Below are 263,684 nucleotides of genomic sequence, written 5' to 3' on the forward strand. Positions count from 1 at the left end.
AGGACTCTCTTGGCCGTTTAAATCCCCCACGAAGGCAGCCTTCGGGCCTCAGCCTGCCAAGGCCTCCACGCTGGTGGAGCCTGGCTGAGTGGGGCAGGTCCTGGGTTTTAAGAATAGGACACAGTCAAGAAGTCCCAAAGAAGTGGCAAAGGGGCATCTCTGAAGCCACTAGTGAGCCCCATGCCTGTAAACCCTGCTCTGCAGGGCAGCTGGAATTCATCCGGAGTTTGGGACGGTCCCCCTGGCTTGGGCTGGAGCATTTTCCTTTAAATTGTTGGCTGCCTTATCACTTAGACTTCAAGGGCTGCATGTGACTCACTTCAGGGAATGGCCCCCGAGTTTCAGTGGCAATTTATTCACCAAAGAGTGGGTTGCTCAGTCCCACCTCTCTAGCTTTATCTCTCCTCACGGCCGAAGCAGAACCTTTCCAAGCCAGCAGTCCACCAACATCCCCAGAGCAGGTCCACAGAGGTAGCACAAAATGTGGGGATTAAATGTCCTTCAGTCACTCCTGGCCACCTACTGGATTAGCATCTTGGACTCAGGAACATTTACCAAAACAGGAGTCCAGCGGGTGAATAAATAGACAATGAAATTGATGAATGACTTCCTGGAAGGCCCCAGCCTAGAAGCCATCAATACACCTGGTATAAAGTTTAAAACAATCGCTCTTTAGTCTTTTAATTTTCCCTCTCCAAAACCTTAAAAATGGGTAGTTCATCAGTTTGGTGGGTTTTGTATTTAACTCACAGCCCGTGACCCTGGGCGTCTCCAAGGGCCTGGAATTTCTGTATCCCGAGGGTTTTTTTCCCTCAGAGTTTTATATTTAGAAACACCTTTTTGAGCCCCATGTGGGAGTCCATTCTGGGTGACTTATCTCTACCGGATGGCTGACAGGAGGGAAACCTTATTAGCTCCAGTTTTACAGTGAAGGAGGCAAGAGGAGATAAGGGAACTCAACTCTGGCCCCTCCCCGAGCCGGTGATACCCCTGAGTGCTGTCACTGAGGAATCAGGGCTTAGGTGGGAGACCAGGGAGCAGTCCCAGGGGCCTGGTACTTTCCAGATGGCACCTTTAGTCATCCCAAATAGAAACTCCTTATCAGTGGACAGGTCTTACCCTAGCATTAAGAGTTTTGAAACCTTTCCTCTGCCAGCAGTTGCAGCAGAACGCTCCAGGATTCACTCTGCCATGAAGCCTATACATGTCTCCTGGATGCAGCAGCACAGCTATCAGAGCTGAAGGATGCCGTTATTTAATGCTCACTTACTACCTTCAGCCACAGAGCATCAAATCACTTAGTCCTCACAACACATAGTGAAATATGCTCACCTGTGAGATATACTAACCCACTTTACAGACACACCGAGGTGCAGAGGGGTTAATGGACTCACTCAAGATCCCACAGCCAGCATATGGCAGGGCCAACAGTCAAAGGAGTTCACTCATTCATTTATACAGCAAACATTACTGAGAACCTATTACATACTAGGTACTGTCTGGATGAACAGAGACACACTTCTTGCCCTCAAGGACTTAGAGTCTACTTATAATAATAAAATATTAGAAGCTAATTAGGGAATCACACACAAGCTATGAGGGAATCACACAAAAGCCATGTCAGCACATGGAAATGTGTGCAGGAGAAAAGCAAAAAACACAAGATACCGTGTGTACACAGACACCAGCTGGGCAGCACCCCTGAGCTGATGAGTCATTCGTACCATCTATTCCCCAAGCATTTGCTGTGTGACAACTCGGGGCCAACCACTGAGGCCTCTGCCCAATCTGGAACTCCAGTATCACTGCCTCCCAGCAGCGTTATCTGACTATCCAGGCAAAATTAATTTTTCCATCATCCACACCCCTGTAGCACATTATACATGAGGATATGTTTATTTATTTAGGCAACTCTCAACTCCACGGAGTTGTGAACTCCTTTTCCACTTCCATCTCCCCAGGGAAAAGCATGATGCGTAGCACAGAACAGGCAAATGTTAATTAGCTACCATGTGTTGAGCTTTTCCTGTGTTCCTCACCTTGTGCTCAGTGCTTTACATGCATTATCTCATTGAATCCTCCCAACAACTCTGTTATTAGCCCTATTTTACAAACGAGGAACATTTTGAGGCTCAGAGAGTTTCTGCGCCTCAAATCTACCCAAATGTGTTAAATAACCTACCCAAATATCTTAGTCTGTGTATGTGTGTGTGTGTTTTGAGACAGAGTCTCACTCACTCTGTTGCCCAGGCTGGAGTGCAGTGGCACGATCACGGCTTACTGCAGCCTCCACTTCCCCAGGTTCAAGCAATTCTCCTGCCTCAGCCTCCTGAGTAGCCGGGATTACAGGCATTTGCCACCACACCCAGCTAATTTTTGTATTTTTAGTAGAGACAAGATTTCCCCATGTTGGCCTCTTAGTCTGTTTTTGCATTGCTGTGAAGAAATAACTAAGACTGGGTAATTTATAAAGAAAAGAGGTTTAATTGGCTCACAGTTCTGCAGGCTGTACATAGTGCCAGCATCTGCCTGTCATGAGGGCCTCAGGAAGCTTACCATCACAGTGGAAAGTGAAGGGGAGACAGCGTGTCACCAGGCAAGACAGTGGGAGCAAGAGGGAGCAGGAGCAAGAGAGAGTGAGGGCAAAAGAGAGTAAGGAAGGAGGTGCCACGCTCTTTTAAACAATCAGATCACATGTGAACTGCCAGACTGAGAACTCACTCATCACCAAATGATGCTAAGCCATTCATGAGGCATCTGCTCCTGTGATCCAATCACCTGCCAGACTCTTTTTAACAACCAGCTCTTCTGGGAAATAATAGAATGAGAACTCACCCACCACCCCTCCCCACCAAAGGGCATTAATCTATTCACGAGGGACCTGCCTTCATGACCCAAACACCCCCATTAGGCCCACCCCCATGCTGGGAATCACATTTCAACATGAGATTTGGAGGGGACAAACATCCAAACCATATCACCAAGGTCACACAGCTAGTCAATGATACTGCCAGAATTGAAAAAAAGTTTTGTATGTCTGAGCACAAAATCTATATTCTAACCATTCAGCCACCTGCTGCCATGACAAGTAATGGAATTAAATAAGAAGAATACAACAAAATCTCACCTTAAAAAGCTTGTACCCAGCATTTTATGAAATAATAATATTTCTAGGCTAAAAATACTTCTTTCCAAATGCCTTAAAATATGGCTTATTCATTTATTTGTGAATTAAATGTTTACAAGCATTTACTTATGCATAGGACCCAAGCTATGGTAGACACAATTTTACCCCTTCCTTTAAGGAGAACAGTCTAAATTATATACACCTGAAAAAAAGAACATCAATGCAAGAGTTAAGTAATAAGAACATATCACAAGACAACAAGTCAACATATGTCAACACATGTCATATGTAGTATATAATCATAGAAAGGACTCACTAATCAGGAAGTTCTAAGACTGTAATTACTACTATATTGATTCATTCGCTGAAAATGCCAGTTGAGCATAGCACCAGGCCAGAGAGTGTCCTGGATGGGAAGGAAAGGGAGGACTTTGAGAGAGCAGTGTCACTGCACCTGCAGCACTCTGATAAGCTCAGGCTTGCCAAGCACCTGAAGAGAAGTGGGAAGATGCTGTAGTTTGAATATGGTTTGTTGATCCTCACCAAATCTCATGTAGAAATTTGATCCCCAATGTTGGAGGTGGAGCCTAATGGAAGGTGCTTGGGTCATGGGGACAGATCCCTCATGGATAGATGAATGCCCTCTGACAGGGAGGGGTGGTGAGTAAGTGAGTTCTCACGCTGTTATTTCCCATGAGAGCTGGGTGGTATATAAAAAGAGCCTGGCAACTCCCCACTCTCTCTCTTGCTTCCTCTTCTACCGTGTGATCTTTACACTTGCATGCTCTGCTTCTATGTCCACTATGAGAGGAAGCATACTGAGGCCCTCACCACATGGCCAGTCTTGATCCTTCCAGCCAGCAGAATTATGAGCCAAATAAACCTACCTTCCTTTCTTTTCTTTTCTTTTCTTTTTTTCTTTTCTTTTCTTTCTTTCTTTCTTTTTCTTTCTTTTCTTCTTTCTTTCTTTCTTTTTGACAGAGTCTTGCTCTGTTGCCCAGGCTGGAGTGCAGTGGCACAATCTTGGCTCAATGCAACCTATGCCTCCTGAGTTCAAGCAATGCTCCTCTCTCAGCCTCCCGAGTAGCTGAGATTACAGGCACATGCCACCGCACCCAGCTAGTTTTTGTGTTTTTAGTAGAGACAGGGTTTTACCACGTTGGCCAGGCTGGTCTTGAACTCCTGACCTCAGGTGATCCTCCTGCCTCAGCCTCCCAAAGTGTTGGGATTACAGGCGTGAGCCACCGTGCCCGGCCTAACCTTATTTCTTAATAATTACTCAATCTCAGGTATTCCTTTATAGCAACATAAAATGGACTAAGACAGAAGGTGATGGAAAATTTCCAAAAGATTAACCTGGACCTTTAACAAGAGGTGAGGGATACTAACACCCAGAATGATTGGGACTCCACTGCTAAAGACAGGAAAAGGTTAATGTAAATCCAAATTAGGATAAAAATGATGAATGCAAAAGGAACGGAGCATATGGAATGTTAACAGATGGCAGAGGGAAAGCCAAACTACCAGTTTCCTATTTTATATCATCTTGATCATGGAAAAAGATTTGATCAGGTGAAAATATCACAAAGAGGGAAACTGAGCTCAGGATAGGAAGAAAAGATGGAGAAAGAGCACACAAAAATTCAAATTAGTTCAAATTTCCAGATCAAGAGAAATTACTGCCCAAGATACTAAAAGGATATTTAGATGTGATCTCAAGAAACATATTCAATGATCTTTGAGAAATTATGCTAGAAGATTTTAATGGGTGAGTGTCCCATTTCAGATAAAGGAGAAAGACTGATACACAGATCTCGAGACCAAGAGGTATGGTGTTGATCTTTAGCAAAGTTCTGCACCTGATTATTAAACTAAAACAAAACAGGTAAGTACAAGAGCCCATTTGGGTTCACTGTGAATGATCACACTAAAGGAATAATGTTTCACAGTTACTAGCATAAATAGACCTGGAGACTGTTGCAGGAAATTGCATACAGAATCTTGACTGTAGTAGGCTTTGGACAAAGCATTTTATAATCTGCTTATGGAGAAGATGAAGTAATTTAGACTTTGAAATATCACAGTTTGGTGGAGTCATAGAAGGTGAAACAACAGGTAAGACACAGCTTAATGAGACAATTGATTTGGTAGCCAGATCTGAAGACATTTTCCAGAATTCAGCACAGAGTGATGACATGACTAAATATGAAAAAGACGTTATGGAATATGAAGGATAGACTGAGAAGGTTTAATATTGATTTAATTAGTGTGAAAGATGGAGAGAAGGAAGGCGAGGCCATATTTGAGGTGGAAATGGCTGAGAATTTCTAGGGCAGGAGGTAGAACGTGACTCCACAGATTTAGGAAGCACAACATATCTTTTTTTTTACATTTCCGTAGGTTTTTGGGGAACAGGTGGTGTTTGGTTACATAAATAAGTTCTTCAGTGGTGGTTTCTGAGATTTTGGTGCACCCATCACCCAAGCAGTATACACTGTACCCAATGTGTAGAGCCTTTTATCCCTCACCCCCTTCCCACCCTTTCCCCAAGGCCCCAAAGTCCATTGTATCATTCTTATGTCTTTGGATCCTCATAGCTTAGTTCCCACTTACGAGTGAGAACATACGATGTTTAGTTTTCCATTCCTGAGTTACTTCACTTAGAATAATGGTCTCCAATTCCATCCAGGTTGCTGTGAATGCCATTATTTTGTTCCTTTTTATGGCTGAGTAGTATCCCATGGTATATTTGTGTGTATATGTCACATTTTCTTTATCCACTCATTGACTGATGGGCATTTGGGCTGGTTACACATTTTTGCAATTGCGAATCATGCTGCTATAAACATGCGTGTGCAAGTATCTTTTTCATATAATGACTTCTTTTCCTCTGGGTAGATACCCAGCAGTGGGATTGCTGGATCAAATGGTAGTTCTACTTTTAGTTCTTTAAGGAATCTCCACACTGTTTTCCATAGTGGTTGTACTAGTTTACATTCCCACCAGCAGTGTAGAGGTGTTCTCTTTTCACTGCATCCACGCCAACATCTATTATTTTTTGATTTTTTTTTTGATTATGGTCATTCTTGCAGGAGTAAGGTGGTATGACATTGCGGTTTTGATTTGTATTTCCCTGATCATTAGTGATGTTGAGCATTTTTTCATATATTTGTTGGCCACTTGTATATCTTCTTTTGAGAATTGTGTATTCATGTCCTTAGCTCACTTTTTGATGGGATTGTTTGTTTTTTCTTGCTAATTTGTTTGAGTTTCTTGTAGATTCTGGATGTCAGAACTTTGTCGGACAACATATCTTTATTTATTTATTTATTTATTTATTTATTTATTTATTTATTTATTTGTGACAGGGTATCTCTCTCTGTCACCCAGGCTGGAGTGCAGTGGTGCAATCATGGCTAACTGCAGCCTTGACCTCCCAAGCTCAAGCAATCCTCCCATCTCAGTCTCCCAAGTAGCTGGGACTACAGGCGTACACCACCACTCCCAGCTATTTTTTTGTAAAGACTGGGTCTCGCCATGTTGCCCAGGCTGGTCTCCAACTCCTGGGCTCAAACGATCTGCCTGCCTCGGCCTCCCAAGGTGCTAGAATTATAGGCGTGAGCCGCTTCACCCAGCTGGGAAGCACAATATATCTAAAGCAGAGTAAATAATAAGAAACATTGTAGTGAAACTTCAGAACACTAAAAACAAAGAAATAATCTTATAAGCAGCTAGAGGTTTTTTGTTTTTTTTTTTTTGGCAGATTACTCGCGAAAGAAGAAATTAGATTGTTACCAGATTTCCCGATGGCAACAATAGAAACCAAAAGATAGTGAAACAATATCTTCAAAGACCTGAGAACTGGATACCCAGCATTTTAATAACGAGGGTGAAATACAAATAAAAACTAAGATAATTTGACTAACTTTTTTTTTCCTAAGAGACAGGTCCCTTACAATAATAGGTTCCCAGCTAGAGTGCAGTGGTACCATCATAGCTCACTGCAGCCTCGAACTCCTGGGCTCAAGGAGCAATCCTCCTGCCTCAGCCTGTCCAGGAGCTGGGACTACAGCCCTGTGCCTCCACATCCGGCTTGCGCTTCTAAGATGTACTTCAGAAAAAAGGAAAATTATCCCATTAAGAAGAGATGGAAGGAGTGAAAAAATTGGTAAGTATAATAAATCTAAACGAAATTGTCAGTACAAAAAAATAAAGATGAGAACAGTAATATATAATTTGTGAGTTTAGGACAGAATTAAAGAACAGAGTTAAAACACTGGACAAAAGTAAATTAGGAAAGGTGACTGGAGTTAAAGTGTTCTACGCGACTTTGCATTTGTGTGGGAAGGGGATGGAGATTTAACTCTGGTCTTTGTCAAATATATGTGGCAAAATGTCAATGGTCTTTATGGGGGCTGGGCGCAGTGGCTCACACTTATAATCCCAGCACTTTGGGAAGCTGAGGTGGGTGGATCACTTGAGCTCAGTCTGGTCTACGTGGTGAAACCCCGTCTCTATCCAAAATACAAAATTAGCCAGGTGTGGTGGCACGTGTCTGTAATCCCAGTTACTCCAGAGGCTGAGGCAGGAGAATCACTTGAACCCGGGAGGCGGAGGTTGCAGTTGAGCTGAGATTGCGCCACTGCACTCCAGCCTGGACAATGGAGCGAAACTCTGTCTCAGGAAAAAAAAAAAAAAAAAAAAAAAAGTCAATGGTAGTTGCTAAAATAATATAAATAAGATATATAACTTTCAAATCAGTAGAAAGGGGAAATGGCAAAAGCCAATAAGAAGCAAACAAATACCAATCAACCCCAAAGCAGTATACAAAAAAGTAAGACAAAAGGTAGTAAAAATAAGTCCAGATATATCAATAATCAAAGTGAATGCAAACTAACTAAACTCATCAGTTAGTCAGTAATTGTCAAATTGCATTTAAAAAACCCAAGAGACACTGTTTCAAGAGACACTCCTAAAACATAGGAATTTGGAAAGGTTGATAATTTAGTCAAATTATCCTCTATGTTTAGTGTTTTTTATGTCTTAAGAAATTCTTCCCTACTTCACATGAACCACATGGGTTGAGATTATGGGAGATACAGCACACCAAGGAAATGGGGATTGAGTGCCACCTTGGGAGTAATGGCCACTGGGCTGGTCATAAAACAAGTGGCAGGACAGAGGCAGAGACACTAGCTCCACACGTTCCAGTCACTTGAACATATCTCAGATGAAGATGGTGGGCTCTAAATCGTAAAGTCCTGTTCTGCTGCTTATTAGGTATCTGACTACCTAAACCTCAGTTTTGGCTGGGAGCGGTGGCTCACACCTGTAATCCCAGCACTTTGGAAGGCCGAGGCAGGTGGATCGCCTGAGGTCAGGAATTTGAGACGAGCCTGGCCAACATGATGAAACCCCTTCTCTACTAAAAATACAAAATTAGCCAGGTGTGGTGGCAGGTGCCTGTAGTCCCAGCTACTTGGGAGGCTGAGGCAAGAGGATCACTTGAACCCAGGAGGCAGAGGTTGTAGTGAGCCAAGATTGTACCGTTGGACTCCAGCCTGGGCAATGAGAGCAAAACTGTGTTTCAAAAATAAAATAAAATAAAATAAACCTCAGTTTCTTCATCTATAAACAGAGGATGATGAGGAGGAATTGATAATAATACCAACCTCACAGGACTTCAGAGAAGATCAAGCTGAACAATGCCTTTAAAAGTTAGCACTACACCTGGCACAGAGGCACTGTGCATCGTACTAGCTCTCAGCATCATTGCTCTTTCTACACCAACCATTTTTTGAGCTCACCCAGTCCTCAGAGGGCCTGAAAACTACCTTTGAATAATTGAAGGTCAGTTGTGAAAGAGATTATGAAGACCCTAAATTAGCAGGTGGGGAATCGATGGGTGACGGTTGCCAGCAGGTGTTTGCACATGTGTGGGAACATAGGGCCAAGTTTTTCTTGCTAAGAAAGCATACATTTCTCCAAGGCCTCTTGCTGAATGTCTCACAGGCTTCATTTCAGCATCTGTGTCACCCATGTCATTGGACTGAGACCTCTCCCTGTTGACTTTCCCTGGTTTCTCCTGGGGCCTTTATGTACCCCATCATTTAGCCACTTGAACTTGAACATCTGCATGAAACTTTCAAAGATGTATGCCACATTGTGCCATTTAATTATGATGCTTTCTCACTCACCTAGTCTATCAGAAGGACAATGCATCCTTGTCTGTTCCCATCTCTTCTCTTCTCTGAGCTGCTGAGGTCATATGGGGAGCTGGGTTACCCATGTGTATGGATGGATCAAAGTCTGGTTACCCGTCAGGCAGTGTCCTAGTGTCTGGGTTGGGGTTCTGTGGACTGGGAGTATGGGGTACCCAGTGGGGGCAGGAATAGGAGGAACCAAGTTTGCTTATCTCTTCCCAGTGGCACAAAAATGGTTGGGAACAGGCCAAAAGTCAGAAGTGGGATGGAGGTTGGAACAGAGTAGGGAGAGATGGAGCAGGCAAAGCTGGAAGGAGAAGGTGGCGGTGGAGAACAGACCGCACCTTCCTGTTAGTTCTCAAAGGGATTGTTCTCATTTAAAGACATAGGCTGGGCCGATGCCAGTGAGCAGCTAGCATACGTTTCTTCATTCCCTGCTCTGGACCTGGCTTTTTTTGCATTATCCCATTTGTCTTCATCTTCACCACAGCCACTGAGTGTGTTATTACTCACACCATTTAACCACGAGGAAACAGCTTAGAGGTTAGGTAACTTGCCCAAAGTCACATAGCTAGCAACTGGTAAGTAGGGAATCGTCTCCTAAATTCAGTATGTCACATGGGACTTGATAAGCATCTCCTAGGACTTTGCCCAAGACTTAGATTTTGCAGTCGGCCGTGGAGGCTCCACTGAAGTCACGAACGATAGAATGCATGTTGAACGGTAGAATGCATGATAGAAGCTTAGGAAATTTCTACTGTAAGTCTCTTATGGTGGCTTATGCCTGTAATCCAAACACTTTGGGAGGCTGAGGTGGGCAAATCACTTGAGGTCAGGAATTTGAGACTAGCCTGGCCAGCATGGCAAAACCCTGTCTCTACTAAAAATACAAAAAAATTAGCCTGGCATGGTGGTGTGAGCCTATAATCCCATCTACTCCGGCGGCTGAGGTGGGAGGGTGGCTTGAGCCCCAGGAGGTGGAAGTTCCAATGAGCCAAGATCATGCCACTGCACTCCAGCCTGGGCAAGAGCACAAGACTCCATCTAGAAAAAAAAAAAAAAGAGAAATGCACCTCACTTCAGTGATGGCTGCTCCCCACTGTTGTGACTACAGTTGAACACAGTGTGGTTGGGTATGATTGGGTCTCCATGGAAACAAAGCTTCCACAGACTTCTGTTTCCAATCTCTGAGAATTAATTTCAAAGACAGTTTCAAGACTTGATCTGCACTGCATTTTTACACATGAGCCCTCTAAGGCAGTGCAGGGTAATGGATGGGAATGCAGGATTGGCTGTCGGGCCTGCCTCTGCCATTTACAGAATGAACACTTGTGACAAGCTATTCCCTCTCTCTGGGGCCCGGTTTATGCCTCTATAAAATAGGGCTATAATAGTACTTACCTCATACATTTGTTCTAAGTATTATTACATTATTAAGCAAAATAAGTGTTAGCTGTTATAATTCCTCCCCACCCACCTGTTCCCCTCCTGCTGCCCCTGTCTCCAACACTGGTTTGCTCAGGACTTGTTCTGATTTAGCACTGAAAGCTCAGCATCCTGGGAACCCCACTAAGGTTTGAGGGAACCAGGATGGTCAGTTGCCCTCCCCAACATTTCAGCCAGAGACATCATAATAGTCCAGATAAACTGGTGGCCGATGGAGCTCAGGATGGTTTGAGTCCAAGATTTACGTTGATAATTCAAAATCATGACAGTTTTGTGGCCACTGGATATAGAATGATAGCTCAGAGGCACAGAAAACTCAGTGAAACCAAAGGTAAGTCCAACTAATTATTCAATTCTGAGCCCTCAAGGGCAGGAGCTGTCTTGTTCATCTTTGTATCCCCCTCCACACTTAGAAGGGTAAATTGTTAAATGAGTGAACAACAAATCCAAAAACCCATAGTGCAGGTTAGGTGCCATGGCTCGCGCCTGTAATCTGAGCACTTTGGGAGGCCAAGGCAGAAGGATCATTTGAGCCCAGAAGTTTGAGACCAGCCTGGGTAACATAAGGGAGATACCGTCTCTATGAAAACAAAAACATCCACAGCTCAGAATGATCTCAAGTCCCAGGCCAAGAGCTGTTTCAAAAAATGTCCTGGGCTGAATTTTTTTTTTTTTTTTTGAGATGGAGTCTCGCTCTTGTTGCCCAGGCTGGAGTGCAGTGGTGAGATCTTGGCTCACTGCAACCTCTGCCTCCCAGGTTCAAGTGATACTCCTGCCTCAGCCTCCTAAGTAGCTGGGACTACAGGCACGTGCCACCATGCCTGGCTGATTTTTGTATTTTTAGTAGAGACGGGGTTTCACCATGTTAGCCAGGCTGGTCTTGAACTCCTGATCTCAAGTGATCCACCTGCCTTGGCTTCCCAAAGTGCTGGGATTACAGGTGTGAGCCACCACGCCTGGCACAGGGCTGATTTTTTAAGGTCTTATGCTAGGAATGACCTTGGCCTGCATCTAAATCTGGTTCTGGAATGAAATTGGAGTAGGCTCTGCCCCTGGAGGGGGAGATCCCTTCCTGGGAGTGGGATTCCTTATAGCCTGCACGGACCTGGTGGGCTGAACAAAGTGGGGGAACGTGGGAATAAAAGACAAAGACATAAGAGTGTATTTGGAAGAAGGGGACAGGGGGCACCGTGCCTGTAGTAGACAAGGGCCCTGAGCTTTACACAGCCCTCCATATTTATTGGTAAAAGAGATAACGAGAAGAGAAAACGGGGTGGTGGTTGTTGGGTAATTGTCAGTCGGCCATTTGGTTCACAGCAGGCTTGCGAGACTGCATCCTTTGAACAATAGGTGCTAGATTTCTCAGTAGATAACTTCAAGGAGCCCGGCCCCCAGGGAGTGTTGGCCCTCAGCAAACCTTTCGGTGGCAGGTGCAGTGTGAGTTTGCTCACATCCTGCATTCATGATAAACAGTTTGCTGTTTGATCATACAGCGTCCAGTGGAATGCTGAGTTGGTCACAATCTCTTTGGCCTTTTTGGCTCCCAACAATTCCTTCCTGGAAAATCATTCATGAGTCACTGTGTGGTTAAGGATTGACACGTGCTCCTACCTGCACTGCAAACTTTGTCTTTAGAACTGGTGTGGTTTTAGATAGATTTATAGATAAATTTATAGATCATGCCTAATGCATGATGATTCAGGAGGGAAGCCTTCTCCCAAAGAACAACAGATGATTTTCTGGGGCCCTCTGCTCACAGCCAGGGTGTCCCCCAAGCCCTCAGGCTCCTTATGTATGTATGGGACACACAGAAGGTTTCAGAATATGGAGAGAAAACATTTCCATTCGCTGGGAATCTGGGGCCAGGGACATGGATTGTTCTCAGTGTTCTGAGCTGGAATAGTGGCAGGGCCTCGTCACTGTTATGTGCCAGAGAAGAAATGCTATAGGAAACTGACCAGGTGCTCACACTCTGGTGTCAAACAGTCCTGGCCATGCCTCTTACCAGATGTGATGTGAGACCTGGAGAGGTGACTTGCCCTCTCTGAGGCTCAGTTTCCTCATCTGTAAAATGAGGAGAATAATAGTAGTCAGGTAGTTGTGAGGTTTAAAGGACCGAGTCCATGTAAAGATGTGTAATATGGGTCTACTACAGGTCAGAACCCACAGCCACTGTTACAGACACACCTTGGAGATACTGCAGCCTCAGCTCCATACCACTGCAATAAAGTGAGTATCACAAGGTTTTTTGTTTCTGAGTGCATATAAAAGTTATGTTGGCTAGACATAGTGGCTCATACCTTTGGGAGGCCAAGGAGGGAGGATGGCTTGAGCCCAGGAGTTTGAGATCAGCCTAGGCAACATGGCAAAACACTGCCTCTACAAAAAATACAAAAATTAGTCAGGCATGGTGATGCACACCTGTACTCCCTGCTACTAGAGAGGCTGAGGTGGGAGGCTCGCTTGAGCCCAGGGAGTGAAGGCTGCAGTGAGCTATGAGCATGCCACTGTACTCCAGCCTGGGCAACAGAGCAAGACTATATTAAAAAAAAAAAGTTATGTCTACACTATACTGTAGTTTATTAAGTGTACAAGAGCATTATGTCTAAAATACAATGTACCTATCTTGATTAAAAATACTTTATTGCTAAAAAATGCTAATGATCATCTGAGGCTTCAACGAATCTTTTTGCTGATGGAGGGGGCTTGCCTTCATGGTTGCTGATGGATCCAGGTGGTAGTTGGAATGGTAGCGGCAGTTTCTTCAAAGAAGACAACGAAGTTTGCCACGTTGATTGACTCTTTCACAAAAGATCTTTTTCTTTTTTTTTTTTTAACATGCAATAGAATTTTATGTTGAATCATCAGAAAACCTTCCTGCCACTAAATACTATCAAGATTGCAAGATAATTATTCCAGATAAACAATGACAATCACTTCCCATGAAAATATTTACAGCTACTAATGATAAATGCTAAAATATTTGTTGTATCAACTTGTGCTTAACAGGTAGGAGTGTAGATTGTTAGGTCATTTTTAAACTTTCATGTTCTATTAACTATCGTTCATTGTTTGCCTAGCTATGCTATTGTAAAAAGAAATGTTGTAAAGTCTTGGTGTACATAATGAAGCAGAAAAACAATGCATTTTTACATAAATTAAGCTATTAGGTTAATTTCTTTTTTTTTTTCTGAGTTCCCTTAGTATTTATTGATCATTCTTGGGTGTTTCTCAGAGAGGGGGATGTGGCAGGGTCATAGGATAATAGTGGAGAGAAGGTCAGCAGATAAACACGTAACGAAGGTCTCTGGCTTTCTTAGGCAGAGGTCCCTGCGGCCTTCCTTCCGCAGTGTTTGTGTCCCTGGGTACTTGAGATTAGGGAGTGGTGGTGACTCTTAACGAGCATGCTGCCTTCAAGCGTCTGTTTAACAAAGCACATCTTGCGGCCGGCGCGGTGGCTCAAGCCTGTAATCCCAGCACTTTGGGAGGCCGAGGCGGGCGGATCACGAGGTCAGGAGATCGAGACCATCCTGGCTAACATGGTGAAACCCCGTCTCTACTAAAAATACAAAAAAACTTAGCCGGGCGTGTTGGCGGGCACCTGTAGTCCCAGCTACTGGGGAGGCTGAGGCAGGAGAATGGCGTGAACCTGGGAGGCGGAGCTTGCAGTGAGCCGAGATCGCGCCACTGCACTCCAGCCTGGGGGACAGAGCGAGACTCCGTCTCAAAAAAAAAAAAAAAAAGCACATCTTGCACAGCCCTTAATCCATTTAACCCTGAGTTGACACAGCACATGTTTCAGAGAGCACGGGGTTGGGGGTAAGGTTATATAGATTAACAGCATCCCAAGGCAGAAGAATTTTTCTTAGTACAGAACAAAATGGAGTCTCCTATGTCTACTTCTTTCTACACAGACACAATAACAATCGGATCTCTCTTTCTTTTCCCCACATTTCCCCCTTTTCTTTTCGACAAAACTGCCATCGCCATCATGGCCCGTTCTCGCTGGTCGCTGTCTCTTCGGAGCTGTTGGGTACACCTGTAGAACGGCTGTCACTTCACACTTGGAAGGTTGCACAGTGGCCAGGCAGAGGCGCTCCTCACTTCCCAGATGGTGCGGCCGGGCAGAGGCGCTCCTCACTTCCCAGACGATGGTTGCCCGGGCAGAGGCGCTCCTCACTTTCCAGACGGGGTGGCCAGGCAGAGGCGCTCCTCACTTCCCAGACAGGGTGGCGGCCGGGCAGAGACTCTCCTCACTTCCTAGACGGGGTGGTGGCCGGGCAGAGGCTGTAATCTTAGCACTTTGGGAGGCCAAGGCAGGCGGCTGGGAGGTGGAGGTTGTAGCGAGCCGAGATCACGCCACTGCACTCCAGCCTGGGCAACATTGAGCATTGGGTTTGTGAGACTCCATCTGTAATCCCAGCACTTCGGGAGGCCGAAGTGGGCAGATCACTTGAGGTCAGGAGTTAGAGACCAGCCTGGCCAACATGGCAAAACCCCGTCTCCACCAAAAATACAAAAACCAGCCAGGCGTGGTGGTGTGTGCCTGCAATCCCAGGCATTTGGCAGGCTGAGGCAGGAGAATCACAGGAGCCCGAGGCAGGGAGGTTGCAGTGAGGTGAGATCACGCCACTACACTCCAGCCTGGGCAACAGAGGGAGACCGTCTCAAAAAAAAGAAAAAGAAAGAAAGAAAGAAAAGAAAGAAAGAAAGAAAGAAAGAAAGAAAGAAAGGAAGGAAGGAAGGAAGGAAAGGAGAGAAAGAGAGAACAAAAGATTTCTTTACAGCATGTAATGCTGTTTGATGGCATCTTGCCCACAGTAGAACTTCTTTTGAACTTGGAGTCAGTCCTCTCCAACCCTGCATTATCAACTAAGTTTATGTGATATTCTAAATCCTTTGTTGTCATTTCAAAAATGTTACAGCATCTTTACCAGGAGTAGATTTCATCTAAAGAAACCACTTTCTTTGCTCATCTGCAAGAAGCAACTCCTTATCTGTTCAAGTTTTATCAGGAGGTTGCAACAATTCAGTCACATCTTCAGACTCCACTTCTAGTTCTTTTACTATTTACATCACGTCTGTAGTGACTTTTCCCACTGAAGTCTTGAATCCCTCAAAGTAATCCATGAAGGTTGGAATTAACTCCTTCCAAACTCCTACTAATGTAAATATTTTTACTTCCTCCCATGAATCACGAATGTTCTTAATGGCATCTAGAAATGCTGAATCCTCTCTAGAAGAGTTTCAATTGACGGTTGAGATCCATCAGAGGAATCACTGTCTAAGGCAGCTTTAGCCTTACAAAATGTATTTCTTAATAAGACTTGAAAGTCAAAATAATTTCTTGATCTGTGGGCTACAGAGTGAATGTTGTGTTAGCAGGCATGAAAACAACATTCATCTCCTTGAACCTCTCCATCAGAGCTCTTGGGTGACCAGGTGCATTACCAGTGAGCAGTAATATTTTGAAAGGCATCCTTTTTTCTCAGCAGCAGGTCTCAAGAGTGCACTTGAAATATTCAGTAAACTGCACTATAAAGAGATGTACAGTCATCCAGGCTTTGTTCCATTTGTAGAGCACAGACAGCATAGATTTAGCATAATTCTCAAAAACCCTAGGATTGGGCCAGGTACAGTGGCTCATGCCTGTAATCTCAGCACTTTGGGAGGCCAAGGCAGATGGATCACTTGAGGTCAGGGGTTCGAGACCATCCTGGCCTGGCCAACATGGTAAAACCCTGTCTCTACTAAAAATACAAAAATTAGCCGGGCGCGGTGGCTCAAGCTTGTAATCCCAGCACTTTGGGAGGCCGAGGCGGGTAGATCACGAGGTCAGGAGATCGAGACCACGGTGAAACCCCGTCTCTACTAAAAATACAAAAAATTAGCCGGGCGTGGTGGCGGGCGCCTGTAGTCCCAGCTACTCGGAGAGGCTGAGGCAGGAGAATGGCGTGAACCCGGGAGGCGGAGCTTGCAGTGAGCCGAGATCGCGCCACTGCACTCCAGCCTGGGTGACAGAGCGAGACTCTGTCTCAAAAAAAAAAAAAAAAAAAAATTAGCCAGAGGTGACGGCGTGCGCCTGTAGTCCCAGCTACTCGGGAGGCTGAGGCACGAGAATCACTTAAACCTGGGAGGCAGAGATTGCAGTGAGCCAAGATTGCACCACTGCACTCCAGCCTGGGTGGCAGAGTGAGACTCTGTCTCAAAAATAATAATAAAATAAAAAAGAACCCTAGGATTTTTAGAAAGGTCAGTGAGCACTGGCTTCAACTTAAGGTCACCAGCTGCACTCACCCCTAACTAGAGAGCCAACCTGTCCTTTGAAGCTTTGAAGCCAGGCATTGACTTCTTCTCTCTAGCTAAGACAGTCCTTGATGTCATCTTCTTCCAATAGAAGGCTGTTTTGTCTACGCTGAATATCTGTCGTTTGGTGTAGCCACCTCTATCAGCTATCTACCTTAGCTAGATCTTCTGCGTATCTTGCTGCAGCGTCTCTATCAGCACTTGCTACTTCACTTTGCACTTTTATGTTATGGAGATGGTTTCTTTCCTGAAACCTCATGAACCAACCTCTGCTGATTCCAACTTTCTTCTGCAGCTTCCTCACCTCCCTCAGCCTTTGCAGAATTGAAGACGGTTGGGGAGGATCTTGGTCTGGAATAGGCTTTGGCTTAAAGGAATGTTGTGGCTGGTTTGATCTTCCATCCAGATCATTCAAACTTTCTCCACATCAGCAATAAGGCTGTTTTGCTTTCTTATCATTCATGTGTTCATTGGAGTAGCACTTTCAATTTCCTTTAAGAACTTTTCCTTTGCATTCACAACTTGGCTGTTTGGCCCAAGAGGCCTAGATTTTGGCCTGTCTTGGCTTTCTAAATGCCTTTCTCACTAAGCTTAGTCATTTCTAGCTTTTGATTTAAATTGAGAGATGTGCAACTCTTTCTTTCACTCAAACACTTAGAGACCATTATAGGGTTATTAATTGGCCTAATTTCAATATTATTATGTCTCAAGGAAGAGGAAGGCCTGAGGAGAGGAGGAGAGATGGGGGAGTGACTGGTTGGTGATCACAACACACATTTATCTATTTATATGGCGTGCTTCCGCAGTGCCCCCTAAATGACTACAATAGTAACAACAAAGATCACTAATCACCACGAAGACATAATGATAATGAAAAAGTTTGAAATATTGCAAGAATTACCAAAATATGACAAAGGGACGTGAAGTAAGCCCATGCTGTTGGAAAATGATGCCAGTAGACCTGCTCGATGCAGGGTTACCACAAACCTTCTATTTGTAAAAAGAAATTCAATATTTGCAAAGTGCAACAAAGCAAAGCACAATAAAATGAGGCATGCCTGTATCGTTACAATTGTAATCCAACATAAGCACCCTACACAGTATGTTCCAAAGGGAACATACCCCCTAAATCAAATGCAGAAAGGAGTGTCAAATAGCAAGCTCTCAATAAATGTTAGCTACTGTTATTAAGAGCTGTTAAGGCCAGGCGCGGTGGCTCACGCCTGTAATCCCAGCACTTTGGGAGGCCAAGACAGGCAGATCACCTGAGGTCAGGAATTCAAGGCCAGCCTGACCAACATAACGAAACCCTGTCTCTACTAAAAATACAAAAATTATCTGGGCATGATGGTGTGTGCCTGTAATCCCAGCTACTCAGGAGGCTGAGATAGGAGAACTGCTTGAACCTGGGAGGTAGAGGTTGCAGTGAGCTGAGATCGCACCACTGCACTCCAGCCTGGGTGACAGAGTGAGACTCCATCTCAAAAAAAAAAAAAAGCTGTTAAATTATAATCGGCTTCCTGTGTCTCAGAGTCAACTAGCTTTCCTGGGAATGCCAGCAGAAGCTCATTTAATAAATTCCATGAGGCACATCTCAGAAGTCCCATTTTTGCCCAAAATGCATCACCTAAATCTAGTCATGAGGAAACCTCAGACAAACCAAAATTAAGAGAGATTTAAATGAAATAACTGGTCTGTATGTTTCAAAAATGTCAAAGTCATGAAAGACAAAGAGATGGCTGAAGAACTATTCAGATTAAAGGAGACAAGACTGTGAAGTCAATGCATGATCTTGGATTGGACTCTGGACCAGAAAGAAAAAAATGCTATAAAGGATATTATTAGAACACTTAGTAAAATTCAAATAAGGTCTTTAGATCAGGTAATAATATTGTATGATCGCTAAAACTTCTGGTTTTGATAATTGTCCTATGGTTATGTAAGAAAATGTATGTGTCATTGAGATATACAGCCCAAAGTATTTAAGGGTACAAGGTCACAATACCTCAAACGTACTCTTGAACACTTCAGAAAAAAAAAATATGTAATCTGGGCACAGTGGCTCACACCTGTAATCCCAGTAGTTTGGAAGGCTGAGGCAGGTGGGTCACTTGAGGTCAGGAGTTCAAGACCAACCTGACCAACATGGTGAAACCCCATCTCTTCTAAAAATACAAAAATTAGCCGGACACGGTGGCACGCACCTGTAATCCCAGCTACTTGGGAGGCTGAGCAGGAGAATCGCTTGAACCCAGGAGGTGGAGGTTGCAGTGAGCCGAGATCGCGCCACTGCACTCCAGCCTGGGCAACAGAGAGAGACTCCGTCTTATAAAAAAATTAATATGTAAATATTGAAAAGTAGTGACAAAGCAAATGTGGCAAAACATCCCTTGGTAAATGTGGGTTGAGGGTATTTAAGAGTTCTTTGTGCTATTTCTACAACTTTTATGCACATTTGAAATTATTTTAAAATAAAAAGTAAAGTATATATAAATAAGAGGAAGCTAGGAAGTGACAAAACCATTAAAGGAAGAATAAGAAACCGCAGCTCGGCCAGCAGCCAGCTCCCTGCTGGTTCCCACGTCAGGTGCTGTGAGAAGCCCTTTGCCTCTCGGTCCTGTGTCCTCACCATGCCCCCTTGTGGTCAGCCTGGAAAGGCCAACTTGATAGTTACAGGCTGCTTCACATCTGCCACCCACGTGGTGACAAGTCCTGGCGCGTTGGCATGGGTGGTACTGAGAAAGGCGACGGATCCAGGGCAGTGCAGCGGCCAGTGGAAAGGGATGAGGCGGGGTCTCCAATGGCATCGTTTGAACTGCCTGCAACCTTTTTACCTACATGTGTCATGAAGGGATCAAGGAGAAAAGCACTGTGGTCTGGGAAAAGACTTCTAGCACTGAGATGCTGCCTTCAGGGGCAAAGATTAACCTGGCTCCCCGGAAGAGGAGCGGTGCTCATTGCCAGACAGAAGAGGGCATTGTTTTCGCCCGTGTCATCCTTTGAATTGGCACCGACAGGCTTTGGCCGCCAGCTGTGCCCACTGAGTGTGGTTTCACAAATCTGCAAATTCCCAGGGCAAGATTAGGGTGAGGTTAATGAGAGAGGGTCAAGTACAAGTTCAGGGGCAGATCATATCTTTACTTTGTTACTCTGTTCATCGTGGATTTTTCTTCATTAATTTTTGATTTTTCAAAATATTGCATTGAATGTTATTTAGCTTGATTACTGAGTTATTTGGCAACTCCTTAAATTTTGTGCCTAAGGCTAGTGTCTCATTTGCCTTGTCCCAGTCCTGTCTTGACAGATCTAATCCATTAGTCGTATCACCACCAGCTCAGAGCTTGCAATTAGGACCTTTTGTACCTATAAAGAAAGGACTGGCAAAAGGAATTAATCCTGAGAACATAAATACCTGCTTTTTTTTTTTTTTTTTTTTTTTTTTTGAGGCAGAGTTTTACTCTGTCACCCAGCCTAGAAGACTGGAATGCAGTGGCGCAATCATAACTCACTGCAGCCTCTAAATCCTGGGCTTAAGTGATCCTCCCATCCTCCCACCTCAGCCTCCAGGGTAGCTGGGGCCAGAGGTATACACCACCATGCCTGGCTAACTTTTTTATTTTTAGTAGAGACAAGTTCTCACTATGTTGCTCAGGCTGGTCTCAAACTCCTGGGCTCCTGCCTTGGCCTCCCAAGGTGCTCGGGTTACAGATGTGAGCCACTGCGCCCAGTCAAATGCCTGCTTTTGATGCCACTTCACAGCCAGCAACTGGAGACCAACTTCTTTATCTCCAAGTCTCAATTTCTTCATCTGTAAAATGAGGATAGCAATTGCTCCTTTGCAGTTTATTCTGAAAACAGAGTATCACCCCAACTGAGTACCCCTAAGGGCCAGGCACCGTGCTGAGTCTGCCCTTTAGTTATAACCTCTCTAAATTTTCACAGCCCTACCATGTAAGAGATACTATTATCCCCATGTTAAAGGTGAGGAAAAGGGCACAGAGAAGTTTGGTTATTTGTCCAAGGCTGAACAGCCAGTAAGTAAAAGTGTATATGCTTTAACGTCATCAGTGTTCCCAACATGAGATGACCCCCATGCTCCCGGAGATATTTGGCAACATCTGTTGAAATTTTTGGTTGTCACAACTGGGGGATGCGGTTGGCATCTAGTGGGTAGAGGCAGGGGATGTTGCTAAGTGTCCAATAATGCACAGGATGGTCTCCACAACAAAGTACTATCTGGCCCCAAATGTCGATAGTGCCGAGGCTGAGGAGACTGCTCTATGCTATGCTCCCGAGTCAGAAAGTTACATGAGTACTTAGCACTTAGTGCTCCGTGAAAGGTAGATATTGTTGTGGTTGTTGTTGTTATTACTTTTTGTCTCTATGGCTGGGGGTTCCCGTGGCTTCCAGGGAAGCTGAGTTCCCTTGGCACCGCACCCACACTGTGATCAAGAACTCCGTCTCTAGGTCAAACATGGTGGCTCACACCTGTAATCCCAACACTTTGGGAGGCCAAGGTGGGAGGATCGCTTGAACCCTGGAATTCAAGACCAGCCAGAGCAACATGGTGGAATCCTGTCTCTACAAAAAAACACAAAAATTAGCCAGGCATGGTGACATGCACCTGTGGTCCCAGCTACTTGGGAAGCTGAGGTAGGAAGATTAGATTACTTGAGCCTGGGGGATTGAGGCTGCAGTGAGCTGAAATCGCGCCACTGCACTCCAGCCTGGGTGACAGAACGAGACCCTGTCTCAAAAAAAAAAAAAAAAAAAAAGAACTGGTCTCTGGAGTCCATTAGAGCATCATACATCACATTCAGCAATGATTTATTGAGCATCTGCTACTACATGACAATCCTGTTCCAGGCAGCACAGACACACGAAGGTGCCCCTGCCCCTATGTGGCAGCCTGGTGGAGAGACAACTTTAGACAAGGAAACACACAAGCTCAGAGATAATAAGATGTTATAGTGCATGCCATGAAGTGAAAGACCTGGGCGCCATGAGAGAGAAGAAGAGGGAAGACCCTGATGGGGTCAGGAGGCCAGGAGGGCTTCTCTGAGGATGTGACATTTAAGCTGAGCCCTGAGGCCAGAGGAAGGAAGAGCACTGTAGGCAGAGAGAACAGCTGTGCCAAGGCCCTGAGGGGGGAACAGAAAGCCAGGCAGTGCAAGGGCAGACCAGTGGGGGAGGAAGAGGGGAGTAGAGTGTTATGACCTGGGAAATGTGAACAGGTAGAGGCCACATTAAGAAGTTTGGTCTTTGACCAATAAAAGCCCTGGAAGGATTTTAATCAGAGAAGGCCTGCCCTTCAGAAAGTGACTCTCGAAGTCCAGGCACAGCCCTGTGTGGAAGATAGTGTTTGAGGCTGAAAGCCAGAGTGTGTCATCATCTGGAAACAACCCTGCAAAGGTGAGGTTTGTCACAGTTACACAACCTTAACTAATGCACCTTCCTCCCCGCAAACTCTAAGCTGGTTGTGAAACATGACGATGAAGCATTTTGCATATGTTACAAAATTATTGTTAATGCTCATTCATTTTTGGACAAAGACCAGCATCAGTCACTGGAAACACCTGTTTGGATCACGAGGCTTGTCTTCTGCCAGGAGTGGGGACTTTCCTGCAGGCTTCTTGTTTCTTCTTGCTGCTTTTGGGTGACTCAGCCTATGACACTTTTGTTCCTCCTGAAATCTCCATATCTTGCCTTTCTCAAATTCCAAGGTAGCCTTTGCGCAACATATCAGTCTCCACTGACTCCTGAACCATCAGGGCCCATAGTGGATGGCTGTATGGGGAACATGTGTCTGAACTCCTGATCCTCATTTCGGCCCATTCATGTGACATGCATGGAGCTCTTCAGCAGGGACTTACTGACCAGGACAAGAGCTTGAGACTTTGAGGGGGTCCGATTGTCACTGCACAATCAAGGACAGTATTCCCAAGAGTGGATGTTGCTCAAGATAGTCCAAGGAATTCTATGAAGAAAAGGACTCCGCAGACAATAAATTTTGGACACCCCGTTTCAACACAGTTAAGCGGCTTTTTATAATTACAGGACTTCTCAGAACATTTAATATGCTAATGTGCATTCTAAATCTCCAAGAAAGAATGATGCATATTTATCTTTTCTTCCAGGTGCATCTTGGAGACTGGTGTTTGCAAGTATATGGAGCAGGAAACTTCATCCCAAAGATGGAGACCCCGGGGCTGTCAGCAGGCGTTAGGCAAGTGCCTCAAAATTCCCAATTCCCAGCAAGAGAAGGCAACTGAAGGATGAGACAGGGTTTCTGTCTTCCCTGGGTCCTCCAGTACTACATGGAGGGGTTGGAGTGAACCTTCTGGAGGTGGGGTCAATGACTACTGGAGGTAGAGGAAAGCTTCCTTTGACTCAGTTGCACACAAAGACAGAAAACGTGTTTGCATGGGCATTGTTTAACCTGCTTAAAAGAATGAAAAGCTTTTAGCACTTTTTTCTTTTTCTGTAATTACGAAAGAAGTACATGTTTTTGCAAAAAAAAAAAAAAAAATCAAACAATACACAAGTATATAGAGTAAAAAGTGGAAGTCCTCCTTTCATCTCATGCCCTGCATCCCTCCCTGCACCCTGCAGTGTTCCACATTAAGGTTTTGGTATGCCTGGTTTGGTGGGTGAGAAGGTTAATCTGGAGTCAGCACTCTGAGATTGAATCTCAGCTTTGCCACATGCTAGCTCTGTTTCCCTGGGCACAAGCCTCAGTTTGCTCATCTCTAAAATAAAGTAGCCATAGGAAGGGCTTGGGGGGTATGGGGTGAGATGAAACACAGAAAGCCCTAATGCAGCACCTGCACCAAGTTGGATTCAGTTAAATTTGGCTGTTAGAATTTTCCTTCCAGAATCCAGGCATTTTTTAAAAGGTCCAATTTTATTCAATGGATGTGCTAATTCGAGAATGGGGTCCATCTCTTAATCTGTTCATGTGACTCTTTTTTAAGTCCTCAAGGGCAGTTTCTATGCAGAAACCACTATTTAGAGGTTTACTTTATTTTTTCAAGTTAATACTCAAATTGTCAAAGCTGGAAATTAAAAAAAAAGCAGATTACTTGACTTTCTTTATTCTACACATTAGCTTGTTTTTAATGCTAGGAACTAAGAACTTTTCTAGGACTTTGAGGGAATGATTACTATCTTAGAAAATGCCATGCCTCCATAAATATATGTGCCTACTCTGTACCTGCAAAAATTAAAAATAAAAACTTTGTTAAAAGAAAAAAAAAGAAAATGCCATGCTTTTAAGTTCAGCTTACAAAAGTTCTCATTCTTTTTATAAATCCAGCTAGGATTTCCAGATAAAATACAAGTTGCCCAATTAAATACGAACTACCCCAAATTCAAATCTACCTACTGTTCTATATATATATATATTTTTTTTTTTTTTTTTTTTGAGGCGGAGTCTCTCTCTGTCGCCCAGGCTGGAGTGCAGTGGCGCGATCTCGGCTCACTGCAAGCTCTGCCTCCTGGGTTCACGCCATTCTCCTGCCTCAGCCTCTCCGAGTAGCTGGGACTACAGGCACCCGCCACCACGCCCGGCTAATTTTTTGTTTTTTTAGTAGAGACGGGGTTTCACTGTGGTCTCGATCTCCTGACCTCGTGATCCACCCGCCTCGGCCTCCCAAAGTGCTGGGATTACAAGCGTGAGCCACCGCGCCCGGCCTGTTCTATATTTTTATTTGTTAAATCTGCCAATCCTAAACCCAACAAACCTAAATAATTACTTATAAGGGGTTTGTGGCTGATTTATAAACATTTTATACTTTATTTAATATGCCCTATTTTCTTTTAAAAGTTCTTCAGTTGTCTGAACTAACAAAAAAGCTATTTTTAAAAAATACTAAATCATTTGAATTCTAATAAACAAAACATTGACGATAACCTAAAGTGTTTACAAATGTTCCAGAACTGTATTCAGACAAAGGCTTCAACGTAAAGTCATGAATCTGAATCAAACCCTACCACGTGCACATTTTATAAGAGAGTTACAAGATTTTCTATATAGTTGGCCAAGCAGCTCTCGTTAAGTCCATGAAATACTGCATATTCCATCTTAAAACACACAAAAAGATTATGCCATGGCTCTCAGTCTCTTAAACATTTCTACACTTTAATTCTAAATCTTTTTTCTGGTTGGAAGATGCCCATTCACCAAGAAAGACAATTAACCATTCCCTAGAACTCCTTTTTTTGTTTGTTTGTTTGTTTTGTTTGTTTGTTTTTCAATGAGATGGAATCTCACTCTGTCACCCAGGCTGGAGTGCAGTGGTGCAATCTTGGCTCACTGCAACCTCTGCCTCCCAAGTTCAAGCCATTCTCCTGCCTCAGCCTCCCAAGTAGCTGGGATTATAGGCGCCCGCCACCATGCCCGGCTAATTTTTGTATTTTTAGTAGAGACGGGGTTTCACCATGTTGGCCAGGCTGGCCTTGAACTCCTGACCTCAAATGAACCACCCACCTCAGCCTCCCAAAGTGCTGGGGCTACAGGAGTGAGCCACTGCACCCGGCCCAGAGCCACCTTTTACCAGAGATTCAACCAGGCCTGAGGCCTTAGGTTGCAGACAACAGGGAGATTCACTGCAGCACAAACTCAGGAAACCATTTCCTTCCATGTACTATTTGGGGTTATCTTATAGAATTCCTGGCATGCTTGGCCAGGATGCTGCCTGGATGTATGTTGGGGATAGATGTATAATTTTCCCTGTGGCTGTGGCCACAGACCCATCACCATAAGAGGGGTTGGTCCACAGACCCCGATGCTGGCTTGGAGTTATTCTTATTCCCTACTCTTTTCACAGAGTTGTCTTTGCCAAAGTCCATTAATATACCTTGATTGGATTTTGCTTTTTTTTTTTTTTTGCTTTACAGATCTTCATAGTTTCCTGCCCAAATCTCTAAAAGTCATTTTGCCTGAGTTGATATCCTACAGTTCTTACAAGACCTTTCTCTCCCAGGGTCACACAACTCTCGCCAATATTAAAGTAATATCAGCTTGAATCATGGGTCTCTCCATGGGTTTCACGGGCTATTTGCTCTCAGAGTCCAGGGACATTTTCCTCATCCGTTCCGTCAGATCCCCAATTGCTTTCTCTGGCAACACACTGCTAGTATTTGTACAGTAAAACTGCCTTAAAAAATTAAGTAATTCAAACTACTCTTGACCTTACTTTACACCACCAGGGCAATTACAGTCACAGTCTGGGTGTGTCTGAGGACAGCAGGCCGCCAAATCCCAGTGATTTAGAGAAAACTGAGCAGAATTTCCCATGCCTCCTGCCTCATTGTCCCCCAGCAGAAGGTTCCGTCACCCCAGGTGCCCTCTAGGGTGGACCACTTCCGAGTTCATCCACTGTCAGGAAAAGGCACATGGCATGCAACCGCAGGACCGATGACTAGATGTCAGAGCTGGCTCCCGGTTGGGATATGAGTGACTTTGTGGAGGATGGTGCCTAAATGAGGCAATGCCAATTTCCGCACCAGGGTGACGAACATAGGGGCTTCTAAAAGGCTAGCCCAATGTATCTGTATTTCCTTGGGGATTAAAACCCATGATCTTCAGTTCCTCAGAGAACTGAAAGTTGCAACAAGAAATCCAGTAATTCCTGTTATCTGCAGGCTTTATAAGTCAGTGGAGCCTGTGGAGGTGGCCAGAATCCGGCACTCCAAGCACTGCTGTCTTCTCACGGAGTCTTGAAGCCAGAGCAGTGCCAGGATGTCACGGGAGCTGGCCCCACTGCTGCTTCTCCTCTCCATCCACAGCGCCCTGGCCCTGAGGATCTGCTCCTTTAACGTCAGGTCCTTTGGGGAAAGCAAGCAGGAAGACCAGAATGCCATGGATGTCATTGTGAAGGTGAGCCCCTTTCCTGGGAGGAGGATCCCAGACACCCCTCACACCCTCTCTCCTGTCTTCAGACTTTAAGAGACTCAAGGAACTTAAAGTTGGCCCTTAGGCGGAATGTAGAAGCTGGCTTGGAACAATAACCACTTCAACTCTCTGTAACTCCTGCCATCATCTTAAAACAGGGGTGCTAACAATGGCTCCCTCCAGGGTTGCTGGGGGGACTACAGGAGTTGGCAAAAGGAAAGCTCTTAATGTAGTATCTGGCTCATTATACGTTCCAGATAAGGGTTAGCTGTTATGATTTTTATTGCTATTTATTGAATGCCTGTATCAGGCACTATAAGCACATGGTTTCATTTCATAATCTTTATGAAGAGGGACTATTACTGCCCATGTAGAGGTGATGAACAGAGAAAGATGACATAACCTTATACAGCTACTCCTTTTCACCAGCAAAGCCCAGCTCCTTTCTCTCTCTTTCCTTTCTTTTTCTTTCTTTTCTTTTCTTTTCTTTTTCTTTCTTTTTCTTTTTTTCTTTCTTTCTTTCTCTTTCTTTCCTTTCTTTCTTTGTCTTTTCTTTCTTCTTTCTTTCTTTCCGTTCTTTACTTTTTTCCTTCCTTCCTTCTCTCTCCCATCCTCACCATCCCTCCCTCTCTTTCTCTTTCTTCCTTCTTCTGCTCCTTCCTTCCTCTCTCCCTCTCCTCTACTCCCCCAATCCTTCCACCTTTGCTTACTATTTCCTTGGGTGATATACCCAATGTCTGGGGACACTGCTTGCTTTCTCTGGAGTCAGTTGACTCCCTTTATCCTACAGGTTAATTTGTTTTTGATGCTGGCAACTTAACCCTTTCCCAGGACTCTGGAAAGGTACTTATTACCTTAGGAAACCTGAGGCACCATGGTGTGGTAGGGGGGCCAGGAGCCCTGGGTCCAGATTCCACCTACCAGACTTGTGAGCTCTGGAGGCCCTGCACCTCCCTGAACCACCAGCTCCTCTCAGTAAAATGGCGACCACGCCAAAATACCACCTGTAGCACTGGCTGGTGAAGAGAACTCAGGGTGCCTGAGGAGCCCAGCAGAGCCTGCAGCAAGGCGGGTATTCATGAGCCAGAGCTGCTGCTGTTGCTCTTATCGGGAAGGAGGATTGGAGTGAGGACTGGCAGGCTCTGTTCTTACTTGGACGAGCCTCTCAGACCCGGGTGGCCCTGCCCTTTGGGAGGTACCCAAGGCCTTCTAGATGGTGTTGTTTAGCCAGGATAGCAATGCCAAGCCTGTGGGAACCATGACAAGATTGTTCAATGCAAGGCAATGATTTTCCCCACTTCACACATGGCCCGTGGAGCCTGGGTAGCCACTGAGTTCCCATCTCCTTCCTCACTGATGCAACCCGGCTGTCTTTTGGTTCCTTGGCGAGTCCATCATGGGGGCTTGAACTCTGCATCTCCTCTGAGCAGCTGTGTCCTGCAGAGCATGTCTGAAGTCTTTGTCAAGGCTGCCTCACCCTCCCCATCCTACCAAAAGGCCATCCCCAAAACACTGCAAGAGCCACCCAACAGGGCACTCACAGTCACCCGAGAATGCCAGGCATTCAGAATAGGATTATTTCTCGCACCCATTGACTAAGCACCTCCTGTAGGCCAGGAATTCTATATTCTGATTTAATACTATGACTTAGGTGATATTGCCCCCACTTCATAACTGAGGAAACAGAGGCTGAGAGTGGCCCCTTATCCAGGTTTCCATAGCCAGTAAGGGGAAGAGCCAGGATCAAACACATCCCTGCAGCCCAGCCATAGAAGCTGAGATGCCTTCTCCACTCTTCCATCCCGGATTTATCACTTCAGAGACTCAGCAGTGTCATGCTGCCATCATTCTGACCTGCACTGGGGAGGCTGGAGAGTGAGGGACGCCTGCCTTCTCCATCTTGAGGTTGGCCCTCGCATACCATGGGCAGCCCTCCAGATGCTGACCCCTCCCTGGCTGAGTCTCCCCTGTCTGTGCGTTCTCAAGTGTGTCCTTAAAGAACAGAGCTTGCTCATCCAGCAAATGCTCAGTGAAGCTAGACCTTGCGTCAGACACACCAGGGCACTAAGGATGTGGCAGTGGCTGTGGGAAGCATTGCCTCCCTCTTCACAGAGCTTACAGCAGAGGGCAATGGTCATTTCAGGAGTGCATGAGATGTGCCAGGCCCTTAATGTGCAGTATTTAATTCAGCCTCACAGCCACTCTGATTATTGTGCCCATTTTGCAGAGGAGGCAAATGGAACTCAGAGGTGAAGTGAGTTGCCCAAATAGTTGTGGAGCATGTAAGTGGCAGAGGGAGGGCTGGAGCCCAGGCTCTTCCCACCATGCTGAGCTGCTCCCTATTTAGAGGCAGGAAATAGGGTTTCACAAGCCACCCTCTGCCCCAGATCTTTCTTTTCCTCTCTTTCTTTCTTTTTTCTTTTTCTTTCTCTTTCTTTCTTTCTTTCTTCTTTCTTTCTTTCTCTTTCTTTCTTTTTTTCTCTTCTTTCTTTCTTTCTTCTTTCTTTTTCTCTTTCTTTCTCTCTCTCCCCTCTCCCCTCCCCTCCCCTCCCTCCCTCCCTCCTTCCCTCCCTTCCTTCTTTCCTTCCTCTTTCTCTATTCCTTCCTTTTTTTTTTTTTTGGACAGGTTCTTGCTCTGTTGCCTAGACTGGAGTGCAGTGGTGCAATCATAGCTCACTGCAGCCTTGACCCCCTGGGCTCAAACAATTCTCCCATCTCAGCCTCCTGAGTAGCTGGGACTACAGGTGCACACACCATGCTGGCTAATTAAAAAAAAAATTGTAGAGATGGAGTCTCACTGTGTTACCCAGGCTGGTCTCAAAGTCCTGAGCTCAAGATCCTTCTGCCTCAGCCTGCCAAAGCACTGGGCTTACAGGTGTAAGCCACCACACCTGGCCTGCCCTGGATATTTCAAGACCCCTCCAGACCATCTCTTTCCCTCTCCCCAGGCCCACTTATAACACACCTTGCTTGAATTCTCTCAACACTAGGCGAGCACAACCCAGAAATTCCTCTTCCCCTCCTGTGAACAGAGTCAGGAATTTGGCCTTAGTCAGGGAGATATCAGGGTTTCAGGTCTCAGCTCTGGAAGGTTTTCTCCCTGGGGCTCTCATCCTGGGAGCCTCTTCTTGAGCTCCTGGTCTGAAATTTGAGCAGGGAGAACATGTGTCAAGAGGGATTAGAAAATGGAATATTTGGCCGGGCGCGGTGGCTCATGCCTGTAATCCCAGCACTTTAGGAGGCCTAGGCGGATGGATCACCTGAGGTCAGGAGTTCGAGACCAGCCTGGCCAGCATGGAAAAACCCTGTCTCCACTAAAAATACTAATTTTTAGTAAAGCTAGTTTGCTGGGCGTGGAATTGCTTGAACCCAGGAGGTGGAGGTTGCAGTGAGCCGAGATTGCACCACTGCATTCCAGCCTGGCTGCAGAGCAAGACTCCATCTCAAAAATAAATAAATAAATATAGTGGTCAAGAAGGTGCTCTGTAATGTAGATAACCTGTTGTCCTGTATTCACTCTGTGTTCAAATTACTAAACCTCCTGGAGCCTCAGAGTACCCAACTACACTAGCATTAAGGACTAGCATCAAAGAGTTATCATGAAAACTGATGAGTTGCTGGGCGCGGTGGCTCACGGCTGTAATCCCAGCACTTTGGGAGGCTGAGGCGGGCGGATCACCCGAGGTCAGGAGTTCAAGACCAGCCTGACCAACACGGTGAAACCCCATCTCTACTAAAGTACAAAAATTGGGCATAATGGCAGGCACCTGTAATCCCAGCTACTCAGGAGGCTGAGGCAGGAGAATCGCTTGAACCCAGGAGGCGGAGGTTGAACCCAGTGAGCCAAGATTGGGCCACTGTGCTCCAGCCTTGGCAACAAGAGTGAGACTCTGTCTCAAAAAAAAAAAAAAAATTGATGAGTCAATGATAAGAGGTAACTCTTATGAAGCCCTTCCTATGTGTCAGGCACCATATTAGGCATGTTATATAAGACAACTCATTTAACTTATATTAAATAAGTTAGTTAGAAATGCACCTGTCATATTCTGATAAATTTTGGCCATTACCTCCCACAATTCCTTCCATCAAGCAGTTTTCTTTTTTAAATACGACTTCGATTTTAATTATAAAGATCTAACTTTTTAATTTTTTAAAAATTAAACCATGATTTTAAAATGAAAATAGTCATTAGAGATTACTTTTAAAATACAGAAACCTGTAAGGAAGAAAATAAATCATTCATTACCCTGTCACTTGAAGGTAATAGTTGTTGGCATTTGGGTAATTTTCTTACAGGCATATGTAAGTCTGCATGGGTTTCACAGCACGGACACCGTCCTGTGTCATCAGTTTTATATTCTGCTTTATATTATAACTATTTCCCATGATGTTCATATTCTTTTAAAACATGGCTTTAATGCTATATAATGCATTATCCTGTGTTTGCAACATAATTCATTGAGTGATTTTCTGTTTGGCAATACCTAGATTGTTTCCAATTTTTTGCTGCAATACATCTTTCTCTTTGATCTGTACAGGTAATAATAATTTGTTTCATGTCTCCTATATGGCTGGCACTATTCTAAGTACCCACTTAATCCTCTAGCAACCCCATGAGGGACTGATATTATCATCCCAATTTATAGATGAGGAACCTGAGGTGCAGAGAAATTGTGGATATTTCCTTACAATGAGAGACTTTTTTTTTTTTTTTTTGAGTTGGAGTCTCACTCTATCACCCAGGCTAGAGTGCAGTGGTGTGATCTCGGCTCACTGCAACCTCTGTCCTCCAGGTTCAAGTGATTCTCCCGCCTCAGCCTCTTGAGTAGCTAGAATTACAGGCATGCGCCACCATGCCTGGCTAATTTTTGTATTGTTAGTAGAGACAGGGTTTCACCATATTGGCCAGGCGGGTCTCGAGCTCCTGACCTCAGGTGATCTGCCTGCCTCGGTCTCCCAAATTGTTGGGATTACAGGCTTCAGCCACAGTGCCCCGCAGGAAGACATTCTTCAGAGTGGAAAAACTGGGTCAAAGGGTGTACATATTTGAAAATGCCTTCCAGAAAGGTGTGGCAGTCACAGTGACTAAAGCGGCAGACTGGCTTGGCCAGCGGCTACCAGCTCCCAGGAGAGCCCTGCGTGGCTGATGCCATGGAGTTCAAGCTGTCCATGGAAGGCTCCAGCCTTAGGACGTTGTTCTCCTCATCAGTCACTAAACAGGTGGACCTCCCGCCTGGGGCAGCCTCCTAAAGGCTGAACCCCCAGTCATGGAGGCACCCGGACAGGTGAGTGCTGGTGTCTTTCACTCAGTCCTTCTGAAGATGGAACTGGAATGTGTGCTCTGGAAAGACAGGACCACTGGCGTAACCCTCCTACTCCATGTATTTGGTGGCTGTGTAAGAGGACATAATTAACCTTGGGGGCCAGGCACGGTGGCTTATGCCTGTACTCCCAGCACTTTGGGAGGCCGAGGTAGAAGGATCACTTGAGGCCAGGAGATTGAGGCTGCAGCAAGTCATGATCACACAGCTGCACTCCAGCCTGGGTGACAGAACAAGACCCTGTCTCAGAAAAAGATACCAACCTTGGGGATGCCTTGTCCTTGACCAACAAATCCTGTGGCATTGAGCCCACCAGGATCCCATACACAGAAAGGCCCCTGTGGGCTTGGTCACAGAAAGGGCTGTGGGCTTGGTCTGCACCCTGGCCTCCAGGCTGTTGCTCACTTTGAAGGAGCCTCTCCTATATTCTTTTCTCTCTGAGAGCCTTCTCATCTGTCAGGGTCCATTCAAATGTCACCTCCACCGTAGAGCCCTTCCAAATCCTCCGAATAGAAGCAATTAATTACTCCTCAACACTTCCACAGCTTGTGACTTATTTAGTGCAGGTTTTTGCTTTGTTTTGGTTTTGGCCTCACATCATAGCTAGCTGTTTCCATTTGTCTCTCCTGCTGGACTATGAGTCTTCCAGAGCAGTGACTGTGGTTTTTTTTGTTTTGTTTTTGTTTTTTTTTATTTTTTGTTTGTTTGTTTCTTTTTTCTTTTTTGAGACGGAGTCTTGCTCTGTCACCAGGCTGGAGTGCAGTGGCGCGATCTCGGCTCACTGCAACCTCCGCATCCCAGGTTCCAGTGATTCTTCTGCCTTAGCCTCCTGAGTAGCTGGGATTACAGGCGCCTGCCACCACGCCCGGCTAATTTTTGTATTTTTAGTAGAGACGAGGTTTCACCATGTTGGCCAGGCTGGTCTCGAAATCCTGACCTCAGGCAATCTGCCCACCTCGTCCTCCCAAAGTGCTGGGATTACAGGCGTGAGCCACCATGCCCGGCCGGGACTGTATTTTAACAGTTCAACATGGTGGGCTTTGTAGTCACACAGACCTGAGTTCAAATCCTGGCTCTACTACCTATCCTGGCTGTATGACTTTAAGCTAGTCACTCAACCACTCTGAGCTTGGTTTCTGCCTGTGTTTAATGGGCTAATAAGCATAGTTACCCCATAGGGTTGTTGTAAGGCTTGGAGCAGGTTTGCAGTAAATGTCAGCTTTTATTATTATTATATTATAATTATACCTCTTTGTTTCTAATCCAGTCTGTTATCTTTGCTTACTAAGGGCTTAATAAATATTTGTTATTATTATTATTGTAATTATTCAAGCAAAGCCAAGAGACAGGATATTGTGGGGAGGTCATGAGCAAGGGGCTCTGGGCTTGAATTGCATAGGTTCAAATTCTGCCTCCGCCACTTTCTAGTAGGGCGATTGGGAGTGTAATTTACTCAACTTTCTCTGGGTCTCACACTCCTCTTTAAAATGTACATAACAAAAGCACCTACCTACCTCAGGGAGTCCTTCATTTAGTTCAGAGAAGAAATTATTTTAATAAGCACTCAGTGCAATACTTAAAAACAGTAAGTGCACAATAAAAGGTTTTATTTATCAGTGGTAAATGACCTCAAACCCCTGGGAATTCTCTTTCTTGCAGATCATCAAACGCTGTGACATCATACTTGTGATGGAAATCAAGGACAGCAACAACAGGATCTGCCCCATACTGATGGAGAAGCTGAACAGGTAACACAGGGAAGGGTAGGCCCTCTAGGGCTCAAGGTAAGTGCAAGGGCATCTGAAAGCCCCTGGGAACTGAAAGTAATGTGAGATCCTGCACTTGACCACCAGTTCACACAGCCAGTGTTGCCCAGGAGTCCAACTCCCTTAGCCACGGTCCTGAGAACTTTCAACCAGTTGATTTTACTATGATAAAACAGAATAGGGAAATAGATGAGGGGTCTGGACACAGAAAGAAATGAAAAAAGCAGATGAGGCTGAGCTAAAGAGTACAGTTATGAAGAAAATGTTGGAAAAAAGAGAAAAGATTAAAAACCAATAGTAGAAGAAAGATAATGAGATTACAATATGCTCACACACAGGAATATTATGCAGCTGTTAAAAGTCATGCTGGTGGCCAGGCATGGTGGCACGTGCCTATAGTCTCACCTACCTGGGAGGCTGAGGTGGGAGGATCGCTTGAGCCCATGAGGTTTAGGCTATAGTGAGCCATGATCACACCACTGCACTCCAGCCTGGGCCACAGAGCAAGACCCTATCTCTTAAAAAAAAAAAATCGTGCTTGCTACAGAGCAAGTTAGAGCTAACTATTCCAGCATGGAATAATGGCCGCAATATATTAAAAAAAGCAAGTTGAGAATTGCAGGTAAAATAGCCCACTTGAGTCATCTACATGAATAAGGCTGTGTTTGTGTTTCCGTGTGCATAGAGATGAAAGACTGGAAGGATGCTCTCCAGACTATTAATAGTGGTTACTTCTGGGGGGTGTGATCGGAGAGCTGTGGTGAAAGGGGTTAGTGAAGGAACGAGGGGCACTTGCTTCTTATTTTAGTACTTTTTAAATCTGAGACTCTGTCGCCCAGGCTGGAATGCGGCAGCAAGATCTCGGCTCACTGCAACCTTTGCCTCCTGGGTTCAAGTGATTCTCCTGCCTCAGCCTCCCAAGTAGCTGGATTTAGAGTCACGCACCCACTATGCCTAGCTAATTTTTGTATTTTTAGTGGAGTCGGGGTTTTGCTATGTTGCCCAGGCTGGCCTCGAACTCCTGACCTCAAGTGATCTGCCCCTCTCAGCCTCCCAAAGTGCTGGGATTACAGGCGTGAGCCACTGCACCTGGCCATCTCAGCAAGAAACACTTAATAGGGACTTTTGAACAAAAGCCATGTCTGGGTCTTGGGTAGGGGCGAGATGAGATGGTAGATCCTGGTGCCATCATCCCCCGGCCTCCGGGCTTATCCGTCATAGGGAAGGAATGTGTAGGACAACTGTAGGGACAGGCAAGAATCCATGTCAATCTGCCTAAGGGCTTCCCTTATAGTAAGAGAAGTGAGTGGGGGACCTGCCTGAGTCACCCAGCCAGGAAGTGGCCAAGCCTACCTTTGAACTTGCGTCACATCTGATCTCATAGCCAGTGCTCTATTCTTTGTCATCTCAGCCTTCCTTGGAGTGGCGCCAGTCAGGTTTATGGGAGACTGAGGGGACAGGTTTGTAGGGGACTGAGGGGACAAGTGGGTTCCAGTTGTCTCTACCACAGTCAGTCTGGGACGAGTCTTTTCACCATCAGTGGTCTTGGCACTCCCCAACCTGTCTAGACTGTTGTGGATTCCAGGCAGAGCCAAGCCTGTTTGTCCCTTTATCCCCCATAAGCCAGGATGGGCCTTAGTCACTTTGCAACTGAGTCACCACAAGCAGTTTGCTAACTCAGGACTTGGCAGGCTATGTTCAAAATAGGGCCAGTCTTCCCAAAGTGGAAGCCCGGCAGAACCTACTGTTCACACTCCTGGGGCCCCAGGGGCTGAGTCTGCCTTAGAATAATGCATCTGAAGTCCCAGGAATTTCTGTAAGGTCTAAGTTGGCCCCTAAATACCCCTTCTGCTTTTTTTCCAACTGAACCTGAGAATATGCTGCAGCTTTAGACATGCCCTAGATCTTTTTGTGAGCAGATAGAGTGAAACTGTGTTAGGCTCTGCCCAGAGTGGAGTTATCAGCAGGTTTGGTAAACACACAGAGAGAGTCCGCTTTCCCTGGTGCAGGTGGGGGCAAGGTCAGTGGGACTTCATGACTGTATCCCCAGCACCCAGGATATAAACAACAGCGAATTGAAATCATGGTCCCAAAGCTTGTGAAAAAAATGCCTGAGGGCTTTCAGAGGAGAGAATATTCCTGCTTATCATGAATGCTCAGGAGTGGTTCATGGACACAGACAGGTGGCCTGATGACATTTATTCCACCAGAAAGCATGAGCTACAGCTGCAGCCATGGGCATGAGTGGGGTCAGGGACTGATTCTGGCCCAGATTGTCTTCTAGGGTCTCAGTGGCCTCCCACAGGTACAGGCCAAAGCATGCAGGTTTTGGGGTGAGTTGGATCTAGGTTCAAATCCCAGCTTTGCACTTGCAAACCATAGAAAGGGGATAATGATAATACTCTCCTCATAAGGCAAGAAATAATGGCTGTAAAGATCCTGGCAGATGCCACATTCCAGCCAATCAATGGTGGCTCTTCTTATTGAACTCAAAGGTTATGATGAACAGTGGCCCTTCCACATGATGCCATTGGGTGTCTGGAGGCATACTGGAAAGAAAGTAACATGTGCAGTAGGGGAATGTTTATTCTTCAAGATGCAGTGTAAAATCTTTGTTTTCTAGAAATTCAAGGAGAGGCATAACGTACAACTATGTGATTAGCTCTCGGCTTGGAAGAAACACATATAAAGAACAATATGCCTTTCTCTACAAGTAAGTATCATCTATGCTCCCTGGAACATAGCCACTAATAAATCGTGAATTGAATCAAAATGCATGTCTTTTCTTCAAAACCAAATTTTGATTTCTAACCAATTCTCAGTGTCAATCAAAATAATTGCTGTCAAAACTAGGGGCTTAGGCAAAGTATGAACTCTTCAAGCTGAAAACACAAGGAGTCTCCAAACACCTAATTTGTTGGTTGGCTCCATGGTTGCCAGGCCGGGAGTTCTTTACTCCTCATAGTCAAGTCCTGGCCCAGGGCTGGAAAGCTGAGGTTCTCAGCACAGCTGATTCCTGAACTTCGTATTCTTTTCCTCTTCCTGCTAGTAATTTCTTAAGTCTGAACATTAACTTGTGGGTGCCACAGATAACTAGTATGGCTCAGATCTTCAGCTTCCAGATTCTCAACAGCTCCCTGGCTGCTGCTACATCTCTGCTTCCTGAAAGTAGTAAGAAAAGGGCTGACTCAGCTGGGAGGACTTCCTTTTCCTTCTTTCAGGGAAAAGCTGGTGTCTGTGAAGAGGAGTTATCACTACCATGACTATCAGGATGGAGACGCAGATGTGTTTTCCAGGGAGCCCTTTGTGGTCTGGTTCCAGTCTCCCCACACTGGTAAGACCCGCAGGCCTCTCTCTCTGGGACCTCCCCAACGGCCCATGAATGCACAGCAGCCTTGAGCATGAGCTCAGTTTTATGCAGCCCATTAGGGAGGCATTAGGCTGGATGTGACAGTGCATTGCTTCTAATACCTCAATGTAGACGATGCAGTTCAGTGTGATGGCACCAGGCTTGCTTCTCAGAATGCCATGACTCAAGACTTCCCCAGCCCAGAACCCACTTTCTGGAAGCAATGGTAGTCCACTCTCTTTGGAGAGTTTAGGCTCATGGAAATTGTTTTCTGCAATTCCTTGGTTCCTGTCAAGTACAACTCTTCCTTCCTTTTTAAAAATCCTGGCTGGGTGCGGTGGCGCATGGCTGTAATCCCAGCACTTTGGGAGGCTGAGGTGGGTGGATCACTTGAGGTCAGGAGTTTGAGACCAGACTGGCCAACATGGTGAAACCCCGTCTCTACTAAAAATACAAAAATTAGCTGGGCATGGTGGTGCACACCTGTAATCCCAGCTACTCGGGAGGCTGAGGCAGGAGAATCGCTTGAACCAGGGAGGCAGAGGTTGCAGTGAGCCGAGATCATACCACTGCACTCCAGCTTGGGTGATAGAGTGAGACTCTTGTCTCAAAAAAAAAAAAAAAAAAGAAGTCCTAAGCAATGGCTTAGGCGACCCCCTAGCCTAGAGGCTCACTCTCCCTCCAGTCACTGCATCGCAGACTCCTCCACAGGCTGCAGCGGGTGAGGAAATCCAAATGGATTGCTCCCTGAACTCTAACAACAGTACTTGTACTGGCCCTTGATTAAGTGCCAGCCTCCTGTAATTCTTGCAATGACTACAAGGTAGGGAGTAGGATTATCTCCACTTTACATTTCAGGAAACTGAGGTTTAAAAAGGCATGGAGTCACCAAGCTACTGAAATGGACAGGCCAGGGTTGTAACCCAGGCCACCACCTCAGGAGCTCATGTTCTTTTTTTTTTTTTTTTTTTTTTTTTTTTCTGTTTTTGAGACAGGGCCTTGCTCTGTCATCCAGTCTGGAGTGCAGTGGCATGATCTTGGCTCACTGCAACCTCCACCTCCTGGGCTCAAGCAATCTTCGCCCCTCAGCCTCGCAAGTAGCTCAGACTATAGGCATGCACCACCACACTCAGCTAATGTTAAAAATTTTTATAGAGATAGGTCTCGCTATGTCGCCTAGGCTGTTCTTGAACCCCTGAGCTCAAGCCATCTGCCTGCCTTGGCTTCCCAAAGTGCTGGGATTACAGGTGAAGCCACTGTGCCCAGCCAGTGGTTAACATTGCATGTTAACCACTATGCAGTGCTTGATGGAGTCAAGAATCAAATATTTTTTCAATACCTACTATGTACCAGGCTCTGTTGAGGGCACTGGACAAGACAGAGGAGGTGACATTGGGCTATGACCTGAAGAAGCCAGCCATACAGAGGGCTGGAGAAAGGGCATTCCACGTGGAGGGCACAGTGAGCACAAAAGCTCAGAAGTGGGAAGGAGGCTGGAATATTTAGGGGGACCAAAACGAGGATGGGGGAGGGCAGTGGAGGCCTGAGGAGGAGAGCTGGCGATGAGGACGCGTGGGGCCCTGGATGCAGCCTGCTGGGCTGAGTTCTGGCTCCTCTCTGTGTGACTTGAGCAGTGACCGCCCCACAGCCCGTGTCTGTTGAGGTAAGAGTGGGAATCCAGGCTAAGAATGAGAGGAAGTCCCAGGAGGAGGTGCTCAGAAGGCGACAGCTGCTGTTAGCAGGTGGGCCAGGCACGGCTTCCGAGGCTCAAGCACATTGCCACACTCAGGCTCTCTCAGTCCTCCAACGGTGGGGGAAGGTTTTCGGACACTCCACAAAAGTCTTTCGTGAAGACCATGCTAGTTTTTAAATAGCTTTTTGGAACTTTTGTTCTTAATTACAAAAGGAGTATAAACTGACAAGCCTCAATTTTTTTTTTTTTTTTTCGACACAGTTTCGCTCTTGTTGCCCAGGCTGGAGTGCAGTGGCGTGATCTTGGCTCACCACAGCCTCTGCCTCCCAGGTTCAAGTGATTCTCCTGCCTCAGTCTCCGGAGTAGCTGGGATTACAGGCATGCGCCACCACCCCCAGCTAATTTTGTATTTTTAGTAGAGACAGGTTTTCTCCATGTTGGTCAGGCTGATCTCAAACTCCTGACCTCAGGTGATCCACCAGCCTCAGCCTCCCAAAGTGTTGGCATTACAGGAGTAAGCCAACACGCCTGGCCAATTTTTTTAAATTAGAAAATGTGTGACTGGGCTCGGTGGCTCATGCCTGTAATCCCAGCACTCTGGGAGGTTGAGATGGGTCAGTTTATACTCTTTTTGTAACTCCCAGCTGGGCGTGGTGGCTCACACCTGTAATCCCAGCACTTTGGGAGGCTGAGATGGGTGGATCACCTGAGGTTGGGAGTTTGAGACCAGCCTGACCAACATGGAAAAACCCTATCTCTACAAAACAAAACAAAACAAAACAAAAAAACAAAGTTAGCCAGGCGTGATGGTGCATGTCTGTAATCCCAGTTACTTGGGAGGCTGAGGCAGGAGAATCGCTTGAACCCGGGAGGCGGAGGTTGCAGTGAGCTGAGATTGTGCCATTGTACTCTAGCCTGGGCAACAAGAGCGAAACTCCGTCCCAAAAAAAAAAGAAAACCTTTAAAAAAAAAAGCAGAAAATACAACCATAAATATATGCAATTTTTCCTGTCAATTAAAAAAAGAAAGAAGAGAGATAAAATACATCAGAAACAAAAGAAAATACAGATTTGCCACACACACAAAAAGGGGAAAATAAAAGCACTCAAAATGCCAGCATGGAACACAGTTGTTATAAGTAAAATGTTTATTTAGAAACAGAATGCTTGTTCTCTGGTACCGCAAGGAAAAGTCAACATTCAGATAAAAAGTTTTCTCAGCAAGCCAATTTTACTTTTTGCAGAAAGGGTGCTCCTTGCAGATGGAACAATGGCAAGAGCACACCTGAAGAAAGGAGGGAAGCAATTTTTGTCCCTTACTCAGCTTGTCCCTGCTACTGTGTCCTGTCTCTATTGGCTGGAGCCAGACCACACAATCTAAGCTAACCCGACTGGCTAATAATTTAAACCTTTCTTAAATAGGTAAAGGCAAGGGAGAACAAAGGAAAAGAGGAAGTTGCTTATGCCAAATGGGGAAGGGGCAAAGGCTGTGAGCTGGAATGTCCAGCACAAATATCTTGGTTAAGGTACAAGGACATAGAATGTACTACGTGCCTGTGAGCATGTCTAACAGCTACACAGGATAGAGCTTAACAAAGAGTTATTAGCACAAAGCAAGGAGGCTTGAAGGAAGTTAGTCTTTAAAAGAAACTATTATTTCTAACACGATTTATTCTTTAACAAGAAGGGAAACTTTGAAGAGGGAACTTTTTTACTTTCTACAACAGTCTACCAGCTTTCTCTTAGCCATGAAGGGCAACTGGGACAAATGAGTCTTTCGTGTACTAAAAATAGGCAGCCTAATGACCCCAAGATCATTAAAATCTCGGCCACTGGCTGTACCCTCTGGGAACTGGGGACCCAGACAATGCAGCCTGTGCCTTCTGGAGGGGAGAGCCTGTTTCCCTCCAGCAGTGTTTGTGAGACCTTGACAGGGGAAGTGTGTGACTCCCGCCTCTTTCCTGTTTCTCAGCTGTCAAAGACTTCGTGATTATCCCCCTGCACACCACCCCAGAGACATCCGTTAAAGAGATCGATGAGTTGGTTGAGGTCTACATGGACGTGAAACACCGCTGGAAGGCAGAGGTGATGACTCTGTGTCAGCCGAATTCCCATCTAGCAGGGGCAGGCTCTGGTCCCTGAGTGGGATGAGAACCTCTCCAGGGAGGGGGAGGGGGAAGGGCATGTGCAGGCTACCACCACTTACAGCATTCTTTAAGGCCTTTCTTCAGCCCTAAGTATCCCTCTTGCTAAATCTGCCTGGGTACCCTGTATGTGGGCCTTGGAAATTGCCACACTTTCCCATTAATAACAGATGCCAACATTTACTGAGTGAATAGCTAGTGCCAGGCACTGTGCTGAGACTTGACATGGACAAGTTTATTTAATCCTCCCAATAATCCCTTGAGGTAGCTACAGTACCTTTCTCATTCCCACTTTGCAATTGAGAAGTGTGAGGCATAGAGCAGTCAGGATTGTTTCAGTTGCAAGGGACAGAATCTTAACATGGCTCATGAAAAAAAGGAGCAATTGATTCGTTTGTGTAACTGAAATGTCCAGGAGTACTTCAGGCATAGCTGGATCCAGGGCTCAGACAAGGTAATCAGAGCTTGATTTGTCTCTTCCTTTCCATCTCCTGGTTGCCCTTTCCTCTGTGTGGCTCCATTCTCAGGTTGGCTCCACCCACGGGATGGCAAGATGGCCACCAGCAGCCTCCAGACCAACTGATAAATTTTCTTTCCCACGAGGCAACAAATACTGTGGGACTGAGTCTCATTGGCTCTGACAGGGTCAGGTGTCCATCCCTGAACCAATCATTGTGATCAGGGTGTTGAGATACTCTGATTGGCTAAATCTGTGTCCACCCCAGCTCCACCCCAGACTCATAGTTTGAGGTGGAGGAGGGATGGGTGGTCTCCCAAAGGAACTGGGGGTGCTGTTTTCACAGAAGGGGGCACACATTTGCCATCCCTATAGGCTCAATTCTTTCCACTTTTGGAAGAGACCACTGGTGGCTGTGAGGGTCTGTGAAAGCTCTTGGCAAATATGGAAGTGCACCCAAGGGTTCTTCTTCTGTACTTCTCTTTTCTTGTTTCGGAATGTGATTCCTGTGATCCCCCTTCCTCCTCTTGAGTTTCGCTGCTCAAATGCAAAATGAATCAAATGAAGTGTGAACATAGTCCATCAGAGCTGGGGCATGGAAAATACCAGGGGTGTATTTCATTGCTTATTAATAAATAGATCAAAAGAAAGATTCATTATTTCCAAAAATTATGAAATCATTCACTTATTAAACAAGAATGTATTGAGCATCTATTGAGTGTTGGGCTGTGGGGAGGCATCAGTGGCCTAAAAGTGAACAAGAGGGGAAACTGTTCAGTGAAGCAGACTGGGATGTGATTCTTTTTTTTTTTCTTGAGATGAAGTCTCGCTCTTGTCCCCAGGCTGGAGTGCAATGGTACAATCTCGGCTCACTGCAACCTCCACCTCCCAGGTTCAAGCGATTCTCCTGCCTCCCGAGTAGCTGAGATTACAGGCGTGTGCGACCACGCCTGGCTAATTTTTATATTTTTAGTAGAAACGGGGTTTCATCATGTTGGCCAGGCTGGTCTCTAACGCCTGACCTCAGGTGATCCACCTGCCTTGGCCTCTCAAAGTGCTGGGATTACAGGCATGAGCCACGCTGCCTGGCTAGGATGTGATTCTTGACTTCACCACTTGAACCTCCCAGTCCTGTGGCCTAGATCAGGTCACTTAATCTCTCAATCCTTTCTATAGAGGTTAGTGGGCCCTTGTACCTCCTATTGTTTATTGCTTCGAGGTGTAAATTTAAAAACATCTAGTGCTAGGCCTGGCACATAGTGAAGGTTCAGCAAATCATGTCTATATTAGCAGAAGCTGGTGATCACTGACGTTAAGGATGACACTCTGTCCTCAACTGAACCCATCAATCACGGGGAAAATTGTGATCACCAAGGTCAAAATAAAATGTTCTTGAAGAAAACTCTAAAGTCAGCAATGCCCCACCAAACAATAGCACAAACAAGGAAATCTGGCACTTCCTCTGGATTGTGGAATGTTGAAAATTCTGTTCCAAGAGCCTTGCAGGGAAAAATATTTCCAAGATAGGAAGTTTCTGTTGGTGGCCTTGGGTGGGGGTGGACAGCTCACTCGATGGTCCCCTCCCCGAAGATGCCTCCCACCTCCTCAAGGGACTGAATTTTCACAGAAATAAGTTTCCAACTTCAAAACAATAGGAGAGAAAGAGTGATGCCAGGGTTGTAAATACACCACCCAAATTCACTTTTCCTGCTTGAAAACAAAAGGCGTTGATTCATTCGTATGTTTACACCCTACAGTAGTTTGAGCCAGGGACAAAAGATGTGAGGGAGTAGATTCACTGAAATTTTTTTTATCCACACCTGACTCTGCATGCTGAATTATGGAAATGTGGTGACTAAGAACAGCAAACATTCTCCTTCCTGTTAAGAACACCCTCCCTGGTACGCACTCGCCTGTCATCGACTCATCAAAGCTGTGACTCAATTTTAAACAACAAAAAGAAAATTTTAAATACCTTGTATTCATTTGCTAGAGCTGCCATAACAAAGTACCATAGTGAAGACTGGGTAGTTGAAACAATAGAAAGTGAGTTCGTCACCGTTCTGGAGGCTAGAAGTCCCAGATCAAGGTGCGCCAGCAAGGGTGGTTTCTTTTGGGGGCCTCTATCCTTGGCTTGTAGATGGCCATCTTCTTCCAGTGTCTTTACATGGTCTTTGCTCCATTTTTCTGTGTCCTAATTTCCCCTTTTTACAAGAACGCCAGTCATATTGGATTAGAGCCCATCCATATGACCTCATTTTACCTTAATTCCCTCTTGAAAGGTTCTATCTCCAAATACAGTCGCATTCTAAGGTGCTGGGGGTTAGGACTTCAACATAGGAATCTGGCCGGCGCGGGAGCAAGGGGTAGACATGATTCAGCCCATAACAGATCCTGTTGTTTACTGGGCCTGGGAGGCAGAGTCTTTGCTAGAGTCCTGCGTGAAAGCATTCTGCAGCAGCACCCACCAGGTGACAGTTCCAAATCTTGTCTTTTAGAATTTCATTTTCATGGGTGACTTCAATGCTGGCTGCAGCTACGTCCCCAAGAAGGCCTGGAAGAACATCCGCTTGAGGACCGACCCCAGGTTTGTTTGGCTGATTGGGGACCAAGAGGACACCACGGTGAAGAAGAGCACCAACTGTGCATATGACAGGTAGGAGGCCCTGCGGGGTGCTGCTGGCTCACCACAGTGCTTGGTGTGCACTAGGAAAGACGCAAGGTGGCTGGGCACTGTGGCTCATGCCGGTAGTCCCAGCACTTTGGGAGGCCTCGGTGGGTGGATCGCTTGAGTACAGGAGTTTGAGACCAGCTTGGGTAACATGACGAAACCCCGTCTCTACAAAAAATACAAAAATTAGCCGGACATGGTGGCACACACCTATACTCCCAGCTACTCAGGAGGCTGAGGTGGGAGGATCGCTTGAGCCCAGAAGGTGGAGGCTGCAGTGAGCCAGGATCGCACCACTGCACTCCAGCCTGGGAAACAGAGTGAGACTTTCTCTCAAAAATAAAAAATAAAAATAAAAATAAAAAAAGCACACGGCTTGGAGAACTGAGTCTATTAAATGTCAGGCCCCTCTACTGGGTACCACTTGCAGTGTATGAACCACCGGACCCTATGCAGTGGCCCTGGGCACTGTAGCTTAGCAGAGGTAAGCACTGGCTTCGGTATCAGACAGGCCTGGATTTAAATCGTGACATTATCACTTCATATGTCTGTGACCAAGAGACAAGCTCTCTGTGTCTTTCATTTCCTCCCCTGTAAAATGGAAATTATCCTAGTGCCTCACTCATGAAGATCCAATGTGAAGTAAATGAAATAACACGTCAGGCTGCGAGCACAATGCCTGGCATACGGCAAGTGCTCATTACATTCATGGGCTGTTCATTGATCCATCACAAAGACTTACCGCAATTGATTCGCCCAATCCCCGTCATTAGGCATTAGGTTATTACTAAGGGTTTGCTGTTATAAATACTGCTAAAATCAATATCCTCTGTGCATTTTGTGCACGTATTTATGATTTCCTCAGGAAGCAACCCTAACAATGAGACCAATTAGTGCAACAGTATTTATACTTTTAAAGCTTTAGCTACATATTCCTAAATGCAAATGCATACATTTAAGTCCTAGCATTTCCTTGTGCTTTTTAAAGTCCCTTCAGGGATTTTCGAACAGGTTTCATCTTTGCTCCTTGAATGGGGACAGAGTGGGGAGTGCCTGAGGCGTGTGAATGTTAGTGATCTTCCATCACAGAGACCACAGTGGGGAAACCTCTAGGAGCCTGGTCCCAGGTGGTGGCCTCAGTTCCCAGAGCTCAGCCTGCCACGAGGAAGTGTGAGATGGCCATCTGCATGACAGCCACCAGGCCACTCGTTTTCACTTCCTCTCGGACCTTTTTTTTTTTTTAAGACAGAGTCTCGCTCTGTCCCCCAGGCTGGAGTGCAGTGGTGCAATCTCGGCTCACTGCAAGCCCCGCCTCCTGGGTTCACGCCATTCTCCTGCCTCAGCCTCCCGAGTAGCTGGGACTACAGGCGCCCGCCACCACACCCAGCTCATTTTTTTTGTGTGTGTATTTTTAGTAGAGACAGGGTTTCACCACGTTACCCAGGTGGTCTCTACTAAAACAGGCCACCGCGCCCAGCCTGTTCCTCTTGGAGCTTTTGAGGCTGGTGTTTCCTTTGCAGAAGTTATCACTCTGCAAAGTGGGAACCCAAGGCGGGGAGTTACAGGGGTCTAAGTGCCCAGACCATCCCCGCCCCCTATTTTGAAGGACTTCCAGCAAAGCCAGGACGATGGCCACTCACTTGAACATGGCAGTTGTGTGCCCTTGGGTAGGTCAAGTCCCTTCTCCAGCGCCATTCTTCTCCCCTGGCTAATGAGTAGGAAGTGATTGAAAATGATACAGAAGAATCAGAAGGCAACATGGCCACAGTAGATCAGGTGGGGGGTAGAACAGGTTAGAAAAATATGTTTACTAAAAGGATCCTGATTTTATACACATGTATCCCAAAGGACGGTGGGATTACATGTGACATTTAAAAGATTCATTTCTTATTTTGATGCTCTGAATTTTGTTTCTCATAACAACATGTATAACTCTTGTGCCTTTTTTTTCCTTTTTTTTGAGACAGAGTCCCGCTCTGTTGCCCAGGCTGGAGTCCAGTGGCACGATCTCGGCTCACTGCAACCTCCTGGGTTCAAGCGATTTTCCTGCCTCAGCCTCCCAATTAGCTGGGATTACAGGCATACACCACCATGCCCCGCTTTTTTTTGTGTGTGTACTTTTAGTAGAGATGGAGTTTCGCCATGTTGGCCAGGCTGGTCTTGAACTCGTGACCTCAGGTGATCCGCCTGCTTTGGCCTCCCAAAGTGCTTGGATTACAGGTGTGAGCCACCATGCCCGGCCTCTTGTGGCTTTTAAAAAGTCATAGGCCAGTTGTGGTGGCGTATGCTGTAATCCCAGCCACTTGGGAGGCTGAGGCAGGAGGATCGCTTGAGCCCAGGAGTTCAAGGCTTTAGAGCAACATGATCACATGCCTGTGAATAGCCACGGCACTCCAGCCTGGACAACATAGTGATACCTGTCTCAATACAATAAAATAAAAAGTAAAATTAAATAAATAAACTGAGAAAATAAAAAGCCATAAAAATGATGTTTTAAAAATGGAATTAGACAAGATGGTCTCAATTCCAGTCTTTGTTCCATGTTCACATATTTATCGAACACCTCTCATGTGCTGAGTGCTGGGGGAACATGCAAAGATGCCTAGGATCTGGCTGGTACCCTGGAGTGAAAACTTCACATGAACACTGGCCTGGTCCTGCACATCCCTAGAAGAATTCAGAAATGGAAGAGCCTTAAACATGTCATGCTTTGCTTTCTGAGTCTTAAAGAAAGCTTTCACAAATCTCTAACTTGATGTGAAGAATTTCCATTTGGGTTGAATTAAAAGCCGTAGCCTGGGCCAGGAGTGGTGGCTCATGCCTGTAATCCCAGCACTTTGGGAGGCCGCGGCCGGTGGATCACGAGGTCAGGAGATCGAGACCATCCTGGCTAACACGGTGAAACCCTGTCTCTACTAAAAAATACAAAAAAAATTAGCCAGGCGTGGTGGCCAGCACCTGTAGTCCCAGCTACTCAGGAGACTGAGGCAGGAGAATGGTGTGAACCCAGGAGGCAGAGCTTGCAGTGAGCCGAGATCGCACCACTGCACTCCAGCCTGGGCGACACAGCGAGACTCCGTCTCAAAAAAAAAAAAAAGAAAACCGTAGCCTGGGCGCAGTGGCTTACACCTGTAATCCCAGCACTTTGGGAGGTTGAGGTGGGCAGATCACCTAAGGTCAGGAGTTCAAGACCAGCCTGGCCAACACGGCGAAACCCCGTCTCTACTAAAAATACAAAAATTAGCCAGGCATACTGGCACACACCTACAATCCCAGCTACTTGGGAGCCTGAGGCAGGAGAATTGCTTGAACCCGGAAGGTGGAGGTTGCAGTGAGCCGAGATGGCGCCACTGCACTCCAACCTGGACGACAGAACAAGACTGTGTCTCAAAAAAAAAAAAAAAAAAAAGTTAGTTGTGTTGGTGATGTTAGCAAATGCAGATACCAAAACTGTTGATTAGAATGGGGAAGGCCCAGTGGGCACTCATGAAATGGCAGTTTGACTCACCTTGCCATTCCTCGGGAAGTCACTTAGGACCACAACTGCATCACCCATCTTGGGATATGTTAGTTTCCAAAACTCATTTGACTACCTCATTCTTACTTTTTGTCATTACTGCAAAGCACACATGCTGTGATTTTTCTCGATATTTTTCATTACATCCCTTAATTTCTTGCTGAAATAAATTTTTAAAAGAAATTTCATGATACTAGCATAAGAAAGCAGCAGCATTTGCCATAAATTGAAGGTAACGTAAAAATTAAGTCCAGTGAAAATCACGCATTGTTAAATTCTGCCTTAATTCTCTTGCCTGCAGAATGCTGCTCAGAGATGGCAGCCTACTCTCTGTCAACACGGGACTGAGGGAGGTATTAAAGACAAACCAGCACCTCCCTGAGACTTTCTCCATAATCAAATCAGGGAAAGTGAAAAATAAATGAAAAAGGAACAGCGTTCTCAGTACGCAAGTCATTGTTGTGTGGGATAGTGTGCATGTGTCATATAAAATCTTCTCCTCTCCACCAGGACATTACCCACACTGGGAGACAGTGTCCTGGTGTCCACAGAATCATGGCAGGGACTGATCCTATTTCACAGTTGTAGGCACTGTCCTTTAGGGTCACAGGCTAAAACCAGGTCGGGACTTTGAGCGCCACATGAAAGGGCCAGGCTGCTCAGTTAATTCCAGACAGCAAACACAGACCTTGGTTTGATCTCAGCAATCACAGGTTGGATTAACACAACTGTTTTCCCTCCCCTTGTTCCAGGATTGTGCTTAGAGGACAAGAAATCGTCAGTTCTGTTGTTCCCAAGTCAAACAGTGTTTTTGACTTCCAGAAAGCTTACAAGCTACCTGAAGAGGAGGTAAGGTTACCATCTTGTCTTTCTATGCCATTGTCCTGGAAAGATGAGTTTGCTTGGGCAACGTAATGAGACCCCATCTCTATGAAAAATTCAAAAAAATCAGCTGGGCATGATGGTGCATGTCTATGGTCCCAGCTACTTGGGAGGCTGAGGTGGGAGGATCACTTGAGTCCAGGAAGCGGAGGTTGCAGTGAGCCAAGATCGCACCACTGCACTCCAGGCTGGGCAACAGAGTGAGATCCTGTCTCAAAAAAAAAAGATGGATTGATGTCATCCTTTGAGGTCACCACTGAAGACACAACATTGGGCACTAGACCTTGACTCTCAATGCCTACGATTCTGTGATTTGAGGCCCCTCCAAAATTTCTGATCGAGCTGGTCTTGCAATGACGCTTACCAGTGTGTGTTCTGTGGGGTGACTTCAGGCATTTCATCTCCCCTCCCTGGTCCTGAATTTGCTCATCGCTAAAATGAAAGCATCTCCCAGGCATCTCCTAATTTCCATATCTACTTCCCCTTTCTCCTTATAGGCCCTGGATGTCAGCGACCACTTTCCAGTTGAATTTAAACTACAGTCTTCAAGGGCCTTCACCAACAGCAAAAAATCTGTCACTCTAAGGAAGAAAACAAAGAGCAAACGCTCCTAGATCCAAGGGTCTCATCTTATTAACCATTTCTTGCCTCTAAATAAAATGTCTCTAACAGATATGAACTGCTCCCTGTACTTAGGAAACAAGACTGATCCAACTGCTTTCAGTTTTTGACCTGAATTTATTCTGACTTGAGCCAAATTGGAAGGAGAATCTTTTGTATCTCTCTTGGTCTCATACCTCCCCTGAATTGTCCAAAAGGGAAGCAGGGGCATTTGTAGACCAAAATGATGATCTTCATGCCCTGAGCCAGAGCCCCGTCCACTGTCACTGTCCCTGCTCAACCCTGTCATTCAAGAGGCTGCAGGGGGAGGAAGAGCGTCAGCTTTCAGTGCTCATGAGGGGTCCTGTTCCACAGGCAATGACCAGAAACACCAAGGCCCCAGCTGCCCCTGTGATTAGGGCAATTAACTGTTTTAAGAATCTGCCCCCTCCTGTCTGAGGTCAGGCCACCATCTCGTCTCACAGTGTTGAAGGATAAAGGCCACTCCCACCTGGTTTCTTTGCCTTCGAATTGTCCTCCAACTCAGTCGGCCCAGGAAGCATCAGTGTCATCCTCTGAAATACTAATCCGACCACAGCCCACCCTCAGTCCCACCCCCTGCCCATAAATCCTTCAGCGGCTCCCATCACCATCGGAGAGAGCTCAGTCTTGGCCACCATGAAGGTCTCTGCGATCTGGCGTATTGCGCCAGCCCCACCTTGAACCCCTGCTCCAGGAGGAGGTCCTCCGCCCTGCATACCCCATGCTCTCCCTCCCTGGGGGTCTTGGCTCTGCCCCCCCATGTCCTGCCCTAATCCAGAGCCCGGGCCAAGTGCCCCCAGCCCCCACGTGCGCTCTACCTCTACTGCAACATCCACCACCTTATATTTGTCACCAAGGCCAGTGTTGGAGGTCTTTGGGGCCCCAGTGTGACAAACACCTAGTGGGCTGGCTGGGACTCGAGAATTTTGTTATCTTTCTGCAATCAAGGAGGCTCACTGGAGTCCAACCACACAGCACCATTTAGCCTGTATCCAAGGTGCCCATTTTTGTTTGTTTTGCTTTGTTTTCCCTAGTGGTTCTTTGTTCAAGTCATACACGAACATGGCTAAATGTGTGAGCAGTACCAAAGAATAAGCAGGGAAAAGGAATGCCGTGTCCTGACCCCATCCCCGAGCTTCCTGTCTCAGAAACAGCCCCTCTTCCCAGCTCATGTGTTTTTCCTGAGAGTCTGCACAGAAATGAGCACCATACGTAACCTTAAAAATACAAAATATAGCATACCATATGCATGGCTCCACTCCTCGCTTTTTTCCTTTAATATATTGGGGATGATGTGACTTTTGATGCAGGAGAAAAAGACCTGAAGTCTGACGCTTGAAATTATGTAACATCTGACTGGGGGAATAAAATCAAAAGGGCCCTGATTAAGCACGGGAAGCCATCTTCCTCAAATGTCCAATTCACCTCACTGGACAAAGGTCTCCCTGGAATTGGTGAGTGGGGAGTGATGGCAAGGCTGCTAACACATCTGTCACCCTTCTCCTAAGCCAAGGCTCACAGTCCCAGGAAACTTGCCAGTTTCCAAGGTCCAAAATGGTCAAACAAGGTCAGGCGTGGTGGCTCATGCCTGTAATCCTAGCACTTTGAGAGGCCAAGGTCAGGAGTTCGAGACCAGCCTGGGCAACATGGCGAAACCCTGTCTCTACTAAAAATACAGAACATTAGCCAGGCATGGTGGTACACTCCTGTCGTCCCAGCTACTGGGAGGCTGAGGCACAACAATCGCTTGAACCCAGGAGGTGGAGGTTGCAGTGAGCTGAGATCGTGCCACTGCACTCCAGCCTGGGCGACAGAGTGAGACTCTGTCAAAAAAAAAAAAAAAAAAAAAAGGCAAGCAAGTCATAAATGGGCTTATTCTGGAGGGAGAGGCTCATCCTTCTGTCCCAAAGTACTGCAAGCTCCGACAGCCCTCATGGCTGGGACAAGAACCCTGGCTGCTGGGGCTTGGGACTCCATGCTGGCTGGGGAAGGAATGGGCTGGCTGCTGGGGCTTGGGACTCCATGCTGGCTGGGGAAGGAATGGGAAGGAGGACCAGACACTCAATGAGTCAGTCCATGGCTCTGACTTGGTCCTGACACCCTGCAGCTTCCTCCCAACAAGACATCCCTCCACTCCTGTCCAGGAGCAGGTTACTGGAGCCACAGGCATATCTGCCAGCTCTTATTCCGGCCAAATTCTGCCAGGCAGGAGGGCACAGAGCAGGGCATGTCTCACTGTGCATAACCTAATGGAGCTGCAAACATCCTCCTGTCCCTTTGGGTCACCTGGCCTGGCCTGGGCAAGGAACTCTGGGGGCCTTTTGGGGAAAATGGGTGTCCCCTGGTCATAGGCACCCTTTTAGCCTTGGTTTTGTCCAAAGAGTCTAAAGCTTGGCTGGGTGCGGTGGCTGACGCCTGTAACCCCAGCATTTTGAGAGGCTGAGATGGGAGGATCACTTGAACCCGGGAGTTTGAGACCAGCCTGGGTAACACGGCAAGACCCCATCTGAACAAAAAATTAAAAAATTAGCTGTGCATGGTGGTGCATGCCTGTAGTCCCAGCTACTCAGGAGGCTGAGGCAGGAGAATCACTTGAGCCTGGAAAGTCGAGGCTGCAGTGAGCTGTGATCGTACCACGGCACTCCAGCTTGGGAAACAGAGCAAGACCTTTTCTCAAAAACAAAACAAAACAAAAAAACCAAACGAACAAAAAAGAGTCTAAACCTTGGTGTGCATTGGAATCCCAGGGAACCAGTTACCATGGCAATTCCCAGGTCCCAGTCTCCCAGAGTCTGTCTAAAGGATCTATGGCCAGGGCCCAGGAACCTGCAATTTCAACAAGTCCCCCAGTTGGTTCCAAGGCACATGATCTGAGGCCCAGATTTGAAATCACTCTCCCAGTCCCCCTTGGTGAGGCGAGGTGTAGCATGGTAGCAAGGACCAGGATCACTTTGGAGCCATAGTCTCTACCGCCTACCAGCTGTGGGACCTCGAGCAGGCTACTTACCTTTAGTTTCCTTGTGTGTAAAATAGAGATAATAAGAGAATCAACCTCATAGGTAAAGTTTAAATAAGATGATGGGTATAAAGCATGGAGGATGTGCCTGATGCCTAGTAAGCCTCGATAAATTAAAGTCCCTTACTTGTATATTTGTATTACCAGGGCTTACTCTGTTAAAGGGTAGGCTGCTTTAAGTCTGGGTGTGCGTGTTGCTCGAGCTTAGTTATTCAGAATGAATTTTTGCCACACAAGGAATCATGCCAGGGTTCCATTTCTTTGTCATTCACCACGGCAAATATTTTGGCAAGTAACCCTAAGGATGGAGACGCCCCTGCTTCCAGTCCTTGTGACATCCTCTTCCTTGTCAACACCACTTTCCTGCCACAAATACAGAAACCCTCCCCCAGTGCCCTTCACTCTGACCCTGCTGGGGGTGGGGTGGGTGAAGGGAGCTCCTGCAATCCAGCAACCCTGCTCCTATGTCTCCCTTGGGCTGGAGAGGGCAAGTATAAAGAGTAGTTGCCAAACCAGGAAAGGGTGACAAACTGGGGGCCACATCCCTCGTCCCTCCTGGAAAGAGGAAAGGCACACAGCCCAGGCAGGTGTGAGGGTGGAAAACAGGGCAGCTGAGAGAGGCTTACATTTGCATCAGCTGCTGAGTCTCCTGATCAGGGCGGGCTTCCACCTGCGTGATCCTGAAGGCGCCACATCCCCATGTCACTTGCCCATGGGTCATATTTCAAAGGAGGAGCGGGTCCCCACGGTCCCCAAGACCCTGGCAACAGTAGCGTCAATCTTTGGGATTCAGGAAAGCTACTGAAATTAAATCAAAATAAGGGAATTTGAGGAAACAAGAATCTATGGATGCAGGTTTGTGTGTGTGTGTGTGTACGTGCACACACACACGCACTCAGCTCTTTCCCAGGGGTCTCCCTGCCTGGCACATATTCCTCGGCCTGCTCAGCTTCTGGCTGGGTCATACCAGCCCATGTCCCTGCCTCAAATTCGTCTTCCGATGGCAGGTGGGAGGAGGTTGGTCATTTACAGAAACTCCTCCTGCTGCCCCTCTATGCTCTGGGAAACTCTACCACCAAACACGCTGGGAGTTTTATTTTTCCCAGTTATCATTACTTTGAGATTCCCACTCCTGAGATCTTTTCACAGTTTCCTAGAGGCTAGAGCTGAAAATATCCTTAAAGGTAATAATAAGTAATGGCTGCCATTTGCTAAGGGCTGCTGTGTGCCAGGCTGTGTGCTAAGAGGCTGTGGCATGGGCCATCTCACTGAATTCCAACTGCAGCAGTGAGGTGGAGTCTGATGTCATCTCCATTTTATAGATGAGGAGAGTGAGGCCAGAGAAGTTAAACAACTTGCCTGAGGTCACACAGCTGGGGAGTAGTGAACCCAGGTGACTCACCCATTAGGCACAGCAGGCACCGTGCCTAGGGCCCATGGAAATGTGTTAATTTCTTTCGGAATCAGAAAGAAAAACATGAACTTTGGGGATGAAGAAAAAATTAACATAATAATAATAACGTTTGTCTTTATACAATATAGTTGTAAAATATAATTTTTAATATTTTTTATGGGGGAAAGGATCTATAAAGGCAAAGGTGCCTAAAGCCCATGAAAGTCACAACGGGGCCCTGGGGGAGGCAGAATTAAAATCCCGGTCTGCCTGCCTTCAAAGTTCGTGCTCTCTTCAGTCTCATCGCGTTTACAGGTGAGGAAACTGAGGTCCAAGGCCACACAGCGAATGGCAGAGCCAGGCGGAGAGCTCAGGTTTCCAGTGGGCCGACCACCATGGCTTGTGGTCCGACAGCACCACCCGGTGGCCTTTTGGGGAACTTACCTTTAGTCCAGAGGTGAACCTAGAAAGAGAAAGGGCTGAGACAGGTCCAGATACCCGCGGGAAACCTCCATAAGCCAGTCTGCACTTGGGCTCCACACTCAGCAGTGGTGGAGCCAGGCCAGGGAGCCAACTCCACACTCGCTCTAGGCTGTCGTTGGAATTCACACATCTCAGCCTACACACACACACACACACACACACACACACACACACACCCTTCTCCCAGGGTAAAAGCATCATCCCCTAGAGTTAATATTTGTAAAGTTCTTAGACCAGTCTGGTCCAATAGGAATATAATATAAGCCAAAATGTAATTTGAAATTTTCTGGTAGCCATATTTTAAGAAGTAAAAGAAATAAGTGAAATTAACTTTAATATATTTAATATTTTATTTAAGACAGAAATCAGCAAACTATACAAACTGTGGGTGAAATCTGGCCCACCATCTGTTTTTCTAAATAAAGTTTTATTGGAACAAGCCATGCCCATTTGTTTTTGTATTGTCTATGGCTGATTTTGCACTGCAATGGCAGAGTTCAGTAGTTGCATAGTTGAGACCAGGTGATCCACAAAGCTGAAAATTCTTACTATCCAGTCTTTTACAGGGAAAGTTTGTCAACCTCTGATTTAACCCAGTCTATCCAAGTATGGTGATTTCAATATATAATTCAATATAAAAATTATTAATGAGAAACTTTTCGTTTCATTATGCTAAATCTTTGAAATTCAGTGTGTGTTTTGTTGTTGTTGTTGTTGTTTTTGTTTTTTTTGTTTTTTTTTTGAGACGGAGTGTCGCTCTGTCGCCCAGGCTGGAGTGCAGTGGCGCGATCTCGGCTCACTGCAAGCTCTGCCTCCCGGGTTCATGCCATTCTCCTGCCACAGCCTCGATGAGTAGCTGGGACTACAGGAGCCCGCCACCACGCCCGGCTAATTTTTTGTATTTTTAGTAGAGACGGGGTTTCACCGTGGTCTTGATCTCCTGACCTCGTGATCCGCCCGCCTCGGCCTCCCAAAGCGCTGGGATTACAAGCGTGAGCCACCGCGCCCGGCCCAGTGTGTGTTTTATACTTACAGTGCATCACAATTTGGATGAGACTCATTGCAAATGCTCAATGGACATGTGGTTGGATCATGACTACCGAACTGGACAGTGTAGGGCTTAGAACAATACCCACAGCTATCAAACAGATATTCATTAAATACCTAAATAAACTCCCCACCAGCCTTTCTTAACTGGCTTCCCAGAAAGAATTAAGCCCTAACATTCGGGGACAGCCCCTGTTTGTAATGAATCAACTTCTTTCCCATGCCTGTAGAATGGTGTCATTCCTAGGGGACTGAGAAAAGAGTCACTGGCGTCATTTTCTGTAGGGTTTCATTTATTCACAGAATCCCAGTTGAGAAAGGCTGCAGCCATTCCTTTTCTAAGGAGCTTGAAGACTTGCTGCTGATAGAGATAATAATTATTATTAATATAAATCACATGTATAGAACCAGGCACTGTGCTAAGGTCTTTCTGAGCATTGTTTCAATGACAGAAATGACAGTGGCCTCCCTCAGGAAGGCTCCTCTGTGCACCAAAGGTGTCCGCTGTCCCCCATACAGCCCTTCTCACTATGTCCTGTGAGCTCCAAGATCTGACCCCTCATTCCCCAAGAGCCCAGCCTAGGCCCAGCCCACAGGGGCTGCTGGATCAATATTTGTTGCATTCAATCAAGTAACTCTAGAGAACCCAGGGGCCATTTGGTGTTTGATTAAACCTGGCAGGTGTTTTTCCGGCAGCTCTGTTGTGAAAGGCTGCTGTGCGTGTCTCAAGGGAATCCATTCCCACATTGATGCTTGCTCACATTCCCAAGATTGCTCAGGGAAAACCAGACAAGATAGTTGCATTTGCAGTTTTAAGTGGTCTAGCTCCTCTATGACAGTTCAGGCTAAGAGGCAGACCACTAGAGACCCGGGAAGAGTGATTCGTTTGCCCAGTGCTTTCTCTGTCCAGCCTGAGGAACCGCCCTTTTGTCCAGGTAAGGAGGGAAGCATACCACAATATCCTGGTTGCACAAGACCTGCCCATGAGCATTTTGGAAGAGCTGTATGCAGGGATGACTATTTGAATTCCCTACCTGCCCGAGGCCTTCTAAGCAATCAGATTCTGTGGGCACCAACATCAGGTGGGTCCACGGACAATCATTCGACATGTCTGGGATTCTGCAAGATAATTGTTTCTGAGAGAAGGAGGGAGGCCCATCAAGATAATATGAGTAACCAAGGTTTAGCTGTCAGAAGGGAGGTGGTGTGGAATGAATTGTTCCTCCAAAAAGACTATTTATTTATTTATTTTTGAGACAGAGTCTTGCTCTGTCGCCCAGGCTGAAGTGCAGCGGTGCGATCTCGGCTCACGGTAACCTCTGCCTCCCAGGTTCAAGCGATTCTCCTGCCTCAGCCTCCCAAGCAGCTGGGATTACAGGCACCCGCCATCACACCCGGCTAATTTTTGCATTTTTAGTAGAAACGGGGTTTCACCATGTTGGTCATCTGCCCGCCTTGGCCTCCCAAAGTGCTGGGATTACAGGCGTGAGCCACTGCGCCCGGCCCCAAAATATTTTTTTAAGTTTTTTTTTTCCAGGTTCTAACTGCCAATGCCACCTCATTTGGCAATAGGACCACTGCAAATGTAATTAGTTAAGTTGAGGACATACTGGAGTGCGTGGGCCGCTACTCCAATACGATTGATGCCCTTCTAAGGAGACAGTCATGGGAAGCCAGAGGGACACACAGGTAGACAGCCACCTGCCGAGGAAGCAGAGCCTGGAGTGCTGCAGCTGGAAGCTGAGGAAGGCCAAGGATGCTGGCAGCCACCAGAAGCCAGGAAGGGCGAGAAAGGGTTTGTCCCTATAGGTTTCAAAGAAAGCATGGCCCTGCCCACAGCTTGATCTGACTTCCAGCCTCCAAAAATGTGAGACCGCCAATTTCTGTTGTTTTAAGCCACTGAGTTTGGGGTACTTTATTATGGCAACCCTATGAAACTGATACAGGAAGGAGCTTCGAGTTTAGCATGGTGGCTGCACAAGACATGTAGGCCACTGTGGTACCCTTTCTCCTCTTCTTGCTGAGCGCATGGCTCCATGAATCAACCCAGCCCTCTCACATCTAGGAGTCATGTGACTTGTTCTCACCGGTAGAATGGGAGAGGAAGTGACACCGCTTAGCTCCAGGCCAAGGCGGTTCAGAGCGGGTGTATTCTCTCCATGCTCAGCCTCTCTCCCCTTGCCCTGGCTGGATGTAGAGGACTCAGGCGAGGGCTGTGAGGCCCCAGGGGATGGCAGAGCTACCAAGTGAGAGAAGCCTGGGTCCCTGGATCAGCAGGTGGAAGGTCACCTGCCCAACATCAGATTGGACGGCCATGTAGGAAAGACATCTTTATTGGTTTAAGCAACTGGGACTTAGGGGCTGTTTGTTTTAGCAGTGAGGCAACCCTGACTAACACCGGTTCTGAGGGATGAGAGAAGAGGTAAGCAAAAACGTAAACTACTTCTTCCCTAAACTATGGGGTAAATTGGCACTAAGCAACCCCGCTATGGATCCCTTCAACAGAATGTAGAGAAATAAAAAGCAGGGAGATATTCTCTCCCTTTAGCACCTTAAGGATTTAGCGAGCCCTCTCCCGCCCCGGGTCTGCTGAGGGAGCACTTGGAAACCCCACTGTTTCCCCCCAGGAAAGCAGCCCCCATGTCCACGCCTTACCAATGATGGCAGGGGCAGAGGCAGCCCTACAAGGAGCTGAGTTCCTTGGAGGCAGACAGCTGGCAGGGAGGGCCACCGATTGGTCCAGACCCCGCCTTAGTCACTCTTGTGCCTACCCACGCTACCCATGCACAGCGAGGCGGCAGGGCTCAACAGCTGCAGAGCAAGGGTGAGTCTGGCCGGAGGGTCCAGATGGGCCATGGGCATAGGAGAGGAGCAGCTCTGGGGACCTTTCCCCATGTGGACTCACGTGAGCTGGTCTGTTCGCCATGGGAAATGGAAGATGCCACTTTTGGTGTAAAACACCTTTGTGATGGGCTGGACCTTGGCATAAGTTGGAACCTCGATGTGCTTCATAGCATCCCCTGCAACACAGCAGAGGCTGGGGAGAGTGAGGATCACCTTCCTCCTGCCACATTACCCCAACCCACAGTGCCGAGGGTCAGCAGGGACACACTGCTACAGCTGCTTCAGTTGTTAAAATAGTGCAATATTTCTGTACCACCTAGGACCAGCCATGCCTTCTTAGGGCCCTTGACCCCGACCTTAGGACCCTCAGACCTTCCTATGACCTCATAACCAAAGGGTAATGCCTGGCATAGCATGGAGACCTCGACCCCCCACCTTGGCAGCACCACCAGGATCTGTCCTGATGGGGGGGCAATTCCAATTAACTATTCTGACTCCACCCCACCCCAAGCTCACTTACCCCACATCCCATTTCTCCCGTTGTCCCTGGATACCCCACCCATACCAGTGCTTCACAGGAGGCACGTGGGGGCTGTTCAAGGCTGAACTAGCTCCCCACATGCCCGTAGGCTGCAAATCCTGCCTGTTGAATCACCACCACCAACAACTACAGTACTAATAATACCAGCTACCATTTGTTTGAACACTTACTTCATGCCAGGCCCTAGACTGCACTTTATATGTGTAAAAGTGCATTTTTGGCTGACCTAGCTGGGGTCCAGATTATGCCTTTAACCCCCCTTCCCTGTGTCTTTTTGCAGCCCCTGGAATGACACAGCCCCTGTTTGTAACTGTGGTGGGGAGGGGGGAAGTGGTCAATAGTAAGTCTGTCATCAGCCAGGCGCAGTGGCTCACGCCTGTAATCCCAACACTTTGGGAGGCCAAGGCGGGCGGATCTCCTGAGGTCAGGAGTTTGAGACCAGCCTGGCCGATGTGGCAAAACCCTGTCTCTACTAAAAATACAAAAATTAGCTGGGTGTGGTGGCAGGTGCCTGTAATCCCAGCTACTTGGGAGGCTGAGGCAGGAGAATCGCTTGGACCCAGGAGGCAGAGGTTGCAGGGATCCGAAATTGCACCCCTGCACTCCAGCCTGGGTGACAGAGTGAGACTCTGTCTCAAAAAAAAAAAAAGTCTGTCATCTAGGCCAGGCACAGTGGCTCATGCCTGTAATCCCAGCATTTTGGGAGGCTGAGTTGGGCGGATCTCTTGGCCAGGAGCTCGAGACCAGCCTGGGCAACATGGGCGAAACCCCATCACTACAAAAAAATACAAAAATTAGCTGGGCATGGTGGTGTGCACCTGCAGTCCCAGTCCCCCGGCATTGGAACTGGCACCTCAATGATTGGGTTGCCAGGATGGAATTCAGGATGCCCAGTTACCTTTGAGTTTCAGATAAACAACAAATTGTTTTTTAGGTATCTGGGACATATGTACACTAAAAAATTATTTATTATCTGAAATTCAAAGGTAACTGGGCATCCTGCATTTTTATTTGCTAGATCTGGCAACCCTATGACTGGCACTGGCTTCACAGGCAGTGGACACAGACGCATGGGCCAGAGCCGGAGGGGACTGGGAGGATGCTGTGTGGCGCCTCAGCTGAGACCTGCTCTGTGGATGAGTCCTGTGGAGTAGATACTATAACACCTGGGACTCGGCTCAAATGCTTCCTCCCAGCAGGCCTTTCCTGACCACCCTGTTTACCAGAGCAGCCTCTTCTCCTCCTCCCCCTCCTTCTTCCTCTTCTTCTCCTCCTTCTGTCCTCCTTCTCCTGCTTCTTCTCTTCTCCTCTTCTTTCTCCTTCCCCTCCTCCTTCCACCCTCCTCCATCCTCCCCTCCCCTCCCCTTCCTCCTCTTCCCCATATTTTTTTTCTTCTTCTTCTTTTTCTTCTTCCTCTTCCTCTTCTTCTTCTTCCTCTCTTTCTCCTTCTCCTTCTTTTCTCCTTCCTTTTTTGATACAAGGTCTTGCTCTGTTGCCCAAGGTGGAGTGCAGTGGCACAATCTTTGCTCACTGCAGCCTCAAACTCCTGGGCTGAAGCAATTCTCCCACCTCAGCCTCCCAAGTAGCTGGGACTGCAGTTGCACATGACCGTGCCTGGTTAATTTTTAAATTTTTTTTTGTAGAGATGGGGTCTCACTATGTTGCTCAGGCTGGTCTCAAACTCCTGGACTCAAGTGATTATCTTGCCTTGGCCTCCCAAAGCACTGGGATTATAGGCGTGAGCCATCATACCTGGCCATCTCCTTCTTCTAACTTATCTCCTCCTATAGCCTTGACCTTGAGGTATGGGCCACGGACCAGCAGCATTAGCACCATCTGGGAACTTGCTGGAAATGCAGAATTTCTCCCATCACTGCACACTCCCTGCCCCAGTCAGAACCTGCCTTTTACCAAGCCCATAGCTGATTCCTGTGCACAGGAAAGATGGAAAAGCGCTGTTCTGTAGTAGTGTGGACCACTGCCTGACACCACATCATTGTCTGTTTGTTGTCTACCTTTGGTGAGGGCAGGGATCATGTCTGTCTTGTTCTGTTGTATGCCCAGGGACAAAAAGTATAAATGTCTGACACATATCAGGTGCTCAATAAACACTTGTTAAATGATTGACAGACTGGATGAACGAATGAGCCAGAAATCAAACCCAAGCCTCCTAATTAAACTGAGTCACGATTCTGTGCATGTTTGTTCAGTGACTCATTTCCGGGTAGAGCTGGGATTCAGTAACTCCAGATCTCCTCTCTGTTCTGAATGATGGAATCACACTTGGTTCCTACCTCACAGGGGGCTTGTGAGGACAGTTCCTATTCCAAGTGCCTTCCCACTTGATTTCCCCAAAACCCCATGACACAGGAAGGCACATACTAGGTTATTCCCATTTTTCAGATGTGAAAATTGAGGCCCAGAGAAGCTGAGGCTCTTGCCTGAGATCACACAACTCAGAAGTGGTAGAACCAGGATTTGAACTCATACCTCCTGATTGCAAATCAAGTTCTCAACCCTAGTCCATGTTCATTCATTTGTTCATTCATTCCACAGTCAAGTACCAGCCCCAGGCTGGGAGCTGGGAGGGCGTGAATAAAGTTAACTAAGAAGTCTTGGAACCCAAAGGGCTCCCCAGGCCAGATGGATATACAAGGAATGGTGATTCCGTGCGCCCAGTGCTTCTGTGGACTCAAAAACCTGCAGAAGCATGAAGGTGGGCTCAACTAATCTGCTTGGAGGCATCTCAGAAGACTTCCCAGAGGAGGTGATGTGTGAAATTTCATCAGGGTGGGGCAGCAGGAGGAGCATCCCAAGTGGAGAGACCAGAGCATGAAAAGGCCTGCAAGTGTGAAGGTGCCTAAGCACATCCCCAAGGTCTATGTGCTCAGAGGAAGGTGATCCAGGTCCATGAGCCAGGGGTTAGGGGTGGTGAAGGATGAGGATAGGGAGGGAGGCCAGGCCTGCCTGCCAGAGGCCTGGAATGGCAATATGGTGGTGGCCCTTACCCATGTGCCAGCTGTACTCCTAGGATGACATGACTGGGTACTGGAACTTCTCCTCAGGCTTCAGCCGATGCCGTGCCTGGAGGTCCAGGGCATGGCCTTGGCCATCGTGGGAGATGCCTGGGAAGAGCAGCTGCAGGATTCTTGGGGAGACCTGCCTCATTTCTAAGCCCTCCGGCCTGGTCTGACCTGCTGGCCCCTGAGTTGCTTTTCTGGCCTCCCAGACTCTGTCTCCCTTGGGTGGGGAGTCCTGGACACCCACTCCCTTGGACAGCTGGTTCTGGGCCCCCGTGGTCTCTCTGGCCATCCAACCTGTACCTCCTTGCTATCATGGGAGCTGGTGGCAGGCACTGGGCCCGCTACCAAGGCTGACCTGGATGGGGCCTGCTAGAGCTGCTTCCTGGGCACGGTCCCCTCCCTTAGGTACTCGTGGCCATCGTTGATCTTCCAGGCAACTCGGGCGGCGGCCTCCTTTTGGATGCATTCCTTCCAGCAGGCCTGGTTCTGGGAGGTCCATAGCTCCCCAGGGGCAGGGAGAGGTGGAGGAGGGAAGAATGGCTCTTCCCACAGCTCTGCAGCCTGTGTTTGGGCTCCCAGAACCTCATCTCCAAGGATACATGCAGCCGATGAGGGCTGGGTTGCCAAGGCCCTGACAGAGAGGAGAGGCTGGGCTGCCCTGGGAGACTTGGGGGGTCCCACAGGCAGAGGAACAGACCAGGCTGGAAAAGGATGCAGAGCCTGGCCACAACCCACCCAGGGTGCCTGTCCTTCCCCCAAGGGAAGGGCCCAGGCCTTTACCTTCACATCCACAGGGCTCTGGGGTGGTGCACGGGGTGCTGCAGCCTCTATTCCATTCAGCAAACTCTGATGCACACCTACTGTGTGCCAGGCACCCAAAGGGGCCCAGTCTCCCCCGGCCTCAGGGAGCGCTGGACACACAGCTGAGGAGGTTTCCAGGGCAACTCTAGGGTCCAACTCCTCAGATACGCAGCTCTGTCCCTTGCTAGTGGAGTGAACTCATCTGTACAGGAAGCCGAGGGTGGGAACTACCCTTAGTATTGGGAGAATGACATTAGACCAGCGTATAAAACACTTGGACAGTGTCTGGCAGGGAGGAAGTGCGCCCTCAACATCAGCTGCAGTTTCACGAGCACCCACGAGGTGCCAGGTGCCGAGCTGTGCTCTGTGTGCCTTAAACCATCCTCCCCATTAGTAGGCTCTCATGTCCTCCTTTCCAAGTGGGGCAATGGAGGCTGGGAAACAATGTGACTGCCCCAGGGCACTGAGGCTGGTGTGCCCCGCTGGTGTGTACCTACTCCATGCCAGGCCCCGGGCTGGGGACTTTACTGTTACATCACTTAATCCTCACAGTGATTTACACACAGGCCGTCTCGCATCACTCTCACAAATGAGTAAACTGAGGAATCTCTGGGTTTAACCCCCAAACCCATGTCCTTGTGTTACAGACACAAAATTCTCCCAGGAAGTGGGATGGGCACTTGAGAGAGGCGCAGGCAGGGCGAGGCAGGGGAGGACCCACCCGATGCCTCGGCGGCACCACAGAGTCAGTCACCTGGATCCTCACACCTTTTGCCTCCCTGACCAGGGAGAAGGAGGCTACCCACAGGGCCCTGGGGCCACTTGCCTTCCACTTTTCATTCAACAAACGTCATTAGCTTCTGACCCTGTGCCAGGCACCGTGCCAGGCACCAAGCCAGGCTCAAAATGTAGATGAGGAAAGACAGATCCCAGGTACTTCCTGCTCTCAGGGTTTCACCCTCTAGAAGGGGGAGGCAGACGCTTAGCCAGGTTGCAGTGAGTGGGTCAGGGAAGGCTTCCTGGAAGAGGTGCCTTTGACTGAGACCTGAACTATGCACATGAGTTAGCCAGGCAAAGCGCAGGGAAAGAGTGTTGCAGCCTGGGACCCCCCAGTTAGAAAGGCAAGAAAGGCCACGGATGTATAGACTGCTCTCTGGGCCTCAGTCTTTCCACGTGTGAAATGGGCTGTGAGGGGGTTTGGGAAATTTGGGGAAGAAACTCAGGTTAAGTGGAACAGCTGGGTCTGAGATGCCCCCCCAGGGCACGCACAGTAGTGACTGATGAACCTTTCGCCTGCAGGCTCCCTGAGCAGGAGCTAAGCACCAGTCAGTCATTCTCTCCTGGCGGAGGGCCTACTGTGTGTCCCGGGCTGCAAGTGAACAACACGACAAAACGCCCTCGCCTCGCGGAGCTGATCCTGCCCTGCCCTGTAACTTGGGTGTCTCCGCGGGCCGAGCCTGGCACACAGTAGGTGCCCGGGAAATGTGCTCAAGTAAATGATGCCTAGGCGCACTATACATTGGCTCTGTTACGGGAGACAGTGGGGGTGAGGGGTGAAGGGAGGAAAGTCAGAAGTTGCGGGGCTTGGGGGCGGCAGGACCCTGGAGTCAATCGCTTGCGGGGCGGGATCTGCTGCTAGAACTCCAGACAGCCTCTCTGCCCCACCCCCGAAGCTTCTGCGCTGGAGTCCCCGGACTTACCAGCGCAGAAGAGGAGAGGTGGGTGGGTCCCCTCCTCCCGGCCGGGGAGAGCCCGCGCCTTCCCCACCTCTGGGACTCCGCTAGCGGACGTAGTTCGCGTGTCCAAGCCGACCCCTAGTGGTCACTGCGGCGACGACAACCCAGGCAGCCGTCCTCTCGCCCCCGAGGCCCACAACTTACCCCAGAGGGGAGCGGAGCTGGGACGGTGCAGAGAGGCGCTCCCAAAGGGCCACCTTCCGCGGGCCCAAGGAGGCCAACGGCCCGCTTAGGAGAGCCTCCTCTGGCTTCTGTTTTCTGTGTCTGGAGCCGTGCACAACTTCACGGCCCCGTTCCTAGACAGGTTTACCGGGTTTTAACACAGCCTTGACCATTAATGACTACTTGTGTGACCTTGGTGAAGTCACCAAACCTTTTTTTTTTTTTTTCTTTTTAGTCTTGCTCTGTCTCCCAGGCTGGAGTGCAATGACGCGATCTCGGCTCACTATAACTTCTGCCTCCCGGGTTCAAGCGATTCTCCTGTCTCAGCCTACCAAGTAGCTGAGACTACAGGCGCCCATCACCACGCCCGGCTAATTTTTGTACTTTTAGTAGAGGTGGTGTTTCACCATGTTGGGCAGGCTGGTCTTGAACTCCTGACCTCAAGTGATCCACCTGCCTCTGCCTCCCAAAATGCTGAGATTACAGGCGTGAGACACCGCGCCCAGCCAGTCACCAAACCTTTCTGAGCCTTGACAAACTCTCCTTTAAAAAATGTGATAAGACTCAGTGCATAGCATTAGTGTTACTTATGATGATAATTTTTTTACTCTTAGTTTATTAACTCATTTAAGCTCCACCCATCTAACAACCCCTGGGATGGTGCAGTGTGGGAGCAGCCCTCAGGCCTGTCACAGGCCTAGGCCTGTGCAAAGGGAAAAGGGTGAAGCTCTGAAACCTGGGGAGAAGAACAGGCTGGCATGTGGGCTGGAGCCCTCCTGGGTGCTTGTGACTCACCCCTTTCCCCTCCCACCTTTCTGGCCACTCCCTGAGGCCACCAACATCCCACCTCAGACAGAGTTCTGTGGTTGGCCCACCCCACCCCACCCACTCCTACTGATACCGCCCAACCCTAATGCCCAGCCCAAGACTCTGCCACACCACTCTGCTTTCCTAGGACTCAGAACTTAATGTCTTAGTTCCCTTACACCAATAACAGTAATTTCATGAACACTTAGAGTCCTGGACTCTGTGAAATGCCTTTTTTTTTTCTTTTGAGACAGTCTAGCTCTGTCACCCAGGCTGGAGTACAGTGGCGTGATCTTGGCTCACCACAACCTCCACCTCCTGGGTTCAAGCAGTCCTCCTGCCTCAGCCTCCCCACTGGGATTACAGGCACATGCCATCACATCTGGCTAATTTTTGTATTTTTAGTAGAAACGGGGTTTTACCATGTTGGCCAGGCTGGTCTTGAACTCCTGACCTCAAGTGATCCACCCATCTTGGCCTCCCAAAGTGCTGGGATTGTAGGAGTGAGCCACCATGCCTGGCCTGAAATGATCTTTATGTATATTTTGTCAGTGAGTTCTCAGAACACTCTATAGGGTGGGTCCTGTTACCCCATTTCATTGGAAAGAAAACCGAGGCACAGTTTTCTGTGAAGGATCAGTGACCTGCCTGCCAGAGGTCATGGCAGGGCCAGGATTTGAATCCCCAGCCCAACCTTAGAGCCACCACGCTTAATGGCTTCTCCATAAGCCTCCCTTTCCCTAGCTGGGGTGCCCCTTCCAGTCTGCCTTGGGGAGCCAAATCTCTGCAACATTCAGGCAGTCCCTCTCTCAACAGCTTTGGGTTGAGGAAAGTTTGTCCAGGCCAGTTGGGGGGTGGATGTGCTGAGGGGGAGGGAGGCAGGGGGAGATGCCTTTCTGGAGTTCATCTGATTTTAGAATGGAAGTTTCCCATTATTTCCCTATTTTACAGACGAGAGCAGTGAAGCACAGAGAAGGTGACCGCCTGAGGTATCTCGGTTGGTAAGCAGCAGCGCTGGGCTTGGAATCAGGTTTGAACCTGCGGCATGTGACCCGCTGCTCTCTGAATGCTGCTGCTACACGAGGTTATTCTGCTGCTATGGAGCAGGCTGCTTGTAGCTGGGCCTGAAGCTGGCATTTCCAGAACTTGGTGCTTCTGCTGAGGTTTTCTCCTCCTCTGAATACACCCTGCCGGGGTTCAGCACCAGCTTTGCCCTAAGCACGTCCACTTCCTGGAAAGGGAGGGCAGCCCCCGACAGGGAGAGGTGTTCTGGTATCTTGGCAAGGCAGTCAGGGCAGAGGGAGAAACATGGGCAATAAAAGGCTTGCAGATTCTTTCATCTTTGTACTTTGTCCTGGGGAGATAAGCGAGTCCAAAATACAAAACACCCTTGAATATGTGGATCCGTGCCACAAGTCAGGCTCGTAAATTCTCCATTTCCTGCCTGCTCTTGAGAACTCTTGAGGAAGAGAGAAAAAGGGTGTGAGGGGTGTGGAGTGGGTCTCCCTAAATTCCATGCCCATGAGCCGGTCCCCGTGGGCTTGGGGGCTCAGACAAAAGTCTTATCACAAAGCAGAGAAGGATCTCTTTGTTTAGAAAGATTCCTCCCACCATGCGTTAGGCAGCATCCTTAGGACAAAGCCAGAAAAATAAACTGAATCCAGGCTTGCTTGAGCCCTTACTGCCCCCAGTGTGACATTTTTACTTCCTCAAATTATGATTTACTATTGTGAAAGGGAAAAAATACCTGCATAAGATACTTATTTCTGGAAGTTTTCATTCGTGAAATATACGGATTATACAGCCTCTTCCCCCTCCAAGTTAATGGAGATTTGGAAAGACTCCATCCCTTTCCTCGACTCTACTTCCATAGTGCTGAGAACTGAGGCTAACGGGCACTTCAATTAACAACAATGCTCCCCATTTTTAATATAAACTTGGCAGGTTGACAAGGATCAAGCACTCATTTTGCCATTAACCTTTATTCTACTATTTTTTTTTTTTTTGAGATGGAATCTCACTGTTACCTAGGCTGGATGGAGTGCAGTAGCGCGATCTCAGCTCACTGCAGCCTCTGTCTCCCAGGTTCAAGCAACTCTCCTGCTTCAGCCTCCTGAGTGGTGAGATTACAGGCATGCACCACAGCACCCAACTAATTTTTTTTTTTTTTTTTGAGATGGAGTCTCGCTCTGTCGCCCAGGCTGGAGTGCAGTGGCGCGATCTCGGCTCACTGCAAGCTCCGCCTCCCGGGTTCACGCCATTCTCCTGCCTCAGCCTCTCCGAGTAGCTGGGACTACAGGCGCCCGCCACCACGCCCGGCTAATTTTTTGGTATTTTTAGTAGAGACGGGGTTTCACCGTGGTCTCGATCTCCTGACCTCGTGATCCACCTGCCTCGGCCTCCCAAAGTGCTGGGATTACAAGCGTGAGCCACCGTGCCCAGCCTGATTTTTCTATCTTTTGGGTTTCACCATGTTGGCCAGGCTGGTCTGGAACTCTTGACCTTAGGTGATCTGCCTGCCTCGGCCTCCCAAAGTGCTGGGATTACAGGTATGAGCCACCATGCCCGGCCTATTCTGCTAGCCTAGTCTGCTAATTTTTAAGTCTGTGCAACTTTCACGGGAAATTAAATCCCTACATGCCCTACTCATCTGACATCAAAGTCATCAAAATGTGGCTTCCAAGGCCTCTTTGAAGTCCTAAAACTAGACATGTGGTCAAGGGGCCCAAGTGTTATAAGTGCATCTGGAACAAAGAAACATGTTAATAAAATGTTTCCTTCTTGGCAGCATCCTGGTGAGTGCCTCCCTGGGTTGCAAAGGGAAATGTGATGAGGAAGAGGTGGGCTTCTGTGCTACAAAGTGGGCAGGGCCTGGGAATCTCTGCAGGGCAGCTGCTGTCTGCTTCACCTCCATCAGCTCTGTCCACTCCTGGTAGGAAAGAGGCAAAGTCAATAGTGAAAGTTGGAAAGAAAACACAAAAGTCGGAAAGGACCTGGCACCAGGTCTGTCCGGGGTCAAGTTTCAAAGTTTTCAAGGTATTTGCACAAACAGCTGGTTTCCATAGCAGCCAAGCCCAGGTGCAGGTAAGGGTTGCCCTGTGGTCCTAGCCATTGACTGATAAAGAGGTGCATCCCACCCTGGGATGTCTTGGATGTAACAGGAGGCAGTGGCTTCTAGTGGGGAAATTTACCCCAGGGTAACATCACCATCACCCCCATGCAGGTGACCACGAGGTGTAGCCCCAGATGCGAACAAGCAGCCAGGGAGCGGCCTTGTGCAAGGTACATCACTTCCAGCAGGTGTTGGTCACAGACAGCAGTGGCTGAGACTCTGGCAGGGAATTGTTCCTTACAGCTCCCTGTAGGCTCTTATCTGATCCTCACCACCACCCAGAGAGGTGAGGCAAGGCGACTTCCCCAGGGCCACACAGCTAATGAACGGCGGAGCCAGCATTGAAGCGCTGGGGTGCCTGACACCAAAGCCCATGCTGTTAATTTACAAATGCTGCCTCCCCCAGCAGAAAGCCGCCAGGCTTCACCGTGGAGAAACCAGTGGCTGCGCCCTGTGCTCCTCCGTGGGCAAACTAGCATGATACTGCGGCCCGGCCAGACCCCACCGGGCAGAGCCTGAATGGACTCTTTGGCAAGTGGGGGAACTGCCCGCCACCGCAGAATCCAGAAGCCCACGGACCTTCTCAGATAGGAGTCCAGGAAGCAGTGCTTCCTGGTGCAGGCCACAGATAAGGCTGCTCCCTCTGGGAGGAGAGGACCTTTCCTCCACTCTCTTCCTCCCTCCTCTGAGAGGCAAAAAATTGATCCCAATTGACAGCCAGGTGTCAGAAGAATCCAGTCTCCCTTCCCTGCTTTTCTCTCCACCCCCAACCCCCATCTGGAGGGCTGGGGGCCCAGTAGTGATTTCCCATCACCATGGCACCTTCCAGGGCCTATCTGGGGACTGACTCCTGTTTCCACAGCAGTATCACCAGGGGGTAGAGCTAGCACTCTGAGGTCAAGATGGCAGGGGCCCAGGGTCTGCCCCCAAGTGAGCTTTGTATCTGCAAACATGTCATTGCAGCATCTGAGCTGGCAGTGCCATCTGTAAAGCAGTATCACTGCTGTGGGGTGGGGAGGAGGCGGAGGTGGAGGGGGGTGCTAGGTACCTCCTAAGCATTCAGCAATCAGAAGCTCTTCTAGAAAAAGGAGAAACAAGCCAGTCGCAGTGGTTGACGCCTGTAATACAGCACTTTGGGAGACCAAGGCAGGGCGGATCACTTGAGGTCAGGAGTTCGAGACCAGCCTGGCCAACATGGCGAAACCATATCTCTACTAAAAAGACGAAAATTAGCCAGGCATGGTGGCGCACGCCTGTAGTCCCAGCTACTTGGGAGGCTGAGGCGGAAGAATCGCTTGAACCTGGGAGGCGGAGGTTGCAGTGAGCAGAGATCCTGCCACTGCACTCCAGCCTGGGCAACAGAGTGAGACTCTGTCTCAAAAAAGGAAAATTTAAAAAAAAAAAAAAAAAAAAAGAGAAACAGAGGCAAAGGGAGGGGAAGACAGCAGCAACAATAAGCACAGTAGGGTGACAGGTGACAGCTTCTTGTTTACCAACCCCACTCCCCCACAGAAAGAGCCCAGGTTCACTGTCAAAACAAGTTGCTAGTCTTGTGTCCCTCAAGGCAGGGGTTGGGAGAGCTGGTCTGGGGCTCCAAAGATGTGCGTGTGTGTGTGTGTGTGTGTGTGTGTGTGTGTTACACTGTCTTGTTCTGTTGCCCAGGCTAGAGTGCAGGGTTGCAACCACAGCTCACTGCAACCTTGGCCTCTCAGGCTCAAGCGATCCTCCTGCCTCCGCCTCCCAAGTAGCTGGGACTACAGGCATGCATTACCATGCTGGCTAATTTTTTAATTTTTTGTAGAGGCTGGGTCTTGCTGTGTTACCCAGGCTGGTGGTGTTGAACTGCTAGGATTAAACAATTTATTCAGAAGCGACATCATCCAAGAACACCAAGGGAAATTTACGGAGCAAATGTTTTATTTAATAAGTTATAAGATACAATTTACAGTCGGCGTTTGATTCCAGTTTGGCTTCCATGTCCCAGCTTACAACACCCGTGGTCCTTTCACATCAGGCTCCGGGCTGTTCCAGTTTCTGTAGGGTGGGCTTTTACCCCCAACACTCGCCCCAGATACTACACCCGCCACAACAGTGGCCACTTCCTCAGGACTAAGCAGCAGACCCTAAAGGTCCGCCTGCCCAGACCACACTACACATTTGGGCTCAGGCAACGTCCCTGACACTTTAACCTCATTCCAAAGCCAGCTCAGGTCTGCAGGAAGGCAGGCAAAATTCCCTACACCTCGTTTCTGGATTTCTGCACCCATGCAGCTCTCACTGTTCTGCCAAATGGTGAGAAGACCACCAATAAGATGCTGCTGTAGCTCCCTCCACCATTCCCAACTTTCAGACCAAAGAGCCGCAGGAGTTTCATTCTGTCCTGTCTGTACAGATCATTATTTTCCAGAAAAAGTGACCCACGAAGCTGGCTGGGGCAGGTGTGGAGTGTTATGTCATGGGACGGGCCTTGGGATGAGGGCGCTAATCCATGGGCCCCTCTGAGGTCACTTTAAACATTTTGGTAAGACTCCCCAGGCTGATGAAGGGCTGCAGCGTGTGTTAAAAACAAGGGCTAGTGTTGCTTAAAAGGGATCTTTGGCAAGTGGGGAACTGCTCGCCACTGCAGAATTTCTTCAGACCAAGGAAGGGACTGAAACAGACTTGGAAAACTAAAGCAAAACCATGACTGCCGGGATGGTCTCGTGTGGTGACTCTGCAAGAGATAATCATCAGAGCGAGGGGACAGGTACTTGGGAGACATGTGGGCCCAGCTGCCACCACATCCACTCTGCCCTCTGAGAAGTGTAAGAAGGCCACAGAGCACGGGGGTGCTGGCCATGGGAGCGGTAAAGCAGTGCTAGTGATCTCATAGCCAAATACATTAACACGGGCACTGGAAGAGATTAAGCGGATTTGAAGTCATCTCCTTTGCCAAATGACAACCAAACTAGGTGTCCCCTTTTTCTCTGCCCACCTTCCCCTAGCCTTGTTTCATAAATGCTGAAAAGTGAACCAGCAGCTCAGGCTAGCCAGTTTTGTTTTTTGAAACGTCAGTCTCATTGTGTTCCTGGTCTGTCTGCTGCAGTGGGTGGTCTGTTCCACCAAGAGTTCTGGTTTGCACCTAGTGTACTCGGGATCTTCTCAGCCCACTGTAACAAGCTTGCATTTCTTATGATTCTCCAATATGTCCCTCAAGAGTCCAGTCTAGGACTTATTTCTGAAGGCACTTTAGAACAGCAATATTTTAGGGATGGGGTTTCAGCCCCACAAACAGGCTGGAGGGCTTTGTATAAAATGAATTACAAACAAGCAACAAAAGCAACCACAAGAACTCTCCCCAGGATTTGAGAAAACTGTTTTAAGGCACTGTGACATGAAAAGGGCTGCCAGGGATGTGTTCCTCCCCCCACTTCACAGCCAGCACATAATCGCCCCTCTCCTTGACAACGTATGTGACGTTGTATTGCTGGTTGCCTACGTGCTTCATGGAGACCTCCTCGCAGGGGGTGGTGGGCCCATGGACCCCAATCAGCAGCATGTTGGAGCCTAGGAGGCAAAAGAATGTGGTTACTCCATCCGGATGCGTCAGGACAGGCACAGGAAGAGGAGGGAGTATGAGAGCCAAAGGTAAGGTGCTTCTGTGATAATGCTGGGGCCCCTGAGAGGTGGGAGAGTGTGGCAATTACAAGCAGAGGCTCGTAGAGCCTGATGGTGTGGGTTCGAATCCCTGCCCTGCCACTTGCTACCTGGGTGACCTTGGACCGGAATCTCACCTCTCCCTAGCTCAGCTTCCCCATCTGTAAACAGGGAATGAGAACAGCACATACCTCACGAACTAGTTGTGAGGTTTAAGGAGTTATGGGTATCAAACCCTAGCACACAGTAAGGGCTATTCTAAGTGTTGGCTATGAGAATCTTCTTGTTTACTCTCACAAGCACCTTAAGGAAGGTACTTCCGAGAAGTGGAAACTGATTTTTGGAAAGAGATTTAATAACTTTCCAAGGTCACACGGCTAAATAAGTTTTATGAACAAACGAATGAATGAATGAAGTGGCGGTACCAGGTTTCCAGCCTAGGTGTACTGGATGCCAGAACCCAGCAACCGACCCTTGAAACCCAAAAAAATACCCAAGTTCAAAAGGCAAAAGAGAAGGAAATCATTTAAAAATATTAAGTGCAGGAGGACAGGGTCATGAACATGGTTACTTGCAAATGGCTGGGTTACATGGGGGTGGGCACTGCAGGAGACCTCAGCAGGGAAGGCCAGTGTACCCAGGGTGCCCAGCCTGCCCCTGCCCCACCCCACCCTTGAAAAGGCCCAGACACCTACCAGCTTTGCTGCAGTCCACCAGGAAGGAACTCTTCTGGCCCACAAAGGCCTTTGAGAGCCCTGCCCCCTTAGAGGTCACCTTGCTGGCGTCCGAGGATGCCTTGGGAATGGCGCTATAGCAGGTCTCTGTAGAAGACCTGGTCACTGACTCCACCAGGATGGATGAGGTCTCGTTGGCCGAGCCGGGGCTAACTAGACGCTGGCCTAAGATACAGGAGGGAGGGGGACAGGCACGAATGGCTAGATCAAGAGGGGTCTCTCAGCCAGAGGACAGGCGAGTACCCTACACAGTAACCCTAGGAGAGCCCGCGCACCCCAACACCTGGATACAAAAGCCACCACACCCGTATCTCACACCCATAATGTCTTCTAAGCCCCTGGGATCCCACCTCCATACAACTAGGATCTGGCTTTCTGGGCAAATGGATGAGTCTGGCCTTGGCTGACAAGGCCGAGAACCTCCCAGTCCCCCCACCCCCCACCCACCAAAGATGTGCCTGTGGAATTCACATCTTTCTATTTACATAAAATAGTCTATGTACAAGCAGTGTAAAAGTTTGGGATGACATATAATGAAATATCAAAAAATGATTCCGTGGATGAGAAAGGATGATTTTTCTATCTGAATTTTCTAATTTTTCTGCGATGAACCTACATTCTTTATGTAACAGTGAATCATGACGTGTGGAAGGGATTTACTACAGTGTTTATGGTGGTTACCTTGGGTGGTGGCTGTGAAGTGGTTTTCATAGTTTGGTATTTTTTCCAGTGTTTTGGAGGAGACACATTTTTATAAGTATAGGAAAACCTTTTGATTATTTTTCAAGTGAAAATTAGAAATGAGGGGATTTTTCAGGCCCTGATCTAAACAAATACATAAGATTTCAATATGTATTCTTTCCTGTTGGAGACAGAAAACCACCTAACATCCTAACATGCTTTCTCAACTTCTGCACGGCTCCACTCTGTGGACTTTTGTAAGTTTCAAACACTGCCCTCTGACATCTCATACTATTTACTGACATTCAAAGTTCAAAGTAGCTTTAACACATCTAAAACCATCCATAGTTTCCACTATGATTGATCTGACAAAACCAGCTCCTCAGGAAGGGAGAGTAACTCCGAAGGTGGTTGATTGTTACCTGTCACCTTGGCCTTGAAGGGACTGCCCACGATGTGGTTGGGCCCACCGTATTTGACGCTGATCAGGTAGTTACCAGGAGCCATGGGGGTGTACATGACTTTGTACCCTTCAGGTGTTTCCTGGCAATCCATTTTAACCTTGGACGGGCCTTCGATGGTGACGGATAACGTCCCTGGACCTGCTCGGGTGGTGTTAATAAAGAATTCCGACTGGATACCTGGGAGAAAGGAATAGAAAATGCTGTGTTGATGGCTTGGAGGGCTTTCCTGGGAGCACTGAGGCCATGGTGAGGGACACACATAGATCCCCTTACAGAGTGCTCACCCTGGTGGCATGGGAACCCACTGGCACTAGCTCTGAACTTCTGGCAGAGAGAACCACAGGCCCTGCGGGGTGGGGGCTCCCTTTTCCAGGCCAAGGCAGGAGGAGCATGGCTGACATTTCGCCCACAAGCACCAACAGCCTGGACACCCTGTTCTCTCCTCTGGGCATAAGCCATTGTGGCTGAGGGCGAGAAGCCTGAGTCACACTGTGAGCCTGAAGTGCTGCTTCAGCCACCAGAGTCCAGCTCTCCCTCCAGGGGTGTGGGGGAGGCGTGGGCCCCTCTGACCGTCCTTTCTTCTCTGGGTAGACTTGGAGAGGCCAGGGAGGCCAAGCATCTCCTCCCTTCCTCCTCAGCCCTCACCCCAGGCACTGTGCTGCAGACCGGGTGCAGCCACTGTGACCTGCCAGCCCACCCACTTTGCTGTGAATTCCAGCAACAAGCACAGGAACAAAACAGCAGCTCCTGCTGACGGGGCATGCGTGCCCCACTCCGGCTCCAGGTCCTGTGCACAGCACGATTTACACATGTGATATGGAATCCTTTCTGTGATTCCTGCTTCACAAATGACTCTGTGGCTCAGGGAGGGGGCCAGTCACGCTACACAACCAGAAAGTGGTAGAGCCAGGTTTGAACCATGTCTGCACGGCTCTGGTGCCAGGCTCATCTCTTGACCCCTGGATGGACAGTGGAGCTGCCTCAGATCCCCTAACTGCAGCCCTGAGACAACTTAGCTGGCCCAGGGAGAGCCTCCTTCAGTCATCAGGTCTGGCGCATGCCCACTACAGTGCCCTCTATGGGGCATGCCTGGCATATTATCCCCATGCAGGGCCGTGCTTCTGCCAGAGCCCTAGACACTGCCCCAGCTGGGAAATATTTTGGTTTAATTATAGCTCCTAGTTCAGAGAAAGAATTATTGTTCTGGATATCAATAAAAACAAAAGAGCTGCTATCGTGCAACTCTCAAACACAACCCAGCTGTTCCTGGAAGCTCTTGAGGCTCCTGCCCCAAGGTCCAACCCCCACACCATCTCAACATCATCATGGTATCTAATCTGTGCAGCCAAGAAGCCCCTCAAGCAGCAGCTCTGAGGCCGGGGGCTACGTAGGGAAGAAGCGGGAGGTGAGCAACAAGGAGGAGAGTGTCCATCCAGGAAGCAGCTGTAAGGTGATAAGGAAAGATATTTTATTGATTGACTGATTGAGATAGAGTCTCGCTCTGCTGCCCAGGCTGGAGTGCAGTATCACGATCTTGGCTCACTGCAACCTCCGCCTCCCAGGTTCAAGCGATTCTCCCACCTCAGCTTCCTGAGTAGCTGGGATTATAGGCACTTGCCACCATGCCCAGCTAATTTTTGTATTTCTTTAGTAGAGATGGGGTCTTAACCATGTTGGCCAGGCTGCTCTTGAGCTCCTGACCTCAAGTGATCTGCCCACCTTGGTCTCCCAAAGTGCTGGGATTACAGGCATGAGCCAACGCACCAGGCCTTATTATTAATTTTTTTTTTGAGATAAAGTCTTCCTCTGTTGCCCAGGCTGGAGTACAGTGGCATGATCACAGCTCACTGCAGCCTCAATCTTCCAGGCTCAAGCCATCCTCCTGCCTCAGCCTCCAAAGTAGCTGGGACTTCAGGCATGCACCACCACGCCTGGCTAATTTTTAAATTTTTTTGTAGAGATGGGGTTTTGCTGTTGTTGCCTGGGCTGGTCTCAAACTCCTAGGCTCAAGTGATCCTCCCACCTCCACCTCCCAAAGTGCTGGGATTACAGGCATGAGCCACTGTGCCAGGCCAAAAAGATATTTTTAAAGTGAAGTTGAAATGATGTGGCTGCAGGGGAAAGTTCCACCATTTTTTAACAAGCTGTTTCATTCCTAAGTTCGTCTTTAAATTTTTTTTTTTTTTTTGTAGAGATGGAGTTTTACTGTGTCACCCAGGCTGGTCTCAAACTCCTGGCCTCAAGCAATCCTCCTGCCTTGGCCTCCCAAAGTGCTTGGATTACAGGCATGAGCCACCGCACCCATTTGGCCCTAATGCAATATTTTGACCAACCAAAAATCAGTTTATCTTGACTGTGAGGGCCCAAAGGGGCAGGGAAGACGAGGTGGGAAAAGAGAAATCAGGGGTTATGGGACAAGAGCTACCACTTGGCTGTTACCTCCTCTGCGGCTCCAAACAAGCCTATTAGGTGGGTCCCGTTATTATTCCTGTTTTACAGGAAAGGAAGCAGAGGCACAGTGAAGTCAGATAATTCATCTGGAGTCACATAGCTGGGGACCAGCAGAACTGGGATTTAAACATAAAGTCTGTCCAACTTGGAGCTAAAGCACTTACCTGAGAGAAGATGGAAGAAAAAAAATCCACTAGCAGAAGTCTCTCACCACCACCTCTAGCTATAACCTGTATCTAACACCACAAAACATCTCTGGGCACGGCAGTCTTCCCCCACCCCCTCAAATAAGTCCAGCTCAGTTCCTGTGAGTTTAATGCATGTTAAACACAGCACCGCGTGTTCTTCAAGGCAAGTAAGGAAGGAGGCCCTTCTGGTATACCCCGAGCACGCTGGGGTTCCTGGATCATTTCATTAGGAAAATTGCTCAGCGGCTCCAAAGAATCTGGAGCTCCTTGATCTATCTCCCAGCCTCTCAAGCCTCCTCCAGCAGGGTCCCGCCTCAAATTCTCCACATTCCCCTACTCCAAAATCTACAGAATGGACCATTTAAAGCTTGAGCCAAGAGATACAGCAAACTCACCCATAAAAACAGAGGGAGGTTTGCTTTGTTCAGAAGGTCAGGATACTGGGCGCTCTGGCGGCCAAGCACAGATACCTTTTCATTCCATGTACACTGCAGCTGTGTAATCTCAGAATAGATATTTAGGGAAAGGCTTGGGAGCAGGAGGGCTGGAAAAACAAGGCGCCTTCCCTGTGACAAGAGCAATATTTACACAGGGTTTGAAGCAGGCAGTTCTGTACCTCTCCCCTCCTGGCGGGGAGCTTCTCTCAAGAGCAGCTCCTTCTCTCAGCAGCGTCCAGCACTTGCAGAGCACAGCCTGAAACCCAAGCTCCCAAAAAGGTGTGCGAACAGCCAAAAGGAAATGGGAGAGGGCCCAGGCACAGCGGCGTGAGCCAGCAGGAGGGTGAGATGCTTCCTGGCCAGTGTGGGAGACCCCAGCAGCTGCTGTGGGGCCTGGCCTGAAGCCTGCCACGCGCTCCAAGTGCCTAGAGGACCCCACCTGGGCCCTCAAAGGTGAGTACCTTGTCAGGGCCCAAGTGCCAGCACTGCTGCCTGGAAAGTACTCCTAAGTAGCTGGGAGGACAGGGGTCCTGGTTTAGGACACCCCCAAAGTGGGCTGGGGATGCAGCCACTGCCTCTGGGTGAGCCAGCCACTTAGAGAGGGGGCCAAGCTCGGGGGTTCAGCACATAGGCTCTGAGGTCACGGATGTAGATTAATTCCTGGTTCTGCCTCCTCCCAGCTGACTGTTTTTTCGGGGAGTGTTTGTTTGGGGGAGTGACTCAACCTCTGCATCTCACTTTCCACATCTGTAAAATGGACATCACTTAACGGTAAAATGATACCATGCCTTTCACAAAAGGCAAGCCGCAGGCCCAGAGTTCAGGGTGGAGCCAGACTGGATTTGCCTGGAGAGTCTGGCAGCACTCACACCACCCCTGTGGGTGGCTTTGCTGAGGCCACTGCTCTGGCCAGAGTCCCGGGCAGCCTGCCAGCCCACCAGTCACTCCTGCACCTGGAGAGGGCCCCTTGGCCACACAGGACACTTGCTCCTGGGGCTGGATGCCAGGCACCCATGCAGCCACTCACCCCTCACCCCTGGGAGGCCAATCTGCTCCATCCCACTCTCCTTATGTGGGGTAGGGGTACACACGCGAGAGACTCAAGAAACCAGGACATACCGCTTTCCCAAGAGGGTCCAAAGTAACACCAAATGCAAACATGCCCCAGTGAGTCCACACTGCGCACTTCCCCTGCAGAGAATAAGGACCGACTCTCCACCCTGGCAGCCTCCATAACAGTGACACACTCACTGCGCACCACCCGATGCCACCTGTTCAAATAACTGTGATTCACAGCAGGAATTCTCACTACAGCCAGGAAAAGGAGGGGAAGATCTGTTCTGACATGGAAAGATCTTTAAGATGTCAAAGCGAAAACACAAGCTATACCACACAGTAGATATAGTAAGATCCTTTCTGTAAGACAAAAGCAAAACTCTGTGTCTGCTTGTCTAATGAACCAATTAGCTAACCAACCCAGCAACCAAGAATGCAAACAGACAATGAGATGACAGACAGGGTGAAGGTCCTCCCTTCCCAGAGCCGTTTGCTTCTGGACCCAGGTGGGGGAGGAGGAGAGAAGATGGAACGAGTCCCACTTTATTTACTTCTTCACTGCCTGTATTTTTCATAATCAAACATGTCCCATCTGTGGCACAGAATAAAAATAAATTGTAATGTGTCCAAAAGGCTTCAGAATTCTTTGAACATTTCAGTCTTTTCTCCTCCTCCATTAAGATCTGAGAGTAAAATGAGGAGAAGATAGGCTGGGACAGGTCTTACTGCTGCTTCAGTGCATTTCTGGGAGCCCGGTACCATGAAAGAACAGACGGGTAGGAGCCCACTTGGATGCATCATGAATTCTGTGCAGGCAAAGAAACCCTCAGAATTAATGACACTGTGCTGTGTTCCCTGACTATCAGCATCCTGTTCTGAAAGTCAAGAAACTTGGCAGAGGAAGGAATCTGAATCACAACTAACAGTAATGAGGTGTGATAACACGGCCATCAAGCTCTCACTCTGGATTTATCGCGGGTCAAACCGCAACTCCCAAAACAGCTTTGGACAGCAAGCGCCTCCGAAGTGTGCATGACCCCAGTTTCCATGGGGAGCGGGTGTAAAAAGCTTCCATGGGGCTTGAGGATTTCCATCTGGCTTGGTCCCTGGAGCTGGTTCAGTTAAGGCTTCAAGAAGCAGAGGAGTGGGTTACCTGTGGTGCCCCCTTCGAGTCCCGCGCCATAGGCGGACACCAGGGCAGGGTTCCCCGCTTGTCCAGGCTCCCCAACGCGCACTTTGAAGGGGCTTCCAACCACGTGGCTCCCATTGAACTTGACATCGATGGTGTGGACACCATTCTCGTGAGGGATGAAGCGAACAGCATACTTATCTAGGAGAATGAGCAAAGGCACAGGGTGAAATCAAGCAAATGGACGCCCCGAGTTCGGTGAGGGCAAAGGATGGAGGCCAAGCCGAGACGGCCCATTTAAAATCAACAGTTCTACAGGGAGCCTGGCACTCAGCATCCTGGATTTCAGAACCAGACAGACCCCTGGGTATCCCTCATCAGCCCCAAGGAAAACGCATCCACATCGCGAATCCTATAAACACAGGACAAGACCCTGACCCCTGCCTCAGAAGAACACTTCCTTTCTTTAGAAAACCTCACTTCTTCAACGTGAAATTCCGTGAATGCTGTTACTAATCCTGTCACAAGATGAATCTCATTTCACCAAAATTAAATTATGTTTTTCCACTAAAATGATGATACAAGTTGAAGACACATCACTCTGAAATTGGAAGACCTCACCACTTAAGACTCCACAGTGGCTTACTCAGCTGAACTCTAGGTTACTACTCTTTACTTTGTTCACCCATTGGGGGTTCAGTTTTTTTTTTAAATGTTGGGAGATGGCCATTCTAACTACTGTTGAATATCTCTGTTTTGGGAAGGTATAACAAGAAATAAAAAAGAATATATATGAAGGGAAAAAAGAAAACCTCACTTCTTCTATGTTTCTCTATTTGGCCACTTGAAGGGGAAAAAAATGGTTCCAACTGGCATTAATGCTCCTTAATTAAGCTCAAAGCTAGGAACTGCCCCACAGGGCAGGTTTTTGGCTGTGCGTTTGGGTCACAGCATGTAGCAAGGTAGTCTGTTAAGTGAAGTGGGCACCTAGAACATCTACCCATTGTGCACCACCTGACTGCCGCTTCCTCCTTGAAGCCCTCCTGCCCAGGGTGCAAAGCCTGCTCTCCTCCTACCTCTCCAGGTAGTCTCTCGGTCTCTTGCTGGCACCTAGTACTCTTCATCCCTCTCAGAATTTGTGTTCCCCAAAGCTCTTCTCCCTGCCTCTGGAGGTCTCCACAGAAGTGCATCTCCATGGAGCTGTGCACCCTACGTCCTTTGGCACTGAACATCCCCCAACAGTCCTCATCCGCCTCCCTTAAAGCCAATGTGTTTTAGGGGAAGCCGGCTCCACCGCCATGTCCAGGTGTGGTCCCTGAGTGGATCAGGGAAAAATCCTTCTTCGCTAAGCCTTAGTCAATGAGCACATGGCATTTCTTTAGCCACAGAAAACGATTCAGCAGTGGGCATGTGTCCAGGTCAGTGAGATGGGAAGGGAGATGTGCTGGAGACTTCTGGGAAAGGAGCCTCTCGACTTCTAAGAATCCTGAGAGGGTGTCTCTCTTAACTGATGTGGCGTGAAGGTGGGACATCCGGTGCTGCTGCAGCCATCCTGCCACCAAGAGGAAGGCCATCCTGCCACCAAGAGGAAGGCCAGAACCAGGCCCACAAAGCAGAACAGGAGAGATATTTGAGGCCTTGCAGGGCACAGCTCAATGACCAAATCAAATCGCTGAAACCTGTCTTGGATGTCTTGAACTTTCCAGTTATGCAACTTACTGGGCCCCTTTACTGTGTGAGTTGGCTTGAGCTGGGTATTCTGTAATTTGCAATCAATAGTAACTGTGTCATGCTAATGATCTCATACATCTGTAGGGGTTCAAATCCTGTCTGGGGTGGAGCCAGCTTCCCCTGAAGCACATTGGCTTTAAGAGAAGAGGGAGGGTACCCAGTGAGGGACTGTTGGGGCTGAGGCCACCAAACCTCACAGTGATCTAGTAAACATCTCCATTTGGGTATTGGGGATCCTTCAAAACCCCTCAAAGTAAAATGTCAAATCCTTTAAGGCCCTGACCAATCCTCACCCACCCTCTGCCTGGCTGGCCCTAGTTCTGATAACTGCACTGTCATCTTCCGACCCAATCACCAAGCTACATGGAACATTTTGGAATGGATTCTCTCTCTCACTCTCTATGGCCACCATAGATCTCTGGCCTCAAGTCCCTCCTCTCCATTTCCAGTGCCACTGCTTCCTCAAATGGACCACTCTGGGAGCAACAGCTCGCCACTTGGCCTTTCAGACTAAAACCGGGATCTGACCCCATCCTTCACACTTGTTCCTCCTGAGGCTCCCCAGTGCCTTTCTGCCTACTAGGAAACATAGATCTAAATGTTCAGACAGAGCCTACATTCCTTTTTCTTTCTTTTTGAGATAGGGTCTTGCTGTGTTACCCAGGCTGGAGTGCAACGGCATGATCACAGCTCACAGCAGTCTCGACCTCCTGGACATAAGCAATCCTCCCACCTCATCCCCCACAAGTAGACTACAGGTGTGTGCCACCATGCCTGGCTAATTTTTTTTTTTTACTTTTTTTTTTGTAGGGAAGGGGTCTCACTATGTTACCCAGGTTGGTCCCAAACTCCTGGGCTCAACTGATCCTCCCAAAGTGCTGGGATTACAGTGTGAGCCACCAGGCCTGGTCAGAGCCTAGATTTCCAACTACACTATACAAATATAGCCAGGCACACAACAAACGCCCTATAAGGCAGTAATCATAGGTCTCCCCCTCATACATCAAGGCCCATATCAAATGTCGCCTCCTCTGAGAAGCCCTCCTGAACTCAACAAGGCAGCAACTATTTCTCTCTCCTGCTCTGACCATCTTCACCATTTGCTTCTCAGTTCTCCTGTGGTACTAGTGATCATCTGGGGTCATCATCTGCTTTTTGGCCAGGGCTTCACTAAACTTTGAGCAACTCTTTGAGCCTTATACCTTCCTTCAAGTTTCTGACACTTAATAAATTTATTATGTTCACCGGTAACACTGTCTCTTTAAAGTTGATTAAATCAGAGAATTCCATATACCAGGGCACCAAGCAAGAAAAATCTTAGGACATTAGGGCCTAGAGACCCAGATTTTCTTTTTTAAATTTACAGAACATTAACCTACTTTTCTTAGAGTAAAGTGAGATCAAAATATGCTTACTCGTGTCATAAGGTCAACGAATAAAAATCTGTAAGATGTTGTTACAATATGAAAGAAAAATCATGATGAACTTCATGCAAAAGGAATCTGAAAAACTAACAGAAAACAAAGAAGCATTTGTTTTTGTGTTGTGTGTATGTGTTTTTTGTTTTTTTCTTTTTTTTTTTTTTGGAGACAGGGTCTCACTCTGTCACCCAGGCTGGAGTTCAGTGGCACAATCATAGCTCACTGCATCATAGCTCACTGCAGCCTTGACCTCCCAGGTTAAGGCACTGCACCCAGCCCAGCATTTGTTTAAAAAAGAAAGAAAGAATGAGCATTCTCTCCCAGCGTAAAGGGTCTGCCTATCCCTGGCACATGTTTAAACCCTAATTTATAAACAATATCTGGCAACAGCAAAGGGAATTCAGAGGCTCACTGTCAGTAATGAAACTGATCAGCTCTCCTTTGGGACACACACTTACAGGAACATTCTGCTGGAAAGTGCTGGTGCTGGGACCCCCCAGCAGGCCTCCTGCTCACCTGGCTCCAGCTCAGACACGTGGCACTCCTCCACGGCTCCAGAGGGGCTGTGCACCTTTGCATCAATCTTGCCTTTTGCACCATTCAACCTTATAGCAAAGGATGCTGGCTGGTTAACTTTTAATCCCGATTCCTGAGAATTTAATACATTAGACAGGTTATGGCCCTTGGCGTTCCTGCTCAGTGGCACAGACTGACCCTACCCAAAACTGTGGGTGACAGTTCTCATGCAAATAGGTTTCTCTATATAACATATGACAACAAAAGAGCAGGTGAGCCATTCTGCATTTTTAACGTAAGATAGCAGAGACGTGCATCTGCATGGTCTCCTATGCAAACCATCTTGATTCAGCCTGGAAGAGATGATTTCTGGGTTTGGATACTTGAGACATCCTGGTCAAAAGGACTATCATCTTAGCATCCAAAATAACACCTGTGCAGGCCAGAAAACCCAGGATGTTCCAGGTCAAAAAAGTATCCTCTTTTAAGAGGATACTGCAGCTAACAAAGTCACGCACTCATGAACATGAACACAGTTTTATGTTATGCTGTTTGTTATCTCAAGGGCAGACCTGGAGGAACATATTATAAAGGGCTACGTGTGCAAAGAAGGCAGTACTCCATAGCAGTTAAGAATCAGCTGGATCTGGATTTCCTACCACTTCCCAGCTATATTATCTAGGGTGCCAAACCTCTTTGAGTCTCGGTTTCCTCATCTGTAAAATGGGCATAATAACGATCTATCTCGAGGGCATATTTTTGTTTATATGATCAAATGAAGCTGTGCATGCAAAACATTCATCACAGGGTCTGGCCCATACACAGAGAGGCTCGAAAACGTCAGCTTATTATTAAATATTAATATGCATTTAGAGGTTGTATCCCCACAAGAAGCCATAGAAAGACAGCTTTTGATCAGTTCCCTGGATCAGTTTCACTCCCCATACTTTGTCTTGGAAACTATCTCCTCTCCTGGGAGGAGGGGATCAGAAGTTCAGATGGTTAAGAACAAAACTGAGCAACAACATTTGAGATACTTTAAGACTAGCCAATCCCGAACAGCAGCATTTTACAAGTCAGTAATTTTGATTTAGAATTGGTCAGACAGCCACTCCTCAGGCAATAACTCTAAAGCAGCATGGCTCACACTTAATGTGTAAGCAAACCATCTGGGGATCTTATTAAAATGCAAATGCAGATTCTGATCCAGTGGGTCTGGGACTGAAGTTCTCAGGTGATGCTGAGGTCCAAGAACTGGCCCAAGAACCACATCTTCATGGCAAGGTCCCAAAGCTGCACTGGCTAATTTGGTAGTCACCAGCCACGTGGCCATATATACATATATTTCAATTTAATGCACTTAAATAAAACTAAACATCCAGCTCCTTGGTTCCTCTGGCCACATTTCAGATGTTCAATAGTCACATATGGGTAGTGGTTATCATGCTGCATAGCATAGATTTGAAGCATTTTGATCACTGCAGAACCTACTATTGGACTGTGCTGCCCTAGGGGATATAGACTGAGGAGGGAGGACGGAACACAGAATTAGAGGGTCTTTGGTCACCAGATCACTCCCATCCCGCCCCCACCCCAAGTGCCAGCCTACTCCAATTTCCTAAAAAGTCTCAAAAGCAAGACAAAATGATACATGCCTCTCTTTGCTAACCAGCACCAGATGTTGCTGCGTGGGCCTCCGCGAAATCTCTGATCAATAATTTACATATCACTCGGCATCAAATGACCCGGGAAGAACAGGGGGCAATGCTGACGAACACACCCCTCCTGTGGCAGCAGCTGGTTACAAAAGCTTGAGAAACAGCCTGCTGTGCACTTACTGAAACATTTATGACCCAGCTATGACGAGAGGACTCTACAGAAGTTTCCTGGAGAGGATTTTTCCAAACCAGCTCCTTTTACACAGAATCATTTACATTACCTGAATCCGCTTGCCACTAAATCCTCAAGAGGGAGATAAATGCCTCGGAAGATTCGAAAGAAATCTTCGAGATGCATGAGGGCAGCTCCTGCCCTCAACAAGTGCTGGGTTTATCTCCCTCTGTAGGTTTTAGTTAAGTTGGCCACAAGAGACACTTCTGTTAAGAAGCCTTTAAATGAAACACAAGAAAAACATCTACACCACAGTAACCAGTTAGTACCCTTGGTATTCTCTGGATGAGGCCGCTTCAATGTGTGGACTGAGTCTGGTTTGGGTTCTGTTTATGTCTCTAAATGAAACACTAATGTTTGGAACAACTGGAGGTATCCCAGTTCCCCTCAGAGTAAGATTAGAATCTCAAATGTAAACCAAGTGTATGGAACTAGAGCCAATGATATCACCAGTCTTAGACATCAGATTGGATTTTAATGAATCCAATATTTTCAAGAACTGGGGGCAGCTCAAGGCTATTTAGAAAGTCTTACCCAGAAATCATACTTTGGGATTTCGATGTTATTTCACAACTTAATTGCTACTCCCAGTTCAGACACCTAATTATTTTTCAGTGTCCTGGGCAAAAACCCAGAGGCATCCCTGATGGTTCTTAGTTTGGCTGAAGGTGCTAGTGCAACCTTGAATTAAGTGACCTGTTTAGGACGAGGAAAAATGTTGCATCTCCTGGTATCCTAATGGGATGGACTATGCAACCGTGTGCCATAACGTCAGGTGGGGGTTAGAGAGGTTGCCGTTAAGGGCACAGGTTCTGGCCGGGCACAGTGGCTCACGTCTGTAATCCCAGCACTTTGGGAGGTTGAGTGGGGCGATCACCTCAGGTCAGGAGTTTGAGACCAGCCTGGCCAACATGGTGCAACCCCATCTCTACAAAAAATACAAAAATTAGCTGGGTGTGATGGCGCGTGCCTGGAGTCTCAGCTACTCAGGAGGCTGAGGCTGAAGAATCACTTGAACCTGGGAGGCAGAGGTTTCAGTGAGCCAAGATCATGCCACTGCACTCCAGCCTGGATGACATAGCGAGACTCTGCCTCAACAACGACAACAAACAAACAAAAATACAGGTTCTGAAGCCACACTGCCCCTGTTCTGCCTCATACTAGCTGGTTCCCAGTGGACATAATCTCCTTGTATCTCTGTTTTTCCATCATTAAAATGGGGTCAAGAGAACCTACTTGTCAGGCTATTGCAAGGATTTACTGAGGTAACACTGATAAAGCTCTTAACATAGTTCCCTGCACACTTATTAATGAATCATAATAAATTGCAACTGACTTTCTTGAGGAAAGGCAGCCAACAACAGCAGGCTAAAACATCACTGCACTGTTATTTTTGTGTTGGTTTTGTTTTGAAAGCCCTTGTTATCCCTTAACCAATTATGAACAGGCTTCTTTTGTTTCTCTTAAATAAACCTTTAAAAACAAACTTGTCCCCAAACATTAAGGTGTATTGTTGACTGTGGCTCTGTTTTTGCTCGCCCCAAGTGTCATCTGCCCTAAGTGTATGGGGAGTTGACTCTGCCACAGGAAAGCTCCCCAGTGACTGGGTGACATCTGCGGTCGAAATGTGAAAAGGGGCCTCAGCACCTAAGGGGACATTGAAGCGGCCTCAGGAGTCCAGGGGTCTCACTGGTGGCCTGCGGCCAAGGAGATGGATGCTTCCTTGCATCTCACCTGAAGGCTCATAACAGTGAGGCGGCGGGCGTCGTCGGAGGGCGCGATGACCGGCACCAGGTAGGGGCTTTCCGGGATGTGCTCATCATTGAACTTGATGGACACCTCGTAGTTACCTATGAGGACAGGAAAGTCCCATCATTTCAGAGACTCTGGACCCAGAGTGGCCTCTTGCTTCTCACTAAGGGCTAAAATGCCTTCAGAGAGACCCAGGCCTCCTCAGTGGCCACAACTGATTGGTTGAGTGGGAGGTGCCTGGCTGAGGCTGGGCTGATATGATTTCTTTAGTGGGGTAAGGCCAGGAACTCTTAACCGGGGCTCACAGGGTCCCCAAATGGCCTGTATTGAATTCAGGAGATCCATGGACTTGAATGAGGAAAAAATTACGTTTTAATTTTCACCATCCTCTAACTGAAATTTACTATTTCCTTGCTTCAGAAATGTTGACAAGAAATCACAGCACATTATAAGTACATATGACTTATATCACCATTAAAAATCATAGATTTTTATGTCATTTTACTGTTATTTTGACATATCATTTTCACTTATTACTTTGTCACTTTGATGACAGTTAATATACTGTCACCAAATCGTATGATTTAATGTATTAACAAAGATATGCATGTTTCTATGTTGCATATTTGTTCTTGTAAGATTTTGGTTAACTGTACTTTAATATCAATGATTTCCTTTATAATGTGACATATTTCATTTTATGTATTTTAAAACATTATCCAAAGAACAGTCCCCATAGGCTTCACCAGATGGAAAGTGTCAATGGCACACAAAAGGTTAAGAACTCCTGCTAGAGGGAGCTCAGATGCCAAGGCCACTCTTCTGGGGCAGCCAGCCAGGGTAGCCATGGGTGGGCAGACAGAGGCTGGTCGGTGGAAAGAATGGAGCACTTGAATGAAAGCAAGAAGCAGAGAGGCTAATGGAGAAAGGCAAAAGGCAACCAGAACAAGCGTTCCCACCCTTAAGAGGTCTGGCCGTGTATCTTGCAACTGGATTTCTACAAAGCTGTCCCATGTGCCCATACACATAGATTCCTCAATGACTTCAGCAAACTTGATGGATTTCTGTTCCTTGCAACCTTACCATGTTCAAACAAGCAAAATGTCCTCTTGTGAACCCTGAATACATACCAGGCTCTTGGGCAATATAAGACACACCGCACGACCCATTTTTATGGTCATCGAATGTAATCTCGGCCTTACTGGGGCCCTCAACAGCGATGGAGAGGCCTCCAGCGCCTGCTTCCCGGGTCCAAATGCTGAACTCCGCTGAGAGCAAAGAGAAACCTGGTTAGTGACTGAGCCCTGCAGAGCCCCTGGCCCTCTTCCATTCTTGTTCAAACCTGCAGCGCTAGGTTTCGTTTGTTGCTAGCCCTTTCCTCTTTCTCCAACCCCAAGTAGAACCTAAGCAAGGTCCAAGGTCCATTGTTGAAGTTTCCTAAGCATCACTAGCGATAACTAAATTCATAGGACATCTGGAGTCCTCTGAAGACATGTCTTTTTTTTTTTTTTTTTTTTTGACGGAGTCTTGCTCTGCTGCCCAGGCTGCAGTGCAGTGGTGCGATCTCAGCTCACTGCAAGCTCCATCTCCTGGGTTCAAGCAATTCTCCTGCCTCAGCCTCCCTAGTAGCTGGGACTACAGGCTCATGCCGCCACGCCCAGCTAATTTCTCTTATACTTTAGTAAAGATGGGTTTCACTGTGTTGCCCAGGCTGGTCTTGAACTCCTGAGCTCAGGCAATTTGCCTGCCTCGGCCTTGCAAAGTGCTAGAATTACAGGTGTGAGCCACCGCACCCAGCCCTGAATACATCTTAACCGGCCGGGCGCAGTGGCTCATGCCTGTAATCCCAGCACTTTAGGAGGCCAAGGCAGGAGGATCACTTGAGCCTGGGAGTTCAAGACCAGCCTGAGCAAGACAGTGGGACCCCATCTCTAACAAACAAAAAAAGAGAGAAAAAAAAATTAAATAAAAATTAAAAAAAATGAATACACCTTAACCAAGCCAGAAAAAGATGAGAATGTTCCATTTTCTCCCCACAGATCTTCCCACCAGCAGCAACCATAGGAAAGGACGCTTACAGTCAGTTTTGTAGCTTTCTAGTGTGTTCCACAGAACATCAGCCCTGAAAGATGCTCTGGAAACCGTATTACTCTGCTCCCCAGTTAGAGACTCAGGTGCACACTAGTAAGTTACAGGCTCCAAGGAGGCTCCCAGTAAGAAACCTGTTTGTCTTTACGTAAGTGAGCAAAGCTTAGTCACAAAGTGTGCCAGACTTAGTCACAGATGCCTTGTTTTAAAGAATGCCCTTTAATGCCACCCATCAGAATTCTTCTCTTTCGAATGGGGCAAAAAAGTGTGTGGGTGCCCACACTGCCTGGGCTCAACTCTATTCTTCCCAAGTGAAAATCCTGCCCGGAATGCTCACCTGGGACTCCCGCTTCTCCTCTCTCCAGGCCAGGGCCTCCTGCCCGCACCTTGTGAGCGCCTCCTTCACCAAGTGGCCCCACGGTGAACTGGAAGGGGCTGCCAGTGACGTGCTGCCCACGGTACTTGACGCTGACTGTGTGCACGCCCATCTCCTGGGGCACAAACCGGACGCAGTGCGAGTTCTTCCCCATGGGCACAATCTCTGCCTCAGTCACACGGCCAGAGGGGCTGGTGACGTGGGCCGACATATCACTGCTGTTAATTTCTGAAAGAGGGAGGGAGGTTGGGGGAGAGAAGAGGGTTAGCGCAAGGGCCTGAGACAGGGAAGGACATGCAGGGCAAGCAGCCGAGAGCAAGGTGTATGCAGCCCGGTGGACGTGGGGTGCCCAGGCTTCCTTCCCTTCAGGCTGGGTACCTGCCCTCCTGTGGACAGCATGGAGTGGGTAGGGCCCTTCAGGCCACCCATGCTGAGGACACTGAGACTTTTTGCCAAAGGTGACGTGGTCATCCATCATGCACAGACGGGCTCCTTTCCACAGGTAGGTAAGGGTAGAAAACAAGAGCCGTCATCCCTTACCGTCAAGAAGCTTTGGCATTTCTTTTAGGCAACAAGACAAAGTTAGAGAAGAAGGTGAACATATGTCAGTCCCAATGGCAAACGGGAAACCATGCGTGAGCAAAGCTTTGAGCAAACCAAAGACCAGGGGCCACACTTTCAGAAAAGCAATGTCTCGGGTCACCAGTGCTAGGACGCAAGACCACATCACTCTACGTGAGCTGCTCACGTCATGCCAACGACTGTGCCTGCACTGCCGTGGTGAGGCCAGGCGGCCGCATGCGGGGCACGGAGCACTGCCATCACCTAGAGCCAGTATGAAACTGCACCCTCCAGCCCCACAGGATCTGGGCAGAGCAGTTCATGACTCTGACCCCTGAGGACAGAAAAGGGAAGGGAGGTTGAAAAGAGGGTCACCCATGTTATGAACTGAATGTTTGTGTCCCTCCAAAATTCAAATATTGAAACCCTACCCCCAACAATGTGATGGGATTAAGAGGTGGGGCCTTGGGGAGGCAATTAGGATTAGATAAGGTCATGAAAGTGGAGCGACCCTGTGATGGGGTCAGTGGCCTTGTAAGTGTCCCAGACAGCTTGTTCCCTCCGCTCTCCAACGTGTGAGGATACAAGGGGACGCTGTCAGTCTGCAGCCTGGAAGAGGGCCCTCACCACAATCTGGCCATGCTGGCACCTGATCTTGGACTTCCGGCCTCCACAACTGTGAGGCATACATTTCTGTTGGTTGCCACCTAGTTCATGTGATTTTGCTATAGTAGCCCAAACTGACGAAGATGCCCTGCAAAACCTGGGTCTGGAGGACATCTGAAGTTAGTGAGCTGTCCTCCATTAAGGAGGAGGGGATCTCCAAGAGGATCACTTGGGTAATGAGAGGCAAATCGAGCCTCACCCAGAGTCATCTGGTACTAAGTAACTAAAAGAATAACAAAATGGCCAAGAGCTGGAAGAGACTTAAGAGAAAGGGTAAACGTCCACACTGCAGATACTTGCTAGCTCCTCAAGAAATAAGCAGAGAACAGAAATTTTGCCAAATGAGAAATGTAAAGCAAATGAAAAGAAAACACAGTACACATCACTAGTAATCAAAGATATGAAACTGAACACTGGACGCCGTATTTTTCCATCAGGTTGGCCAAAGTGAGAAGGAGAGAGACAGCCCCAGTGCTGGTGGGGGAGTATGGAGAAATGTAGAGGGCAGTCTGCCAAGGCATGGCAGCATCTGAAATGCACCAGCCCAGCCCACTCCTGGGCATTAGTCCACAGCCTGAGCACAGGGTGGCAAATGTCAGAGCAGCCCTGATGATGGGAGCTGAGGCACAGAGTTGAGTAACGAAGGTTGATGCATCTAGACATGAAATGGAATCTCTCTTTTTCTATCACCAACAGTTCCACTGAATGAAATGGCATTTTATCAGGGTCATGAAAGAGATGATGCGGATGTCTATTTTTTGAGGTGGGAAGATGCCCACGAAAACAGTGGATGAGTACACCGATGTGACTGGAAAGTGAGCACACATGGCTATGAGGACGGGGCAGCCAGGGTCCAACTCTGCACCTAAGATGTGAACCAGGCTCTCTCTTGGAGGTGACACTTCCTCCCTCCACCTCGAGGCACACAAACTGTTTATGACCACAAATGATCAGTGCAGCTTTTTTTTTTTTTTTTTTTGAGAAAGAGTCTCACTTTGTCACCCAGGCTGGAGTGCAGTGGTGCAATATCAGCTCACTGCAACCTCCACCTCCCAGGTTCACGCAATTCTTGTGCCTCAGCCTCCTGAGTAGGTGGGATTACAGGTGCCCGCCACCACACCCTGCTAATTTTTGTATTTTTAGAAGAGATAGAGTTTTGTTATGTTAGCCAGGCTGGTCTCGAACTCCTGACCTCAGGTGATCTGCCTGCCTTGGCCTCCCAAAGTGCTGGGATTATACGAGTAAGCCACCGTGCCCGGCCCAGTAAAGCTCTTTTTAAGTGATCATGTCTGAACTCTACAGTAATGAGGCTTTACCACATTCCCATGTGACCTGACGTTGATGTGACTACACAAGAAGAACCCGTTAACTAAAGCCAAGAAGGCGGAGTCGACAGCTCCGTGACACGTTAGGAAGGATGGGAGACGCAGTGTAGAAAGACAACCCCTCTCCAGAGCTCGCAACACATCTGAAGACGATTTAGGTTTCCCTTCTCTGTAGAATTTGTGCAATTCCACAGGACATGCCAACTTCTGGGCAGAGGAGCCTCAAAACTTTCACTCACAGTGACTTCTCTCTGGAAGGATTCTTTATAGAAAGAATTTGGGACACATTTCAGACAGACCGTGTGACCTGTTGACTGCCTAATTGGGGCCCATGAGGAACAATTCACCACCAAAGGGCTAGATGTGGCCCAGTGAGATCTGCAGCACAGCCCTCATTCTAATTTCAGGAATGAAAGAGAAATACTAGAAGGATGCCGCTGGGCTGCCACCTCTTAAATACTTCCAGACACTGGCATCGGCAGGGCCAGTTCTTTCACTGACACGATTCTATTTGACAGATAGTAAATCTAAAAATCTAAAAGCATATCTACGTTTCCCCCATGGGACACAATAAAGCTATTTTTATTTGGAAGAGGAAAAAGGTAGCGAGGTAAACATTTATTTTTCTTGGATGAGCCTCTGCGAAAATAAACACAGAAGAACACAATGAAATGAAGTGAAACGAAAAGTCAGCACAGTTGACTTGGATACTATGTTCTGGGCCATGCCTAAACTTGGTTCCCAAAGGCACCCGCTGCCCTGAAGGCTGGAGCCAAGGCTTCCCCGCCCCACTAGTCCCCAACACCCACCTGGGATTTTCAGGTTCAGGTCACAAATGCTCCCGACAGTGGCCACGGACGGGGCCCGACTGGTGCGGGTGATGCTCTCTTTGACTCTTCCCTCCCCGCTGATCTTCACAGTAAATGGGCTCCCTGCAAGATCCAAGAAGGCTCCTGTGAGCAGCCCAGAGGCAAAGGCACAGCATTTATAGAAAACCCAAGCATCCCACCTGCAGGGGAATGGAATGCACATACCAGGCACGTGCTCATCAGCGAATTTGGTGGAGACAATATAAACCCCAGGCACGGTGGGGAAGTAGGAGACTTTGCAGGTGCCATCTTCCAGGTCCTCCGTCTGGATGTCCACTTTGCTGGGGCCTTCCACTGCCAAGGATATGCCACCATAACCTGCAACACAGCAGCCCCAGGCTGTTCTGACAGCAACTCCTCAGGAAGAGGGAGCCCGATGAATGGAGAAAGGACATCCTACCCTTACGCCTCAATGTATTTCTACATAGCAGAAAGAAAGCAATGGCGGCCTCGTTTGCAGAGCCCAGAGGGGGATGAGTAGGTTAAGCATACTTCCTGAGAAGTCCTGTAGTGAAATAACCTGCTAAACCTGGTTTTGACCACAGAAGCCTTTCCTTAAGGATATTTACTAATATCCCATAGATGATGTGTCCTGTGCAAACTGCTGGGGAGGACCTTCTGCCCTCACGCCTCCAAGAACTGCACATACCGCCTCGGGGGTTTATCCGCAGCCAGACCTGAGATTCTGAATTTTTAAATAGCCCCTGGCTACCTCAACTAGGTCAGCAGATCCGAAGGTTTAACAGGGAGTATCTCCCAACCAGGACCAGAAATTCTCCAGCCCTCTCCCCTGGGTTAGAATTTATCTAGAATTCACCAGCATGGCTATCCTTCAAGAAAGCAGATGACTGGAGGCACCGGGGTGTGGCGAGCTTGGAAGAGACACAATCTAACTCAAACCATCGCAAAGAGAGAACAGAAAGAGATGCCTCATTTCCACAAAAGCTCTGCTCAGATGACCATGGTCTTGGCCAGTCAGCCCAACATTCTTTGCTTGGAGAGACGCTGGGAAGCTGAGAACAAGGGTGGGAGAGCAGACGAGAAAACAGGGGTTTGCGAGGTGTTGTGGCTCTGGGTTCAGATCCTAGTGAGGAGGGGGCTCTAAACCTTGTGAGCCTCAGTTTCATCATCTAAAAAACAAAGACAATCCCATTTTCGCCAATGGTCATGAGGCATAAAAGACAATGCAGGCAGAAGGACCTATAGCTTGAAGGATGCTCAGAAAGGAAAAGGGGTTCGTAGGATGAAAAGATGACGCTGCCTCAGCAAAATAAGTCGGTTCCCACAAGCTCTGGGCCTCTCCCCTGGGACCACACAGACCTGCATCCCTTGTGTCCACGATGAAGTCAGACATCTCGAAAGTCCGGCCTTCTGACAGGCCACGGCCATAGACTTTGGCTCGGCGGGCGTCACCGATCTCTGACTGGACCACCATGATGGACACGGGGCTGTTGGCCACATGGTTGCCATTTTTCTTGATGCTGACCAGGTGTTCACCCACTTCCCGGGGGATGAAGGAGATGCCTGGACCAGAACACAGACTGGGGTTTGTAAGGGGATGGCGGAGAGGAAGCAGGAGAGAGACATACTCTCGGAAATAGAAATATGACTTTTTTCCTGACATCCAACAATCCAGAGTGTCAATATCACAATGCACAAATACGCTTGGGCATTTATCGTGCGTGTGACTCAGCAGGTTTATCACATCACACTCCATTGTGCTACCCATTTCCCAAGAAAGGACTGCAAGAGTCCCCATCTCCCACCCAAGATGTCCTGGCTCCAGCCAGGAAGGGTAGCCCAGCTCACCAATGTGGTTGTTGGGCAGCCTCTTCAGGAGACAGGGCTCGTCTCGGCCAGATGGGGCCTTAATGCTGGCCGTCAGGCTGCTGAGGTCAGTCTCACTGATGTCGAGCAGGAAGTCAGCGGCCGAGCCCAACTTCACCTGGGAGCACCGCCTGCTGTCATCTGGGAAACATCCCCCAAAAAGGACTCCCGTTACATGTGGTTACCCCGGCTTCCCAGAGCTGCCATGCCATATGCTGTTCACGGATGAACAGGCAAGAACTAATTACACAAAGTTAAGTGAAAAAAAATGAGCCTTGAACACTGAGTAGACCCAACCAATGAAGAATGACGGGATTCATGCCCGCTTGCAGCAAAGACAAGGAGCTGGCAGGACCCAGAGACTTGAGTCCTCATGGACCACCTTTTAAAGGAATCTTTGGGCCAGGTGCCTAATCCCAACACTTTGAGAGGCTGAGACAGATGAATCACTTGAGGTCAGGAGTTCAAGACCAGCCTGACCAACATGGTGAAACTTCATCTCTATTAAAAATACAAAAATAAGCTGGGTGTGGTGGTTGGTGCTGTAATCCCAGCTATTCGGGAGGCTGAGGCAGGAGAATCGCTTGAACCCAGGAGGTAGAGATTGCAGTGAGCCGAGATCACGCCACTAAAACTCCAGCCTGGGTGACGGAGTGAGACTCTGTCTCAAAAATAAAATAAAAGATAGGAATTTTTGTTAGTTGAAGGCACCTCACACCTGCCTGGCATGGCTGTGGACATTTCTAGGTAAACAATGACCACATTCCACACAGTACTACTGGCTGCTTCCCAGACAGGTCTAAACACAGTGGGGAAACAGGCTCTGCCTTGTGCGTCTTCCTTATAACCCACTGAAAGCATCACCTGAACACAGCAAGGTGAGGAGCATGGGCTTTGGCATTTCATAACCTGGATCTGTTTACTTATATGTGAACTTGGCTACACCACTACCTTGCCAAGCCTCAGTTTTCCCATCCGTAAAAGGGATAGCAGAAAACTTACCTAGTAGTGACGCTGAAGGGCATGTCTAAGCTCATGCACCTCATGCACTATTGCAGTAAGTATGATTCGAATACTCCATCTGAGAGCTTTCTCTTTGCACACTAGAGTCACACTGGCACAATAAAAGTGTGCTCCAAATACTAGCTCTCACATTTTCCTGGATTATCAGCAAGAGAAGAATTTAGCTAATCTGAAATTGCATTCCATCCCCTGCTCCTCCTCAACAAGTCTCCATGAAACCTAAACTCAAAGAGACGTCTAGCCTGCTGCCTGTGGTCCGATAAGGAGGGTGGCAGTCAGGGGCAGCCATACTTCCCATGAGGAAGCCCCCAGAAGCCAGACAACCCTACCTGTGATCTTGGCTGTGAAGGGGCTGCCAGGGATGTGCTTGTCATTGTACTTGACCAGAATGCTGTAGTCGCCTGGCAGAGTGGGCAGGTAGGTCACTGTGCATGTCCCATCTTTATTGTCAATGCAGCTGATTTCTGCTTTTGAGGGGCCCTCAATAGCCAAGTCCAGACCACCTACAAGTGGGAACAGGGATGCAGGGGTGTTAGGGAGAGAGTTGCCTTGTTTTAAGAGTTTCCTTTTAACAACTCATCCAGGGCAGCCCTGATGCTGGGGACAATGGACCGACGCACTCCACGTGAGCTGTGGGCAAAGGGACATCTGTCAGAATGAAGCAGTCCACGTGGTAAAAACACCCACTGAGAAGAAACCCCAAACATCTGAGTTCTTCACTGCAAGTAACCCTGGAGCTCTCTCTACTCTCAGGATGCATGGGATGAGAAAAGGAAGGAGCCGTGTACGTCAATTACACATAGGAGATGGTGGGCGGTGGAGGGCAGAGGTGGATTGTCCCTGCCCATCAGGCACTGGCTGCCATCACGGAAATCCCATTAGAACCACAGATTTGGGAGTATCCATAAATACCACGGGAATGGGCACGCAGCTTTATCAAAAAGAGCCACTCAGTAAGTCATGTGGTCTTGTGGATACATGTGCAAAAAGAACAAAAACATCACCAACCAAAACACACTTAAATTCCAGACAAGTCACATAAAGTATTTCATAGCATGAATCTGATTTCAATTAGAACACAAAGGACTTCAAAAATGTCTGTCTGGGTAGAAGACGAAGCAGCTCTACAGAAGAAACAAATTTACCCAAGAGAAAAGACAAGACAAATACTACCATTCAATTGTCTCACTTTTAAAAGCCACCCTGGAACCATGTCCACTTCACCCTCCGAATGGACAGCTGGAGGCATATAAACACGTAAACCACACAGTACCTTCTCCTGCATCCTCCGTGACGATGGTGAAGGTGGCAGTTTTGTTGGCCACTCCATACACAAGGCCTGGACCGTATGCAGAAACGCTTCCACTGTTGGGGTAGTTCACGTAGAACTGGAGTGGGCTCTCTGGGTTTACAAAGGACACAAACAAAATTGGTGCTCATTAAGGGGTGAATGAAGACCCTGGACAACTGGCATCTTGACGCTCACCTCTATGGGTCTGGCGCCTCCTAAGCAGAGGCATGAAGAGACAGAAAGAGATGCACATGCACCTCCCGTCCCCCGCCATCCTAGGACATCAGAGAGGGTCTACATAGTATTATTCCTTCAATCACAACATAAGAAAAACAATCCTGGAGGCTGCTCCAGATGAGGAAGGGGGCTAAGGTAAGGTAATCCAGCCCAACCTGACAAATAAGGAAGAAACTTTTGCACTGGGTGGTGAAAGGACCCATGGCCAGAGGGAAGGTAAGTGGAAAGGGCTTTTGGAAGGCCATTTGCCCATGCCATTCAACCTGTAAGGAATCAACCCCACAGTGGTCTTCCCTGCCCACCCCAACTCCTAGCCCTATGTAAGCACTTTCATTTCTGCAGTGTTCGGTTGCACGTCAGGAAAAGACCTAAGTGTTCACAACAGAGGACCGGTTAAATAAATGCTGATCTACTCATGAGCCATTAAAAAGAGTGAGGAAGACCCATGTTTACTAACTTGAGAAATTATCCATAACATGATGCATTAAAAAGAAAAAAAGCAAGTTGCTATAAACTATGAATACCATTATGCTATTCCTTTAAAACAAAATAGAATAAAATTATATGTATGTTTGTAGATACAGAGAGAAACATCTGAAAAGATACACAACTCACACCAGCAGTGGAAGTGGATGGCAGATGTGAGAAAGACATTTTTTCCTCTCTCTCCATCTGCCGCTTTAGAATATTTAAATAGAAGCAGATAATACATTTTTGCTTTAAACCAATATTACATACAGACAACTAAAGCAAATGCCAATCTCAGAGAAATATTTGCAACTCCTACCACAAAGGGCTAATCTCTCCAATGTTTACATTGCTCTTAGAAACTATATGACAAAGGCCAATAACCAAATAGAAAAACAGGCTGTGGATCCAAATGTTCAGTTCACAGAAAATGAAATACAAACAGACATATGGAAAGTTGTGTGGTCTCATTCACAAGAGCAATACAAATAAAGCAACGCTGAGATTCTGTTTCTTTCCAACCATCAGACTGGCAAAGATCCAAAAATTTGATACCATATTCTACTGGCGAATTTTGTGGAAAAGAAGGTGCTCTTCTCCATGGCTGGAGGGTGTGTGAACTGCAACAGCCCCTCTGAAGGGCAATTTGGCAAGATCTGTCAAAATCATAGATGTCTGCACTGGGGCCCTAGCATTGCCTCCTCTGGTAACTAAATCTCACAGATACATCTTTGCGAGTGTGAGGTGACTAGGGGAAAAGTAGACTTGCTGCAGCAAGACTGAGGACAGCAAGGGCAGGAAGAATCAAAATGCCCTCCAATGCCCTCCAATAGGGAAATGGTCAAATATGTAATGGTTCGTCCACATGAGGGAAGGCTGGGAAGACACTCGCTTATATATCTGTATTTCCATTTGCATGGAGAGTCTTAAAAATACTCTGAAATTGGCCAGGTGTGACGGCTCATGCCTGTTATCCCAACACTTTAGGAGACAAAGGCGGGAGGTCTGCTTGAGGACAGGAGTCTGAGACCAATCTGGGCAACATAGTGAGACCCTATCTCCACAAAAAAATAAAAAATAAAACCCTGAAACTCCGAAATCAAACATAAAAAAATTTATGATAGTCTAGTTCAAGGAGAGGGCAGATGGAGGATATGGGTAGGAAGGAAACCTTTCTCCGTATCATTTTTATTTTTGAACCATGAGAATGTGTTACCTATTCAAAATACAAAATTAAAAAACAAATCTTTAAACAACTACAAAAAGAAAGAGTGAACTGGTGACACTGTGCTGGTTGGTGACCCATGAAACCTGGGCTGGCTTCCCTTGTCAAGGGCTTCTGGTCCTCTTCTTCCAGGGCTGCTGGTCCTCTTCTTCCGCCTCTGACCTGGCTGGCCCCAAGCCCCCAGGCCACACAGGGTTCTGCAGGCCAGGCTAGAAAGTCCCTCAACATGCCTCCTATTTTTCTCCCAGCTTGACCTCTGGCCACACTCGGGGTAGTGACAAAGGTAACGATCACACACCCAAAAGCCTGCATTGTGACCCAAGACACTGAGCTACATCATCCCTTCCAGAAATCAGCTGGACCTGCTAGGGTCCCAGACTGTTTGGTTTTGCAGGGGTGCCAATGCTGCATTCCCCAGCCTGCTGCTGAGAGCCACTCCCTGCACAGCGGCTGAGGAGCATCTGCAGGCTGCCTGGATGCCCCTGAATGGTGGAGCCCTGCTGGGCCTGCTGAGCTCAGCTTACCGGGGATGTGGCTGCCCATGTATTTGATGTGCATCTCATGGAGCCCGACCTCAGTGGGGGCATATCTAACAGTGACCGTGCCGTCCTTGTTGTCCACAATCTCAGGTGTGGCTGTCTTCCCAGAAGGCATGTGGACCTCTCCTATGGAGCACAGAGAGATGGGGCAATGAAACCCACCAGCAACCTTCCCCAGAGAAGCAGAGCCCAAGGCACAGATGTATTCAAAATAAAGGTTTCCAGAGCCAAGAACATTCATTGCTGCCTAGAACATTCAAGTCCCACAATGGGAGAGACCATTTGCTCTTTTCTTTTTTTGTTTTTCCAGTTCCATTTGGCTTCCACAAAATATAGCAGACAACTCTTAAAGAGTTTTCTACAACTGGCAAAATCAAGCTCAGAAAGGACTTGAGAAGACCATGAAACCAGCTGGATACGTAGAGCATCAAGCCAAAGAGAAGCAGGCCATTGAAAACAGGCTGAGGGGAGAAAGGAACTCCTGTTACGACAGACTCAGTGTCAAAGTCACATCTGGAAACGTCAAATAAGAGAAGGCAGGAAAAAGTGGCAAACAGGAACTCGACAGTCATGAGGTATCTAAAAACAGCAGTTCTTAACCTAGAGAGAATCATGGGCCCACTCAAGAAAGTAATGCAAGTTGTCAGTGAGCCACTTCTTCAGAGAAACACACACGTGGCATATTCTATAGTTTCAGGAGCCCACGGCCCAACACCCGAGACCAAGAACTCGTGACCCTGGGTAAGGAGCCCGGGTCCGGGGGACAGCGGACACACCTCCCCAGCACCATTCTGGGAAGCTCGTGAGAGCAAGTGAGAATGAGACGGCCTTCATGGCAAGTGCTTACCAGTGATTTCTCCTTTCCTGACAGCAAACGGAATGACCAGGTCAAAAGGCTTAAATCCCAGGCCGTTCATATCACTCACTGGGACATAGGCCTCTTCGGTCACCTAAAAACAGAAGGCAGTGGTCACTGGGTAAAGCAGACAACAGCAGGAGCTGGTGAAGCTACAGGGGGTAGAGCTGCTGGGAATTCTGCAAGCCAGTGAGGCTGGGATTTGGGAATGTGGCTGCCCATTGTGGTATGGGCTTTGTCTAAGTGGCTCCAGACCCAGGGTAGAACCTGAGGGACTGGAGAAGTCATGCTGACCAACCGTTAGCAAACACTCGGGAGTCTGTTTGTAAAATTCCCAGCAGCGCCCATGGGAAAGTGGAAAAGTGAGAGAAAGCAATGTCTATGAGTCCCAAGAGGCTCCATCTGGAAAGGTTTAGTTGCTTGTGGCCTGGAAAAGAAGGTGCATTTTAAGTGGCAGAGAGTAGCAGTGGGTGGCTTTCCCCCTGAACAGAAACTGAATGTGCAAGTGGCGGCTTTGAGAGGCAGCAGGAGGGCTGCAGACAGTTGTCTGTCTTTCTCTTTAAACACGGAGACAAACTGCACCGAGCGTGATCACAGACACGACGGCTGGTGATTCGTGGAGCACGGATGGTGACGCAAAGGTGATCTTATTACAGAAAAAGCAAGGATCATCGTGATGGGCTGATCAGTGAGGGGCACACCAATGACCAGGACACCCACAGGGCTTAAGCAATCCCAGAAGCAGATGGCAGATTTTCTGAAATGAAGCCTGAGTAAACACAGAAACACAAAAAGGAAAAAACCAAAATTGTACCCAGGGCCTGAATCCAGGGGGACATGCATTTACCGGTGCCTCCTCCACGGCTGTGACTTCCCCATCTGTGGCCTGGTCAGTGGCAAATGGAGATTAGTTGGGAACCATACTGGAAGGATACACTCAGTAGACTCTACCACCACAGAGCTGCTTCCCCCACTGCTCCATCTTGAACTGCAGTGAGCCACTCACTGTAGCGAAGGACACTTTCTTACTGCCCTTTTGGAAGGCAGTTGGTCTCCTCTCTTCAACTGTCAGATGCGCATGCCCTGTGAGCCCACAACCCCACTTCTAGCACGCAGACCTACGCTGGCGGGAGGCTCCATAGTTAACTGATGTGTGTAAGGACCTTGACTGGTGCCGTCTGTGGTCGTGCAAAACTAAAGCAACCTAATGTCCATCTAGAAGGGGTTTGGTCAAATAAATTCTGGTGAGTCTGTCCAGTGGAACATGACAGTCAGGTCCAATGAATCAATATGTAAGGGTAACTATGGCACATTGAGGTAAGGAAGCAAGGTGCGAAAGCAGTATGTACGGTGTGACCCCAGGCATGAAAGTGAGGTGTGTGAAGTGTAAGCAGGTAAAAACTAACACAAGGCATCTCTGCAGCACAGAATTAGGAAGAAGTTCTTTTTTTACTTGATAAATGTCTACTGTGGTTAATTATTTAATTTTTTTTTGAGGCAGAGTTTTGCTCTGTCATCCAGGCTGGAGTGCAGTGGCGTAATCTCAGCTTACTACAGTCTCAAACTTCTGGGCTCAGGTGATCCTCCCACCTCAGCCTGCTGAGTAGTTGGGACTAGAGGCGTGCACCACCACACCAGGCTAATTATTATTTTTTTTTTGGTAGAGATGGGGTCTCACTGTATTGTCCAGGCTGGTCTTAAACTCCTGGGCTCCAGCAACCCTCTCACCTTGGCCTCCCAAAGTGCTGAGATTTCAGGCGTGAGCCACCATGCTCAGCAGTTAATGTTTTTAAAGTTTTTTATAAATTCATTTTCAACAAATCTTAGATTTAATGCTCCTGGCTGGGCGCAGTGGCTCACGCCAGTAATCCCAGCACTTTGGGAGGCCAAGGCAGGTGGATCACTGGAGGTCAGGAGTTACCAGCCTGGCCAACATGGTGAAACCCCGTCTCTACTAAATATACAAAAAATAGCCAGGCGTGGTGGCGGGTGCCTATAATCCCAGCTACTCGGGAGGCTGAGGCAGGAGAATCGCTTGAACCCAGGAGGTGGAGGTTGCAGAGAGCTGAGATTGCACCACTGCACTCCAGCCTGGGTGACAGAGTGAGATTCTGTCTCAAAAAAAAAAAAAAAAAAAAAAATTAATGCTCCTGATTTAACGGAACCAACAGCAAGGGAACCCCTCTCAACACCCTCTTCCGCCATAAGAAAGAATAAGAATCAGAAGGCCTCCCCTACAGAGGAAGGCCTATGTACCCATGTTTGTTTTTTTTGTTTTGTTTTTTGTTTTTTTTTTGTGAGACGGAGTCTCGCTCTGTCGCCCAGGCTGGAGTGCAGTGGCGCAATCTCGGCTCACTGCAAGCTCCGCCTCCCGGGTTCACACCATTCTCCTGCCTGGCCTCTCCGAGTAGCTGGGACTACAGGCGCCCGCCACCACGCCTGGCTAATTTTTTGTATTTTTTAGTAGAGACGGGGTTTCACTGTGGTCTCGATCTCCTGACCTCGTGATCCGCCCGCCTCGGCCTCCCAATATGTACCCATGTTAACTGCTTCGTGTGTATCTTGGGATCTGCAGAAAGGCAAAGGCAGCTCTGTGAGCTACATTTGGAACAGCGCTATCCTCTGCCTGCACAGGTTGGAGCTATGCAGGGGACATATCAGTCAGAAGGAAGATCTTTCAACGGCTTAGCTACGGCCTTTGGTCCAGGACTTCTCAAAGGCAATGGGCAGTTAAGCTGTTTGTCCATGACTCCATGTGCTGTGTGTGAGCAGTGTATTTGATTAAACCACCCTGTGGGTCTCCTTGAGACATTTGCTATGACTGCAGTGCTGGTCGGTGTCCTTTTTTGTCCTCAAACTTACAGAGAGAAGCAGGGAATCTACCCAACCAAAGCCAATGAACAGTCAGTCCACCTAGTTAAGGTTCTCTCCCTGGAATGAGAGAATAAAGACCCAAACCAGGTACTGTAGGTACTGTGGGTAATCGTCCCTTTCTGCCTTCAGCAGTGGTCAGGGGGCAGTGGGTAAACACAAAGTATTCTTGCTTTGTGTGTATTCAGGGGCTAGAAGACACTTATTCTTACTGAGTTTGGAAGCCTCCACTTCTGCAAAAAGGGTCCTCAATTTTTTTAACTCTGACTTTCTCACTTAGACCTTCCCAATATGGTCTTCTCTTACCCCCAACTCATTGCACCAGCAGGCCCATGACCACTGCTCAGTGCTTGGCTGCTCTTGCCTCCTTCCACCTAATTCTAACAACCAGATAAAACCCACTATGGGCTAAAAACAGATTCTGAAAACTACAACTGGTACCCTTCTCTGTGAATAAGGACATCAACTTCCCAGCTGTATTTCTTTCTTCCTACAGGAGAAAAACACTCTTAAATGAACAATGTCAAAAGTTGACAAGTGTTTACATACTCGAGACATAAAAGAGCCTCCAGATCTCTGGCATGCTGTTTACAGATAAACAGACGTCGACAGAAGGGAATAATACTGCGACAGAGTATAGACTGTTTGGAAGAAAGTCCCTGAGCTTTGGAGTTTGGAATGGAGTCTTCATGCACCTCTCCATTGCTGCACAAAATGAAATAATTACAAGGTGCTTTGTAGGCTGTGCACAAGGCCAGGTCATTAAGGGCCTATGAACCTTGTGGTCAAGTGCGGCTGCTGACCACAATATCAAAGGACACCAGTGAGGATGACAGCATGGTGTTTGGTGTCTGTCTAGACCAAGCACGCTTCATTTGTAAAAAAAGCCAACGATGCTTGGTTTTGTGTGTTCAATGACGTAATGTCCCCAAGGTTTCTAACCCCTTTCCTGATTGAAGAATATTCAGAAGAAGATTTATTATGCAATAATAAAAATAAATAATCAGAGGAAGATCTGTAAGTCACTCAGAATTGAAAATGAAAGACCTTGGTCATTCACTAACCCAGGTGTTTGCATAATGGTTTCCTCCTTTTATTCCAGATGTTCCTAGCTGCAAAAGACAAGGTATTTCCCCCTCATACATAAAGTGTGAATCTTTCCAAAACACAAGTGGAGGTACTTTGAGTCCTGCGATATCAGAATCAAGTCTCCAGACAAAACAGCATCAGGAAGCTCTCTCCTCCAGCTATGGAGAATGGCCATGAAGATGGAAGAAGGAAGAGCTGGCAGGTTAAAAACCTGTCATGTTTTATGTAGAAACATTTTTATAAAGGTGCGTTTTTCTGAGGAGTTATCTCTCAAAACGCCTGGGCTTAGGCCAGGATATTGCCCAAGTCCCTTATTATGATAGACACCCTGGTGGCCAGTAAGATTCCCTAAGAACCCTTAGAGCCAAAGAGTCTCTGAGTTTCTAGAGATTACTCTGGGACCCTACAAGGTCATGACTGCTTAACAAATTTTTTTCCAAAGGAAAAAAAAGGTGGAAGAGGATATCCTAGTCAGGGTTCAACAAATGGCAGCGGTTACAGTTTCCACCAATAACAGCATGCTCTGGAGAAGGAATTTTCCTTACCATGACAGTGAAGGGGCTGTTAGGAATATCAACGCCACCGAAGCGCACATAGATCACATATGTGCCCGGCTTCGCAGCTGTGTAGAAGATGTCGTAAGTTCCATCTTCATTCTCAATGACATCGGCCTCAGCCTCAGTGCCATCTGGGGTCAGAACCGTGCAGGTCACTTTCCCCTTCCCAGCAGTCTTGGCATCAACCACAAAGCCTACTTCTTCACCAGTTTTCACAGTGGAGGCGATTCCAGGACCTAAAGAAGAGTTCAAGGGAAGAGAATGGAAGTATGGACACACGTCCTGGAGGCCCAAGAACAAATCACACCCATCCATGCTGTCTGTGCCTGTAAATGTTAGGCCTCCAACTGCTGCCATTCAGAGGGATATCCCAAAGATTCCCCGATCAGGTGTTGCTCAAAGGGTTACTTCAACAATTACTTACTAAATAAGGAGCATCTGTAAGCTCTGAGTGTTGACTAAAGGTTAGCCTGGGTTTGCCAGCATTTAAAGGTATGGCAATGAAGGTCAACTTTCAACAGCAAACATATTGGGCATTTTCTTAAGCGCCAGGTACACACAAACATGGGCAAGACACAGTCCCTGCTCTCAAGATGTTAACAGGGCCAGGCACCAAGAATGACAGTTCCAACTGCCGTGGAAATGCTGAAGAGGAACTAAGTTACAGAAAAAATAACAAACTGTTCCTCAGGGAAGTCTCTGGCAGCATATCTAGGCAAAGGTTCTAAGAATTTATATCCCAGGGTTGCCACATTGGCAGAAGGCTTCCTAAAGAAAGGAAACATGGCTGAACCCTGAAGGATGGGTGCTGTTAGCTAAGGGAGACTTGCAACCTCTCCCCAATGACCAGTCTCTCTCTGATTTCTGGTGCCCCTTTACACAGGATCCATACACCAGGAAATGCAGAAAAGCATGAACTAAAAGCACATTGGCAAATACGAGCCAAGTGCATAGGAGTAATAGGGAGGGTGGCAAGAACAGTTTGTTCAGGGAGTAGTGGAAGAGAAGACTGGAGTCAATCTGTGGAAGGCCCTGAATGACCCAGAGGTGTGGCCAAAAGGCAAGTATTGAGCTCTGGATTCTGCCCAAGCTGGGAGAGGAAACAGGGCCTGCAAGGCAATGGGGAAGTCCCCATCCAACGTTAACATGCCATCAATTAGTAAAGATGATCTGGTTGTCGCTGGCAGCTGCATAGACCTAGGAGGTGGTGGATTGGCCAGCATTCCAAAATTTCTCCATTTTTTGCCATGGGTGAGCCAAAAAGGGCCACGCTGAGCAATTCACAACCTTGCCGTGAAAGCGCAGATTTTCTCCATTCAAAAAAAGACGGGCTATGAGAGAAATAGAACACATCAAGGGTGGTCCTGTGTTTAGTCTTCTTATTTAAAAAGAAGTAAATCTGTCTCATTTTAGAGATGGAGATTCATGTTTTAAAATCTGCTTGAGCAGCAGCACTGAGCTGCCCAAGGGCTGTTCTTAAAAACTGAAAGGCTGGCCGGGCACGGTGGCTCACACCTGTAATCCCAGCACTTTGGGAGGCCGAGGAGGGAGGATCACTTGAGGCCAGGAGTTTGAGACCAGTCTGGACAATTATGGTGAAACCCTGTCTCCACTAAAAATACAAAACTTAGCTGGGCATGGTGGCGGGCACCTGTGGTCCCAGCTACTCAGGAGGCTGAGGCTGCAGTGAGCTGAGATTGCATCACTGCACTCCAGCCTGGGCAACAGAGCAAGACTCCATCTCAAAAAAAAAAAAGGCCTGTAACAGTCAGTAGTTGTGTCTTAGAAACTGAAGGAAAAAGGAGGGAAAAAAAAAGAAAGAAACCAAAGAAACTGTGATGCTCAAATATTCATGGAGAATCCCTGAGAGGTTTACACAAGCATGATGAAAAAACCTAGATCCTTAAATATGTTTCTCTAATGCTGACCTGAAATGCTCTTGAATGAAATCTGAGTAACTATCTACTCACAAAAGGCAGAAATGTGCTGCTTTTCATGGGAGCCGCCATCAGAGTTGGGTTCTCAACACTTCAAAAGCATATAATAATAGTTATCATGTATCTGGCACCATGCTAAGCATTTTTCACGCCTGACCTCATCTAATCTTTGCAGTAACCCTGTAAAACAGTCTCTGTTCCTTAGAAGAGCTTCTTGGATCTAAATGTTCTCCAAATAAAAACAAAGAGCTTCAATCTATGTCAAACTGAAGTTCAGTGAGGTTGAGCAACGTGCCCAGATCATGTAGCTTGTAAGTCACAGAGAAGGGCTACAGCCCCGCTTTCTGATTGCAAAGCCTGTGCCCCTGACCTTGAGATGCCCTGTACTCACCCGTGGCCAGGCACTTGCTGGCATCACCCGTCTGTGTGGCTCGGATGCGATAAGGAGAAAGTGGGATGTCATCACCCCCGTAGGTGACCCCAATCATATAGCGCCCAGTCTTGTCGGGGATGTAGGTGACAGCATATGTGCCATCTTTATTGTCATGGACAATGGCTCTTTTGGGTTTTCCTTCTTGGTCCTGTGGATCATAGAGAAATGCTATTTAGGATGTTGTCAAGATGTAGAAAACATTCATGGAAAACCTTGACATATTTTCCTATTAGTGCCTCTAGTGGAAAGAGACAGAATTGATGGCTTAATACAATCTAGTTTTGTTTTGTTTTTTGGTAAGGAGAGTAGAGGGTCACAGATCCCTTTAACACCATGACAGACATGGCCAATTTTTAGTAATTTTCTTGTCAGGTGAACCAAGAGTGTTTTAGCTCGAAATCCTCTGAAATGTAGGGAGGGGAGGAGGCAGAGGCTTCTGCTCACACACCACCGCATCCAGTTTCCCTTTTCTCTTTATTAACAGGACCGTAACTCTTAGCTAGGTGCACCGCTCCCAGAAGATGGGACTCCACTTCCTAGCATCGTTGCCACTAGGTAATGTGACTTGTGACCAACCCCCAACAAATCAGAAGGGAATGGAAGTCTATGATGGACTTTTGGCGGGGCTGCTTAAGAGAGCCAACTGAGCTGGGAGGACCCCTTTTTCCCTTCTTTCTTCCTCCTTCTGGCCTGCCACGTGGATGTGATGGCCAGAGCACTGGCAGCCTTGTGGTCCAAGAGGAGACCTTAAGGACAGAAGCCACATGCTAGGGAGAGGAGCAGAGAGACGGAGCTGACTTCCTTGGTGAGCTGCAGGGCACCCAGGTGGCTTAACCTGGGCTTCCTTAACAAGGAAGTGGCTTCAGCCACTCTTATTTTAAGGTTTACTGTGATATGCAGCATAACTTAGTCTTAACTGATCCAAAGAGTAATTTAAAACATTTAAAAATAAAAACATAGGGGACGGGCACAGTGTCTCATGCCTGCAATCCCAGCACTTTGGGAGGTTGAAGCAGGCAGATTGCTTGAGCCCAAGAGAGTTCAAGACCAGATTGGGCAACATGGTGAAACCCCATCTTGAAAAAAAATAAAAATAAAAACATAGGAATAGATGTAGTAAAAAAAACATGAAAATTCACCAAAAAGTGGTTCTTGGAGCTACACCCTCAAATCTCTCAGGCGAGCTGCTTATGCTTCTGCACATTTACTGACTCTTTGTTGGGAAAATCTAACAAACAACTTGCATTGAGTCAGAAATCGGTTATTGAAACTCTTGTTCTTAAATCTGGCCCAGAAATTAAGTCTTAGGATTAAGATTTGGCTCAGAAAATAACTCCAAGTTACCGTTATTTGAACAGCAAGCAGGCCTTCCCCGGCATCTCGGGCATCAATTGCAAAGTCCACAGGTAGACTGGCAGGCACACCATAGGAACTAAGGCCGGGGCCACTGGCGGTCACTTTGCTGGCATCATATGTGGGAAGGACCTTGACCTTGAAGGGACTTGATAGACACACACACACACACCCTAGTTAGTAAAGATACATGTCAACCCAGCTGCATCTGACTTTTCTTACACATAAGAGTGGGGTGGAAAAGGGAGTTTCTACAGCAGATAAGATAGTGAGTTAGTCAAGGTGCCTAAGTCCAGCAGAAATTTACAACCATGAGGTAGTAACCATTACATGACAGACTGGTTTTGCCCTGAGTGTGTTCCAAGGCAGCAGTCCCCAACCTTTTTGGCACTAGGGACTGGTTTCATGGAAGACCAGGGGGCGTGGTGGGGGAATGCTTTCAGGATAAAATTGTTGCACCTCAGATCATCAGGCATTAGTCTCGTTAGATTCTCATAAGGAGTACGCAATCTAGATCCCTCTCATGTGCAGTTCACAATAGGGTTCGCACTCCTATGAGAATCTAATGCAGCCGCTGATCTGAAAGGAGGTGGAGCTCAGGCTGTAATGATCGCTCACCCACCACTTTGCGGCCCAATTCCTAACATGCCATGCACCCACACCAGTCCACGCTCCAAGGGTTGGGGACCTCTGTTCCAAGGGATATATATAGTTTGGGGAGGAAGTGTTCACAAATTAGTTTGGGAAACAAAGGGTTAAACACATTTAGCCCACTTTTGTTATGCTAAGATCATGGTCACCAAATGGAAAGAGAATACTGGAACTTCAGTTTTAATATTTATATCTCATCTTATTCTATATTCTGTATCTATAATTATTCTATATTTAGTATGCTTCATATGGTACATGGTATATTAGTAAAGCAATATACAAATGTAATTTATAAATTACATATTTCTACATAGATAGAGCTAATATGCTTATCTCTATATAAAATATGTGTTAGGGGATATGGGTGAAAGTTTTTCATCTTAAGGGGCATGATTTTTTAAAAAAAGAAAAGAAAACCCTTAGAGATTGTTCCAAGAGGTGAAGAGCTTATGTAACATTTTTTTTTGTATTAATATCAACAAGGAACAAGGTTTCTATGTAAAACCTTCTGGAAATGCTTTTATCAAGCAAACCCTGAAGTAAAGACCTTTGTCCTGTCCCAATCAGAAAACTACTTGCAGGTTCACCAAAACACCAAAAGGAAGCCTCTAATAAACTAATAAATTCTTTATTTCATCAATGATTCTCTACTACTACTGCTTCTTCTTCTTTCTTTTTTTCCAGAGATGTCAGGGGAGGGTCTATGTTGCCCAGGCTGGCCTCAAACTCTTGGGCTCAAGTCATCCTCCCATCTCAGTCTCCCAAGTAGCTGAGATTACAGGCAAATCCCACCACACCTGGTTAGAATTTCCAACTTCTTAATTTCAGCTCACCTTTAAACTAAAGATGTCTGAAAGGAACTGGGGGAGTGAGAGAGCGGGAGCCACAAATATCAAGGCTAGTGTGTGGTGACAAGTTGCAGGTTCTATGTAATACTTGCTGCCTCTATGGATGGGTAGATGGACTGATGGAGGAATGGATGGACTGATGGAGGAATGGATGGGTGGATGGATGGACTGATGGAGGAATGGATGAGTGGATGGATGGGTGGATGGACTGATGGAGGAATGGATGGGTGGATGGATGGATGATGAAAGAATGGATGGATGGATGGACTGATGGAGGAATGGATGGGTGGATGCGAGGAATCTCTTCATCAGCATATTTAACTGAGACCATGTAAGGTCCCTCCTGAGATGGGGTGTAGGTTACTGTGTGTGTGCCATCTCCATTGTCCACCACGTTCACTGGCTCCACCAGGCCTGAGGACAGAGATGAGAGGTTTAAGGAGCTGCCTGGCCTCACCTTTGCTCCACCCTTGGCTGAGTCTGAAATAGGATCACATCCATCCCCAAGAGCTATTGGTTTCCACTGATGAGTAATATAAAGGCCAGCAACCATAATCACAGGCCTGAAAAAAATCACAGCATCCCCAGTTCATGGTTGCAGAAATGACCCCAAGAGACACCTTTTGCTTTTTGTTGGCTAAAATACACTCAGTCTGCCCTAGAGTATAATTAAGGAGACTGCCTGTGCTTGCTGCTGGAGGGTGTATGTGGATGCTGTGTGTTGAAGACACACTATAACCTTTTAAGCTGGTTAGGCATGCTTAGGATGTGGCAATTTTACTCTACAGCTGAGACACTGCCAAAGAGTCCAGAACTGTGAAGAGCAAAAATTAACCAATGGGCTGTCTAGTCAAGACTTGTGGCCACCTTTGAGCAAAGAACACTGTGGTACCAGCATGCTGGGGCATAGGTGCAGGGCAGGTGAGAGTGCCAATCTCAGGGGCAAGGGGACCCTCAAGGTGAAGCCTGTGGAGATGTTAGAGATTATGCTAAAACATAATCAAGGCACACGTTGGGTTGCAGAGTCCAGATCCCAGCTTCCAACGTGATAGTCAAGGATGGGTCAACTCCAGGGTAGGTTAATCAAAGGATGACATGCTCATTAAGCAAAGCAGATGAGGCAGATGTAAGCAATTTTAGAAGTGAGGCCAGCAAGAAGCATTTGGGTTACATAATTCAGCAGCCGTGGGAAAATGCAAACCTGTCTTATTAAAGTCACCCTTTGGGTCACCTTTAAAGAACTCTGAAAGGGCTTTCAAGGGGCTGCGCCATGACTGGGAATCCGTGTCATCAGCTAAAATCAAAAGGCTGTTACTTGAGAGTCCTTCATAATAGAGGCAGATATCCAAGTAAAGCTTCTCTTTCTTTCTTTTCTCCCTCTCTCATTCACACATACACAAGGACACATACATGCACAAAAACGCATGCAGGCCCTGAATCTCAGTAACTTCACAGAATCTGATCCCAGGCCCGTGACCTTGTTTCCCCCAAACCACTTCTGCCCTGAGCTTCAAAGGGCATAACCTCCTGCTGAACCCCATGAAGGAGAAGGTTCCTCTTCAAAGAGGGAAACCCCTATTTGCCACTTGTGTGAATCCAAGAACATATCACTGGGGAGGAAGATCCAGATTACGTAAGAAATTAGGCACACTGTCCTCCATGTGGGAGAAAGGCACATTTTAAGTGCTGGAGGAGGAAACATGGTCACTTACCAAAAAAGGCAAGTTCCAATGCACTTCAGGGCTTTGTCCCTATATGGCCCGCTAGCCTTACCAAACCCAAGTTCCAGGCTGCCAACAGGACAGGCCAAATTGCCAACAAAGCCCATTCCCCAAGACACCCTCTCTCTCTGGGGAACTAAGACAATGACAAAGCCACATATCACATGCATCATGTACCTGGCATTCCCAGAGGTTCTGGTATGTACCACATGGACACCAAGGTATCTCAATGAGTTATCACCTCCAAACCCCACCATCTGCCACGTCCAGACCAACCCACCCCCTCACAAATGCTCAAACACATAATGAAACAGTCGCCACCATATTACATATGACAGCCCAAATACTGCTGCTTCCTCTAAGAAATTGATAGCTGTATTATTAAATGGGGGGACAGATCACTGGAGAAATAACAAGCCTGCTTACTTGTAAGCAGGAATTTCTACTGTTTAACTAGAACATGAAACAATAACTTTTTTAAATTTAATTTTAAGCTCATGAGCAAACTCAAAAGCAAAGCATCTGCTCTGGGTCACAGCTGCCCTTGTCTGGGGCAGATGAATGTTTGCAGGAAGGCAGGGTGCATACTTACCTCGTGGGCCCAGGACCCTCACTTCCAGTGGAGCCAGGCCAGCCTTGCTGCTGTCCACCGTGAAGGACTGTAGGACACGGGCTCGGACGCCTGAGCCCAGCCCGGGGCCGGCAATCTTGACCTTGCTGGGGTCCACAACATCCTTCACAGGAACCCTGAAGGGGCTGCCTGGAAGAGAGGTCATGGGATTCTGAGCACAAGCTGGGAATTAGAGACCACCTTGTGCACACCCAGAACAGCACTGCTGCTCCCCTGGGACCTCGGCCGTGCAGGCCTTGGTCAGCTTCCCCTGCCTCGCTGTGTGCACTGCTCATGTGCCCACTCATTGTTGTCAACCATTCTCACAGACCACCTACTACGTGCAGATATTGTGCCAGGTGCTGGATCCTGAGTGGTTAACACCCTCCAGGAACCCACGATGCAGGAGAAGGATGAGGCAAGCAAGTCACTCTAACATCCTACATAACATATTTGGGGTGTGGAAGGTGGAGCACTCAGGAGGCAATTAACCTGGTCTGCGGGAGACCAGAGAAAGCTTTCCAGTAACATCTCAGTTGTGGCACAAGAGGGAGCAGACAGAGAGGTGCTTCAAGTAGGGAGGCCTCAGCACGTGCAGTGGCCTAGAGGCGAGGGAGGAGACAGGCTGCTGGAGCAACTGAAGGAGGAAGCCAAGTGGTGGAACAACAGAACGGAGAGAGATGGGCAGGCCCTGCAGCCCACATCCAGCCCTGTCTCCCACCCTGTCTCCCACACATGGCTCCTGTGTGTCCCCAAGCCAGACTCCTCTCCCTCCAATGCAGCTGGCACCTTCTGACCACACTCAGCCTTCTCGGTCACCCAGTCACCTGGTGAAGCCTTGCTGTCTTCCTGAGTGTAAGCTGAGCTCCTGCTGCATGGCTGACCCCACGGGGGACCCTGAGGGCCTCTGATTCCTTGAAGGTGTCAGTTTTAAAGATGAAGCACAGAGGAGTCAAGGAGAGGAGATAGCGATTTGCTAGAGAAGTGCTAAACAGAGAAACAAGGGCTGGGCCAAGGACGCCCATGGACGCCACTGTGGAGGGGGAGGGGGACCTCCCCATCCAGCCTACGGCAGCATGCCTCAGGCTGCCACATCCATCACCAAGGGGCTACATGCACCTCTGCCTTGCATGGGAGTCCTAGTGCTCCCCATGGTATCTGGCAAAGTTAATGACTGCCGTGAAAGCTGAGGGATCTCTGCTTTGCATCCCAGAGAATTTATACTTTGTAGAATTACAGATGGTAGATAGCCAAGACACACAAAGAATTGAGTCCCTGGCTTTCTAACAACGGCTGGGTTTCAACGGCATCCAGGTCCTTACCTACGTGAAATAAATGGCTGGCCCTGGCAAACGAGCACAGGCCTCCACATTGGGGTGAGAGGAACAAAAGGGGGCTTTACTTTAGAGAGTGACAGTTGAGGATTTCAATGTCAACAGCTGATGCCAAGGGACTACCTCTGAGGCCAATCTTTAAGTCAGAGCCTCCACTAGAAGTTGTCTGAGCTCAGCATGAGAGCATCCAAAAACCAACAAACCCGGGTAAGATAAACTGTCCAAGATGGCAGACCCCAAGCATTATCCGCCACCCCCCTATTCCATGCCCAGACACATGTCACCATTCCCTCGTGCCAGACCTTTTTCCTCATGCACTCCGAACCCCAGTCAATCCAGTGGTCTAGGCAGCCGCCACCAACCGACCACAGCTGGCCTACCACAGGAAATCAGCATGCCATTATGAGTAAGACAGGACACGTTGTTAAAAATAACTCCACTCCGGGTTTTTAACCAGGCCAGGAAAAACTGGGCTAACATTTAAGCACCCAGAATTACCATGAAAGCAAATTAGAAGGTGGTAGGTAGCCAACTGTTTCACGGCAGTACCCCCATAGGTTGCCTTAGCTAAGAAGCCTGATGCTAAGAAAACCAACCAACACTTCACTAAATGTCTCTGCCTGGGAAAGTTCTGGGCTTCTGGAAAAGCTGGCATTTGGCACTCTCTGGGAGGCAACAGAGAGCCTGAAACGTAAAAAGACACCATCCACACCTGATGGGAAAAATGAGTGTCTTTCTGTTGTTATGCTCAAAGATGGCCATTTGCTTTAAGCTCACAGGTCGGCCACAGGGGACAAACTCTGACCCCTTTCTGTAAGGAGGATTCGGAAGCTGATGGCATTCACCAGCCTTTCCCCAGTCAAAAAGATTCATTGCCGCAAAAACCAGGAGATGTTCATCTCCACTGTTGCCTGCCAGGTCGGAGCCACATCACCCCTCCTGGGGGCAGCCTTCTACCCATTCCCTGTGCCCAACTCTCTCCTAATGCAAGTGTTACAAAACTCCAAAAGGAGCCCATAGCTCTGAATTCTGTCACCGAGCCCCATTCTCATTCTTCATAGCAGTCATCACAAGTTTTAGTTGTATAAGCCCTGGACAGTAAGCTCCCTGAGGGCAGGAACTTTGTCTTGCCCACAGCCGAAATCCCCTAGACTAGTGATTATAGGAATTTTTTAAATCTATATTGAATGAGCCGCAAGCACAAGTTTAAGGAGAAACATGTTGTTTTAAATGACTTGAGGTTTAAATGAGTATCTGAGTAGAATCAGTCTGAGTTGAATGTCAATACTTTCTGATTAGTGTGAGAGAAAGAGAGTGAGTGTGAGTGTGTGTGCACATTTCCATGTGGTAAGGGGGAAGCAGGAATGGAATCAGGAAAGTGTGTGGTCAGTGGACACTCCAGCTGCCTGAGAGTTAACCCAGAACCCAGCAGTAGGCCCCTCAGCCTGCCCTTCTCCTCTCAGCGTGACCCAGAGAGAGAAGAACAAGCCCCTGCCGAGGCTCTTCCTACTCCTGGGGTCCTGGGGTGGGGCTCTGCCCTCTTCACACCACACCTAAGACAAGGCATAAGTGGCCCAGAACAGCCCCAGTCCTTGGTCTTGTGTCCATACCACATACTCACCTGCCCTTTTAGAAATGGGGGCTGGGGAGGTGGTCTCAGAATTCACCACTATAGAATTCATCCATGTAACCACAAACAAATTGTACCCCAAAAGCTATTGAAATAAATAAATAAAATGTGTGGGGGTGACAATCATTTGAGTAGAGAACTAGAATCTATGGAGAGTCCTCCCCCCAAAACAAATGGAGGAGGGTCTTTCACTACTTAAGTCATATATTTATTTATTGTTTGAATCTTTACAGCAGTGGTTCAGGCTGAAGTGATTTTGTCCCTTAAGACATCTGGCAAGATACAGAGACATTTTTGGTTGCCACAAATTAGAATGGGGAAGGAAAAGTCTGCTATGGGCATCTAGCAGGTATAGGCCAGGGATGCTGACAAAAGTCTACAATGCACAGGACAGCCCCACACCACAAAGAACCATCTGGCCCAAAGTGTCATAGTGCCGAAGTTGAGAAACTGTGTTTCACAGTGAGTACACATGACATCACTAAATATAAAAGAAATTACAAAGAAGAATTTGAATCTGCATATCTTGATCAGCTACTAGTATTGTCAGTGAAAAAAAAGAAACCAAGACACATGAATAAGGTATATAAGAGCCAAGCACAAAATAAAGTAGAGATTGTCTTTCTTTCTTTTTTTTGAAACAGGGTCTTCCTCTGTCACCCAGGCTGGAGTGCAGTGGTGTAATCTCAGCTCACTGCAGCCTCAACCTCCCAGGCTCCCATCTCAGACATCCTCCCATCACAGCCCCTACCCCACACAGCTAGGATTACAGACACGCACCACCACACTCAGCTAAGTTTTGTATTTTTTGTAGAGACAGGGATTCCCCATGTTGCCTAGGCTGGTCTCAAACTCCTGACTTGAAGCAATCTGCATGCCTTGGCCTCCCAAAGTTTGGGGATTACAGGCATGAGCCACTGTGATTTTCAACTTTGTAAAGAACCAGCTTTCCCCTGAATCAAGAACTAGGTCCTCCGACACATGCACAACTGTTTCCAGTCAAAATTCTAAGCCGATGCTTTTTGCCATGTTACTGGTTCTACTGGGAGTTGAGAAAATCCTGGAGATGTAGCCCTAAAGAAAAATTCTCCTTTTGCAGCTATTACAAATATCTGATTGTTTTCCCCACTCAGAGAGATAAGCAAAATCAAACCCATTTTCCTGCAAAATCAATTATTCTTTGGGGTCCTCTCTGAGGAATAGCTTACCAGGGATGTGGGCTCCTCCATATGTGATATTAACATCATAATCCCCCGGAGCAAAAGGAATGTACTCAGCACTGCAGCTGCCATCCTTGTTGTCTCTGCAATTTATCTTCGACTCTGATGGTCCCTCAACAGTTATGCCAAGCCCACCAATTCCTGCCCCTCTGGAAAGAGTGGAAGAGAAGGTGAAATGTGCACCATTTATGCTGGTCTGCTTATTGCCAAAATTCATGCAAATTCCCTTTATAAACTATTCCATGTAGCCACCCCAACTCAATTCCTACACCTCTCACATAGGGAATTTCACATTAGTATAACGTAAGTAAAGACACTCTGACCCCTCCTTTTCAATGCATATGCTTCATTTATTTTTCTTTTTCCTGAGACAGAGTCTCACTCCATTGCCCAGGCTGGAGTGCACTGGCACGGTCTCGGCTCACTGCAACCTATGTCTCTCAGGTTCAAGCAATTCACATGCCTCAGCCTCCCAAGTAGTAGCTGGGATTACAGGCGTGTACTACCAAGCCCAGCTAATTTTTATATTTCTTGTAGGGACGGGGTTTTGCCATGTTGGCCAGGCTGGTCTCAAACTCCTGGCCTCAAGCAATTGTCCTGTCTCGGCCTCCTGAAGTGCTGAGATTACAAGTGTGAGCCACCCCGCCCAGCCTATTTTTCTTATCTAATTGCACTGGCTAGGACTGCAAGTACAACGCAGGCATATGCCTTGCAACCAACTTTAATAAAAATACTTACAAGGTTGGCTACAAATTTTTACATTATCAAGTTACAGAGCTTGATTGAGTCCTGGTTTGCTAAATAGTTTCATGACCATTATCAAGTGCTTTGGTATGTTTTTTAGGTATGCTTGGTCTTTCTATGTAACATAAGTCTCTATGGAAGGAAATATAAGTTATAAAAATAAAAATGCATCTTATCAAAAGTTAGGAAACTATGACACATAGGTAGAATCTAGCCACAAAAGTGAGACTCAAGACACCAAATGTAGGGCCTTCCCTACCTGGTAACCACGGTGAAGACATTGGGCTTGTTGGTAAAGGCCTCTTTCAATCCAGGTCCTTGGGCTTGCACCCTAGATGGTTGGCAGCCTTCAGTGACAGCCACCTTGAAGGGACTGTTTGGGATAGGCACATCATCATATGTGACCTCCACTACATGGAGACCTGTTCAAAACAACAAACAGAAACATATATTTGCATACAAATCCCCTATTTGTGAAAAGCGATTCTCTACTTCAGAGTTTTATCTAGCATTGAAGTCTGCATGCTATATTATGTTATTTGGAAAAGGGGGTTAAAAACACAGTAATGTGGCTGGGGGCAGTGGCTTACACCTATAATCCCAGCACTTTGGGAGGCCGAGGTAGGTAGATCGCTTGAGTCCAGGAGTTCAAGACCAGCCTGGGCAACATGGCGAGACCCCCATCTCTACAAAAAATACAAAAATTAGCTGAGTGTGGTGGTGCACACCTGCAGTTCCAGCTACTCAGGGGGCTGAGGCACGAGGATCATTTGAGGCCAGGAGGTTGAGGCTGCAGTGAGCCATGATCACACCACTGCACTCCAGCCTGGGCAACAGAGTGAGATCCTGTTTCAAAAAAACCAAAACAAAACAAGCCCACAGTAATGTAGGTATGATCTGACTTTTAAATACTACAAACAGTCTCTCTGCAGTCACATAAGCCACTCCACCCCAACCAAGCAAATATTCAAGTCAGTCATCCTAAACAGACTACCCTCATTTGGGAAAACACCATCCAGCCATTAACCAAAAGAAAAAGCAAAACTCAAGAAACAGAAGAAACACGCATCCACAAGAAGATTGAAAATATCTATACCAGAATATTGCAGGCTTCCGATCTCCAGGTAGTGGAGATATACATCGCACTTTTATTTTTTTTCTTTATGCTTTTCTATTTATTGACATTTTTTATAATTCCTAATACTCAAGAAGAAAGAAATTCATACGCAAAGAAAAATGGCACAAATGAGCAACATCATGACATTACCCCATAACTTGCTGAGGTGAGACTGAGGCTAAACCCAGCCCACCTATTACACAAGGCCAGCAAGCCAGGCACTGAGCGGGCAGGTGACTTCCGCAGAGGCTGACTTCCACTCTGTCACTCTGCACGTGGCCCTGCTGAGACAGGCCTAGCACATGGGGCAGGCATCAGTACCAGCCACCAGGAGGAAATGACCAAGGACAGCTCTGAACGAGGGTCCAGTCCAAGGACAGGGCAGCTCACCTTTCTCAAAGGGTGTGTATTCCACCTGGTAGGTCCCATCAGCATTGTCTGTGACAAAGCACTCGGTGGAGGCCCCTGAGGGGTTGGCAATGTGGGCCTTGATGTGGTCACCCCCAACCTGGGTCAGCGGCCGAGAGTCAACCGTAAAGTCGGTGGTGGCTTCCCGGAACACATCTGCAGAGCAAGCACACAGCTAACACTGCCCCAGTACCCCAGACCCAAAAGCAAACCCCAGAATCAAGGTTCTTGGCACTTCAGGACACATGAAGTCTAATTTCAGTAATAGTGGAAAACTGGTTTTTCTAACTCTCAAATCAAGAATATTAACCCCCTCCATCCCAAAAGAAGTCCTTTCTAGAGTAGCCACGGCTAAGTGACAACACAACTGCTCACACCGAGGGCTCGAGGACAGGTTAAAGGTTAAAGACAAGCCTGCTGTGTGGCATGCAGGTGTTAGCTAACACCACATTTTAAACTTTTTTCCAATTAAATGCCAACATGTTATATGTTGAGTTTCCAGAGAAAAATCAAGATTTCTGGCTTTGCCAGAAAAACTGGAGATTCTGCTGACAATGCTAGGTCCTGTTCCCCATGGAGAAACAGTAAACAGGGGTTGAGTAGCATGGTCTCCAGAAATGCAATGTGCTTAACCTTCACCAGGGCCCTCCAACCACTCCCTGAGGCAGAGGGAACAGGTGAGAATCGCCTTATATGTCACCTGGCTCCTGCAGGTGGCTGAGTTTGCAGCTCCAAGTTTCAGGTAGCCCTTAAGTCCCAGTTGGTCTTTTTTTTTTTTTTTTTCAAATGAAACCCACCTTTCCCTTCTATTCCTGGTCCAAAGACTTTGATCCTGCTGGTGTCCACGGCGGGCTCCACCTTGACCCGGGCGGGGAAGTGTGGCACGAGTTCACCACCATACTTCATGGTCAACGTGTACATGCCGGCCGTCAGGGGCACGTAGGTCACCGCGTAGGTGCCATCTTTGTTGTTCTGAATACTGACTTCAGCTTTTGTTCCTGAGTCCGAGACAGCTTCCAGACCCAGGGCCCCCGGTCCGGCTTCCGAGCAGTCGACGCTAAGGAGGCCAGCTTCACCCACCTTCCCATGCTCGAGACCGGGCCCCGACGCCACGACTTTAGAGGGGTCAAAGGGCATTTCAATGTCGGCTTTGAAGGGAGACCCAGGTATGTGGACTTCTTCAAAGAGGATGTTGACGAAGTACTCCCCGGGTTTTGTGGGAAGGTAAGAGACGGAGCAGGTCCCGTCACCATTGTCAGAGCACTCGATTTTGGCCTCGCATGGACCTTCCACCGTTAAGCCCAGACCTCCAGTACCAGCTCCTTTGGTATCGATGGTGAACTCAGCAGGCTTGCCCACGAGACCACCTTTGAGGCCGGGACCGTGGGCCTTCACCTATTTGAGCAAAGAATAAAGTCAAACTGCACTGGGATCGCTGCTCAGCCAGCACTGCTTTCAACACCCATGCATGTAATCAGCATGGAAGTGCATCTTAGCCAGGCAGCTCTTCTCTTGGGGCTTCATGTGTCACACATGCACACGAGTTAGAGCCACAACAGTCAATGCAGCAAATGCCTCAGAACTCAATCACCAGCGAAAAGGCACAGGAGAGAGGTGTGACCCCCATGGAGCAGCCCCTCCAAGACTCTCCTCTCTCCTATTCCACCTGACCCTTCTAAATCACAGGACTGGACTTGGAGACCTAATGTCCATTCCAACAAAGATACATGAGATCCCAGGTTGAGGGCTCATGGAAGGGCTCTTGTGGAGCTGGCTGTGGCTTGGGCTGTTGCACTTTGCTCAACAAATTCTGCATAATAATAAAACTAAACTGTTTCTAAAAAAGAGTGAGGAATAAGACTTTCACAACTAATTCAACAAATAAGACACCTTCATAGGATTCATACCACTGAGACCACTGGAAATCTTCCAAAACCCCTTGAGTCAGGGTTACTATGAAGAAATGACGATGAACTTTTTTTTTTTTTTTTTTTGGAGGGGACGGAATCTCACTCTGTTGCCCAGGCTGGAGTGCAGTGGCATGATCTCAGCTCACTGCAACCACTGCCTCCCAGGTTCAAGCGATTATCCCACCTCAGCCTCCCGAGTAGCTGGGATGACAGGCACATGCCACCACACCCAGCTAATCTTTGTATTTTTAGTAGAGATGGGGTTTCACCATGTTGGTCTCAAACTCCTGACCTCAAGTGATCCATCCACCTTGGCCTCCCAAAGTACAGTGATTACAGGCATGAGCCGCTGCGCCCAGCCAAGAATAATGTTTTGTTTTTGTTTTTGTTTTTGAGACGGAGTCTTGCTCTGTCGCCCAGGCTGGAGTGCAGTGGCGTGATCTCGGCTCACTGCAAGCTCCGCCTCCCAGGTTCACGCCATTCTGCTGCCTCAGCCTCCCAAGTAGCTGGGACTACAGGTGCCCGCCACCATGCCCAGCTAATTTTTTGTATTTTTAGTGGAGACAGCGTTTCACCGTGTTAGCCAGGATGGTCTCGATCTCCTGACTTCATGATCCGCCCGCCTCGGCCTCCCAAAGTGCTGGGATTACAGGCGTGAGCCACCACGCCTGGCCAGAATAATGTATTTTTATATTACATGATTCTAGCTTCTGTAGGGTAGCTCCATCAGTGAACTGGGTGCTGGGCAGAGGGCTCCACGTTTGCTAACTCACCTACCCTTACAGGCTGGCTTTGTAGTGAGGACTGTGATGATGCTAACAAGCGAAGAAAGAAGACTCTGGGACAGGGAGCCCCTCACCAAAGTCTTGCAGTCAGAGAGCAAGAGGAGGAGCAGGGTTGTGACTCACCTACCCAGGGGACCTTTCACAGTGAATTGTGCTGACTTTCATCACAAAACGATTTTCAGGTCTTTGCCAGGAAGAACCAGAGAAGGACTATGGTGTCATGTTTGACAACAATGAGACAAGTTCTGGGACAAAAGCAAAGGCTGACCTTGGTGGGATCTGGTGGCAGCGAGGCCTCCACTGTGTAGGGGCTCCCGGGCACAGGGTGTCCATCGTAGGTCACATCTACAGCATACAGCCCCTCCTCCCGAGGGATGAACTTGGCCGTGCTGCTCTCCCGGCCTGTCACGGGTGTCACTAGGCATGGCACGACCTTCCGAGAGGGGCTGAGGATTGTCACGTCCAGCTTCCCCTGGCCTCCTGCCCCCCTGGTATCAACGGTGAATTCCTGATCCTTCCCAACTTCCACCCCTGGAAAAGAAACACAAGCCGAGGTGAAGAGCTGACCCTTTTCAGCAGCAGAACAATGCAGAGCACAGAAGCAATGGTTCTTTGGACATGGGGACTTATCTCAGCCTCTACCATAAGCAACAGCTGCTGCAGAGGACAAGCAGCAAAGCTGAGTAAGTATCATCAGCATCTCAGCCTTAGTAACAACCAGTGTCGGCACAATAATCCATTAGTGATGACAGCAATAACGGCTATCATTTACTGAATGCATTTTATATGCCAAGCACAAATAGGTTATTGTCTTAATTTTCACCACAATCCTATGGGGTATTTATTATTAACCAATGGCTTTCACAGATGGGGAAACTGATGCTCAGAGAGGTTAAGTAACTTGTCCAGGGTGATCTATGCAGCAGCCTGCCAAGCTGGGACTCAAAGTGAAATTTACCTGACCCCACAATCTTTGCTGACCAGAAAGTTGTAATCTGACACTGTCTTCTCTTATTTACTTACTTTTGGTGTTAACTTGATATCCAAACACCCTCATAAGTCAATGTTTTATTTACTAATTCTTGGCAGCCAACTCCATCTTATAGGCACCCCACCCCCTCAAGAAAGCAGAAGTCACAGAGCTGCCAAATGCGAGGCGATTGAAGCAAGTGCTGAGAACTGACTGTACCGTGATGGTTTCCAAAAGGTCTCTGCAAAGCAGGGCGGCAGGAAGCCCAAGTGTTAGATTAGACAAAAACAGGGAAAGGACTTTACCCAAAACAAAAGCACTGGGAACACAGGGCCCCTGCCACAACCCAGAGAACCTTGACTCTGAAGGAACACAGGGCCTGGCAAGATGGACACTGCCGAACCACAAGCAAGGAGGTCCCGGATCGCTACTTCCCACCGGAAAAGAGGCTTTCCTAATTGGCACCCTGCTTTTCCTGTTCTGGAGTCAAAGCTCTCAATGTCTTGGGGAAAGGAGTGACAAGGGGACACATGACGGGGTTGGGCAGCGGACGTTCACACACTCAGAGCTGGCTGCTCCAGCCACAAAAGCCAACAGTGAGCTCTCACTTTGGATCTCTGCAACTGGGAGCTGGCCTTGCTTGCAACTTGTGCACTTGGGTCACGAGTGAAGGAAGATGCTCACTGATGGCACTGCTAGTGGCACTCTGGAGAAACCCTCACAGGTGAATACAGGAGGCCTCGTCCTGGGGGTATGCACTCAGCCCTGCCTCAGTAAGCCTGAAACCAGGTGAATGTGAGCCCTGAGGTGCATCCAGTCTGGAGCCACTCAGCAGTAAACACCGACGGAAAACATGCAGGAGTGAATGATTCCTGAGATGCACTGTTGGAAGGCAGGTGGAAGACATAGGTTTATACAGCAGGGCAACTTTAATGCAAAATAAATACAGCCAAATGTTTTCCACAGGCACATCTATATGTATAGATGCAGAGAGAAGATCTGGAAGAACAGAAACTGACTTGAAAACTTTGGTTAACCCTAGGGAGAAGGAGAGGTGAGGGTTAAAGTGGAATTATCCCTTAACTGTAATGGTTTTTAGATGAAAAATGGATATATTTTTACTTGTATAAAAAAATCATTTTATGAGCATGTGTTGAACATCTGAAGCTGAGTGATAAGTACATCAGTGTTCATGTTACACTATTCTCTTTCCTTTTCTGTTTGAAATTTTTCCTACTAAAAAATAATCAGAAAATTGAAAATAAGTGAAATGAGCTTATACTAGTAAAATCCCTAACAAGCTAAAGGAACATTGGGATGGGGCAGAGGTGTGGTGGTAGTGACTTCTGAGTGCCAGGGATTTGGCATTTATGCTTGACTCGCAACCTTATTGTGGATTCAGTTGCCAAGGATAGCTGGCACAGTTAGAAACTCATCAGAAAGCAACATGGCCCAAATTCTCTTTTTAATGAAAACTTCCTACTGCAATGCCAGCACTTACTGAGGGCTGACTACGTGCCAGCCTCTGAACCATTAGCTCATATAATTTTCACAATATTCCCATGGGTGTTCTCAACCTCTCCCCGCCGACCACCCCCACTGTACAAATGAGAAAGCTGAGTCTCGGTGAGGCTAAGGGGCAGACACAGCCACAGTTATTTCACACCACGGCCCTAATTCGAACCAAAGTCTGTGCAACTGCAAAGTCTCTTAATGTAGAATTTGCTTCTCTGCAAATTCCACCTTTTGAAGAAAATCTAACCAGCAGCCACGTTGGGTGGTCATCAACAATCCATCTGCCCTCCATTCAGGCACTTACTGTTTTCCAGCCCATTGAGTTTTATCTTGCTCAGATCCAGCGGTGCAGCAACACCCACAGTGAAAGGGCTTTTAGGGATGGGATCGCCACCGTAAGTCACCAGAACCTGCATGTTGCCCTGGAACAAGAGAGACAACCCAGTTTACCTTTGGGTACCAAAAAGCTAACTTGGCATTTAAACTCCCCTCAAGATCCCTCATTCTTCTCACAGACAGGGGAGACTTGATTCCAATCAATGTAGAAAGCATCTTAGATCTATTTCTTCTAGCTTTTGACCACAAGGCAAGAATAACAGAAAAATTAGATCAAATAAGAGCAGCTAATAATAACAGAAGCAACTTAATGAGCATTTTCTACACACCAAGCACCATGCTATGTGTTTTTATGCATTTCCTCAATTCAAGATCAAAACAGTCCTAAGGGGTAGTTCCTACTGTCATCTCATTTTTTCAGGAGAGGAAACTATGGCTCAGACTGGTAAGGGAACGTGCCCCAAGTCACACACCTTGGTAAGGGTGAGAGCTGGGCCTCATACCCATGGCCCCCAAACCTGTGTCCTAGCTGCTCTGCCACACCACCTCCCCATCATCATAGCCAGTGCCAGCCACAGGTACAGCAGCTGGGCCTGGGGCCGCTCACCAAACAGAACCATTTCTGTCCTGGGAATCAGTTTGAGGCCCCCAGGCTGCAACAGGGATTTGCAAGAGTTCACCTAGACCTGTGCTAAGACCATCGCACAGTATCTGAACTTCCATTTCTATGTGAAAGAAAATAAAATTGCAAGTGTGAAGGCAGACGGTGCTTGCAGGATTGGCAGGCCCCCTCACGGGTGGCCGGGTGGCACGCGATGGCCATGTGTGCGCCATTTCTCTCCTCTGGCCGGTTCCAGGCTGGCACACAGCCGGCTTCTTCTCTCCATGGTTGGCCAAGTTCCCTCCCTCCAAATCAAGGCTCCAAGAAATCTCATGGCTGTCTCTGTAGATCAACAGCCCCTTCACCTCAATCGACCAGGCATAATATAACAGGAAAGCGTGAGGGAGAGACGAGTTCCCCCCAAGAATCCAGCAGCCTTGCTGGAATGCAGGCCCTGCTGAAAGCTGTTGCTGATCAAGTGTTAAAAGGGTGTAGCATTTGGCCTATGAATATTTTGTCACATTCCTTTTGTAATAAGGAAGGGGGTAAAGGCCAAGAAAAAAAAAAAAAACTGGTTGCATCAATGAAGACAGGATTAATTTTCCAGGATTTTTAAGCACTGCACACAAAACCAACTGGCCCCCTGCCTCATGCGAACAACATTTCCTGGTAAAATGTGTACAGGTCAAATTCAACAGAGCTGGGAGCCAGCCAAGGGGCAGGAAAGGTCTCCTTTTTGTACTGTTTAAGGCAGGACTGACTCGCTACTTCAGCCAACGCGGCATTCCCAACGTGCCAACTCTTCCCGAGCTTCCGTTTCCCCACAGCCCCTAACAATTCAGGGGCTCACTAAGCAGACCTCAGGCTAACCAGGGGTCTTGGGGATACCTTCTCCCTCATCTGCATTAAGTTTTCTGGCCACTTCTCTGAAGTGCTAAAAAAGAGAGGGAAAAATCCTCTTCCAGATAGAAAATGAACTCTACCTTAAATAACCTAAGAAGGGGGAGGGAAAAAATCTCGGAGATTTACACCTACAACGCCTACAGCATTTTAAGGTGTCCCCTGAGGCCCTAACTAAGGAATGGACTGCGTTTATTCCCCAGCAGGGCTATGAAGTGAGGGATGTCTGGGTAGTGATGGCCAGTGCATTTCGCCACGACTTTGCAGGCTGCAAGACAGTTTCACTCTCCTCTACATGCTTCTGAAACCTGAATCTTATTCTTCAAAATATACATACACAAGACACCAACCAGACAGCTCAGAAGAGGATGGGACTGAGAGAGCCACCCTCAGCACCATCTCTTTTAGGGCCCTCCAGGAGCAGCCAGGACCACCACGTTAAGAACATTTCAAGGTAGAAACTGTTACTCTGTGAGGGTCTGTGAGCTCACAGGGATTCCTAAAGGTGCCAGAGTACTACATGGAGTGGTCCCCATCCTAGTGGTTCCCAGCACAGCATGTAATGGAGACATTGCCACAAGCTTCTCAAACTGCTCTGCTCGGGGGAACCTGGGGTGAGAAATTCAAGCTGCTTGAAGCCACCCATAACCAAGAGAAGACCAAAGTCCTCGCGGAAATCACTTCCCTTCTATAAAATCAAGTCTTTGACCTCTGGGAGGGTCCTCAAGCCCCAACCCAACAAGTCCATTCCTCTAAGGCAAAACACGCTCTACTCTTGCATCCTCAAGGGACTCATAGGATCCTACAGTCATCCACATCACTCATCCACCCCAGGCAGGTGAGCACCTACAAGCTGTCACTCAGAAACTTTGCGAGGTGGAGTGGCAGGCCTGCAGGTGTCAGGGAGCAAAACCAGTAATCAGGGACCTGGGTTACTCAGGCAGGACCTCGGCTCCCCACGTGGCACAGCCTGTGTTCTGAGAGGGAAGCGTCCATGCCAGGCCAGGACACGTCCATGCCCAAGCAGCCACCTTTCTGGGGATTTCCAGCCTGTTATACCCTAAAACCATCAGGAGAAGGTGTGCCTGTGGGTGTCAGCCCTCAAAGTATGCTCCCTCCCCCATGTCAGGGGGTGGCTTTCTGAGCTGACCCAGGTCTCTTAACCACATCCAAGCGCACACTTCCTTAGCCCAGTCTTGAGCTTTTAGCTGCTCTTCAGAAAACAGAGTTCAAAAGAGAATGAGGAGGTGTCGGCATCACTCCTCTACCAGATTACAACATTCTTAGGCCATCTCCGTTTGTGAATCCAGGCACCATGTCATTTATTCACTCACAGGCAGCCATCAATCCATACAGAGCACTTATAGGGCCAGGCTCTATGCTGGGGGTGGGGGTGGGAAGGAAACTCAATCTAAGGAGAGATTTAATGTGTTCTTTGCCATAGAAAAATAGGCAGAATTGCAAGTTGCCCAAATAATAAAATAATAAACCCAGCTCTAAGCAACAAACAACAAGAAAGACCCCAGTGCCACCCTGCAAGTCATTCACACTGAAGGCAACAACCGCCACCAAGGCCCACCCGGCTCCTTGAATGCATCCTGGGAGCATCCGGACACACAGCTCTAAGTGAGTACTCAGCATGGCAGCAATTCTCAGACCTGCTGCTATCAGAGAACTGGATGAATGAGACCTTGGGGTGACTCTGAAGTAAGGAGCCTCCCACTCCAGCATCACTTCAAAGGGGACAAAACCGGACCTAGGCTCCTAATCTCCACTTCTGCCTCAACCAGCAGCAGGGGACGTCTGGGGTACTGGGTTCTGCAGTCCTTTCCAAGAATGCAGGTCAAACCCTGACCCTGTCCTGATATCTGCAACTTACTTTCTAACGGCTCAGCCAAAACACTAAAAGGCATATAGACATAGAATAAAGGAGAAGTCACAAAATGTTTTTAGAAGATGCTATGACCTTGTGATCCTAGTCATTGTACACAGACAGCTATGGCTTTCTGGTGCCTTCTCCTAAAGAATATGGAGAATTTGGCAACAAAGAAGATTCAGGCTGGTGCACCCAGTAGTAAGGCTCCCACCAACCCTCAGAACCATCAGCAGGAAAATAATTACCTACTTACTATTGAGTGGCCTGATGAGAAAAGGATGCTCTATCTATAAAAGTGTTAGCTTTATCATTACTAATAATGAATGTTTTGTTTGGGATTTTTTATTTTAAAGCACAGGAAGAAGCAAGTCTGGAGATAAGAAGCCACATTTATAACCTGCACACGAGAACTGTTAACGGCGTGAAAAGGCAACCCAAGGAGTGAGAGAATATATTTGCAAATCATTTATCTGATAAGGAACTAATATCCAGAATACATGGAGAATTCCTAAAACTCAACATAAAATTAAGAAGGTTGATATAAAAATGGGCAAGTAGATAATTCTCCAAAGAAAATATGTGAAGGACCAATAAGCACATGAAAAGATGATCAGCATCACTCATCATTAGGAAAATGCAAATCAAAACCACAGTAAGACACCATTTTACACTCAACAGGATGGTCACTATCAACAACAACAACAACAACAACAACAAACAGAAAAAAACAAATGTTAGCAAGGATGTGGAGAAACAGGACCCTTGCATGCTGTTGGCAGGACTGTAAAGTAGTGCAGCCACTGTGGAATACAGTATAGTAGTTTCTCAAAAAATTAAAAAGAGATTTCCATGTGATCCAGCAATTCCATTTCTGGGTATATAATCACAAGAATTAAATGCAGAGACTCAAAGAGATATTTGTACACCCAGCATTATTCACAACAGACAAAAGACGGAAGCAACCCAAATGTTCTTCAACAAATGAAGAGGGCCGGGCGCGGTGGCTCATGCCTATAATCCTAGCACTTTCGGAGTCTGAGGCGGGCAGATCACCTGAGATCAGGAATTCAAGACCAGCCTGGCCAACATGGTGAAACCCCATGGTGAAACCTTGGCCAACATGGTGAAACATCTATACTAAAAATACAAAAATTAACTGGGTATGGTGGCACGTGCCTGTACTCCCAGCTACTCGGTAGGCTGAGACAGGACAATCACTTGAACCCAGGAGACAGAGGTTGCAGTGAGCCGAGATAGTGCCACTCCAGCTTGAGGAACAGAGCGAGTCTCAAGAAAAAACAAACAAACAAAAAACAGATGAAGAGAGAAGCAAAACGTTTATACATACAGTGGAATGCAGCCTCGAAAAGGAATCAAGTTCTGACACATGCTACAACATGGATGACAATGGAGGACATTTTGCGAAGAAAAATAAATCAGTCGCAAAAAGACAAATACTGAGGTCAGGCGCAGTGGCTCATGCCTGTAATACCCGCAGGTTTGGATTGCCTCAGCCCAGGAGTTCGAGACCAGCCTGGCCAACATGGCGAAACCCCGTCTCTACCAAAAATACAAAAATTAGCCAGGTGTGGTGGCATGTGCCTGTAATCCCAGCTACTCGGAAGGCTGAGGCAGGAGAATCGCTTGAACCTGGGAGGCAGAGGTTGCAGTGAGCTGAGATCATGCCACTGCACTCCAGCTTGGGCAACAGAGCGAGACTTTGTCTAAAAAATAAATAAGTAAAAATAAAAATTTGGAGAAGAAAGCACAAACAGCAGCAAGCCTGGATGTAAGGAGCCACATTTATAACACGACACACAGAATCCCTTCGCCCAGGGAGTCCCTCCCACTGCAGGGATGTTATCACAGTAAGGATTCCATCTCCAAGGGTGTGCAGCCCCCAAATTCAGGGGACAGCTACACCATGACCCCCTCCTCACTATAATCCTCTTTCTTCCCCACTTGACTCTTGCCTGCTCCTTGCTGAGAGGACCCAGACGGGAGCAAGGCTTCTGAGCAGTGCTTCTGCAGAAAGCGTTGCCCTTCTTCTCCTACAAATGGCATTTCAAACACAGCAGGATCATTTCTCTTAAGAATAAAGGAATCTCAGAGGCTTGGAACAACCACTTCGAACACTAGGCTTAAGTATTAAAATCCAGACTTTTCTGCCAGGATGTCTGCTCTCCAGACCCCAGAGGTGTGAACATGAAGCAAAACACAATTTTAAACAAATATAATGGATACAGGGCTTCAGTTTTACAAGATGTAAAGAATTATGGAGATGGATGGTGGTGATGGGTGCACGACATAATGAATGCACTTAACACTAATGAACTATACACTTAAAAATGGTTAAGATGGTAAATTTTATGTTATGTGTATTTTACCACATAAAATGTTTTTAATGTTTTTAAACAAATCAACATTAACTTGTACAGAGAGGTAGTTTTAAGGCCCTTATGGCCTGAAATAATCAGAGTGAGCCAGCCTAGACGGTAACATCACATGTGAAATCCTGCATTTTGTAAAGGGGAATAACTTGCTCCCCTAAATAGTGTGTTGGGCCTTAGGGACGAAAGGCTGAACTGGCTCTTTGAGAAAAGACCTCATTCCAACACCTCATAAAAAGGGTAAACTAAGCTAAACGGGCCAGGAAGGAAACACAAAGGTGTAGCACCTCTTTCTCTGTGGGTAATTAATGAAAAGACTAAAAGGCAGCTGGTGAGGCTGCGAGGGAATGCACGTGTGTGTGTGTATGTGTGTGTGTGTGTGCACATGTGTGCACCTGTGTAACAGAAAGATAGATATTAGGGCCTGAATATCAAGAACTGAGCATTTCTCTGATAAAACACAAACCAAAGGTGGAGATATGGGACCAGCTTCCTGCTTGCTTTTGGGGAGTTCTGCAGTCCACCTGATAGAACCCATCGGGCTTCCTATAGGTGCTCCCAGAGGGGTTCAAAGTGCCAGGAGCTGCCTCCCATCAGGGAGCACTTTGGCAGAGCACCTCTCACACCCCTTGGTGTCCACAGTGATCCAGCACAGACTGCATAGAAAGGGGCCTGGCTGGGGGCCAGGGGAGCAGAGGGGAGAAGAACCCTACCTGTTGGGTGGGTGTATATTTAACCGTGTGAGAGTAGTCGTAATTATCGATGATATCCAAATCCTTCACTGCATCGCCAGGAAAGGGGCTGTTGAACTGCACGTTGAGCGGGGCTTTCCCAGCCCCCTTGGTGTAGACAGTGAAGTGGGTCGGTTTCCCATTTTCCACACCTGGAAAGATATACTGTGAAGTGAGGAGACAGACCAGCTGGAGTAGTTTCACTTTGAGAACCCATCAGACAGGTTCAACAGCACCGGGTCTATTATGACAGCCAGCAACGGGCCTGGCCAGCCACTGCTGCATCAGAGCTGCACAGAAAACCTGCCAGCATGGTGTTGGTGTTGGTGGAGATGAAGTTCCTCAAGGCCGTGGACGAAACACGCCCAGTGCCACCGGCTGGCAGAGGGTCCCAGGACGACCCTGACGTGCCATCTTACCTGCTTTGCTGAGCCCTGGGCCTTCTGCCTTCACTTTGCTGGCATCGTGGGAAGGGTCAACTTTGACTCTGAAAGGGCTGGCGGGGATTTCCTGTAGCAGAGACACAGTGGGAAAGCCCCTGAAGCAACAGCCAGAGCTCAGGGAGCCTTCAACAAAGGGTGAACCTTAGCATCACTCTGACTTAGCGAGTGGTGAGCAGACTTCTATTACCACAGGTAAACAGAAGGGTAAGATAAGCCAAAAGGGTCCAGCATCGGGTAAGGGCCTTCTATAATAGGTCACTCTCTAATGCCTGGATCCCTGATGTCACAAACAAACCCGAGGACTTTGAGCCTTTAATACTGAATGTTGAGTACTCAGGATGAAAAATGCCAACAAGAATAAAACCAAAAGGCCGGGCGCGGTGGCTCACGCTTGTAATCCCAGCACTTTGGGAGGCCGAGGCGGGCGGATCACGAGGTCAGGAGATCGAGACCACGGTGAAACCCCGTCTCTACTAAAAATACAAAAAATTAGCCGGGCATGGTGGCGGGCGCCTGTAGTCCCAGCTACTCGGTGAGGCTGAGGCAGAAGAATGGTGTGAACCCAGGAGGCGGAGCTTACAGTGAGCCGAGATTGCGCCACTGCACTCCAGCCTGGGCGGCACAGCGCGACTCCGTCTCAAAAAAAAAAAAAAAAAAAAAAAAGAATAAAACCAAAAAGGACAATAATATATGGGGCTGGGGGAAGGAAATGTCCTCCAGGGACCGCTGAGAGCTAAGGTCTGGGGAAATGCAAGAAGTGATCAGAGACAGAATGATCATAATTCTTCAAAAAGAATGTTGCAGACTATTGGAATAAAGGCAGAAGAGGTTAAACGGATGATGTCAAGACCACTACCTTTAGGCACAGAACATTCTACCAAGGTTCCCATTTTTATGTAAGGTTAATTTTAATCCCTAGGATTTCAAAATTCTCTCTTTCAGGATACTGCTCACCCTATCTTCACTACTGCATACCTGAAACTTCAAATCACCTCTCTCTATAAAAGTTTAAGGGTGGAGACCACAATCATTGCTTCAAAGGCATCAAAGTAGAACATATCTAGAAGTTAACTGCATTTCAACCAAAATATTGATGAAAGTTTATTACAAACTAGTCTCTCTCCAGACCCCTGCTTTTAACCACTGAACACACTGCCTCACTTTTGTTAGAAAGTGGTAATAATTTAGCTCTGGGTAAATTTTTTTTCCTTCTTGGTTGTAAGGAGCCAGAGAGAAAACGATTGAGCAGCGTTCTCAAGACAACTTCCCTGTCACTAAAACACCAAAAAGGAGGCCAAATGCAGTGGCTCATGCCTATAATCCCAGCACTTTGGGAGGCCAAAGCGGGCCTGAGGTCAGGAGTTCGAGACCAGTCTGGACAACCGTCTCTACTAAAAATGCAAAACAATTAGCTGAGTGGCCAGGCATGGTGGCTCACACCTAGAATCCCAGCACTTTGGGAGGCCAAGGCAGGTGTATCATCTGAGGTCAGAAGTTCGAGACCAGCCTGGCTAACATGGTGAAACCCCATTTCTATAAAAATACAAAAAAATTAGCCAGGCGTGGTGGCCTGTAATCCCAGCTACTTGGGAGGCTGAGGCAGGAGAATCACTTGAACCTGGGAGGCGGAGGTTGCAATAAGCCAGGATCATGCCATTGCACTCCAGCTTGGGCAACAAGAGCAAAACTCCATCTCAAAAAAAAATAAAAAAATAAAACAAAATTTTAAAAAAATTAGCTGGGTGGTGGTATGAGCCTGTAGTCCCTAGCTACTTGGGAGGCTGAGGTGGGAGGATCACTTGAACCTGGCAGGCAGAGGTTGCAGTGAGCCAAGATCACACCACTGCACTCTAGCTTGGGTGAAAGAGTGAGACTCCATCTCAAAAATAATAATACTAATAAAACACCAAAAAGTAGATGAGACATGCACACAAGTGGCCAAAGAGAATCCAGGCCTACTCCACCCATCTCCTCCCAGGCCCCACCACGTACCTGAGATGCAAAGAGAACTTTGATAGTGTATCGCCCAGCGGCAGGAGGCACATATTTGACCGTGAAAGTATCATTGGCATTGTGAATAATGTCAAAATCCACATCTTCCTCATCTTCACTTAACACCCGGGCATCACACTTAATGCCAACGCTGACATCACCTGGAACAGACCAGCTTATTAGCACCAGCTTACAAGAAACAGCATGTCCTGTGCAATCTCTTCCAGCTCAGGTTAACACCCCCAAAAAGCAATTGGGAAGTTTCTGGTAAGAAACCTGAGAAAGAGTAAGGATTTGGGGAAAGGGATGATGGATTAGCAAAGATATCACTAAGGAATGACTCAGAGGCTTAGTAGATGATTACCTATTCAGATGGACCACTTCATAGTTCAAAGGGAATTGCCCTCAAAATGTTATGAACTCCCTTCCCCAAGGAGCAATGATCACTGGGTTGAACGAAGCCCTTTCTCACCTTCCCCAGCCTCAGTACAGTCCACTGTGAAGTGTGTAGGTTCATTTGCCTTTAGACCACTCCTCTCCACACCTGGCCCAAACACTTTGACCTTCTGAGGATGGCTACCTTGCCCGATGTTGACCTAGAGAAGACATGGAGAAGGTCATCAAGTTCTCCTCCACTTGGACCCAGTAAAATACTATTAAAAAACATTGTTAGAAATGGTTCTTCTGGGCAGGCTGGAGCACTCTGCCCTTCAGGCCCCTCCATCATTCAAGGCCAACCAGGGATGGGTTCCTTCCATATGTCTGCCTTGGCCGTCAGGCATGGATCCCAGACCTGGTGTATGACCAAGCATTTCCATAAAACAGCCAGGATTCTGCCTCACAACCTACCCTGTAGGGGCTGTGCGGGATGTTCACGCCTCCCCAGACCACAGCAATGGTGTGCTTGATGGCCTTCACCGGGGTGTATGAGCACGCATATGTGCCGTCCATCCGGTTCTTCATCTGGACGTCAATGGGTTGGCCTTCCCCATCCTGCAAAAAAGCCAGAGCTAAGACCAGAGGTGGCCCTCACATTGTCTCTATCAAACAGGGCCACTGTGGCCTCCCAAGACAGCCAAGTCACCACTTGCTTATACAGCAAAACTTCATGGACCAACTACAATGTGCCATGTTTTCACAACATGATGACAACCAGTGACAAAATATCACATGCATTTATTTATTTTTAGTTATTAAGAGCAAGTGGCCCAAAAACAAAGCTATGGCCACTCAATGCTCGGCAATTTCAATTCCTGCATTTAAGTCCTTTGGCCAAATTCAATTAGATTAAATAAACATACTTTTTAAATCCTTGTTTACAAATCTCCCCCCATGGCCTCAGCAGCTTCAGCCACACCAAAAGACATTACAGAATAACCTGAAATAAACAAGCCTCATTTCCACAGAATATAAATCAGAAAGATGATTTTTTAAAAGCCCAGTACTCTACATGGTAGTCTCACTGAACCCTCACATAACCCTATAAGATAATCTTCTTATCATTTCCAAGGTGCAGATGAGGAAACTGAAGATCAGATGGACTCAGCAACTTGCCATTACATGGTCAGATCTTGTTACCTGACAATTACCTGCACAGGTGGCCCCCTGAAATTTACCTGAGCAAATATCTTTAAGGGAGCTTTTCCAGCATCCTTAGGATCCACGGTGAACTCGGCCAGGTTGTTGACAATGCACCCAGATTTCTCCAAACCTGGCCCGTATGCTCGAACCTGAAGCAAAGGCAGATAATAAGTCTCTTTCTGTGTAATGCCCCAACTAAACCCTTACACAAAGACAGGTAACCAAGGGATGGGGGAAGAACAAAATGACCTGTGTCTGGTTTTACAGTATCCGCATAAGAGGTTGGTTATGGGAAGTAAAGTGCTAAAGTAGGTTGTAACTTAAAAACAAACGTCTCTCCCTCATAAGGAAGAAAACTCTCTAAACAAATCCAACCCACCGCCTAAAGCCCACATGAGGCCCAGGATGGCTTTGAATGCAGCCCGACACAAATTTGTAAACTTTCTTAAAACATTACAAATTTTTTGCAATTTTGTTTTTGTTTTTGTTCATCAGCTATCATTAGTGTATTTTATGTGTGGCCCAAGACAATTCTTCTTCTTCCAATGTGGCCCAGGGAAGGCAAAATATTGGAAACCCCTGTTCTAAAACCATGCCCAAACTAACCCATGCTCCCTGCCTTATTCTGAGTTGACCTAAAGAACTTCTAACAACCGAGGCAGAGACCTCTAGTCATGCCCAGTTTCAACGTTCCCACTTTGAGGGGACTCAGAATCTTTACCATGGACAACATTTGCCCTAGAGGGCAAAGGAATAGCATTTGGCCAAAATGGGGTGGCTACCAGCCCAGACTGACATCAGCCTATGGACAGCTGCCCATGTGGGCCAACAGTAGCACACGTGGCCTGTGGGGCCAACTCCCTGTCAGCCAGGCTGGCTCAGACTTGATGCTTATCAGCCTGCTAAGGGTTTGAGAGGACACTCTTGGAAACATTGCTCCAACTTAAGGGACAGGGAACTAGGGAAAAAAACATCCTTTATCTATGGAGCATCTTGAAATAATAACTACAGAAAATGGCTGTAAGACTGACATATGATCCCCAGAGTTGCAAGAAAATAACAGCTTATGGAGCTCCCTGCATGGGCCAGGCATGAGCTAAAGGCGGTCTTTATGCATGCCACCTCCTGAATCATCCTAGAAGCTCTCTAGAAGCAGAGACTACTATCATTCCTGTCTTACAGAGGAAGACACCAAGAGTCAGACAGGTAAGTTACTTGCTGAACACTATAAAAGTGCTAAGTGGTACTACCAGGATTCAAATGTAGGCCTGGGCTGGGTGTGGTGGCTCACACCTATAATCCCAGCACTTTGGGAGGGCCGAGGCGGGTGGATCACTTGAGGCCAGGAGTTCGAGACCAGCCTGGCCAACATGGTGAAACCCTATCTCTACTAAAAAATACAAAGATTAGCCGGCTGTGGTGGCGCATGCCTGTAGTTCCAGCTACTTGGGAGGCTAAGGCACGAGAATCGCTTGAACCCAGGAGGCAGAGGTTCCAGTGAGCTGTGATCATGCCACTGCACCCCAGCGTGGGCGACAGAGCAAGAGTCTGTCTCCAAACAAACAAACAAATGCAGGCCTGTTTCCTTCCTAAAATCCAAATGATTCCTCTCTGCCATCTCTCAGCATGCTGCTTAAGGCAACTTCGGGCATGGGGGTGAGGAACCAGGGGCCAGGGACAAGAAGACAGAAGCACAGCAGCTGATTCACCAGATCAGGGTTGTAGTCTCCCGTGGCTGGGTGGATGAAGGCCATGTACGGGCTGTCCTTGATGTCTTCGTCATCACACATGATGTGAACAGCATATTCACCAGGCTCCTTGGGCCAGTATTTGACATCACAGGATCCATCATTCTGGTCGTTGTACTCAATCTTTGCCTGAGACGGGCCTTCAATGGCAAACCCTAGGGGGTGAAGGTGGAAGGGTCTCCCTGGTTATATGGTGGAAAGCACCTATTCTATGTTTCGACAACTCATTCCTGCTGCCTCCCTAAAAGCCAGGTGTTGGCCAGAAGATTGAAACCTGTTTGTATCCCTTTCTCCCAAAACCAAGCTCATTCAGTCTTCAGTAGAGATGGAAGGGGTGGAAAAAATATATATATATATATTTTTTTTTTTTCCCAGTGTAGGCCTGGGCTGGGTGTGGTGGCTCACCCCTGTAATCCTAGCACTTTGGGAGGGCCGAGGTGGGTGGATCACTTGAGGCCAGGAGGATATATATATATATATATATATATATATATATATATATATAGTATTAAATACATTATATGTATTTTATCATCATGCAACAGGGGAAGTCCAACCAGCAAACCCTTCTGCTGGAGATGTGGCAACATGTGGCAAAAGCCTTGAACCAACACCCACTCTTAGCACCACCAAATCCACTTCTGGGTTTTTATCTGAAGGCAATTACCAAGGATACACAGTCAGCACTGTTTTTACAGCAAAACCCTGGAAATAACTGGAGAGCCTGACAATGGATAGAGCCATACAGTGGAATTCCATGGAAGCTATGGAAAATGAAGGCATACCCTATATTTACGCATAAAGATATAAAGACTTGTCCAAGATATTTTCTGCACCAAATCAATATTTGCATGCATATGTACAGAGGAAAAAGTCTAGAAGGATACACTAAGAGACTTAATATTATCTTTAGACTAAGAATATACAAGACGATTCATATCATCTCTCTAGAAGGGAAAATTAAATATGATTTCTTATTTTTCTCTTTTGCTTATTGCTATTACCTAAAACGGGTTGCTAAACTACAGTCTGAAGGCCACATCTGGCCCATTGCTTACTTTTGCAAATAAAGTTTTACTGGAACATGGCCACACCCGTTTGTTTACGTATTCCTATAGCTGCTTTCAGGCTACAACGGCAGAGCCAAATAACTGTGACAGAGACCATAAGGCCCACAGGTGGAAAATATTTGCCATCTGGCCCTTTATAGAAAGAGCTGGCTGACTCCTGATATAAAATGATCATATATACATTAGACATGTATTTAAAATATACTCCAGCTGTGCTCCAAAGGAAATATTTATCTTCCAAATCCAAATTTCAGCAGAATTCATTCATTCATTCATCTAAACTATATAGGTCAGTCAACACTATTTGCTAAGTGTTTACTACGTTCCAAGCGTTGTTTTAGGCACAATACCCACATAAGGCTTCTGCCCTCAAGGTCTCCTGGATGAATGAATGCTGATATCAGAGGCAACTGCAAATGTACAGCAGTATGCAGAGATGGCTTAGGGTGGCCAGGAGGCCAGAAAGCTAAAGGTATTGAGGCTAGGCAAGGCCCCAACATCCAGCCTGACACAGCCCGGAAGCCCTGTAATCCTCAGTCCTCCAGAAGATGCTGGTCAGCTGTGTCCACTTACCCAGAGACCCCACTTCAGAGCCAATGGATTCCACCACGAAGTCCGCCGACCGCCCGACAATCCCACCATGGAGCCCCGGGCCCCAAGCACGGACTTTCTGCATACCCGCTTCGGGGCCAACTTGAACTTCAAAGGGGCTACAGGGAAAGGAATAGAAGAAGCCTCAAAGAAGAGTAAAGTAAGGTGTCACTATAGCCATAAGCTGCAGTGCCTTTGCACATTCTTTCCACTTGCCTGATTTTTTCATCTGGCATCCCAAACTGCAACCAAGCCCTTCCTCCCGCAGGCCTCTCACCCACAGCTATTGTTATGTCAACAATATAATGTAATGTGACTGCTTCTGGGAGCTCAGGTGGCCACTGGGTTGGCACTCAAGCCACGCTGCTTTGCACCAGCCTCCTGGCCCTTTATCTTTGTGTGCAGGCCTCCCCAGACTATGACCCTGGAAAGTGAGAGAGTCCACACACTCTATATCCTGCTTATGCTATAACCAGAAAACTTGGTTGAATGGGCTTTATCTCATACTTGAATGAATGTGCTGTAACCTTGGCATGGGAGGCTTGAAAAAAAAAAGCGTGGTAGGTATTCGGAACCCAATAATGGCCCAAATATTTCTCAAGGCTAACTGAATTTATTCGGAGTTTAAAGTTGCACCCCCAGGGGAGCTGGAAAACACAGAACGCAGAGGGGCAAGTGCAATGCCCACAAGGCAAAGCTGTAGACTGCGTCCCTTGGCCCCTGACAGCACTCACGTAGACAGTCTTAATGTAAACCACAGCAGATTTTGCCCCGTGGCATTCATGAACAAAGGAGTTCATTGAAAAAGAGAATCTCGGTTTATATGCGGGCATCTAGACACACAGCCCATTTGCTCTAACTGCTCCTTCTGCCTCCCCTGCCTCCCACCAGCCCCTAACCACCAGCATTTGATTTAAAGCAAGTCAGCTAAAACCACAGCAACTTTCTGCTGCTTTTGAGAACAGGCCAAATGTCTGTGCTGCTCTGAAAAAAAAAAAAAAAAAAGTTTTCAACAAAGCAGATCTCTTTCCGTCCTGCAGCCCGGGGAAGCAACCACCCATGAGTCTGCCCTGGGCCAAGCACCCTCCAGAGAAGACCCCTCTGCAGCAGGAGCCTCACCTCTTTGGAATGTGGTGTCCCCCCCATGTGATGGCAATGCTGTATCTCCCCGGGGTGCTGGGGTAATACTCGAATGCGTAGACCCCATCCAGAAAGTCTTTCTGCTTCACCAGCTCCTCCAGACCCTCTGTGGGAAGGAAGGAGATAATCTTTCCAACACGATCCTAGGCCCAAAATGAGAATCAAAAGGACAAGAACAGAGAGGCAGCCACACTGACAAAACATAAACCATACATAAAAACCAAGTGGGCTGCCCCAGAGTATGGGACCTCTCCCCCGCCCAAAGCCTGGGAGGTTACTTCAAAGCTAAAAACACAGCCATCTCTGCTTCAAGGTATGAGGAAATGGAGGATTTCCCAGCTAACTGGCTTTAGAAATCTTGCTTGGCTACGAGGGGCCCTGAGGTCCTGAACTCCCTGGGCCTGCGTAAAGATAAATCCAGTCACATTTCAGTATTTCCCAATAATCACAGCTACCCTTCGCAGTCCCCCACAAAAACTGGGAAAGAAGTAAACCTTTAGAAGTATTTGGTATGAGTTTTAGGTTCAGTGTTCCAGCGTATACTTTTCCATCTAAAGCTGGACAACAAAAGCAAGAAAGTCCTCGGACACTATCTGCAAGAGGACAGGTTTTAGATGTGACGCTGCAAACTCCAAACCCAGCCATCAGGCAGAAACTTGTTTTGTGTTGAGCCCTGAGGTTTGGCCAGGAAAGCCGTTGAGTCAAGCAAGTATCCAAGGTCGGGAGAAAACACACACACACACACACACACACACACACACACACACACACACACAACACACACACACACACACACACACACACACACACACACACACACACACCCCTCCTTGGCTCCTGTTGGAATAAACTGGGAGGGAAGACAGCCCCCAAGTAGCTTGACTCCAGGTCTGGGCAGTCTAGAACCTCAGCTACCCTCAGGACACAGCCTGACCCAAAGCCTGGTGCTGTGAAGTCAAATATTAACTTTCTGGAGCTCAGAATGCTCCTGCCCCAGCCTGTTGGGAACACACAGAGTAAGAGCAATCCTGGTACAGGAAGCTCAAGATTCCACAGGCATGGGAGTAAAACCACCAAAGGCTGCTACACCCGAGACTAGAAGTGCTGAAATGCTTCTCTGTTCCAAGGAAAAAAGTGAAGACACCCATCCCCACATTTGCTGTCCCCTTCCTCAAAAGAGGGAGAGAGAATGGGTTGCAGGGTTTAACCTGTCCCTCCACAAATGGCATTTATCTACAAAGAAAACTTAATCTTAGGGAATTTTATTCTCCTTCTATAAGCACTGATCATAGTAATTAAGTACTTGACATAATTTCATACTCTATAAAATGTAACCTGTAGTGGGAAAATCACTGGCTTTGGAGACTGTGCCTGAATTCCAGCTCAGATGCTTACAAAAGCTGTATGACCTTAGGCAAGAGCCTTCCTCTCTGAGCCCAGATGTCTAAAATAAAAAATGAGCCACTTGTTCCAACAGCAGCATTTCCCCAACTCCTTTACATCACTGCTTTTTCTACTCCCAGAAGTCTTGATGTAACGTAAAGCTGTCAAGCCACCCACTGTCCGCATCCAGGGCAGACATTACTAATCAATCACTGCCGTCTTCCCCAGGGAGCCCAGATAGCCTCAAATCCTTGACATAGCCTTCTGGGATTATTGAGGAGAACTGGCCATGGGATGAAATCCATATGCCATGGCTGCAAAGTTAGCCAAAATCACACCTGAGATAGAGAAACAAAGGAACACTTACTAGGACCCTTCATGGTTACACCGAGCTCCCCACTTCCTGCAGCTTTGGTGTCAACCTTGAAATCCGTGGTCTCCCGGATACGGACACCTTTGGGTTGTAGGCCTCGGCCACTGGCCCGGCAGGCATTTGGATTGCAGGCTGCAAGCACAGTTTTGACATCAATTCAATCTTTCATTCTTTAGTCAGAGTCGTGAAAGCCAAGGTAACCTGGAGCCACCCGCCAAGAAAATATTTGCTTTGCACAAATAGTATGCAGTAGTGGCCCAAGACCAGGGGTCCCACTCAGGGAGCACACCAGGCTAGCAAATACAGACACAATATAACTTTGTCCAGTCACACCACAGAAGGACTGGAGAAAAGTGACTTTGGCAAAGAAAACAGGAGAGCACAGTAAATCCATGCTGTGCTCCTGCTTCCAGCATTTAACCTTTCATTTGTGAAAGGCAGTTAAGGCCGAGTGCTGGACGTTATTCAAACCTCACTGCCATACTCAAGGGCTCAGTAATTGGATAGACTGGACTTTTTCAAGTCTTCTTGGAAAATGCAGTACTTGAAAATGCCTGTCTGGGTTCCAAAACCTGGGTCAGCCATTTTTAAGTGTCTAAATGTTGTTGTCTTCCGCCTGAACAACCAGGCAAAAACAACCAACACAGCTTGGAAAGAGACCAGTTCAGCCCCACCTTGGCTGAAGCAGACCAACCTTTTCGTGCTGTCTGTTACCCAAGAATGTGGGTGGCTATAAAGGCAATAATTAGCAGTAAACACCACTGCTGATTTCATTTCCGGGTCTAGCTTGAAAACCTAAAGTTGTTAAGTCTAGAAGTTAAGGACAAAGATAGCTTCTAATATGTCTTACTTGAAATGTCCACAGAACTACTGTTCCATGGTATCTAGAGGTTGATAAAAGATACCTTTATGCCCTAGAATAAATCTTCTGCCTAGCACGGACAACCTTTTCAGTAAACAGAAATGGGAGACTAGTGGGGAAAATGTCATGTTATTAAGTGGCTTTTCCTTTCCAAATCTAACACTGCAAATTTGACAAATCTCTATACAGGAAGGTCACAGACTCCAGAAGACGGGACTCTACTCCACAGATGGAAGGTAATTCCTCCTCTGGTTCCTCCTTCCTGCAATGGCCTTAGCTGGCTATTTGGCAAACAACTGCTTCCCAAAGAGTCATACACATACCCTTGGAGTTAGAGATGATTTTAGATGGTTTATGGATGAACATAAGCTTACGGTGGCACTTTATGGCAAGTGACTTTGGTTTTCCATTGTCAAAGTGATATAAAGTTTCTTTTAACATAAAATAATTTACATCTGTAAACCCAGCACTTTGGGAGGCTGAGGCGGGGAGATCGCTCGAGTCCAGGGGTGTAAGACCAGTCTGGGCAACATAGTGAGACCCCATTTCTACAAAAAAAAGAAAAATTAGGCCAGGCATGGTGGCTCATGCCTGTAAACCCAGCATTTTGGGAGGCCGAGGCAGGTGGATCACTTGATGTCAGGAGTTCGAGACCAGCCTGGCCAACATAGTGAAACCCCGTGTCTGCTAAAAGTACAAAAAAACTTAGCCAGGCATGGTGGTGTGCACCTGTAGTCCCAGCTACTCAGGTGGCTGAGGCATGAATCACTTGAACCAGGGAAGCAGAAGCTGCAGTGAGCCAAGATCACACCACTGCACTCCAGCATGGGTGAGAGAGTGAGACACTGTCTCAAAAAAAAAAAAAAAGAAAAAGAAAAAAAAAAAAGGTAAAAAATTTAACTAGTCATGGTGGTGCACATCTACAGTCTTAGGTACTCAGGAGGCTGAAGTGGCAGGATCATTTGAGCCTGGGAGGTCGAGGCTACAGTGAGCCATGATGGTACCACTGCACGCCAGCCCAAAACACAGAGTGAGACCCTGTATCCTTCCCACCGCGCCCCTGCAAATATATATATATATATTTTTTTACATATATAAAATCATTTAGGTGGGAGAGAGGATGTTAGTAAATTAAAAGAAAAAGGTTATTCATTAAATGCTAAATAGTATAGGATGTACAGGAAAGAAAAGAAAAAAGAAGTCCACGAGTGAGGAAAGGTTGGAAAACAATAGTAGAATTAGGAAAGCTATTCAAAATGCTCTCTTATGTAAAAAAGAGCTTTGCTTAGGAATATGTTAGAATTTTTTTTGCCTGTTTTTTTTTTGTCGAGGGGAGAAAAGTTGGTCATACCAGAAGTAAGTCACAATACAATGACAGGACTTCCTCGGAGGGTTTTAATGTGTCTTAAGAAACACACACACTCATGGAAATTATGAACATGTGCCACAGTCTCAACATCAAAAGAGTAATTGCTGAGTTCATATAAACATTAAATGGGACTAGAGTCTGAAGGGCACCACCAGCTCCTCCGCCATCTAAAAAAGCCCTAGATGTGTTTAAAGGCAATTAGACAGTGGGTTTGGGTTCCGGCTGGACAAGCTGTAATAATAACACCTGCACAGGAGTTTCCTAAAATCACAGAGCACGGGCCCAGCTAACATTCACAAGCAGCACAAAGAACTCGCAAGGAAGTCCCACCCAACCAGCCCTTACCAAGCAAGAGGCCTCTGGCCCAGTGGTCTCAACTAGGAAGCCAACAGCTTCAGGGTCCAGGCTGGCCCAGAGGTAGGATTCGGAAGAGGAAGCCACGTCTGCAGACGCAGATTCGGAGGACAGAACAGGGAAAGGCAAGTGTGGGTTAGAAAAGGTAGTACAGTTGGAAAACAAAACAAAACAAAACAGAAAAAAAGGGGCAACAAAGTCAGAGGGAGAGAGTCTAACATTTGAGAAAAATGCGTACCCCCAGCGCCAGAGGGAGTTTAGCAGAGTAGTTAAGGGTAAGGCCAACAGAGTCTGTGGTTCTAGCCCTACTGATGCCTTGTAGTACTGATACCTAATGCTATCCAAGCCTCAGCATCTCCACCTGCACGCTAGGGATAATAATAGCACCTGCAACACACAGGCTGGTGCAATGATTAGATGCAGTCATGGTAAGTGCCTGGGCCAGTAAAGGCCAAGCAATGGAGGCTGCAGGGCCCATGTTGCTGCTGCTAACTTCAGTTACGCTGCCGACTCCTCCCACTGCCTCAGTTCCACCTCCCTCCATGAGGATAATGACTCTCCTGTACATGTGTTTTGGAGAGAAGTAAATGAGTTCATATAAGTAAAGCACTTAGGTCTCTGCATGGCTCATAGAAGATATTAATATCAATATATTGAGGACAAAGCAAGCCACTTACTGCTGAAGTAGCCCTGGCAGAAAAGGGATAGGCATAAGGTCAGTGTTGGGCCCTGACTGTTTTCCTGACCTCCCTGCCCAGCTGTGCAGTCAGCTTCCACATGAGAAGCAGATGTGGCCAGCCACCCAGCACTCACCTTCCCCAACCTGCACAACGAAGGGACTCTTAGGAATAGTGTCCCCAGCAAAGAAGACCTTGACCACGTGGGGGCCAGGCTGCATGGGTTTGTACACACATCGATACACCTGGTTTCCTTTGTCTTCCACGAGCAACTCCACGGTGTTCTTCCCCTGGGGATCTCCCACCTCCACACCAATGTCACCCACACCAGCTCCTACAAGAAAGCAAGTATTCCATGAGCCCAAGTCACCCTCTCTGAAAGCTCACTGCTGCTGAGTGCAAAATGCAAACAGGACCAGTGTGGTGGCTCACGCTTGTAATCCCAGCACTTTAAGAGGCCGAGGTGGGTGGATCACTTGAGGTCAGGATTTCGAGACCAGCCTGGCCAACATGGTGAAATCTGTCTCTACTAAAAAAAATACAAAAATTAGCCAAGCGTGGTGGCGCACACCTGTAAATCCAAGCTACTTGAGAGGCTGATGTATGAGAATTGCTTGAACCCGGGAGGCGGAGGTTGCATTGAGCCAAGATCATGCCACTGCACTCCAGCCTGGGCAACAGAGTGATTCTCTGTTCCCCCAACAACAACAACAAAAAAAGCAAACAGGAGACAGGCCCTCAGGGAGGTCCACACCAAGTTGTTAACAACTATTTTCTAGAGGTGGAAGGGTTTATGGTTGAATGTTTCTTTTTTCTGCATTTTCTATTTACTACATGGAAAAGAAGCTGACAATTCAAGAAGTATGTCTTATTCAAGTGAAGCCTGAGTATTTTAGAGAAGAAAAGCTGGTTTTGAAAAATCTAATATAACACATTTGAAAAAACTGTCTGATTATTTATTTGATTTAAAAGACAAAAGGTCAGGCCTTCAAGTCCCTGAGGATTATATTTCAGCCTTTGGAAGAAAGCGCAAAGGTCAGATCCATGGAGGAGAGGCACATTACCTGCCGTGTAGATGTCAAAGTAGGTGGGCTTATTGGCGATGTTCCCTACAGCTTCCAACCCTGGACCTTTTGCAGTGACTTTACTGGCGTCTCCCTGGGCCTTGTCAACATTCACTTCAAATGGGCTCTTGGAGATGTGCTGTCCTGCAAAGAGGACTGTGACCTATAGGTGACAGATAGGTGAGAAATACATAATCACTTCTCTGTGCCCAGCAAGACTGACATCAAGCCACATACATTGATGATCACCTCTCCTACCCTCCCATGATGGCACACACAAGGTGTCTAGAACGAGGAGCCCTGGAACCAAGTTTAACAGCCTGAATGGGACTCCCACCTGGCCCCTTCGGCCATACAGCTGGGTCTGGGACATCACGCCTTTAGCAAAATAAAAATGCTGACCTTATATACACTTAGTCTCTTTAATAGGAAATAAACACATTTCAATCTCTGGACATTGAGTCCTTTCAGGGAGTGAATGGGCCACTATCCCTCAGAATAAAATGTGCAGTTCCATGATTTCAAATCCACAGCCAAACTGTTTTTTCAAGGGACCAAGATCATTCTTAGATACATGGATTTGGGACAAAGTAGAATGATTTCCATCTAAAACTTGAGTTACTGTTCTCATCTCTGAAATTTTTTGGGGGTAATTGGGTTGGGTTTCATGTGAACCTATACTTGATTGGAATTAATTAATTACATTATAAATGCTCCCTTCAAGAGCATTTACTCCAAATGCATCATATTCTAAGAGTCTAAGAGAATGCTAAGGCCATCGTTCCAGGTGAATTCACTAAAGCCCAAGGTGGTGAGTACAGTCTGTATTCCAAAGTCTGGGCAGGTACATGATGGGATTGGCCTTTATGTGCTGTTGAGGGCTTTCTTCCAATGAAAAGTGTACTCCTGGGTCACCCCACTCTCCTGCAAGATAGGCTGTCTCAGCCCTTGCCCTATAGGTCACCTGGATGTCATCTCAAACAGAACTCGAAAGGTTGCCAAGACAAAGAACCTGAGGCCTCAATCCCTATCATTTCTCCAGGTGCTGGGAGGGCCATTTCCCTCTACTATATTCAGCTGAACTACTCCATCCTCAGCCTTCAATGCTGACAGCCCCTCCAGAGCACCTCCAAGGAGAGTTCTTAAGAAAGCATTAAGAACAAAGAGCCAGCAGGGTGCGGTGGCTCATGTCTATAATCCCAGCATTTTGGGAGGCTGAGGCAGGAGGATAGCTTGAGGTCAGGAGTTCAAGAACAGCCTACGTAACCTGGTGAAACCCGGTCTCTACTAAAAATGCAAAAATTAGCCGGGAGTGGTTGTGGGTGACTATAATCCCACTTACTTAGGAGGCTGAGGTGAGAGGATCGCTTGAGCCCAGGAGGCGGGGGTTGCAGTGAGCTGAGACCACACCACTGCACTCCAGCCTGGGTGACAGAGCAAGACCCTGTCTCCAAAAAAAGAATCAAGGACAAAGAGCCCATCTATAGTGTAGTCACCACAGCATCTACACTCCAGACACACAGCTGCAACCATTAGTTACCTAGATGGAGTTGGAAAAATCTTACGACATTGCAAACAACTCATCCTAGCTAGTCGAGGGAATCCTAGTGATTCCAATTTTCTATGATGAGCATAGATCGTTCTATAATCAGAAAGGAAAATCAGAAATTCACTTAAGAAAAACACTCTTCTTCCTGGGCTATCTTTCTTCTCCTAGCCCCAGAGTAGCCCAAGCCACGGCCATACTGCTTCATCTTACTTTGTGTAGCCCGGTGACCTTGGGCAGATATTCCACAGAGTATGTCTTGTTCTTGTCGCTGTCAGGGGTCACTTGTGCCTAGGAGGGAAGGTGGGCAACAGTTAGAAAAGGTGCCGGGTGTGAGTAAGGAGCATGCTGTGTCAGCAGGGGTTCTGCAGGAGCTGCCAGGTCGGGAACACTGAAGGTGCTGGCGAGCTCCTGTCCCTCTTGCACAACGCCCCTAGAGAGAAGCTGCTTGAAGTCACAGAAACAAAACCACACAGCGCAGAGGCATAACAGAGTCAGGACTCTCCAGTGTCCAGTGTCAGGCTGGCACTCTCTAGGTAAGAGAGAATATGAAGCAAGAAACTTAAACCTTTATCCACTCAATAGTTCACTGAAAGCTTATGAAATGCCGGGCCCAGTGTTAGGTACTAAAAATAAAACATGAGCAAGTCAGGCACAATCCCTGCCCCAGTGGGGGAAACGGACCATCCATCAGTAAACTTAGAATTGCAAATTATGCTAAATGCCAAGAATAAAATATGGTCCTATGAAAATAAGTGACAGAAGGAACAGCATGTGCAAAGGCTCTGAGGGAGGAACCAAAGAATGGCCAATGTGGGAAGAGAGCAGGGCAAGACTATCTTATTATTCTTGCCATCAGTATATAAAACCTCAACTGAGGCTGGGCGCGGTGGCTCACGCCTGTAATCCCAGCAGTTTGGGAGGCCAAGGCAGGTGGATCACCTGAGGTCAGGAGTTCAAGACCAGCCTGACCAATGTGGTAAAACCCTGTCTCTACTAAAAATACAAAAATTAGCCAGGAGTGGTGGCAGGTTCCTGTAATCCCAGCTACTCGGGATACAAAAATTAGCCGGGCTGAGGCAGGAGAATCACCTGAACCTGGGAGGTGAAGGTTGCCGTGAGCCAAGATTGTGCCACTGCACTCCAACCCGGGCAACAGGAGTGAAACTCTGTCTCAATCAATCAATCAATCAATCTCAACTGACAAGGCACCTTTGCTAAATCCAAAGTATCCTTTATTTCATTAAACACTGTGTCCCTGGCAATCAATTTAAATTTTATTTCAAGGCTCAGCTCTTGGGCAGGTTACTTTAACAGCTATAAGCCTCAGTATCCTTTCGGTAAAAAAACACTTTTGGTTGTGAGCTGAAATGAGGAAAATGGAGGCACAGTCCCTGGCCTCATTACAAGCCCCAAAAGCTCTATGAGGTGCTGGAAAGGAGAGGCAGCATCCTCCAACATACCTCCTCTTTGTTCCCTTCTGGGTCCTCAACAAACACCATCACGTCTCCTTGCCCGGCACTGATGGTGTCCACAGTGAACTTGGCTGGCTGCTTCACCATGTTTCCAGTGGGCTCGATTCCTGCCACAGGTTTACACAGACACGTTAGAAGCCAGGTGAGGGTGTGTCATGAGCCATCGCCCACTGCATCTCTTTCAGGGAACTGAGAGATGGGACCCAGCCCTGTAGATCCCATGTGGGAAATGGGGACAAACTGCCATGACAAGGAAAATCAGGCAGGTTGAAAGCCTTAATTTTGTCCATGTTATTGAATAATATCCAATTTTGATATTCAGAGAACCTCAGTCAGGAGTCTATATAAAATTGTGGAAATAATGTGGTTAGTAAGTAGTAGCAGAGCTTGCCTTGATGGAAGCAACGCAGCAGGGAGGAGCAGAGCTTATTTCTCATTGAACAGCATTTATTGTATTGCCTGACAATTTAAAAAATTACATTCAATCTTTTTTTAATTAACCTTTTTATTTTAAGATGATCGAGCAAATTCATTGAGACAGATTTTACCTGTAGGTGTAAGAAACAATGCCCTTGCTGGGAGCGGTGGCTCATGCCTATAATCCCAGCACTTTGGGAGGCTGAGGCAGGTGGATCACCTGAAGTCAGGCGTTCAAGACCAGCCTGGCCAACATGGTGAAACCCCATCTCTACTAAAAATACAACAATGAGCCGGGCATGGTGGCACATGCCTGTAATCCCAGCTACTCGGGAGGCTGAGGCAGGAGAATTGCTTGAACCGGGGAGGTGGAGGTTGCAGTGAGCCCAGATCGCACCCTAGGCGACAGAGCATGACTCCATCTCAAAATAGTTTCCCCAGTGGTAACACGGTAAAAAGCTATGACTCAATCTCACAACCAGGGTATTGACGTTGATACAATCAAAATAGAGAACATTCCCTTTAGCACAGGGAGCCCTCCTGCTGCCGTTTCATAACCACACCCACACTCTCCTTAGCCCTGATAACCACTAACCTGTTCTCCACGCTGTAATTTTATTATTTCGGTAATGCCACATCAATGGAATCATAACTATGTAACCTTTTAGGACTGGCCTTTTTCACTACATATAATTGTCTACAGGTTCACCCAGGTTGTTGCTTCTATCAATGGTTTTTTTCCTTTTTATTGCTGAGTAGCTAATATTCCGTGGTATAGATGTACCACCGTTTAACCATTCGCCCACTGAAGAACATCTGGGTTGTTTCTAGTTGTCTCTTACCAGTAAAGCTGCTGTAAACATCTGTGCATAGGGGCGTGTGTGTGTGTGAACATAAGTATAAAATAGTAAGAAATTATATATATATAGGTCTCTGCCCCTGGTTCCAGAGTTCCTAAACCCCTTGGAATGTCCTTGGTGACAACAGCATCTTCTGTTCTAATGAGGCAACTCTTAGTGGGCTCCCGGATAGCTTTCAGGATGTGGCTAATCAACAGAAAGACCAAGTCGTGATCAGAAGCTTAGAACTTTCGGCCCCACTCTCATCCTACAGGGAAGAGAGAGGAACTGTAGTCTCAGTTAATGTCAATCATGCCTACGTGACTTAGCCTCCACATCCCTGAAGTATGGAGTTGGGAGAGCTTCTGGGTTGGTGAACACATCCATGTGCCAAGAGGACGGCCCACCCCAACTTCATGGGGACAGACGCTCCTGTGTTCAAAACCCCTCTAAACTTTGCCCCGTGCACCTCTTCATCTGGGGCATCATCTATATCCTCTATCATATCCTTCACTACACAACTGCTAAAGGTAAGTGTTTCCCTGAGTTCTGTGAGCCACTCTAGCAAATAACGTAACATGAGGAAGGGGTAATGGGAACTTCTGATTTGCAGCAAACCTGGACAGAAGTTGCGGGTTGCCTGAGGACCCACCACTTCTGACTGGCCCCTGAAGTCAGGGGCAGTTTTGAGGGACTGAGCCCTTAATGGGGTCTGCGCTAACTTCAGGTAGATAGTGTCAGAATTGAAGGGAACTGATTATAGGACACCTACTTGTTGTCCACATAAAATTGGAGAACTGGTCAGTATGGAGGGTGGAAATCCATAGATTTTGGTGACCAGAAGTGATATATTGAGAGGAGTAGTAGAGAAGATGAGAAAAGTTTTTTTTGTTTAGCTGTGAGAATATAGAAGGAAAAACAGTGGCTCTCCTAAACAGTAAGTTTTCATTCCTCTGGGATAAATGCCAACGAGTGCAATTGTTGGGCCATATGGTAGTTGCATGTACTGTTTTTTGAGGTTTTGTTTTTGTTTTTGTTTTGAGACCAAGTCTCACTCTGTAGCCCAGGCTGGAGCACAGTGGCACAATCATGGCTCACTGCAACGTCGACCTCCCAGGCTCAGGCAATCCTCCTGCCTCAATCTCCTGAGTAGCTGGGACCACAGGTGCATACCACCACACCTGTATAATTTTTTAAAATTATTTGTAGAGATGCAATCTCCCTATGTTGCCCAGGCTGGTCTCAAACTCCTGGGCTCAAGTGATCCTCCGGCCTCAGCCTCCCAAAGTGCTGAGATTACAGAAAAGAGTCACTGTGCCCTGCCTATTTCTTTATTAAGAAACTACCAAACAGTGTTCCAAAGTAGATACACCATTTTACATTCCCACCAGCAATGTATGAGTGAGTGATCCAGATTCAGTTTCTCTGCATCCGTTCCGCATTTAGTGTTATCAGTATTAATACTTTTTATTTTAGCCGTTCTGATAGTGTGTACTAGGATTAATTTGCATTTTTCTCATGGTTAATGATACTGAACAAATTTCTATGTGTTTTTTTGTCATACGGACGTTCTCTTCAGCGGAAACTGTTTATGTCTTTTGCCCATTTTCTTATTGGGTTGTTTGGTTAAATGTTTGTCTGTTTTTTAACGACTGAGATTTGAGAGTTATTTTTACACGCTCTAGATACTAGTGTTCTGTTGGACATATGGTTTGCAAATTTTTTCTCCCAGTCTTTAGCCTGTATATTCATCCTCTTAACTGTAAAAGGTTTTAAATTGTTTGTAAAAGTAAAATCCAGCCCCCAGATCCCAGTCTCAGCAACATTTTGAGTTCTGTTTGAAACGGTGTCCGGGTGGCTTTTATAGGGTGAGGGCTAAGACAGCTTGTCTTGCAGGACAGTGGGTGACCCAGGAGTGCACCCTTCAATGCAAGAAAACCCTCAACAGCACATAAAGGCCAACCACCATGTACAATGTTGAGTCTTTGAGACAGACCATCCTTCTTAAAACGTTAAAAAGTTTTTAATTTTGATGAAGTCCAACTTATTTTTTTTTAATGGATCATGTTTTTGGTGTCAAATCTAAGAACTATCTGCCTAGCCCTAGATCTCAAAGATTCTCTTCTATGTTTTTTTCTCAAAGTTTTATAGTTATATGGGTTTTTTGTTTTTTGGTTTGGGGTTTGCTTTTGTTTTGTTTTGCCTAGGGATGTTCAATTTCTCTGCCACCAGGTGCCGAAAAGGTTTTTCCTCCAATGACTTATCTTTGCACCTTTGTCAATAATCAGTTGTGCATATTTGTGTGGGGCTGCAGTTCTGTTTCATTGATCTATAATGTCTATCCTTTGACCAATACCACAAAATCTTGACTTCTGTAGCTATACAGTAAGTCTTGAAATCAGGAAGGCTGATTCCTCCATGTTGTACTTCTTTCTCAAAATTGTTTTTGCTACTTTAATTCCTTTGCCTTTCCATATAGGTTTTAAAATAATCATCTTCTTGCTATCTGCAAAAACTCTTGCTGGGATTTTGACAGCAATTGCATCAAACCTGAATGACAATTTGAGGAGAGGTGGTATCTTTACTATTTGACTTTTTTTTTTTTTTTTTTTTGAGACGGAGTCTCGCTCTGTCGCCCAGGCTAGAGTGCAGTGGCACAATCTCGGCTCACTGCAAGCTCCGCCTCCAGGGTTCACACCATTCTCCTGCCTCAGCCTCCCGAGTAGCTGGGACTACAGGCGCCCACCACCACGCCCAGCTAATTTTTTATATTTTTAGTAGAGACAGGATTTCACCATGTTAGCCAGGATGGTCTTGATCGCCCACCTCGGCCTCCCAAAGTGCTGGGATTACAGGCATGAGCCACTGCGCCCAGCCCACTATTTGACTTTTACGATCCATGAAAACATTATATAGCTCCGTTTATTTAGGTCTCTTTTATTTATCAGTGTTTTTGTAGTTTTCAGCATTTAAGTCCTATATATGTTTTATTACATTTATACTTTTTTAACGCAATTATAAACAGGATATGCTATTTTTAACTTTTGTGTCCATTTGTTCATTAAATTATATAGAAACATAATTGATTTCTACATATTGATCTTGTATACTGTGACCTTGCTCAACGCACTTATTTAAGGGGGGGGTATTTGAGTTTTCTCTCGCCTCATGGATTCTTTGGGATTTTCTACATAGACAATCATCTGCATCTGCAAATAGGGACAGTATTATTTCTTACTTTCCAATATGCATGTCTTTTATTTCCTTTTCTTACCTGACTGCACTGGCTAAAACTTCTAGCATTACGTTGAATAAGAGTGGTCAGAACAGCCATCCTTGCCTTGTTTCTCTTAGGAGAACACATTCAGTCTATTAATCATAATGTTAGCTGTAGGTTTCTTGTAGTAGCCACTCTATTTCAAGTTGAGAAAGTTCCCCCATTCTTCTTTTTTTTGAATTCTTATCATGGATGGCTGTTGAATTTTGTCAAATGCCTTTTCTGCATCAATTGATATGATCATGTAATTCTTTGTTAGTCTGTTAATATGGTAGGATTATGTTGACTGAAATTTTTTTTTTTTTTTTTTTTTTTTTTTTTTTTGAGACAGAGTTTCGCTCTTGTTGCCCAGGCTGGAGTGCAACAGTGTGATCTCAGCTCACTGCAACCTCCACCTCCCAAGTTCAAGTGATTCTCCTGCCTCAGCCTCCTGAGTAGCTGGGATTATAGGCATGTGCCACCACACCCGGCTAATTTTGTATTTTTAGTAGAGATGGGGTTTCTCCATGTTGGTCAGGCTGGTCTCAAACTCCTGACTTTAGGTGATCCGCCCGCCTCGGCCTCCCAAAGTGCTGGGATTATAGGCGTGAGCCACCACGCCTGGCTGTTGACTGATTTTCTAATAGTGAACCAGGCCTTGCATCCCTGGAATAAACCCCACTTGGTTATAATGTGTACTTCTTCATTATATACAGCTCAATTTTATTTGCTAATATAGTCATATGCTACATAATGAAGTTTCAGTCAAAAATAGTCCACACATACAATGATGGTCCCATAAGATTATAAATAGAGCCAAAAAATTCCTGTTGCCTACTGACGTCGCAGTAACGCATCACATTACTCATGTATTTGTGGTGATGCTGGTATAAACAAACCCACTGTGCTACCGGCCATAGAAACATATATAGCACAGACAATTATGTTCAATACGTAATACTTGATGATAAATGACAATGCTACTGGTTTATGTATTTAATATACTATACTTATTATATTTTAGAGTGTGCATCTTCTATTTAAAAATTAAGTTAACTGCAAAGCAGCCTCAAGCAAGTCCTTCAGGAAATATTCTAGAAGAAGGCATTGTTATTACAGGAGACGGCAGTTCCACACATTACTGCTCCTGACGACCTACCAGTGGGACAGTGGGACAGGATGTGGAGGTGGAAGATAGTGATAATGATGATCCTGACCCTGTGTAAGCCTAGACTAATGTGTGTGTTTAAAAAAAAAAAAAAGTTTTAAAAGTACAAAAATGAAATTAAAAGTTTTAAACACAGAAAAAAGCTTACAGAGGCCGGATGCAGTGGCTCACACCTGCAATCCCAGCACTTTGGATCATCTAAGGTGGATCACCTAAGGTCAGGAGTTCAAGACCAGCCAGGCCAACAGGGTGAAACTACGTCTCTACTAAAAATACAAAAATTAGCCAGAAGTGGTGGTGGGCATCTGTGAGCCCAGCTACTAGGGAGGCTGAGGAAGGAGAATAGCTTGAACCCAGGAGGCAGAGGTTGCAGTAAGCCAAGATCGTGCCACTGTACTCTAGCCTGGGGGACAAGAGCAAAACTCCATCTTAAAACAAAACAACCAATTGTTGTCCAGTTCAAGGATTCTTTTCTCTGTCCTTCCACCCTGCTATTGCGCTTATCCAATAAGTTTTTATTTCAGTCACTGCAATTTCCAATTCTAAAATGTCCATTTGGTTCTTTTTATCTCCTAAATGTTTATTATTATTTTGCTGGGACATTGTATTTCTTTGTTGAGATTTTTAATTTTTTCATTTTTTTTCATGATTGTTCTTAATTGCTTACCGAAGCCTTTTTTTTTTTTTTGAGATGGAGTCTCACTCTTCTTGCCCAGGCTGGAGTGCAACGGCATGACCTCGGCTCACTGCAACCTCCACCTCCCAGTTTCAAGCGATTCTCCTGCCTCAGCCTCCCGAGTAGCTGGGATTACAGGTGCCCACCACCTCACCTGGCTAATTTTTTGTATTTTTAGTAGAGACAGGGTTTCATCACGTCGGTCAGGCTGGTATCGAATTCCTGACCTCAGGTGATCCACCCACCTCGGCCTCCCAAAGTGCTGGGATTACAAGCGTGAGCCACCACGTCTGGCTATTGAAGCCCTTTTTAATGGCTGCTTTAAAATTTTTGTCGTAAGATTCTAACATCTCTATCACCTCAGTGTTGGCATCAACTGTCTTTTTCATTCAGTTTGAGATCTTCCTGGTTCTTGGTATGACAAGTGATTTTTTTTTTTGAAACTGGATATTTGGGGTATCATGTAATGAGACTCTGGGTCTTCTGTAAATGTTCTGTTGTAGCTGGCGTCTTATGATACCACTCTGGCAGGGGAGGGAAGGGTACACACCTTGTTACTAACAGTAGGGGAAGAAGTCTAGGCTCTCCATTCAACCTCCACTGATGCTCAAGATTGGGGGGCTCATTACTGGTGCGTGGAGATGGGAGTTCCGGCTGGAGGGAGTAGGAGTGCCTCAATACTGCTCCTCCATGGCCTGGGGAGTGGCTTCCTTATTGCTAGACTGCTGTCAAAGCCTAGGCTCCCCATTCACCTCTGCGGGTGTAAGTGTGGGGCTGCATAGTTTTTTCTCTGGTGTGGACCTGGATTAGAGCAGTGATTCTTTAAGTTTTCTGCCTCACTGGGCTGCCCTTTCCTGCTCTTCTGGCTGGACAGGGGAGCTTTTGTTGGCACTTTCTGTGTTTGTGCCCACTGGCATCTTCAGGTTGTCGGCTTCTTTCTCTGGCTCCAAGTCTGGGATATATAAAGCAAAGTAAACCCAAGGAACTCAGTACTGTGTCATTCCTCGAGTCCCAAGATCCCTGGTTAGTCTGCCTCGTCCTTTTTCAGAGGCTCCCTATGTTTTCCTTATGTATAGCCCAGGCGTTTTAGTTGTAGTTAGCAGAAAGAATTAGGCAAAGTCCTATTCCATCTTCCCAGGAGCCGAAGTTCAAATATTACCTTTTTAAAAAGCTTTTTATTATGAAGAATTCCAAACTAGGCTGGGCACGGTGGCTCACACCTATAATTCTAGCACTTTGGGAGGCCGAGGCAGGTGGATTACCTGAGGTCAGGGGTTCGAGACCAGCCTGGCCAACATGGTGAAACTCCGTCTCTACTAAAAATACAAAAATTGGCCGGGCGCGGTGGCTCACGCTTGTAATCCCAGCACTTTGGGAGGCCGAGGCGGGCGGATCACGAGGTCAGGAGATCGAGATCACGGTGAAACCCCGTCTCTACTAAAAATACAAAAAATTAGCCGGGCGTGGTGGCGGGCACCTGTAGTCCCAGCTACTCGGAGAGGCTGAGGCAGGAGAATGGCGTGAACCCAGGAGGCGGAGCTTGCAGTGAGCCGAGATTGTGCCACTGCACTCCAGCCTGGGTGAAGAGCGAGACTCCGTCTCAAAAAAATAAATAAATAAATAAATAAATAAAATAAAAATACAAAAATACAAAAATTAGCCAGGTGTGATGGTGGTCACCTGTAATCTCAGCTACTCAGGAGGCTGAGGCAGGAGAATCCCTTGAACCCAGGAGGCAGAGGCGGGGGTTGCAGTGAGCCAAGATCATACCATTGCACTCCAACCTGTGCAACAAAAGTGAAACTTCGGCTCAAAAAAAAAAAAAAAAAAGGCTGAGCGCCGTGGCTCACACCTGTAATCCCAGCACTTTGGAGGCCAACGTGGGCAGATCACCTGAGGTCAGCAGTTCAAGACCAGCCTGACCAACATGGTGTAACCCTGTCTCTACTAAAAATACAAAATTGGCAGGGTGTGGTGGTGCATGCCTGTAATCCCAGCTACTTGGGAGGCTGAGGCAGGAGAATTGCTTGAATCCAGGAGCCGAGATCGTGCCATTGCACTCCAGCCTGGGCAACAAGAGCGAAACTCTGTCTCAAAAAAAGGCTGGGTGCAGTGGCTCACACCTGTAATCCCAACACTTTGGGAGGCCGAGGCAGGTGGATCACGAGGTCAGGAGTTCAAGACCACCTTGGCCAAGATGGTGAAACCCCGTCTCTACTAAAACTACAAAATTAGCCGAGCGTGGTGGTAAGGCGCCTGTAATCCCAGCTACTTGGCAGGCTGAGGCAGGAGAATCACTTGAACCCAGGCAGCAGAGGTTGCAGTGGGCCGAGATCGTGCCACTGCACTCCAGCCTGGGCGACAGAGTGAGACTCCGTCTCAGAAAAAAAGAAAAAGAAAAAGAATTCCAAACACAGATGTAGAGAGCACTGCACAGTGGACCTCCTGTACCCAGCTTCAACAACTATCAACTCACAGGTGGTCTTGTTTCACCTTCACTCCCGCCTCCTCCCCTTCCTGTATTATTTTGACACAAATCCTACACCTCAGATTTTTTATCCACAATCACTATGTATCCTTAAAAGATACTTGCAAAGTACCCATAATATCGATACCACCTTAAAAAAAAATTCCTTAATGTCAAATATTCAGTGTTCAAATTTTCAATTATCTTACAAATATCATGAATTTCTTACAGCACCTTGAGCTGCTGCTTTATCATGAATTTTTTGTTTGTTTGTTTGTTTGAGACAGAATCTAGCTCTGTCACCAGGCTGGAGTGCAGTGGCACCATCTCGGCTCACTGCAACCTCCGCCTCCCAGGTTCAAGCTATTTTCCTGCCTCAGCCTCCCAAGTAGCTGGGATTACAGGCACACGCTGCCATGCCCAGCTAATTTTTGCAGTTTTTGGTAAAGATGGGGTTTCACCACGTTGGCCAGGATGATCTCGATCTCCTCATCTCGTGATCCACCCCCCTCAGCTTCCCAAAGTACTGGGATTACAGGCGTGAGCCACCACGCCCGGCTATCATGAATTTTTTTTAACCATCAGTTTGAATAGGATCCAAATAAGGTCACATATTACAAACGGTTGCTAAGTCTCTTAGGTCTCATTTAATGTCCGGCTGTCTCTCCATCACTTCGTTTTCCTTGCTACCAATCTGTTAAAGACACTAGGTCATTTGTTACTATACTCTGGATTTCTATTCATTTCCCAATAATTTAGTTTAAGAAAAAATGGCCGTAGACTGTTATATAATAAGATAATCTTTCTGCCCAAAAAGAAAGGTAAAAATTATAAAGAATTATAAATAAATTTTAAAAGGTAGCCTTCCCACACTGCTCAGTAAGAAATGCAAAGCAAAGAAGATATACAGTTTAATTCAGCATAGAAAAAAGGCTAGAAATAAATACCTCAAACTTTGAAGGCAGGAATGAGATTGGCAGTTGGAAAGTGAGTTTCAATTTTTATTTCATATATTTTTCTTTTGCTTAAGATTTACATAACAGTCAGGTTATGTAACTGATATAAGCAAATGGATTTAAACATACACCTAATAGCCAAGCATGGTGGCTCATGCCTGTAATCCCAGCACTTTAGGGGGCCAAGGCAGGGGGATTGCTTGAGCTCAGGATTTTGAGACCAGTCTGGGCAACATGGCCAGGCTGGTCTCAAACTAAAATATTTTTAAAAATAAGCTGGACATGGTGGTGCACACCTGTGGCCCCTGCTACTATGGAAGCTGAGGAGGGAGAATCACTTGAGCCCAGAAGGTCAAGGCTACAGTTAGCCGTGATGGCATCACGACACTCCACACTGAGAGAGTGAGACTATCTCAATACGACAACAACAAAAATAAGTAAGTAAATAAATATGCACCTAAAATACTAAAAGTCCCACTTTCTCTGACTCCAGCAGCCTAAGAAACAACTTACTCTGCAGCTTGTCAAAGGTCTGGGCTTGGGTTGGTCACCTGTGGCTAACCATGGCTGGTTAGAAAGCTGAACCACAGCCCCACTCTGTAAACTCCTGCGGAGCTTTGCTTACCATGAAAGGAGACAACCGGTACCCCTCTGATTACTCAGCTAGGAGGGTGCTTAAGGATTGCTCTACAGTAAATGCTTCATAGAGAACTAGATTTTTACAAAGGTTTCTGATTAGCTCATGGACGAATGCTTTTCACATAGCTAACCCTGCAAGGAAGCCCACCACAAAGATCTGTTTGTGGCTGGAGGTCCACCTCACTCCCGCCCTCTCTCCTTTCAACCCACTGGAACTAAGCAAGGTGGGGGTCAGTGAATGGATCAACAAATGCTAACTGGCTGGCAACTGGCATCTATTAAACAACCAGGAAATAAAAAATAAAACAACACTTTCAAATTTTTTAGAAACTAGAAGATAAAACGGTCTCTCTTCCTGGGCTCAGGTGGCAGAAATGAAGCAATGTGGTTACACAGAGAAGACCAAAACTGACCCCGGCTTTCATCTCACCACATGACAAGGACAATATCTCATAGCCCCACCCACGTGGCCTTGTGACCCTGTCACCTAATATGACCATTTTGTCTTCCTACTTTAAAAAGCAGTGAGGCCACTTCATCCTGAAAAATAAGCTGAATATAGGATTACCATATGATCCACCAATTCCACTTCTGGGTATATCCCTAAAAGAATTGAAAACGGGGTCTCAAACAGCACTTGTACACCCATGTTTTCATAGCAGCATTATTCACAATAGCCAAAAGAATGTAGCAACCCAAATGTCTATCAGCAGACGAATGGATAAGCAAAATGTGATATACACCTACAAAGGAATATTATTCAGCCTTAAAAAGGAATGAAATTCTAACACATGCTACAACATGGGTGAACCCTGAAAACATATGACAAGTGAAGTAAGCCAGAGAAAAAAAGACAGCATATGATTCTACTTCTAGGAAGTACCTAACAGACAGCATATGATTTCACTTCTAGGAGGTCCCTAGAATAAGCAAATTCATAGAGACGGGGAGTAGAATAAAGGTTACCAGAAGCAGAGGGGAGGGGAGAATGGGGCGCTATTGTTTAATGAGTATGGAGTTTCAGTTTGGGAAGTTGAAAAAGTTCTGGAGATGGATTGCAGTGGCTGTTGCACAACAACGTGAATATACTTAATGCCACACTTCAAAATGGTTAAAATAGTGAATTTTATGTTACGGATATTTTCCCACAATTAAAAAAATGCAAAAAGCTCACATATAAAAAAAAATTTTTTTTTAAAAAGGGTGTGTTTCCTCCACAAGTGCACCACAGTTGCTAAGAGGCAGATGAAGGAAATGGCAATGACCAGCCACATTCCTGAACCATAACAAGTGATCATTTTCTAGAAAATAGCACCGTGAAAGGAAACCGTCTCACATTAACAACAGGGAAGCCGGATGGCCAGGTGATAAGGTTATTACAAACATACATTATGCCTTGATTAGATTCAGTCCATTTGACCAATCTGGTTGACAAAGGATTTAATTGGTTGTTTGCAACTGTTTTGCCATTAAGGAAGCATAATCTTTAAAGTCAGAGATTCCTCATTCCAGCCACCACCTGTGGTATGCCTTAAAGAAAGCACTTTTTTTTTTTTTTTTGAGACGGAGTCTCGCTCTGTCGCCCAGGCTGAGTGCAGTGGCGCGATCTCGGCTCACTGCAACCTCCGCCTCCCAGGTTCAAGCAATTCTCCTGCCTCAGCCTCCCGAGTAGCTGGGACTACAGGCTTGTACCACCATGCCAAGCTAATTTTTGTATTTTTAGTAGAGATGGGGTTTCACCTTGTTAGCCAGGGTGGTCTCAATCTTCTGACCTCGTGATCTGCCTGCCTCGGCCTGCCAAAGTGCTAGGATTACAGGTGTGAGCCACCAAGCCCGGTCAAAGAAAGCACTTTTAAAGAAAGGAAGACATGCCAGCCTTCAAGTGACTGTGAAAGGCAAGAGGGCTTTGAAGTCCCTAGTCCCTACATAACACAAGTGATGTCACAGACCTCACAACCCACTGCAAACAGAACCTCAAATGGTAAGGGGTTTGTTCCAGAACTATCTGCCAGTCTAAATCATTTCCAAAAAGTCAGATGAGAAGACCCGGCCACTGAGGTGAGAACAGCACATGGTCAACACCACTGCCCTAGCCATGTGTCATCTTAAGAATAAGCAGATTGGGAGGCCAAGCCGGGCAGATCACCTGAGGCCAGGAGTTGGAGAGCAGCCTGGCCAACACGGTGAAACCCCATCTCTACTAAACATACAAAAATTAGCCAGGCATGGTGGTGGATGCCTGTAATCCCAGCTACTCGGGAGGCTGAGGCAGGAGAATCGCTTGAACCCAGGAGGCAGAGGTTGCAGTGAGCTGAGACCGTGCCAGTGCATTCCAGCCGGGGCGACAGAGCGAGACTCTGTCTCAAAAAAAAAAAAAAAAAAAGAAATAAAAAAGACTAAGCTGATACCAAGCAGGAAAATAGTTTATTCAAAGGGAACATTCGTAGGGAAGGAACATCCTACAAGACACATGCCCTTAACTATTCAGAAAGTCAGTGTCATTAAAAAAAAAAAAAGTTTGGGGAAATTATTTAGCATGAAAAGAGTCTAAAGAGAAATAACAAACAAATGTAGTAAGTGAACCTTAATCAGATCTTAGTTTGTAAAACAGCAACAACTATAAAAGACAATCTTAGGACAATAGAGAAATTCCAACACAAACTGAATATTAGATTATATGAAACTATTGTTAATTTTCTTACATGTGGCAATGAATACTGTGGTTATGCAAGAGGATATCCTATTCTTAGGAGAAGCTTAGTGATGTACTGAGGACAGAACTGTTACCATGCTTGCAACTTATTTTCAAATAATTCAGCAATCATACACATGAACACATATGCAAATACACACAAAAGGCAAGAGAAAACTATTAAGCTAGAATGGTAACAACTGTCAATTCTGGGAGAAGATATACAGAATACTGTGTGTATAACTATTATCCCGCTGGGATAACACTTCCTTTCTTTTTTTTTTTTTTTTTTGAGACGGAGGCTCACGCACTCAGTCACCCAGGCTGGAGTGCAGTGGCAAGATCTCGGCTCACTGCAACCTCTGCCTCCTGGGTTCAAGCGATTCTCCTGCCTCAGCCTCCTGAATAGCTGGGATTACAGGCGCCACCATGCCTGGCTAATTTTTGTATTTTTTGTAGAGACAGGGTTTCACCATGTTGGCCAGGCTGGTCTCCAACTCCTGACCTCAGGTGATCTGCCCGCCTTGGCCTCCCAAAGTGCTGGGATTATAGGCATGAACCACCACACCCGGCTGATATTTTCTTAATTATGAAAAATGAGAAATAAAATGTACTCCTTCCCCTCCCCCATAGAAAAGGCGTTAGTTGTATCTGGCCGTGTGGATCTTCACCAGAAACCACACTTTGCAGCCATGTAACTGTTCTCTTCACAAAGCTAGTGTGCTTGAAGTCAGGTGCCAAGCACAACACCAAATGCCTTGAAATGGCTTCTACCCACTATAATGTTCTGAGCAGAATGGTGTTCCGCAGCTGCCTTGCAGTCATAAACAGGATGTCTTAGCAAGGAAGTATCTGCCAGGGGTTAACAATAGCTCCTACTCCGGCTGGAAATCTGAGGCAGCCTTAGTGTAACAGAAGGAGAAATGAATCAGCAGCCAGATGGCCCACCCCCATCACTGACTGTGGTGATCTGGGGCAAGACCAAACTCCCCCGACTCCCTACCCCGCGATTCCTCTTCTGAAAAATGGGAGCAATGGGCTACTGCACTAAAATCACCAAGCAGCAAACTTGCCCTTTCCATCTAAGCAGAAACATTTCTTAAAGCCTTAGAAAAACAAGGCAGAATAAAACAGTCATAAAATGTGTTATAAAGGAGGCTTGGGGTATCTTTGAGGATTACACCCATCTATTTTTGATTCTAAGAACATCACTCTTGAAGCCATGAAATCATCTCCAACACCAGAGGACATGTCTCCAATACAACACCAGAGGACCAGCACTCACCTCTGCCATAGGCCCTGGCTTTCTTCGGGTTGAGTTTGGGTTTGAGAGGAGCCCCCGGCTTGAGCTTGGCTTTGGGGAACTGGGACAGGTAAGTCATAACTGAGTGCTCGTCCACATCCGGGTGAATGATTTCTTCAGGAGTGATGACCTAGGATAATGACATGGTGGATGAACACCCAGAACACATCACTTTGCAGCTATTCAAGTGTTTGCAAATGCCTCTTAAACCAAGCGCTACAAATATTAAGAAACTGAGTCAGCTTCTCAATTAAGTGAAATTACATTAAACCAACACACCAATATCAGTGTTTTTAACCATTTTTGAGAAATTGCAGACTCCTTTGAAAGCTAGGGGCACCTCTCCAAAAAATTCTGCATGTAACTTCCAAAAGTTCATTGTCCTCCCCATTCCCCAAAAGTCCATTTACTCCTCTGGTCAAACCTTTCAAAAATGATAAAAGGATAAGCTATAGCAAGTCAGGAAAATGAAGAAACAAGCACACATGGGATTAGAGCATGTTACCAAAAAGTGCACAGGTTAACCAGCTTTTTCCTTTGCTTGTATATTCATGGTCTGTATCTGTATTAACGCTACTAATTAAAAAAGGTAAATAAAAAAGAAACATGTAAATATTAGATATGTGATCTGAATATATTAGGAGCCATTAAAAAAATAAGGAAGCCAGGCGTGGTGGCTCATGACTGTAATCCCATCGCTTTAGGAGTCCAAGACAAGAGAAATCACTTGAGGTCAGGAGTTCGAGACCAGCCTGGCCAACATGGTGAAACCCAGTCTCTACTGAAAATACAAAAATTAGCCCAGTGTGGTGGCAGACACCTGTAATCCCAGCTACTAGGGAGGCTGAGGCAGGAGGATGGTTTGAACCCACCAGGTGGAGGTTTCAGTGAGCCGAGATCATGCCACTGCACTCCAGCCTGGGTAACAGAGGAGTGAGACGCCGTCTCTTAAAAAAAAAAAAAAAAAGGCCAGGCGCAGTAGCTCACGCCTGTAATCCCAGCACTTTGGGAGGCCAAGGCGGGTAGATCATGAGGTCAGGAGTTCGAGACAAGCCTGGCCAACATGGTGAAACCCCGTTTCTACTAAAAATACAAAATTAGCCGGGCATGGTGGCATACACCTGCAGTCCCAGCTACTCGGGAGGCTGAGGCAGGAGAATCACTTGTACCTAGGAGGCAGAGGTTGCAGTGAGCTGAGATCGTGCCACTGCACTCCAGCCTGTGTGACGGAGCAAGACTCCGTCTCAAAAAAAAAAAAAAAAAAAAATAGGGAATGGGTAAATTTCTCTTGATATTCAGTTTAGGAGCAAGACTAGACCGATCCTGGACAGGTGACTTCCCTGAAGGTGCCACCACCTCAGTTTCAGTACCATCATCTGACCCAGCCCTAAACAGCATGCAGAGTCCTCCCTGCCTCCAGTAATGGTGCTAAGGAGGTAAATCACACTTCCTCGGATGAACAGAGGCTCTGTCTCATGGACCAGGTTAACCATGTGCAATGAACAACAGATGTGTCCAACTTCCCTCCCCATGTGATAAAAAGCACCAGAAAACATTCTGACCATTAGCCTGCAGGAACAAAAGAGCTACTTGGGTTTGAACAGTAGCCTTCAATACATTCCATAAAAAGTAGGATGTGTGTCGATTTGGCATTTCTTCTCGGCAGCTCCTTCAACAACTTCACCCATGCCAACATCACATGAACGTAAAAAGGAGACGGTTTAGGTTTAAGTGGAGATGAAAAACACACCACACCACTTCCTGAGGATGGACGAGCCAAGAAACCAATGAGCCACGTAGGAAAGACATGACTCCAAAACCAAACCAAAGAAACAGGCATGTTGTTCTACCTTCCAAGGGACCCTGTTACAAAATACACTGAACTCAGACCTCAATGCAGCCTATAGTGACGCCATCAGTCCCATGGCAATGGTTACCTGCAATCTTCCCTGGCTAGCCTTTGGACATGGGACTCATGGTGCCTAACTGTTAGAGGGAGTTTCTGGAAAGAAAACACTGGTTTTCCTCCCAGCTAGGAAGATCAGACTTCAACTAAGCAATGTGACTACTGTAGATGGTATCCAAGACTTACTTGATTTCTGAGTCCTCTTGTTATATTCCTGTGATAGGATTAGGGTGATAGAGATTCTTCCACAGTTTCCATTAATGGTGGATTATCCTGGCTTACATGTTTTTAAAAGTTTTAAGTCAGCCAGGCGCAGTGGCTCACACCTGTAATCCCAGCACTTTGGGAGGCTGAGGCGGGCAGATCACGAGGTCAGGAGTTTGAGACCAGCCTGACCAACATGGTAAAACCCTGTCTCTACTAAAAATACAAAAATTAGCCAAGTGTGGTGGCGCACACCTATAATCCCAGCTACTCAGGAGGCTGAGGCAGGAGAATTGCTTGAACCTGGGAGGTGGAGGTCGCAGTGAGTGGAGATCACACCACTGCACTCCAGCCTGGGTGACAGAGCGAGATTCCATCTCAAAAAAAAAAAAAAAAAGTTTTAAGTCCTGTGCCTTTTCTTAAGCTATTGGATTAAAATTACCTTTTAAAATGTAGATTGAGAAATGGTCAAATACTATCAATTTCTTATGGCTCAACCTAATAGTTAGGGTCCATATTTGTAGTCTGGGGTTTAAAGGTAGTCTTCAAAATATTTAGAGAAGAAATACTAGAAAATTTGCCAGTGTGTGACAAAGAAGAGTGACATGAAAATTTCTGGATGATCTACATTAAACCAACACACTAAGATCTATAAGCACCTGAGTCAATGAGAACCTACTATGATTATGGGTAAACTGAGGAAGATGAGAGAGCGTCACAGGCAATGCTGTCTGAAGTCACAGTGCCAAGAAGGTCGGGCTGCCTGACCCGGGAAGGCATCCATAGAAACAGCTGGTGGGTGGGGGCAGCCTCACACGCCCTGGCATGCTGTGCGTACCTGTGGGACACCCAGCCAGTCATCTGCCTGCTGCATGGCTTCTCGTGCATTATCCACAGGCTTCTGCGGGTCCCAGGATTCCCAGTCTGGGCACAGACCTGTTAACAGAACACAAAAGATTCTTTTAACATTAGTTGACCAGAGAGATTAAAGGAAACCATGTGCCTGAACTAACCCCATTTGTTCTTTTAGTTCAGAGAATGATTTTTTTCCTAAAATCTGAGCGAATCATATATTTAACAGGCAAAAAGTATGACAGGTATGAGTGTGCCAGGGTGTACACTATCCTCCATGACTGAGACTTCTCCTCCGGGTGCTGTGTTCTTGCATAAAGATGAGGATTATCCATTCCTTGAAGGAGTGGTGTTAAAAAATAAACAAAGCTTGGAAAAAGCCTGGTGCCTTTATGCAGGAGGGATTTTTTTTTTTTTTACTCTATTCCTGGATATATCTAAAAAATCTAGAATAGCAGCATCCTGTGTGATTCAAAAATCCACTTGCTCAAAGGCACAAACCTAGAATTATCTCAAAAGCCTTTGTAAGCACATGAGGTAAAGGACCAGAGTAAAAACTCCCAGGTTTAAATTGGAAAGAGGTATCCTAAAATGTGTCCTTAAATGGAAGTAAAGAAGAGGATATTAGGAAATCAATTAATGCTGCACTTTGAATTTTTCCTGGATGACACCAACTTATAGGCTCTCAAGTAAGAATGAGGCCTTCAGCCCTCCCATACCCAACTGACACTAGTTCTGCTTTGAATATGTCAAGAACCGCTAACTAACTAAATACTAATGTGCCCAGTAAATACAGAATACACAGTAAATGGAAAATATGATTAATACCTTTTTTTTTTTTTTTTAATTAAAATCAACTTTAGGGGGTGTGTGTAAACTCTGACTCTGGTCTTTCTACTGAGTGTGTACCAGCAAACTCTACCATCAATCTAAACCCTCCAGTGGGAATAATTACAACCTTCATATACACTCAACCACTAAGAAACGAGCAGCCCATCAAGGGTGGAAAAGGCTCCAACTGGATCCTGACCAAATGCTATTTCACAGCAACACAGAAAGAAAAGGGTGGAGAATGCCATATATAGTCAAACCAGTGGTTAATAAAAATGGGTACTTTCCACTCCATGGAAGTTTTTAGATTTTCATGCCAAGCCACTTAATAGGACCAAATGTTTCTCCAAATCCAACGAGAAACTGAGCACCAATGTGGGAAGACCCAGGATTTTGGAGTCTGGAAGCTAAACCCAAGTCTTGCTTCTAAGCACCAACTCCTTCATTGGAATTTGGATAAAAGACTCAACTTGATGCTCAAACATGTCTATGGATATACCTAGAAAATCCGCCCTTGGAAGGGTACACAGAGCCAGTTTTATTTTCCTTATCTGTCTTATAAGGGGCTAAGACCTGGAGAAATACGCCAATCAAAGCAAAGATAGCATTCCCATTGAAAACCAGAGTGTTTGGGACCCACACACCCCCATCCTGGACAGATGGTTTAGGCAGCCCTGGGCACTTACCTGGAGCACAGCTGTCTACCAGGGCTCCCAGGGCTTTGCCGTCTTGCCAGTTCTGGTTAAAGTTGGTGATGGGCAAGTAGGGGATCTTGTTCTGAATCCACCCCAGCAGCCTCTGCTTTGGTGTCTGCTTCTTGGCATCATCATCCCCTTCATCCTCCCACACGGGCATGGAGATGGAGTAGTGGAGGATCAGCGTCCACACCAGACCCAAGATGAGCTTCAGGTTCCCATCCACAATGGCTTTGCTATCTGGGGAGAGAAGCACAGGCTTGGTCATTCCTCTGGGTTACACAAGTGTAAATTATGCTCCTTACATAAATGTAAATGGAGTCTTCAACTATTAGAGAACCATACTGAGATATTTAAGAGTGAGAGGATGTAATGCTGAAATTTGCTTCAAAACACTTGAGGACAAGAACAGATGAAATATGATTCCAAAATGCTGTTAATGGATGTCACTGGATCATGGGTTCAGGAGCATGTAAGATACCACTGTCTCTACTTTTGTACATGCCTAAAATTTTCCATAATAATGGCCGGGTGCAGTGGCTCACTCCTGTAACCCCAGCACTTTTGGGAGGCCGAGGCAGGAGGATTGCTTTGAGCTCAAGAGTTCAAGACCAGCCTGGGCAACATGGTGAAACTCCCTCTCTACCAAAAAAAAAAAATTAGCCAAGCGTGGTGGCTCACTCCTGTAGTCCCAGCTACTCAGGAGACTGAGGTTAGAGGATCACTTGAGCCTGGGAAGTGAAAGTTGCAGAGAGCTGAGGTCATGCCACTGCACTCCAGCCTGGGCAACAGAGTAAGACCCCGTCTCAAAAACTGAAAGAAATCATTTCACAAATATAGACGATAAAAAGGAGTGACTGCATCCGAGAGGTAACAACCTGCTAACCTGGTAGTATACAGCCTACTAGATTGTGTGTGTGTATACGTGTGTGCACGTGTGTATGTGTATACACGCATGTGTGTTTGCTGCCTGAATTCATGTTATTCAATTGGTAGAAATTTTTTTCTTTTCATTAATCATTATGTCCTAGACATCTTTTCCCTATAAAAAGTTTGTTTCTGTTTACATTCCTATCTATAGATTTAAGAGGCCAGTTAGTTATCCCTGCAAATCTCACCAATGCTGGGTGTTATCAATCATTTTCATGTTTGCTATTCTGACACGTCAGTCATTCTTAAGAGTAAGCCGTGACGCTAATGCGTCCTCTTGTGAGGAGGATAAGTGACCAGCCAAAATCATGGCCCCTTTCTAGTCCTTCCCTTGCTTAACAGAACATGCCATGCCATGCCCCTGGCTAGCACCTTCCAGGAATCTCATTGCCATTTGTTTCCACTTCCCCTGCCCTTGCCTTCTCTGCAGCTATCCATCTCCTGCACCCCCTGCAACTTTTTCTCTCTCTCTCCATTTCCCTATACCCACTCTCCACCAAAGATACTCCATAGCCAGCTCCCATTCTACCAGGACCCCAAACTACAAACACGGGCACTATCCTGGACTCCTCCTCTTAAATTCTTGGTATAGTTTCCACAATGTGTCAATTCTATCCCTACCGAACTCTTTTGGCAAACCCTTTTCTACACCCTCCCAATAAACATTTTTGTCTGGCAGCCTTGAAGCTGAATCACTGTTCACATAACCCCAGAACCATCTTTCTTGTCAGGTACCTCTGTGCTTCCAAATTCACCAGGGTCCCCGCTGCACACAGTCAGCTCCTTAAACATACAGCACCTCAGAACCTACATAACCCCCATCCAATCTGCTTTCCACTCTTGCCACTCCCACCCACCATACTACAGGCTCAAAGACTCCTTGTTCCTGGACTACATCTTGTCCTGAGCCCCTAGACCTCTTCATGTGTTCTCTATCCCTTTGATGGGAAGACCTTCACCCATCCTCCTGTGGAATAACTCCTGGCTCATCATTCTGACACCAGATTCTACAGCTGGTGGCGCTTCACTCCCACCAGCATTTATGTGTGAGTTCCTTGGCCTCCCACCTCACTCCAGAACTGAAATCGCTTGTTGGGGAGTGACTGAGCTATCTGCATCTTGGTGTCTCCCCAGCCACCCACCGAGAGCCACCTGAATGCTGGTTGAACACATGCCAAATTACACTTAATGAAACCCAACCACAACCACATGAAAAGCATACTCACATGCTGATAAGGGGTGCATGGCATGCCACTCAAAACTGAAAGGGTGAGAGCTTAATTTTTTTAATTAACCTGATTATTGTTATATCCTCTTGCAACAAAAGACCCTCTTTAAGAGCCCACACCCAAACCATCGGAGAGAAATCATCAGAATTAAATTAATTAATCAGAATCAATTTTGCAGTTGCAGATTCAGTCATAATAAAACTCGATCATCTAACCTGGAAAAAACAAAGAGTATCAGGGAGTGGCTGATAAGAAAAACTGATTCAAGCAATCCTCACTCAAAGTTAAGGTTCCCAAGGACTTTCTCTGTAATGAATTGTATAAATAATAACTTCGAAGCAGGACTGTCTACATAATTCATGGGGCTCAGAGAAAAATGAAAATACAGGGTTCCTTGTCCAAAACTGAAGAACTTCACACCAACATCCATTTTCTACTCCCCAAATGTATCACTAACGTTTAAGCCAGGCCCCTAAATACAAGAAACAGATACAAATTCACTGTGTTTTCTTGTAATTTAGCTCAAGAATTGCTTTCACTACCCACTTCCTCAAATTCCACCCTTTGCCATGTGTTGCTGTCTTTAACTGTTTGAATCTAGCTTCACACACAGCCTCTTGCTTTTTTTAGTTTCTCTTCTTCACTCTCTTTTGCAAGTATGAGTCTTGTTAATCCTGGGGAGGATAATCTGATTTTGGAACCATCTCCCAGCTCATTTCTCAGTATTACCAGAAGATACATCAAACTTAACTCCTAGGGGAGCAAGACCTGCCTGCCTCCAGACCAGTGGTTCTCAAAATTTAGCAGGTGTCAGAATCACCTGAAGGACCTGTTAAACCACAGAATGCTGGGCTCACTTTTAAAGTTTCTGATTTAACAGGCCTGGGGTGAAACAGGAGAATTTGAATTTCCAATAAATTCATAGGTAATGAATGCTGACGCTCTTGGTCTGAGTCATAAGAGTAATTCTGATCATTCCATATTCTGTTTGTTGTCTCCTTTACTGAAAGCCTTTATATCATGGGTTCTTCCTGAGTGTGGGGAAAACCTGTGCCTTTATTCTAACCAACAGAAAAATGGCAGAGGTGACGGGCTATTACTCCCATGACCATATTACGATACATGAAACTCCACTTTAGCAGACAAGAGACAGATTCTCTTGCTGGCTGTGAGGAAACAGGCAGCCGTGTCATGAACTGCCTATGTAGAAGGCCTCATGGCAGAGATATGAGCGTAGCCTCTAAAACCTGAGGTTAGCCTCCAAGCAACAGCTAGTAAAAAGCTGGGACCTGTCAGTGAGACAATCACATGGAAATGGATTCTTTTAAAAACCTGAATGAACCTGAATGAATCTGAATGAAGTAGATTTTTCCTTAGTTAGGCATTCAGATGAAAACACACCCTAGATGGCACCTTCCTTACAGTCTCGTGAGACCCAGAGCAGAGGACCTGGTCTTAAGCCATGGCTGGACTCCTGGCCCACAGAAACTGTGAGACAATAAACAAGTGTTGTTTGAAACTGCAACTCCCCAGTGCCAAAAAAGAAAAAAAATTAAGAACTTCAAGACAGCAACAGCAGAGCAATAAACCAAGTACAGGGCCCTTCTGAGCACACAGGTCATGTGGTCATGAAGCCAGCCCTCCTTTTGAGGTCCTGTGGTGAATCAAGGAGCAATGGTCTGCATAAAACTCCGGGCCCTGCACAGAACTTGGTTATCCAAGGAATTCACCCCACGGGACCAGACATTTCCTGAGCTGGAAGTCCTTGACCATGACTGAATTTTTTGGATTAGCTATCCTGTTATTTGGTTGTTGTTTTGAAGTGCTATTGATTACGGAGTTACTACCTACTGATTATCAGAAATTCCAGATCAAACAAGTTTCCATGCCAATTTCCTCTAAGTTAAAGGGAGAAGAGCAATCTTCAAAAGGGTAAACAATCAATCAATCAATCAATCAATCAATAGTGGGTATACTGTCAGGGTAATGGTGGTGGCCAGGCACCCTCAAGGCATTGATCTCTTGCAGGAGGGATTGGATGGAGCTATGAAGTCTCATCCGGCCACAGGCATTAGTCTGCAAAACTCAAACTTTCCCAAGTTATATGTTAAATGCTTTTCAAAAGCAGACTTGCAGATTTGATTCACAAACCTAACATGAAATCATTAACATGAAATCAGCTTGCTCTATTTTTACCCAGCTTACACATGCTAGTCTAAAGGAATGAGACACGAGTCTTTTTCGAAAAGATTTTGGGGGAAATATGACCCAGTTGAAGTCTGAGCCAAATTTACAAAAAATACAATGCCCAGAACTTCTGTTTCCAATTGAGTTCAAGGTGGGTGTCCACACGGGAAAGCCCCCTTTATGGTCTCATTGGGATAAATGATACCTTCCCTCTGCTATTATAAGGACTAGAGAGAGAGCAGTTCTCATTCCAAAACTGATTTTGACAGGTGAAGGTTCAAATGCTTCACCAAACTCTTGGAACAATAAAAAGATGGCGACGTGCCCAAAGACCTCCAGGTTCCCATCCACATGAAATAGGAGACTCCCCAAGCCTCGAAAATGAAATGTTACACAGCATCACAGGGTCAACAACGTCTGACCATCACGTAGATGAGACACTTTTCAGACCTGAACGTGCTCTGCAATGTTTATGCCCAGGGTAAAACATGGAGCAGAACCTTAAGAGGAGGAAAAGGCCAGATGAGCCGGAAGCCTTTCAGCAGGATTCCATGTGAAGACTTGCTCGAGGGCCTTTTTCGGGAATAAAATAAACCAACGCCTACCAGGTCCGCCTAACCACCTAGAATCTGCTTAGATTTCAGTGGGTTGGAATTGGGCCATGGGTTTCTCCTCCCCAAATCCAGCCAATAACAATTCCCACATAACTGGTCTTGGCTCTGGACAACCCTGACCCTCAAACCACGTACATTTTCTCGAACTACTTAAAATTACCCAGTGTTGCTTATAAGTGAACAGGGTGGGTGTGTTTTGTTTCGTTTTGTTTTCTTTTCAATAGCTAGAAACTTAATTTGAGCTACTGCAAATTCTGGGATGGAATGTTTTCATTTCACTTCTGTAAATCAGTTCTCTGGTCCTGGTGAAGGAGCATTCTGGAATGGATGCATTTACGGGGGTGGAAACCGGCTATTTTTAGGCAATCTTCAGAAGCATCTTGGAAACATCTTCTTTGTGGATGAGTTCCCCAGAGGTCAGGGAGATGGTGGCCTTTTACCTCTCTACTCACATCAGGAGGGCCCAGATCCATGCAACCACGTGTATGCCTACTACATTCCTGCACCAAACCATCCAGGGAGTTCCCAGAGGTCAGTTCCAGCAGCTTCTCTCCTGGTTGTTACTGATTAACCGGGGTGGCAGAGGTGGTAGCCCATGAGGAGAGGCATGGACAGACACTATTCCACATTTTTGCCCTCCTGGGAAGGAATAGGTCATCCTTTGGCCACAATGCAGGTAGCTGCTGAGTCAGAAACAGCCAACAAAGTGACTGTAAGAATCAAGGAGAGGCCAGGCATGGTGGCTCACACCTGTAATCTCAACACTGCGAGGCCGAGGCAGGAGGATCACTTGGGGTCAGGAGTTCAAGACCAGCCTGGCTAACATGGTGAAACTCCGTCTCTACTCAAAATACAAAAATCAGCTGGGCATGGTGGTGTGTGCCTGTAATCCCAGCTACTTGGGTGGCTGAGGCACAAGAATCGCTTGAACCTGGCAGCCAGAGGCTACAGTGAGCCAAGATCGCCCCACTGCACTCCAGCCTGGGAGACAGAGGGAGACTCTGTCTCAAAAAAAAAAAAAAAAAAAAAAAAAAGAATAAAGGAGAGATAGGGGTGTATAGGCCGGGCGGTTCATCTCCGTAATCCAGCACTATGGGAAGCTGAGACAGGAGGATAGCTTGAGCCCAGGAGTGCAAGACCAGAGCCTGGGCAACATAGGGACACCCTGTCCCTACAAATAATAAAAAAAATTAGTCAGGTGTAGTGGAGCATACCCATTAGTACCAACTACTTGAGAGGCTGAGGCAGGAGGATTGCTTGAGCCAGGAGATCGAGGCTGCAGTGAGCCAAGCCATGATCATGCCACTGCACTCCAAGCTGGGCAACAAAGTAAGACTCTGTCTCAAAAAAAAAAAAAAAACCAGAGAGAGAGAGCCTGTAATCCCAGCACTTTGGGAGGCCGAGGCAGGCAGATCATGAGGTCAGGAGTTCGAGACCATCCTGGCCAACATGGTGAAACCCAGTCTCTTCTAAAAATACAAAAATTTGCTGGGCGTGGTGGCATGTGCCTGTAGTCCCAGCTACTTGGGAGGCTGAGGCAGGAGAATCACCTGAACCCAGGAGGCAGAGGTTGCAATGAGCCAAGATGGCACCACTGCACTCCAGCCTGGGTGATCAAGTGAGACACCGTTCAAAAAAAAAAAAAAAAGAGAGAGAGAGAGAGATGGGATGTGTGCTTGACACAAGTTACCAAGCCCACACACACTCACACTAAGACTTGGCCATCTAGGGAACAGGATGCCATGCACTGTGCACTCTGCCCCCTCATCTCTACCACCTGGAGAGGCTACGTGGTAGAGGGGTTGCAAACACAGGCTCAGGAACCAGTAGCTTGACTAGATACGTCAGTTTGAACAATCCATCTCTGAACCTTATTTTTCCTCATCTACCAAATAGAAATGGCCATGGTCAGCTACTTCCCAGGGCTGTTGTAAGGAGTAGGTAGGTTAGAGAATGCCAAGTGTCGGCCGGGCACAGTGGCTCACGCCTGTAATCCTGGCACTTTGGGAGGCCGAGGCAGGTGGATCACTGAGGTCAAGAGTTCGAGACCAGCCTGGCCAATATGGTGAAACCCTGTCTCCACTAAAAATAAAAAAATTAGCACGGCATAATGGCAGGCACCTGTAATCCCAGCTACTTGGGAGGCTGAGGCATGAAAATCACTTGAACCCAGGAGGCACGCTTGCAGTGATCTGAGATCACGCCACTGCACTCCAGCCTGGGCGACAGAAAGAGACTCTGTCTCAAAAAAAAAAAAAAAAGAAAAAAAGAGTCAAGCACAATGCCTGTCTCACAGTTGGCTGCTTAATAATGTTCCCTCCCTCCCCTCCACCCTCGTTTTCCTAATACTTAAGTACCTGCTATGTGCCAAACACTCTTCCCTAGGGCCAGACATCCACAAGCCATACTCCAAGTGTTTTGTGCAAGCAGCAAGAAATGAAAAGAAGTACCTTGTGAATTAACAGGTGGTTGAAATGTTCAATTTGTCACTTCTCTGAGCCAAGCAATTAATTAGGATGGCCATGACCGCCACCTCAAGGCCCCTGCTCTCCTGCTCCAAAGGGAGTCTGACCCCTAACGCTGCAGTGAACCTGGGGCACGTGAGATCTCTGCAAGGAGGACACGTCTGAGAAAGAATTTTAGGTGGTTCTTGGTGTTGCTCTGAGGGTCTTGGGCCATGCTGGTCTTCTAAACCACCCAGCTCAGACGTGTTCTTCTTGCAGAGATCTCACATGCAGCACCAAGAATCACCTAAAGAATTGAACTATGGGCCAGGCACGGTGGCTCACGCCTATAATCCCAGCACTTTGGGAGGCTAAATCAGGAGGACCACCTGAGGTCAGGAGTTCGAGACCAGCCTGAACAATATGGTGAAACCCTCTCTCTACTAAAAATACAAAAATCAGCTAGGCATGGTGGTGGGAGCCTGTAAACCCAGCTACTTGAGAGGCTGAGGCACAAGAATCACCTGAACCTGGGAGACGGAGGTCGCCGTGAGCCGAGATCACTCCATTGCACTCCAGCCTGGGCAACACAGCGAGACCCCGTCTCGGAAAAAAAAAAAAAAAAAAAAAAGAATTGAACTACTGATATTTTATCAGACCTCCCTGAAAGAGAAGAGCAGCACATATGGGTCAGGAGTCTGGCCCCTCTTTTTTTTTTTTTTTAGACAGGGTCTCAGTCATCCCGGCTAGAGTACAATGGTACAATCTCTGCTCACTGCAACATCCGCCTCCTGGGCTCAAGCGATCCTTCCACCTCAGCCTCCTGGGTAGCTAGGACTACAGGCATATGCCACCCACCTGGCTAATTTAATTTTTTATAGAGACAGGGTTTCACCATGTTGCCCAGGCTGGTCACAAACTGGCCCCTCCTTAACATCCCAGTTTACCTTGCCCCAGGCTCACCTGGCCTAGAACTCCTTCCCCATCCCCTCTCCTGACCTGGCTAATGCCTCTTCTATATCCAACTCTGTGCAAAACTAGAATAGATCCTGTCTGTCTTGGCTGATTGGGTGAGCCTACAGCAGCAGCAGCAGCCTGTGAAGAGCTGCTGCAAGGCCACCCCACATTGAAGAGCTCAGATCTCCTGCATCCAGACCCCAAGCCAGCAGGACCTGGTGCCCACTGACATCCCAGGTCAGCTTTGCAGTTTCTCTCCATCCTTGCCTGTTTTCTGAGCCCGAACCAACCATGGCTGAATTGTAGGCTTCAGCTGTCCAAACAAAAGGGCATTCTGAACCAAAGCGGGGACAGCTGACAGCTCTCCTCAGTTCCTCAGTCAAAACCTAGCCAGATGCAACCCATCTCCCCGGACAGCAGGTTAAGGAAGACCATGTCAGTCAGCTGCCCAGGACCAGTGTCCCATTTTCAGTCCCACAGCCCTTCCATCCACACAGCCAATGAACTGTGCACTTTGGCTCAGGTACCCCAGAGGCCCCTGGGTAGGATGAAGGGGACCAAGCTGGCTTATCTCCTCCTGCTCAGAGCTTTTCTCCAGGGCCTTGATCCAATAAAAGGCTGCATGCCAACAAGGCAGACTTAAGGCCCTGACAACTGATGCCTATCTGTGGCTTTTGTCCCCTTCTCCCTCCCAGGCATGCAGCTTCCACCTAGATGGTCAGCCAGCCTCCCCTGGAAGTCAGTGGTGTGCCTGTCTTTCAAATGGGCAACAAATGATATGAAATGAGCCACGGCTTCAGGACCTGAACAGTGGGCGTGCCTGCTCCATGCGCTCTTTCCCCGATTGCCAGCCAGGAGCCCCGACAGCGCAGTCACCTGGCTTTGGCCTGCACTAGGAGAGGCACAGCAAGGTGAGGGAAGGAACCTGGGTCCCAGTATCAGATGCCCTGCCAACCTCAAGACTGAAAAAACCCACACTCTACACGCTTTCCACAACTGTTTTTATTGTTAATGTTTTTAAGAAAACCTCTGGCCAGGCGCAGTGGCTCACGCCTGTAATCCCAGCACTTTGGGAGGTGGAGGTGGGAGGATCACGAGGTCAGGAGATCGAGACACCCCGTCTCTACTAGACTAAATACAAAAAGGCCGGGCGCGGTGGCTCACGCTTGTAATCCCAGCACTTTGGGAGGCCGAGGCGGGTGGATCACGAGGTCAGGAGATCGAGACCACGGTGAAACCCCGTCTCTACTAAAAATACCAAAAAATTAGCCGGGCGTGGTGGCGGGCGCCTGTAGTCCCAGCTACTCGGAGAGGCTGAGGCAGGAGAATGGCGTGAACCCGGGAGGCAGAGCTTGCAGTGAGCCGAGATCGCGCCACTGCACTCCAGCCTGGGCGACAGAGCGAGACTCTGTCTCAAAAAAATAAATAAATAAATAAATAAATAAAAAATAAATACAAAAAATTAGCCTGGCGTGATGGCGGGCACCTGTAACCCCAGCTACTCGGGAGGCTGAGGCAGGAGAATGGCGTGAACCTGGGAGGCGGAGCTTGCAGTGAACTGAGATCGTGCCACTGCACTCCAGCCTGGGCCACAGAATGAGATTCCGTCCCAAAACAAACAAACAAACAAACAAAAAACAAAAAAAACCTCTTTGTTACAGTGGTTAAACTATAATGTGGGGATGTTCTGGGCTTTGGAAGACCAGAAGTCTCATGGGCCTATCTCAATTGGTAAGAGAAAACATAAACCATAGTAAAATAAAAGCAGACAAGGGGACCGAAGTTGGCTGGATTTCCAATTCTCTTTCTTGCTCATGAACTACTCAAAGATCACAAAGAAGCTGTTTGAATTAATTTTTATCCATCACTGTGTCAAGGGTTCAGTTAATATAGAGTTGACTTGGCAGGTCTTTTTATGTTAGTAGTTTTTCAAGAGATGATACAGTAGATCAGGAGCGCCAAGTGGTGCTAGTACACTGTGTTGAGAAGGATTCTGAGGCCACATCTGGATTCAGCAAAAAAAAAAAAAAAAAAAGACTGCTAAAATGCATTAGAAATGTCTTCCGTGAACAGGGCATGGAGAATGGAGGCGGTGAAGATTAGCAATGCCTGCCCTGGGCATGGCATGGGCGAGTCATGGCCAGGATTTCTCCGCAACAGAACTGAGTAAACATTCCCTAATCCCTGATTTGAGATTTCTACTATAGGCCCATAACACATTCCTTATGCATAACCTCAGACTTCAAATTCCCTACTTTGCCAACTATTCCTTCTGTTCTCTCTCACTTGCTGGACAATTTTTGCCTCAAATAGTTGGAACGAATCACTTCATAAATACCTTACTTTTATTTTGGGATAGTTTGGTGAACTTTCAGCTCATAGAATCTATGATGATGTACTGCTTCATAAATTCTCCCAAACACCCTATTTCTTGTTAACAGGAATCACTGTGTTTAAAAGTTCCATTTTCATCACCCAATGCCTTTATTTTCAATGCCACTTTTGAAAAGGTAAAATTTTGAGAATTACTTAATACCCAACAACAAAGCCACACTGGACTAAATAAATGATAAATGAGATGGGTCTGCTAAAGGGCCTAGGATATAGTAACTATCTTACCACTTTCTATCACTGGGAAATCCTTTAAAAGTTAAAACGAGGATTCTAACCTCTTGTAGAAAGGTTAAAGAAGGAAAACAAAAAAGCAGGGCTTGATGCCTCACGCCCGTAATCCCACCATTTTGGGAGGCCAAGGCAGGTGAATCACCTGAGTTCAGGAGTTCGAGACCAGCCTGGTCAACACGGTGAAACCCCGTCTCTACTAAAAATACAAAAATTAGTCAGGCGTGGTGGCGGGCGCCTGTAATCCCAGCTACTCAGAAGGCCGAGGTAGGAGAATAGCTTGAACCCGGAAGGTAGAGGTTGTGGTGAGGTGAGATTTCGCCATTGCACTCTTGTTGCCACTGGGCAACAAGAGCAAAACTCTGTCTCCAAAAAAAGAAAAGAAAAAAGAAAGCTTAAGAAGAAAAAAAGTATAGACACTCCAAAATGGTCAAAGCAATTGTGTTCTAAACTAAGTTTTAAACCTCAAAGCAACAGGTCGCTATACAAACTCATTCTGTTGCTGCCACACAGTTCTCCTGGACAACTGACAGTTCAAGGCCCCCAAGGACGCCTGGGCATGAGCAGAAGTGGAGGAGCTCAGAGGCTCAGGTTAAAGCCCAGCACGAGCTCTGGAGACCTCAGCCTGATGGCAGTCTGTGTCTCGCTCATAGCTTCCAGCTACAACAGCTCGGCAAACATTTCCAGCTGAAATAATAAATGCTGGCTGTGAATGGCGGTCCTCGTGACCCTTTGACTCCAGCTCAGTTTGTCATGTGGTGAGGCCACCTCACCCGAAACACAGTCCATGCTCCTGTGAGCTCAGCCCAGCCCACCCTGGGGCTGTGCACCCTGCAGGGAATCCCTCAAGGAAAAGAGTGATGGGTGAAGGCAGGAGGAACCATGCCAGGGAAAGACTCCTAAACACCTCTTCTCCTTAGATCCACAGCAACCAAAATACAATGGCAGCTCGCTCTTTTCCAGCCCCCTCTCCTGGGCCAGACCCTGTGCCACTTGCATCACCTTGTGCAATCCTCACAATGACCCTGTGAGGGTGGCTTTTAGGATTAATCCCATTTTACAGATGACATAACAGAGGCCCACAGAGGTGAAGCCAACTGCCAAAAGTGACATAGGGGGAGAATCTAGATGGAAACTCACTTCTCTCTGTTGCCAAAGCCCAAACTCCTACTCTTGCTACTTCGCTGAATCTACATCATCTCATAACAACTTGATGAGGTGAGTTCAATTACGACTCCCATTTTGGAGATGAGGAGACAGTGCAGAGCAGTGATCCATCCACATGCTGTGCTTGGGAGGTAAGCCAGGCTTCTCTGCCCCCCAGGGCAGGGCCTCTGAATTTCCACCTGCCCCAATCATTCCCATGATGCCTACGCTGCCGAGGCTATCGGGGAAAAACATGGTGGACAGGCAGCATATGAACCATATAAACACAGGGCACAGAAGCACAGAGAGCACAGTCCCCTTGTCTCAGCCGTAACTGACGTGGCCTCTACTACACCCTGAGAACTGGGGATTTTTTTTTTTGAGACAGCGTCCGGGGTCTTGCTCTGTCACCCAAGCTGGAGTGCAGTGGCACGATCACAGCTCACTGCAGTATCGACCTCCAAGTCTCAAGCAATCCTCCCACCTCAGCCTTCTAAGTAGCTGGGACTACAGACACCTGCCACCACGCCTGGCTAGTGTGTGCGTGTGTGTGGTGTGTGTGGTGTGTGTGTGTGGCGGGGGGAGACAAGGTTTTGCCATGTTGCCCAGGCTAGTCTTGAACTCCTGAACTCAAGCAATCTGCCCACATTGGCCTCTCAAAGTGCTGGGATTACAGGCGTGAGCCACTGCACCTAGCTGGAACTGGGGATTCTAATGATAATGGACTGTCCCTACATTCAAGAGGTCCCCTATGCATGCCGCACTGCTTGGCACAGAGCTATTCTCAGATAACTCCTTGAGGGAATCAGGGAACTTGAGAGAAGATGCAGCTCTGTTCTTATTTACCCAAACCTATCAGCCTGTGTGTTTTCCAGAAATTAGAGTTACTCATATACTACTTGAAGATTCAATTTGCTCCATTTTTCTTTTCTCATATTCAATAAATATTTCCTAACTGCCAGCCAGGTGCAGTGGCTCATGCCTATAATCTCAGCACTTTAGGAGGCCAAGGCAGGTAGATTACCTGAAATCAGGAGTTTGAAACCAGACTGGCGAAACTCAGGAGTTTGAGACCGGCCATGGTGAAACCCCATCTCTACTAAAAGTACAAAAATTAGCTGGGCGTGGTGGTGAGTGCCTGTAGTCCCAGCTATTTGGGAGGCTGAGGCAGAAGAACTGCTTGAACCCAGGAGGCGGGGGTTGCAGTAAGCCAAGATCGCACGCACCACTGCACTCCAGCCTAGGTGACAAGAGTGAAACTCCGTCTCAAAAAATATATACATATTTTCTAACTGCCTACTGAGCTCCCAGCTCTGTGCTGAATACCAATTATACTTTTAAATGAGAAAGTTAAATTGGCTTTAAATGACTCTACAAAGAGATAATGACATTATTGTAATGAAAACTGGTGTCTCCACAGGGCAAGACATTGAGGACCTTTTAAAGGAAGAAAAAAAAAAAAAACCTTTTGGCTTTTTGTCCCTCATACTAGGCTATGTTTCCTGAGAGTTTTTTCCCCTTTTATAATAAAAAGTTAGTAATAATAATAAATAGGATAGGTATTTATCCTTTAATTGCAAACTTATAAAAGTTGAGCTTTGTTACAAAGTCAGATCAAGGTGGCTTCATTGGTTTAAAAGGGGAGAAATCAGCTTCCATTTTTCCCCTGTAACTCACCTCAGGTTACAACTTATATAAGCCTGCTATAGAGATGGCAGCCTGCCCAAAGATTGTGAAGTCATAAAAGGGAACAAAACTCCTAATTTAAAGTCTTGAGTAGGAACCAGGCTGAGGAAAATTCCAAATAATTTATAACTGCTGGCTCTGACCATCACCACAGAAAAGGGAGGAACCCACAAGAAAGGAGGCCCTCAGAGGACAGATAGGGGGAACTCTGCCTGCTTTACCTACACTGACACTTTCTGGATGGTTCCTCCCTGTGCCCTGTCTTTAGCTCAGCTGACGGCTCAACTTTATATCCCCAAATCTGGACCTTTCAGCCCACAATTATGTGAGGAGGCCTCCAAACACACATCCCACCCAATCCCAACAGAGCTCTCTGCAAATTCTCTCAGCCCAGGGACCGACCTCCTTCTCACGGGTGGAATTCCATGCCACCAACATCCAGAGTAAAAAGCATGGTGCAGGGATGGGTGGAACCCACTCAAAGAAAGGGCAGGTCGCTGGCTGAAGTAACTGGTGGCCAAGTCACCCAGGAGTCAGGGGCATTAAGTCAAGTCAGTGATGGGGCAGCTAGAAGTTCAGATGTCCTGCTGGGTCGTCAGAGAAGCCTGGTTCACCTCCCAAGCACAGCGACTTGGCGAGCTGTGTGACCATGAGTGGGTCTATTCCCCGTGCTCAGTCTCCTCATCTGCAAAATGAGAGTCGTAACTGCCTCGCCTCATCAGGCTGCGGTGATACGATGGAGTAAAGCAAGCAAGCAGCACTGCCTGATGATCGGCCCATCAGATTCACGGGGGGCTACTACAACCACTGTTATTACTACCATAGTATTATAACACACACAAATTTGGGAGCTAAGGGTGCCTCCCCGTTGGCATTGTGAAAAGGATTCAAGCCATTCAATTCTGGTTCAAGACTGCTCGGAGCCGAATGCCCTAGAATTCCGCCTTCTAGCACAGATGAGCATTCCATCTGCTAATGACCACAAGAGCTGGGTCCCTAATGGGACACAGAATTAAGGCTGATAGAATCAAGATGTCTCTTGCTCAGTGAGCTGCTGAATGAACTGGCAGTGTGCTCTAGTCTGCAGGCCACCCCAACTCCTCCCACAGATTCCGGGGCAGTCTGCAGGGGCCAGGCTGGGCCACTGCTGAGAGAAAATTAAACACAAGGTCCGTAAATTCAATTTGAAGTTCCCTAACATGATTTCTCTTTCTAATGGGAGATGGGGGAGGTTTTGATATTAAAGTGATCTTTAGCCATTAAAGCAGTTCATCACAAGATAACTGGGTGGGGGGAGGGAGGGAGAACTGAAAACAAATGCCTCCCTGACAGTAAGTGGTTAAATAAACTTTACATTCAAGCAAGAGGAAAACAGGCTGCTGTGAAAAGAATAAGAAATGTTTGTTTGTTCCAATATGAACAGGCTTCTATGATGTATTAAAGGAAGGAGATAATTTGTAGAAAAGTATGAATTGTACAATCCTGTTTTTCAGAAGTCATGACTGCATCTGAACAGAAAGATCTGGAAGCATAAACACCAAACTGTCCTCACTGACTCCTTTAGGAAGAAAACTAAGAAGCTGATGGTGGAAGATGGGCTTTCATTTTATTGTTGTTATTTATTCTGCATTGCTTGATTTTTTATTTTTATTTTTTTAATGGAGTCTTGCTCTGTCACCCAGGCTGGAGTGCAGTGGCACGATTTCGGCTCACCGAAACCTCTACCTCCCAGGTTCAAGCGATTCTCCCACCTCCGCCTCCCAAGTAGCTGGGATTACAGGCACCCACTATCATGCTCAGCTAATTTTTGTGTTTTTGCAGAGACTGGGTTTCACCATGTTGGCCAGGCTGGTCTCGAACTCCTGACCTCAGGTGATCTGCCCACCTTGGCCTCCCAAAGCGCTGGGATTACAAGCGTGAGCCACCGTGCCCAGCACCCCCCGAAAATTTAATTTTTAAAATTTAAACTACATATGTTACTTTTTTCTTTCTTTTTTTTTTTTTTTGGAGGCCGGGGGAGACAGGGTCTCACTCTGTCACCTAGGCTGGAGTGCAGTGGTGCAATCATGGCTCACTGCAACCTTGACCTCTGAGGATCAGGCTCCCAACTCAGCTTCCTGAGTAGCTGGGACATTTGGATCCCAAGTAGCTGGGACAGTCACCACCATGCCTGGCTAATTTTCGTAATTTTTGTAGAGACAAGATTTCGCCAGGTTTCCCAGGCTGGTCTCAAACTCCCGGGCTCAAGCAATCCTCCCATCTCGGTCTCCCAAAGTGCTGGGATTACAGGAATGAGCCACCACGCCCTACCCATCTGTTACTTTTATAATAAATCTTGACATACACTATCAAAAAAAGAAACATAGTACAATACATATGAAGAACTCTTCATCTTAACAAAATTGCTTGTCAGGATCTATAGGTACTAATGTGGGGAAATCAACAGGTATTATGAAATGATAAAAGCAATGTGTATGGCAGGTTCAAATTTGAGTACAGGGTACTACAGAAATAATATAATTGAATTCATCTATGTACAGACTGTCTCTTGACAAGACAAAAAACTGTTCCCAGGCCACGCAGTTGCTTCTGGAAAGAGCAGCAAGGAATAGAGGTGAGGTGGGGTGGTAGGGCAATGGCCTTTCACCTGTTTGTTTAAATCGCTAATGCAATGTTACCTATCAGCAAAGGAATACCTGGAGACTCTGTGGGTTTGCCTGAATGTCTTTCTGATGCTCCTTGGCTCAGCTTTCTCAGTGGCCATCCAAATGCCTTCCATTCCTCACCAGACACGCCCGTCCTGGACAAGCAATCTCCCAGCCTCAGGAGATGGACTTTGCCATTTCCAAACAGTTTGCCAGAGGAGTAGATGTTAAAGATTACATTGCAAAAGATGGAGTCATTTGGTTGCCTTTGGGCATGTTTTTCTTTTTTCTTTTCCTTTTTTTTTTTTTTTTTTTTTTTGAGACAAGGTCTTGCTCTGTTGCCCAGGCTGGCCTCAAGCAATCCTCCTGCCTCAGCCTCGAAAGTAGCTGGGACTACAGGGGTGTTTGCCACCACACCCAGCTAATTTTTTGGGTCAGCCAGGCACAGTAGCTCACGCCTATAATCCTAGCACTTTGGGAGGCCAAGGTGGAAGGGTCACCTGTGATCAGGAATTCGAGACCAGCCTGGCCAACATGACAAAACCTCATCTCTACTAAAAACACAAAAATTAGCTGGGCATGATGGCACATGCCTGTAATCCCAGCTACTTGGGAGGCTGAGGCAGGAGAATCGCTTGAACCTGGGAGGTGAAGGTTGCAGTGAGCTGAGATTGCGCCACTGCATTCCAGTCCGGGCAACAGAGCGAGACTCTATCTCAAAAAAAAAAAAAAAAAAAAAAAAAAAAAAAAAGAGACAGGGTCTCACCACATTGCCCAGGCTGGTCTCAAACTCCTGGGCTCAAACAATGCTCCCGCCTCCGCCTCCCAAAGTGCTGGGATTACAGGCATGAGCCACCACACCCAGCCTTGGCCATGTTTTTCAAGCCACCAAAAAACAAAAACAAAAAAACACCCACCTTCCTAACTCCCTTGTGCCCCTGTTCACTTGCACCCTAAGAGAGCTTGTCCATTATGCAGAGGTCCGACCTCCCAGTGAGAGGTGAAACCTGAGGGCCTGGCCCTGTGCAGTTACCCCCCTGAATCCTCACAGCTGCTTTATGAGGAACTGCTGTTGGCTCCATTTTCCAGATTAAGAAAAATAATGAATAGGTCAATTAAACCCAAAGTCAGAGTTGATAAGCAGCAGAGCAGGAATTTGAACCCAGGCCATGACTCTAGAATCCACTGTTGGCCATTTCACCCTGGAGACCCAAACGGGAGTACACAGGAAGATGCCCAAACAAGGACATCATGGTGTTACAAAGGCTTTAAAAACTCAGAACCAAGGAGGGAGAAAATGCTGAGGGTTACATCATCCTCCTTAAAGAGATTTATCAGTGTGCCCCTGAACTCTGGCCCACGATAAACGGTCGTGGCAGTAAGATAAACAGACCAAGTACACAGCAGATCGGCTTTGCTGCTAAAGGGGGGAACACATTCTAACATTCCTGAGGCGCACTGTCCAAGGGCAGGGCAGGCAAGCAACACACGATAAATATCCAAGGCATCACCCCATCCACCAGCTGCTGTCGTGGCTGGAGACGCAGTCCACAGTCAGGGCTCTTTATGACCAGCTCATCTAAACAGTCTGCGCCTGAGTCAGAAGCTGCTTCCCAGCTGAACAAGAACCCCAGCTGCAGTGTCTACATCTCAGAGCAGCTCTGCCTGAACCTAGCTCTGAAAAGCTAGGTCCAGCATCCCCCTAGACCACACTCACAGACAAGGCTCTCTCCTCTTACCACCTGGCCTGTTTACTGAAGTTTTTCCTTCACTCATGTTTTCTTTTTTCCTTAGCTTAAGTAATTATGTCCTGGAAATCACAGGTTTGATACATTAGTTGCATTTTACAAATACATGTGAGAATTTTTAAATGTGTAACATAAGTATCATCTTCAGTACCACCTCTTAGAAAAGACTACCAGATGTTAGCTGGTTTTTCCAGAAAAGGGGGTTTCAGTGGCCAAACTGGGGGCACACCAGACTAAACAATTTTTTAACTGCCACAGGACTTCTCAGAGCCTTTAACATGCCAACGTACATTGACAATCTCAAAGAGAAGGCTACAGTATCACAGGGAATTTGCCAACACTATTGGACTAGGGGATGTTTAAAAATTTTATCTCCAAAGAGACTAATGTTCTCCAGACGATAGTTTGGGTAAGTCCACTTTAAACTGCTCTTCAGATCCTCTACAAACAAGTCTCCCAAACATTCCCAGAGGCTGGGAGGTTACATTCTATAAAACTGGCAGGAGTGAGGATGAGACACAGGCAATAAACACACAGAAAGAAAGGAAGACAGGAAATAAGGAATTGGAGCTTTCTCTAATCTACAACTTTCTGTGGCAGTGATTAAGAAATTAGAATCTCGCTATTTGGATTCAAGAAGTTTTGCAGATAAAGGACAATAAAAAGCAGTTTTCAAAACGCTGTCCCTAATTAAGGATGCTAAAAGGAAGCACACCCTTTTGCACAATCGTTAGCCACAGTGTTTATAAAATCCTGGCGACAACCAACTCACTTAAAAACCACATTAAGGAACATCTTATTGTTCCAGTGCAAACTGTAATTCTTAAACAACAGGCGATGATTTTGAGGAATTTGGGTGAAAACCAGCTTCTCCTCCTTTCTAGGTTTCCTTTAGAGCTTCTAATGGCAATATGTTGTCTGTGATGAAGATTTAGACAAGTAGGAAGATGCAGAGATGGAGCCCCATAATTTGGCCCACTGCTTACATCAGTAGAAAGAGAGGGAGTCATCCTGATGTGGGCAACTGGAACATCAAATTATGTGAAAGGGGGAAACCTTCAGAACCTCCAGCCAATTGCCACTTCACTCTAAACTTCCTACACAGGAGAGGAAAGAGAACTTAGTAAAAGTTAGTAAAAATTATTTCTGTAATAACTAAAATACATCCAAGTAGCAACCCTAATGCTACTTAAAGATAAAATGCTCACATGCACTATAATATCAATGAGCCACAAAGCTTGAGTGCTAATAAAATCCACTCAACTGGCCAGGCACAGTGGCTCATGCCTGTAATGCCAGCACTTTAGGAGGCCGAAGAGGGCGGATCACCTGAGGTCGGAAGTTCGAGACCAGCCTGACCATATGGTGAAACCCTCATGTCTTAAAAATACAAAATTAGCCGGGCATGGTGGCGCATGCCTGTAATCCCAGCTACTCGGGAGGCTGAGGTAGGAGAATTGCTCGAACCTGGGAGGCGGAGGTTGTGGTGAGCCGAGATTGTTCCACTGCACTCCAGCCTGAGCAACAAGAACAAAACTCTGTCTCAAAAAAAAGAAAAAAAAAAAAATCCACTCGACTTACATGTGGTATTAGATCCAAATCTGAGATTCCATCAACTATAATGTAAGTGGAACCAACCTAACCCAATAACCACTAATCAACAAATAACTACCAAGGGACCACCCACCCAGTCAACCAACTACCAAACTACCCATAAAAACCCAATTGGATTCATCCTAGACTACTCTCTCCCACCAAATCCACTCTCCCTGAATCCTGTTAGCTGCCTCTACGTTGTTCCCTAGCCCAGCAGCCATCAGCTAATGTCAGGCCCCTTTACTGGTCACTCTATCTAAGCCTACAAATAAAAACTCTTCCCAAATCTCCCCACTGAACCCAGAGGGTAACCTCATACCCCTCAGGCACACCTCCTTCTCAGGAACCAACAAAATACTTCTAAAGCTAGGTAGAGGCAGACAGGACAAATTGGGCACAAAACATTAGAAAACTGAAAGGAAATGAAATTAATAGAAGTGTAATTCAGTGCCTGCAAACCATCATCTTCACTAATTACTAACTTTGCTATTTATAGAATTTCCAGGCCAGGCATGGTGGCTCATTCATGCCTGTAATCCCAGTATGTTGGGAGGCCAAAGTGGGTGGATCGCTTGAGCTTAGGAGTTCAGGATCAGCCTGGGCAACACAGTGAGACCCCATTTCTACAGAAAATACAAAAATTGCCGGGCGCGGTGGCTCACGCTTGTAATCCCAGCACTTTGGGAGGCCGAGGCGGGCGGATCACGAGGTCAGGAGATCGAGACCACAGTGAAACCCCGTCTCTACTAAAAATACAAAAAATTAGCCGGGCGTGGTGGCGGGCGCCTGTAGTCCCAGCTACTCGGAGAGGCTGAGGCAGGAGAATGGCGTGAACCCGGGAGGCGGAGCTTGCAGTGAGCCGAGATCGCGCCACTGCACTCCAGCCTGGGTGACAGAGCGAGACTCCGTCAAAAAAAAAAAAAAAAAAAAAAAAAATTAACCAGGCATGGTGGCATGTGCCAGTAGTCCCAGCTACTCAGGAGACTGAGGTGGGAGGATTGAGCCCAGAAGATCAAGGCTGCAGTAAGCCCTGTTCATGCCACTGCACTCTAGCCTGGGTTACAAAGAGAGACCTCACCTCAAAGAAAAAAGAAAATGAGTTATAGGTTACTTTTCTCACATCCCAAGAATTTCCAAGTATACACTGATTGCTGAGAAATTACAGTCAATTGTTAAATAACTGAGTTAGTCACAGGGCGAGGTGGCTCACGCCTGTAATCCCAGCACTTTGGGAGGCCAAGGCGGGCAGATCACAAGGTCAGGAGATCAAGACCATCCTGGCCAATATGGTGAAACCCCATCTCTACTAAAAATACAAAAATTAGCTGGGTATGGTGGAGCACACCTGTAATCCCAGCTACTCGAGAGGCTGAGGCTTGAACCCGGGAGGCAGCAACTGCAGTGAGCCGAGGTCATGCCACTGCACTCCAGCCTGGGCAACAGAGCGAGACTCCATCTCAAAAATAAATAAATACATAACTGAGTTAGTCATAGCCAAATACCTTTTTAAAACACAAGTATGAGCAAAAACAAGACTTTTCAAAAAAACTTTCAAACTATTTTACAGCAATAAACACAAACACACTTGTTTTAAAATGTGAAAAATGGGTGTGTTTCACTGTATTTGATATTATAGGCTCAGGGTCTAAGGTCTTAAAAAACATCCCAGCATCTGGCCGGGTGCCGTGGCTCACACCTGTAATCCCAGCACTTTGGGAAGCCAAGGTGGGCAGATCATGAGGTCAGGAGTTCGAGACTAGCCTGGTCAACATGGTGAAACCCCCCACCTCTACTAAAAATACAAAAATTAGCTGGGCATGGTGGCAGGTGCCTGTAATCCCAGCTACTCAGGAGCCTGAGGCAGAAGAATCCCTTGAACCCAGGAGGCAGAGGTTGTAGTGAGCCGAGATCATGCCACTGCACTCCAGCCTGGGCGATAGAGTGAGACTCCGCCTCAAAATAAATAAATAAATAAATAAATAAATAAATAAATAAATAAATAAATAAATTTTATTAATGGCATTTCTTTCCATTATGAAGACCATAAAACACAGGTGTATTAGCAGCACCTGTCGTTTTATCACCAAAGAAATCAGATCTTCTCCTGTCATTGACTGTTTTAGATAGCACAAACAATCCTTTATGCCATTGCTACATGAACATTATAGTAGTTATTAGACTCACTGTTAGATCTTGTTATTACACATTTTAATACAGATGTGCATTTATTGCTATATCTAAAAATTTTATTTCTGATATCTATTTCAGTATCATTGGTTTCCTTTGCAATTCTATGTATATTATTATGGGGAAAGAAAGAGTACAGTCTTCAGAGAGCCCAAGGGGTCCAAGACATATTAAGTTAACAACTCTGGCTACAATTAATAATTTTTAGAACCAAAAAGTAAAAGGACTTCAAAATTTGGGCCACAGCCCATAGTTTTTCCAACTACACACCACAGCACCACTGTCTATTAGCACCACTGATGTGGTTTGGCTGTGTCCCCACCCAAATCTCATCTTAAACTGTAGTTCCCATTTGTAGTTCCTCATTTGTCAAATGAGACACAGATTAATGGAACCATTCCTGCCAGGGCAAGACCTCAGTCATCTCTCATGCAGACTCTTGGAAGTCACTGAAAATGGGTCTCTCCACAAATATGGCCCACCCACCACCACCAGAGTTATCCTCTTAGACCATAAATACAATCATTCATGTTACTCCTGGCTTGAACACCTTCTACTGTACCTTACCATCTACAGAAGAGGTCGGCAAACTTTCCATAAAGGGCCAAAGAGTAAATTTTTTTTTTTTTTTTTTTTTTTTTTGAGAGACAGAATCTCACTCTGTCACCCAGGCTGGAGTACAGTGGCATGATCCCAGCTCACTGCAACCTCTGCCTTCTGGGTTCAAGCAATTCTCGTGTCTCAACACCCAAGTAGCTGGGATTACAGGCAAGCACCACCAAGCCCAGCTAATTTTTGTATTTTTAGTAGAGACAGGATTTCCCCATGTTGGCTAGGATGGTCTTGAACTCCTGACCTCAAGGGATCTGCCCACCTCAACCTCCCAAAGTGCTGGAATTACAGGCATGAGCCACCGCGCCTGGCCTGGATAGTAAATATTTAGGTTTTGTGGTCCACACAGTCTCTTTGCAACTATTTGGATCTATTGTTGCAGTGTGAAAGTGTCCATAGACAGTACATAAATAAATGAGTGCGGCCTGTGTTCCAATAAAACTTTATAAAAATAGGCAGAGGACCAGATATGGCCCACGTGCCATAGTTTTCCCACCTACACACCACAGCACCACTGTCTAATAGCACCACTGGTGTGGCTTGGCTATGTCCCCGCCCAAATCTCATCTTAAATTGTAGTTCCCATAATCCCCACAGGTCACAGGAGGGACCTGGTGGGAGGTAATTGAATCATGGGAACAGTTACCCCCATGCTGCTGTTCTCACAAGATCTGATGGTTTTATAAGGAACTTTTCCCCCTCTTCTCTCTGTACTTCTCCTTGCTGCTGCCTTGTGAAGAAGGACATGTTTGCTTCCCCTTCTGCCATGATTGTAAGTTTCCTGAGGCTTCCCCAGCCCTGTGGAACTGGGAGTCAATGAAACTCTTTCCTTTATAAATTACCCAGTCTCAGGTATTTCTTCACAGCAGTGTTGAGAACAGACTAATACAACCACTGTTCAATAGAAGTTTCTGCAACGATGGAAATGTTTTGTATGTACACTGTCCAGGGCATTAGCCACAAGCCACATGTACCTATTGAACACTGGATATGCTTAGTATGGCTGAGCTTAATTTTAAATTTGATTTAATTAATTTAACTAGCCACGTGACTGGAGGGTAGCACAGTCAAATCAAAGGTAACTTTTATGCAACTTTTGAGGTTCTTTAGAACCCAGCCAGCAACATAACTGATCTTCCCAACACCTCCCAAGGACTCAGCACCAAGCTCCAAAGCCAGTGAGTGGGCAACTCCAGGTACTCTCACACTCCTGCACTTCCCGCTACTGGACACTTCTTTGCTCAGAAGGTCCTTTGTCTTCTGAATTCACCCCCTTAAGCCCCACTGTTCACCAACCCCACCCCTGCCATGGGCCTTCTAGGACAGTCCGGTGAAAGGTGTTGCTCTTCGTGCCTCTGGAAGGCACTGCAATGAGACCTGTGCAGCAAATTGTGCACACTTTCTCTGTCTTTACTTCCTCACTCTAAGATAGTGGAAGACGAGGCGATGTCCCTAGCACAGGGCCTGTAAAATTAGTAAGAATGCACTGTTTGTAAAATGAACACACTTTCATTTAAAAAAATACATGTTTGGGCCAGGTACAGTGGCTCACGTCTGTAATCCCAGCACTTTGGGAGGCCGAGGTGGGCAGATCACAAGGTCAGGAGATAAAGACCATCCTGGCTAACAAAGTGAAACCCTGTCTCTACTAAAAATAAAAAAAATTAGCCGGGCATGGTAGTGGGTGCCTGTAGTCCCAGCTACTCGGGAGGCTGAAGCAGAAGAATCACTTGAACCCGGGAGGCAGAGGTTGCAGTGAGCTGAGATAGCACTACTGCACTCCAGCCTGGGTGACAGCGAGACTCCGTCTCAATAAATAAATAAATAAATATTTTGTTTTTGCTTATATTTGTGTTTTTAAAAATGATTTGGCTATGAATAGCTCAGTTATTTAACAACTGACTGTGACTTCTCAGTAATCAATGATGTATACCACAGAAATTAACCAGGCATGGTGGCATGTGCCTGCAGTCCCAGCTATTCAGGAAGCTGAGGCAGGAGGATAGACTGAGCCCTAACATAAGCTCTAACTTTCTAAAAAATAATAATAATGTCTTTCTGAAATTAATAGACTTACCTAAAAACCTGTTTATCACATTTTTTAAGGGCTAGACTCTAGACACAGATGGGAAGTCTAAAGCTCAAACGGACATCAGATCTACAGCAGGGAGGTTAGGCTACCTGGGCTAACACTCCATTCTGCCACTGAATGATCTCACTCTCTCAAAAACTCCATTTTCCTCATCTGTAAAATGGGCTGCCAATGTCTATACCTTGCAGGAATGGTACACACTAAGCACAGTACCGAGAGGCATAAATAGCAGTTGCCTAGCAGAAAAAAATACCCCCATGTACACACGAAATGGAGGAGGCACAAAAACTAGACTTGGCACAGGCGGAAGTGTAGAAACGTGAGGGTGACCATGGGGTTTCAGTGCTCTAGCTGCTCTAAATCCGGACAGGGCAGGGCATGCCCTTTACACAGAGCTGTGCTCCCTAACGTCCTCGCATACTGTCTATATCATTAGTAGCGCTCCTATGCTGTGCCCAGCACTGAAGTCACTCAGGGCAGGTCAATTCACACACCTCGGCCATCGGCCAGACAGACCGCAAGCTGTGTGCTGCCGCCCTGACTGCTCAGATGACAACCTGCCATCCATACCGATGTCATGACCACGGCACACTAAAGTCTGGAAGCTGCAATTTTTGCAGCTTCTGGGGATTTCTCTAAACAGATAAGACTGAAGTCAGTCCGGTTTTTCTGACCAAAGGCCCCGTTTCCCCTCTTACTCAGCTGTCTTACTCCCCGGGCTGGGTGCCAAATGACTCAGCCATTGTTAACAATCAAACCCATCCACAGAGAGAAGGCCTCAGAGGGGACTGAACAATGGGCGGGGTCCACCTTAAAGCTGGATCCAAGAGTAGTTTGGGACCCTGTCAGTCCTGTTGGAAGAAGCTCCTAATCTGAAGAAATTCTTGTCCCCTCATATGGTGGTACTAATCTACATGGAGTAATTTTTCCTGATTAATTTTTCCTAATTATAAAATCCCCACTACAATCAATCCGCATTGTCTTCCAAGTGTGGATATAATAAAGCAAGTCGAGGCTGGGCACAGTGGCTCACACCTGTAATCCCAGCACTTTGGGAGGCCGAGGTGGGTGGATCACCTGAGGTCAAGAGTTCAAGACCAGCCTGGCCAACAATGGTGAAACACTGTCTCTAGTAAAAATACAAAAATTAGCTGGGTGTGGCGGCACGTGCCTGTAGTCCCAGCTACTCGGGAGGCTGAGGCACGAGAATCGCTTGAACCCAGGAGGCGGAGGTTGCAGTGAGCCAAGATCGTGCCATTACACTCCAGCCTGGACAACAAGAGCGAAACTGCATCTCTAAATAAATAAATAAAATAAAGTGAGTCTCTCCCCTGACCCCATCCATCCAGCCCAACTCTCCAACAGGTCAGGGTTGCTCTGTGCTAATGCCGGGCACATGACCTTGGTCCTATCGCAGGCATGGCTCTTCCAACTTTCTTCTCAAGCCTTAACACTTCTCTGTTACTCACAAAAATCACTTCAGTCTCAACCCTGGCTACACATCAAAAAGCTTAAAAAAAAAAAAAAAATGCCCTCCCCAAAACAAAACAAAATCAGCATCTCTTGGGGAGTGGGGCTGGGGTATCAGCAATTTAAAAGCTTTCCAGTTGGGTCTACCTTCGGAATCACTGTCTGCAACTAGACCTCACAGGAATCACATCACAGCGAAATCACTACTCAAGAAGACAACCCTTTATCCACATGCAGATGGACAGATAGCAAACCAGAAAAAGTATACAAAGAAAGGGAAAGGAGAGCAAGTACTGTACATGCTTGCAGAACTGGAGGTGCCCAAGACTACTGAGCGAAGCCTCCTTCAGTGCAGACATGCGGGCCACTTGTCTCAAGGCAACAAAACTGCATTCTAACAAAGAAAGGAATGATTCTGCCAGTCCCTTGGAATAAATATGCTGCAATGGTGCACAGTGAACTGGAAGAGGCATGTGTCTCCCTTTTTCTTCTGTAAAGAAGAAAAGTCACTAACAGTGAAATCTTACACAAGGAAGCAGAAGGGTGTTAGAGAAGTGAGAGGCAAGCCCATCACTCATTGGAGAGGACCTGCCCTTGATTCCTGGAACAACTCCATGGCATATCCATTTGACAGTGGGGTCAGAGAGACCCAGAGGGTCCCAAGTGACGAATGGCCAGGCTGGGACAAAGCATATTCAAAAGCAAAAGTGTGATCAGGTCCAACTCTTTTGATGGCACAGATTTCCTCTAAAATGCCACTAGCCCAGGCAATATCAGCTACCCACGGAGTGAGTTACCTGAGCACCCCAGCAGCAAAGCTTCACCCACAACAGGAACAAATATTACCCCATTTCACAGATGCCAAAACAAATGCTGGGAGAGGCCTATTTGCCCAGAAGCACATGCCAGTGCGCAGAAGGGCCCCAGAGGAAGCTGTGGAAGGGGGCACAGAGGACCTGTCTCAGCCACCCCATTTCAGGAGCTACCCAGTGCACCAACCTGGAGACCAAGGGTCTTCCAAATTCTAATCTGACATTGAATGTCAGGTGGGATGGAGGCCAGGGTTTCAGAATCAAGCTCAGTGCCTCCCAGCTGCTCACCCATGAGTCCTCACTGGTACAGTGTGCAGGTAATCAGTACTTCAGCTGGGCAGTACTGCCTTGGGTAATTGCTTAAGGGGAACCTCCAACAGGCCGGGAGAAATCTGAACCACAAAATCCAGTCCATGACTGAAACTGCCCACCCAGCCCTGGAACCCCTGTTTTTTCCAGAACATTTTATGGAAGACTTCAAGTAAAATTAAATGGCTGTAGTTACCATATTCAGTCCTTGATTTAATTCAGGTACCCCTTTCTGGTCTGAGAGCCCACTCCTGCACAGCAAATTACCCTTTAAAAATGAAAAAGAGGCCAGGTGCGGCAGCTCACACCTGTAATCCCAGCACTTTGGGAGGCCGAGGCGGGTGGATCACGATGTCAAGAGCTTGAGACCGTCCTGGCCGACATGGTGAAACCCCGTCTGTACCAAAAATACAAAAATTAGCTGGGCGTGGTGGCACGTGGCTGTAGTCCCAGCTACTCCGGAGGCTGAGGCAAGAGAATTGCTAGAACCCGGGAGGAAGAGGTGGAGGTGAGCCAAGATCATGCCACTGCACTCCAGCCTGGCGGCAGAGCAAGACTCTTGTCTCAAAAAAAAAAAGAAAAAAAAAGGCATTTTTCTATTTCTTCCAATGAACAAGGTAAAAGGAAGTTTTGTGAGTGTCTAAATCCAGAGGACCCTCCCCCGCCCCCATCCACGGGGTCCTCCCACAGTAGTGGGTGAGATCAGAGGGGCAGCTAGTGGTAGATGCCCACAGATTACACGTTTTCTCACACTACCCTACGCAGTCTAATGAACAATTTCCACATCGGCCACCCCTCCTCCCCAATTTAAAGGGAGTTGCATAACAGTCCTGACACCCCCTTTGCAGCTCCTGGAGTGTTCCCCGAGAGCAAGCCAATTTTTCCAGGACATTGGGCCAACAGTGTAATCACAGGCCACGGTGGAAGCTTCTGGTACTTCATCAGAACTCAGAAACCTGGCTGGGGGCTGCACACAGGCAGGAGGCTCCATCAGGCTTCCTGTCATAATAAATTCCTACACACCCTACCTGTGAAACTCCATTCCCATTTATTACCAAAACTGGAGCCCTGGCTTTCAAGCTTTTTCCTGAGGCCTGAAAGCTGGCCCTTCCAGCTGATGACATCACTGACAGGCTTCTGACAATGGCTCCCTGGAGCCTAAACCTCTGCTAATACCTAGCAAGGGCACATTCTTCATGGGTGAGGTCATATTCAGCTAATTACTCATCTAGCCCCCACCCCAGTGCCCAAGGCCACAGCAAGGAGATACCACTACACTTTGCTCCTCCTCCAAGGCCCTTCGCACAGCTGCAAACACTACCAGACAGCAAACACAAATGGTGGCCATCCCTGAGAAGGCGGTGGGCCGTGGGCTTGGAAGATTTTACGAATAAAAATACAAGATATCAGTTACATATGAATTTAGATAAACAACAAATCGTTTAGTGTAAGTATGTCCTATGCAACGACTTGTAACTTGTGAGAGCTGTCTGCCATACTTGGAACATACTTAAACTAAAAAGTTATTCATTGTCTATCTGAAATTCAAATTTAACTGTATTTTCTCTGGCAACCTTGGTGGGAACACAGGTGAGTCTCGAGCCCTTCGTTTGGCCTGTAGGATTTCCTAAACCATTACACAGGACAACAAATGCTCTACCAAAAACATACATAGAGTGAAATGTACTGAGAAGCTGTAAAAGCCAATGTTTAAAATACAAATGAGAGTTATCAGTCACTAGTTATATTTTAAAAATAAAAATTAACACACATACAAACGATTAACTGCTGATTATATAAGAGCCACGTGTTACCAGCGGGGTATTATAACTGTAAGATGCTATTATTTTTCCCAAAACGGTTCACCAATGAGTGAAAACTGCTGGGGAATAGGATATTCATGTAGTCTCAAAGATTACTTATCAATTACAATCACAGGTTACATAATCATTACACTAGGAGAAAGGTACTGTTTCAACAGAGAGCAGGCGGACACCACTTGAAGCAGGTGATCACACTTAGCACCACGAAGTAACAGGACAAACAGATTGTGAGCCTGTGCTGTGAGGCAATGGGAAGTACCTATGACCTCAGGAAGTGCCCTAGCCAAAAATATTCAACTTGAATTTAATCACAAGGAAACAGACAGATCTAGAATGTGGAACATTCTACAGCCAAAGACCAGCTGCACTGGCATCCCCAGGATGCTGGCTAGAAATGCAGATTCCCAGGCTCCACCCTGTTCTCCAGAATCAGAATGTGCATTTTACCAAGACCCTCCCAAGCACACTTGAGAAACACCAGTTCTACAAGACAACAGGCCTGATTTCTTCAAAAATGACAAGGTCACGAAAGACCAAAAAATGTGTAAAAGGCATGGGGGCTGTTCTTGATTAAAGGAAAAGTTGAGGTATCTGACTTTGAAACCAAATTCAATTGAGTAATCGTTAATTGGTTCCTGGATCCCAAAAAATGCCATTTTTTTTTTAAACTGCCATAAAGGACACTTGGGAGCATTTTGGGAAGTTTTACACAAGATGTTATTACTGTATCAGTGCTAACCTCTTGGGTATGCAGTGACGCTGTGGTTAGAAGAATGTCCTGGGAATGCAGAGACACTGTGGTTAGGAGAATGTCCTTTTTCTTAGAGATGCTTGTTGAAGTATGTGGGGGTGAAGGGTCATGATATGAGCTGAGTACTTTCAAATGATTCAATAAAAACACGCATGTGGCCAGGCATGGTGGCTCACTCCTGTAATCCTAGCACTTTGGGAGGCTGCGGCAGGAGGATCACTTGAGGTCAGTAGTTCAAGACCAGCTTGGCCAACCCCATCTCTACTAAAAATACAAAAATTAGCTGGGCATGGTGGCCCGTGCCTGTAATCCCAGCTACTCAGGAGACTAAGGCAGGAGAATCACTTGAACCCAGGAGGCAGAGGATGCAGTGAGCCAAGATCATGCCACTGCACTCCAGCCTGGGCGACAGAGCCAGACTCTGTCTCAAAAATAAATTAAAAAAAAAAAAAAAAAAGTGTGTGATATGCATCTTTAGAGCAAGTGATAGAGCAAGCAAATGTGGCAAAACATTAACAGTTGGAGGCTCTGGGGAAGGTTATATAAGAGTTGGCTATAATCTTCTTTCAGACTATCTATAAGAGTGGGGGTTTCCAGACCAGCCTGGACAACATAGTGAGATCCCATCTCTAAAATAAATAAATAAATGGGGTTGATTGAGGGTTTCCAATAAACTTGGGAGTGGGAAGGAAACATTATTGCTAAAATGAAAACTGTTAAAATAAGTCAAACATCTGGAAAATAAATATAACAAAAAAGTTCATTACAACTCTGGGTCTTGAGCATCTATATTAATTAACATGCACTAATTTTCTTGGCAATAACAGAAGACACACTTTCTTCCAGAAACCAATTTTTCTCTTTGGTGTCAAAACATTTAAGAAAAGCAGCAACCACTTAGGTACAGGGAGTTTGAGAAAGTTTGTCTTTTAATCTCCAAATGTAGAAGTTGGCTTTCCAGGAAAAAACACACCAGGCAAAGTAAAAATAAATCTGAAAACTTTACAGCTTTATTTGAAAATTCGAATCCTACACATTCCAACACTTGGCCATAAAAAAGAATAAAGTACAGACATAACATGGCTGAACCTTGAAAACATTCTGCTAAGTGAAATAAGTCAGTACCACCAGAACACATGTATGATTTTACCACATGAAATGTTCTGAATGGACAAATCCATAGAGACAGAGTAGATTAGTGGTTTACTGGGCCTGGTTGGGGAAGGGAAAGGGGGAGTGACTGCTAATGGATACAGGGGTTCTTCTGAGGGGATAAAAATATTCTAAAATTGGCCGGGCACAGTGGCTCACACCTGTAATCCCAACACTTTGGGAGGCCAAGGCAGGCAGAGTTTGAGACTAGCCTGGCCAACATGGTGAAACCCCATATCTACTAAAAATACAAAAATTAGTTGGATGTGGTGGCGGGCACCTATAATCCCAGCTACTCGGAAGGCTGAGGAAGGAGAATCGCTTGAACCTGGGAGATGGAGGTTGCAGTGAGCCAAGACTGCACTACTGCACTCCAGCCTGGGCAACAGAGTAAGACTCCATCTCCAAAAACAAAACAACAACAACAAAAAAACAATTCTAAAATTAAAGTGATGATAGTTGCATAATTCTGTGAATATACTAAAAATTGTATACTTTAAAGGGGTGAATTTTATGGTGTGTGAGTTACATCTCAGTAAAGCTGGTTTTGGGGGGATTTTTTTAAAGAAAGAAAATTCCTATAAATTCCTCTAGCCTGCAAACTCTTATTCTTCCTAGCAGAAGGCAGTATTGTAGTTACAAGTAGGACTAAGACAAGCCAAATCCCTTGGTCCCTGTGACCTGGACCCAGGGAGGAGGCCCAGGTTCTAGCCCAGCCCAGCTACCACAACTCACTGTGTTACCTTGATCAGGGTCTGTCCCTCTCTGAGATTCTGATTAACAGAATATCTTCCAATCTGTAAACCTGGCTGGACCAGAAGGCATCTTGAGGTTCTCCAAGGTATTCTATTAGAACCAACTCAAGTCATTTTTTTTTTTTTTTTTTTTGAGAAGGAGTCTCGCTCTGTTGCCCAGGCTGTAGTGCAGTGGTATGATCTTGCTCACTGCAACCTCCACCTCCTGGGTTCAAGGGATTATCCTGCCTCAGCCTCCCAAGTAGCTGAGACTACAGGCGCACACTACCACGCCTGGCTAATTTTTATATTTTTAGTAGAGACGGGGTTTCACCATGTTGGCCAGGCTGGTCTTGAACTCCTGACTTCAAGTGATCCACCCACCTCAGCCTCCCAGAGTGCTGAGATTACAGGCGTGAGCAACCACTCCTGGTCCAACTCAAGTCTTTTACCTCTATTTTACACAGCAGTTATTGAACTTTCGTGAGCTTAAGAGAATCATAAAATTTCACTTGGTTCATCCAAGATCAAGTTTCAGGTTCACAAAATTGAGTTACTTCCTTTAAATCAGGGGTGTCCAATCTCTTGGCTTCCCTGGGCCACACTGGAAGAAGAAGAATTGTCTTGGGCCACATATAAGATACACTAACACTAACGATAGCTGATGAGCTTTAAAAAAAAAAATGCGAAAGGATCTCATAATGTTTTGAGAAAGTTTACAAATTTGTGTTGGGCTGCATTCAAAGCTGTCCTGGGCCGCCTGCAGCCCGCAGTCTGCGGGTTGGACAAGCTTGCTTTAGATGATCTTGGGACTCTCAAACTCATACTCAGCATTGCAACTCAGTTCAAAAGACAAACATGTGATGGGAACATCATTTTCAAACTGATCATGGTGAGGATTTTTATGAAACTGTCCCAGCAAACTTTTAGGATTCCATTTACGCAAGTAATACTATGATTCCCCAACTCCACCCCAAGTGTTAATGCTGGAGGCAGAGCCAACCCATGACCTACGAATTTGGCAATCAGGGTTTTTTACACCTAATAGAGGTCAGGATGGTGAAGGGGCACATCCCTTCACCCAGGCTCATCCCTACAAACTCATTTCTCATCTTCTGGGCAGCAGAAGCCAGACATTGCAGCCACAGTGGACAAAACTCCACAGAGCCAAGGGCAATACCCTGGAAGTAATCAGCACTGATTAGTGTTTGGGGAAATCCTTGGCCGTAGCACACTCTTTGATTCAGTTTTTCCAGTCAAAGCCATCCTCGAATCATGCTGACTTGGGCCTAGAAGGAGGAAATTCTCATTCATGCCTCTCAGACAGTGCTGTCTCCTCTGCAGGAAGGAAAGGCCCACACTGGAGCAGAGGCAAGCTCAGGAGGGTCCCAAGGTGCTGATCTGGGCATCGCTTCCAGGCAGGAAGCAGCCATCCACGTAGCTGGGCTAGAGCTTCAGCTGATATTTTCCTAGCTTGGGAGAGAGGCCCTTGATATTATTTATTTATTTATTTGAATTCTTTATTTTTTGAGACAGGGTCTCACTCTGTCACCCAGGCTGGAGTGCAGAGGTGTGATCACAGCTTGCTGCAACCTCGACCCGCCAGGCTCAAGCAATCCTCCCACCTCAGCCTCCTGAGTAACTGGGACTACTGGTGTGCGCCATCATGCCTGGCTAATTGTGGGGTTTTTTTGTTCGTTTGTTTGTTTGTTTTTGTAGAGACAGGGTCTCTTTATGTTTATGTTGCCCACTCTGGCTTTGAACTTCTGGGCTCAAGCGATCCTCCCACCTTAGCCTCTCAAAGTGCTGTGTATACAGGTATGACACGGCACCTGGCCTAATACTATTTATCATCATCTTGGACTTAAGAGAATGCTTCCCAACCAGACAATGAGAGGCACCTACCAGTCCCTTCTGGGCCATCAGCTAACATCACAACTTCATTAAGCATAGACTCCAACCACCCAGATTTGTCTTAAAGGGCCCAGCCTCATCCCCTCTCAGTCCACAACTGACTGGACTGGGGTGGAACCTGACTCAATCCAAGCTGAATCAGATTCTCCCTGAGGTCTCTGCCTATGGCTACACTGAGTGAAATGTAAACAGCAGGAGCTGCAGGGCAGCCCCATTGCCTGCAGTGATAGCAGGACTCCTCTACAGAGGGAAGGGGACGAAACAGACACCAGGAAGACAAGAAACCATGGCTTTCTGATTTTGGGTTTCAAGTCTTCCTGAGGCCCTGCTGCAGGGCTGCACTTAAGTCTGTGAACCCATGGTTCATTGTAGGGATCACTGGTTGTTTCTGATGCCCAGTATTGGGGTGGGTGCATGAGACAGGAGCCTCCTAAGCACAGTCATTGGCTCAGAGCTGGGCACATGATTCAAGGAGTCTAATAGCAAATCCTGGACTTGTATAGGAGCTATAGGAGAGAGTTTTGCATTCAGCACTCTCTCTCTCCTTTCTGGCTGGGTTTGGACCTGGGAGGCATAAAGGTCCAGAGATGCCAGAAGCCCTTCTGCCACCACATAGAGCCAAAATGGATGAAGCAGACTGGAGATGAGGAGAGAGATCAAACCCTGAAGACCCGTTTGAAACTTGGGACCAAGTAATGCTTGGGGGCAGTCGGCTCTGGGATGTCTCAGTTACTGGGACAAGTGGCTCCCTCTTTTGTCTTTAAGCAGTTTCAAGTGGTTTCTACAACTTGCCACTAAACAGAAATTCACAAAATTCTCCTGACAAAGAATTTTTTCACTTAAGCCAGCTCAAGTGAGTTTCTCTCACTTGTACTCAAAAGAATGCCAAATTACCAGCCTGGTCAACATGGTGAAACCCCATCTCTACTAAAAATACAAAAATTAGCCGGACACGGTGGAGTGCGCCTGTAGTCCCAACTACTTGGGAGGCTGAGGCAGAAGAATTGCTTGAACCTGGGAGGCAGAGGTTGCAGTGAGCAGAGATCATTCCCCTGGGCAACAGAGCGAAACTCTGTCTCAAAAAAAAAAAAAAAAAAAAGGAATGCCAAATTACCAAAATGACTTATCCAGTTTACATAGCTAGAGTTTAAGGTTTATGTTCTCAAAACATCCCAATAATGCAGACAAAACTCCAGGAAATTTCCCAATTCCTCCCCAGTCTATCAGAAGAATTGATGAGAAGTTATAGGTGTCAAATGACTGTGGTCAACAGCATGACATGGCCCAATATTGGGCCTCCTGGGATTAATTCCCTCTCAGCACCCTGCTAACCATCACAAACAAACATTTCCAGTAGAAAATCACAAGTCGGGTAAAAATACGAGAACTGCTTTTGTAGCATGAGATGAAAGAAGGGATAAATCTATAATGACTAGGCCAGGTGCCACGGCTCATGGCTGTAATCCCAGCACTTTGAGAGGCAAAGGAGAGAGTATAACTTGACCCCAGGAGTTCGAGACCAGCCTGGGCAACATGGCAAAACCCCGACTCTACAAGAAAAAAACACAAATTAGCTGGGCCTGTTGATGCGTGCCTATAGTCCCAGCTACTTGGGAGGCTGAGATGGGAGGATCCCTTAAGCCTGGGAGGTTGAGACTGCAGTGAGCCGTGATCGTGCTACTGCACTCTAGCCTGGGTGACAAAGTGACACCCTGTTTTTAAAAAGTAGAAATAAATTTGCTGGGCATGGTGGCACATGCGTGTAGTCCCAGCTACTCAGGAAACTAAGGTGGCAGGATCACCTGAGCCCAGGAAGGTGGAGGCTGCAGTGAGCTGTGATCATGCCACTGCACTCTAGCCTGGGTGACAGAATAAGACCCTGTCTTAAAAAAAAAAAAAAGAAAAAAGAAAAAAAAGAAAAACCTACAGAGACTAAAGCTCCTAAAAGGTAAATAAATAACAACAAAAACCAGTAAGATCCTCTAGTCAAACAGAGCTAATGCAAATCTAAAGTTTGCCCTGCATCAAAGAGGGGGCCAAGTCCACTTGTGTCCACTACAGCCACATTTCCAGGCCAATTAGAAAAACCAGGCCAGCATGAATCACCAATTGTTCAGGATTCTAGAGGACTTGTTCAACCTAGGTTGCAGAAAACCCATACGCACCAAACACAGGTGGCTTCATGGAGAATGCAAAGTTGGGGAAGAATGGGGTCAATTGAGAAACTTTAGAAATGAAATGGTTCACCCAAACTGACCACAGAAAGAACTTCAAGAATGCTAAAATCTCTAAACTCTCTAATGAGTCTGAGAACTCTCTAAAAAGAAAGCAAAGAGGGCACTTGGGGCAAGAAAGCTGGATGAGGAACCCTTCTGGGGCTGTCTGACAGTTAAATTGTGTGGCTGGGACCACCCAGCTGGCTACAGTCAAGACAAGCTGTTCTTCGGGAAGCTTCCCTCCTAAGGGAAGCCCACAAAGAAAAGCCAAGCAGGGTTCCAGGAAGGATTTGTAAGGTAGGCTTGAGGCAATTTCAAAAACATGACCCAGGTGGCCCAAGCACATAACTGCTTTACCCTGGGTCAAGGCTACTGGCTCAAGGCATGGATTCAAGGCAGGACTGTTTGTCTTCCTGGCCCAGTGACTGCAGTGGTGGTGGGTAAGCTACTATTCTTTGGAAAATTAAGTTAGGAATGAAAAGGTTGGCTTACAGCTCATGAGCTAGCCCCACTAGTGGTGGTGGTGGTTGGTGGGGAGGGTCGTTCAGGAAAATCAAGGAGTCCTCTGAGTCCAGCCACAATCCCCTCACCACTGAAGACCTGCTGACATCCAAAAGCCCAGAGGCCCTGACAACATTTCCTGTGGCTCACAGACTAACCCAGCACACCACGGCCACTCAGCGGGAAGAGACAATGCACACACTGGCTGGTTTAGCGCTGAAAATCCCTGCCCACCTGGCTGCTTCTCTTATAAATGAGAATCATCTGGCTTTTCTTCTGAAAATAAATACTACAAGCTCATTGTAATATCATAAAGTGATACTGAAAGCAAAAAGAATCAAGTTAAATCCTTGTATCCACAGGGATACCACACAGAAATCTGGTCTGTGGAGTCCCCCAGATCTGCTGCTGCTCCAGGCTCAGCCACTTGCTTGCCAGCTAGGTGACTGTAAATGTAGCCTCAATTTCCTCAGCTGCAAAATGGGGATTAACACCATTCCTCAGACCTCATGTAAGTGACATGAGGCATAAAAAGCCACCTAGCACATAGTAAGCACTCACTCACTATGGTTAGCACTCAAATAATAGTCTAATTAAGTTTCTATAATGATCAAACTTTAACAAACATGTATCCATTCTATGATCCAAAAAAAATACAATAAAGATTTAGAAAAAAAGAGAAAAGAAAAACTCAGATGCAGTTCAACTCCTATATATGAATGGGATGGAGGGGGAGTATATTTTAAAGAAACCATGTTGGCTGGGGACGGTGGCTCACGCCTGTAATCCCAGCACTTTGGGAGGCTGAGGCGGGTGGATCACCTGAGGTCAGGAGTTCGAGACCAGCCTGGCCAACGTGGTGAAACCCCGTCTCTACTAAAAATACAAAACTTAGCCAGGCATGGCGGGATACGCCTATAGTCCCAGCTACTCAGGAGGCTTAGGCAGGAGAATCACTTGAACCCGTGAGACGGAGGTTGCAGTGAGCCGAGATCATGCCACTGCACTCCAGACTGTGTGACAAGAGCAAGATTCCATCTCAACAACAATAAAAAAAAGAAACCATGTCCTCAGACCTACCCCTTACACCTGTCAGGACTTGCAGGCATGGACTTGCAGGCATGGACCAGAAGCTGCCCCCACCTTAATGAGAGGGCCAATAGCTCAAGAGTAAGATGCAAACAGCTATCATGTTGCTGGCCAGAGGCCAGCTCCATGAGGCTAGAAGGTAACTGTTTACTTACACTCCCCTGCAGTTTCAGTTACTGTCCTGTTTGCTTTTGCTCGCCGGGTCAGGATGTATTGCTTATTATTCAACAAACACTAATCCCGCAAGAGAACCTGAGAGGCCAGCGCTGGGAGATTTGCCATCGCAGCACCCCAAAGATCTGGCTTGCTTCTTTTTTTTTGAGATGGAGTTTCACTCTTGTTGCCCAGGCTAGAGTACAATGGCACAGTCTCAGCTCACTGCAACTTCTGCCTCCCAGGTTCAAGAAATTCTCCTGCCTCAGCCTCCCAAGTAGCTGCGATTAGAGGCACCTGCAACCAGACCCAGTTAATTTTTGTATTTTTAGTACAGACGGAGTTTCACCATGTTGGCCAGGGTGGTCTTGAACTCTTGACCTCAGGTGATCTGCCCGTCTCAGCCTCTCAAAGTGCTGGGATTACAGGCATGAGCCACCATGCCCTGCCCTGGCTTAGTTTTGCACATCTCTTCACAACGTGAGATGTTCCTCTTTGCTGGGAGCATACATTAGTGCTACCCTCCCCACCACCCATGAATAAATCATGGTGATATTCTGGGCAACAAGGAAAAGAGGCAATAAAGTGAATGGTGTCCTTCCAAAAGCAAATCAGGGCACTTCTGCATTCTTTGGGAGGAAAAGAACCCTCAATAAGTTTCCACTTTCAGGGCACAAAAAAGCTAGTTCTCTTCCTTCTAGTCATTGTAGTTCTTGTTTGCTACTCAGCAACTTGAATTACAGTAAAGTCTAGTAGGAAATGCACTAGCTGGGAAAACAAGGCAAGGGGGGTGGTGACCTAGATCCCCCCAGTCAGACTAGCCCCTGGTCAGCTGTGAACCTCTGGGCATCAGTTTTCCCATCACGAAATGAAATGTCTGCATCACTAGGCTTTCCCTTAGATACAAGTTGTAGTGAACAGAGAACCAAGACACCGTTTTCCATTAAAAATTTGCTCGACTGGAATCACTTTTCTACACTTTTTCTTTAACCTATCAAATCTAATCCAACGAGAAGTAATTAACAAACCAAACCCACAAAAGTCTGATTTTCCATTCAACAGTTCTGATGATACTTAAGCAATTCTTCCTTTTTTTTTTTTTTTTTTTTTTTTTCCTGTAGAGACAGGGTCTCACTATGTTATCCAGGCTGGTGTTGAACTCCTGCCATAATGGTTCATTCCTTGAGCCCACGTGGTCGAGGCTGCAGTGAGCTATGATCATGCCACACTGCACTCCAGCCGGGGTGACAGAGCGAGACCTTGTCTTTAAAAACAACAACAACAACAAAAAAAAGGAACTAACTTCAAGCAACCCTCCCACCTCAGCCTCCCAAAGTGCTGCGATTACAGGCATGAGCAACCATGCCCAGCCCAATTGTTGCTTTTGACAGTAAACAAAGATACAACAGGTTGGATTACAGTACCACATTGTTCAACATCATCCACAGAGAACTATCTCTTCTATGCACTGGGTGCCAGCTGACAGTCAGCACAGCCTTTCCTAACAAGGGGCAGGGCACACAAAGCAGATGCCTGCAGGTAGTAACTGCCAGAGCTAAGGAGGTGCATGGGCAGAACTTTAAAATCCAGCCAGGCACAGTGGCTCACTCCTGTAATCCCAGAGCTTTGGGAGGCTGAGGCAGGAGGATCACTTGAGGCCAGGAATTTGAGACCAGCCTGGGGAACATAGTGAGACCCTGTCTCTTAAAAAAAAAAAAAAGAAAGAAAGAAAGAAAGAAAGAAAGAAAATTAATTAGCTGGGCATGGTGGAGCATGCCTAGTAGTCCCAGCTACTTGGGCAGCTGAGGCAGAAGGATCTCTTGAGCCCAGCAATTTGAGGTTATAGTGGTTGTACTCCAGCCTGGGCAACAGAGTGAGACCCCCAACTCAGGAAAAAAAAAAAAAAAGCCATCAATTCACAAACAATCAGATTCTGACAAGAACTAAGTCAGTCTTGACTTGGTGCCAAAAAGATGTCAGAAGCTTTCACACAAATCTCTCTTTTTAACAGTAAGAACAGGCCAAGCATGGTGGCTCACGCCTGTAATCCCCACACTTTGGGAGGCCAAGGCAGGTGGATCACCTGAGGTCAGGAGTTCGAGACCAGCCTGGCCAACATGGCGAAAACCCATCTCTACTAAAATACAAAAATTAACTGGGCATGGTGGCGGGCACCTGTAATCCCAGCTATTCAGGAGGCTGAGGCAGGAGAATCGCTTGAACACAGGAGGCAAATGTTGCAGTGAGCCGAGATCATGCCATTGCACTCCAGCCTGGGCAACAAGAGCGAAACTCTGTCATAAAAACAAACAAACAAAAAAAACGGTAAGAACAGGCCTCAGGCTCAAAGTCTTCAAAAAACTTTTCAGGAATTTAGTAACACGTTTTCACTGATTTTATTTATTTTTTAATTTTTTCTTATGCTATGTCCTCTAACTTATTTTTTCAAAGCCTAGTTACCTGTTCTTTCTGGCAAGTGATTGTGGTTTTCATTTAAGATCATGTTCTCTACTTTCCTTTTACGAGTAAAGTAGTATAAAGATGAGTAGATGTGAAGAAAAAACATTCACAAAATAATACTGGCACCTGGAGTAGGCAGAAACCATGCCAGTGATCTAAAAAAGCCAGAGGGCAGAGAGGCTGGTCTGGTGGAGGGCCAGGGTCATAAACAGAATCATGGCCATTTTACAAGGATTCTAATTTGTGTGCACAGTGCTGTGGGAACGCAAGGGAAAAAATGAATAATTCTACCTGGGGGCTTTCGAGACGGCTTCACAAGAGAAATCATCTGAATTGGTTCCTGAACTACAAGAAAAAAAAATGAGTGGTCAAGAGGAGGCAGGGGGAGGCAAGGGTGAAGGAACCTCCCCATTCATTACAAGGGGCCTTTAGCTGGCTGATATGAAGGTTGAAGCCAATGCTAGCGGCCCACTGAGGACAACTTGCATTGCAGGCTAAAATGATTCTAATGTCGGCCAGCCGCGGTGGCTCACGCCTGTAATCCTAGCACTTTGGGAGGCCAAAGAGAGCGGATAGTCTGAGGTCAGGAGTTCCAGACAAGCCTGGCCAACATGGCGAAACCCCATCTCTACTAAAAATACAAAAATCTGCTGGGTGTGGTGGGGCACTCCTGTAATCCCAGCTACTCGAGAGGCTGAGGCAGGGGAATCGCTTGAACTCTGGAGACGGATGTTGCAGTGAGCTGAGATGGCGCCACTGCACTCCAGCCAGGGTGATAGAGCGAGACTCTGTCTCAAAAAAAAAAAAAAAAAAAAAATAGACTCTAATGTCAAGTCTGGGCCCAGTGGGAAAGAACATCGTATCAACTGACCAGCAATGTTTGTCATGAAGAGAGGAAAGTACAGCCAGGGTGCTATTTGATGACCCTGATTCTGGTTCAGTCTTCGACGCTTACAGGTGAGAAACTGAAACTGCCTTTGCAAAAATTATAGACGGTGAAAGAGGTCAGACCTAACCGACTCCATCTTGCTTCTAACCTTTAAGCTGTCCTTGTTCATCCCTGGGCACAGGCCAAACTAACCTTGGGAATGAATTTAGTTTATGGTTTCACTCTGAAACAAAACTGCTAATAGCCCTTTCCCAAAAAGAACCTCTTCTTGCCTTGGGAGCCGTCTGCCTTTGTAGAACTAACAAATTAGCTACGAGATTAGAAATTAAGGTTTAGGGGTCAGGAACTGCAAGAGTCTGAACCTCCCCAAATTGCTTCTGGAGATAACATCACTATTGTAAAACTTAACATCAGTGCTTGAGATATTTTGCAGACCCTGCACTCCATGGATCAGCTGACACCTCCCAGAGTGGTAATCTGGCTGAACCAGTTCTGCCATCCCACCCAGCAACAGAAGACAGCAAGAAAACTTCACTTCAGCTCCCTGTGACTCCATCTCCAACTTGACCAATCAGCACTCCCTACTTCCTGAGCCCCTACCTGCCAAATTATCTTTAAAAACTCCAACCCCAAATGCTCAAGAGACTGATTTCAGTAACAATAAAACTCTAGCCTCCCACACAGCTGGCTCTGGGTGACTTACTCTTTCTCCATTGCAATTCCTCTGTCTTGATAAATCAGCTCTGTCTAGGCAGCAGGCAAGGTGAACTCGTTAGGTGGTTACAAAACTGGGGTCCAAAGCCCCAGAGCTGACGAAGAGCAAGTCAGAATAAAGAACCAGGTATCCTGAGTCCACGTCCTTCTCATTCTGTGCTCTAGGGTCCTCTTTCATCTGAATCAGCAGCATTTACAGCCATGGATTAATTATAAAGAAAAGCAAATCTGTCCTAAGTCTTGAGTCAATTAATTAAGGAGTTTAAATGTATGGGTCCAAAACAATTAAGCTTTGTGGAATAAGAGCCCGGGTGAGCTCACCAGTGAGAGAAGGATGGTCTCATTTGAAAGTGCATCTCTGTAGAAAGTTAATTCCAATAAAAATCTTTCCCATGCTGCCGCCCCAGGCCAAGAATGTTGTACTGAGCCAAATTTCACACGTAGCTGACTGATCCATCCAGCAAAGAGTGGTCTCCTTTAGTGAAGGCTGTGATCAAGAGGCATTCTGTCCAACTAGGAATTCTCAAAACTTCCACTTTCCTCCTAGCAGAACCTTCCAATCTGGAATCACACTCACAATAACTGAGGCTGCTGGCTTCTCAGAAGTCCAAGCCCTATAACCACGGATCTTTTTTGAGTTTTTAATTGGGGAGAGTCACTGTGGTTGAGCTACATTTTCCTCTCCTTCAACATGGACCCTGGAAGGCAATCAAACCCCTTATTTCTCACACATTCATTCTTTCTTTCAACTCTTCCTCTTAAAAAAGTTGGGGGTGGGGGTACATGTTGCATTCCCTAAGCCACCATTCTGCCCCCTCTTCAGATGGAAATCCCTCAAGTCTACAGACTGACGCTCACAAATGAAGTTACCTGATATTTTAAGAGGCATGGAAATTACACCACTTAAATTTGAAGTCAGATTTTATTTCATATCCAAGTCTAAGTAACAGCTTTTAATTATATAGACAGCTTAAAAGAAACCTCAAGCACTCTACAATTTACATGTATTTTGGGTTTGGTTTTGTTTTTGTTTTCCTGTTTGATCTGCCTGTAAGGTGAAGGGGTAATCTCACTTCACAGATGTGGACAAGGGGATTACCCTAAGTCACACAGCCTGTGACACCAGGGTTTCATCAAACGAAGGTGCTTTCTAAAGAATAAATGGCAACCTAGTGTCACAGGAAGCCACGTGAAACACCTGCTTGAGGTCCACTCCACCAATCCTCTGCAATGTCCCCAATTTCAGGTAGAACATGTGATCTAGGTTAAGCCAGTCCCAAGAGTCATTCCCAAGAGTCAAACACCCTTGCCAGTGGTTGGCTGAGATGTGAGCAGGTGACATAGGCTGGTCCAATCACAGTGAACCTCAGGGCTTTCCTGGGACTGCTGGGATCAGGGCCCGCCTTCTTCCTCTGGGAGGTGTGGGGTGTGGCTGGGGGCCTGGGATTGCTACACCCACCTGTGGAGAGACAACAGCATCAGAGAAGCAGAGCCAAGGCTCTCTGATGCCCTGGAGACTTCCAGGTCCAACTGCCTGCCTACCCCTTGACTTTTTCAGTTACGAGAGCCAATGAGCTCCCTTTTTGGATAAACCAGGATTAGGTAGGTTTCCTATGACTTGGAACCATATACATACTAATGGATACATTTATATTCAAAGTCTTTCTCTGCTGCTTCCTGGCTGTGCCACAAGTTACTAAACCTCTCAGTGCCTCGGTTTCCTCATTTGTAAAATGGTGGAGTGTTAGAATGAAGTGCGATACTTGGTGTAAAAACCAACTGAGCACAGTCTCTGGCCTGTAGCAGGGATTAGCTTACCACTGCACTCCAGCCTGGGCAACAAGGGCGAAACTGTCTCAAAAAAAAAAAAAAATTGTCTTTAAAACAAAACCTTTTTGTGGCTAGGATGTGCAAGAACTGGAGCTCTCAAACACTGCTGGTGGAAATGTAAAACAATACAACCACTTTGGGAAACAGTTTGGCAGTTTCTTGAACAGTTAAACATACACCTATGATGTATGATCCTAACATTCCACTCAGAAAAATAGAAATATACATCTGTACAAAGAGTAGTAAAAGATGTTCATGATAGCTTTATTTAGAAACCACCCGGCCGAGGCTGGGCGCGGTGGCTCACGCCTATAATCCCTGCATTTTGGGAGGCAGAGGTGAGTGGATTGTCTGAGGTCAGGAGTTCAAGACCAGCATGACCAACATGGTAAAACCCCATCTCTACTAAAAATAGAAAAATTAGCCAGGTGTGGTGGCAAATGCCTGTAATCCCAGCTACTCAGAAAGCTGAGGCAGGAGAACTGCTTGAACCTGGGAGGTGGAGGTTGCAGTGGGCCAAGATCGTACCACTGCACTCCAGCCTGTTCAACAGAGTGAGACTCCGTCTCAAAAATAAATAAATAAATAAGAAACCACCCAAAAGTTATCAACAGAAGGATGTATAAACAAAATGTAGTGTATCTATACAATGGACTACTACTCAGCAATAAAAAGGAATAGGACTATTGACACATGCAACAAGGATGAATTTCAGAATAATTATGCTGGAAGAAGCCAGACAAAAAGAGTACATACTGGCAGGGCATAGTGGCTCATGCCTGTGATCCTAGCATTTTGGGAGGCCAAGGCGGGTGATCACCTGAGGTCAGGAGTTCAGAACCAGCCTGGCCAACATGGTGAATCCCCATCTCTACTAAAAATACAAAAATTAGCTGGGCGTGATAGCATGCGCCTGTAATCCCTGCTACTCGGGAAGCTAGGGCAGGAGAATCGCTTAAATCCGGGGAGATGGAGGTTGTAGTGAGCCAAGATCGCACCACTGCACTCTAGCCTGGGTAACAGAGTGAGACTCTTGTCTCAAAAAAAAAAAAAAAAAAAGCATACTATATGATTCCATTTATATAAAAGGCTAAAAGATGAAAACTGACTGATAATGACAGAAAGCAGATCAGTGAATGCTTGAGGATGGGGGTGGAAGGCATGGAGAGATAAAAGGCAAGAATTACAAAGAGGCACAAGGAAACTTCTGGGGCTGGATAGAGAGGTTCGCTGTCTTGATTATGGTGATGGTTTCCTAATGTGTGAGTGTACATGTGTACATAGGAGTGTGTGTATAAACTTATCAAAATGTGTTCTTTATTGTATGACAATTATACCTCAATATTTTTTGGGTTTTCTTGGCGGGGGTGGGGAGATTGAGACAATGTCTCACTCTATTGCCCAGGCTGGAGTGCAGTCACGAAATCTCGGCTCACTGCAGTCTTGACTTCCCTGGCTCAAGCAATCCTCCCACCTCAGCTTCCTGAATAGCTGGGACCACAGGTGCACGTCACTACACCCAGCTTTTTTTTGGAGGGGGGCGGGGTAGAGATGGAGATCTCTCAATATTGCCCAGGCTGGTCCTGAATTCCCAGGCTCAAGAGATCCTCCTGCCTTGGCCTCCCAAAATGTTGGGATTACAGGCATGAGCTACCACACCCAGCGAATAAAACAGTTTTTTAAAAATTAAACCCATCTGAGCTCATATATTCAGGTGCCTGGGATACCAGACCACATCCCACTAGATGGGGACCACCAAACCACAAAATGGACCATCTTGAATTTGGCCACAGTGTAAAGGTGTTCTTAGAATGCAACTCTCTCTTAACACTCATTCCACTGTTGAACTAGCCCCTACTCTAGACTTTTACCTACTTTTAGAGACAATGCAACTGATTCAGCAGTCCCTTGAGATGGTACCTTGAGCAATATCTCCTCCTCAGACAAAAAGCTATTGACTGGACGCTCCCGGAGGCAAGCTTCTGAAGCCCTCTGTCTCTGAGAATCCCAAGTCTGCCACATTCACAAGCAACAGAGGAAGCCTTACATTCTAAGGTAATTAGCTCAGGCGTTTCAACACTTGGGATGGGGGTAGGGGGAGAGAAATCCTGCTAAGCATGAATGCCTTTGTCAAAATATCATCCTGACACCCTAAGGATGGTCTGTTTTCTTTTCTTATAAGCTGGGCCCAAACTTGTCTTTAAAACAAACAAACAGGCCAGGCACAGTGGCTCATACTTATAATCCCAGCACTTTGGGAGGCTGAAGAGAGGATTGCTTGAGCTCAGGAGTTCAAGACCAGCCTGGGCAACCCTGTCTCTACCAAAAATACAAAAAAAAAAATTAAAAAAAGAAAAATTAGTCAGGTGTGGCACACACCTGTAATCCCAGCTACTTGGGAGGCTGAAGTGGGAGGATGGCTTGACCCTGAGAAGTGGAGGCTGCAGTGAGCCATGTTCATGCCACTGCACTCTAGCCTGGGAGAAAGAGCAAGACCCTGTCTCAAACAAACAAACAAACAAACAAACAAACGAAATAATAAACACAAGGTATTTTTTTTTCTCTCCCCCTGGTCAAGCTTAGTAATGCAGTATTATCAGCATTAAAATGACACTTTTGGGTGGGAGTGCAGTGATTCACGCCTATAGTCCCAGCAATTTGGGAGGCCAAGGTGGGAGGATGGCTTGAACCCAGGGGTTTGAGACCAGCCTGGGCAACACGGCAAAATCTTTAAAAACGGAAAAATTAGCCAGGCTTGGTGGCGCGTGCCTGTAGTCCCAGCTACTCAGGAGGCTGAGGTGGGAGGATTGCTTGATCCTGGGAGGTGGAGGCTGCAGTGAGCCATGATCAGGCCACTGCACTGCAGCCTGGCCAACAGGGCAAGACTCTTGTCTTTAAAAAAAAAAAAAAAAAAGGGCCGGGCGCGGTGGCTCACGCTTGTAATCCCAGCACTTTGGGAGGCCGAGGCGGGCGGATCACGAGGTCAGGAGATCGAGACCACGGTGAAACCCCGTCTCTACTAAAAATACAAAAAATTAGCCGGGCGTGGTGGCGGGCGCCTGTAGTCCCAGCTACTCGGGAGGCTGAGGCAGGAGAATGGCATGAACCCAGGAGGCAGAGCTTGCAGTGAGCCGAGATCGCACCACTGCACTCCAGCCTGGGCGACAGAGTGAGACTCCATCTCAAAATAAATAAATAAATAAAAGACACACTTTTTATAAGAAAAATATTCCACACAAAAAAAAGGGGAGTGAAGAATCATATAACCACCACGGGACTGAAGAAATAAAACACTACAAAGAGTTTAAAGCCCCTACACACCTCTTCATGACTGTATAGCCCTCTCTGCTCATCCCCAGAAATCATTATCCAAAAGTTTGGTAACGATCATTCCCCTAAAGGTTATCTGTATTTTTATGACATATGTAAAACTTCATATAAACAGTATCATAGCATATGGAAATCTCTGCAATTTGCTTTTTCTAATTTTTAACTTTTGTGGATACACAGTAGGTGTATATATTTATGGGGTACATAAGATTTTGTTGTTGTTTTTGAGACAGGGTCTCACTCTGTTGCCCAGGCTGGAGTGCAGCGGCGCAACCACAGCTCACCACAACCTCACTGCAACCTCTGTGCCCAGGCTCAAGTGATCCTCCCACCTCAGCCACCCGAGTAGCTGGGACAACAGGCGACTGCCACCAAGCCTAGCTAATTTTTGTATTTTTAGTAGAGATGGGGTTTCACCATGCTGGCCAGGCTGATCTGGAACTCCTGGCCTCAAGTGATCTGTCTACCTTGGCCCCATGAAGTGCTGGAATTACAGGCGTGAGCCACCGCGCCTGGCCCCTCCTAGATTCCTGATAGGAGTCTGGATCCATCCCCTCCAGATAGGACGCATGGGCCTCAAAAGAGCGACTCCATCCCTGGCTCTGGGAAGGCCTGATTGGTCAGAGTAGAGTTCTCACAGGAACGCTACTATGGTAAACCACAGGAGAACCAGCTTTAGGATGAAAGAAACCAACAGAGCAGAGACCCAAAAAACTTAGGTTCTTGATGACATCACTTAGATGCTGGATCCCTGAAACCCATAACTTGCTCTGCACATAGGCTTGCTGACATGAGCCAATCATTTTCCTTCTGTGTGAGCCAGTTTTCAGTTCCTTGCAGCTGAAAGGATTCTAACTGCCCTACCTCCCTCCTTGAAGTCTATTCTTGCTATCCGATTCACCCCATACACAATGTCTCAGGGCTCATGGTGCCATTTGTCTCAAACTCTGTATCTCTTCTGAGTGTCCTGGTGCCATTAGCATGTTCTGACCAAGCTCAAACCTGGTATCTTCTTTGCCTCGCTCACTACCAGCCTAGAGTAATATAAACCTGGCCCTTTCCATTAGGGAAGCACATCCTGATTTCTTCCCATGTCTCAGGCACTTTACAATTTAGCTCATTAAATCTTCACACCCACTCTTTCAGATAGAAACTATGATTATTCCCAGTTTATAGATGAGAGCAGTGAGGATGGAGGCCTCAGAGAAAGCATGTCACTCAGTCAATTCCAGATTCAATCCCAGAGCTGCCTGACTCCCAAATTCTCATTCTCGGCTGGACGCGGTGGCTCCCGCCTATAATCCCAGCACTTTGGGAGGCCGGGGCGGGGGGTTGGGATCATGAGGTCAGTAGTTCAAGACCAGCCTGGCCAACATGGTGAAACCCCATCTTTACTAAAAATACAAAAAATCAGCCAGGCATGGTGGCGGGTGCCTGTATTCCCAGCTACTCGGAGGCTGGGGCAGGAGAATCGCTTGACACCAGGAGGTGAAGACTGCAGTGAGCCGAGATCGAGCCATTGCACTCCAGCCTGGGCGACAGAGCAAGACTCTCGAGAAAAAAAAAAAAAAAAAAAAATTCTCATTCTTAATCACAACTTCCCTTCTCCCAGAAACCCAACAGAAGAAAGGAGGCCCTAAGCTACCAGCAGAACAGAAAAATCAGACTGAGCTTCATATCCCATTATCCCAAAGAACACCATTCATTCCCAGAGATTAGCAGTATGAGGCTTTTTAGAGGCCCAATTCTGGTGTATATCTTGCTTTGCAGAGAGTATAGAACATGCTAATCTGAGGGGGGAAATATGAGTGTTGCAAGAGTATTTCAGGCCATTTTGTTTTATCTTATCTATTTACAATTGTCACAGACTCCAAGAGAACCTAAAACTCAAATCAGCTTTTAGGAAAAGAGAAAATTAGTTACCACTACATAAAGGTTAAGATGAATCATTGTCATAACACCATAAAAACAACAAACAATGACACAAATTTATTTTAAGAGACAAGGTCTCACTCTGTCACTCAGGCTTCAGTGTAGTGACCTGATTATAGTTCACTGCAGCTTGGAATTTCTGGGCTCAAGGGATCCTCCTGCCCCAGCCTCCCAAGTAGCTAGGATTACAGGCACATACCACCATACCCAGCTAATTTATTAAAATGTTTTTGGCCAAGTGCAGTGGCTAACGCCTGTAATCCCAACACTTTGTGAGACTGAGGTGGGTGGATCACCTGAGGTCAGGGGTTCAAGACCAGCCTGACCAACATGGTGAAATCCCACCTCCACTAAAAAAATACAAAATTAGCTGGGTGTGGTGGCACATGCCTGTAATCCCAGCTACTTGGGAGGCTGAGGCAGGAGAATTGCTTGAACCAGGGAGGCAGAGGTTGCAGTGAGCCGAGATCGTGCCATTGCACTCCAGCCTGGGCAACAAGAGCGAAACTTTGTCTCACAAAAAAAAAAAAAAAAAAAAGGAAAGAAAAAAAAATTTTTTGGTAGAGATGAGGTCTCCCATGTTGCCCAGTCTGGTCTCAAACTCCTGGCCACAAGTGATCCTCCGGCCTCAGCCTCCCAAAGTGCTGGGATTACAGGCATGAGCCACCGCACCCAGCCAACACAACTTTAATGTATTTAGAGTTTCTCTAGAATCATTCTGGAATGAAATAGATTATATATTTCATGGGAAATTTAAATTTAAAAAAATTCTAAACAACTGTTATTTCTAGACCCCATACACACATGACAGAACTTAGTCCTGTGATTTTCCTATTAAACCCCTGCAGCCTGCTCGATCTTTGTTTATATTCAATATTCTCCCATGACCGCCTCCCCACTACTAGACCACAAGCAACTGGAGGTCGGTGAACAAGTCCCAATCCCCTCTTATACTCCTAGCCCCTCTACACCCCTGGCACATGGTAATGGCTGCACAAGTATCCGAACAAAGCATGTGTACATTACTACTCTGAGCTCTTGGTCACACTCAGGTACTTTGCATTACAAAAAGACGTTATTCTCTTCCCAGTTCTCCTAGTTCTTTCTCAATCCTTTTGAGCAGGTCAAGGAAAAGGCTCAATGTAGTGCTAGGTTACCTTCAACACCTCTCCATCTCTTGCTAATTTCCCTTTTTAACCAAAAGAGAGTATGCCTCATGCTGTGAACAGGCAACAGTGCTGGCTGGAATTTAATAACTATTTGGGGTTTATTTATGGTTACCTTCCATTTACCTAGTGACGCTGTTTTTCCATTATTATAGTGACACAAAATCTCCTTTTCAAATACATTTGTTTTACAAGTGAGTCAACTGCAGGGGAAAATAATATTAAGTGAAAAATGAAATAGAGACAGCCGTGGGATATGGCAAAATAGTAAAGGTGGTTCCTTTATGAATGATTGAAGCCTGGGGGACACAGACCTAGTCTAGTTCTCCCATTTTATAGATGGGGGAAAAGGTTCAGAGCCAGGGCCCCAGTGATGGTAGAGGTAGACCTAGGAGTAAGAGCCAGGGTCGGGGCCAGGCACGGTGGCTCATGCCTATAATCCCAGCACTTTGGGAGGCCGAGGTGGGCAGATCAATTGAGGCCAGGAGTTCAAAGCCAGCCTGGCCAACATGGTAAAACCTCGTTGATACTAAAAATACAAAAGTTAGCTGAGGCCAGGCACGGTGGCTCACGCCTGTAATCCTAACACTTTGGGAGGCCGAGGCAGGCGGACCGGGCCACCGCACTCCAGGCTGGGTGCAGAGTGAGCCTCTATCTCAAAAAAAAAAAAAAAAATTAGCTGGGCATTGTGGTGCACACCTGTAATCCCAGCTACTCAGGGGGCTGAGGCAGGAGAATCTCTTGAACCTGGGAGGCGGAGGTTGTGGTGAGCCGAGATCACACCATTGCACTCCAGCCTGGGTGACAGAGGGAGACCCTGTCTGGAAAAAAAAAAAAAAAGAGCCAGAGTCTAAGTCCAGACATCTGCCTGGGACCTGCAATCTTGCCAAATCCAGCATGTCCTACACCTTTCCCAGAAACAGAAATGGGTCTCCAGAAGGGGAGTGGGTTAACACCAGCTGATCATACTGATAATGCCTAAATGACAGTCACCTTTAGTAGCTGGAGAAACAAAAGCTGTTGTGCAAGTGTTTTAAATTTTTGCCCCATCACATGGAAAAAGTACCCAGGCTGACGAATTTCTTCCCATCATTAAAACATAAAGATCTGCATTAGTCACGCAGTGAAGTAAAACCCACACAAATTCTACCTTTGGGAAAGGTGTTGGGCGTTCCCTGGCTACAACAGAGATGGCCTAAAACTGACATTCGGTAGCACTGCAGTATTAGAAATCTGGCCCAATTATGAACAGCAGGCAGCTGGTGTCCAAGGAGTAACTGGGGGAAGTACACGGTTCATGCAAGACACAGACAGATTCCTTCTATCCATCAGGGCAAAGACTAATACTCGCCAACTCCTCAAGAGAACTGAAAATACTGGCCCCCAACCTCCCATATCCATTCCTGTCCCAGGAGCCACAGAATTCCCTGTCGGTAGCCTCCTCTGTCACCCTGGCCCAACGACTTTGATGCTGTTTGTACAGGGCATAACCCAGAAGTCCAGTTTCCAAGCACTAACCACTGTAAAAATATTGTCGCCAGCTCCATGACACCAAGTTGGATAGTGCGGGGGTTTAACACCACACCCAGGGCAGCAAAAATTTTGACAGATGGCAGGCAGCCCCACCATGACCCCAGATGCCAAAGAGCTAGGAGGGAAAGTGCTGCCCAGGGCCAAGGCAGGGACGAGTCAGACTCCTGGGGGATGGGAGCAGCTGGCACAGCCGCCCTTTACTCCAGGTTGAAAGCACACAAGGCAGTCAGCACAGCCTCAGCCTCATGGAGGATGTAACCCTGGCAGTCCCCCACGTGTCTCTCCAGCTCCACCCTCCTCCAAGAAGCCCTGAAAAGAGAAGCGGTAGCCCATGGCATTAACGTGAAGACTTATTTTTCCAAGGCTAAGTGGGAAGTGCAGGGTCTCACAGCAACAATGCTGATACTAACACCACAACAGCAGCAGCTGACGTTTACCGAGCACTTACTATGAGCCAGGCACAGTGCCAAGAGCTTTAGATGCACCTTCTCTTTTATACCTAAGAACTCTGTAAGGCAGAACATTTTTTGTTTGTTTGTTTGTTTGTTTGAGACAGTCTCGCTCTGTTGATCAGGCTGGAGTGCAGTGGCATGATCTCGGCTCACTGCAACCTCCGCCTCCCAGGTTCTAGCAATTTTCCTGCCTCAGCCTTCCAAGTAGCTGGAATTAAAGGCACACACTACCACCTCCAGCTAATTTTTGTATTTTTAGTAGAGACAGCGCTTCGCCATGTTGGCCAGGCTGGTCTCAAACTCCTGGCCTCAAGTGATCTGCACGCCTCAGCCCCTTGAAGTGCATGAGCCACAACGCCTGGCCCCTGTAAGACAGAGCATTTTAGGATCACATTCAGCATATGGACGACAGGCTCCTGGAGGGAAGCAGCTCCCTGGTGTCAGCCAGCTAGCTACAAAGCAGCAAAGCCAAGACTCAGGCCCAGGAGCAAACACAAGACCAGGACCTTACTGCCGCTGCTGGGAGAGCATCTTTCCAAGAGGGTGGTCTGGGACAGGCAAAACCAGGAAAGAAAAAAAAAATGGGAGGGAAGGCCAGCTGCAGAGGCTTATGCCTGTAATCTCAGCAATTTGGGAGGCTGAGGAAGGAGTATCACTTGAGCCCAGGAGTTCAAGACCAGCCTGGGCAACATGGCAAAACACTACTTCTACAAAAAATGCAAAAGTTAGCCGGGTGTGGTGGTGTGTGCCTGTAGTCCCAGCTACTCGGGAGGCTGAGATGGGAGGATCACCTGAGTCCTGGAGGTCAAGGCTACAACGAGCCGTGATCGTGCCACTACACTCCAGCCTTTGCCACAGAATGAGATCCTATCTCAAAAAAAAAAAAGAGAGAGAGAAAGAAAGAAAAGAAAAGACAAAAGAAAAAGAAATGGAAGGGAAGGACATTACAGGAGACAAAAGAAAGGGTGAGGGAGGGCAATGGAGCTACTTAAAAAAAAAAAAAAAAGACTGGGCTCAGTGGCTCACGCTTGTATTTCTGGCACTTTGGGAGGCCGAGGAGGGCAGATTATGAGGTCAAGAGATCAAGACCATCCTGGCCAATATGATGAAACCCCGTCCCTACTAAAAATACAAAAATTAGCTGGGCATAGTGGCGGCACCTGTAGTACCAGCTACTCAGGAGGCTGAGGCAGGAGAATCGCTTGAACCTGGGAGATGGAGGTTGCAGTGAGCCAAGACTGCACCATTGCAATCCAGCCTGGCAACAAAGCAAGACTGTCTCAAGAAATTAAAAAAAAAAAAAAAAAAAGGAGGCTTGGCCAGAAGACCAGAAATGTAGAAATGCCACTCATGATGGTTCCTACTCAACAGTTATCCAAAAACCCAGGTTGCCTCTTCTTCTAAAAAGAGTCTTTTAGGTAGGAGGAGGTATCTTTGACCTATTTCTGGGAGTATTCCCAACCACCTTTCACCTTCCTAGATAATTAGATTGCTTCTTCATCTAATCTGGAGAGACCACCCCCAGGTCCAGGAATTAGGGGTGTGAAAGACGGGAAAGGAGAAGAGAGAAAGGAGGTTGGGGGGAGCATGATGACCACCATTCATGGGGCACTTACCCCAGCCCCCACCACCACCTCCAAGGACTGGGTCAAGTGATTTATCAGGATTACATCATTTTATCTTCAATAACACCAGGAAGGGGTACTGCTATAGTCTGGGACACAAACTCAGAGAGGTCAAACAACCTTCCCCAAGTCTGCCAGCTAGAAAGCAGCAAGGTCTATCTGACCCATGCTCTGAAGCCCTCTGGAAGGGACTGGATCTGTATCCAGAAGTGGTTTCCATTCCATCTCCTCTGCCTCCTGGCTGAGACAGGATGGCTTCATGGGCCTGGTGTCCTGAGGGCTATTGGGAAATGGTGCCTCCAAAAAAACAATACCATGAAGACCTTAGGGCTACATATAATTTTCAGACTTCTCAAAGTTCCCAGGCAGTCAAGGGTGAACCAAGCTGCCCAAGTACAGTGTCAGGCTCACATCTGAAACATGTTTAAACAGCTAATGGGGCTGAGCAACTAAAAGCTAAATGAGTTTCTATGCTGGGCTGCCTATGAGACAAGGTCACAATAGTTACCAAGTATAATAACTATTGTTAAGAGACCCTGGCAGTCCCAATAACAGTAGGTCCTAAAAACTTTTAAGAGACAGAAAGTGGCTGGAACACCTCCATGCCATGGTTGAACAAACATATTTCTAGACCAAGGGAGACTTGCAAACCACAATGAGACTCAAATGAGACCTTTCATTTTAATGCTGGACAAAGCTCAGCAATAACTCAATTGAAGATGAATCTTGTTATAACCATCAGTATGACCAAAATTATTTCACAAAGCATTTCCAGTCCACAGTCACTTTTTTCCTGAGAAAGGAATCTCCTTCCCTATTCTGATTAAAAGGCAGCTATAAGCAAAATTCCCTAAAGGTAGAAAAAGATTCATTAAAATTCTTCACAGGTGATGTTTTTTTCTTTACATTTTTCTGTGTTCTTGCAATTTTTTGCAACGAGTAAGAACTACAGATGTAACTTTTTAATGCTCCAATAAAAATTTATTAGAATTGAATTTCAGGCTGGGCGCAGTGGCTCACTCCTGTAATCCCAGCACTTTGGGAGGGCCAGGCAGGTGGATCACTTGAGGTCAGGAGTTCAAGACAAGCTTGGCCTGTCTCTATAAAAATACAAAAATTAGCCGGGCATGGTGGCACGTGCCTGTAGTCCCAGCTACTCGGGAGGCTGAGGCAGGAGAATCACTTGAACCCAGGAGGCAGAAGTTGCAGTGAGCCAAGATTGCAGTTTGGGCAACAAAAGGAAACATCATTTCAAAAAAAAAAAAAAAGGCCAAGTTCGGTGGCTCAAGCCTGATCCCAGCACTTTAGGAGGCCAAGGCGGGTAGATCTCGAGGTCAGGAGTTCGGGACCAGGCTGGCCAACATGGTGAAACCCCGTCTCTACTAAAAACACAAAATAGCCAGGCCTGGTGGCATCCACCTGTATTCCCAGCTACTCGGGAGGCTGAAGCAAGAGAATCGCTTGAACCCAGGAGGTGGAGGTTGCAGTGAGCCAAGATTGCGCCACTGTACTCCAGCCTGGGAGACAGAGCAAGACTCTGTCTCAAAAAAAAAAAAAAAAAAAAAAAAGAAGCAAATTTCAAAGACATGCTGAGCTGATGGCTTTCCTTGGGAAAGCAGTAAAATATGAAGATTAAAATCTCAGACAAGGATCTGAGTAATAACCACACATTCACTGGCCAATCTGGGTGTGCCTCAGTTTTCTCATCTGCATAACGGGAATTACAACAATAACTACTTCTCAGAATTGCAATGATGTTTCGTATCGCTATTAGTAAGAAGCATTTATCACAATGCCTGGTACTTAGTATGGGCTCTCTCTATATTCACTATAACTAATGAAACTGTTACTATGATTGTGACTTTCAGTAATTTCCTATTAAATTCATTTTCTGAGCTTCACCTGGAAAAGGCCTTGTTCTCTAACAGTTGTTGAAGCAAATCACAGATGTCCAGAGAATGAACATGAACTGCTGAGTTCTTTAAGTTCAGTATCACAGTCCAAAAACAAAGTGTTCCACTGGGACCCCAGACCCAGTTGTCTACTACATATAATTCCCACTTCAGTAAAGGCAGCAAAGAACCACTGCTTTGCATTTTCTGAATTGCAAATAAGTCAATGTACCAGACTTAATACTCAAGCTATTATGCTAGAGACTGTTTATTTAACAAGTTATTTATTAAATTCCTATTAAGTGCCAAGCTCAGAGCCACAGAGGTAAACAAGAGACACAGCGCCTGCCCCTGGAGCACTGATGACCCGTGGGAGAGTAAGAAGGCCATTTAGAACACCAATACGGCTCAGTAAGAGGGCAGTGTGGCCAAGCACGGTGGCTCATGCCTGTAATTCCCACACTTTGGGAGGCTGAGGCAGGCAGATCACTTGAGCCCAGGAGTTCAAGACCAGCCTGGGCAACATAGCAAACCGAATCTCTACAAAAAATACAAAATTAGCCAGGAGTATTGGTGAGTGTGCCTGTAATTCTGACTACTTGGGAGGCTGAGGTGGGAGGATCGCTTGAGCCAAGGAGGTCGAGGCTGCAGTGGGCTGTGATGGCACCACTGCACTCTAGCCTGGGTGACAGAGCAAGACTCTGTCTTAAAAAAAAAAAAAAAAAAAAAAAAAAACAAAAAAAAAAACAAGGTGTTGGGTGCCCAGGAGAGAACCTCATGCCCAACTTTGGGTGTGACTCCCCATGGATGTCAGACAAGAGTGCTGAGAAAAAGGGATAGAAGAGACAATTGGGTAAGAGGTGCACACCTGCAGGAAGTGTAATGTGACACCTGGATCGCTTCCTGTAAGGGACTCCCTGACGGGAGAGCCATCCCCCAGGTGCTAGCTTGCCTCCTTTGGTGGAGATAAGGAATGTGACAAGCCACTGCCCAGGTGCTTTCAAGCCAACTCTGCCAAGGTGCCTCACTCAGAACACATTCCAGGTTCTGCCCCCAGATGGCTGGAAGCTCTACCAAGGGCCCCCATCCCAGTGGCAGCACATCCCTGGTCTTCCATCAGGTACCCCTGCCTCTGCTGAGAGGGAATCTTGTAAACAGAACCCCGAACTCTGCTCAACTGATAGCACTACAGACTCACAAAGGCCTTTTAGGGTCTCAGCTCAAAGGCCTTGCACCTCAGGTCCCCTGGGAGGCAGGGGCCCGGTCCCATACTCTGGCCTGCTTTACCCCACACCAAGGGAACAATCAGTTTGTTCCCGGGCAAGAAGCACCAGGCCGGGCCCCTGCTCCCACAATAGGCTGTAGATGCCAAACCATTCTTGTGTCCCTGGAATCTGATAAACCACTTCAAGGAGGTGCAGGGAAACCAGGGTGATACGCACAAGAAGTGTGGTACAGGCATGATAAGAACTTATTTTCTTTGGACACGGGGAAACTGAGAAATCCTATTTTAGCCACCAAGAAACCTTTCCTGCCCCGGCCTCCCTAGGAGGCCTGCCTCTCCCTCAGTCACACTCAGCACAGGCGGAAGGTAGCACCGCTCCTGCCTGTTGAAGGAAAGCTGACTGCTGCTTGCCATTTTTCATCTTAAAGTCTCAATTTATGGGCTGCGGCAAATTTACATAGTGCCTGCCACAAATCCCCACCCATTTCCCTTATAGCTCAAATGCCAAAATTCCACCCTGCGTTCCAAATAACTCCAACCTCTTTAGTAGCCTTTTTTTTTTTTTTCTGGAAAGGAAATTCCAGAAAAGTTGTCTGGCATGGTAAAGGCTGACAGCCTTATGAAAATACTCAGCAAGGTGACCCATTTAGTCAAAAGAGCTTTCAGATCTCTATGAGAAAAGGAATTCATGCCAGCATAAAGGGCCTTCAGAGAGAGAGAACAGGAGTGCTGTGTTAACACCCAGACCTATCAGAAAGCCAGCCCTGCTACGGCTGGGGAGGCTGAGCCCTGAATGGGCTGGACAGACCAGCTTTCTCTCTCAGGAGAGGTGCGCCTCAGGAGATGCCCGTGGGGATCACAAGTTCAGCTCTGGCTCACACGACTTCGTGCTGCGGCGCACAGCAAGAGGTCTGCCCACGAGGCTACCTGCAGATGAGCGGAAAGCTGCCTGCTTGGATTGGAAGCAGGCTGCCCACTTGTGCCAAGGCCATGAGACTGATAAAGGCTGGGTGCCAGGCCTGAAAAGAAGGGTGCAGTTGCTGGGCTCACCAGCAAACACAACCCAGCACACCCTCCCACCAGTTAAACAAGGTAGCAGAAGAAAAGGGTGTGGGTGAACTCATTCCTGACAGAGCACAGCTGTGCCTATGTCCGCTGGCACCAAGGATCTCCTGGCATAGTTGGCTCTCAACAACACTCCCCCCAACACACACACACACACACACACACACACACATCCTGTGGTGTCATGGTGTGTGCTGTGAGCCCTGCAGCCAGGGGGAGTTCCAGGGACACCTCCTTCCTCACCTCTGGTTTCTAGACCTCACAAACAAAAGCCCTGCCCACCTCCTCCAAAGAAACCTTTAGCTGGTCCCTATTGTCCACACCTGCGGTGACATTACTGCCCCCCCCCCCCCCCGGAAACCACAGGCAGGGAAAGAACTGGAGCAATGTCTCCAAAGACTGGAAAAGGTCCCAGTCAGAGCTCCAAGGTGTGGGAAAAGGTATGGCAAGTAGCCCCCCAAAAGTTTTGTTTTGTAGAAGGAAATTTCAGTTTCACATGCATCAAGAGCAAACGAGTAAAGTTTGGAGCAAAGCAAAACAAGAAGAAAAAAAATCCACAGAAGCAGAAAACAGTCTCTTCTACACCCTGTCACTACAATATATCTATTTTACTTTACAGAGGGTCAAACTCAGCTTTGATACAAAAGTCCTTTACAGCATGATGCAGGCAGGGATTAAGCCTGACCTGTAAAGTGAGGCAGAGCTGAGCCTCAGTTTTCTCATCTGTAAAATGGAAACAGATGTCAACCTAAAAGAAAGAGGCTGAGGCTTAAAATTTAAACTATTAAAGAGTTTACTTGAGCCAAAGTGAAGACAGCTGCCTGAAAGACTCAGGCCCAAGTAACCTTGGATATGAGCTCTGTTTGGCCTTTGTTACAAGCAGGTTTTTAAAAGCAAAAGAGGGGACAGACAGGGAGTGGGCTGATACAAAGTTCTTTGTCAGCAATTCTCATTGGCTTACAGAAATAGCATTGATTAGTGGTTGGCCATCCATTGTTAAGCTACAGGGTGTGGATTATGGTACTGCGTGCAGCATTATTAGATTAATTTATAACTAATTGTGACAATAACAATTTGTTTTAGAAACGGGTCTCACTCTATCGCCCAGGCTAGAGTGCAGTGACGCAATCATAGCTCACTGCAGACTCAAACTCTTGGGCTCAAGGTATCCTCCCAACTCAGCCTCCCAAGTAGCTACTACTATGCAGGCTTGTGCCACTGCATCCAGATAATTTTTTTTTTGTAGAGATGCGACCTCACCCAGGCTGGTCTTAAACTCCTGGCCTCAATAGATCCTCCAGCCTCGGCCTTCCAAAGTGCTGGGATTATAGCACAGGCATGTACCACCGCACCTAGCCAGCAACCAATTTTAAGACATGAATACATAGGCAGGGCACAGTGGCTCACACTCGTAATCCCAGAACTTTGGGAGACTGAGGCAGACAGATCACTTGAGGTCAGGAGTTCGAGACCAGCCTGGCCAACATGCTGAAACCCCGTTTCTACTAAAAATACAAAAAATTAACTGGCTGTGGTGCCAGGCGCCTGTAATCCCAGCTACTGGAGAGGTTGAGGCAGGAGAATCGCTGGAATCCGGGAGGCAGAGGTTGCAGTGAGCCAAGATCGCGCCACTGCACTCCAGCCTGGGTGACAGAGTGAGACCCTGTCTTAAAATAAATAAATAAAAATAAAATGAAAATACCAAAATTAGCCAGGCGAGGTGGCAGGCGCCTGTAATCCAGCTACTCAGGAGGCTGTGGCATGAGAATCGCTTGAACCCCGGAGACGGAGGTTGCAGTGAGCCAAGATTGCACCACTACACTCCAGCCTGGTGACAAAGCAAAACTCTGCCTCAAAAAAAAAAAAGTCAATGAATACATAGCTCAAAGAGGGTAGCAGAATGTGTTTGCTGTCTCATTTAATGTCTTTCCAGGCCGGATACTTTAGAAGGACTCGCCTTCCTCCGATAAAAGTTATTTTTCTTTTCTCATAGATGTAAAGCCACTAGTTTTGCGGAGTTCACGAGGATTAGAAGTAGTATAAGACAGACCAATGCTCAGCAGATGGCAGGTGTGAGAAATACTAGATGTTATATTAGAGGATGAATATCCTCAACAGTGCACGCCTCAACATTCAGTACACAGCCAGCATTATTTGTATGTATTCTTGGTACCAAGAAGAGCCAAAGAATAATATGTAGGAGGACAAGGGTCCTCCTTGCCAAGCTTTCTACATGCGCTGCTTAGAAAAGCCAGATTTTGATAATGGGGAAAGGGAGAGAGTCAGCGGCTCTGTCACAATAACTCAGTCTGATTGGCAGTCTTGACTAAGTGAAAAACCAACTGCTTCTTTGCTTATAGTACAAGAAAATTTTGGCCAAGGGCATTCTACTGCATGGGATCTGGCCAAAACTGTTCTTTGGTAAATGCTGTACTCAAACAATGGGCATAAGTAAAATCTCATCAAATTGTTTTTAAAAATAAACAGTTTGCAGAAGAGTTACAACAACCATCTACAGTTTATCAAAGGAACACATTTAAGTCAGCTGCTCTAAGGCTCTTAGAGGGCAGGAGCTTCAAACATAGCTCAGTATTTTTCTTTGTCCTCCTCTCCTCCCAGAGAATAAATCCTGATACTGGCCAGGCGCGGTGGCTCACACCTGTAATCCCAGCATTTTGGGAGGCCAAAGCTGGCGGATCACCTGAGGTCGGGAGTTCGAGACCAGCCTGACCAACATGGAGAAACCTCATCTCTACTAAAAAAATTATCTGGGTGTGATGGCGCATGCCTGTAATCCCAGCTACTTGGGAGGCTGAGGCAGGAGAATCTCTTGAACCTGGGAGGCGGAGGTTGCAGTGAGCTGAGATAGCGCCACTGCACTCCAGCCTGGATGACAAGAATGAAACTCCATCTCAAAAAAAAATAATAAAAATAAAATAGAATAATAAATTGTGACACTAAGTGGGCCTGATTAAAATACCCAGTAATTCCGTCCTCTGTACCATGTATACCTACTCTCACCTACTGGTTCATCACTTTAGTCATAAAGAGACCCGTTTGGTTTTCTAATCATTTTCCCCAAAAAGCTTTCTTCCAGTACATGGACTCAGTTTCCCATGAAAAGTGAGTTAGGCACCTTAAAAATACAAGATCACTTCTCAAGCTCCTGAAGAAGAAAGTATTGTTGTTTATTATACAATAACCTGAGCCAATTTAGGGATTACTGTGCCCGTTTAATGAATAACTAGATTTACAACAGTAATGTAAGATGGCTTCTAGTAGAAAGTCATGAAAAGCAATTGTAATCATTATAAAAGCAGGAAATAGCCCCATTTAGATTAAAATGGCTCATTCCATTGAATGTTTTCATTAGTTAAACTTATTGTTGGGGGAAGGTGTTATAATTACAGATCCAGCTCCTTAATTTAGAATACTCAAAGATGAAAATTAAAAGCAGAATAACAAGAATATGGAAAAAAGAAAAAAACTAAATGTAGAAACACAAACCTTCATAGGAGCCTCCAAAAGAGGTATATCCACCCCAAGGGCACATAAGACAATCCATTAGAGCCAGGAAAAAAACAGACTTTATATTTGGATTTGTCATCTAAAAAGAAACTAAGCTTTACTAATATTTAATATACAAATTGACAGTAGAATATGTTTATGGCTTATAAATATATATAAATATATATATATATAAGGAAGGGGCACATACAAAACTTTCTGCTAATAGGAATGACTGGAGCAACAGGTGAGACTCCTGACATAGACGACCCCTTTTGGCTGGGTTTACTACCCTACACTAAACAAGGGGCTGGATGCGGTGGCTCACGCCTGTAATCCCAGCACTTTGGGAGCCCAGGCGGGTGGATCACCTGAGGTCAGGAGTTCGAGGCCAGCCTGACCAACATGGTGAAACCCCGTATCTACTAAAAATACAAAATTAGCCAGGTGTGCACATGCCTATAATCCCAGCTACTTGGGAGGCTCAGGCAGGAGAATTTCTTGAACCCGGGAGGTGGAGGCTGCAGTGAGCCGAGATCATGCCACTGTACTGCACTCCAGCCTAGGCAACAAGAGTGAAACTCCAACTCAAAAAAATAAACAAACAAACTCAAGGAGCATACCCCATAGGCAGCCTCCAGTTTCAGAAAGCCCTTGGTAAGCCAGCCCTGCTCACCCCTCCACTGCCCCTCTGACTTGAGCATCGAGACCTCTAAACTGACATACTCGTCTGCTCCTGTGCTAAATGTCTGTTTGCCTGCCTAATTCTAGTCACGCTTTAGGTCTTAGCTGAAAGGTCCCTTCCTCCAGGGAGCCTTCTAGATTACCCATACCCAGCCTAGGGGTAGATGCTCCTCCTTTTCAGAGGGCTTGGCACCTAGATCCTTGCTACTTACAGCGCGGTCCACAGACAGCAGGATCTGAAGCTGACTGGAAACGCAGAATCCCAGACTACGCCCCAGCACCTACTCAATCAGACCTGCATTTTTAACAAAGTCCCCAGGTGATGAGCCTGGGCCTGAAGGTTTGAGCAGCTCTCCTCTGCATGGCTCTCCCTGCTTGCTTGTCTCTTCTCCTCTGAGCAGTATCTGAGGCAAGCAAAGGACATGATCCTCTCATTCCTGTTGTCCTAGCACCCAGCACAGGGCCTGGTTCAGAGATGGGCTTTTGTATATTTGTTGAATGAGGAAAGGAAGAAAGGATCTTGGGAGACATCTTCATCAGAGGTTCTGAACTTGGAGAAAGGGAACAGCTAACACACCAGATGACAGCAATAGGATTCCAAAAATATCTGGACTGGCCAGAGAATAGACAGAAGACAAGATAAAGTCCTGGACTTGGGTCCAAAAGCAGAATATTCATAGTGATAATGACAAACACTGTGCTATAACTTAACCTAATCAAATATAATGCTCCCAGCAACTCTAAGATAGCAACTATTTTGCTCTTGCATTTTATAGACAGGGAAGCAGGCACAGAAAGGTTAAAGCAGTGGACTAGAGTTGCACAGCTGGTATCAGGCAGAGTGCGGATTAGAATCCAGACAGTCTAGTTTCAGACCGAGGCTCTGATCATTAGGCTACATCTAGTTTTGCCTAGGATGTGCTACCTGGAAACTGATGTCGCAAAGTTGGCTGGGCCTGGTGGCTCACGCTTGTAATCCCAGCACTTTGGGAGGCCGAGGCAGGCGGATCACAAGGTTGGGAGTTCGAGACCAGCCTGACCAACAAGATGAAACCCCATCTCTACTAAAAATACAAAAATTAGCCAGACATGGTGGCGCATGCCTGTAATCCCAGCTACTCAGGAGGCTGAGGCAAGAGAATTGCTTGACCCCAGGAGACAGAGGTTGCAGTGAGCTGAGTTCGCGCCACTGCACTCCAGCCTGGGCAACAGAGCAAGACTCCATCTCAAAAAAAAAGAAAAAGAAAAAGCAAGGTGACTGGCACCCTGACCATGGAGCCACTGGAGGCAGGGCCTAAAGGCTCCAGGCCCCAAGTATCTGCTCCCCCAAGGAGCAGGGCAGCCATCCTCAACTAAGCCAGCAGCCCACTCCATGGTACCTGCCTCACAGCACAAAAGCAGGACCCAAGAGACACAATTTGGCTCCAAATCAAAGCCCTCCTTTAACTCAGACTCTCCAAGAACGAAGGCGGCTGAAGACTGGCATGCTGGCTCCACCGTTGCTGGGAGAACTCCACAGAGGCCCAACCACCATCTGGAAGTGATTTGGCCCAGAGATTCCTGTACGGGGTGGGAGGTTGGAATGACCAGACGCCTGGAGCTCCCTGTCCAGCTTTGAAACAAAGCTGGTGTGAATGGGCCCTGGAGGCAGCCATAACATAGCAAGGGGCAGCCCCTTTCAAGGAGGTGACACCCTCTAGGCAGTCTATAGCCATATTTTAGCAAGTAGGATCAACCTTAGCCAACCAAGCTGTTCTCCCCAGAGTGAGCTGATTTCAAATGCCCTTTCAGTGTGCAAACCTTTCTGGCATGACTTTTGAGATTATTAGACAGTGCCTTATTTAATTAACAGGCATTCACAGAGCACTTACTATGTACCATAAACCGTGCCAAGCACTTTAAAAAATATTAACTTGTTTAATCTTTATAACAGCCTTTTAAGGACGTACTTATTATCCCCATTTTAGTGATAAGGAAACCAAGGCACAGAAGTTTCTTAATAGCTACTTAGTGGCAAGTGGGATTTGAACCAAGAATCCTTGCTCTTAACTACTACACAAGTGACATTGAATGCTAACGTGCCACCTTGTACATGGCCCACAACTTGGTATTAATAATTCTGACAAAACATGCTACTTTGCTACTTTTTTTTGAGATGGAGTTTTCCTCCTGTTGCCCAAGCTGGAGTGCAATGGCGTGATCTCAGCTCAACACAACTTCCGCCTCTTGGGTTCAAGCTATTCTCCTGCCTCAGCCTCCTGCGTAGCTGGGATTACAGGCATGCACCACCACAGCCATCTAATTTTGTATTTTTAGTAGAGATGGGGTTTCTCCATGTTGGTCAAGCTGGTCTCGAACTCCGGACCTCAGGTGATCCACCCACCTTGGCCTCCCAGGGTGCTGGGATTACAGGCGTGAGCCACCACGCTCAGCCAACTTTGCTACTTTTTAAGCACTCTCTGTACTACCCAAAAGGCATGCTGGCATCTGCTAGACGTGCAAGAAAGAGCAGAACTTAAAGTTATTTGGAAATTATTTTGGTAGTAGTAGCACAAAAGGGAGAGGAAGGAAAAGGAGCTGACTGGACCAGTGACCCGCCACCCTGGAAACTGCCCAGTGACCCGAAGTCTTGGGAACACGCACCCTGCCTGCTCTGGCACTGGCCTGGTGCATGTCAGTCAAGTAAACTTTAGGGTTAGACCACATCCTCTGAAAAGGAAACAATTCCTTTCTCTAAAGTCCCAAAACAAAACACACCACCCAAACTTCTAGGCCTTGATCATCATTCTTGGGCTGAGAGACCCCTTTTCCTCCCAGCTGGCTGGACTGCCCCATGTCAGAAAGGTTTTTGGAAAAACAAGTAAATAAAACTGCCAACTCCTGGCAAACAGTTGGAATTAAAGACACCGAGTCCTCGCTATGAACTGCCCACCACATAACAAGAAATGTAAGGAAATTTTCAACTTTTGGATGGCGCCTAGGGGCCTACCTTACAATGAACCACAAATGTGAATCAATAGCCAGGGTTGTTTTTCAGTGAATTCTAGGCAGAAAAGCCAGAGTCCTCTGGCAGCTGTTGAACCACCACCTATCTCAGAGCTGGAGGCATGTACACAATTCTAATGACTCCACAACTGTCTGGCCTTATCCAAAGCATACAAAACCCTGTATTCATTCAATGATACCTTCCCTGACGATGGAATAAAACATCATCCATTGGGCAGTAGGAAATCTCAACCAACCAACCAAAACACAATGAGGAAAACACAAGAGGCAAACTGATCCCACTTAATTCCCGGCTGACTCTCAACCTGTAAGACCTTCATCACAGCCCAGAGGATTTATCCTGCCAATCATGGAAGGCCTTGAAATCCCTATTTTGTCCAAGGTCAGAGGTTCAGAGTGTGGGTATCCAGCCACCACCCTAACACCTAAGACTTGCAAACCTAGTGTTGCAGGGACCCTCTGATGTGGAAAGAAAAGCTGTATTTTACTCATCTCTGAAACTGGAAGGCAAGTCAGTTAACGCTCCAATTCAACAGCTGGGCAGACCTGGGTTTCAGACACCATTTACTAGCTAGCTGGGTCACCTCCACAGGTGACTTCACTCCTGTTTCCCATCTTTAAATAAAGATATAATAATACTAACTGTGGCAAGAGTATGATCAACCAAACAGGAACAAACAACCAGGCTGTTCTCCCCTGTTTGAACGTCCCTTCGGTGTGCAAACCATTCGGGCATGACTTTTTTTTGAGTCAGAGTCTCGCTCTCCTAGGCTGGAGTGCAGTTACACAAAGACCTCAGCTCACTGCAACCTCCACCTCCCAGGTTCAAGCAATTCTCCTGCCTCAGCCTCCCCAGTAGCTGGGACTACAGGTGTGCACCACCATGCCCAGCTAATTTTTCTATTTGTAGTAGAGATAGGGTTTTACCATGTTCTCCAGGCTGGTCTCCAACTCCTGACCTCAGGTGATCCACCCACCTTGGCCTCCTAAAGTGCTGGGATTACAGGCGTGAGCCATGGCATCCAGCCCTGGCATTACTTTTGAGATAATTATTAGACAACACCTTATTTAATTAACAGGTGCCATTTTCTAAGCAACGCATGCCCAGAACAGTGTTAAGCCCTGAACTCTCTAAGTGACTTGCAGAAGCAGATCATTAGAGATAGGGCAGTAGTTGCTATCAATCAATGATTAGCATGAAGATTCAACGGGGTGATCAATAGAACACACTTAACACCCAGTAGGTGCCCCCTAATTGAAGCTAGTGTCATTGTCAGCACAATGTAACACAGCCTAAGCAGTGAATATATGAACCTTAGTCCAAGCTGGAGGTAACTTTGCCTTGAAGGATGAAGGACCATTACCCACAACAGCCTCAAGAGCTGAGGGAAGAAGCCTCCTGCTTTATCCCCACAGCAGTCGTGGCACTTGCCAGGGCTCTTTGTGGTCTCCAGAGGCTGGAAAACCTGTTTGTTGCAAGATCTCTCAGGAGAGCAATTAGGCAGCCAATGATACAAGTCATAAATGTGGTCACACCCTTTAACCCAGGAATGTCACTCTGGGGAATATGATCCAAGAAATCATTAAAAACGAAAAAAATAGAATGTAAGTTGTGGTAGGAACAGGAAGAAGCTGCCAACAGCCCACAGGCCCAGCACAGAGGAAGGGAAGCTAACTAACCCTGGAATGTCGGGACAATGGGAGTAGCTAGGGCCTGAGTGGATTCGAAAATAAAAATCAGGAGGACTGGGCTGGGCGCAGTGGCTCAGGCCTGTAACCCCAGCACTTGGGAGGCTGAGGCAGGCATATCATGAGGTCAAGAGTTTGAGACCAGCCTGGCCAACATGGTGAAACCCTGTCTCTACTAAGAATACAAAAATTAGCCGGGCGTGGTGGCATGTGCCTGTAATTCTAGCTACTCAGGAAGCTGAGGCAGAAGAATCGCTTGAACCCGGGAGGCGGAGGTTGCAGTGAGTGGAGATGGCACCATTGTACTCCAGCCTGGAGACACAGCAAGACTCCATCTCAGGGCGGGGCAGTGGTGGGGAGGGGGAGCAGGGAATCAGGAGAACCATGCAAAAAAATGTAGACAAAATCTAGAATGAGACCCGCAGCCCGGGGCACTCATGAGAGACAGTGCTGGAAGTAGCTGCTGCCTCTGTAAACAGTGGGTAGATCAGGCAGTCTGTGATTTGCTAGTGCTGCGGTTTGGTTTGGTTTTGTTGTTGTTTTAGAGATTTCATGTCGTATCTGGATACTTCTGGTTTACTTTAAGTTTCTTTATTCAGTTAATTAAATAAATACACATTTTTAAAACAAAGAACAGATCCAAATTGAGCCCAGCTGGGCCTTGGGATTCTTCAGAGGGGAGGCTGGTTTCTGAATGGTAAAGAATTCCAGGAGATTCTGAGGTTCTCCCTCCCCAGTACAGGAGATGGACCTCAGAAAGAAGAAAACAGCGTGCCATGCAGATTCTTCTGCAGGGAAGCCACCCTTGGGGAGTGGGAGGGCTTCTGGAGATCAGCTAGGTGGTGCGGCCGCCATCTGGGCTCAGGAAGCAGGAAGCAGCCTTACCTGCCAGGATAGGTGTGGGGGAAGGGAAGGGTGAGGCCCTGAGGCCTAGGGGAGGCTCAGCCTAGAGGGAATCCCTTTTCCACTGGAGAAAGTCCTGGCAGCCACACCCATCTCCCTTTCTTCCTGTCACTAGGGTCACTATAGTGACCTGGTTTCCTCAGGAAAAGACCCAAATCACAGGCCAGGGCCAGTCCCTGTTTCTCCTTAGGAAGAGATCCAGACCCAGGACCCTCCTCCGCCCCAACCCACACCCACCCACCCACATACACACACACATACACACACGTAGGTGGATACACATTCTCTGCATACATACTCTGCACACCCATTCCGTGTACACGCAAACTCTTTGCATATGCACATGCTATACACACATGCTATGTGTGTACACACATTATCTGCAAACACACCCACATGCACACACACATCACAGCCCCTACCGTCACAGCCCACACTCTCAGCAGCCTTGTGGCCCTCTGGGAAGCCCCCAACTATCTCAGACCACAAGGGAGGCTTCATCCTTATTCTTCCTCCCAAGCCCAGAAGGCCCAGTCCAGCAAGAGACACCAATTCCCTCCCTCCTTTCAGGAAGACCCTGGTGTGGGTTTGGGAGGGGAGAGGAGAACAAAGCCTCCTTCTAACTGTTGCCCACTTCCTTCAATTCGCAGCTGGGCCCTACTTGCTGACCTTGGACAGGTCAATTAACCCTCTGGACCCCCTTATCTGTAAAATGGGTCTAGCCTCACCCCAGATCGCAGACGTAGGGGCGGAGATAACTTAGAAGGCTGACGGTACACAGAGGACGCTAGTTGGGCTCCCTACAAGACACCAATTACTGTTACCACCACCGTCCCTAAATTATAACTTCGGCAGCAAGGAGTGGGTTCAACCTGCGGCGCGCGGCCAGAGCTGAGCTGGGGGCAGAGAGAGCGAGGACACACACCCGCGCCTCCCCTTGCAACCTCGGGGCCCACGCCCATTCCAGTGACGGCAGGGGAAGGTACCAGGTCTCCGTCTCCACCTGGACGGGTAGGCCCCGGGCGCAGAGAACGTTTCCTCCCCAGGTCTCACGGCCCGGCCTCCGAGCCAACGCCCATTCAGCTGCCGCTGAGAGCACCAACCTGGGCGCTGCCGGGAGAGCGCTCCACGGAGCATCTGACCCTACGGCCCCGCCCCCGGGGACAGCGAACGAGGGTTTCTAGTCCCCTAGCTCCCATAGGGGCCCACCAGGTGCAGAGAAATGCCACAACTCCACCTCTCCTCCTGTGATCTCAGCCCAAATCCTCAACCCTTAGCCAGCCAAAGGTGCACTGCTGGGGCGCACGGCGGGGAGCGATCACAACAGGTCCCACCCCAGGGAAGGACACCGGGGAGGGGGTCTAGGCCCCCTATATCCCACCCCCGGGGACGACTCCCCCTTATCTCCGAGGTGGGGGCGCGCTGCGGGAAGTCCTCGCCCTCTGCAGGGGTGCACGCGCGGGGGCGGGTCGGCACCACAGTGGGCGCCTGGGCCCGGCCAGAGAACTCACCGATGGACACGAGCTTGATGCTCTCACGGTCCAGGAACTCGAGCGCCACGGACACATTCTCCAGCTGCATCTGGCGAAAGGTGGGCCGCTGATGGTACTTGCGGTACATGCGCTTCTGACTGAGCACCTCGAGCAGCGCGATGAGCCGCAGCCCGTCGCTCAGGTCGGTCTGCAGGTTGCCGATGCGTTTGTTCACGCACTTGAGGTGCTCGTTGCACCAGCGTGTGAACGTATTCTGCTGGATCTTCTTCCAAGGCGCGTCCTCCGCCAGATCCTTCTCGGTTACCGGCATCCTGGTGACGGGGAGAGCGCAATGCGCAACGAGCTGCCAGGGACTGGTGTTTGGAGGCCCAAGGGCCGAAGGAGCGAGAACCGAAGCGGAGCGGGAGCGGGGTTCGAACTTGCTGCTACCGGAGCCACGGCCGGTGCTGCTCTGCGGCCGCCCGCCCCTGGCCGCGCGAGGCGCCTGGCCCCGCGCCTGCGCGCTGAGCCGCCCCGCCCCAAGCCCCGCCCCGTTCCGACCCTCCCGCGGGAGTTCCTGGGCCACGCTCGCCCCCTGCCGCCTGCTGCAGGCACTGCGCCCCACCGCGTCCTGGGACCCGCGCTCGAAGCCCACCACCCCCGCAGGACGTAGGGCTGCCTAAATCACCCGATCAGCCCCGGGGTGGGGGGACCCGCGGGGGCTGGGAGCCGGACAGAATGGGTCGGGGCGCAGTGCGACTTGCGGGAGGGGCGCGCGGGCGGAGGTCTTCATCCACATATAGATTCAATAAAATTCAATAAGGGCTTTTATTGAGCTCCACTTGTGTACCAGGCATTCTTCTCAGAGCCTGCCAACCAGTAGTAAATCAGACAAACGTATTGCACAACCTCAAGGAGTTCATAGCCTAATGGGAGAGAAAAGTGTAAATCCACCATCACCAACAGCCCAGTAGTGGTGGTAAAAATGAACAATAAGTCTTGTTGCATGTCTTAGTTTCCAGTTACTGCTGTAACAAGTTACCAAAACTTAGTGTCTTTGAAAACACACACGCACAAATGTATTATCCTTCAGTTCTGTAGGTTCCATGGCCCACACAGATCTCGCTGAGCTAAAAACAAAGTGTTGGCAGGATGCATTCCCTTCTGGAGGCTGTAGGGAAGAATCCGTTTCCTTGTGTTTTCTAACTTCCAGAAGCTGCCTGCGCGCCTGACTCCTGCCCCTTTTCTCTGTGAAAGCCTGCAATGGGCTGGGCACAGTGGCTCATACCTGTAATCCCAGCACTTTGGGAGGCCAAGGTGGGTGGATCACCTGAGGTCAGGAGTTCGAGACCAGCCTGGCCAACATGGTGAAACCCCCATCTCTACTTAAAATACAAAAATTAGCCAGGCGTGGTGGCACGTACCTGTAATCCCAGCTACTGGGAAGGCTGAGGTAGGAGAATTGTTTGAACCTGGGAGGCGGAGGTTGCAGTGAGCTGAGATGGTGCCATTGCACTCCAGCCTGGGCGACAGAGCAAAACTCTGTCTCAAAAAAAAAAAACAGAAAAGAAAGCCTGCAATGTCAGTTGGAGTCTCTCACACAGTCCTCTCTCCATAGGCACATCTTCCTATGGAGGCTCACTCTGTTGCCCAGGCTGGAGTCCAGTGGTGCAATCTCGGCTCACTGCAACCTCCTCCTCCTGGGTTCAAGCAATTCTCTTGCCTCAACCTCCCAAGTAGCTGGGATTACAGGCACCCGCCACCATGCTCCGCTAATTTTTGTATTTTTAATAGAGACGGGCTTTCACCATGTTGGCCAGGCTGGTCTTGAACTCCTGACCTCAAGCAATCCACCAGCCTCTGCCTCCCAAAGTGATGGGATTACAGGCATGAGCCACCTTGCCCAACCCCCCTTTTTTTTTTTTTTTTGAGACAAGGTCTCACTCCATCACTCCATCTCCCAAACTGGAGTGCTATGACTCAATCTCCGCTCCCTGCAGCTTCAACCTCCCCACACCTGGCCCTTTTAAGGACTCTTAAGATTACATTGGGCCAGCTGGTTAGTCCAACATGATGTCCCTATTTTAAAATCAGCTGATTAACAACCCTAATCCTGTCTGCAACCTTAATTCCCCTTTGCCGTTCAAGGGAATGTTCACAGGTCCTGGGAGTTAGGATGTGAACGTCTTTGGGGGCTGTTATTCTGCCTATCACAGCATACATTGAGCACTTACTCTGTACTCATCCAGGTTCTGTGCTAGGTTCTGAGATATGGCAGAGTCTCAGGCCAGCCCTCTGTTGACAAAAGCCTGAATAATTACAACAGCAAGCATTGAATGAACACCTGCTGTTCCTCTGTGCCAAGCACAGTGCAAAGCAATTTCTTTCAAGTAGGGTGTGGTGGTTTACACCTGTAATCCCGGCACCTTGGGAGGCCAAGGTGGGCAGATCACCTGAGGTCAGGAGTTCGAGACCAGCCTGACCAACATGAAAAAACCCTAGCTCTACTAAAAATACAAAAAATTAGCTGGGCGCGGTGGCGCATGCCTGTAATCCCAGCTACCTGGGAGGCTGAGGCAGGAGAATCGCTTGAATCCAGGAGGCGGAGGTTTCGGTGAGCCAAGATCGCGCCATTGCCCTCCAGCCTGGGCAACAAGAGTGAAACTCCGTCTCAGAAAAAAAAAAAAAAGAAGAAGAAGTAACCGAGTGGTTGAGTGGCTTGCCCAGGCCACACAGCACAGTTAGAACCATAATGCAAGTCTGTAAGAGAGGCACAGGGTGCCCTGATACCAGAGAAGGGGCTCCCAACCCGGTTTGGGAGAGGAGTTCAGAGCAGGCAAGCTTCTGAGGAAGAGAGGTTGAGCAGGACAGAGGGCAAGGGCTTGCAACTTTGAGGGTTGCCCAAGAGAGGCCAGCCAGTTTATGGGTAGAACCATTCTGTACCAGGTTATTTGCATACAATCAATGCCAAAGTGCTTTGTTTAGACAGATGAACTGACTCACTGGAAATGGTCACAACAGCCTGGGGGAGAGAATATATTACCTGGCCCTGGCTCACAATAGGCACTCAGTAACTACACTCATGCGTTGCTTAACAACAGGAATGCTAGAGGATTTTGTCATGATAGGAACACCAGAGAGTGTGTTCACACAGACCTAGATGGTACAGGCGACCACACATCTAGGTTAGAGGGGATCACCTATTGCCTCTGGGCTACAAACCTGTACAGCAAGTTACTATATTGATACTGTAGGCAGTTGTTACAGTAAGGATTTGTGAATCTAAACATTAAAAGGGTATAATAAAAATACGATATAAAAGATAAAATTGGGCGGGGTGTGGTGGCTCACACCTGTAATCCCAGCTCTTTGGGAGGCCAAGGCGGGTGGATCACTTGAGATCAGGAGTTCGAGACCAGCCTGACCAACATGGCAAAACTCGGTCTCCACTAAAAATACAAAAATTAGCCAGGCATGGTGGCAGGCGCCTGTAATCCCAGCTACTCGGGAGGCTTGGGTAGGAGAATTGCTTGAACCCAGGAGGCAGAGGTTACAGTGAGCTGAGATCACACCACGGCGCGCTCCAGCCTGGAAGACAGAGAGAGACTCCATCTCAAAAACTAACTTACTAAATGAATAAATACATACCTACAAAGATACAAATGGTCTACCTGTATGGGCACTTACCATGAATGGAGCTTGCAGCACTGGAATCTGCTCTGGGTGAGTCAGTGAGTGAGTGGTACATGACTGTGAAGGCCTAGGACATTACTGTGCACTACTGTAGACTTTATAAACACTGTACATTGAGGCTATACTAAGTTTATTTTTTTAGTCTTTTTCTTCTGCAATAAGAAATTAACCTTAGAGGCCGGGCGTGGTGGCTCATCCCTGTAATCCCAGCACTTTGGGAGGCCGAGGTGGATGGATCACGAAGTCAAGAGATCAAGACCATCCTGGCCAACGTGGTGAAACCCCGTCTCTACTGAAAATACAAAAACTAGCTGGGCGTGGTGGCATGCATCTGTAGTCCCAGCTACTCGGGAGGCTGAGGCAGGAGAATTGCTTGAATCCGGGAGGCAGAGGTTACGGTGAGCTGAGATCGCACCACTGCACTCCAGCCTGCCGATAGAGCGAGACTCCGTCTCAAAAAAAAAAAGAAAAAGAAAAAGAAAAAAGAAATTAACCTTAGCTTACTGTAATTTTTAAATTTTATATATTTTTTAATTCTTTGACTTTTTGGCTTTTGTAATAACAGCTTAAAACACAAACACATTATAAGCTGTACAAAAATTCTTTCTTTAAATCCTTATTCTGTAAGCTTTTATCTGTATTTAAAACTTTTTATTTGCCAGGCATGGTGGGTTACGCCTGTAATCCCAGCACTTTGGGAGGCTGAGGTAGGCGGATCACCTGAGGTCAGGAGTTCGAGACCAGCCTGGCCAACATGGTGGAACCCCATCTCTACAAAAATACAAAAAAAATTAGTGGGGCATGATGTTGAGTGCCTGTAATCTCAGCTACTCGGGAGGCTGAGGCGGGAGAATGGCTTGAACCCAGGAGGCAGAGGTTGCAGTGAGCTAAGATGGTGCCATTGCATTCCAGCCTGGGCGACAGAGCAAGGCTCTGTCTCAAAAAAAAAAAAAAAAAATATATATATATATATACACACATACACACACACATATATAAAACATACAATTATGTACAGTACAGTATATAATATTTGATAATAAACAAGTATATTGGCTGGGCACAGTGGCTCACGCTTGTAATCCCAGCACTTTGGGAGGTCGAGGTGCACAGATCACCTGAGGCCAGGAGTTCAAGATCAGCCTGGTCCAACATAGTGAAATCCCATCTCTACTAAACATTTTTAAAATTTTATTATCGACCTCCCTGGGCTCAGGTTATCTTCCCACTTCAGCCTCCCGAGTAGCTGGGACTATAGGGGCGCACCACCATGCCCGGCTAATTTTTGTATTTTTTGTAGAGACGGGGTTTCACCATGTTGCCCAGTCTGGTCTAAAATTCCTGGGCTCAAGCAATCCTCCTGCCTCAGCCACCCAAAGTGCTGGGATTACAGGCGTGAGCCACCACACCCAGGCAATAAAAAGTGTTTTTTTGTTTGTTTTATTTATTTATTTATTTATTTTGAGACAGAGTTTCACTCTTGTCGCCCAGGCTGGAGTGCAGTGGTGCGATCTCAGCTCGCTGCAACTTGTGGAGTTGGCCCTCCAGAAGTGTGAGCCACCGCCCCCGGCCTGTGCTATATTTTTACAGGACTGCAGCACAGAAGGTTATGATTACACCAGCATCACCACAAACACAAAAGTAATGTGTTGTGCTGTCTGTTGTTGACAGAAATGTCATTATGTGCACATGACTATATTTGAATGCTTGTTCTCCTCATTAGTGATGACTGGACAAAGCTGGGCTTGAACCTGGGTCTAACTCCAAAGGCTGTATTTTGCCCAAGGGTCCCTGTGGTCTCCCCAAGCCTGGGACATGGTTTTGTCCATACCATGGGCCCCCTGAACAGCAGATTCACTCCAGGCAGAGTTGGTAACCTCTTCCTCCCCCACAACCAAGGCCCTCAGTTCCTCATACTTTCCTCCATTCACACTCATCCATCAAAACTTATCAGCCAGTGTGACTCCCAGGGCCCTCCTCCCTGCTAGGTGAAATGAGCAAATGTGATCAACTCCGCCCAACAGCCACTAATGTGCTAAGGCTCCCCTCTAAGTGTCATTCAAAAAGTAAAAAGGGGCCGGGCGCGGTGGCTCACGCCTGTAATCCCAGCACTTTGGGAGGCCGAGGCGGGCGGATCACGAGGTCAGGAGATCGAGACCATCCTGGCTAACATGGTGAAACCCCGTCTCTAATTAGCCGGGCGAGGTGGCGGGAGCCTGTAGTCCCAGCTACAAGGGAGGCTGAGGCAGGAGAATGGCGTGAACCCCGGGGGGCGGAGCCTGCAGTGAGCCGAGATTGCGCCACTGCACTCCAGCCTGGGTGAAACAGCGAGACTCCGTCTCAAAAAAAAAAGTAAAAAGGTGCCAGGCCCAGTGGCTCACGCCTATAATCCCAGCACTTTGCGAGGCCGAGGCAGGTGGATCACCTGAGGTCAGGAGTTCAAGACCAGCCTGGCCAACATGGTGAAATCCCATCTCTACTAAAAATACAAAAATTAGCCGGGCATGGTGGTACATACCTGTAATCCCAGCTACTCTGGAGGCTGAGGCAGGAGAATCACTTGAACCCAGGAGGCTGTGGTTCCAGTGAGCCGAGATTGTGCCATTGCACCCTGGGTGGCAGAGCAAGACTCCATCTCAAAAAAAGAAAAAAAAAAGTAAAAAGAAACAGGTAAGCTGGGCGCGGTGGCTCAAGCCTGTAATCCCAGCACTTTGGGAGGCTGAGGCGGGTGGATCACGAGGTCAGGAGATCGAGACCATCCTGGCTAACACGGTGAAACCCCGTCTCTACTAAAAACACAAAAAATTAGCCGGGCGTGTTGGCGGGCGCCTGTATTCCCAGCTACTCGGGAGGCTGAGGCAGGAGAATGGCGTGAACCCAGGAGGTGGAGGTTGCGGTGAGCCGAGATTGCGCCACTGCACTCCAGCCTGGGGGACAGAGAAAGACTCCGTCTCAAAAAAAAAAAAAAGAAAGAAAGAAACAGGTAAAATTAATGACAATTATATACTTAACCCGATAGTAGGGTGACCAAATGTCCAGGTTTGCCCAGGACTAAGGTATCTCCTGGGATTCAGATCTATCAGTGTTGAAACCAGTAAAGTCCCTGACAAACCAGAACTAGCTGATCGCCCTACCCAAAAGATCTAAAATGGTATCATTTCAAAATGCAATTGATATTTTAAAGTATTTTTATATTTTTACTTTGGGTACTGTCTTTGAAATCCAACATGTATTTCATACTTAAAAAACATCTCAGCTTAGACTGACACATTTCAAGTGCTCAACAGCCACCTTTGGCTACTGGTGGCTTTCCTGTTGCACAGTGCAGGAGTAGAGATAGGCTTGATGTTGAAATAAACCAGTGAATAAGTTGGCAACCCATAGTGGTCTCACCAAGATCCTAACCTTGGGACCTCCATTTCTTTCCTTTTTTTTCTTTTATTTATTTATTTATCTTTTAATCTACTTTTTTTTTAAACAGAATTTCACTCTTTTTGCCCAGGCTGGAGTGCAACGGCATTATCTCAGCTCACCTCCGCCTTCCTGGTTCAAGCAATTCTGCCTCAGCCCCCCAAGTAGCTGAATTACAGGTATGCGCCACCACACCCAGTTACTTTTTTTTTTTTTTTTTTTTTTTTTTTTTTGAGACGGAATCTCTCTCAGCTGCTTAGGCTGTAGTGCAGTGGCATGATCTCAGCTCACTGCAACCACTGTCTCCTGGGTTCAAGCGATTCTCCCGTCTCAGCCTCCCGAGTAGCTGGGATTACAGGCACCTGCCATCATGCCCGCCTAATTTTTGTATTTTAATAGAGACAGGGTTTCACCCTGTTGGCTAGGCTGGTCTTGAACTCCTGACCTCACGTGATCTGCCCTCCTCAGCCTACCAAAGTGCTAAGATTACAGGCGTGAGCCACCGCGCCCAGCCTAATTTTGTATTTTTAGTAGAGACGGGGTTTCACCATGTCGGTCAGGCTGGTCTCGAACTCCTAACCTTAGGTGATCTACCTGCCTCGGCCTCCCAAAGTGCTGGGATTACAGGCATGAGCCACTGCACCTGGCCTATTTATTTATTATTTATTTTTATTTTAAGTTCCAGGGTACATATGCAGATGTGCAGGTTTGTTACATAGGTAAATATGTGCCATGATGGTTTGCTGCACCTATCAACCCATCACCAAGGTATTAAGCCCAGTATGCATTAGTTATTTTTCCTAATGCTTGGACTTCCATTTCTATATGTGAAACCCACTTGCACAATTCAGAATCCCGGTCTGTGAGAGGGGTCCCAGGTCAACCTTCATTCTGTGGTTTCTCAGTGTCCTGGGGTCCACTATTGTAGTCATTATATTAATGTCAGGCTATTCGTAATAGTAAAAGTAGTGGTGTCCATAGTAATAGAAGCTTCCATTTCTGGAGTACTGACTTTATCTCATTTAGTCTTCACAAGAACCATAGGAGGTGTTGTTATTATCCCCATTTTACAGGTAAGGCAACTGAGGCTGAACGGGGTAGTCACATGCCTGAGATCACAGAGTGGCAGAGAGTGGATACTAAAAAAGGCCCCCGGCAACAGTTATGATTAACTGCAAAGACCTGGAGCTACCCGGAGTTTGTTTCCTTACAGGTAACCGCCATTGTTAACATGTCTTCCAGGAGTTTTTGATAAATGAGAAACTGTGTGCATAACACTTAGCAAATAAGTATCAACTGAGGGAGTTGATACTGCTATTATCATGATCATCACTGCACCTTCATGACTGAACATCCAAAGAATGCAGGCTGAAGTTCCAGATTTAGAAGCCCGCTTTCCAAAGGGAATACAGACAGAGAGCCAGGACTCGCAAAATGAATTCATGTCCTCCCCAGGGTGGGGCCCCAGGAGTCCTCACCCCAGGGCGGGGGCCTTCTCAGTTGTAATTTTACACCAATGTCCACACCCTGCCACCAAGAAAGAAGCAAAATATAAAGAAGCATATTTCCTCTGCCTCCACCCTAAGAGGAAGGAGGAGCTGATTTCTCAACAGCTCCCTAGAGTGGTGGGTGGGCTCACCCCCCAACCCCAGTCTGGCTGTGAAGGTCCTGAGACCATCTGGGTAGGGTGCCGGGAGGAAGCCCACTCAGGTGGGAAGAAGAGGAGGAGTGCTGGGAGGGCAGGCCTTCCCCACCGGGTAGCAAAAGAAAATGGCATTTTGCAATTCCAAATTCAAAATGGCGCCACCAGCCAGCCTTGACCTGAGATAAGGCAGGGGCTGCTGGCAGGCAGGCTGCTTGAAGAAGGCACGGGAGTCAGGCCGGGAGGCTCATCCTTGCAATCCCAGCCATTCGGGAGGCTGAGGTGGAAGTATTTCTTGAGTGCAGGAGTTGGAGACCAGCCTGGGCAACATAGTGAGACCCTGACTCAAAAAATAAAAAAGAAGGCACAGACCTTCACTCCAACCCTCCCACTCTTAATCCAGCAGCCAAGGTGGAGCTCAGAAGGGTCAGGGCAGAGCAATTTTCATGAGAGCAATTCTCTACTGTCTGTTTATTCACACAGTGGGCTAAGTGATTGTATCTATAGTCTCTCCTTTGATCCTCACAGATGTAAGAAACGCCACACTAAGTATCTTAACATGGGTTGTCTTTTTTCTTTTCTTTTCTTTTCTTTTCTTTTGGAGACAGGGTCTCACTCTCACCAAGGCAGATTGCAATGGTGTCATGGCAGCTCACTGCAGCCTCGACCTCCCAGGCTTAAGCGATCCTTCTGCCTCAGCCTTGTGAGTAGCTGCAACCACAGGTGCACATCACCACCACGCCCAAATGTTTGTATTTTTTGTAGAGATAGGGGTCTTTCCATGTTGCTCAGGCTGGTCTCAGACTCCTGGACTCAAGTGATCTGCCTGCCTCTGCCTCCCAATATGTTGGGATTACATAAGTGAGCCACCGCACCCTTTTTTAAATCTCAAGAATACTGTGAGTGTGATATAATAGTCCCCCCTTATCTGTGACGCACATGTTCTAAGACCTCCAGTGAATGCGTGAGGCTGCCCGCAGTGCTGAATCCCATATTTCCCATGCTTTTTCAATCTGATAACTAAGAGGATTATGAGCAGGCGGCGTAGACAGCATGTGTACACACTGGACAAAGGAATGATTCACATCCCAGGCAGGACAGGATGGGACAGGGTGAGATTTTATCATGCTACTCAGAACGGTGTGCAATATAAAACATGAATTCTTTCTGGAATTTTCCATTTTTTTTATTGTAGTTAGCTGTAGCAAACTGAAACCATGGAGAGTGAAACTGTGGATAAAGGAGAACTACTGTACTAACATTATCATCCCTGTAGCACAAGTTGGGAAACTGAGGCTCAAAGAGAAAGTCACCTATGCAAAGCTTCTGTAGGTATTAAGTATCAGAATCTGAATTTGAACGCTAGTCTAACCAACTCTAGAAGCCAGCTCTGGATCTTAGAGATCTCTTCAATCCTTCAGAACCCACAGACCTAACTGCCCAAAGCACAGCTTACCTTTCTATGGTAAGAGAATGAAGGTGGCGGCCACCCTTCACTACACATCTGCATGTTGTTCCTCAGCAGAGGTGGGGGATCAGGGCCTGCTAAGGACCTCGACTTCCTCCCACTGGCCCATTCCAGCCCAAGGTGGAACCCATGGCCAGAGCATGCCTCACACCCCACCTTAGTCTCGCCAGAATCACACATGTGCAATTTGCAAATGACTGGGCTCTCTTCCTCCACCCAGTCTGACTTTCACTTCTTTAGAAGATTTTTGTGTGAATCTGTTTTATTTTGTTTTAACTGCAGACAAATGCCACAGAGCACTTTCTGCTAAAGAAAACTGTCTAGCTGCTGCTCACCTGGCAAAGCCAGTCTGCCTTCCAACTGGAACAGAGCTTCCCCTTTGCGAATGGCTTTACGCTGACAAAGCCATTTTCCGTCCTTATGTCATCAACTCCTCCGGCCAGCCAGGGTTAGCAGTATTATTCTCAGAGTGCCCAAGAACAGAGTGTTTATTCTTATCCCTATTATCTGAAAGAGTGGAGGCGTTTATGATCACTCACTGAATTGCTATGGAGTGGGGGGAGCTTGGAAAGGTGAAGTGACTTGCTCAAGGTCACACAGTGTCAGCATCAGAACTCAACCTTTGCTTCTTTCTTTCTTCTTTCTTTCTTTCTTTCTTTCTTTCTTTCTTTCTTTCTTTCTTTCTTTCTTCTTTCTTTCTTTCTTTTCTTTTCTTTCTCTCTTTCTTTGTCTTTCTTTTTCTTTGTCTTTTCTTTTCCTTTCTTTTTTCTTTTCTTTTCTTTCTTTTTCTTTTCTTTCTCTTTCTTTTCTTTCTTCTTTCTTCCTCTTTCTCTCTTTCCTTTTTTTTTTTTTTTTGACAGGGTCTCTCTCTGTCACCCAGGTTGGAGTGCGGTGGTACAATCTTGGCTTACTGCAACCTCCACCTCGCGGGTTCAAGCAATTACCCTGCCTCAGCCTCCCAAGTAGCTGGGATTACAGGCACCCACCACCACACCTGGCTAATTTTTGTATTTTTAGTAGAGACAGGGTTTCATCATGTTGGCCAGGCTGGTCTGGAACTCCTGGCCTCAAGTGATCCACCCGCCTCGGCCTCCCAAAGTGCTGGGATTACAGGCGTGAGCCATCAGGCCCAGCCACCCTTTTGCTTTCTAACTCCAAAACCTATTCTCTAGTACTCCAAATTGTATCTTCGAGGAAGTTTATTGCAGCACTGTTTACAGCAAGCTAAATGTCCCTCACTAGTGGGCTGATAACATGTGGTCCCACTAGGGCCGGGCAAGGTGACTCACACCTGTAATCCCAGCACTTTGGGAGGCCGAGGTAGGCGGATCACTTGAGGTCAGGAGCTCGAGACCAGCCTGGCCAACATGGTGAAACCCTGCCTCCACTAAAAATACAAAAATTAGCTGGGCATGGTGGCAGATGCCTGTAATCCCAGTTGTTCGGGAGGCTGAGACAGGAGAATTGCTTGAATCTGGGGCGGAGGTTGCAGTGAGCCAAGATAGCGCCACTGTACTCCAGCCTGGGCGACAGAGCAAGACTCTATCTCAAAAAAAAAAAAAAAAAAAAATGGTCCCACTAGCAGCCTGGACGTCACCTGGGAGTGTGCAGAATCTCAGGTGCCACCCAGACCCACTGAATCAGGGGCTGCAGTTTAACAAGACCCCTAAGGTGATCCATGTGCTCATTCAAGTTTGAAAAGAGCTGCATTACAGTACGTCCATCAGATGGACTACTTTGGCACTTTTAAAAGAATTTTTTTTTTTTTTTTTTTTTTTTTAGAGATCGGGTCTTCTTATGTCACCCAGGCTGGTCTCCAATTCCTGGGTTTAAGTGATCTCCCACCTTGGCCTCCCAAAGTGCTGAGATTACAGGATGAACCACTGCACTCAGCTGTACTTCTTAAAAGAATGTGATGGATCTATATAGGCTTATCTGAATATTTATTGTAAAGCAGGAGGAGGGGGGAAGCAAGTTACAAACCAACATGAATTTATATGATTTAATTTGTGTGCACATTTTAGAAACAAAAATAGCAATTGGGAGCGGTGGCTCACACCTGTAATCCTAGCACTTTGGGAGGCCGAGGTGGGCAGATTGTTTGAGCTCAGGAGTTCGAGGCCAGTCTGGACAACATAGCAAAATCCCATCTCTACAAAAAGTACAGGGTGTGGTGGCGTGCACTTGTGGCCCCTGTTACTCAGGAGGCTGAGGTGGGAAGATGGCTTGAGCATGGGATGTGGAGATTGCAGTGAGCTGAGATGGCACCACTGCATTCCAGACTGGGTGACACAGCCAGATCCTGTCTCAGAAAAATTAAAAGTAAAGTTAAAACGGTTTAAAAAGCACTAACAGCCAAGTGTGGTGGCTCACACCTATAATCCAGCGCTTTGGGAGGCTGAGGCAGGAGGATTTTTTCAGCCCAGGAGTTTGAGACCAGCCTGGGCAACATAGCAAGACCCCCATCTCTACAACGACTTGGAAGGCTGAGAGGCTGAGGTAGGAGGATCACTGGAGCCCAGGAGTTTAAGACCAGCCTGGGCAACATAATGAGATTCTGTCTGTAAATGAAAAAAAAAAAAAAAAAAGCACTAATATATGTTAATGTATGGATTAATGTATGTTAATGTATGCATGGATTAAGTTGCTCATCAGCCGGGCAGCCTCCCAGGGAGCCAGTCTAGGAGGGGAGCCAAAACAGGACTGAAAGAAATGGAAACACGGTGCCAGGTAACTCAGGTTTCCACATGAGATGGGCCTGTAATCCCCAGTGATCAGAGATCTATAGCACCCACTGGGGGAATCGAAAATACCCTCCTCCCCAGCACTAGAGTCCAGCTACAAATTCTCTCAGGACAGTTTAGTCCTTGGTCCGGGCTGCATGCTGCGCCCAAGACCTAGTGATTTGTTAGCGCAGCTCCTGATCCTATGCCCTTTAAGACAGCTCCGCCGGGCGCGGTGGCTCACACCTGTAATCCTAGCATTTTGGGAGGCTGAGGAAGGTGGATCACCTGAGGTTGGGAGTTCAAGACCAGCCTGACCAACATGGAGAAACCCTGTCTCTACTAATAATACAAAATTAGCTGGGCGTGGTGGCGCACCTGTAATCCCAGCTACTCGGGAGGCTGAGGCAGGAGAATCGCTTGAACCCAGGAGGCAGAGGTTGCGGTAAACAGATCGTGCCATTGCACTCCAGCCTGGGCAACAAGAGCGAAACTCCTTCTCAAAAAAAAAAAAAAAAAAAAAGACAGCTCCGAGAAGCTGACTGGCTTGGAGAACTACAATCCCAAGACAATTCCAAATAAGTCAAAAGGCCAGCTTACATTCTGTGCCTGTAATAAATCCTTTATTTTGAAAAGAAAGAGGAATGTTATTTTTCATTAACAGAAAATTGGTTTCTCCACATTCCGCCTAAATACATTTTGAAAAACTATCTTACAAATATCAGGTTGAGGGGATGCCAACTTTTTAGGCTGCCCAGGGCACCTATATGTCTCAGTCCAGTTCTGTACATGGATAAGAAAAAAAATAAACCCTGAAAGGATTTATAGCAGTGGGCCAAGGCAATCATGATGAGGTAAAATGATAAGTTTTACTTTTTTTTTTCAAGACAGTTTCACTCTGTTGCCCAGGCTGGAGTGCAATGGCTCAATCTTGTCTCACTGCGACTTCCACCTCCCAGGTTCAAGCAATTCTCATGCCTCAGCCTCCCGAGTAACAGGGATTACAGGCACATGGCAACACACCCGGCTAATATTTGTATTATTAGTGGAGTTGGGGTTTTATCATGTTGACCAGGCTGGCCTCAAACTCCTGACCTCAGATGATCCACCCACCTCAGCCTCCCAAAGTGCTGGGATTACAGGGTTGAGCCAAGCACCCAGCCAACTTTTACTTTTTACCTTAAGGACTTTATTTCTACCTTAAATGTTTCTCTAATGTTTTGAAAACATACACTGTTGGTAGGGATGCATAATAGCACACACCCAATTTGGAAAACAGGTTTTTTGTTTGTTTGTTTGTTTCTGAGACAGAATCTTGCTGTGTCACCCAGGCTGGAGTGCAGTGGCATGATCTCGGGTCACTCCAACCTCTGCCTCCTGGGTTCAAGCAATTCCTGTGCCTCAGCCTCCTGAGTACCTGTGGTTATAGGCATGAGCCACCTCACCTGGCCCAGTTTTTTTGTTGTTGTTTTTTGAGATGGAGTTTCACTCTTGTCACCCAGGCTGGAGTGCAGTGGCATGATCTCAGCTCACTGCAACCTCCACCTCCCAGGTTCAAGTGATTCTCCTGCCTCAGCCTCCCAAGTAGCTGGGATTACAGGCAGTCGTCACCATGATTGGCTAATTTTTGTATTTTTAGTAGAGACGGGGTTTCACCACGTTGGCCAGGCTGGTCTCAAACTCCTGACCTCAGGTGATCCACACACCTTGGCCCCCCAAAGTGCTGAGATTACAGGTGTGAGCCACTGTGCCCGCCCGGCCTAATTTTTTTTTTTTTTTTAATACAGAGTCTCACTCTGTCACCAGGCTGGAGTGCAGTGGCGCAACCTCAGCTCACTGCAACCTCTGCCTCCCAGGTTCAAGCGATTCTCCTCCTCAGCCTCCCGAGTAGCTGGGACTACAGGTGTGTGCCACCATGCCCAGCTAATTTTTGTATTTTTAGTAGAGACGGGGTCTCATCATGTTGGCCAGGATGATCTCGATCTCTTGACCTCGTGATCCCCCTGCCTCGGCCTCCCAAAGTGCTGGGATTACAGGCATGAGCCACCGCGCCCTGCCCTAATTTTTTTCTTAATGATAGAGATGGGGTGTCACTCTGTTGCCCAGGCTAGTCTCTAACTCCTGGACTCAAGCAATCTTCCCACCTTGGCCTCCCAAAGTGCTGGGATTACAGGCATTAGCCTCCACACCTGGCCAGGGAAACAGTTTCTTAAAAAGTTAAACATACCTACTGTATGATCCACCATTCCACTTCTAGGTAATGACCCAAGGGAAATAAAAGCATGTGTACTTGGATGTTCGTACCAGCTTTGTTTGTAATTGCCAAGATGTAGAAACAAACCAAAGGTCAATTAACAAGTGAATGGATGAACAAACTGGTGCATCCAGACAATGGAATCAACCTGAGCAGTGGAAAGAAACTACCTACCACGCACACAATGACATGGACACAGACGAAGCTCACAATAATTATGCTAAGTGAAGGGGGCAAGGCCAGTCAAAAAAAAAAGTGCATATCGTATGATTCCATCTTATATAAAATTCTAGAAAATGCCACCTACTCTATAGTGACAGAAGGCAGATCAGTGTTTGCCTGGAGATGTAGGGGGTAAGCAGAGAGAGATGGAAGGAGGAGATTACAAAAGAATATAAGGAAACTATCTTTTTTCTTTTTGAGACAGGGCCTCCCGCTGTCATCCAGGCTGCCGTGGTGCCATCACGGCAGACTGCAGCCTCCGTCTCCTGGGTGCAAGTGATCTTCTGGCCTTAGCCTCCCAAGTAGCTGGGCCTGCAGACATGCACCACCATACCCAGCTAATTTGTGTATTATTAATAGAGATGGGGTTTCACCATGTTGCTCAGGCTGGTCTCAAACTCCTGAGCTTAAGCAATCCTCCCTCCTTGGCCTCCCAAAATGTTGGGATTATAGGTGTGAGCTACTGTGCCTGGCCTGGAAACTTTCTGGGGTGACGAATATGTTCACTGTTTTGATTGTAGTGATGATTTCATGGATACACACGTACATGCACACACACAAACACACACACACATATATACATATGCTCCTATGTGTGTATATACATACTTCAGTGGGCATCAAAACTTATAAAATTGTACATTTCAAATATGTGCAGTTTACTGTATATCAATTACATCAAAACAAAATTACATCGGAAGGAAGGGAGGAAGGGAGGAAGGGAGGGAGGGAGGAAGGAAGGAAGGAAGAAAGAAAGAACAAGTGTGTTTCCATTTTTTTTTTCTTTTTTTGAGACGGAGTCTCCCTGTGCCACCCAGGCTGGAATGCAGTGGCGCGATCTCGGCTCACTGCAACCTCTGCCTCCTGGGCTCTAATGATTCTCCTGCCTCACCCTCCTGAGTAGCTGGAACTACAGGCACCCACCACCACGCCCGGCTAATTTTTGTATTTTCAGTAGAGACAGGGTTTCGCCAGGTTGGCCAGGCTGGGCTCAAACTCCTGACCTCAAGTGATCCACCAGCCTCGGCCTCCCAAAATACTGGAATTACAGGCATGAGCCACCGCGCCCAGCCTACAAGTGTGTTTCACTTTTATGGACAGAAAAAAGGCAATAAGGATAAATTCAAAGGCACACCCACAAAAAAAAATGCATGCTCTTTCACTACATAACAGGTTTGTCTTCTAAATCTCGTCTCCCCTACCTATCACTGCAGAGGATAAGTGCACCAAGGTGCTCTTTTGTTCAACTTATTTAAGATGATCTATTCCTTTTTCTCCCGCATGTCTTCTCTGAAGGGTGTATGAAGTGGGATCCCGCTGAAATGGAGTGAGATAAGGTTTCTTCACTTCCCTTGCTCCACAATGGCCCAGCTTCTCCCTGTGGAGGTTACAGGCTGTGAGGAATGTGATGACATGTTTACTTTGGAGCGGACCTTGGCCAGTAAATACACTCCCAGCTCAGACCAGAATCAGCCCCTGATAGGAGATAGGTCCTTCCAAAATAGCTGGAGGTCAGGCCTTCCTCCAAATGCTGGGCTGGTCTTTAATAGTGAGGGGAGAGGAGGGGAGGGTGAGAGTCAACACAGTGCATTTTTCCTGGGTTTCCCTAGATCCTAAACTAGGAGAGCTGTTGGTGCAGAAGCTCATTGATAAATATCAAGAGAACAATTACAACATGGTTGGCCAAGCTTAATGAAGTATTGGCCGGCCCCCCTATATTTTTAGAGTGATTGGTTCACCATTTTTATTTTAGTACCTTCGTTGGCTTGGATGGCTGACTAGTCACAGGGTTCCAAGTTGGTTAGAACTAGAGGGAATCTATTGGATCAAATGGCTTTCCAGAAGGCAAGACTTCTCTAGTAATTAGAATAATAATCATAACAACAACTACTCCATGTACTTATTATATGTGTTGCCACATTTAATCTTTTTTTTTTTTTTTTTTTTTTTTGAGATGGAGTCTCGCTCTGTTGCCCAGGCTGGAATGCAGTGGGGTGACCTTGGCTCACTGCAACCTTTGCCTCCCAGGTTCAAGTGATTCTCCTGCCTCAGCCTCCTGGGTAGCTGGGATTACAGGCGCATGCCACCACGCCCAGCTAATTTTTGTATTTTTAGTAGAGATGGGGTTTCACCATGTTGGCCAGGCTGGTCTCGAACTCCTGACCTCGTGATCCGCCCGCCTCGGCCTCCAAAAGTGCTGGGATTACAGGCATGAGCCACCGCGCCCGGCACCACATTTAATCCTTACATAACCCCATGAGGTAGGAACTGAGGCCCAGTGAGATTAAGCAAGTAGTTAATAGGTCTGACTCCAAAAGCCAAGCTCGGAACCACAGCACCATACTACCTCCCAGGAAACCATGGGAAGTCCAGGCATGGTGAGGTACTGGAGTCAGATTCAAGTTCAAATCCTTATTCTGCATTGATGAGTTGTGTGGGAATAATAGTAATATTTAGATCACATGGCTGTGCTGAGGTGATCATGTAGTAATGTCAGTAATGTGTTCTGGGCACAAAACAGGTAATCAAGAAGTGGTAGCTGTCATCATCATCATCATCATTGTTAAGAAAGATCTTCAGCTAGGTGCAGTGGCTCACGCATGTAATCCCAGCTCTTTGGGAGGCTAAGCGGGCGGATCACCTGAGGTCAGGAGTTTGAGACCGTACTGGCCAACATGGTGAAACCCCATCTGTACTAAAAATACAAAAATTAGCCCGGCGTGGTGGTGCACACCTGTAATCCCAGCTATTCGGGAGGTTGAGACAGGAGAATGGCTTGAACTCAGGAAGCAGAGGTTGCAGTGAGCCAAGATCACGCCATCGCACTCCAGCCTGGGTGACAAGAGCGAAACTCCTTCTCAAGAAAAAAAAAAAAAGAAGAAGAAGAAGAAGAAAAAAGAAAGATCGTCAGCTGGGTGCAGTGGCTGTAGTCCCAACACTTTGGGAGGCTGAGGCAGGCAGATCGCTTAAGCCCAGAAGTTCGAGACCAGCCTGGGAAACATGGCAAAACCTTGTCTCTACAAAAAACACAAAAATTAGTCAGGCATAATGGTGACTGTCTGTGGTCCCAGCTACTAGGGAAGCTGAGGTGGGAGACTCACTTGAGCCTGGGAGGACGAGGCTGCAGTTAGCTATGATTGTGCCACTGCACTCTAACATGGGCAAGAGACTGAGAACCTGTCTCAAAAAAAGAGAGAGAAAGAGAGAAAGAAAAGAAAAGAGAAAAGAAAAGAAATCTTCATTCAAATCTACTTCTGGTTTAATCCTACTCAGTCACAGTTACAGACATTCATATGCTTCACCCCCTCCCTGCCTCTAATCCACACTCAAAAGTCCAGGCTGGACACAGTGGCTCTCGCCTGTAATCTCAGCACTTGGGGAGGCTGAGGTGGGAGGACCACTTGAACCCAGGAGGTCAAGGCTACACTGAGCCATGATGCCACCACTGCATTCCAGCCTGGGTGACAGAACGAGACCCCATCTCTAAAAAAAAAAGTCCTGGGCTGGGCACAGTGGCTCACACCTGTAATCCTAGCAATTTGGGAGGCCGAGGTGGGCGGATTGCCTGAGCTCAGGAGTTCGAGACCAGCCTGGGCAATATGGTGAAACCCCATCTCTATTAAAATACAAAAAATTAGCCGGGCGCAGTGGCTCACGCTTGTAATCCCAGCACTTTGGGAGGCCGAGGCGGGCGGATCACGAGGTCAGGAGATCGAGACCACAGTGAAACCCCGTCTCTACTAAAAATACAAAAAAAAATTAGCCGGGCGCGGTGGCGGGCGCCTGTAGTCCCAGCTACTCGGAGAGGCTGAGGCAGGAGAATGGCATGAACCTGGGAGGCAGAGCTTGCAGTGAGCCGAGACTGCGCCACTGCACTCCAGCCTGGGCGACAGAGCAAGACTCCGTCTCAAAAAAAAAAAAAAAAATTAGCCAGACATGGTGGTGTGCGCCTGTAATCCCAGCTACTCGGGAGGCTGAGGCAGGAGAATCGCTTGAACCTGAGAGGCAGAGGTTGCAGTGAGCCGAGATCACGCCACTGCACTCTAGCCTGGGCAACAGAGCCAGACTCCGTCTCCAAAAAAAAATAAATAAAAATAAAAGTCCTGTTCTCTGTGAGGCATACGCTGACTATCCCATAGAAATTGAAACACTCTTGTTCCTCCCTTAGCAACTCCCTATCCTCCTTCTCTGCCTTATTTTTCTCCTTGGTACCTATCATTTTCTGGTGTGTAGTCTATCACCTATATACACTATATATACTTTATTTATCTTGTTTATATTCTGCCTTCTCAAATAGCTGATGAAGATACCACTGCCTACAACATCCCTGGCATTCAGCAAGTGCTCAGGATATATTGATGTGGAATAAATGAACCCTTGCTTGAAGTTTTAGATTGGAGGTCAGGGTCTACTTCTCTTTAGTCCTGTGACATGAATCAAGTTATTCAACCTCAGGGAACCTCATTTTCCTCAGTGGCTGAAAAAGAGCAATAATATTTGTGTTTCTCATGTCCCTGTTACAGCCTAAGGGGAAGGCAAGGCCATACATGGGAAAGAATCACCTTCAAATACTCCAGAGACAGCTATTGAATGTCTGCTCCATGCCAGGCAGGATGCCAGGCCCTGGAGGGTGCAGCCCGCAGAAAGCCCCTGCCCTCCAGGAACCTGCAGTCTACCTCGAGAGACAGACATGTCAACAAAAACAACCTAACTTGAGTCACAGTTCTTTTTTTTTTTTTTTGAGACAGAATTTCACTCTTTTTGCCCAGGCTGGAGTGTAATGGAGTGATCTCGGCTCACCGCAACCTCTGCCTCCCGGGTTCAAGCAATTCTCCTGCCTCAGCCTCCCCGGCAGCTGTGATTACAGGCATGCACCACCACACCTGGGTAATTTTGTATGTTTTTTAGTAGAGACAGGGTTTCTCCATGTTGGTTAGGCTGGACTCGAACTCCCGACTTCAGGTGATCCACCACGCCCAGCTTGAGTCACAATTCTGATCTACAGCAACCGTTTAACACCTAAGCACTTTGCATTGTCTCATGTAACCCTATAAATTAGGTACCACCACCAGCCCTATTTTACAGACAAGGAAACTGCAGCAAGACCTTAAGAAACAAAGACTTGAACCCGGGAGGTGGAGGTTGCAGTGAGCCAAGATCACGCCATTGCACTCCAGCCTGGGTGACAGAGTGAGACTCTGTCTCAAAAAAAAAAAAAAAGAACAAAGACTTACTCCACACCCAGGTATACCCAATAAATTAAAATGTATGCCACACAGAAACTTGCACACGAATGTCTATAGCAACATTATTAACACTAGCCAAAACACAGAAATGACCCAGATGTTCATCAATGGATGAATGGATAAACAAAACATGGTATAGCTATACAATGAAATATTATTCGGCCACAAAAAGAATGAAATACTGATACATGCTACAACATGGATGAACCTGAAAAACATGCTAAGTGAAAGAAGCCAAACACAAAAAGTCACATATTATATGTTTATTTTATTTTACTCATTTATTTTTTTAATAAATAGGCTGGAGTACAGTGGCGCAATCTCAGCTCACTGCAACTTCTGCCTCCTGGGTTCAAGCAATTCTCCTGCCTCAGCTTCCCGAGTAGCTGGGATTACAGGCATGCGCCACCATACCTGGCTAATTTTTGTATTTTTAGTAGAGACGAGGCTTTACCATGTTGGTCAGACTGGTCTCCAACTCCTGACATTGTGATCCGCCTGCCTTGGCCTCCCAAAGTGCTGGGATTACAAGCGTGAGCCACCGCACGCAGCCATATATTTTTTTTCTTTTTTTTTTTTGAGACTGAGTCTCACTCTTGTCGCCCAGGCTGGAGTACAGTGTCATGATCTCAGTTCACTGCAACCTCTGCTTCCCGGGTTCAAGTGATTCTCCTGCTCCAGCTTCTTGAGTAGTTGGGATTACAGGCACCTGCCACTACCCCTGGCTAATTTTTGTACTTTTTGTATTTTTTTGTACTTTTGGTAGAGACAGCTACCGCGCCTGGCCAAATTGTACATTTCAAAATGATTTATTGTGTCATGTGAGTTTTACTTCAATTTAAAAAAAAAAGAAAGAAACAGGTGTGGCATTGTACATGGTAGAGACTGGAGCCTGGACTTAAACCTGGGCAGTGTGGCTCAGAGTCTGTGATTTTAATAACTGTGAATCTTAATTTCAGTATCATATTTTTCAGTTCTGGAATTTCCATTTGATTCTTTTTTATAGTTTCTAGTTTTCTGCTGACATTCTTGTCATGTTATTCCCTGAAGGCATTAATCATGGTTACTAGAGTCCCACCTCAAAGCCTGAGGGCAACTTCAAATTTCAGCTCATCTTTCTGGGCCATGTCTAGGTGTTCTCAGTGCAAAGGTTGACTTGGTATGTCCACCACGGTAAGAAGCAGGAAATTTGCCCCAACCCTCTCACCTCTGCCCTAGCTCTTCTGCCTATGTGAGTAAAGACTTCAATGTTTCTGTCTGGGAGTGGTGGCTCACACCTGTAATCCCAGTACTTTGGGAGGCCAAGGTTGGTGGATCACCTGAGGTCAGGAGTTCGAGACCAGCCTGACCAACATGGTGAAATCCCGTCTCTACTACAAAAACATACAAAATTAGCTGGGCATGGTGGCACATGCCTGTAATCACAGCTACTCGAGAGGCTGAGGCAGGAGAATCACTCGAACCTGGGAGGCGGAGTTTGCAGTGAGCCAAGATTGTGCCATTGCACTCCAGGCTGGGCAATAAGAGTGAAATTCTGCCTTAAAAAACAAAAAACAAAAAAACACAGTATTCAACATTTCAAAGCAAAACATGAGAATTTAGGTTGGTGAAACTGCAGTTTTCTAAGTTGTGTTATTTATTTAATGATTTTGGGGACATTTCTCCCTATTTAATTCCAAGAGATACTACACAGTATAATTTCTTAAGGAAATTAATGTTTCAGATAATAATAAAAGCTGCCATTTGCTGAGTGCTTCAAAAGGGACTACTTGGGAGGGTGAGGCAGTAGAATCGCTAGAACCTGGGAGGCGGTTACAGTGAGTCGAGATCACACCACTGCACTCCAGCCTGGGCGACAGAGCGAGATTTCATCTCAAGAAACAAACAAACAACAACAACAAAAAGGGGCTTACTGCTTTAAGTATTTTACATGTATTAACTCACTTAGTCCTCAAAAAAGGCTAAGATCAGGTTTTGCCATCTCCATGACCATGGTTGAAAGAACCAACCAGAGAGGTGAAGACATTAGCCCAAGGACATGCAGCTTGTAAAGCATAAAGCAGAGACACAAACCCAGGTCCAGCCAACTCCCAGGCATTCTTCTCGTTGACCTAAGAACAAGGAGTGAGTAATTATAAGAAATCAGAGGATCTGGCCAGGCGCCGTGGCTCACGCCTGTAATCCCAGCACTTTGGGAGGCTGAGGCGGGCGGATTGCCTGGGGTCAGGTGTTCGAGACCAGCCTGGCCAATATGGTGAAACCTGTCTCTACTAAAAATACAAAAATTAGTTGGGCATGGTGGCACCTGTAATCCCAGCTACTTGGAAGGCTGAGGCAGGAAAATTGCTTGAACCTGGGAGCTGGGGGTTTCAGTGAGCCGAGATTGCAACACTGCACTCCAGCCTGGGCGACAGATCAAGACTCTATCTCAAAAAACAAAAAACAAACAAACAAACAAAAAACTAGAGTATCCAAATATGACAGGGCAAGAAAGCCAGGAAAAAAAACGCCAACACCAAATGGAAAATGGCTAAGGAGGAGGAAGCAGTGGTTTGGAAGCAAGGATAGAGTTGAGTTCTGTTTGGTGGGCCCTGGGTTTGAAGACAGATAACTTCAGCTCTCTGGCCTCAGTGTCTTCATCTGTAAAATGGGACTAATAAAGGCCCTTATTTCCTGGCTGTTGCTTTGGACTCTAGCAGTCAGCCTCTTTCCCATCTCCCCTCTCCAAGTGGAGCTGAGACCTCGCTGTCGGGGGACATTTGGGTCAGGGAGAAGAAAACAGGGATTCGGCTTCCTGGGCCAGGTGCACAGTACCTCCGCCTTCTCTTGAAGGAACCCAGACTTCGATGCCAAGCCCTGCAAGCGGGGAGGAAGAAGAGGGCATCTTCCCAAGCCAAATGAAGAATCCCCTGCAAGTCCCTATGGTCCTACAGGAAGACGAGACACTTACCACACAATCATCCCAAAACTTACTGGGCTCAGGACAGTGCCAGAGCCCTGAATGCTCACTCAGTCACTCAGTCAACGTGTGTTCAGTGAGTCCCCGTCTATCAATCAGGACTCTCCTGGTTGCGAGTGGCAGAAACCCAGATAAAACTCCTAAAGCAAAAAAGGGGTAGTGATTGGTTCCTGGAACCAGACAGTCCAAGGGGTGGTTCAGGCAAGTCTGGATCTAGGACCTTGGTGACGTCATCAAGAGCTGCCCTGCTCCATCCTGGTCTCCACCTTCCCTCCTGTTGGCTTCCTTCTCAGGCAGGCTGTCCCCTCGTGGTGACAAAAATGCCCACCATCTTCTCCAGGCTGAGCTCCTCGATAATCCCAACAAGATCCCAACAGGGAGAGAGCACCTCTTTCCCAAACTTCCAGCCAAAGTCCAGGGCTGATGTGAGTGAGCCATGGTGACCATGGCTGATCCCCCAGTCAAAGAGACTTGGGCCTCTCATTGGCCAGCCCTGGATCCCAGGCTCACTCCACCATGAGGGCTGCGGCCAGCCACCTAGCTGCTGATATGGGGAGGCATAAATGTCAGATTTACTGAGCCCTTGTAAATTACTCTGTGCCAGATATTGTTCCAAGAGCCACAGATACATATAAACCTCACAAAATCCTGTTATCTCATCAGGCAGGTGAGGTGAGATCGAGTTACTTGGTCCAAATCACACAGCTGGGAGATAGCCAGGCTGGGCCTTAAACCCAAGCACTCAGGATGCCTGTTGCTTAGTGATGTTCTCTGCCAGGCATCAGCTCCGCAAGGCTGGCTTCCTCATTGCTGTTGTCTGGCATCATGCTGCACCTGACCAGGCTGTGGGGACTGGCTCCGTGGTTGTGTTAGTTTGCTGTGGCTACTTTAACAAAAAAAAATTACCACAAATTTCATGACCTAAAAGAACACAACTAGGCCAGGCGTGGTGGCTTCACACCTATAATCCCATCACTTTGGGAGGCCGAGGCGGGTGGATCACATGAGGCCAGGAGTTTGAGACCAGCCTGGCCAACATAGTGAAATACTAAAAAATAGAAAAATTAGCCGGGCATGGTGGTGTGCACCTGCAGTCCCAGCTACTCAGGAGGCTGAGGCACGAGAATCACTTGAACCCAGGAGGCGGAGGTTGCAGTAAGCTGAGATCGCGCCACTGCACTCTAGCCTGGGTGACAGAGCAAGACTCTGTCTTGACAAAAAAAAAAAAAAGTACACAACTGAGTCAGGTGTGGTGGTGGCTTTACACCTGCAATCCCAGCACTTTAGGAGGCAAGGCAGAAGGATCCTTTGAGCTCAGGAGTTTGAGACCAGCCCTGGCACCACAGTGAGACCCATCTATAAAAAAAATATTAGCCGGGTGTGGTGGTGTGCACCTGTGGTCCCAGCTATTCGAGAGGCTAAGGTGCGAGGATCACTTGAGCCTGGGAGGTGGTGGCTTCAGGGAGCCAAGATGGCCCCACTCACTCCAGCCTGGGTGACAGAGCAAGACCCTGTCTCAAAACAAACAAACAAAAAAACACAACTGTATTCTCTTATCATTCTGGAGGCTAGAAGTCAGATATCAGTTTCACTAAAGTCAAGGCGTTGGCAGGGCTGGCTCCTTCTGGAGGCTCCAAGGGCTATCCTTGCCTTTACTTGCTTCCGAAAGCCACATACACCTCTTGGCTCATGGCCCTTTCTTCCATCTCCAAAGCCAGCAGGGTAGCATCTTCAAATCTCTTTCTCTCGGGTCTTCTGCTTTGTCATCCTATCTTCTTTTGTCTGAAAGACAGACGGGAGGAGGAGTTCCTCTTACAGAGCCTGCTGTGATTACATGGGGACCATCTGGATAATCCAGGACACTCTCCTCATCTCAAGGGTCCTAACTGAATCACATCTGTGAAGTCTCTTTTTTGCCATGTAAGGTCACATTTACAGGTTACAGGGATTAGGACTTGGATACCTTGAGGGGCCAATATTTTGCTTACCACAGTGGTGAAGTATGTGGGCTCTGAGCCTGGAGATGGCTCTTGAATCTGGGTAGCTCAGCCTCTAAATTGCTGTGTCACCAAGTGATTTAAACTCCCTGTTCCCCAGAGTGCAGAGATCAAGAGGTGAGGGAGCCCAGCATTTTGAGGAAATGAAAGCAATTCAGGCTGATGGAGGATGGGTGGAGTGGAAGAGGCCTTTGGCCTCAAGCCCATGCTCTGAGTCAGTTTCCACGTCTGTAAAACGGAAATGATAACGGTCTCTTCTTCATAGTGCTGGCTGTCATAGGATTAAATGAGTTAAGACTTGTGAAATGCTGAGCACGATGCTTAGCACAGAGACAGTGCTCAATAAATGTTGGCAATTTGATATTGTCTTAGTTTCGGTTTCCTCAAAAGCAGACCCAAGTCCAGGATTCAAATGGAAGTATTCATTTGGGAAATGATTCCAAGAAGTGCTGGCAAGGAAGGTGGGAGGTGAGGCTGGAAAGAGAGGAAGCCCACAAAAGGTGCATTCATGAGTGGGCTGCTCCTGCGGGCAGCTGGAGCTCCATCCTGCAGGGGAACTTAAGGGCCAGGTAGAGTGTACCCTGCAAGGTACCTGAAGGGCTGGGGCCTGCATTTACCATTAGTCGTTGGTTGAGGGCTACTGAGGAGGGGCTGTTAACTCACCACCCTCCAGCCGACCATGGGTGCAAGCACAGCCAGCTCCTGTGATCAGAGAAAGTCACAGCTGCATGGCCAGATGTGGTGGCTCAGGCCTGTAATCCCAGCATTTTGGGAGGCCATGATGGGTGAATCTCTTGAGGCCGGGAGTTTGAGACCAGCCTGGGCAACATGGTGAAACCCCCACTCTACAAAAAATACAAAAATGTCCTGGGTGTGGTGGCGTGCTCCTGTAGTCCCAGCTACTTAGGGTGCTGAGGCAGGAGAATTGCTTGAGCCTGGGAGGTCGAGGATACAGTGAGCCGTGTTCCTGCCACTGCATTCCAGCCTGGGTGACAAAGCAAAGCCCTGTCTCAAGAAAGAAAGAAAAGAGAGAGAGAGAAAGAAAGAGGAGAGAAGAAAGAAAAGAAGGAAGGAAGGAAGGAAGGAAGGAAGAAGGAAGGAAGGAAGGAAGGAAGGAAGGAAGGAAGGAAGGAAGGAGAAAAAAATCAAAGAAAAAGAAAGGAAAGAAAAAAGAAAAGAAAAAAGTCATGGCCTCTGGCAGCTAAGGTGAGTGGTGTAGGCTGAAGGGGCATGGGGGGGCATTGAGTGTGCTGCATACATCACACAGGACCATCCCTCCCCAGGAGCCTTGATCGTTGAAATCAGGATCTGGTGACTATAAATAAAGGGACATCTGCAGAAGAGTCTGGCTCCTTCTGTCTTGGAAATGGGACCTGAGCCTTCTGAACAGTTGGGAGAGGCTTTAAACCAGTTTCATTTCCTTTTTCCAAGATGTAGGTGTTGTCTAGGGCAGGCCGAAGTGGAGGTGTTAACAGATTTAACAGGGTCCCACTGGTCGAGGTGAGGTTTTCATGGCAGGTGGCTGGAAGGCCAGCTCTGTAGTCCAGCACCTCAGGGCCTGAGAGGAAAATGGTGTCTGTGGACAAATGCTGGGAACACAGTCACATCTCTGCTTTGTCCAGGGAAGCAGAGGGGCCATGAAGGGCCATGGAGGGCAAGTGATGGAGGGCAGGAAGGAAGACGACCTTTTAAAGAACACAGGCGGCTGGGCGCGGTAGCTCACACCTATAATCCCAACACTTTGGGAGGTCGAGGCAGGCGGATCACGAGGTCAAGAGATTGAGACCATCTTGGCCAACATGGTGAGACCACGTCTCTACTAAAAAAAAAATAAATAAAATAAAAAATAAAAAAATGGCCGGGCGCAGTGGCTCACGCCTGTAATCCCAGCACTTTGGGAGGCCAAGACGAGCAGATCACGAGGTCAGGAGATCGAGACCATCCTGGCTAACACGGTGAAATCACCTCTCTACTAAAAATACAAAAAAAAAAAAATTAGCCGGGTATAGCGGCGGGCGCCTATTGTCCCAGCTACTTGGGAGGCTGAGGCAGAAGAATGGCGTGAACCCAGGAGGTGAAGCTTGCAGTGAGCCAAGATCGCGCCACTGCACTCCAGCCTGGGTGACAGAGCAAGACTCTGTCTCAAAAAA

The 263,684-nt window shown here is 46.9% G+C and overlaps 2 protein-coding genes across 3 annotated transcripts; one reads left to right on the forward strand and one right to left on the reverse strand.

Annotated features, from left to right (window-relative positions):
- Window positions 1–26,758: 26,758 nt before the first annotated feature.
- Window positions 26,759–49,820, forward strand: DNASE1L3 (deoxyribonuclease 1 like 3). 2 transcript variants are annotated; one of them, XM_032151891.2, is made up of 8 exons: window positions 26,759–26,962; window positions 33,958–34,046; window positions 36,688–36,777; window positions 37,286–37,398; window positions 41,078–41,190; window positions 44,205–44,362; window positions 48,647–48,743; window positions 49,274–49,820. In XM_032151891.2, the coding sequence occupies exons 1-8, from the start codon at window positions 26,825–26,827 to the stop codon at window positions 49,388–49,390; spliced, it is 915 nt and encodes a 304-aa protein (XP_032007782.1). In that variant the 5' UTR covers window positions 26,759–26,824; the 3' UTR covers window positions 49,391–49,820. The 2 variants fall into 2 exon arrangements, with proteins under 2 accessions (XP_032007782.1, XP_032007783.1); XM_032151892.2 differs by lacking the exon at window positions 36,688–36,777.
- Window positions 49,821–71,722: 21,902 nt separating this feature from the next.
- FLNB (filamin B) lies at window positions 71,723–236,394 on the reverse strand. Its single transcript, XM_058439100.1, has 47 exons — window positions 235,959–236,394; window positions 166,918–167,166; window positions 165,387–165,484; window positions 162,421–162,568; window positions 148,014–148,132; window positions 146,764–146,841; window positions 145,005–145,167; window positions 144,077–144,274; window positions 140,673–140,810; window positions 138,902–139,028; window positions 137,765–137,901; window positions 136,083–136,276; window positions 134,409–134,522; window positions 133,642–133,785; window positions 133,265–133,388; window positions 132,793–132,953; window positions 130,777–130,867; window positions 130,340–130,509; window positions 123,828–123,945; window positions 121,307–121,569; window positions 119,141–119,738; window positions 118,326–118,499; window positions 117,078–117,240; window positions 116,063–116,223; window positions 111,873–112,040; window positions 110,761–110,853; window positions 109,851–109,973; window positions 108,052–108,209; window positions 106,666–106,855; window positions 104,326–104,573; window positions 100,635–100,706; window positions 99,812–99,914; window positions 98,950–99,090; window positions 96,478–96,606; window positions 95,534–95,707; window positions 94,164–94,322; window positions 93,675–93,878; window positions 92,520–92,672; window positions 92,295–92,417; window positions 88,895–89,161; window positions 87,600–87,737; window positions 86,452–86,567; window positions 82,828–82,960; window positions 79,184–79,360; window positions 73,857–74,075; window positions 72,715–72,918; window positions 71,723–71,929 (listed from the first exon to the last, which is right to left on the reverse strand). The coding sequence occupies exons 1-47, from the start codon at window positions 236,248–236,250 to the stop codon at window positions 71,742–71,744; spliced, it is 7,902 nt and encodes a 2,633-aa protein (XP_058295083.1). The 5' UTR covers window positions 236,251–236,394; the 3' UTR covers window positions 71,723–71,741.
- Between the last annotated feature and the right edge of the window lie 27,290 nt (window positions 236,395–263,684).

Source organism: Hylobates moloch, unplaced genomic scaffold (genome assembly GCF_009828535.3).
Source record: "Hylobates moloch isolate HMO894 unplaced genomic scaffold, HMol_V3 SCAFFOLD_5, whole genome shotgun sequence".
Taxonomy (NCBI): Eukaryota; Metazoa; Chordata; class Mammalia; order Primates; family Hylobatidae; genus Hylobates; species Hylobates moloch.

Coding starts and splice junctions, on each gene's coding strand:
- DNASE1L3 (XM_032151891.2), top strand. CDS start 26,825: ATGTCACGGGAGCTGGCCCCACTGCTGCTTCTCCTCTCCATCCACAGC. Junction 41,191..44,204: donor AACACCGCTGGAAGGCAGAG/GTGATGACTCTG, acceptor CTTGTCTTTTAG/AATTTCATTTTCATGGGTGA. Junction 44,363..48,646: donor ACCAACTGTGCATATGACAG/GTAGGAGGCCCT, acceptor CCCTTGTTCCAG/GATTGTGCTTAGAGGACAAG.
- FLNB (XM_058439100.1), bottom strand. CDS start 236,250: ATGCCGGTAACCGAGAAGGATCTGGCGGAGGACGCGCCTTGGAAGAAG. Junction 162,569..165,386: donor ACTGGCTGGGTGTCCCACAG/GTACGCACAGCA, acceptor TCATTATCCTAG/GTCATCACTCCTGAAGAAAT. Junction 139,029..140,672: donor TGTAACCATGAAGGGTCCTA/GTAAGTGTTCCT, acceptor TCCTTCCCACAG/AGGGTCTGGAGGAGCTGGTG.